The sequence below is a fragment of the Gigantopelta aegis genome, chromosome 10, assembly GCF_016097555.1.
Source record: "Gigantopelta aegis isolate Gae_Host chromosome 10, Gae_host_genome, whole genome shotgun sequence".
NCBI lineage: Eukaryota > Metazoa > Mollusca > Gastropoda > Neomphalida > Peltospiridae > Gigantopelta > Gigantopelta aegis.
In genome coordinates, this window is record NC_054708.1 from 67,101,990 (window position 1) to 67,390,347 (window position 288,358).

The 288,358-nt window shown below is 35.8% G+C and overlaps 10 protein-coding genes across 22 annotated transcripts in view; 7 read left to right on the top strand and 3 right to left on the bottom strand.

Annotated features, from left to right (window-relative positions):
• The first annotated feature begins 4,403 nt into the window (after positions 1–4,403).
• Positions 4,404–18,355, top strand: LOC121383924 (programmed cell death protein 4-like). The gene is given in 10 exon segments (XM_041514021.1): positions 4,404–4,857; positions 6,386–6,489; positions 7,872–7,985; positions 8,757–8,777; positions 8,779–8,979; positions 9,589–9,686; positions 10,906–11,128; positions 12,085–12,195; positions 16,141–16,280; positions 17,893–18,355. Coding segments are annotated over 10 exon segments (1,341 nt in total). The 5' UTR covers positions 4,404–4,589; the 3' UTR covers positions 17,954–18,355.
• A 3,199-nt stretch (positions 18,356–21,554) lies between these two features.
• Positions 21,555–49,150, bottom strand: LOC121383457. Its single transcript, XM_041513511.1, has 23 exons — positions 49,036–49,150; positions 45,910–46,059; positions 45,306–45,468; positions 43,115–43,249; positions 42,547–42,628; positions 41,697–41,772; positions 41,268–41,341; positions 40,299–40,377; positions 38,501–38,619; positions 34,226–34,359; positions 32,877–32,911; positions 31,052–31,233; positions 29,903–30,018; positions 28,858–29,023; positions 27,948–28,028; positions 27,739–27,831; positions 27,104–27,211; positions 26,059–26,211; positions 25,431–25,556; positions 24,873–25,059; positions 23,981–24,085; positions 22,907–23,003; positions 21,555–21,795 (listed from the first exon to the last, which is right to left on the bottom strand). The coding sequence occupies exons 1-23, from the start codon at positions 49,082–49,084 to the stop codon at positions 21,741–21,743; spliced, it is 2,565 nt and encodes an 854-aa protein (XP_041369445.1). The 5' UTR covers positions 49,085–49,150; the 3' UTR covers positions 21,555–21,740.
• A 167-nt stretch (positions 49,151–49,317) lies between these two features.
• On the top strand, positions 49,318–55,573 carry LOC121384578 (myogenesis-regulating glycosidase-like). The gene is made up of 2 exons (XM_041515034.1): positions 49,318–51,152; positions 52,014–55,573. Exons 1-2 carry the CDS (start codon positions 49,370–49,372, stop codon positions 52,280–52,282), a joined length of 2,052 nt encoding a protein of 683 aa, XP_041370968.1. The 5' UTR covers positions 49,318–49,369; the 3' UTR covers positions 52,283–55,573.
• A 1,332-nt stretch (positions 55,574–56,905) lies between these two features.
• LOC121384579 (protein FAM166B-like) lies at positions 56,906–85,357 on the bottom strand. Its single transcript, XM_041515035.1, has 7 exons — positions 85,122–85,357; positions 76,289–76,367; positions 65,737–65,860; positions 63,152–63,379; positions 62,387–62,567; positions 61,514–61,623; positions 56,906–60,397 (listed from the first exon to the last, which is right to left on the bottom strand). The coding sequence occupies exons 1-7, from the start codon at positions 85,205–85,207 to the stop codon at positions 60,282–60,284; spliced, it is 924 nt and encodes a 307-aa protein (XP_041370969.1). The 5' UTR covers positions 85,208–85,357; the 3' UTR covers positions 56,906–60,281.
• A 1,005-nt stretch (positions 85,358–86,362) lies between these two features.
• Positions 86,363–116,517, top strand: LOC121384215 (transient receptor potential cation channel subfamily V member 5-like). Of its 4 annotated transcripts, none has more exons than XM_041514501.1 (16): positions 86,363–86,845; positions 88,872–89,042; positions 92,128–92,317; positions 95,074–95,227; positions 95,848–95,865; positions 96,929–97,030; positions 101,243–101,392; positions 103,669–103,751; positions 104,182–104,380; positions 104,841–104,948; positions 105,738–105,889; positions 106,695–106,804; positions 107,274–107,419; positions 114,010–114,126; positions 114,767–114,898; positions 115,913–116,517. In XM_041514501.1, exons 1-16 carry the CDS (start codon positions 86,458–86,460, stop codon positions 115,958–115,960), a joined length of 2,268 nt encoding a protein of 755 aa, XP_041370435.1. In that variant the 5' UTR covers positions 86,363–86,457; the 3' UTR covers positions 115,961–116,517. The 4 variants fall into 4 exon arrangements, 3 of the variants coding, with proteins under 3 accessions (XP_041370435.1, XP_041370434.1, XP_041370436.1); XM_041514500.1 differs by lacking the exon at positions 107,274–107,419 and adding an exon at positions 112,021–112,169; XR_005959358.1 differs by lacking the exons at positions 114,767–114,898; positions 115,913–116,517 and adding an exon at positions 112,021–112,169.
• Positions 116,518–123,291: 6,774 nt separating this feature from the next.
• LOC121384025 (U4/U6 small nuclear ribonucleoprotein Prp4-like) lies at positions 123,292–145,299 on the bottom strand. 2 transcript variants are annotated; one of them, XM_041514168.1, is made up of 16 exons: positions 145,240–145,299; positions 141,062–141,249; positions 140,155–140,231; positions 139,093–139,165; positions 137,678–137,802; positions 137,234–137,313; positions 135,904–135,997; positions 133,975–134,069; positions 132,873–132,931; positions 131,280–131,403; positions 130,465–130,557; positions 129,622–129,744; positions 128,393–128,500; positions 127,430–127,548; positions 125,110–125,159; positions 123,292–124,750 (listed from the first exon to the last, which is right to left on the bottom strand). In XM_041514168.1, exons 2-16 carry the CDS (start codon positions 141,234–141,236, stop codon positions 124,592–124,594), a joined length of 1,554 nt encoding a protein of 517 aa, XP_041370102.1. In that variant the 5' UTR covers positions 141,237–141,249; positions 145,240–145,299; the 3' UTR covers positions 123,292–124,591. The 2 variants fall into 2 exon arrangements, with proteins under 2 accessions (XP_041370102.1, XP_041370101.1); XM_041514167.1 differs by lacking the exon at positions 145,240–145,299 and adding an exon at positions 144,535–144,699.
• Positions 145,300–145,862: 563 nt separating this feature from the next.
• On the top strand, positions 145,863–147,036 carry LOC121383078 (U11/U12 small nuclear ribonucleoprotein 35 kDa protein-like). Its single transcript, XM_041512853.1, has one exon. The coding sequence runs from the start codon at positions 145,996–145,998 to the stop codon at positions 146,791–146,793; it is 798 nt and encodes a 265-aa protein (XP_041368787.1). The 5' UTR covers positions 145,863–145,995; the 3' UTR covers positions 146,794–147,036.
• Positions 147,037–167,773: 20,737 nt separating this feature from the next.
• On the top strand, positions 167,774–208,008 carry LOC121383424 (conopressin/neurophysin-like). Its single transcript, XM_041513442.1, has 3 exons — positions 167,774–167,998; positions 205,373–205,577; positions 207,460–208,008. Exons 1-3 carry the CDS (start codon positions 167,858–167,860, stop codon positions 207,573–207,575), a joined length of 462 nt encoding a protein of 153 aa, XP_041369376.1. The 5' UTR covers positions 167,774–167,857; the 3' UTR covers positions 207,576–208,008.
• Positions 208,009–214,376: 6,368 nt separating this feature from the next.
• Positions 214,377–215,090, top strand: LOC121383758 (putative nuclease HARBI1). Its single transcript, XM_041513855.1, has 2 exons — positions 214,377–214,713; positions 214,945–215,090. Exons 1-2 carry the CDS (start codon positions 214,377–214,379, stop codon positions 215,088–215,090), a joined length of 483 nt encoding a protein of 160 aa, XP_041369789.1.
• Positions 215,091–223,302: 8,212 nt separating this feature from the next.
• LOC121384380 (nucleolysin TIA-1-like) overlaps positions 223,303–288,358 on the top strand; it is a 172,031-nt gene continuing 106,975 nt past the window's right edge. For 5 of the 9 annotated variants that reach the window (XM_041514757.1, XM_041514756.1, XM_041514754.1 and 2 more), the window contains exons 1-4: positions 223,303–223,342; positions 223,419–223,450; positions 223,608–223,704; positions 249,794–249,889. In XM_041514757.1, coding sequence (XP_041370691.1) covers positions 223,331–223,342; positions 223,419–223,450; positions 223,608–223,704; positions 249,794–249,889 — 237 coding nt within the window. In that variant the 5' untranslated portion in view covers positions 223,303–223,330. The other 4 variants (XM_041514755.1, XM_041514760.1, XM_041514761.1 and 1 more) reach the window with 4 other exon arrangements.

The following is a 288,358-nucleotide window of genomic DNA, read 5'->3' on the forward strand; positions in this document are numbered from 1 at the left end:
TCAGTTTCTGGAATTCCCAACGAACTTAAGAAGCTTGCAGTGTGTGTGTGTGTGTGTGTGTGTGTGTGTGTGTGTGTTTGTGTTAGCGTACACGTACACACGTGTGTATGGTTCGTGCGTAGGCCTACATGCATTTAATGAATCCACCCATACATCCGTTAAATGAATCCATTTATCTTATTAATGCTACCAATCTTTCTGCAAGTTTATTATTTATAAACGGACACCAGTAAATCACTGTGGCCGGATTATGAGCCTACAGCAAAAATTAATATTATGGCACATATCCATGAATATGTTTCACGAATTAATGGCCACCATAGCAGATGGAGCACAGACAAAGATTGAGATGTGGAGGTAGCAAATGAAGAGAAAGCGGAATTGAAGACAAGATCACGCATGCATGTATACACACACACACCTAGCTTTGATACAGGGACGGGGGTGGGGGGGGGGCAAATTCGAGTAAAGTTGATAGTTATTCGGGCAAAATGTGCTAATCTGAGACCTTTTGACAATTTATTTCCATCATTCTACCTGCAAAATTAGTTGTAATCCATGTTAAAATGCGTAGTGATTTGTTTGCAACCCTATATAGCTGTTTGGCAGTAATGTTAATAAAAAAAACTGTTATCCAGATTCGGGCATTTTCGTTTAATTCGGGCAAAAACCCAGCCTGCTCCCTTACGAGCCCGTACGTGTGTCCAGATGGGGGACGTAGCTGAGTGGTAAAGCTCGCTTGATGTGCGGTCGGTTTGGGATCGATCCCGGTCGGTGGACCCATTGGGCTATTTCTCATTCCAGCCAGTGCACCACGACTGGTATATCAAAGGCCGTGGATGGAAAATTGAAAATTGTAGCGGGTTTCCTTTCTAAGACTATATTTCAAAATTACCAAATGTTTAACATCCAATAGCCGATGATTAATATATCCGTGTGCTCTAGTGGTGTCGTTGAACAAAATATACTTTAACTTTAACACCACCGGCCGCTATTTGAAATGCCCGAAAACCCCAGTGTTTAACGAAGAAAGTATTCGCCACGTCATGTTTTGTTATCTGTGTGATAGGACAAGTAGGCTTTGGCCGTATTTGTAGGGGATGTGGTGAAAATGACATGGCAGGATGGTACCACCACAGGGGCGTAGGCTGGGGGTTGGTTCGGACGAAGCACCCCCCCCCCTCCCCCCTCTGCTGAAGCAAATGGTCCGCTTTCAGAACTAAAACATACAGGTTTATACATATGGAGTTTCTGGTGGTACAAAAACAAAATAGAAAAGGATCCGCTTGGTTCATATTCGAACCCACCAGGTCCAGATCACGCTACGCCCCTACTATGGCTCAACAACAACATGTCATACCGCGCCATCCACGAGATGCGTCGGACCATGCTGGGAGAGGATGAATACCACTACGTCCACTGGTATTACTTCATCAACAACTTTCCAGACTTGCCGAAGATCCTCTTCAACTCTCCAAGTCCACATCAGGAACGTCGTGGAGAAGCGCCAACCTTTCCAACAGCCTCTTGGCTTTCGTTTCAAAATATGGGGTTTTTTTTGTTGTTGTTTGAGGGGGTTTTTTTGGGAGGGGGGGTTGGGGGGGGGGGGTTTATAGTCCGAAGCACTCAACTTCAAATATGGTAACCCGTCAACATTTGCTGAACTCACCTGAATTTCTTTTGGTCGAGCAATCAGATTTTCTTTTTGACTTTAAATTTTATACAAGTTGAAATTACTTTTTTGTTTTAAGTTCTAGGCCTGATTTCTAACTTGGTATTCCCACTCCCGCCCACCTCAAATTCACAAATCAAAATCGGATTAGGACATATTGTAAAAAAAAAAAAAAAAAAAAAGGGTTCAATTTGAAAAATTAATGTCCTGCATACAGTCATTTTCACCACATGTATGCAATATTATTTTTGAACTCATGATCACATATTATTTAATTAGAAATTGTCAGTTTAATCAATTTAAAACCCTCGACATGAACTAAAACCAAATGATTGTTTTTCGATGTTAATATACGCACTGTACTTTATGAACGTTTTAGACGAATATTTTGCAGATGGCTTTGACTAAATTATTTTCAGATGTAGTAGTAATGTTAATATGCACTAGCGTGGCCATAATTATAGAGGGGTGTTAAGAGTGCAGTTGGGAGGACGAACTTCCACCCCCACCGAACACTGATTTATGCCGTTATGTATGAATTTTTAAATCTAAAATTACAAATCCCTGCAAGTCATTAATAATATTTATTATTTGTTCCTTTTTCATAGCATATATACTTTACATTACATATATACCATCATTTATTGATTTTCCTTACACACCCGTTGGTGAGAACACCATGCGTGCTATGTGTTAACAATTTCAAGACATGCAGTCGCTTTTCACGATATTTTCATATTTCTCGTTTCATATATTTTCGCGATTATGCCATAATTTTATATTGTTTAAATAAAAAAAAGTACAATAAATTAGTCAACAGACAGAATATAGGCGTACTATACCATAGTAACTGTTTATTAACTAGGAGGGGAGGGGGGGGTCGGGATGCAGCCCAGTAGTAAAGCTCTCGCTCGATTATTGGTCGGTCTAGGATCGATCCCCGTCGGTGGGCCAATTGGGCTAAGTTTTGTTCCAGTCAGTGCACCACGACTGGTGCTACCCTGTGTGTGGAATGGTGCTATTAATGACAGGCACAGCAGACCAGGGGAGGGCCTGGGGGATTCAGCTCTCCCCCTCCCCTAATAATACTGAATGAAAAATAGTATCGGTAGCAAATCTTTAAGCAGATGTGAATTTTATTTGTAGAATACAGGCAATTGCATTTCAGGATATCTAGTTTTCAATTTTTTTTATGGGGAAACATACCCCAGAAGCCCTAGAAACTTTCTTTGGCGCCCTCGATCTCAGTCAGCCCCCCCCCCCCCCCCCTTGCTTCCACCGTGCCTGGATGGTCTTTAAGACTATATTACCTATTGTTGAACATCCAGTAGCCGATGATTAATAAATCAATGTGCTCTCGTGGTGTCGTTAAACAAAACAAACTAGGCCTATAGCTTTATTATTTAGCTGTTGCTTGTTTTTGTGTTTTTAAAGTATCTTACACACGATTACAGGCATGCATCGTCTGATCTGCTTGTTAGTGAAAATCGACCAGTCAGATTGAACTGATTAATCTCACGCCCCATTAGTTGCCAAAAGTGTTGTTATATTTAATTTATGACACAAGAGCTGGTTCCAGAGGTAAACGGTTAAGTAATGTCTCAGACCGTACTTTGTGTGGGACGTGTGAAACCAATTAGGGCTAGAGAGTCAATCAAACAATCAACCATTTGAACCGTACTTACATCAACTGAAGGTTCAAGCACGACTGTCTTGGGCACATTATCCGAATTTCTCGGCGGGTGTGTCCAAGGCAGGCTACAGAATTTAGGTTCTTTATTTATCAATTGAAAACTCATTGGGCGCAAATTAATTAAGGGGACATACCCTAGTTTTTAAACACAAAGGCATATTTTTTACTATTATAGCCAAAACGGCTATAATAGTAAAAAATATGCCTTTGTGTTTAAAAACTAAAATCATATTTTACTTAGATTGTATGGTTTAGATTATCAATTTTCCGTACATTCGAAGTGTCTTTGGTCTTCCTGGTGTTTTTAATATCATATCATATTTCTAAAAACGCACGTGCGTCTGAGAAGTAACAGTTATGGAGTCGAGTTTTAGTCTATTTGTAGAGGGTATTTCACCATTTCAAAAAAGAAATGTTTAATTTAACGACGCACTCAACACATTTTATTTACGGTTATATGGCGTCAGACATATGGTTAAGGACCACACAGATTTTGAGAGGAAACCCGCTGTCGCCATTACATGGGCTACTCTTCCGATTGGCAGCAAGGGATCTTTTATTTGCGCTTCCCACAGGCAGGATAGCACAAACCATGGCCTTTGTTGAACCACTTATGGATCACTGGTCGGTGCAAGAGGTTTACACCTACCCATTGAGTCTTGCAGAGCACTCACTCAGGGTTTGGAATCGGTATCTGTATTAAAAATCCCATACCTCGACTGGGATCCGAACCTAGTACCTACCAGCCTGTAGACCGATGGCCTGCTACGACGCCACCGAGGCCGGTTTCACCATTTCAAAGTCACAGACTCGTGTTTCACTCAATTGTAACTTTATCCAAATGTGTTATAGGTTTGTAGATTAACTAGAATCTTAAGATTATTATTTCTTTATTTATTATATATATATTTTAAATACCCCAATAACAAACTCGTGTACACGAAACGCTTTTTGAACAACAGAACTTGATATAAAAATCACTACTAGTAGTATAGGTGGTAGGGTGGTGTAAAGGCCATTGCTTTGAGGTCAGCCAATCATATTTATTGCTGATGGAAGCAGGTTTACCTAGTAGTAAATATTCTAACAGACATACGGTTTTTGGTTTTTTGGAACTCTTTGTGTGGCAGTTATTGTTTTGAATCTTGCCGTGTTCTGTTTACACTTGTAAACATAGCTTTGTTATATACAAGTTGTAGTTAAGTATATTTTCTTGAGAGGACAATGTCTAAAGTGAGTGTTGGTAATGCTTTAGCTCAAGATGGCGTTCCTCTTGAAATGAATGGAAATATTGTAGATCAAGACGACAATCCAGAAAATAGCAATGAAAGAACTGTGAGAATCATTAAGAAAGCGAAACGACATATCAAGCAAAGAGCAACAACTAATGGCAATGATGTAGTCACCGTTAATGTGGAAAATAAGAGGCTACCGTTTTCTAAAAATAGCCGGAAATCACGAAACGGACGAGGTCGAGGGTTACCGAAGAAAGGCATGTTGTTTACGAGTTTGATTTGTCGATATGTTGAGAAAATAAATTAGCAATGGGTTATTTTTTCAACACAAAGTGGTGTCTTTCTCTTTTGGTATTTTATTAGTGTCTGTTATGTAATCAAATTACGTGGTAAATGTATTACCTCATCATGTAAACAAACGAGGTAAACATTGCAGGTCAATGTTTTGTTTTGCCACGTGCTGTAAATTCGTCCCAGTTAGATGCGCATCAAGTTGTATAGCCCACCAATTATTATTTTGTTTGCCGTGGTAATTTTCTTAATTGCAGGGGTTGCTGTATATGCATATTTATTAATAGTCATATAACTAGTCATAACAAAGTAAGGGCCAGTATCAAAGTGTACTTTACTTTTTCAATAATTATAATTTTTTTTACTGTTGTGGTGATAGGTAATAAAAGTCGGTTACAGACATGAATAAAGCATAGCAGATTGCATGTACCTCAGCCTTTTACTCACAGTTTGTTTGGTCGGCAGTAGAAAAAGTGTGACACATGCATTTAAAAAAAAATAAAAAATTGTGGACTTTTTAAAACTCTTTATGCTGAGCAGGGCACATGCCTGAAAACTGCACATAAAACACCTTTTATTATGTTAACACTTTTCATGTCTGATTATAGTTGTGAGGGTATAAATGTCTTTGCAATCTGGAATCGGATAAGCATGTTACCAACATAAACTGAGCATACTGAGCAAATGGATACTACATTACAGGTACTTTTTTAGGCAGGATGTAGCTAAATCAGTTAAGCACTCACCTGCGGTGCTTGTGTCGCAGGATCAAACCACCTCAGTGGATCCATTCAACTGACTGGGTTTTTTCTCATTCTAACCAGTGCACACTACAACTGGTCAAAGTGGTATGTGCTTTTCTGTCTGTGGAAAATCCTATTGGGCCAAACAAAAAAATAGGTGTGTTTCCGATTGCATCCCCCCAAAAATTAGGGTAGGTAGGTAGGTAGTGTTTTTTTGTTTTTGTTTTTTTTCCCCCTTCCCTTTCTTCCTTAATGTGTGTGTACTTATATAACATTATCTATAAATAATATATATGGATTTGTGGTATAAACAGATGTTTAAAGTATCGAAATAACCTGTACCAAGGCTATGTTCGTACATTCGGTTACTTCCGTGACTGACCAAGCTGTTCGGTGGTAGCTAATCAGGGGAAGGAACTCTATTACAAAAGCTTTTCCATAATTTCTCGATGTTTTTCGGAAGGGAATTACATGTGCAAAATGTATCGTATAATAGTACGTAAACAATGTGCAAGGAAGGAAATACTCTTGTTTGGTGATGTTGTCCTCTTTTATTTTTACTTCTTTTTTTATTTCTTTTTTTAATTTTTTAATTTTTTTTCAGTTTAAGAGAAAAAAAATTAGGGTCGGGGGTGGGGTGTGTGTGTTAAAACTAGGGACGGTCGGTCGACCGGAAACACACCTATTTTTTTGTTTGGCCTTGCCTGAGATTTTAGGGTTCATAATTTAAGGTGTGATTATATGTTTTTAGGTGGTGCTGGAGGTAAGGGTGTTTGGGGGACGCCAGGGCAGGAGTTGTTTGCGGATAGCAGTGTTCGAGATGCTCACGACCCTAACTACGATTCCGATAATCAGGTTAGTAGTCATTTCAAGTCATATGTAGCTTAACTACGATGCCCATGAATGGTATAAAAGTCATGAATAATATTAACTTATTAAATTGTTCCAAAAATCTTCTACCCTGTTAACGTATTATGTTATGTGTGTTATATAATGGCAGGGCCTTATCTAGGATTTGTTTTGGGTTGGATTTTTGGGGGGGGGGGCATCTGAATAGTTAATAGTCTAAGACTCCTTAAATGGTTAAGAAGAGAATTTTCTTTAAATTTCTCTCATGTTTTCCGGCCCTGAATGGTATATGAAGAAAGAAAGAAAGAAATATTTTATTTAACGACACACTCAACACATTTTATTTACGGTTATATGGCGTCAGACATATGGTTAAGGACCACACAGATTTTGAGAGGAAACCCGCTGTCGCCACTTCATGGGCTACTCTTTCCGATTAGCAGCAAGGGATCTTTTATTTGTGCTTCCCACAGGCAGGATAGCACAAACCATGGCCTTCGTTGAACCAGTTATGGATCACTGGTCGGTGCAAGTGGTTTACACCTACCCATTGAGCCTTCCGGAGCACTCACTCAGGGTTTGGAGTCGGTATCTGGATTAAAAATCCTATGCCTCGACTGGGATCCGAACCTAATACCTACCAGCCTGTTGACCGATGGCCTAACCACGATACCACTGAGGCCGGTGAATGGTATATGAATGCTTTTCATACCAGTTGTGAAATGAGTGGTCTCTCATTATTTTTATATGTTGTAAGGTACAATGTGGGTGAGAGTGTTATAAACTAGATGCATTCAAGACAGTTAGCCTAGTTAGGACATTGAGCCTGGTGCTAAGTATACATGTACCGATATGACCCATTCTTTAAATTTTATTATTTATTTTAGTACAAACATATATCCACTTATGATTCAAGCACGCTGTCCTGGGCACACACCTCGTCTGGGATGTCTGTCATTGATGAATAAATCAATGTGCTCTAGTAGTGTTGTTAAACAAAGCAAATGCTTGAACTCGATAGGATATGTAGTCTTTTAAAGTCTGTAGGTGCTGCAGACCAGTGGTAAAATGCTCGCTTGATACAAAGTTGGTCTGGGATGAATCCCTGTCAGTGGGCCCATTGGGCTATTTCTTGTCCCAGCCAGTGCATCTCAACTGGTATATCAAAGGCCACTGTATGTGCTATCCTGTCTGGGATGGTGCATATAAAAGATCCCATGCTACTAATGGAAAAATATAGCAGGTTTCCTCGTTTGACTATAAGTCAGAATTACTTTATGTTTAACATCCATTGGCCGATGATTAGTAAGTCAATGTACTCTAGTGTTGTTGTTAAACAAAACAAACATTAACGTTTTAAAGTCTGTATGTTTTTTGTTTATTAACAGGGAGCTTATATTGTTGAAAAGATAAAGCCCGAGTTGACGCAGGAGGAGTTTGAGAAAATTGTCGGCCCATTGTTCTTGGAATACTTCCAACATGGCATTAGCCAAGATGTCATAGTAAGTCTGTATATGTCACTTTGTGCTGTAAATACACAGTGCATGCATCAAGCTTATGAATGGATGTTTGAAGCTATCTTAGCACTATGGTATCATAAAACCGTTGTAGGCTATGACGTCATTACGACACAAGTCGTAGCCCCCAAAGGTTTTACAATATTGTAGGCTAGCGTTGTTACTTTATTTACGTGCCGATATCCAAAAGAGGCTCAGGCACATAGCACTAAGATGGCTTTAAAAATATGGGCCCTATTTATTATATAAACGTTTAAATAGCTTTGTTACTGAGGAACATCCTTGACTCATTACCTCTATTTGTTAAATGCTTTAGATAATTAGTTGTTATAGGCTGTTCAAAATAGGTTGAAAGACCCCCATTATTTTTATGTTTAATTTATTTTATTTTATTATTATTTTAGTTTATTTCTGTTACCCTGTACATCTGTTGGCATTTTCATCCTTGTAAATGAAGCAAGATTATTTTTGTTGTAAAATTTCCAGTTGTTGCTATGACAAACAGGAAGTTCAAATTTAACTTGATAAATGGAACTAACATGTACATGTGTTATCGTCAAACAAATGTTAGTTTTTTGTTTTGTGATGCATTCACTATTGTGAAGTTTGCAAAATCGTTATTTGTTTTGAAATATAAAATAAATTTTTTCCTTTTTGCTTTTTTTTGGCACCAAGGGATGGAAATTTTATACATTTTAAAGTACATGTATGTGTATTTTTCAAAATATGTAATGAGAGAATTCTTTTATTTCACAGGAGGATCTTGAAGATCTGAAATTTGGGCAAGTGGAAGCCCAAGCTATTGGAGTATATGATCAGCATTGCCCTCGACCACAAGGCCACACACCGCGAGATGACCTCGGTCTTAATCTCCGACTTGTACGGCAAGATGTTGAACCATTCCGACATGGGGAAGGGTTTCGACGAAGTCCTCACTCGTCTTTCGGACCTCACCATAGACACACCGGATGCACCCACAGTAAGTCTTAATATTCTGTAAGTAACATAAGCATTAAAGTCATTGGATACACTAATACAAACACCTCCAAAACTGTATGAAACCAAGTGTTGTAGTAGAAGACTGATATATATTTATGTCTTTATACATGTATCATAAATGGAACAAAACTGAAAGTGGGCAATTTATTTCATGTTCAGTGATTTAAATATGATAAAATGGTCTTTGAGAACTGCAATTAAGAAATGAAAATGTTTAAAATTTGTTTTCCAAGTTCTGTATAAACCTTAATTTATTAATTTGTTTTATAATTCTGGTACTAGTGTTCTGCAATTGTCTATGTAGGTAATGTCACTACATCGGCCATAAATGCTGTTTATCAACACACACACATCTTATTTTGTTCGCATTTTATTTAAATGCAAAATATATAAGCTATAATCACCTTCCATAAATTCAGCTCAATATTTTCATCATGATGATGCATTTTTATAGTTATTTATTTAGAATGATGCAGATAATAAACAATAAAAATTATTTCTTTAAATATGTTGGGTGTTCTTTGTCATTGTGAAGTTTCTGTTCTATCTTTTATGTTGTTTTACACACGACAGACTGGTTGTTTTTCAGGTTGTGGGACAGTTTATTGCTCGAGCTGTGGCTGATGATTGTCTTCCTCCTAAATATATCCACAAGTTTAAAGGCAACGTAGACTGCAAGCACCAACAGTAAGTTTCAACATCGGCTGTAGGGTAACCAATAAATTAGCAGATAACTATATAGACTGTTTAAGTCTGAAACTGATAAAAAAACATATTAAGTTTTAAAACCACACTAATAAAATTTTTTTTTACCAAAAATATTTCTGGAAATTATAAAAAATTCTTAACAAATTATCATTGAATTGTATAAATTAAAGCTCATTTCTAATACAGGGGTGAAGACAAAATGCTGGAACAGCCAAGGTATGCAGTTTCACCTGAAGTAATCAATAATGCAGTACACAGTCTAAAGGCAGAATTGTGTGTGCTTCCCTTGGCTGTTCCATCTGTTGCCTTTTTTGTATTAAAAAAGGAGATTTAACCTATGACTTTTGATGGTGAATTGTAAAGAAACTTTCTTAATTTACACTTAGTTTTTTTTTTTTTAATTGCTAGTTGGTGTGGGTTTAAAACATTAATATGTTTTAATATGAATTTTAACTTTATTCATATAAAATATGTAAAAAAAAAGGTTTTAAAACTATCTAAAAATCGCAACATTTCGTTTGAAAAATTTTAATTTCCTTCATCTTTGTTTATTATAGTTACATGCCAATGTATCAGTTCCATTTTGATGCAAACAAACTGTATAAAATATTTGTCAGTATTCTCCTGCTGTAAACATGTTGATATACCATGTTGTTACTTGACTATCGGCGATATCTTTCTGTACAGTACAGGGCTCTGTTCCACGAAGCGATTTTAACATCAAGATCACCTTAGTGGAACGGTGCCCTGGTCTCTACACGACAGAGTGTTTCTATTCATTATGTTTCTTTTTGTTCAAGGGGTGGTATTTACCTCAGTTGATTGAGGTATTTGCATCACAGGATCGAATCTCCTCGGTGGATCCATTCAACTGTTTTTTTCTCTTGTTTCAACCAGTACACCACAACTGGTCAAAGACTATGTATGTGCTTTCCTGTCTGTGGGAAAGTGCATATAAAAGATCCCTTGCTGCTGCATCAGTGAAAATGTAGCGGGTTTCCTCTGATGACTACGTTCCAGAATTACTAAATGTTTGACATCCAATAGCCGGTGATTAATTAATCAATGTGTTCCAGTGGTGTTGTTAAACAAAACGGACTTTAAACTTTCTTCTTGTTCAAACTGATACCAGTGCCCTACAACTGGTATATAAAATGCTGTCTGTTTTGTAATACCACTATTCTGTTGCTGCTTGTAGAGAGGCACTGGACAAGGCAGACGTTCTCTTGAGTCAGAAGCATGGCATCGTTCGACTGGACAACATCTGGGGCACGGGTGGTGGGATCCGACCCGTCAAGTACCTCATTAAACAGATTGTCATGTTGCTGAAGGAGTACCTGTCGTCTGGAGACATTGCCGAGGCAACACGCTGCCTGCGCGAACTGGAGGTGCCACACTTCCACCACGAGGTCGTGTTTGAGGTAACATTCATAGCAAGCTGCTGCATTGGTGTTCTTTTTGTCCTATTGATCGAACCCTGTTGGTGGGATCATTTGGGTGTATCAAAGGCCATGTTATTTGCTATCCTGTCTGTAGAATGGTGCATATTAAAGATCTCTTGCTACTTATGGAAAAATGTTGCGGGTTTTCTCTCAAAGACTATATGTCAGAATTACCAAATTCTAATAGCTGATGATTAATAAGTCAATGTGCTTTAATGGAGTTGTTAAACAAAACAAACTGTAACTTTTTCTTTCAGACGTACAAAGTTTTCATAAAAGAATGTAGCTCATTAGTGAGACAGTGGTAGGTGGTTAACTGATATGTCATTGGTCAGATAGGTTAAACTGGGTTTTTTCTTAAACAAAATGTTCTCTGATAAATTAGTTGGCCCCATTCTCAGTAATTAATTTTTCAAACCCAAATCAAATCCTGTCCATTGTGAGCCCATCTCAGTGGGCCCCATTAAGATTATTTCCCATTCTAACATGTGCTCCTTGACTCGTTCACGAAAGTCAGTATGTGCATTAAGAACAGTGATTGAAATGAGTAGCTTGTGTGATGTTAGGTTTGAGCTATACTGCGTAGCCCAATGGTACAGCGCTCGCTCGATGCGTGGTCGGTGTGGGATCGATCTCGGTGGGCCATTGGGCTATTTTTCGTTCCAACCAGTGCACCATGACTGGTATATCAATGGCCGTGGTATGTACTACCCTGTCTGTGGGATGGTGCATATAAAAGATCCCTTGCTGCTAATTGAAAAGAGTAGCACATGAAGTGGTGACAGTGAGTTTCCTCTCTCAATATCTGTGTGGTCCTTAACCATATGTCTGACGCCATATAACTGAAAATACAATGTGTTGAGTGCGTCGTTAAATAAAACATTTCTTTCTTTGAGCTATACTGTTTCTACACTTTGATGTTTGTTATTCTGCAGGCGACCGTGATAGTGCTGGAGGATTCCTCCGAACGATCTGCTGAGATGATGTGTGAGCTACTGAAGTCTCTCGCAGATGCCGCCATTATTACATCCGAGCAGATGGTTCAGGTAATGTCGAAATAGTGATGTTAAACAGGTGGTTCAGGTAATGTCGACATAGTGATGTTAAACAGATGGTTCAGGTAATGTCAACATAGTGGTGTTAAACAGGTGGTTCAGGTAATGTCAAGATAGTGATGTTAAACAGGTGGTTCAGGTAATGTCGACATAGTGATGTTACACAGATGGTTCAGGTAATGTCGAGATAGTGATGTTAAACAGGTGGTTCGGTAATGTCGAGATAGTGATGTTAAACAGATGGTTCAGGTAATGTCAACAGTGATGTTAAACAGGTGGTTCAGGTAATGTCAACAGTGATGTTAAACAGGTGGTTCAGATAATGTTTTGACTGGTAGCGTCTATGATGTTAAACAGTACTTTTTTTTACAGGTAATGTCGACATACTTGTGGTGTTAAACGGATGGTTCAAGTAATGTCGACATAGTGATGTTAAACAGGTGGTTCAAGTAATGTCGACATAGTGATGTTAACCTTTAGACTACTGGATTAATTTTTAACAAAAACCACGTCGAGTGGGTACAAGTTTATAATTTTTACTCACATATATTCACTTAAATGTTTTATAAATACATGAAATAAAGTATTATTTTCGTGCGTTTTGTGTAATTATTATTATTTTTAGATCGGCTAATGGTGATTAAAATTAGGCAAAAAATCGAAAAAGTTGCGTTTACTTACGGGCATTTGTGGCCAGCTGACCAGTATTTATGTCCATTATTCCCGATAACAATTGTTTTCTGACCAGAATTTTTTTTTAAACCTGAACTACGATTCATATTATAATATTTGGTGATTTTCGTTGTTGGGAAAACTATCAAATTTATTATCAAATTAGCTGTCACAATCAGCTATTGATCCCTGAAAATGACCGCGATGTGCCGCCATTGTTGTCAAGTGAAAATACTTGCCGAAAACCACTTTTTGAACTAAAAATTTCAAGGTATTTTCAGTTGAAAAAATCAAAACAAAAGCAACCATTTTGAAAAAAACACTTTTTTCTTTTATTATATTTTCGTTTCCGAGGAGTGTCGTGTGCAAAACGGTGGGAAATATGAATTGGGGAATGCACTGTATACAGTATACAGTATGTCGACTGACACGACCTCGGGCGAGATATCTCGCCTGCAGTACTCGAAGGTTAAACAGATGGTTCAGGTAATGTCGAGATAGTGATGTTAAACAGGTGGTTCAGGTAATGTCGAGATAGTGATGTTAAACAGGTGGTTCAGGTAATGTCGAGATAGTGATGTTAAACAGGTGGTTCAGGTAATGTCGAGATAGTGACGTTAAACAGGTGGTTCAGGTAATTCAGTGATGTTAAACAGATGGTTCAGGTAATGTCGAGATAGTGATGTTAAACAGGTGGTTCAGGTAATGTCGAGATAGTGACGTTAAACAGGTGGTTAAGGTAATGTCGAGATAGTGATGTTAAACAGGTGGTTCAGGTAATGTTGACATAGTGATGTTAAACAGGTAGTTCAGGTAATGTCGACATAGTGACATTAAACAGGGGGTTCATGTCAAGATAGTGAGTTAAACAGGTGGTTCAGGTATGTTGACATAGTATGTTAAACAGGTGGTTCAGGTAGAAGACCACAGTTATTTATGAATAGTCAGCTGAGATTTATGAATACCAGCCCATTGTTTACAAATAAAGAAAGATACAGGTATTTTTAGTCTCAAGGAAATTGCAAAAACGCTCATAACTTTAAAAGAGGACTTATTTTAAATATTTTTAGTTAAATGTTTGTGTTACTTTCATCATAATGTGTTCATACTGTATAATTTTGTGTGCATTTTCGACAATGTTCACACCCATACAAACCACAACCATGCAGGAGTTGGCCGATATCACACATATATTTATAGAAACTTTGCTTATCAAACCTTAAAAAAAACCCTCGTTTGAAAAAAGGTTGAGCTTTTACTTTTTTCACAAAATCAGCTTGTTTGAAAATTACCCAAAATTATCACGCCCCACTTTTGTCACAAGAAAAACTTCAAGCCTCATTACAGCTAAATTCTGGTGACAAACCAATTGTAATTTTTTACTAAGCTTAGGAATTTACTTCCTATTCCAAATAATTTTGTTACATATGCTTTGATTATTACTTCCAATCAGATGGATCAGGTCATGTTGACATGGTAGTGTTAAATAAGTGGTTCAAGTCATGTTGACATAGTAGTGTTAAACATTTTATATGTTAGATATGCTGTGATTGTTACTTCCGTGTAGATGGTTCATATAATATTGACACTTAAATAATAGTGTTAAAACAACTTGCATGTTAGAAATTGTAGGTTGACAATTTTAAGTAAGGTTTTGAAATCTTTGATCTCCATAACAAATGAAGACGATGTATTTATCTCACTAAAATAGCTTTTAGCATTGAGGAGGGACATTCATTATATTTTCCTTACATGTTACACAATTCACTTGTCATCAGATGCAGCACATTTGCCAGTGTAATTGTCTTATGTTTGTCATCAAGGCTCAAATTAAATAGTAAGACAAAATAGTATACATGCTTAATTTGACATTTGTCATTTAATTTTGTACAAATTAATTTTAACACTACTGTTAATTAATTAGATGTGTATTTATGTATATGCATTGTAATATATTTATGTGTGGAACATGCTGTGAAATGCATTGTAAGATATTTATGTGTGGAACATGCTGTGAAATGACTGGCAATCCAAATAAACATATTTGTATTGATTTTTTTATTGCGATGATGTTACAGGGATTCTGTCTTGTGTATTCATGTTTTAATGGCAATGGCATTTCAGGGATTCCATCGTGGGTCTTCATTTTTTTAATGGCAATGGTGTTTCAGGGATTCCGTCATGTGTATTAATTTTTTAATGGTGATGGCGTTTCAGGGATTTTGTTGTGTGTATTCATGTTTTAATGGTGATGTTTCAGGGATTCCGTTGTGTGTATTCGTTTTAATGGGGATGATTTTTCAGGGATTTCGTTTTGTGTATTTATGTTTTAATGGCGATGGCGTTTCAGGGATTCTGTCATGTGTATTCATTTTTTAATGGCGATGGCATTTCAGGGATTCCATTGTGTGTATTCATGTTTTAATGGTGATGATGTTTCAGGGATTCCATCGTGTATATTCATATTTTAATTGCGATGATGTTTCAGGGATTCTGTCATGTGTATTCATGTTTTAATGGCGATGTTTCAGGGATTCTGTCATGTGTATTCACATTTTAATGGTGATGTTTCAGGGATTCCATCATGTGTATTCATGTTTTAATTGCGATGATGTTTCAGGGATTCCGTCGTGTATATGACAACATGCCCGACTTGTGTTTTAATGGTGATGATGTTTCAGGGATTCCATCGTGTATATTCATATTTTAATTGCGATGATGTTTCAGGGATTCTGTCATGTGTATTCATGTTTTAATGGCGATGTTTCAGGGATTCTGTCATATGTATTCATGTTTTAATGGTGATGTTTCAGGGATTCCGTCGTGGGTATTCATGTTTAAATGGCGATGATGTTTCAGGGATTCCATCGTGTGTATTCATGTTTTAATGGTGATGATGTTTCAGGGATTCTGTCATGTGTATTCATGTTTTAATGGCAGTGATGTTTCAGGGATTCCTTCGTGTGTATTCATGTTTTAATGGTGATGTTTCAAGGATTCCATCGTGTGTATTCATATTTTAATTGCGATGATGTTTCAGGGATTCTGTCATGTGTATTCATGTTTTAATGGCGATGTTTCAGGGATTCTGTCATGTGTATTCACATTTTAATGGTGATGTTTCAGGGATTCCATCATGTGTATTCATGTTTTAATAGCGATGATGTTTCAGGGATTCCATTGTGTGTATTCATGTTTTAATGGCGATGATGTTTCAGGGATCCCGTCATGTGTATTCATGTTTTAATTGCGATGATGTTTCAGGGATTCCGTCGTGTATATGACAACATGCCCGACTTGTGTCTTGATGTTCCCAATGCCTACGTTTTGCTGGAGAGATTCGCAAACATCTGTCATCGGGAAGGAATCCTGTCTGCAGCTCTGCTCAAAGAACTGCCCCAAAGGTTTGTCTTGTAACATTATTCTGGGCCCCCCTTTTACGAAGTGATCTTGGTGCTAAGATCACTTCATGTGTATAAGTTACGTACTTACGGTGATCTTAGCGCCGAGATCGCTTCATATATTGGGGCCCAGCTGCTAGCTTTTGTTGTTACGGTCTGTTCGAGAATTAATTAAAAATAATATTCCACAACCATGCATTAAAATTGAATAATCTGGTTTCATTTATATAACTAAAAAAAAAAAAAAAAAACTACCAGCCCATTGGGTATAAGACAGGAAATACTAATATGCATTTTAAATACTGGAAGGATGAAATCTTTGTTATGTATTTGGTTTGCCATTTTTAAGAAAACGGTATAAATTGTAATTAAGAAGAAAATAATATTTAATTGTGCATTATAAATATTGGTAGCTAACAGTAGAGATTATAACTGGAATCAAGTTAGATTGGAGATGAAATATTAGGTAGCACAGCAGCATTATTATACCAGTTGAAGGCATCATTTAGGAAAGTGCATACATAAGCAAGTTTGTAAGTAGACCAGATTTAATTGGCTTTTGGCCAATATTTGAAATACTTTAAGTAAGAAATTTTTTAATTTTTAACCATTATTAGTTGCAAGCAAAATTCCTAAATTGGTCAAAGTGCTAGATAGTAATGTGTGAGCTATGGATAGCTTTGCCTGGCACTGCTCAAGGTAGATACATTTTTAAAAAATATCTTCTGTTGCTAATCAATCATAATATGTTGGTAGTGGGCTTTTTTATGTCATTTCTAAAGGTGAGTCGGTTATGGGCTATTTCTCATTCCAGCCAGTGCACCATGACTGGTATTTCAAAGGCCAAGGTATGTGCTATCCGTCTTTGGGATAGTGCATATAAAAGATTTCTTTCTAAGACCATATATCAAAATTACCAAATGTTTGACATCCAATATCTAATAATTAAATTTCCCTTACATTCATTACAACATAACGTCATCTCATTGGTCCAGATGTAGCAACAGGAGTTTATTTGTTCATTTCTCGATGAATGTAAAAATTATGTTGTCGGGGAACGTCACATCTGATGACGTCATTTTATATTTTATATTGAGTGTTAATTTTTTTATGGACCAAAAATAATTCAAAATAAAGTATGAACTTTTAGTGTTATTATTAGCAAGTATGATTCAAATTTAATTGTAAGTATTGTCTGTTATTTCTTTTACGTTCATCTGAGTATAAACAAAAAAAAATCATCCACAAACTTATGTGAGAACTGTTTTGCCGATTCACACAGTTTGCGGATGATTTTTTTGTTTGTTCATACCCAGATGAATGTAAAAGAATTAACAATTCTTAAATGATTAATAATCAATGTACTCTAGTGGTGTCTTTAAACAAAACAAACTTTAACTTTACTATTTAAAGTTATGAGTGCCTCACACAAGAATAGCCAGTTGACATCATTACAATATCATCAGTTGCTATACAATCGGCTATTCTTGTATGAGGCACTCTTATATTGTGTGGCATCGCCGAAAATATTGGACACCTAAGAACTGCTGAATGAAAGAGTGTACGAGAACGGCATTAAAACCTCTTTATTAATGCACACTGATTTTTCTTTCAGAGGCCGAAAACGATTTGTTTCCGAGGGAGACGGCGGACGTGTGAAGCAGGTTGATCCTTAAAGTGCTACAGAATTGAGTGAAGAAGAAGAAGAAGAATGAATTGTAAATGATTTCTGGTGATGGTTGGCATTCCACAGACGTATGGTTTGAGATGATGCAGTGTTAATTGACATTATTTGTGACGAGGACGTGGAGATCGTTGGTGGGCATTATATTGTTTCCATATCAGAATTACGAGCATAATTTCATTCAGTCTTATCGGTGTTTACATCATAATTGTGAATGTATAGATGCAACTTTTTTCCCCGTCTTTTCACTTTGTATGTAATGTGTTATGTGCATATTTTCTAAGATTTTTTTTATTTTATGTGTAGTATTTCGAAAAAGAAATTGAGCTTTTTGGTTTCGTTGATTTTTTTTGGAAATGGACTAATTATGAATAAAGAAATCTTGTTAGTTGAATGGGTTTTTTGTTTGTTTTTATACTTGTGATGTCATACTGTTATTTGTTGTTTTTTTAAAGAATCTATTCTGTGAATACCTGGTAATGCAATTGGAACTTTTTGTGCATTCAGGTCAAGGATTTGAAACCATAATTAACAGAACTTGTACCTTGCAAACAATTACAGCGGTTTAACCCACACATCAGATTAATATGTAATTTTAGTCTTATAAACCTGATACTGGTGACTAATGTATTCAGATGGAATACAATGAAGAATGTTGAATACTAAATAGGAAATCATAGATGACATTTTGCATGAGTAGCACCATTAATGTTTGCTGTCCACCTCAGACGATTTACTGGCTCAATCATTCAGTTTATGTTCAAAAGGGTCCTGTAGCATTGAAGTTATTAGTTTTGTAGGTAGGTCTAACCTGCTCATATACCACTTTGGTTTCGAACACGCCCATCCAAGTCCAACCTCCAATTTGATCGTGGAGCCTGACTTGGGACAGGAATTATTTATAAAACATTTGAAAATTTTGATTACGTCCAAAAAATTAAAGGGGGAAGGGAGGATTTAACTTTTTGAATGCGCCATAAATTAGTTTTGTAAATATTTCTTCCCATATTGGCCAATTTGTTTTTTTTTAAATATCTAATAGCAGTTAATTTGGCAGTTAAGTTTAAAAAACCCAACTATATCCACAATGGATCAAGTTGGAGAATGCAGTCGAAAGTGTGGATTTATAAAAATTAAACTTTCCCTTATGTGGCTTGTGAATTACACTTTTTCGTTCATTCTCCACTATGTACTAGTACATACTGTTTTTGTTGATCGAAGTAAGACCACTCATGTTCCTCTTACTACTTGACAATGTGCATATCTTCTGATTAAAACTTATAGAATGAATGAATAATTAACGACATCTCAGTATGATGAAACTTTAGTCTCTTGCTTTGAATATTCATTACCGTTACTAAGGTCGATGATAGTCACTTTTCGCACCCTTGTTTTCGGTTACTACACAATAAATAAAACACATCCAATGGTAATTTTTTTATATGATATATTTAACAAAAGTTAGGCTACTTTTTATATCTTTCATCTTTTAAAATTTAAACTTGTACTTTGTCCAGAATTATGCAAAGTAAAAACATACCAACCTGAAAACAGCGTCGTCAGCTGGTTATAGAATTTTGACGGGTCAAGGTCAGTAGACCAGTTTTTATTTCACTGTGGCGAACATTGTAATAATACAGCTAATTTTTAATTTGAATGATATCCGTATTCCAATGATGTCGTTTTACATCTTACAATAACACTAAACTGGGTACATGACGTTTCTGTTTTCAGAACGCTGGAAAAATTCCAATGCAAATTTGCTATTGAAATTTTTTGTTGTTGTTTGAACATTATTAATGCACCTGGATGTGTTTGAAAAAAATCTGGTAATTAAAAAATTGTACCATTTAAGAAATTTGGATTTCAAGTTAAATTACAGTGAGAAATGTTATATTTATTGTGTACGAAGCCAAAACAAGTGTGTGAAAAGTGACTGTCATCGACCTTAGTTGTTGGTAAAGTATTCTGTGGTGGGTTTCCTCTTTATTAATGTGTTGCCAAAGGCTATGGTGTTACCTATCATGTCTGTGGGATAGTGCATATCAAATATCTCTTACTACTAATGGGAAAAGTGTGGCAGGTTTTCGCTCTTAAGACTGTCAAAATTACTAAATATTTGATATCAGTGTGCTCTAGGGGTGTCGTTAAATAAAACAAACTTTCCTTTTTTTTTAAATCAAGTGTTAAAATAACCATGTTTGATACCAAATAGCTGTAATATATATAACAAATAAGCATTTCCTTTAGACGACACAATTTGCAAAACATACCAGGACCAATCTATTTATACGCCCATCTATGATGGCTTGTATTATGGTATGGCATTGTCCGTACATCCATCTGTCTGTCCGTCTTAACTTTTTCTTGTCCGAACCATATCTTGCATACAGATGCATACAGGACCATCAAACCTCACATGTAGGAACAACTTGGGATGGCTGTGTGTCACGTACTATTACTAGGTCACCGTGACCTACTTTTCACGGTCTACTGCACATAACAGTAAATCTTGTCAGGACCATATCTTATGCATACAGGACCATCAAACCTCACATGTAGGAACAACTTGGGATGGCTGTGTGTCACGTACTATTACTGTGACCTACTTTTCATTGTCTACTGCACATAAACAATAAATCTTTGTCCGGACCATATCTTGCATACAGATGCATACAGGACCATCAAACCTCACATGTAGGAACAACTTGGGATGGTGGTGTGTCACATACAATTACTAGGTCTCTGTGATATAAATAAATCAAATAATTTGTCTATATTCTGAACATCATATGGTTTTCCATCAAACTCCTGATGGGCGTATCATGTACCTCACTGGTAGTCTTATTAGACAAATGATATAAGTGAAAAAACATAATTAAAACAGGTTTCAGCAATTGTTTCTCCTTGTTAGGCTTATTTAGTTTTTCTGTGTCAAGTCATTGCTCCACATATATTTATCAAAGATCATGGTATGTGCTAAGCTATGTGAAATGTGGATATAATAGACAATAAGAATGTCAAGACTGCAGATTCTCCTGTCTCTAAACCTACAGTTGCATTTGGTATAATGGTGTGTTAGACACTGGGGCGTAGCCAGAGAGGAAAAAATGCCGAGGCAAACCGAGACCTGTAAAATAAATATAGGAGTCATGCGAAAAATAAAATAAATTTGGGCAAATGCCTCGTCTGCCTCATGCTGGCTACATCACTGACAAGGTGTAATTCCTTTGCTTTCTTCATTATGTATAGCAACTGATGAAATACATATGAAGTGTCCAAGGGAATAACCTGTGATGTCACATTTTTGAATTTTAAACTTTACAACTCTGCAATTGTGGAATGTTTAAACCTAAGCACGCATGATTTACCAACAGCTCTTAATGGCCTACCACAATTATAGGTTTTTATTTTATTGTGTCATGGAAACCTGAACATGCACAACCTTTATAATACTGACTATGACTTTCTGTTTGAACATCATAGGTTATTTCCTTGGACCCTTCATATATGTTTGATAATAAATTGTCTTGGGTGACATAAAAGATTTCTTTTCTTAAAGACTTGATTTCATTTAAAACTAAACTCCAAAATTCTGTATTAAAATGTTTATACAAGTCAATAATATCAGAAATATCACAGTTCATTGATTTGGTTGTAATAAAGGACTTTGGTTACCAATCTCCAAAATTCAGTATTAAAATGTTTTTTATACAAGTCAATACAAAGTGCACAGAAATATCACAGTTCATTGTTTTGGTTGTAATAAAGGACTTGGGTTACCATTCACTCTCACTTTCTGTAAGCAGACGTTGTTGCCGATGTTTCACTTCCCTGAAATGAATAAATATAAGACATTAATTCTCAACAACATAAAATTTACTTCACAGTTGGGTAACAACTTTTCTTGTTACAGGTACCGGTAATCTTGATTTGTTTATAGTCCCCTACCGGTTGGACCGGAGAGGAGTATAGGTTTCATCTCCAGCCATCTGTCACATATATAGTTTTCCAGATGTAGTTTTTTTCACAATTTCTATAGTTACTGAGCTGCAATTTTGTATATAACTTTATCATATACTATTACAGATTAAGTTTGACTTTCATCATGATTTGCCCATTTTTAACAGAGTTATGGCCCTTGAACTTAGGAGATACAACAAAAAAAATTGGGCCCGGTAGGGGACATGTATTGCTTTAGCAGTACTCTCAGAATGCTTGTTTAAATGTGAAAACAAAATTTAGCATAATATCACATTTGACTTATTTAAAAAAGGGAAATGACTTGTTAGGCAAAGTAACTAATGAAACAAAGCTAAATAAACCCATGTACATATACATGCAAATGTGTACAACCGATTACTACTGTAATGAACAAACATTTCTGGTCCCTTCTGGTTTGTTCTAAAAGTACTTTACTGTAACTGGTATCCTAATTTGAACAATTCATGCCTGGAATGGTATCTTGATACTGATGATGTCTGCTCAACAATCTGATTTTTTATAGTTTGAATCTATATAGGACAATCTTTCATATCTTTTCTGTTATAAATTGAAAGACTTCATTCATTCAAGTGTTGAAAAAGAGCTGCTCACCTTTTTTATATATAATTATTCCTCAATGCTCCGTTTTAAATAAATAACGTAGCATTTTCCAAAGGACAAAAATGTCTAATGTTAATTGTGTATTGTGGACTAAATATACTTATGTTCAAAAGAAATTTTACAAGACTTGAAACTGTATCATAGAAAACCAACAAACGGTATGGTGGGATATGAAAGTATCATGAAGTTCAACATCTAAATGTAACAATGCACTTCCTGATACATGTTTGTAAGGTGGTTTCTAAATTGGTTCTTTTCGATTAGCAACAATATTTATTATTCAAATTTTAAGTATGTAAAGTTTCTTTTGGACAACAGTATATAAAGATAAGACTGTTACCTGGAGATGTTTGAAGCGAGAATCTTGATCTCGTGCATGGTAATCAGCCGGTCATCGCTGCTGTGTGACACAGGCTTCAGTTCACCTGATGGTTTGACTGGAATATAAATAAATAAAACAACAGTTGAATCCCGTTGGCTCAGACCCCATTGTTGCTCGAGAAAGTGTTCAACCCATCAGGTAGTTCAACCCAACCATTGGGTCAACATTTTGTAAGTGTAACTCAGGATTTAGGTTTTGGTTCAAGTGTCGCGGTGTATTCGACCCTTCGGAGTTCGACCCAACGAAATTCTACTGTATTCATAAACTAAGGCAATAAGCATCAAATTAAGGGGACTATACCTCATTAAAAAAACCACTATTAAGTGATTTGTGTCAATAATTGCGGTTTGGATTAAATTCAAAGGAAAACTATTTTAGAAATAAATAAAATGTTCTATTTTATGTCCAATTTGTAAAAAAAAACATTTGTCATTATGTATAAATAAAACATCAAGAATGTCACCTGCCCAGGAAGTTTGAAATTACATTTTCTTGATGAGTTAATCTTACTACTCTATATTTGATTATCTTTTGTTTATGTGTCTCTACTAGCTGGGGATCAAGCTTTTTTATGTGTGTAGAATAAAAACGTTAAAAAAAAAAGATTTTTTTTTTAACACCATTATGTTATCCTGGGTGAGTATTACTGCTTTTTTTTATACCTTGACCAATAATTCCACAATTAGCATATAAAAATAGAACCTTCTATTTTAATTTTAAAAACAGTTTTGCAAACTTCTCTTTTCATGGGGTAAGATATAAATGATATCTGACTAAAAACCCAATCATTTTCAATATGACCAAAGATTAATGTGGACTGGACCTGAATTTAGGAGCATATTATGTCAAGTATTTAAAATTGCAACTGCTTTGTTGTTGTTGAATTCATATCCAGAATCCAGAGTGAGCTTTAAGACATATTAAATTAACTGTTACTGCACAGACTTTGAGATTGTTCCGGTTTACCAATCAATCCAGATTACACAACAATCTGACCAAGACACCAGTGAATAATGAATGTAGTGTCCTCACCAAGGTCTGTGCTTGATGGTCGTTCTCGCCACTCTGCAATCCTTACAAACACGTTGTCCTTTATTATGTTTGTGATCTGGGACAACGCAAGAAAACCAGATATCTGTGAGACGATATTAAGGAATAGATAAGATAACACAAAACTTTCTCCACATTTTGTACAATTCTTCCTGGCTCTTTTTTGTACAATGTGTTATGTTTTAGGTAGTTTTGAACTAGAGCAACATGTCTCACTTCATTTACTTAACCATGATAGACACCTCTTGCGCTGTCTGATTCGGTATCTAATTTGAATATTTTAGCCAATGATTGTCTGAATGTTGAGATAAATTTTATTAGGGAAGGGGGGATACCTAATAAGGTTGCAAGGTCAGGTTATAGAATGTTTTGTGCAATTATACTTGACTGTGAAATTCCTAAAATAAATTAAACTTTTCAATATGCACAGTTTTTAAAAAATCAAACCTTTAAAGAATTGAGACATTTGTTGTGCTGAGGAGTTTTATGGGTGAATAATATTAAGATACTGAAAGGTGGAAACTCAGTGTTTTAAAAGGATATGGTAGGGTGGGATGTAGCCCAGTGGTAAAGCGCTCGACTGATGTGTGGTCAGTCTAGGATCGATCCCCATCGCTGGGCCCATTGGGTTACTTCTCATTTCAGCCAGTGCACCATGACTGGTATATCAAAGGCTGTGGTATGTGCTATTCTGTCTGTGAGATGATGCATATAAAAGATCCCTCACTACTAACGGAAAGATATAGCGGGTTTCCTCTCTAAGATTTATATGTCAAAATTACCAAATGTTTGACATCCAATAGCCGATGATTAATAAATCAATGTGCTCTAGTGGTGTCGTTAAACAAAACAAACTTTAACTTTAAAAGGATATGAGCCACTCTTGTTATGGAGATGCCTTCTTCCCCCTCGGCATTGGAGGATTTCTCGGACTCCAGATACAGTCTCCTCTGTAGCTTTTCATTACACAGCGGCAGGAAGTTGTCCAAGGCATCCTTGTACTCCCTCTCGGTTAAGTAGCCAGGCCTTTGGTTTTGGAAAGGAACAATCTTGTTTTCAAGCTGGAAGAGCAATATTTTTTGGGTAATTTTTAAAACATATTTAGAATTTTTAAGAACTGAATTGTTTTATCTCTTAAATGTTAAAAAAGAAGAGAAAAAAGTTACTTTTGTTTGAGGCTGTAGATTGTACATTACTATGTTCTGATATTTTAGGCAAGGTTGATCCCTGTTAATGATAACACAGCAAAGACAAAATAATAATTCTGGTGTAGGTGTTGTTGGTTACACAAAATTGATGAATGAATGTCAGAATATTTTTGGTTGATGACTTTTAAGACTTTGTAGTCATAGTTCGGTACTGATTAAAACCCTGATTGATGAAATAATAAAAAAAACAATGTTTTTACTTAATAATTAAAGTAGTGTAATACCTCAAGAAACCGCGGCTCCCTGTACTTGAGGATGATATGGATGATGTAGTTGAACACCAACAATGCAGAAATGCGGTTCTCACTGAATGACTGGTAACTCATCTGCAAACTTTCAAGGTCATCTTCCTAAAACGATAATCACCTACGTAAATGTATGTCAAACGTTTTCTCACACAGCTTCTGCTTAAATCTTGTGCTAAACTCTTTAAGTATAAATAACATCAGACAAAAGTAAAGGAGATATATGTTTATTTTGAATTCCAGCTATTTGGTGGTTAACATATGAAAGTGAGAGAAGAAATCTGGTACCGCCACACATGCTACTCCTACCAAAACAAATAGCAAGGACTCGTTTACATGCACTTTGTCACAGACAAGGCAGTACATATCATGGACTTTTGATGTAAAAACACCATGATTCAAGATGTTTCACTTGTCACCATCTGATCCACTATAACAACTTGAATAGTGACCCCCAACTCTGGCACTACCGCATTTGTTTTCTGTTAATAAACTTTCTTTAAAAAAACCCACACACATTCCTACCCCCCCCCCCCCCCCCCCCCCCCAAAAAAACCCAATCGCACCCATAAACTGAACAGTGTGATGTAATGGTGGAATGTCTTACTCCGAGAAAAGGATAAACAGCAGAAGCAAATGCTCTGAAATCTTCCACTTCTTTCCAGTCGATGTCTTTCATGAAGTCTGCCATCATGAGTATATATCGCAGACAGGACGCATCCATGTTTCCTGCCAGCACGTGACTCAACAGTTGAATCAGCTGAAAAACAATAACACACTTGAGTTTGCTGCAAATGAGACATTGTACTACAAACTGCTGTTTATAAAGGGACCTAAAGTTTGTTTTGTTTAAAGACACCACTAGAGCACATTGATTAATTAATCATTCGCTATTGGATGTCAAACATTTGGTAATTTTTACTCGTAGTCATCAGAGAAAACCCACTATATTTTTCCTAATGCAGCAATGGATCTTTTATATGCACTTTCCCACAGACAGGGAAGCACATACTATGGCCTTTGACCAGTTGTGGTGCACTGGTTGGAAAGAAAAACAAAATTAGTTGAATGAATCCACCGAGATGGTAAGATCCTGCGATGCAAGCACCTCAAGCGAGCACTCAACCGACTGAGCTAAATCCTGCCCCATAAAGGAACCTATGTCCCTAGTGGCTTATATGTATTGCATCTGATGGAACTTTGAGGGAAGGAAGGAAGGGAACTCGTTTAACGTGCCCATATCCCGAAGGTTCTGGCACACCCACCCCAGATTTAGTTTCTGACTTTGCCAGTGGCCAACTCCAGAGCGGGAGGGGGAACTTTGAGTGTTTCCCTTTTAACAACTTAATTGACCAGACCCTGCAATTATGGTGAGTGTCTGGGTTGATGCATGACAAAGAAAAACTCAAAACTCTGGTGAAGAAGTATACTGACATGACACTGTTGACATTCAGCTAGTTTCTTTAATTATCATGATCCATTTATAAAGCCTTAAACAAGATGACAAACAAAAACAAGATTTCTCTTCATTCTGATTGTTACATTTTTGTTACATTTTCCCCACCAAAACTAATTGTTCTGAAGGTACCAAACTATATAATATGATTTAACATTAACTTGACACTTGATGATCATGTAACCTATAGACAAACCTTGTGAGAAGTAGCAAATTCAATGATGGCAGACAGGAAGTCATGAGCTGCTAGGTAGATGATTTCTTCCACCAGATACCGTTCTGTCAAGAAACGATACAAGTTGTCCTACAAATAAACACAAACAATACGTATTTATATAACAAGTATCTTTTCAACTGCTTTTGCAACTTACAATTACCCAAAATTACCCATAGTGAACTAATGGCACAATGTTTGTGGTTAACAGAAATAGATCATTATGTTTCAGAAAATTCCTTCATTTATATAAAGCATTACCTTGATTTTTGGTGTATTATATTAAAACAATTTACCGGGAAGATTTTGCCTTCTAAATATTGATTAGTGACAGTTGATGATCAGTTGAAAATTGAATAGCAACTTATTATTTAACATTTTAGAATTGTGTAGTGATCTCTGAAATTTGCTGTAAAGAATTGCTATGCGCATGTTCCCTGATTTAGCAATGATGGTTGCCTGTTAGTGTGAGATTCAAACCTCAGTGACTCTATTCTTTTGTAAAACAGTGAAGAGATTTATCACTAGAATCCTCTCCCACTCAATAATCTGCAATAACTGGTCAAAATATTGTGTGTGAAATTTTAATTAAAAACAAAATCCAAACCTTTCCTTACCAGAATTGAAAAATACCCTTCTTCATCTTCTCCATATTCATCTTGATTGACCAGAAAGGCAAGGAACTGTTCTATCATTGAAAGTGTTCGTTTCTAAAATTTAAAAAAAAGTTCCTTATAACTGAACATATTTTCATCAAATGTTCTCAAAATGTTTTATTATAAGCGAAAACAATGTATGTGAAGTTCTGTATATTTATTGTACTTACAAGAGAAAGATGTCTGGGTATCATCCGCTCTAAGTTGGTTCTGTGAGAATAATCATCCCACAATGTTTGCATGTTGTGAACCTAAAAACAGAAAACACAAGATATGCAGTAGGGATATACATACAATATTGGAAATATTAATATAGCTTGTAGCTGTTTTCCTTGTAACTTTGAAAATATTCCCATCTGTCCATTCTACTTTTATTGACCATTCAGAAAGATGACCAGTATTTCCAAAGGGGAATGTCATCCTCAGGATCTGATATGGTGTTTAAAGACAAAAATCCCATATGTGATGTATATACAACCCAAGTGTTGACCTATAACTTTTAACAGAATAAAGTGTTAACTTTAACATAAAAAAGAAATAATAATTAACGAAATGATCCAACAGAAGAATGTAGTTACATAACTATCCTTACTACTGTTTTAAATTTTTTTAAATTTTTTTACAAAGGCATTACACATAGTACGCATGTGCGTAATGCAAAACAATCCAGGAATAGGATGAGGCTGTCTGTAATTGTTCTATAAAATATCCTTTTTCCTTTTTCAGTAACTAAGTTTCCCCAATAAAGTGGTGTGCATAATGCTAAAAATGTACTGGCTACGCCCCTGTATTAAACACATGACCCAATAGAAGATTTTTGTTACATAACCATCCTTACTACTGTTTTCAAAACAAAAACAATAATTAAACAAATGATAATAACAGAAGAATGTGGTTAGACAACTATCATTACTTAATATTACTTAAATATTATGTCCATTACCACTACAGAAAACACTTTGTAACTTATTTTGTTTATATTTTCTCCATACTGCATTCGGTACAGTTCATGAGAATAAAATTCTTGTCTTGTCTTGACTAAATTGTTTTCAAATCATGAATTAATTGTGACCTCCTTACCAAGCTGGCCTCACTTGCGCCTAGACTCATACTTCCTCCGATGGTTCGAGGGGTAGGAGTCGTATCCTGCTGCATCGGGCTGTAGCCGTTGCTCGCCTCGGAGTCGACCATTGAATCATGCATCAAGTCAACAGAGTTGTCTGGACTTAATGGTTTCAAAACTCCTCTGAAACATTAACACTTCCGTATACAGTGAAACCCTTTTAAACTGGATACCCTCAGGACCAAGCAACATGTCCAGTTTTAAGAGGTATTTGGTTTGGAGAGGTTATGTTCTGTACTGATTTTTAAAAAAGGACCATGAAAACTGTCCAGTTTTGAGGGAATTCCGGTTTACAGAGGGTCTGGTTTTGAGAACTTTCATTGTATAACAACAAGTAATAAATAATGCATTTCCTCAATTTTAAACCTGATGCACCCATATAGCATAGTTTACAATTTTAACATCTCAGTCACAAAAAGACAGTGAAAACAAGAAAACAAATACAGTGAAACCTCTCAAAACCGGACCCTCTATAAACCGGAATTCCCTAAAAATCAGTACGGAACTTAACCTGTCTAAACTGGATACCTCTTAAAACTGAACATTTTGCTTGGCCCCAGGGTGTCCAGTTTAGAGGGGTTTCACTGTATTAACCGACAGTAACAAAAAAAAACCCCAAAAAACAAAACAATAAAAGTAACCAAATATATATAAAGTATAGATTACTTTGTCTTTAAAATGATAAATGCTCAATAAAAAAAAAGAAGTCTTTTAATGGTTGCCTTCTAGTGTGACATTCAGATCTCAGTTACTCTATTCTTTTGTAAAACAGTGAAGAGATTTATCACTAGAATCCTCTCGATCTCCCACTCGATTGATATAATCTGCAATAATTTATCAAAATATGTATTGAACACTTTTGTGAATAGTTTTGCCCTTCACGCAGATGGATTACTCTTAATATCATTTTATCATGAGTGTCACTAGATATTTAAAAAATGGGTTTACCTTTGTAGCAAAACTTTCAATTTTATAGCTAATATTAATATACAAAACACTTACTTCAGTAATTCTTTGTTGATACGAACCATTGGTCGAGTGAATTTGATGTGAGAGCAGTTGTGAGGTAGAACAATAATCTTCTTTGATCCACCCAGTTTATGAGGGCAGATAACAGTCTGAAATTTGTTTTTTTAAATCTATATTTTGCAAGCTGGAATATGAAATAATTCTTAATTATTCAGTGATAAGTTTTTAAAGTACAAAGAAAAATTCCAGTATTCAGTTCATGTGAAGTTATGCAGTGTACATTGTTTTTGTTGTGTGGTTTTCAGTCCAAACTTGCATGGACCTAAATATGATTGTGGCCAATACTGAACAATATGTTTTTCAGGTCAAAACATAGTAGAAAAAAAGGAGGATAACTGCCATGCATGTACATATATATTTATACACAGATACAGGAATGCCCAGTGGTAGAGCGCTCGCCTGATGTGTGGTCAATCTAGGATCGATCCCCATCGTTGGGCCCATTGTGCTACTTCTCATTCCAGCCAGTGCACCACGACTGGTATATCAAAGGCTGTGGTATGTGCTATCCTGTGCGTGGCATGGTACAGATAAAAGATCCCTTGCTGCCAATGAAATAAATTAGCAGGTTTACTCTCTAAGACTATGTGTCAAAATTACCAAATGTTTGACATCCAATAGAAAATTATTAATAAATCACTGCTCTAGTGGTGTTGTTAAACAAAACTGGAGAAAACGTGGGACTGTTTTCTCTTTTATGATTTCATTTCAACTTATTTTTATGCTTATATCCAATTAAGGTTCAAGCACGCTGTCCTGGGCACACACCTCAGCTATCTGGGCTGCCTGTCCAGGACAGTGGGTTAGTTGTTAATTGTTAGTGAAATAGAAGAGGGTGTAGTGACCTTACACCTACCTATTGAGTCGTTAAAACTTTCTTTAGGTGGGAGCCGGTACCGGGCTGCGAACCCTGTACCTACCAGCCTTATGTCCGATGGCTTAACCATGACACCACAGATGCCGGTCCTCTGTTAAGAATACTTAACATGACCTCAAACAGTGACTAGACTACTGTCCCATGTGGAATATGCAATTGTTTGAGGTCAGGTTAAGTAAAAAGACAAAAACTTTGTACTTTGGTAGTTATTTTATGCCCAAGTAAAGGAAGTAAAATGTACCAACCTTCTCCCCACAGCTAGGACAGTACTTGGCATCTTTGAACTCATCAAACGTCTTGCCCTGGTTGTTTGAGGTGTAGGCCATTACTGCGTACTTGCTGAAGACCCGCTCCTGAGGAATGAATGGATCCACCATAGCATCATCATCATCATCATCATCTCCCAGGCCAACCGACAAAATTGAATCTGAAAAAAAGTTTGTTTTGTTTAACAACACCACTAGAGCATACTGATTTATTAATCATCAGCTATTGGATGTCAGATATGTGATAATTTTGATATATAGTTTTGGGAAGGAAAGACGCTAAATTTTTCCATTAGTAGCAAGGGATCTTTTATATGCACTATCCCACAGACAGGATATCACATACCAAGGCTTTTGATATACCAGCCGTGGGGCACTGGTTGGAACGAGAAACAGCACAATGGACCCACCGACAGGAATCAATCCCAAATCGACCATACATCATGCTTTACCACTGGGCTACATCCCACCCCCTAAATTGAATCTGAAAGTCAAGTGAATTACTTATCTAGTAAGAACATGGTGTATTGTGATTATATAATATTTAACAACACAAAGTGTCTTGGCAGGATTCAAACCTAGTACACTGATTCGTATGACATTTGACAGCCCTCAACCGTATCTACCTGGCCAACCACGACCTCCATCAAAATGAATGCCCAATTAACAGTAGTTAAGAAAGCATGTTAGAAAACACTCGGTTTGAAACTAATGTGTTTGTATGTATGAGTGAGTGAGTGAGTGAGTGAGTGAGTGAGTGAGTGAGTGAATGAATGAATGAATGAATGAATGAATGAATGTAATTTTGTATTAATGAATGAATGAATGAATGAATGGATGGAATGTTTATCGACACCCCAGCACAAAAATACACATCGGCTATTGGGTGTCAGAAAAGGTAAAATATAACAGTTATAACACTGACTCCATTCTACCCCATAAACCTGTACTAAAATTCAAAGAATAATTTTAAAAATGAAGTCATAAGGCTGAAACATTATCCTAATATGTTGTAAGTGAAGCAAACATGTGGTAATGTAAACTAATATGTTGTAAGTGAAGCAAACATGTGGTAATGTAAATTAATAGGTTGTAAGTGAAGCAAACATGTGGTAATGTAAACTAATATGTTGTAAGTGAAGCAAACATGTGGTAATGTAATCTAATATGTTGTAAGAGAAGCAAACATGTGGTAATGTAATCTAATATGTTGTAAGAGAAGCAAACATGTGGTAATGTAAACTAATATGTTGTAAGTGAAGCAAACATGTGGTAATGTAAACTAATATGTTGTAAGAGAAGCAAACATGTGGTAATGTAAACTAATATGTTGTAAGAGAAGCAAACATGTGGTAATGTAAACTAATATGTTGTAAGAGAAGCAAACATGTGGTAATGTAATCTAATATGTTGTAAGAGAAGCAAACATGTGGTAATGTAAACTAATATGTTGCAAGTGAAGCAAACATGTGGTAATGTAAACTAATATGTTGTAAGAGAAGCAAACATGTGGTAATGTAAACTAATATGTTGTAAGTGAAGAAAACATGTGGTAATGTAAACTAATATGTTGTAAGTGAAGCAAACATGTGGCAATGTAAACTAATATGTTGTAAGTGAAGCAAACATGTGGTAATGTAAACTAATTAATATGTTGTCAATAAAGCACATGAAGTTCCAAAATACAAAAAAAAAAAACATATTAAAACTATATTAAACATGTTGCAAACAAAACTAAACCTCACTACAATTCAAATCAATACCAAATAATACTGAAATAACAAAAGAAAAATGAAAGACTCACCTTGTTTTGCAGAATTTTTCTTTGATTCCTTTTTTCTGCAAAATAAATATATATGTTTTGCTGTTATAAATGCTTCCATAAGAAGAAAAATAAACTACTTCTTAATAATTTACAACCTAAGCTGATAATGACTAGAAGAATTTTACAGTTCCAGCAGAGTTGTATAAATAAAAGTTCACTGTTAGTAGCACTTTCTCTTAAATATTTGCAGGTAGTCCAGTGGTTAGTGAACATACTTCTATAAGCTACACTGAAATGAACATTTTCAAGGCAGTTATTATTTTGTCACTTTGAATATTTTAATGGTTTTCTTTCTGAACACTGGAGTGGAATGTGTCCCAGTGGTAAAGTGCTTGCTTGATGCACATTCGGTCTAGGATCAATCCCCGTCAGTGGACCCATTGAGCTATTTTTCATTCCAGCCAGTGCACCATGACTGGTATATCAAAGGTCGGGGTATGTGCTATCCTGTCTGTGGGATGGTGCATATAAAAGATCTCATGCTACTAATGGAAAAATGAAGTGGGTTTTCGCTCTAAAACTACGTCAGAATTACCAAATGATTAATAATAATAAATAAAGTGCTCTAGTGGTGTCATTGAACAAAACTAACAATGTATATTGGAAGTAGACCAGTTGGCTACTAATAAACCCCTTTTTTTTTTACTAGTAACATAATCTGACATTTCACATGGAACACCTATAGATATCATTATGTATGTTATTGTTAATATTAACTGTTACGGTAACTCACGTAGGAATACCCATAGATATCACTATGTATGTTATTGTTAATATTAACTGTTACGGTAACTCACGTAGGAACACCCATAGATATCACTATGTATGTTATTGTTAATATTAACTGTTACGGTAACTCACGTAGGAACACCCATAGATATCACTATGTATGTTATTGTTAATATTAACTGTTACGGTAACTCATGTAGGAACACCCATAGATATCACTATGTATGTTATTGTTAATATTAACTGTTAACTCACGTAGGAATACCCATAGATATAACTATGTATGTTATTGTTAATATTAACTGTTAACTCACGTAGGAACACCCATAGATATCACTATGTATGCTATTGTTAATATTAACTGTTACGGTAACTCACATAGGAACACCCATAGATATCACTATGTATGTTATTGTTAATATTAACTGTTACGGTAACTAACGTAGGAATACCCATAGATATCACTATGTATGTTATTGTTAATATTAACTGTTACGGTAACTCACGTAGGAACACCCACAGATATCACTATGTATGTTATTGTTAATATTAACTGTTAACACTATGTATGTTATTGCTAATATTAACTGTTAACTCACGTAGGAATACTTGGTCTGTTTTCCTCCAGTGTTTGCAACTGCTCCATCAGCATTGTGTTGTGTTGTCGTAACAACTCCAGTTCTGTCATCAAATCACCAACTGTATGTTTGAATCTTTCCTGAACTTCTTGCAGCTAGTTAAATAAATGAAACATTATCTTTAATAATGGATAATTAAAATATTTGGTCTATAAATGATAAATGTCAGTCTAGACACAAATCTCTAATGACATCACACGCATAGTTTGTATGACATTGCCATGGCATTAAGATCTTAGACTCTATTAGTCTTGAGTCTAGACTCTTTACAGTTTTATAAGCATAATAAAGACATGACAGCACATACCACAACCTCTGACACCTGTTTAAAAGCACTGACTGGAATGGGAAACAAACGAATCAATCCTCTGATGAGAAATGTCTGCCTGAGGACGTTACACTTCACTCTAGCTACTGTTAATCGACTGAAGGTTAAAGTTTGTTTGCTTTAATGACACCACCAGAGCATACTGATTTATTAATCATTAGCCAATGGATATCAAACATTTGTTATTTTTGACACATTGTCTTAAAGAAAACATGTCTACACACAGGATAACAGACACTACAGCCTTTGATATACCAGTCATGGGGAACTGGTTGGGATGGGAAAAAACCTCCATTAAATGGGTCTACAGAGGCAGTTCAATCTAACTGTTCAAGCACCCCTGTCATTGGCACATCTGACTTTGACAGAGTTCTGTGCATGAGAGGATCTTGTTGAAGTATGCATGAATATGGAGTGGAATATAGATCACTTGGTAGAGATCCTTGGGATGGATGTTCGAACCACCTCGGTGGACCCATTCTCTAATTCTCTAAAGGACTGGACCCATATTCACAAAACATCGTAAACCTAGTTTTACACGTAAACGTAAATCTACGACTGAAGAGCTATTCATGAAACAACGAAAACGTAAGTTACGTGTAAAGTTAGTTACATAAGTTACGTGTAAAGAGTGCCTCCGGTTACAACTAACGCTGCACGTAAGTCGTGCATATGTAATAAATCAAGCACGATCGCCGTTATTTACTATTATTTACGGAAATTGGCAGCATTTCCAATAATTGAAGCAGTTTGTGATGGCGAATGACCACGGATTGAACATATTTTTGTTGGTGATCGAACAGATGTTTTCGACTCGGCCAATTTCTCCTGAGTTATCTTTTCCTTTTTAAGAAATGTCCTCAAGTTCGTACCAAAATGTGGATTCTCGAAACTGTGTTTTGCGCATTTGTTATTCACCCAGTAGCCATCGTTTCTAATATATGTTTTTTTATTTCTCCGGTGAGTGTTAAATCGTAGATTTACGTCCAACTAAGTTACGTTTACATTTACGACCGTCTTTAAGAATAAGGTGCATCTTGCACGTAAACGTAAATCTACGGCAGACGTAAGTGCTAGTCGTAAACACCTTTTTGTGAATATGGGTCCTGGTGTACAAATCAAAGGCCATAGTATGTGCTGTTTTCTCTGAAGACTACCTCAGTGAGAGAAAGTCACTAGTCTTCACAGCAACTTTGGCATGTACCTTCTGTATTATAGAAATACAGTTGATAATTTCCACTAGCCCAGACCAAAAATTACCTGTCAGAATTACCAAATGTTTGCCACCCAGTAGTCAATGATTAATTAATCAATGTGTGTCGTTAAACAAGACAAACTGGCACCTACCTGCTGGTCGGCTTGGTCTATTTCTATCTCCTGATATGCTCTAGTGGTGTTGTTAAACAAGACAAACGTTATAACTTCAACTGGCACCCACCTGCTGGTCGGCTTGGTCTATTTCTATCACCTGATGTGCTCTAGTGGTGTTGTTAAACAAGACAAACTGGCACCCACCTGCTGGTCGGCTTGGTCTATTTCTATCTCCTGATATGCTCTAGTGGTGTTGTTAAACAAGACAAACGTTATAACTTCAACTGGCACCCACCTGCTGGTCGGCTTGGTCTATTTCTATCTCCTGATATGCTCTAGTGGTGTTGTTAAACAAGACAAACGTTATAACTTCAATTGACACCCACCTGCTGGTCGGCTTGGTCTATTTCTATCTCCTGATGTGCTCTAGTGGTGTTGTTAAACAAGACAAACTGGCACCCACCTGCTGGTCGGCCTGGTCTATTTCTATCTCCTGATATGCTCTAGTGGTGTTGTTAAACAAGACAAACGTTATAACTTCAACTGGCACCCACCTGCTGGTCGGCTTGGTCTATTTCTATCTCCTGATGTGCTCTAGTGGTGTTGTTAAACAAGACAAACTGGCACCCACCTGCTGGTCGGCTTGGTCTATTTCTATCTCCTGATATGCTCTAGTGGTGTTGTTAAACAAGACAAACGTTATAACTTCAACTGGCACCCACCTGCTGGTCGGCTTGGTCTATTTCTATCACCTGATGTGCTCTAGTGGTGTTGTTAAACAAGACAAACTGGCACCCACCTGCTGGTCGGCTTGGTCTATTTCTATCTCCTGATATGCTCTAGTGGTGTTGTTAAACAAGACAAACGTTATAACTTCAACTGGCACCCACCTGCTGGTTGGCTTGGTCTATTTCTATCTCCTGATATGCTCTAGTGGTGTTGTTAAACAAGACAAACGTTATAACTTCAACTGGCACCCACCTGCTGGTCGGCTTGGTCTATTTCTATCTCCTGATGTGCTCTAGTGGTGTTGTTAAACAAGACAAACTGGCACCCACCTGCTGGTCGGCCTGGTCTATTTCTATCTCCTGATATGCTCTAGTGGTGTTGTTAAACAAGACAAACTGGCACCCACCTGCTGGTCGGCCTGGTCTATTTCTATCTCCTGATATGCTCTAGTGGTGTTGTTAAACAAGACAAACTGGCACCCACCTGCTGGTCGGCCTGGTCTATTTCTATCTCCTGATATGCTCTAGTGGTGTTGTTAAACAAGACAAACGTTATAACTTCAACTGGTACCCACCTGCTGGTCGGCTTGGTCTATTTCTATCACCTGATGTGCTCTAGTGGTGTTGTTAAACAAGACAAACTGGCACCCACCTGCTGGTCGGCTTGGTCTATTTCTATCTCCTGATATGCTCTAGTGGTTTGTTAAACAAGACAAACGTTATAACTTCAAATGGCACCCACCTGCTGGTCGGCCTGGTCTATTTCTATCTCCTGATATGCTGTAGTGGTGTTGTTAAACAAGACAAACGTTATAACTTCAACTGGCACCCACCTTCTGGTTGGCTTGGTCTATTTCTATCTCCTGATGTGCTCTAGTGGTGTTGTTAAACAAGACAAACTGGCACCCACCTGCTGGTCGGCTTGGTCTATTTCTATCTCCTGATATGCTCTAGTGGTGTTGTTAAACAAGACAAACTTGCACCCACCTGCTGGTCGGCCTGGTCTATTTCTATCTCCTGATATGCTCTAGTGGTGTTGTTAAACAAGACAAACTGGCACCCACCTGCTGATCGGCCTGGTCTATTTCTATCACCTGATGTGCTCTAGTGGTTTGTTAAACAAGACAAACATTATAACTTCAACTGGCACCCACCTGCTGGTCAGCTTGGTCTATTTCTATCTCCTGATGTGCTCTAGTGGTGTTGTTAAACAAGACAAACTGGCACCCACCTGCTGGTCGGCTTGGTCTATTTCTATCACCTGATGTGCTCTAGTGGTGTTGTTAAACAAGACAAACGTTATAACTTTAACTGGTACCCACTTGCTGGTCGGCCTGGTCTATTTCTATCTCCTGATGTGCTCTAGTGGTGTTGTTAAACAAGACAAACGTTATAACTTCAACTGGCACCCACCTGCTGGTCGACCTGGTCTTATTTCTATCACCTGATGTGCTCTAGTGGTGTTGTTAAACAAGACAAACGTTATAACTTCAACTGGCACCCACCTGCTGGTCGGCTTGGTCTATTTCTATCTCCTGATGTGCTCTAGTGGTGTTGTTAAACAAGACAAATGTTATAACTTCAACTGGTACCCACCTGCTGGTCGGCTTGGTCTCTTTCTATCACCTGATGTGCTCTAGTGGTGTTGTTAAACAAGACAAATGTTATAACTTCAACTGGTACCCACCTGCTGGTCGGCTTGGTCTCTTTCTATCACCTGATGTGCTCTAGTGGTGTTGTTAAACAAGACAAACGTTATAACTTCAACTGGCACCCACCTGCTGGTCGGCCTGGTCTATTTCTATCTCCTGATGTGCTCTAGTGGTGTTGTTAAACAAGACAAACGTTATAACTTCAACTGGCACCCACCTGCTGGTCGGCCTGGTCTATTTCTATCTCCTGGATTTCAATCTCTGTCTCGGTGATGTCATCATGCATCACCTTCTCCTCCAGCTCAGCCTTGTGTGATTCTAGGGACTGTTCGAACTCTGAAGAAAAAACATAATTCAGTAAAACATTTCTCTTTGTAGTGGCATGAAAGTAGCCCAGTGGTTAAGTGCTCACCTGATGTGTGGTCGGTTTAGGATTGATCCCTGTCAGTTGGGCTATTTTTCGTTCCAGCCAGTGTACTAAGACTGGTATATCAAAGGCTGTGGTATGTGCTATCCTGTCTGTGGGATGGTGCATATTAAAGATCCCTTGCTACTAATGGAACAATGTAGTGGGTTTCCTCTCTAAGAATATATGTCAAATTACCAAATGTTTTACAGCCAATAGCCAATGAATCAAATAAAATAAAAATAAAACAATGGAGGTTTTGCTATTTTAGATACTTTGCCTGAGGTAATTCCATTTTCAATCAAATCTATTTGAAATGGTCATCCAGGGCACCACTATTAGTAGGTAGCCATTACTAAATGGCGAAAAATTAAATCTGTGCAGAAGAGATTTTGGTGTACAACAAATTGCTTTTTTTATTTTAAAATAACAAAAGTTAAACATATGAAGATAAAAATATCCTTTGCAAATCAACATTTTTGGAGGATGAGAAAAGATTAAAAGAAAAACAAGAGTACTCTCTGAACAATCGTGATAATGTTGATAACTTTAAATAGACCCTTTCAGCAAATACTGTAAGTCTTCTATAATTATGACCAATTATTTTTTTAAATAACATTGGTGGTATTTTTTTCAGATACAAAAAATGTACCAGTTGGTTGTAGTTTTAGAATTTTACCCAAATGTTGAAATGAGATGATCTAGGGTAATCAAACAATGCTGCTATATACCCAGAGTTTTGTAGGAATTCACTATTTACCTCACTAGTAAACTCATTTAGGCTTTTTTTTTAGACTTCGATGTGGGAGGTTGGTGGTGGGGGGGGGGGGGGGGGAAGAGATTTGTTTGTTTTGTGTTAATAATCATAATAGTCAACTTTCAATACAATAGTATTCATTATAACACAATATATGAGTACTGGCAAACTTTTACTGGTGTTTCAGTGTTAATATGAACATTTTAACGAAATATTTGAGTTCAGGCATTGGCAGTCAATTCCGGTAACAAACATGCCTAATTCATGCAATATTTGATCATTAAAATGGTATGGTATTTCCAAATGTGAACTGATCAACACTGCACAGTTCATAAGGAACATACAAATCCTGATCTAAATTAAGAGCTGTAACCAGCAGTGTTTGAATGCAGAAGAAGAAGAAAATGGTATGGAAAATTACTGAAAACATATTTTGTCATCAGTACCAGTGTATAAATGCTAATCATGAATCTATCGGTGAATAGCTGTAACTTCATCACCTTTTAACCAGCCTCAGTGGTGTCGTGGTTAAGCCATCGGACATAACGCTGGTAGGTACAGGGTTCACAGCCCAATACCGGCTCCCACCCAAAGAAAGTTTTAACAACTCAATGGGTAGGTGCAAGACCACTACACCTTCTTTTCTCACTAACCACTAACCCACTGTCCTGGACAGACAGCCCAGATAGCTGAGGTGTGTGCCCAAAACAGCATGCTTGAACCTTAATTGGATATAAGCACGAAAATAACTTGTTTTAATGGCATTTTCATGTGCAGTCGACGACTTGCTTATATTGGACTAGCTATGGTTGATTGTGCGAGGTCGTAGTGATAGTGTCCGGTGAGCCTCACCTTCAAGTGTGATGTTCATAACAGTTAGGATCTGTTCTTCCAGTTTCTGGCAATTTTTAATATTGCTAATCAGGTTTGCCTGCAACAAAATATAAATATCTGTTTTTAAAACATTCCATTATAAAGTGGGATATAACACTTGATATGTACTGATATCATAAACTCATGTGTCAAAAATAAAAGAAATGTTTGCTTAAAATAATTCTGCAGCACATCATTTTAATTAATGGTTACTAATTTATAAAATGTTGATCTAAACTGTTAGAGCAAAGGAAAGTTACTTAAAGACTGTCCAAGATATTTAAAATTAAAATTCATTTTCTAGTCAGTTAGCTCAGTATCCTGAACCCATACGGTTACTGATGAACTTGTTATATGTTTAATTTCACCATCTGAATCAAATGTACTTTTCAGACTGAGCCTGCAAGATACTTAAACTTCTGCCAACACAGCCATACAGTAGTTCTTCTGTACATGTGATTATTATGACTGTAGTTAAACAAGCTTACGCCAACACCATATTGTTAGTGCTGGAATTTTGCTAAAATTCACTGTTCCATCCATCCATCCATTCATCCATAAACCCATCCATTCATTCATTTGTTTCATTCTTAATCGTGCATGTGTTTTGACACTCAACATCCAATGTTCTTATTCATGTTGGGAGTGTTATTAAACATTAATTCATTATTTAACTTCAAAATACTGACTGGTATCAAGAATCCAACTATGTCATGAGGAATGTTATTATTTTTTAAATTTTAACTTGATTTTTGTGATTATATCCAATTAAGGATGGTCAGTTAATGGTTAGTTGTTAGTGAATGAAAAGTGTTGTGGTCCCCACTGAGCTGTTATAGAAGCCAGTACTGGGGTGTGATCTCAGTACCTATCAGCCTTTGGACTGATGGATTAACCACTATGCCACCAAGGCCAGTATCGTGTATCTAGTTAATAATAACTGAATACCCTTTTTGTTGATACAACTGCTTTCATTTTCTGCTTGGGTTCTCCATACTCATCTTCAGGATACTCAACAAAAGCTGAAAAACAAAACATCACTCAAACAAGTGAATCAAAAGTCTACTGTAGTTATAAATGTAGCTTAATGAAACCAGCCTGGTAGTTTTCTACAAGATTTGACTTATAACATAGTTTGAGCAGAACTCTGAATAATACATGTACTGTTTGGTAACAAAATATTTTTTGCATGTCTTGATAATATTCAAGATCGAGATCGAGATCGAGATCGAGAGAGAGAGAGAGAGAGAGAGAGAGAGAGAGAGAGAGAGAGAGAGGTGCACCTCATTCACTCATTCAGGCAAGCAGACAGGCATTTATTTAATTAATCTTGTTATGTATTCATATTAATTCAATATTCAGCAATATCTGACTTACCATTATACAGGTCATCATATCCTTTCTTGAATTTTGATAAGAATTCAATCTGTGCAGTAGCTTCTGCAACATCATCCTGGAATAGAAGTTATTCCATGAGCAGGAGTGTCATACAAATTTATGGAATGACTTTGGAAATTGTTTTATTCCCTATAAGCAATGTTACAATGCAGTTTGTTATGCTCTACATAACCAAAAACACCCATATAAAACTACTAATTTTAAGGTCGATGACAGTCACTTTTCGCACCCTTGTTTTGGCTTCATACACAATAAATAAAACATATCCAATGGTCATATTTTTGATATGATATATTTGACAAAAGATACTTTTTATTTCTTTCATCTTTTAAAACATAAACTTAATATTTTGTCCAGAATTATAAAAAATAAAAACATACCGACCTGTAAACAACGCTGTCAGTTTGTTAAAGAAGTTTGACAGGGGTCAAGGTTAATAGAACAGTTTTTATTTTAATGTGAAGCATTGTAATAATATAGCTAATTTTGAATTTGAATGACATCAGTACTAGAATGACGTCACTTTGCATCTCCATACAATAACTATAAACTGAATACATGACGTTTCTGTTTTAAGACCGCTGGAAAATTCCAATGCAAAATTGCTATTGAAAATATTTTGTTTGAACATTACTAATGCACCTGAATGTGTTTCAAGAAAATCTTGTGATTAAAAAATTGTACCTTTTATGAAATATGGATTTGAAATGAAATTATGGTAAGAATGTTATATTTATTGTGTATGAAGCCACAACAAGAGTGCAAAGATGACTGTCATCAACCTTAGATCATAACACATTTGTCTTGACATGAGAAGAGGCGAACTCACCTTGAGTTCTAGGATCGTACAATCCAGGTGATGCTGTTTGTCTGCTGCTTTGGCCACTGTAGCCTGGAGGACACCCTGAAGTCTGAAACATGTCAAGATAGATACAATCATTTTTGCACAAAATACATTTTCAGCATATTTACATGACATTCTATAATTTCTTCTTACCAATAAAAAGCATATAAAATATATTTTACTTCTGGCTGGAAAAAGAACCCATTAACATAACTTGAACCAGCATGCCAGCTCCCATATCTTTAAAGCTATCTTAGCGCTACACTATCGTAAAACCATCACACTGACACATGTCATGGCCCACAATGATTTTGTGATATCGAAGCACTAAAATAAGTTAAAAAATATGGACCAAAGATGCTAATCTGTTTGTCCTAGACAGTGTTTAAACAGATACATTTCAGAACTAATATTAATAAGATAAATTAATACAAATTGTAATTTTCACATAAGCTTACCAACATTATCCTTAATTCACACAATTACATCCAATAATCTCTTTGACTATCTTACTTAGATTAAGTTACTGTGTGATACTTAATTGAATACCAACCTGACAATTTCTTTCTCTCGGTTGGCTACAACTTTTTCCAGTTCTTTAATCTGCTGATTGAGTTCTGTGATCTGCTGATGCAACTCAGAAACTTCCTTCTGACTCTCTTCAAGCTGCTTGTGTTTATCAAACAATCTGTCACAAAATTAAAAAAAAAAAAAAAAAATTATTTGTGACTGTTAGTCTATGGTTAAAACAGTTGTTTGTTTGATTATCAAATACTGACAAAATTGCAGAACTTTGACAAATATAATTACAGGTACATTGTATTTCATAAAATATTTGCCAAAAAACTATTTTGATGTTTATACATTATTGTTTTATTTTCTCATGTAAATAGCAGCTACATGTATAAGACAAGTTGGAGTATCATGAAGGCCTATTCTCAGAAAGATATATATGATTCCCAAACAATCCACACAAAACTGGTAACCAATACTCTGAATCCTTGCTCCACACATTATTTCCACACCTATGTATATTTCACCTTGTCACTTGTATATTAATAGTAATTGTATTATTCCATTCTGTTCTCACTTAAAATTGTAAAGAGATAAATGTATCATTGTTGCCAACATAATAAATTTATGTAATTGGAGAGGACTTAATAAGTTGGAAAACTTGTGCCCATTCTGTTTGTGTTTAAAGTTACAGTCTCTGGTTACCATATTATAACATCATGTACAAATATGAAATGCACTTTAAAAAAAAACTTGTGTGTGTTCGCTATGAACGGAGATCGTCAAAAGTATACGCTTGATTTGTCGCCTGTGTCGCTATAGCTCGGCAAAGCACAAACGACAGCCTGTTGTCAGTTTTAGTTAACACGTGCGTTTGCCGATTTCAAATTGTAGGGTTCGTCTCAAAACATTAAAAGAGATATTTTGCGCTGTACGAAGAACGTTCGGTTGAAGATACGGTACTAGTCTTTCGTTAAAACCGGTTTGATCTTGACAAAGTATTATTGACAATTTCAGAATTAATATTTTATAAAGTGTTAGTAGAACTTTCAAAGTTTAGTTTGTATACTAGTAACACATTAATCATGGATATATTTTTTAATAAAATATACTAAAGTAGACCATGAACGTTTTCACTTCTTAATTTTACGTGTTAAATTCGACAAATTCAAATAAATATTCTTTCGTTTGGAAAGGGTAAGTTAGGGAGGGGTTGTTTAACGACATCATAATAATCATCCGACGCCATACAACCGTAAATAAAATGTGTTGAGTGCGTTGTTAAATAAAACATATCCTATCCTTCCTTCCATCTGCTGTTGGATGTCTAACATTTGGTAATTTTGACATATAATCTTAGAGAGGAATCAGGTGCATGTGCAGGGGGAGGGTATTGGAAGTCGAAACCCTTACTTGCCCAAACTTTAAACATTTTTTAATGTATTTTCTGGGGGAGCATGGCCCCATATAAACTTTGCTCAACACAGTCTATAACCCCAACCCCCGCTGAAATCCCTGCACACGCACCTTGGAAACCCTCTACATTTTTTTTAGCAAGGGATCACATACCATGGTTTTTTTATATACCCGCCGATGGGGATCGATCCTAGACTGACTGCGCATTTCCAAAAAACACCTTTTTAGGTCTAAGTAATGAATAAAAATAACATATAGTCTTGAAAAATGTTACGTAAATCAAACACAGTACCCTTTTCCTCTACCCCTAGAGCGTTACGTAATTAGTAACACCCCCTTACATGTAACGCGTATGCCAACAGCTGGCCACTGTCAAAATTTCAAGGCAAATCCCCCACCCACCGACCCCTGGAAAGGCGTTGTACCATACCTCTATGAATATAAATATGTTTTCAAGACAGTTAAATCTGTTCAAAAATTGCGAAATCTCACGTGATCTCTGGTTGGGGAATTCCACACTTGTGATAAGCCAATGAAAACCGAGATCGGTAGGAGCCCGTCAAAAGTGTCCCACTTTCGAAATACTGGCTTTGTTTTTGACCTGGATAATCAGCATAGTGAAATCAGTGCGGAGTGCAGCATCATATATGCACCAAACATAATTGGATTTTCTGTTCTATATGCTTAAATAATAAAAATATTCCGGATACTGCCGCTTTAAATGCAATAAAATATGTTTAAATAAATTCTAATTAAATAAGCATTCTCAATCTTCCTATGGTAAAAATCGTTTTACTTTTTTATGTTGTTATTACCTTTCCTTCACAACATCAAGTTGTTCTTTGAGTTCTTCACCAGTCTCATGCCGTTCGCTATAAACCCGTTTCACAAGGACAAAATATGGAATTCTCTGAATGTACTCCTCCTCTTTTTCATCCTTGTTTTCACTACTGGTCAGTTCATCACTGTACACTGCAGCTGTGGAAATAATTTATTCATAAAAATTATGTCTGTAATATTTGGCTATTGAGGATGATTATGATGACAGAATTTATTTTGTGTATGTTTATACAAGCTGTCTTCACTTGTAAACCAGTAAGGTTTTAGACAGTTAGAGAAGGGTTCTTGGTTTGAAAGCATAAATCAGGTGATCATAAAGTTAAATAAAGTAAATGATAAAATGATGAAAATAAGCATTGACTGGTACTTGTAGAAATCAGGCTGATAACTGTATTGACAACTAGTAATAATTAATAATTGCTGATAACCAGTTTAAAACAAGAATCTTGGCCAAGGGAAAATAATTATGAATCAAACACCCACCAAATTAATAGATTCTCCCTAAGCATAGAAATTAAAAATACAAACCTTAATTTTATATATGCACGAAAATAAGTATAGATGAAATGAAATACAAACCGAAGAAATCATCCCTCAGTTTTTGGAAAATTCTGGAAAATACTCCAAGTTGTGGAACCAGTTCATCAAATGCTTGGAATGCCAAGATCATTCGTTCTTCTGTCACTCCTTGCTTGGATTGCTCCAGAGTCAGTAACTCATACTGATTAACTACAATTAGAATAATTGTAATATTTTTAATTAAGAAGAAGAAAAACTTCAATATTTAGACATCAGCTATGATTAAATAAACTACCATTTAAATATTTAATTTATAATTATACTTTCTGTAGTGTTGGCTATACTAGAGATACCCCGGTACTATGATAGTTATTTAAAAAAAAGTTAAAGTTTGTTTTGTTTAATAAAAACATCAAACACTTTCAATATTGCCAATCAGTATAAAAACCTTAGAAACAACATTAAACTTTTGAGGAATCTTTGAAATAAAAGGAGATTAATTAATTAAAATAATAAATAAATTTAACATCAGTGCTTTTTTTCTTCTTGGGGGGTGGGGAAGTGCTGCTGTTGTTATATAAGGGCTTTAAAAATAATAGGGGTGGGACGTTGCCAGTGGTAAAACGCTCGCTTGATGCGTGGTCAGTTTGGGATAGATCCCCATTGGGCTATTTCTTGTTCAAGCCAGTGCACCACAACTGGTATCTCAAAGGCCATGGTATGTGCTTATGGAATAATGCATATAAAAGATCCCTTGCTACTAATAAAAAAATGTAGCAGGTTTCCTCTCTAAGACTATATGTCAAATAACCAAATGTTTGACATCCAATTCCAATAGCCGATGATTAATAAATCAATGTGCTCTAGTGGTGTCGTTAAACAAAACAAACTTTTAAAATAATGACCTGGTAGAGGTGGTAGTGATGGTGTAACAATACAAGACAAACAAAGTTTGTTTTGGTTAACAACATCACTAGTCACTTTTCGCACTCTTGTTTTAGCTTTGTATACTATAAATATGATATATCTCACTGTAATTTCACTTGAAATCCATATTTCGTAAATAATACAATTTTTTTATTACAAAATGTTCTTCAAACACATTTAGCTGTATTAGTAACGTTCAAACACAAAAATGTCAATTACAATTTTGCATTGGAATTTTTCCAGGGTTCTTAAAACGAAAACATCATGTTCCCAGTTTATTGTTATTGTAAGGAGATGCAAAGTGACGTCCTTGGAATACTGATGTCATTCAAATTCAAAATTAGCTATATTATTACAATGCTTTGCAACATCAAAATAAAAACTGGTCTAGATACTAACCTTAACCCCTGTCAAAATTCTATAACAAGTTGACAATGGTGTTTACAGGTCAGTATGTTTTTATTTTTTATAATTCAAGACAAAATATTTTGTTTAAGTTTCAAAAGATGAAAAAATTAAAGAAAGTACTTTTCATCAAATATATCTTATCAGAAAATTACTGTTGAATACAAATCCGAAACAAGGGTGCGAAGAGTGATTATCGAGGTTTTAATGGCCACGAATGTAGTATTATCTATATAGCTCAGTTAATACTAATAATAATACTACAGGCCCCTAGATGAAAACTAAAGTTTTTTGTTGTACTCTATATAAATAAAGATAAAATATGGCTTGTACCCCCCACCCCCATTGCATTATGTTCGTTTGGACTTAGGTTCTAAGTCCTTGCAACATTTGGGCTATTTCTTGTTCCAGCCAGTGCACCACGACTTGTATATCAAAGGCTGTGGTATGTGTTATCCTGTCTGTGGGATGATGCATATAAAAGATCCTTTGCTGCTAATCGTAAAGAGTAGCTCATGAAGTGGCGACAGCGGGTTTTTTCCCTCAATATCTGTGTGGTCCTTAACCATATGTCCGATGCCATATAACCGTAAATAAAATGTGTTGAGTACATCCTTAAATAAAACATTTCCTTCCTTCCTAAATTTCTTGAATCCAGTTTTTGCAAAAACCGAACAAGAGTAGAAAACTCTTTGAAACATAGTGATTCCCAGTCTGGAGCTCCACACGGTAAGACGTGTTTGTTTCGCTTGTGCACACTGCACGTCCTTTCGTGTGCTCGACTTGGGGATCCTTCATTTCGTTGTTTTTGTCAGCGAAATGAAGTTTTCTACTGGGATGTATGCGGCCATTGGGACTGATTGAATGCTGGAATGCTTCTCGTTTCGACAGCCTGCACCACCAGGTTGGATTCTTTTTTAGCGAGATTCCTTGCCTCCACGTCATATCTCCGTCAGACTGTCGACTTGTTTTTTTCTTGACTCGTATGACAGCCATTCTGCAGAACACCATGGTTGTTCACGTTTAGTTTCTACATGTCCGAGCCTGTCCTAGCAGCACTGGAAGATTGACCGCCCTGCTCTAAGAAGAAATAGGAAGCGGGGTCGACCCCTACTACTCTTTTCCAGACTTTACTTTGCTTTAAAGTGATACCATCTCGTATCCTCTGGAGTCGGGCCTGTCCGCACCACTATACCAACCCATGACGACTGGACTATACCCTAGTCTGATACTCTCGTTCAGACAGATCTGGCTTCTCAAGATTTGTATTTCAGCACAGCACTACACCTTCAACGTCTATCGACTGTCAATCTAGGGGTTTTCTTGACGGGATGCAACCCATCTCATCCCTATAATCAGTGCACCCAAACGCCCTTAACGAGGCCACTCGCGTGGACATATTGATCGGACTTTTAGATCTGCGTTCAAAATTTTATGTCAAAATTACTTTCTTTTTTAAAATATTATTAAATAGTCCGATCCTCTCTTCTTTCTCTTATTTAATTTTGGACTGTCCTTCTAAAATGCTCCAAATTATATAAATATTCGGCCGAACAGTCAATTCTTTTTATTTTTGACTTGTAACCTTTTTATTTTTTTTATTTATTCTATTAATTTTTTACTAATTGCTATTTTCAAAATTCTGCCCATTTTCAAGTCTACCCCCCCCCCCCCCCCTCCATCCCGAGTCAGGCCACCGATCGTATCGGAGGTCGGACTCGGGATGGGCGTGTTCGAAACCCTAGTGGTATATGGGCACGTTAAACTAGTTATCATCATGAAACATAGCTCGAAGGGTACGTAACATATGATTTGATTTTAGTTTTGACACGTACAATAAAGAAAGTTGCTCACCTGGAGAGTGTCCTGTAAGTATTTTCTTCTCCATTGCCATTTTGTCCATTTTGTGTTAGGGAAAAAGAACGGCAATAATTTAGACGTACGTTGTCAAGGAAGCCCAAGGTGCCCGTTTTCCGGAATCAATCGATCTGTTAAACGGAATTGACCGAGCTATGCAAATTCTTAGCGGAAATTGACGATATTCAGCACCAAATGTCATTCGGGAATACCCGATCGATTACGAACGTTACCGAATATTGACGTTTGTGGTGTCTCCCTTGGTTTCCGGTTCTAGAAGTGATATTTTAGTTTTTTGCTAAGTTTCTTATAAAGTTTTCAGAACGTTTCAATGGCTATTCCTAAACGTAAAATATTAAGAATAGTAAAAACAAGTATTATTATACTTGGCATATCATTGGTGATTCTTGTTCTGCGTTCTTTTTATACAAAGAAACCTATATTTGCTATTTTTAAGTCCCGATTTCAGCTTGGAGACTTTTATTTTGATTATGCAACAGGACTGTTTAAATTTAAAGATGACTCAGGTGACTTATACTTATCAGTCAGAATTCCAGATGCAGTACAGTTTCTTCCAGATGCCACGTGTTCTTCCACCAGTGATGACAAAAAGTTATGTTTTCAGTGGATGGGGAGAGGAAAATTAGAAATAAAAGAGGCCATCCACGATGATGTGCGATGTTACAATGTAGTTTGGACCCCTAAAAATAACGGCTTTGTGCCTAAGAATTGTGTATCTCTGAACACCGCATTGTGGTATGGAGGTGCAACACACTTCAACCACCAATGGCCTTTAAATAATCTTAAAATTCCAATGCAACCCTTTATTTCCTCTCCAATATCTAGAGCTGAAGAGATAGGCCATGAGGTATTCGGATCTGTTCTGGAACGGTTTTGGATTAGCTCCAAAGGAGTTGGTATAGTGGTCGATAACTTGGTGCCATTACATGTTAGTGTGAATGAAACCATTTCAAAGTTGCTCTGTTTTAAAGCTGACTATCAGGGCAACGTGTTTGAAAATCCTGAAAATTCCCCACCTGTACTTAGATACTCTATTTGTAAAGCTAAGAATGTGAAACAAATTCATAATTATCTTTACAAAAGATGTTTTTCAAAGCCCATATCACCACCTGATTTGAAAATGATTGAACAACCATTGTGGTCAACTGGGGCTAGATTTCATGAACAAGTATCACAACGCACTGTTTTGGACATGGTTGATGGAATTATAAAGAATAACTTTCCTGTTGGTCAGTTGGAAATTGATGATGGATATTACAAATCAATGGGAGATTTCAATTTTAATGACAAGAAATTTCGAAATGCACATCAAATGCTGGGAGAGATGAAAGAAAATAAATTTCAAATTAGCACCTGGGTGTCTCCATTTGTTAATCCTGACAAAAATTCGATTACATATGCAGAAGGTCTGAAACAAGGTTACTGGGTTTTGAATAGTGATAGCAAAGAACCTGCAATGGTTCTTTTGTCTGGGAATCAATCCGCCCTTCTTGATGTAACAAACAACAATGCGGTGAAATGGTTTCTTGAAAACCTTAATAAAATCAAGAAAGAGTACAGATTTGATACATTTAAATTCAGCTTTGGGGAAGCAAGCTTTTTAGACTACAGTATGAACACAAAAGAATTTTTGCACAGCCCATGTGACTACACTACAAAATATGTGGAAATGGCTAGTTCCTTTGGTGACAGTGTGGTTGTACGTGCCGGACACCAGTCACAAAAGTATGCCGTTTTTGTTGAGCTTGGTGATAAGCATATGCACTGGGGATATGATAATGGATTAAAGTCAATTATTCCGACGATACTGACGCTAGGAATCCTGGGATATCCATTTGTCAAACCTGGTCCAATTGGTGGATACATGAATACTCGTTCCAAAAAGATGCAAAATTCAACAGTTCAGTTGCCTGATTCTGAGCTGTTCATCCGATGGATGCAACTTGCAACATACTTACCTGTGATGGAATTTTCAATATTACCGTGGCAATACAAGGATGATGTTCTAATGTTTGCTCATAATCTAATACAACTGCACAGCAATAAGTTTGCTCCGATCATTAAAGCTGCAGCCAAAGAATCTTCAGTTACAGGTTTGCTTTGACTGGAAATTTTATTGCAATTGAATTTACTACTTTAGTGAAATTTAACAAAACATTTTTAAAATCTGTTCCTTTTGGTGAGCACTCCGAGTTAAAATTTAAAACAAAATTTATATGATATATACTGGGGTGTTACATCTATAGATGTGTATTTACAGATGCTTCAATGAAACAGGTTAAGTATCTATATATACCATGTACATGCATGGGGATTATGGAAATGCCAGAGCTGGGAAGGGGAGATAATGCTACCATATGCACTGTTGCCCAACTCGAATGAAATGATAGAAAAGCTAGCTATAATACTATTATCCCAGAATGCTATTAAAACATACATGTCACAAGCTTAATGGAGCATGCCCCTGCTCCATAAATAGATTAATATTTTAAAATTATTTTTCCATATTAAAGAGGTTTTATCAAAGTTACATAATATCCATAATAATATCTTAGTTTTGGTTTTGAAATGTAAAGATTACATTTGTACTTTAAACAACGTGTTCATAAAATATTGCAATAATTTAATTTACAGTAATAATGACCAGTAAAATTTGTTATTAATCAGTTATGTGTACAGGCATGTTTGGTCCATTTTTATTCCCATTGGGATTCAGTCTTTCTTGTCTGTGTGTGTATACTATGGGTATATAATATAAATTAATATAATTGTATACAGGTATGTATGTGTGTGTGTGTGTATATATGTATTTGTAAAATTTAACATGTTTTTCCTATCGACTGCTTTTCCTTCGTATCTTTAGTTGTTAATTAATAGTACTATACTTCATGATATGACAACTGGTTTTTCATTAAATAGAACTATAATTAAGTTATGTTTTCCTCTTTCTCAAGGTGCCCCAATCATCCGGCCATTATGGTGGATGGCTCCGGATGACAAAGATGCGCTGACCATCGACAATGAGTTTCTTCTTGGTGATGAGATTTTAGTGGCTCCTGTTTTAGAAAACAGGTCTCGACAGCGGGACATTTACCTGCCACCAGGAGGTCGATGGAAGGACGTTCTTCGGCAGAAGCTTTATGATGGTGGCCAATGGTTGACAAATTATATGGTGGCATTGTATGAAATTCCCACATTCCAACTGATCAAATCTCCATTGTGATAATTTGTTTGTTTGTTTGTTATGATGTTAAATATTTTTAAGGCAATTTAAAGTTCAAGGGAAATACTTTTAGTCTTTTGTGAACTTTATTATCAGTGGAACCCATTGGAAACTACTTAGGGTTTTTTTGTGTGTTTTTTTTTTAATTCATAGAATGGTGGATTGTGTTACATGGCATTTGGTAACACACCTTTAGTTTCTTTATTTTGATGACACACTACAATTGTTATGATTAAACATAAATCAGTTTAACCAGAATTATGTGTCTGAATAGCATTTTGAGCAATACAGTCTTTCATGTACCGGTATGTCATGAGTAGAGCAGTCGGGTAGTGTAAAATGAAAAGTGGAAAGTTTTAAAGTTTGTGATTGAGATGACTAAGGCCTGTTTACCATTAACACAATTCTACACATGATTTACTGTGTGTATTTTCACACACTGAGATATGTATTTCCATTAGGGTCACCACGAGTACTCTGGCACGGGCCAAATTTATAAATGATCAAAATATTTTTTTAAATGGATCATATGTTATGCATTTTATCATCTGAACAACTAAATAATTTGTCTGCAAGGATATGGTAATGCAATGTAAATAGTTTCCTTTTTATACGCCCGTCTATGATGGGTCGTATTATGGTATGGCATTGTTCAGTCTGTCCGTACGTACGTACGTACGTCCGTCTGTTAACTTTTTCTTGTCCGGACCATATCTTAGATACAGATGCATATATAGGACCATCAAACTTCACATGTAGGAACAACTTGAGATGGCAGTGTGTTGCGTATGATTACTAGGTCACTGTGACCTACTTTTTACGGTCTACTGCACATAACAGTAAATCCTTGTCCAGACCATATCTTGCATACATATGCACACAGGACCGTCAAACCTCACATGTAGGAACAACTTGGGATGGCGGTGTGTCGCGTACTATTACTAAGTCACTGTGACCTACTTTTCACGGGTCTACTGCAGATAACGGTAAATCATTGTCTGGACCATATCTTGCATACAGGACCATCAAACCTCACATGTAGGAACAACTTGGGATGGAGGTGTGTCACGTTTTATTGCTAGATCACTGTGACCAACTTTTCACGATCTACTGCACATAACAGTAAATCCTTGTCCAGACCATATCTTGCATACAGATGCATACAGGACCATCAAACCTCACAATATAAATGTGTCACCAGAGTACCAATGCTAAACAAAATTTCCCTTTCTAATAAAGAACAATAACTTCATTAATCAGACGGTACCTTCTGCAATGGATACAGTATCATCAGTAGTTGGTCCAAAACAAACTGTTCATCCATCCCATTGCAAATATTTCATATAATTAGAATCATATTGGTAACATACTGGTATTCATTAATATCTATGTCTTTTCATCTAACTCCTGACGGGCGTATCATGTACTCTTGTTTTATTATCATAAAGATAATTTGCCTGCAAATATATGGTAATACAATGTAAATAATGTTACATTGTTTATGTACATAATATAATGTATTTTATCGCTATGTACATGCATATTTCTTTGTATGATAATGTAAATAGTTTGGGGTTTTTTTTTATCATGTTACTTGGTGCATGTCTGTGGCACAGTGTAAAAAATAGTGGTACAGCTCGAGGTTGCCAGAAACAAATGAGCTGAGCATGCAAAGGATGTGAATATTTTAGCAGGTATGCTCCATGGGAATTTTTTTTAAATGTAGATGCTCAGGGGTGTAATCTAGAGCAATTTGGAGTGAGTTGTTACCTCTTTTTTTATATTTTGTTGGGGAATCAAAGGCTGTTGATAATGTTTTTCACTTTTTTTTTTTCTAAAGGTCAGTAAATAGGTAAAAAGTAGCAAAGTTTGTTCTCTGTTGGTATGAAGAGAAAAGAAGAAAAAGAAAAAAAGTGATACAGCCATGCCCTTGCTGTACATAGATATATACACACACATATATATACACACACATACATATACACACACACACACACACACACACACATATATATACACATACATATACACACACACGCACACACACATATATATACACACATATATTTAATCATTATAAACATGCATATTTGTATTAAGTCAGCTTTTAAACAAATATTTTGAGAGTACAGCTGACCTATTTGGGTATTTTTTCATGTTTGAACCAGTGTCCCACAACTGGCATATAAAATTTTGAAATTGTATATAGCTTTATTATATACTGACCAGTACAAATTAACTTTGGCCCTTGAACATAGGAGATAGAATTTTTTTTTTGCAATGCCTCAAAATATTGAGCTTGAAATTTTATATATAGCTTTATTACCGGTATGCACTACTTGGTTGATTTAGGGGACATGTATTGCTTTAGCAGTACACACAGAATGTTTGTTTTTAAAGTTATTATTACATGTATTTAAACAACTTTTTTTATTATTATTGTTTATTCTTTTTAGAAATGTCTGTGTTATTTAAGTGTTCCTAGTGTAAAATTAATGAAACTGTAGAGATAAAGTGAAGTAATATACTTGCTCAGCTAGCGGAAATGATGGACAAATGAGCATTCAGTAGTACTAGTCAGTTTTAAATAAACAACACCTGGGATTGAAGAAACTGAAAAACAAAAACAAAAACTACCCCAGAAATGGAATAAAGTGCAGATATATGGATATAAATGGATAAGTGAGTGGGTGGGCAGGATATAGGTAGATAGGAACGAATATAGATTGTCATACACACACACACACACACACACACACTGTTAATAACTGGCACAAGTTTAAATATCTTGAATAATATTAATCTTTGAAGTAAATTTTGCTTGTGTTGTCACATTTAAACTTGTTATTGTTGGTCATTTTTGTATTTCTATATTTGCCATCGTTGAGATATAAATTGCCATAGTTCGGGAGCATCTGTAAAGTTCCTCAATGACGGAAAAATATGTGCATTATTTGCCAGTATTTAACATGTGTTCATTTAAAATGTCTACATACAGAAAAAGAATGTTTCAGTCATGTTTATTTGTTGCATCAGTCACTTTTAAAAAACATTCCTGTACGCAGGCTCAAAATTGGCATCATTGTGCCATTTCGACCATGACAATTTGTTTTTTAAAATTTAATACTACTTGGGGATACTGTAAATGCATTGTCAAAACTGTTTATATATATGAAATTGTCTGTAATGTAACCAGTTTTATTTGTTATAAGAGGTTTTTTGAATGTTGAAGAAACTTGTTTGAATGACTGTAGTCTGAATATAATATAAAATATATTCTTTTTTTTAATCTTTTGTGGTGTTTGTTTTATCAATTTATTTTATTACTAATATTTTATGGGTGGGACGTAGCCTAGTGGTAAAGTGCAAACTGCATACAGGAAGTGGATAGATTCAGTGGTGGTAGTGTGATAATGTGGGTAGCAATTTTACACACTAGATGTATCAACCTGGTTCACATCCAAGGTAACGTAATGTTGCAGAGATAAACTTTTGCAGTCACATATCGTTCCAATTATGAGTAACACCAACATTGTATTCCAGCACAACAATGCAAGACCACATATAGCTAGATTAAAAACAGCATACCTACATATTATTAAGGTCCTGCCCTGGCCTGCTTGATCTCCAGATTTGAACCCCATAGAATATTATTTGGATGAGTTGGATTCCACAGTTGGCACCGACATTACAGGCAGAGTGGGCCACCATTCCACAAGGTGTAATTTGTAACCTTATTGCTTCTATGGGAAGATGTCGGGCAGTTCTGACTCCCATGGTGGGCACACAAAATATTGACTGCATACCGTTGTAATCTTGAACGTTTTAAATGTCACATCATTGACAACAGTTACTGTCAACTGCCAATACTTGTGTAACATGAACATTCTGCTGTTTTCCGTTCATCCATTAAATAAATCTTTCCATTGTAAAAAAAAGAAAAAATCTACTTTTGGGGAGAACAATTTATTTGAGGCAAACATGCACTGCAATTATGTTCAGATGCATAAAACACCATAGTGTAAAATACCACTGTGATACTTCATGTTGTTATACCACTTACATTCCATTATAAAATACATTTTTAATAACAGAAAGCCAGTTTGAATAACCTATAATGAATTAATTTTGACATGTTGATTGGTATTACTGCAAGGTATACAAGTTCCTGTGGAAAAACCACTATTCTCAAAATTGTAACAATTAAACATTTTCTTGAACAAAAAATCTGGGAAACATAGGATCTTGAGAACACTGGCAGAACAGGTTTTGGGTACAGCTAAAATATGGAATTCTTACTTTCACCTCAAATAAATATTTACAGAAACTGTGCTGAGCTAACTTGTCCAATCAAAATCGCTGGAAGAATTGTAAAAGCTAACAATTTTAATGTTTTAATAAACTGGACTAAGAACGCTGCAGACTTATGGGTCACAGTCATAAAACAACTAACAGATATATGTGCACAGTACTTTGACCTCTCCATTTGCAGCGTAACTATAGAGCTGGAGTGCAAGGAATGGGATTAGTTAAAACAAAAAGTCTACAATGCTTCTGTTTCAGTATTTTCCCAAAACTTTACTAGTTTGTACCATGCTAAAAACAAACAACAGAACTGTTCACCATATTAATACATTTTATTAAACAATTGTTTTTATAAATGTGATGATTACATATGGTTTCATGTGTGTGGTTAGGCAAGGGAGGGGGCCAAAGACAACTTTGAGATAGGCACCAATGTCTTATTCTGAAAAAAACTAAACAATTTCAGTAAATTATTAATATGTGAACTTAAAAATAACATTTGTTGAAAGGGGTCACAGTTATGACTCCACAAAACCAATAATATAATTAGCCCAACCACACACACTGTTAAACACATCCAGGAAAAATAGCATCATGCTAAATATGAAAACAGAACGTCCTATTTGAGGTCATCTAAAAATATATATATTGAATTACTGTTCGGGTAATGTGTAGTTTTAACACTGGATCAGTAGGTATGAATTTATTTGAAATTAAAGACCAATAGTCAAACATATTAAAAAATATAAGCATGTTTAACATGTAGCCGTTTTTCCTGGTAAACCATGAGACTTTGGTCCTAGATTCTGATGGTAGTCTGCTGAATTGTAATACAGTTCTAATTAACATTTTTCATATATGTGCAACATTCAGCAAATACTCCTACAAAGAAGACTAAGCAAACATGCTGTCATTTTTTTTTTTTTTTAAATATACATGTACTGTATTTGAATAAGAAGGAATATTGCTCTAAATGGACTGTTTTCGGGTAACCATTTGGCCACCAGTCCCCACCACAACCCAACATTCCAGAAAACTGACATTTTTTCAATCATCCATGGAACTATCAAACAGATAGTCCGAACTGTTATTACTCCTATGTTAAGAATTACTAAAACTACGGTTCCACATATTTAAAGCAATAATAAACATTTTAAAATTTGTACAAATGTATAACATTACACATTATACATCAAGAGAAATCTGCTTTAAAATAATATAACAGGTCAAAAGCATGACATTAAAAAGATGGGCCTATCCTTAAAAATTCATATATCTATTACATAAAGTATCACAGAATTGCTGTCACAAAACAAGCATTATGTTTGATATGAGTGATCAAACACAAACCAACAGACACACAAATGTATATTCATGCATTATACTTTATATGCTAACAATAGCTAACAATATGTACACTATTAAAATAAATAAGGATGAAATAATATAAATATTAGTAATACTGATCCATAATAACAAGTTATAAATTGCCTGTCAGACAAGTTGATAATGCAACCAATACTGTTACAAACTTAATATATACAGTACACTCAAAATCGCACACAAAAGAGATTCCTTCTTGTTCTCTCGAAAGTCTCCCACCAATTATCACAGCTTATTTCAGTACATTTCTTGTGAAAACGAAACACTCACTTTTGATGTATATTTGTTCTTTAAACTACAATGCTTGTCTTTATAGTCTGGAATTACTTCCACTTATCTGTTTGGTCTTTTATTATTCAATATATACATACTGAAGTGAGCTTTAAAACCAAGAATTGTATGGAATTAAATATCTGTTTTGGGTGCTGTTTATAATAGTGAAATTTACATACCACAGCAGATGTGCCAAATTTACATGACAAGCATGCTTCATGTGTGTTACTAATGTTAGAAATGTACAAGTAATTAAACATATGGGTTGAAATGTTTCCATTTGAATTATATTGTGTGTGTTCATTTATTGTTAACTGGTATTTAGGTGCTTTGAATGTGCTAATTCTATAAATATATACACAGTGGACTCTGTCTAAGTGACGTATATGCCAGATTCAAGTGGTACTGATGAAATGCACTAGTCCACGTAGAATTCTAGATTAGACAAGACTTCAACCAAGCTGTTAAATTGTCAGTGAATAAGACTCAGAGTTTGTGCTCCTTTAAACAGAAATCCAGATTACACAGATGCCACTTTGACCACAATCCACTGTATACAGATTATTTTCTATACATTATTAATGAACATGTATTTACATGTAGGTTGCAGTGTGTCAGCTGTGCATATATATGGCATGCTTTTTATGTGCTACTTATAACTGGAATTTACAACTTGAAAGTGCCAATTTTAAATACAGGATGTGCTGTGTGTGTTCTTTATACAAGTGGACTTTACAGTCTTTGATATTAAAATGTGCCATTTGTACAAATACAGGTTATACAAATGGAATTAACATACAGTTCGGAATGTGCAAGTCATGCTTGTGCTTTACAGAAGCAAAAGATACATGAAAATTAAAATGTGCCAGTTTTACATGTATTTGGCATGCTATTATATGAAACTAATAACCACTGACCCTTAAATCTGGCTGGAAGCCTCATTATAAATTGTCACCCTCAATAACTAATTATCAGTGGAAGACCCATGGCGTCATATTTGCCACCCCATCCAACCTCAACTAAATGTCTTGTAACATTTTAATGTCTAATATTTTCTAATTTTATCTTTTAAACAGCGATATCAGCAGGGTACATTCTCACTTGAGATGACAAGACAAACGACACATACATTTAAAACAATTCTTCTTGATTTAGTAAGCCAAAGCAATATATGAAATTTCAAAGCTTAAATAATTTAGAATATTAAAGACAAAAAAAGGATAGCTTTTTGGCATCAACTCTTCTTTTTTCTGTTTTTGTTTTGTTTTATATTATAGTTATCATTTTTGGTTCCATGGTAACCATATAATGTTAGAAAATTAACAGTTCAAAAGATTTTTATATTTCATGTATAAAATGGTAAAAGGCAGTTGTATTTTGTACACATAATGTACAATTTAAAATCAGTGCAGTACTACATGTACAGATGAGTGCAAACAGAAACAAAACAAATTTCAGATGGTAAACAAACTTGCTGATGCGAGATAATTACAAAAATGACAGGACTGAAATATACCGTAAAGTAAAACAGCCACTCACAAGATATTAGATAAAGGTAAACTGGTTAATGCTGAACGTAACATTAAGTGTGGCATGGAGGAAGTAAAAATTCCGACTCCATATAATTTCAGTTGTTAATTTGTACATATATATGTGTATGTATAAATGACATCAAATACAGTGTCACACTGCGGTAATATTTCATGTAGAGGTTCTTGTGTTGTATAGTAACAGTATAAAAATTCTACAAAAAGTGGTGCAACACTTTTGTAATATTATCCAAAATAAGTGACACCATGTACTATAAAGAATTGTTCCAAACAAGTGACACATCCATATAAATCTGTAGAAAGGAATCTTATCAATTTCGGATATTAATCATCACAAATAAGATTACTAATGTCAATCTTCATTAAAAACAAGTTGCTTTCTAAATAATAATTTCAGTTAATCGCTGTGCAATGTTTGTGAAAGAAAGCAATGTTTCAGATGTTATTTAGTTTGTAATAAAATAATAAGTCTGCTACTAGTTGTATGGTTAGGCTACAGACTGGCCCAGATGTGTGAAAGCACCGTAACAATCTTTATCATGTGCACAGACATCAAGCTGCCGTGTTGTGTCTCCGTATGTGTTGCCAAATGCATAACGTCTTCCTGAAACAAACACAAAAGTAACAAATCATTAGTAACTAACATTTCTAACAATAGGGTCATCATTAAAACCAAGTTTGTTTTCTTTAACTCAACAAGTATAATTCAATTTTACTATCCTGTTGAAAGAAAGGACTTTTTTTTTAAAAAGAGTCGACTAGATTACAGCAAATAATATTCTTTCAGGTTGATCTTAAAAACTAGATGAAAGGAAGTGTGTGCTGGGGTGCATCATTGTGAAAGTGGATTTTTGTTTTGTGACAAGCCTGAAATGCTTCAACAAAGTGCATTCAATTTTATAGGTGTAGTATATAACATACCACACTAGTAAAGGATGTTTGTTTAAAGTCACCTACATTAAATGATTATGATCTGCCTGCACTATACAGACCATTGTTTCCAATTGGTTGCATAGGACTTTCTCCATATGTTCCGACAGACCAGCTAACAGATTTTAATATACATGTACGAGGCATCGGTCAGAAGAAGATTCCACTATTAACTGTACATCAGGTGGGTGTTTAACTATTGACTTAACTCTCACTTGGATTTCTATATAGTCAATCTTTTATAGAACAGGAGATGGGTTTTAGCCCAGTGGTAAAGTGTTCTCCTGATGCACAGTTAAAAAAGTAAAGTTTGTTTTATTTAACGACGCCACTAGAGCACATTGATTTTTTATCTTATCATCGGCTATTGGACGTCAAACATATGGTCATTTTGACACTGTTTTTAGAGGAAACCCGCTGTCGCCACATAGGCTACTCTTTTACGACAGGCAACAAGGGATCTTTTATTTGCGCTTCCCACAGGCAGGATAGCACAAACCAGTGTTGCACAACAGGTGTAACAAAGGCTGTGGTATGTACTATGCTGTCTGTGGGATGCTGCATATAGAGATTCCTTATTGCTAAGAAAGAGTAGCCCATGGTATGGTGGCAGCAGGTTTCCCATAAGTCCGACACCATATAGCCATAATTAAAATGTGTGTTGAGTTATGTCATTAAATAAAACATTGCTGTCTTCCTTCTTCCTTCTTCCTTTTATAAAACATAACATCTGGAGCAATTTAAAGAAATAATTGTTCCATAGTAAATAAAGTGTATTTGCAAAACCTACTTGGAACATATCCAGTGTACTTTGGTATCATGCCATCATTAACATATATTCTTCGGCTAAAGGACATGGGGGCACTTTTTGCCCGCTGAATGTCCGTTTTCGAAGTAAATCTACAAAGAAAGAAAGAAACACTTTTTTTTTAATTAGTGCTAAAAAATGGATTTGAATTATGTTTCAGGTTTAAATTCAGTGTAATTTTTAGGCCTTTTCAGTAACAAACAATATTAATCACTTGATGGTCAAATTACACAAAAGAAATTTGCCCATCCTTTTGGTAGCAGCCACCCAAATAATTTACTGATGTTTCACAAACTATTAAAAAGCATTGAGTATATGGGAAAAATACTGTTTTCAAAATTTTGAAAACTGAATTAGTAATTACTATTTAACATTTTAGAATAATTCTGTAACAATCTCTAAACTTGCATTGTGAATATAGCAACATATTGTAAAATGTTCCCTGATAAAGGTAGTGACATCTGTGATCTTAACTTATTTATACCATGATAGCTTTAGATCTAATGAGTTAATTTGGCTAAAACATTTCATTAGGAACCAATTCTGCCTTTTTGTTTTCAGCCAGCACCTTGTGAAACTGCCATCTGCCAAGTCCATGTATGCTACCTACATTTTTTTTGGTGTTTTTAATTAGTAGGTGGCAGGCAATGATTTTCAGCAGCTGCTTATACCACCACCTACTATTCATGCCCACAATAATTATACACCTCTCTGCATTCATTAGATATAGCCACCTACACCTGCTACCTGGTAAATGCAAATTTAGATGAAGATGGCTACTTTCTGTTCCACACAATAAAATGTATAGTCTTTAGTTTAAGTCCTATTAGAAACATGAAAATAGCTGTCACCCACCTATCGTCAGTGACAGACCGCTGAAGCTGGGAATGTCTGTCTGTTTCTCGTGCAAATGTTGCGAAACCCTTCCTGGCACTCTCGTGATACCTACAACCCAGCCCAATTTCAGTGGTCTTCACTCTTGGTACAAAGCCCAAGTATCCAGGCATGGGTGGTTCCAGAAGAGACCGTTTGTCCTCTAAAAAAAACAATACCACACAAATACATGTAAGAGTGACTGCATACAGAGATAAAAATTAGACTGGTAAAATTTATGAAAAATTTACAGGGTTTTGAAAATTTGAAAAGAAGGTGTTTTTGTGAGCTTTTCATCAAAGATCACAGAACAGGAAAGGGTTTCTTCCCTGGTAGTACTAAAATTTGTAATTCTTCTCTAAAAATAATGTGCATCAAACATGTTGATTTTGTAATGATATTTTATGCAAACAAATTTTAAAAGTGTTTAGTAGCATTAAGTCCATCCTTCTAGTGTATGGTGTGGTAATGAAAATTATCATGAAACAACATGAGTTATTTATAGGTTGTATGGTTGTACTATCACAAGTTACTAGTTTTCACAGACCAAATCAATTCCTACTGGTGATAAAACTATATATTATGTAATAAAATTGAAATAAGTAGCATACAAATTCGGTCAACTTACATTAAAGACTAGGTTATCAGAGGAAAGTCTGAAAACTTCTCCATTTTTAAAAAATTATCTGAGATAAAAAATATAAAAGAAAAGTTGGAAAAATCAATAGCAAATGTGTGTGAACTCACCAATAAAGGTAGGTCTTGTAGGGTGGGTGTCTCTGTAGAGGTTTAGTCTGTCTCGTACAAGTGGGTCACATGATATTGCTGTCAGTCTGGGGTAACTTAACATCTGCCGTCGGATATCATCTGTCTTGAACTCTTTCTTTTTTTTCGCGCTGATGTGTTCATCGATAGACAAGTCACACTCGTTCTTGTATGTTGCACCAAACTTGAATGGAAGGGTGGGAATATATCCTACAAACAGAAACTGATATATACCAAACAGCTTGCAGTAAATATAGACCAATATATTTGCCTTAAAAGTCTTTATTGCTATTTTCATTCCTTTTTTCATGTTTGTTAAAGCGGCAGTATCCGGAATATTTTTATTATTTAAGCATATAGAACAGAAAATCCAATTACGTTTGGTGCATATATGACGCCACACTCTGCATTGGTTTCACTACGCTGGCTTATCCAGGTCAAAAACAAAGAAAAAAAGAAATGTTTTATTTAACGACACACTCAACACATTTTATTTACGGTTATATGCCGTCATATATATGGTTACGGACGACACAGATTTTGAGAGGAAACCCACTATCGCCACTACATGGGTTACTCTTTCCGATTAGCAGCAAGGGATCTTTTATTTGTGCTTCCCACAGGCAGGATAGCACAAACCATGGCCTTTGTTGAACCAGTTATGGATCACTGGTCGGTGCAAGTTGTTTACACCTACCTATTGAGCCTTGCGGAGCACTCATTCAGGGTTCGGAGTCGGTATCTGGATCAAAAATCCCATGCCTCGTTTGGGATCCGAACCCAGTACCTACCAGCCTGTAGACCGATGGCCTAAAGGTAAAAAACAAAGCCAGTATTGACTGGCTCCTACTGATCTCGGTTTTCATTGGCTTATCACAAGTGAGGAATTCCCCAACAAAACTGAACAAATTTAACTGTCTTGATTGAGGAATCGTCTCATATCTCCAAAACATATTTATATCCATAGAGGTATGGTACAACGCCTTTCCAGGGGTTGGTGGGTGGGGGATTTGCCTTGAAATTTTGACAGTGGCCAGCTGGGGGGTTGTTATTAATTACGTAACGCTCTAAGGGTAGAGGAAGAGGGTACTGTGTTCGATTTAAGTAACATTTTTCAAAACTATATGTTATTTTTATTCATTACTTAGACCTAAAAAGGTGTTTTTTGGAAATGCGCGGTCAGTCTAGGATCGATCCCCATCTGTGGGTATATAAAAAACCATGGTATGTGATCCCTTGCTAAAAAAAAATGTAGGTTTCCAAGGCGCGTGTGCAGGGATTTCAGCGGGGGTTGGGGTTATAGACTGTGTTAAGCAAAGTTTATATGGGGACATGCTCCCCCAGAAAATACATTTAAATTTTTTTAAAGCTTGGGCAAGTACGGGTTTCGACCTCCAATACCCTCCTCCTGCACATGCACCTGATTCCTCTCAAAGATTATATATCAAAATTACCAAAGGTTAGACATCCAACAGCAGATGGAAGGAAGGATAGGATGTGTTTTATTTAAGGACGCACTCAACACATTTTATTTACGGTTGTATGGCGTCGGATGATTATTAAATCAATATGCTCTAACTTTGATGTCGTTAAACATCCCCTCCCTAACTTTACCCTTTCCAAACGAAAGAATATTTATTTGAATTTGTCGAATTTAACACGTAAAATTAAGAAGTGAAAACGTTCATGGTCTACTTTAGTATATTTTATTAAAAAATATATACATGATTAATATGTTACCAGTATACAAACTAAACTTTGAAAGTTCTACTAACACTTTATAAAATATTAATTCTGAAATAGGAAGGTACGATTGTCGATAATACGTTGTCAAGATCAAACCGGTTTTAACGAAAGACTAGTACCGTATCCTCAACCGAACGTTCTTCGTACAGCGCAAGATTTCTCTTTTAATTTTTTGAGATGAACCCTACAATTTGAAATTGGCAAACGCATGTATTAACTGAAACTGACAACAGGCTGTTGTTTATGGCGTCACAGGCGACAAATCAAGTGTATACTTTTGACGATCTCCGTTCATAGCAAACACACACGAGTTTTTTAAAAGTGCATTTGAGCTTGTATTTCCAGAGACTGTAACTTTAACAAACAAGGTGTTGCTCAGTAGTAGAGTACTTGTATGAAGTTTAATGTAGGATAGATTCCATTTAATAGTTCCAACAACCTACAATTAAATTTATGTTACTTTCAATATATTTTAATTTTAACAGGTTGAAAATAATATTAATTTATTACTTTGAGGCACAAACTCACTTTTTTTCAAAATTTTAAGTATTTTTATAAAAGCAAATGTAGCCGTAATCAACATCAATCAAGACAGTTAAATTTGTTAAAAAATGCGAAATCTCACATGATTTCTTGTTGGGGAATTCCACACTTTTGATAAGCCAATCAACCAATTATTCAAATCAGCTGTCAGTGCCATTCAAAAATAATTGACACCATTTTAAAATATTTTTATTACAAAACAAGCGGCCTGTGTCAGCCTAGGCCTGCAGCAAGTTAACTTTACATGAAAAAGGTAATAAAAAGTAGAAGCAGCACACCTGTATAGCCTGGAACCATGTCCTTGGTATATTTGTTGTCACCTGTTGATTCAGGTAACTCATTTTTTAAAACCTCGGGCTGTGGGAAACAAACTGTGGTCGGGGCTCTGAATTTTGGAAACTTCTGAAAATAAATTTAGATTGCAACATATACATGTTTTAGATCACAACTATGTGAATATTTATTGGATATTTTAAATTTGACAAAAATACAAACTGGCATTTCTCCCATCCCTAGCTATGCAAGACAGACCCATTCCATGACGTCAGCCCATACGAAATAAATCTGTCTTGTATAGGCTATAGCGTCATTGCGTTTACCATGGGGAGTATAATGTTATTGGTAATACATGACATCATATTAATCTGAGTTGGTTAGTTTTAGATTGATATTTTGTTATTAAAACCTTCATTATAAAAGTTATATTATTAATTTGTAGTGTTAACACACAAAACAGACGCAGGAAATATGATAGTGTAGTTTATTTATGATAAAATTATCAAATAAAGAAGTTAATTTTTCAGCCGTCTTTGTTTGTTCGGATAAAATAATGGTTTATTTATCAAATGGAAAAAGTGCATCCTCGGTGGTTGACATTTTGACACTGGGACTCGACAAACCTTGTCCTGGGTTGAAATTTCCACCACCTTGAGTGTACTTTTTCTATCCCACATGACCACATACAGTGGAGTCTATTAATAAAACATAGTACATGTATTAGCAATAAATAAATAAAACAAGCATTCTGAAAGTAATGCTAAAGCAATACAAATCCCCTACCGAACCCAACAATGTTTTGTATCTCCTAAATTCAAGGGCCTTACTTCTGTAAAAAGTGGGTAAATCACCATGAAAGTTAAACTTGATCTGTAACAGTACATGATAAATCTACACACAAAATTTCAGGTCAATATCTAAAGGCCTTCTGAAAAAAAGGTTCGGAAAACAAGTCCAAGGGCCATAACTGTGTAAATTGCTATGAGAGTTAAACTTGATTTATAACAGTACATGATAAATCTACACACAAAATTTCAGGTCAATATCTAAAGGCCTTCTGAAAAAAAGGTTCGGAAAACAAGTCCAAGGGCCATAACTGTGTAAATTGCTATGAGAGTTAAACTTGATTTATAACAGTACATGATAAATCTACACACAAAATTTCAGGTCAATATCTAAAGGCCTTCTGAAAAAAAAGGTTCGGAAAACAAGTCCAAGGGCCATAACTGTGTAAATTGCTATGAGAGTTAAACTTGATTTATAACAGTACATGATAAATCTACACACAAAATTTCAGGTCAATATCTAAAGGCCTTCTGAAAAAAAGGTTCGGAAAACAAGTCCAAGGGCCATAACTGTGTAAATTGCTATGAGAGTTAAACTTGATTTATAACAGTACATGATAAAGCTATACACAAAATTTCAGGTCAATATCTAAAGGCTTTCTGAAAAAAAGGTTCGGAAAACAAGTCCAAGGGCCATAACTGTGTAAATTGCTATGAGAGTTAAACTTGATTTATAACAGTACATGATAAAGCTATACACAAAATTTCAGGTCAATATCTAAAGGCTTTCTGAAAAAAAGGTTCGGAAAACAAGTCCAAGGGCCATAACTGTGTAAATTGCTATGAGAGTTAAACTTGATTTATAACAGTACATGATAAAGCTATACACAAAATTTCAGGTCAATATCTAAAGGCTTTCTGAAAAAAAGTCCAGAAAAATATATGACAGACAGACAGAGAGTCAAACAGACAGAAGGATGGAGATGAAACCTATAGTCCCCTCTGGCTGGACCAGAAGGGGACTAATAATACCTACACTAATAAACAATAAATTACAGTGATGAGTTCCATGTTTAATAGGTATTTATAGGTGCTAATACAAAATTAAGGTTTAGGTGCTAATACATAACTAAAGGGGAACAATTCATCAGAATTTATGGATTTGAGATGATGACTTCCATGAAAGAGGTGGGATTTAGCTGTCAGTAGAGTACTTGCCTGAGGTGTGATGGCTCACAGATCAATTATCCTCTATAGACCCATTTTTCCCCATCCAACTAGCATTTCATGATGGGTGCATCAAATGCCATGGTATGTACTGTCCTGCCTATGGGAAAAATACATTTAAAAGGTCCTTTGCTGCTGTATCAGTAGTATAGGAGTAGCTCATGTTGTGACAACATGTTTCTCCTGTCTGTCTGTCTTTCTCTCCAAAGTATCGAAATAACTATTTGTTAAATAATACATATCAATTAAGATGTAACATACAAACAGCCTTGGTGGTGTCGTGGTTATGCCATCGGCCATAATGCTGGTAAGTACTGGGTTCACAGCCTGGTACCAGTTTCCACTCAGAGTTTTAATGACTCAATGAGTAGGTGTAAGATCACTACACCCTTTTCTCTCTCACTAACCACTAACAACTAGCCCACTAACCACTAACAACTAGCCCACTAACCATTAACAACTAACTCACTGCCCTGGACAGAGCCCAGATAGCTGATGTGTGTGCCCAGGACAGCATGCTTGAACCTTAATTGGATATAAGCACAAAAATGTTCAAATGAAAAATTAAAATGTAACATACAATATGAATATAACATTTCTGACAGGGTGATAGTGATGTTGTGATGGTTGTAATACCCCTAAGTTCAAGAGTCACAACTTTCTCAAAAGGGTTAAAATTACATGAACGTCAAACTTGATCTGTAGCTCTACATGATAAAGACATACACAAAATTTCAGCTCAGTTATCTTGATGCATGGCAGTGTGAAAACCTGTGATGGTTGTAATATTTCCTAAGTTCAAGGGCCATAAATCTGTCAAGAATGGAACAATTCCCATAAAACTGAAACGTGATCTGTAAACCTACTTGATATAGTTACACATATATACAAGTTCAAGTGACCTTTATCCAAACTGTAGATTCACATTAAACCCAAACTGGTCTGTAACTCACTCCATGCCAAATGTCAGCTCAATATCTTGCAAGAAAAGTCCAGAAAACTATGCCTGTTGTAACATCTCCTAAGTTCATAAAATGGGCAAATCATGATAACACTCTCAACTTGATCTGTATCTCTACATTGTAATAGACCGTGGGCCCACTATAACCCCCCCTGCACCTCCCCCCCCCAAAGGATTTTTCAAGATGAGTATATCTTTGAAGCCTATCCATAGACATATTCAAATCAGCTTGTCTGCAGGCAATCTGTTGGTGGGTGTGCCTGTAGGGCACGTTTGAGTGTAGGCACCCTATTTATTTTTAACAGGGCAAATTTCTGATCAAGGTGAATGTTCCACATAATTTTCAAAAATATTTGAAAATAATTCTGGACTATATCACTGCTTTTACTTTAAAGCTAGGTTACTGGTGAATGTATTCCACAAAAATAATACATTTTTGGCATCTGACTAAGCAGTGAGTCAATGAATTTGAAATGTCCTGAGTATTACAAACATAGTATATGAAAAAACTGCATGGCAATGTTCAAGTTAACATCCAGACATATTTTGAACAGGTTTAAGGCCAAATTATGAATGGTATTCATGCTAAATTACATGTTCATAACAACAAACCACAAAGCAATGCAATATATGTGGTATGGATATAGTACTGGGGGTATACTTACCAGCAAAAGTTACACAGTTCCCGATATACGTAATTCTCTATGTACATGTGTATATCTACATACCGTACCTAAAACATTCTGACCCTTTTATTATTGTATTGTATTTAATATCTGAAGGCAGCATTACTTAAATATGGTGCAGTACATGCTGTCTAAACCATTTACATGGATATTTTGAATATTTTTATATTACACACGAGTCTTACAAACATAAAAAGTGAATTTACATGTACATGTACCATCTAGGCAAGTCTGCATTACATATACAATTTATCTGTCTCACAACAGTTCATCTTACAATAGCTAGGTTTTTGTTGCTTTTTGTAATGTTTTAGAATTGCAGTTCTATTTATATTATGCTTAACTTATGTTTTGGTGTATATATTTGATATCTACATAGAATATTGTCATCAGGCAAATATCTAGCACTATAAAAATCTAACTTTCATTCCCAATTCTCAATCATTTTATGTGACCCAAATATGATATATGTGAAGTTTACAATTTTCTATTTCTACATCCTTTTATTCTATTAAGTAGTTGTTAATAACAATTACAAAACAATATAATATGAGGTATGAATAATTATATACTTCTCAAAATAAGTTACTAGTAAGCACTGCCAGAAATGTATTAATTTCTATGTATACACATACTTAGGATTGCCTGAAGCTTTTATTATTAAAAAACCCCAAATTGACCTGGCTTTTTTCTATAACATACTGAGGCTTCATTATTCAAATATGGTTAAGTATATGGAGTTTATATACTATGTTCACAAATTTATGAAGATATCCCTCTGTTCTTAGTATCAACCAATTATAAGTACCTTTCCTCGGCATGTGTGTTAAAACATTTACAATTCATCTATCTCACAGAAGCTTGTACTATTTTTAAAAACATATTTGTATTTAAATTGTGCTTAATTTATGATTAGGTTTATATAATTGACATCAGATATAGTCATCAGGCATATCTAGTACTTGACTTTCTTTCCTATTTCAGTCTTATCATCTGACTCAAATATAATATCTATTATGTTCACAATATCTGTAATTTCTTATTTTGTCCTCTGGGCCTTTGCTCTTGTTCCTCCCTCAGTATGGCAACAGCTCTTGTTATCAGATCACAAACCATCCAATTCAGCTTCAGTATTCTTTGCACATTTCTCAGCCATTTCTATGTGGTTGAGGAATACCCTGGACTTTGTGATGTGACTAATACCATATGAGACCATGGCAATTTGCTCTCTTCCAATTTGCTCTATTGGTACAGCATATTTTCAGGGAATATCTACTGGATGGAAGGTTTGCAACTAATCCACAGTAGCATAATAACAGCATTCATGGTTTGGCACTAAATTTCTCATGTGAAAGGGGTTCTTCCAAGCCACACTTGATCTAAGGAATCCCTACAAAGGTCTTAAGAGACTAGAAGACCATTTAAATGAAAAAAAGAAACCTCTGCCCTCAGCTTCTTGGGAAGAGGGTTCTATTTGTGAGACAAAATACATGTTTCAAACGCAAACCATGTCTGAGGGTGTTGTAAAGTGCACAAGAAAATGCAGAAACAAAGATTATACTTCAATGTCTGTACATTGCTGCCAGTTCACCATCCCAGATACAGACATTTGTATACACTCAATTTGGCAACAAGAGGCATCTTATAGATGTGCACAGCATCATTAAGGATGTAGGGAAGACACCAACTAGCAATTCCAGCTGTGCTTGCCATTACTGGCTATGATACCAACAGTGCTTTTATGCAGAATGGAAAACTGGAGGTTTTGAACATTCTCAAGCAACACCAAGACTTCCTTGAAATGTTGTTCGCTCATGGAAGTTCAGCAAAAATTGATGTTCATATATTTAAGAAGCAGATCATTTCATATACCTTCTCTATGGGAGTGCAGGTGCGAATAACATACAAAAACATCATGACTTGAGAAATATCTGGAAATGTTTGTTGCCAAACCAAGGATGATAATATTGAACTACAGTAGAGTATAAATCAGCCTTCCCCACTCTATATGTATGTATTCACTGAGAATGCTCTGAGAATGCACATAAAGAGAACAAATTGCCAAGTTGTCATTTGGTATCAGTCATGCCAGGCATACCAGGCTATTCCCCAACCAAATTGTCATATGGCTGAGAAATTTTAGACGGCACACAGAGATGAAATAGTGATATGATACCATGAGAGCTGATGGACATACTGATGGGGGAACCAGAGCAGAGCCTGGAGAAGGAGAATACCAGAAATTGTGAACATGACAGACATACTTTAATTGCATGAAAATGCAAAGGAATATAAAAGGAAGTCAAAACTTTCCTAAACAATATTTGATGTAGAAACTAATTATATACACTTGAGCATAAGTTAAGCACAATGTAAATATAAAGGCAAATCTAAAAATATTACAAACACAGACTAGTATAAGATGAACTTCTGTGAGACAGATGACTTGTACATGTAAATTATGGTAGGTACACAAAACTGATGCTTTAAATTTTTAACACTGGTGTTTAGTAAAGAGGGACATATTCATAATATTGATGCACATACATGTATACTCAACAAAATTAATTAAGGGCTAGTAAACTTTCTTATATTATAATATAATTCTTTGTTACTGTCATATTATTTTAGCATGTTTTGGTCATATATATGGCTTCTATACATTGTTTCAGTAAACTTTTACTGGTTATACACGCAAAAAACACTGGGATTTCACATACTTATGAAAAATATTGAAATGAGCATTAGGCAAGTATTTGTTACACATTTGTTCAGAATGTTTTTTGTCATTGTGTTCCCTCAAAATTGTTATTTAAGTCATTAAGTTTAAGAACATGCCACAATGCTGACAACTTTCAACGGAAGAAGTTGTATTTTCCCCCATATTTAAAGGAAAATGCTAAAATATCTATTGGACCTTAATTAATTTTGTTGAGTATAGTATAGGCAGATATACTGAACCATATTTGAATAATGTTGCCTCAATATATTAAATACAGTGCAATTTTTAATAGTAAAAGGTTCAAGCAGCCCAAAATCTGTGTAAATATAGAAAATAATGCATTTCAGGCATTGCTTAACTTTTGCCGATGAGTATATCATTATTCATACCACATATTGCATTGTTATTTGGTTTGTTACTATTAACATCTAGTATAGGATGAATATCATTAATTTTGGCCTTATATCTGTTAAAAATTTATATGGATGACAACTTTATCACTATATTTAATTTTTCAATATAGTGTTTTTGGGACACAAAATGTGCAACAGTACCCCCATTCAAATGGCGATATTTTTTTAATCCACCAACATTTTTGCTGCAGACAAGCAGATATTAAATTCATATATAATGAGGTATCTAAAAATACTTGTCTCCAAAAATCCCGGGGGGGGGGGGGGGGGGGGGGGGGGGGTTTCGGTATGTGGCCCATGGACTATAAAGCTATACAAAAAGTACAGCTTAACAGCTTGAAGCATTGCAAAAATCAAAAAGGTCCAGAAAACCATGTGGGACAGTTGTAATATTTAGTTTTTAAGTTCAAGGACCATAACTGTCAAACATGGGCCAATCCCCATAAAACTTGAACTTGATCTGTAACTATACACCGTAAAGATATCACCTGGGCTTTGAATCACACAAATTTAAGCAAAACAGGCTTTTTGTTTGTTTTGACCACACCAAGATCTTTTTAGTGAAGTAATGTTAAATTATTAATAGCTGATAAAGAGTTGTACATGTTCAGAAATGTATTTCACGATATTTTAAATTGAATCTATTGATTTTGAAGTGAAATGTTTTGAGTTGCCATGTTTGTACTTAATTTGGTTTAGCTTATTTTGGGCACACCCTTTATCACCTCAGCTTTGGTGCAATCTAAAGCCATGGATAGACACAAAATTTCAGGTATTATGAAAATTATGGGTAGATCAGTATGGAGTACTAAAGATAAGCATTCATACTGTGTTAAGTAAATCAATCGGGGCATCATTAAAGACAAAATTGGCTTCTAGTAATCTGACCATATAATTTTAGTATGATGAACATTCCCAAGTGGTAACTTTAAACCTTTTGTGCCCACAGGAAAATATGTTTTTGGGGTAAAATCATATTTAAAGAAAACCCTTTCTTATAAAAAGAATATGTACAGCTAGAAGTTTTTTTCAAAAAGTGGAATATTATGACTAGTGCAAGTGTTGATTTTTTAAATGCAATTTATTTTTAAAAATCTAAACAGTTGCCATGGTCTATAAAGGAAGTGTAGTTAGGCATTCTGTTACACCCATTACATTACATGCACTATGTATAGATGTACATTTACTTATGTGGTAACATGTTCATAAAGGGTGTCGTTAAATGAAACATTTCCTATCCTTTCATAAAGGATTGTAAACACATTAGTGACAAGGTGTTCATAACACAGCTAAATGATTTATTATTATTGAAAGGGTGTTGGTGTTGGAGTGACCGTATATACAAAAATATAAAAGCGAGAACCCATGTTAGAATGGACAACAAAAAGAAACACTTAGTTATGTGCCCATTCATGCTTGTAAGCTTTTCCTAATGAGCTATGCTTCAACCATAAGTTAAATATTAGATTTATGTTTCATGGTAGGGGGTCTGTCTCAATCAAGTGCCAAATCAAAGGGCTACTTGTATGTGAAGTTCTCTTCTATTGTATATTGCCAAGTAATAGATGTACGTTTCACGGTGCCCAATCATGGGTCAAGTAACAGGTTTTCTATTTCATAATGGAGGTGTGCTCCAACTATGAGCTATGCAGTACATAAAATTATTAACAGCCCCGTACCAGTAATTATAAGTATATAACAATACACCACAGCTGTGTTTTCACATCAAGCCTAAACAGGTTCTTATCACATCAATGGGTTCGGCTAATCCAAATGCTTTGTGCTTCAGTTCAATATGATCTAAACTGTAAAGTGCTTTCTAATACCACTACCATTGAGGCTCTGTAGATATGGCAGTCAAAAACAAATAACTCCAGTGAATGTTTAAGAAGAACACGCACGCACACAGTAGGCGTCAAGTTTGCATACCACCACGATTAAATAAAGGGCATTGTGTCAAAACACGAGCTGTAAAGTGAGTGAGAATGACGACAGTAGTAGAACACACATATCACAAGTCAATCAATCAATGCATATAATGTTATATATCATTCCTGTCATGGTCATATTCATACCCACACTTTAGCCATAGAAACAATCTCTGAATGGTTTACATGACAAACTGTAATATTCTATCTCATCTAGAAAGGAAAAGGACTGTGTGACTTAGTTTCTGAATAGCTCCCATTCCAGTGCATTATCTGATCGCAGGTGCCATATACCAGTACATATATAAAGGATACTCCCTGAGTGTCTGTTGATATCATAATTTATCAGCAACAAACCAATAACCTTATTGGTACTAAAGATGACGTCATCACGATTTGACAAACACAAAATGATGTCACATTGTTTAAAGCATTCGCGTTAAAGATTCTGTTTTCATTGTTAAATTTGTAATAAAATGTAATAAACAGAATAAATATCACTTTGGTTTTTGAAAATTATCAGTGAACGTGATTGAAATACAAAGTTATAGTGATATTCAGAATAGTGTGTAAAGTGGTTCACACCATTTCTATATAAATATACATTTATGTATATTGAAAAGAAAAGCGTTTTAGATAAAAACATAGCAGGGGTAATAAATTTAATAAATTTGCTACCAATTATTATCAAATTCATGTACCATGTGAAATAACTTTCATTTGTCACTCACTTGACAAGTGAAAATTATTTCACCCAGGACATCAACCCCTGCAATTAAGAAAATTACCATGGCGAAAAAAATAATGTCCACGGCTTTTTCCACAGCAATTATACCGGCAACATGTTTCCAAATCTGGACTGTAAGTAAATGTGATGAGGAGTGTGTTATTTGTTGTTTACCAAAGTGACCTAACAGTTAACACGAATAACATGGGCAGATCAAGAACAATAGGGTTGTAAAGGGATGACAATTTATCATGTACAGAATAGTCAGTCTGCAGTGACCTGCCAGTTCAGTCTTTATTTTTTAATTATATTACATTACATCAAAGTGTCAGAATATATTTAATGTGATATAAAATTAAAATAGTTTTCTTTAATAATGACAATTTTTATTAGGAAATCTATCACCAATACTGAAAGCCCCTCTGTCCCTCCCCAGCCCAAAGCCAAGTAATCAGGTAAAGTTTGGGTTTTTTTTATTTATTAGGCCACTGGGCACCAAACAAATGTTAGTAGCCTATATTTTGTCAATATAAATGACAGAGAAAAGTGTATTAAACTATCAGCAAATATGTATATATCTCTATATATATGTACATGTATATTTACAAACATCTCATCATCAGGCCGACCATAAAACTTCAAGTGACTTGTAGGAGTGTATGTTGAACATTTTAATGAATATAAAACATGCATACTGCACCATAGCTACCATTCAACAATGAATAAGCTGTCATCCCCTGTAATAATAATGGTACAGTTACTGTTTTAATATTTACTTTTAATTTGTTTTCAGCTTACTAAGTATATTTTATATTTAACAATAATGAAAAAATACATCTTGAAACAAAATTCTGATATGGTCTGCGGGGGAAAAAATTCCACGGAGAATGAAAAGCTCTGCGGCAATGTCCATGGCATTGCCAACTGTCACGGGTAATTGCAGGAGTTGGGGCATAAATATGATAATAACTGGTAACTTGTTTATTATCCTCTATATCTGTCAACATATGTTGGCCAAAATGTCATGGTTGAAAAATCCATGGCCAAAACATCCCTTCACCAGTGTAGGTTACACACAGAGTTCTTATTCTACCATGTTACTCACCTCGGATAGTAAATCATGTGTTTCATTTCCATAGGTCTGACCCATTGTGTACTTGATGTGTGGTATATAACCTCTGTACCTGAAAACACAACATAATATGCAGGATGAAGCTTGACAATTCGTTGACAAAAAACCCCAACAACACTGCCCTTGCCGCCACTCATTCTCTATCTTTAAAGTAGTTATAACTGCAAATTGTTAGCAGTAACATTTGTTCACAGATGCGGATCTAGGGGGCCCCCATGGGCCCAGGTCCCCACCCCCCCTAAATTTTGTGACAGTTATAATTTTATTATATATTAATTTTCATTTTTTTTACGATCCCCCTCCAAACCTCCTCCAAAGTTCCCTTGGCATTCCGCCTCATATCATTGGGGTCCCCCTAAATTGATTTTCTGGATCTGCCACTGGTTCATATATATATATATATATATACTGCATATAGCAAATATTAACTATTAACTATTATTACATAATGAGAATATATCTGTGATCTTAAAGGTCAAAAAACAGACAACACATGACATTCCACAAATAGTATTACCACCTCATGCATATCTACATGATTTCTGATTGGTTAATGTTACGTCATGTATGATTCCATTTGAGATCAAACTGTACTGATCTATGGTTTTGCGAACCCATAAATCATGATACTGCACTATTTCTGATGTTAAATGAAGAATCCCCTTAGCATTTACCATTAAGTTATAAAGACTTATTTTACTAGACTGCATAGTGCTTGACTGCTTAAATAATTAAACCTAGTCTGTGTATTTATATTTACTATTAAATGATTGAAGTAATAAAACAATTATGACACTGTAATGAGACCAATATGATGTTTTATGGAGGGGAAAAAATAAACATTGACCTTGGCCTCTGGCCTCGGTCAATATCTACAGATATCATATCGGCCTCATCATAGTGTCATAATGGCTTAATATTGCACTCAAGTCAGTTCCACTGGTCCAATCAAAAGTAATATTGTCCTCCATTTTAACCAGTAAAAACAAAGAAGAGAAAAAATTATATCCGATTAATGAGTAAATAACGTAATGCTGTATCCAAAGCTTATGTCATCACTTAGGCCTCTAAAAATTGCAAGAACGATTGTTTCATTCATGCAAATCTAATTTTATATAACCTATTTTTGGTCCAAGCAAGATTCATGGAATCATTTACATGGATATAACGGGTTATGCCAAAAGAAAATGTGTTAGCTGAAGTTACACAAATTTTCAATTCTTGGATCACTTATCTAGATGGCATATTACCAGGGCCAGTGCTTATAAAACTTAAAGTCTAGACTTTAATGAAGTCCAGACTTTAACGTAATGCTATTTGAATGGCACTGCCATGACGTTAAAGTCTGGACTTTATTAAAGTCTAGACTTTAAGGTTTATAAGCACGGGGCCAGATCAAATCAAAATTGCTGTCATAATTCTAACAGAAGACTAATGCATTTAAAATGACTGTTCACTATATAGAAAATCTCCTGCACATGAAAACATTGGCTGATTATGCAAGATCTAATGCCAAGGACTGAAGCAGACTTTCTATAATTGAAATATTCCTTTTCTTTATTATAATCTTACAAAATGTATTTCAAAGACTGAGTCTTTATTAAAACTCTTATATTTAACAGACTGAGTCTTCTTAAAGGAAGGGACAATTAAGGCATTTGGCCTGGTATGCATATTCAACGATATATAATGCACATTATTGCTTAATATCAACAAGTATAATCATATAGTTAATTAATAAAATGGTTAAATGAGACGGCTATTATATATAACGAGCGCAGCCATTTTGTACCATCTCAATGAGTACACCCTCTGGCGAACTGGTGGTTACGTAATATTTAACGCGTAACGTCAGGAATGAGCCTTAGAACTAGAGAAACACAATCTACCTGGTTTTTGCAGGATGATAAATAGTCATACATTGCAATGTTCTGTAATAATACACATCCCAGTAAGCCAGCAATAAGTATATCCAGCACTATATATATTATTTTTCATTAAAAAATAAAATACCATTGTCAGAGTGGCTACACAACAAGTCGAAATAATTAACAATGTTTTGCCCATGCATTAACCTACGTACTGAAATGATACACGGAGTGTTTTCTTAGTTAATTGGTCTATGCTGTTAGTTGCTTCTACCTGTGATTCCTGATTGGCAGGTGTGTATTTGATTGGTAACCAGACGAGCCAATTAATTGATGCTGTCTAGACACAAAAATACATACCAGTATCGTGGGTTGTCTTTTTTGCTCCAACACATTTAAAGGTAGGGTCAACTCAAACAAGAGCCTTATGTGTTGGAAAGATGCATACCCGGACCACCAACACATACAGACTCTTTAGCAAATGAAAAACGCGTAATTTTAGAGTTAATAAAAAACCCATGATTATTCCTGCTAACTGGGGGCAGCCATTTTGTTTCGTTTTTGTGACGTCCGGTGCGATAGCTTGGGGCAAAGTGACGTCAGCTCCTGACCATCTTCTGTATGTATAGTGTAAACAAAAGCAGTAATTTTCGACAAGGTGCTTCTCTGTGATCAACCTGACTTGTTAAACAGCATAAATGACGTAATAATATAATAAACTATTTAACTAAATATATTTCAAGTTGCATTAATGGAACAAAATGGGGTTATAGTATTTTTCTCTGTTAAATAATCCAAAGGAAAAATGTACACTATTAGGCCTATTGATATGCTACGTTGGAGCAAAAACGACAACCCACGATACCCAAGTGATAATTTTGTTTTCTTTGGGACTATGTAATTGGTCAGTTCTGTGGTTTTCGATGGAAAAGTCTACTAATCAATAGTTTTGCAGAACTATTTACAGTAATAAACCATGTCCATTACAATTTTAGGGGCGACAGGTAACATTCAACAATACCGGTATTTATTTTTGTGTCTAGACACCGTCAATTAATTGGCTCGTCTGGTTACCAATCAAATACACACCTGCCAATCAGGAATCACAGGTAGAAGCAAATAACAGCATAGACCAATTAACTAAGAAAACACTCCATGTATCATTTCAGTACGTAAGTTAATGCATGGGCAAAACGTTGTTAATTGTTTCGACTTGTGTAGCCACTTTGACAATGGTATTTTATTTTGTATTGAAAAATAATATATATAGTGCTAGATATACTTATTGCTGGCTTACTGGGATGTGTATTATTACAGAATATTGCAATGTATGACTATTTATCATCCCGCAAAAACCAGGTAGATTGTGTTGGGATGCAGTCAATTCGTCCACTGGACAATTCGTCCACAGACGTCCACTGAAAATTCGTCCACTGAGGAACTCGAGATGATTCGTCCACTACAAAAAATCAGTTCCGGACGATTCGTCCACTGGGTTTTTATTTCCCCAGTACATTTCGTCCATGGACTAAATAATGTGTACTACATGTACGTGGGGGCTAAATATTTTTTTTTTATTTTTTTGCATTAGATTACGCTTGGTAGATGTTTTTGTAACAATGGTCTGCAGACATAATTCTTTGGCCTTTCCATTTATTCGGTTATTATTTGTTTCTATAATGTACACCTTTCACGCTACATGTCGTAGGATGTTTTTAGTACAATATGCCCAGTAAAGATAATCTTTAGCCCTTCCCTTTCAACTTGTTTGGTTTCTGTTTGCTTTACCAATTAAGTGTACAGAAGTAATTATGATAAATGTTTCACCAAGTTGGTGCCTCTGCTTCTCCGAGATGCCAAGTTGGTGAATATGACGATGGAATGAGTGAGCGATGGAAGAGTTGGACGGATGCAACTGCAGTGTTCGAGATTAACGGTATCCCAGTATCCCGGAGATACCAGAATTTAATTTTGGATACCAGACTTCAAGAACCCAGTATCCCACCGGGATACCATATAAGGTTCTTGGTTTTATTAATACTGCATTTTTATTTTTTGCTGAAACAGTGAAAGTCGTCATTTACTGGTGAAGTTAAGTAACAGTATTTTTGAGCTCTTACTCAGTCTAATGCTATGCCGTGACAATATCTCCCCCAACTCGTACCCAGTCTAATGCTGGGAACCGCTAAGTCGCTATTGTTTTTGTTGGATGTTTCCTCCCTTCAAATTTTATTTGAGATATTGATTGATTCCACATCTGCAGAAAATTGATACAGGTAGGTTTATCGCTAGTAATGTCAGAAACGCTTATTGATTACTGCTAAATATTAATTTATGTCAATATTACGCAAAAATAGATGTAGCAAATATTTTTGCCAATTCCGTTTGATTGTGAATTTCACAAATTCTGCGATTTTGATTGCGGTGTAGCAATAGATTGGGAACGAGAACGGTGTCGTCCAAATTTGTATAGATGTTATTTATGAATTTCATTTAAGTGGGATACTAAATGCTCAGGTGGGATACCAGATTTTGAATTGTTAGTATCCAACTGGGATACTGCCCAAAACTTTTAATCTCGAACACTGAATGGCTGAAGCATAGGACCCGGCAGGGAGAAGTCTTTGCCATTTGGAGATGCTACAGCAATGACGAAATTACTGTCAAAGAATTTATTCATGCTGTTGCGAGATTATCCATTCATTAGTCGGCTGACTGTTGGACGTTTCTCTTCCAGTGATATTTGAAATGGATAATATGTTAACTTTTGAATGACATTTGTTGTTTTGTTGAATTGTTTTTTAATGTACATTTAATTAAATTGGAATTGAAAACAACAAGTTTTTATTTTATTTCGAGGTTATTAGGCATATGGGGATAACATGTGATTTACGGCATTGAAGAAGAACATGACATGGGGGGGGGGGGGGTAATAAAGTCTTCCGAAGCGGAGGCTTGAATTACCTATTTACCACATCGTGACATGTGAGATAATGTACTGAGCGAGTGGACGAATCATCCACATGATAATGAATACAGTCAGTTAATAAAAACTGGATATTAATGTTGAATTCTAAATCTATTTTACTTTTTTGGTTATAGTATACCACAAAATTGTGTTAAGAAACGATTACAATGTCAAAGAAATAACTATTAATATGTTTGAAAAAAATGCAGTAATCGAGTGGACGAATTGTCCTAGGTGAGTGGACGAATCGTCCGGTGGATGAATTGTCCGGTGGTCGAACCGTCTGGAAAGCGATTGTGTTTCACTAGTTCCAATCTAATTAAAATTAGCTCCACTATTACATGTGGATCTAACACCAGCCAGTTGGAGCTCATGTCCACCAATCAAAACCTTAAAACAACAGATGAATGTAAAAGAAATAGACAATCCTAATAAGTAAATTTGAAACATACTAAGAATAACACTAAAAGTTCATATTTTATTTTGAATTATTTTTCTGGTACTAAACAATAACACTCAATAAGAAAAAGTACCAATATAAAGTGATGTCATCAGATATGACTTTCCCTGATGTTATTTTATGTTAATTTAAGAACTAACTGAAAAAGATTATGTGAACACAGTACGACTCTGCATAGGTGATCATATAAAAGAGTGCACATTGTTTTTTCTGTTCATACTTGATTGAACCAAAAATTAATTGTGGCAAAATCTTATAATTAAATTTATATGCATAATTTAACAATACATCTCTGAATTTGTTTAGCGTTATTAAATACATTTATAGTACTGTTTGCGTAAACTTCATTGACTCGTATGTAACATAGGAATGCAAACCTTCATTCACTATTATTTGAATCAGGTGATTGCCTAATGGTGTAATTTTGATAAGCGACAACATTTACTCACTCTGTGCATTTTGAAGACTCATTTAGTTATGTCGGAAATAATTGGCTGATTTGTGTTGTTTAATTTATATTTTATGAATGTGTAAACTGTCGGGGGAACCATTTACTTTTCGCCAACAGCTATAGAACAAGGCATACTAGTAAGTTTCAGACATGACATTTCCTACATTTCACTTTTTTTTCATCAATTCGTATTTCTACTTTGCTATAAAAATTTTCATTAATTTATTGCAAGAAAGTTGTATTATTACGTGGTATTTGTGTCATAATTTTATTGCTTTTTGTAACTTTCACATTTGTTTTTTTCAAGATATCTAAATACATGTATATGGTTGCCTGAATAATCCTGCTAGTTGCAAAAAAATAGTGCGAGTCAGGTGGAGGATGGGGGTGTAGCTTAAATTTTTTCGGTTCATCAAGATATGAACAAAAAAGAAAGCACTAATTGACCAATCAGATTGCTGTAAAGTGTTTAAACACAACAAAAATTAATTGTTGAGAAATGAACGAACTTGCTTTGCTACGGCTGGAACAATGGGATAACATTAAATTTAATGAACGTAACAAAAATTTAATTATATATAATATATATTATATGTTAATAATTTTTTACTTCAATTATCTAGAACATTCACAAGAATGTAGCTCACAATTCTTCATGTTTGTACAGGTGTGTGTGGGTTTCCCTGCTTAAGCAAAGTTTCTTCTTTTTGTTCAATACATTTTTCGGGGAAAAGCATGTCTCAATCCATCCCCACCCCCCTCTACACACACACACACACACACAGTTTGCTTGCTACAGTCTAGACCGTGCTGCTCTGCTAAAATTCCTGCACACGTGCCTATAGTAGAACACTGTTTTAATATGACCATGGTTGATTATAATAGGACAAATACCTTTTAAATTTATAAAGCAACAATGACAAAGGCTTCTTATATATAGCTATCTTTGTTCAGCAATTTCTGTAAACATGTTGAAAGTTACAACTATGCAAACTTAAAAACTTCACCCTCATCCTCAGCTGCTGGCATCTTCCAACCCCTATAATCACATGGTTCCAACCAATAATGGATGTGATGTGACCTCAGTACCTATGAGTCTTGTTATGACAAACAGGGTGTAATCAAAACAGACAAATTAAATATTGTTTACTTGTTAGTCCAGTGCCTGGTGTAGGGTATATAACACACTATTTGTTATTAATATCTACTGCCAAATTTATTTGCCAAAACAGGTTTTTAAACAGGCCCCGTTTTTGGTGTATTGTGTTTAATTTAACAAATAATTGCTCCCTCTGTACTTAATTGTTACATGTTTCTGAACCCTTATATTTGGTAATAGATGAAATTAACTTTTTTACTGATAATTTTTTTTGTTTTAGATGAAATTACTTATTGAAATGTTCATTTTGAATAGTTCTCTCAATGGACCACAAAGTGTAATTTCTTCATCTGATGACAAATGTGATATGTCACTGATTCGTACTGATTACTCGACGATACATGTTAGTGTTGAGAATCGATTGGAATTTCATCATCGATCATCGGTTATAAATCGGTTTGCACAACACGATCCACTTTCGATTACACAATTGTCTAGAATTATATGAACAAAAGAAGGATTTGAATAATAAACACCATGCATTTCTGGCCGTGTTCACCGGGATCTGGACCTACAAATCGTACATTTTACCTTTAGTAACTATTTAATATATCTTTTGCACCAATGGTATTAAATATAGCAGCACACAATAAAGAAAGTCTGCTATTTAGTAGTGGTTTTCAGAAAATAAATTATCAAAGTTTAGAATGATTGGCTTATTTTAAAGTGACTCATATACACAAACACACAAGAGTTGAGAGAGAGAGAGAGTGTATGTGTGTGTGTGTGTGTGTGTGTGTGTACAGGGAGGTTGGGGGAGGATAGCAAGTGTCGTCTTCAGTTTAATAACAAAGCAAACTTTTCCTTCAAAAGAGGGACATCAAGGCAACTTAATAAATCAATAATCATGCAATTTAACTTGTAAGTTTTATCAAACAAAAACTATTTCACCCAGTAGGAAGAGCGCAGTTACAAATCAGGTAGCCCGAGTACTCTGACTGTAAGAGAGCTAGACGGACATTTGGACAGTTATACGCTCTCATTACAGTCAGAGACCATCCTATGTATTTTTTTGGCAATTCCTGACAACCAAAAAGTTCAACCAGTTGAATTAAAAAGATGCACTTCACTGGTATTTACTCTGTGGGGACAGTGCATGTTCCAAAACTGTAATCACTGGGTTCATTTAAAGTACTGCTGTGATGCACGATGTCTACGACGACATGACGTGTTTTTCTGCCCGTGTCATGGCTTGCCATGCAAGCAGGAAGAATAAACATACATGTATCTTCGAGCAGGTGTGAAGAAACCAGACCTGTAAATATGTTACATTTACATTGGACGTTTGTGTGTTTGGATACACGTTAAATATAAGTTATATTATAACAATGACTAACATATTTTCTACTTCGATTCTTTACGGAAATTCCCACTTTACGTTCGCGACAACAGAAACTGGTTGCCATCACTGGCCTGCCATAGATTGACTGAATGACGTATACCCCGAATTGATAGGTACGTCATTATGCAGACGGGTTTTCCAGAGGCCTCGACGGTGATCATGTGTCGGCAATTTCCATCGGGGATGAATTGATTTTATGTAGCAAAGCATAGTGGGGGAAGTGAAAATTATCGATGTAAAGGTATTTGACGTCAAACATAGGATTGGTGTGGTATTAGAGCGGGAATCTTTGCCAACTTTTTGGTTGTCGGGAATTGCCAAAAAAATACATAGGATGGTCTCCGACTACAATGAGAGCTATAACTGTCCAAATGTCTGTCTAGCTCTCTTACAGAGTACTCAGGCTACAAATCAGGACACCACAGCATTTTTCTTGATGTCCAGAACGTCAGGTTTTCGGGGTACAATGTCAAGTGTGGGGGGGGGGGGGAATAAAGGCACTTTCCGTCGGTGCGGTGGTAAAATTCGAACCCTGCAAAAGACCAGTATTCAACTTACCCAGGGACTTGAGTGCCATCTTTAAAAGCGGCAAACGATCGTCTTTGTTCAAGTGTAGGACCTCCTCCAAAAGCGATCGTCGTCATTTTTGTGTGCACAGAATGTCTGAACGAAATCAAACACTTTTGTCACTTGTACACCCTTAACAATAACAAATGTGCGAACTCTCTTTGCAAGTTTTCCTGTTTATGGCCCTTTCTGCTCGTTACCGATGACGCAACAGTCGTTGCTAGGGTCCTACACAGTACAACCAATGAAATGTTTTCTTATTTAACGGAAAATGTTCCAGTGTCCTTATGTTCTGTATCAATAAAGTATTGAATTGGTAACGATAAATACTGGTTTATCGGGTTATAGTAACTGTCATTTTATCGCAGTCAACAACCAAATGCTTATAAATAATAGGCCTATAACAAGGTCTTTGTTTAAATTGTTGGTGCTGTTAAACAAAATCATTGTACAGTGGTGCGCCTTATTTTCTTTTCTTTCTTCCTTCTTTTTATTTTTTGTTTTTGTCCACTGTGTACATATTCCAGAAACATATATATATATATATATATATATATATATATATATATATATATATATATATATATATATATATATATATATATATATATATATATATATATATATATATATATATATATTATTTATTTATTTATTGTAATAGCTTTAGAAATAGAAAGTTTCAGACCGCGCTTGCCCTAAAAGTGTTTTTGTTTTTCCAAACGCATGAGGCCTGAACGCAATTAGAAACTTAACACACCTCCCCTTGTTAACTGCATGGATTGTGTCACTCTTTTGTTTACTAGAATGGATTAATTCTACATCCACGTTGTTGACTGTTTACGTTAACGAATAGGAATATATTTTATTTCATGTACAGTAACTGGAAAATGTAGAATATTATTTCCGTAAATTCAAAAAAGTTTAGTAAAGACGGCTAACAAAAAAACTAAAAGTCAGATTTGTATGCCTACGATAAATTAATCAATACAATACAAAACAAAATGCTTTATTTCCGTGCTTGTACATATGTATATAATTATACATATAAACACAGCCCAATATTTCCAAATCAGGTTGCCATTTATTTTTAAGTGACGGCAAATCTGAACTTAAAATATTTGCTGGTACGAAGTTAACCACTGAACCAGAACATCAGCGACATAATTTTGTTGGAGAATTCTGAAATGAGTTATAATAGAAATCGCTTTGTTGCTGAGGAGCCATTTGACGCTAGTTGCAGAACCAGGAAATGCACCATGAATGCGTTTTTCCAATTGTAAGTGACATATACATTTCACAAACTGTCAGATCATAGTCGTGTAAAATGGGAAATACTTCAGCCGTTGCCGATGGTGTGAAAAAGCAAGGTGACAGTGGTTGTAAGGAATTATATGGGCTGGTTGATCTAAAAGGAGGCGGGAGTTTAGTGGAATTGATGAAGAAAGCAAAATGGACAAAAGACTACGACCCACTTGATGAAGCATTAAAAACAGAAGTAGTAAACTATTTAATTAAAGGAGGGGAGGGAGAATGTGTGCCAATTTCCGAGTTAGTGAAAGCCAGAAGCAAAGAAGCTGGCCGCCGCACGAAGTCGAAAACCAACGATGAAAAGAGCCAGCATCATGACAAATCATGGAAATGTGCAGTTTTACCAAAAACCGCTGTGATTGACTTGGAGAGGTCAGGAGAAAATTATTTGAAAAAGAAATCAGGTATAGCCATACTATTGGTATTCATGTTTAGGAGAGAAAAGATGTATGCCAGAATGCAGTAGGGGTAGCAGGGGTATAATGGTCGTTTCGCCATATGATCATCCAGATTTGCCCAGAGTCCTTTCGCCCCGGGTAGGGATACGATTTTGGCAGAATTATGGTTTTTGTGAGGTTTTTTGATTGCGAAAAGGTTTTTTTGGGGAAAATATCTGCCCGGTCCCCCCCTCCCTAACCCCAACCCCAACCCCAACCCCAACCCTAACCCTAACTAAAAATAATAATGGAGGGGACCGGGCGGATATTATACCGTTTTTGGATTGTAAATATACCAAAAACTGTGTTTTTGGCATATTTCGGGTGACCGCGGGTAGGTTCGTCCTTCAAACAGCTAGGTCGTTTCGCCCCTCCCCTCCCATGCATATATTGTTATATATAGAGGATAATAAACAAGTTACCAGTTATTATCAAATTTATGTCCCTCATGAAATAATTTTCAGTTGTCACAAGCTTTAAATAGTGAGTGACAAGTGAAAATTATTTCATGAGGTACATAAATTTGATAATAACTGGTACCAAGTTTGTTATTGTATTTGTTACCCCAGCTATTTGGGGTATTTTTTTTAAAGCCTTTATTTTTGATATAGCCTACATCGGCTACACGTCCATGAATATAGAAACCACGTAAACTACTTTACTGTTCTGGGTATTGCTTTAACTTTGTATTTTATTCACGGTTCACAGATAATTTTCAAAACCCAAAGTTCTATATATATTCTGTAAAAAAAAATCTATAATGAATTGCATTAAATCACCATTTTATTACAAATTTAACACTGAAAGATGTAAACGCAAACGCTTTAAACTACATGACGTCATTGTATGTGCTTTGCCAAATCATGATCACTTCATATTTAGTACCCACAAGGTGATTGGTTTGTTGACGTCAAATCATCCAATAGTGACTGTTGTAAACCTTATAGTCTGAACCACATTGTTAACAACTACAATACTTTACTTTCCTACTTCTAATTACCATTAGATTTTCTCCACTTTTTATCCAGACATAAATCATGAAAAAAAACATCACATTGACATGGATTCCACGTATTAGACTGAAACCATTTCACCTATATCGACTTTGTTAAGATCTCCTAGGACAAAACACATGCAATTTTTCACCGTCTGCCATTTTGCTATTTTATGGAATACTCTTCAGGAGGAATAGAACCTCCTAAGTATGTGACATAATTAATCTGTCATCATGATGAATGCGATATACCTCAGTGCAAGTCATAACATTGTTACATATCGATCCACCCCTCTTGAAGAGTATTTCATAAAAAGAAAGAAATGTTTTATTTAACGACGCACTCAACACATTTTGTTTACGGTTATATGGCGTCAGACATATGGTTAAGGACCACACAGATTTTGAGAGGAAACCTGCTGTCGCCACTATATGGGCTACTCTTCTGATTAGCAGCAAGGGATCTTTTATATGCGCTTCCCACAGGCAGGATAGCACAAACCATGGCCTATGTTGAACCAGTTATGGATCACTGGTCAGTGCAAGTGGTTTACACCTACCCACTGAGCCTTGCGGAGCACTTACTCAGGGTTTGGAGTCTGTATCTGGTTTAAAAATCCCATGCCTCGACTGGGATCCGAACCCAGTACCTACCAGCCTGTAGACCGATGGCCTGCCACGACGCCACCAAGGCCGGTTATTTCATAAAAATGCAAAATGGCAGCCAGCAAAAACTAGCATGTGTTTTGTCCTAGGAGATCTCAGTGAAGTCAATTTAGGTGTCATGGTTATAGCATGTGGAATCTATTTCATTGCAATGATTTTTTCACAATCTGTTTGGGAAAAGTGTGAGGATTCTGTAATAGTAATTAAAGGTAGAGTAATTTATCGTAGAACTTTGTTAACAATGTAGTTCAGACTTTAGTCATATCCCACTTGAACTTGTTATGTGCCATATACTCCAGAGATATTTTAGTTTAATTTTATTTCTTTTTTCAGAAAAGAAGCGTAAAATATGTTGGGACAGAAACAAACGTGGGACAGTGGGAGAATCCATACTACATCTGTGTCTTCTGAATGCAACCACACTTCTTGCCGATTTGGCAAAACGTCTTATCCAGAAATATCCTAATCTTGTTAATGACATCTACCTTGGAGACGAATACTATGGTAGGTGGTGTGTATACCTATCTATCCATTAATTTATATGTGTAGGGTACTAGTTGTCTCTGATAGATGATTTTTAGGGCTATGCCTAGCTGAGGGCAGGTAAATTGCTACCCACAATAATACAAAAAGGGAATCTTTTTAGGCCAAAACAATTCTATTGCTGGTCAGTGTGCACATGTGTATATTTTGACATTGCGCTTCCCAATCATTATTCTTCTGATTTCTCACAGTAGCTACAACAGCACCATCTATACTAGCAATAATGCTGCACAGCCTAAATAATAATATTGTGACATACCATGACACTGTGGGTCCAAATGAGTCTTGGCTATGTGAAAAATGTGAAGGAATGCATTTGGGGTACCAAGGCAAATGAGTGGGCATCATGGCCAATAAGGAGGACTTAAATTTTTTTATTTTTATAACCCATATGGTTAAAAATATCTTGGTACATATCAAAGTGATCCATCCCATTAGAACGCCAAGTGGGATGTAACACTTTTGACGTCACACGATGATGTCATTGATTGGCATACTACAACCTTACAACGTCAATGAAACGAGATGAGTGATATAAATTAAAATTGATTATGGGTAATAAATAGGATATTAAACTCGCTATCATTTCATATTTAAAATGTTTATGTCCCTCGTGAACTAATTTTCATTGTCACTTACTTGAAAATTATTTCACTCGGGACATAAATATGATACGAAATGAAAGCTTGTTTAATATCCTATAAATATATACCTCCTTTTCTGTGCAATCCATGCTTTAAAAAAAAAAAATCATACACATTGCTGTGACTATTCAGGAACTTTTGTCTGACCAGATCAAATTGGAGAATCATAGTCATTTCGTACCCTAGTCATTTTGTACCATTGTGAAAAGTCATTTCGTACCCCAGTCATTTCGTACCCTAGTCATTTCATACCCTAGTCATTTCATTCCAGTATATAGAAAACGAATTGACTATAGCATAAAAGCAGTGGGTTTTGTTTTAAAACTTTATTTTGACCGTTTGAAAACCAGAACATGTTTTTGTGCAGCATATCGTTATTGATACCCATAATACCTGTCAACTGTTATTTCCATTTTACCTGCCGTATATGGTATTTACTACTAACTGCCAACTTCGATTTTGTGTGAAATGGCTCCAGATAATTAATCAAAAACAACAAAACAATATAATGGACCAACAAAATATTATTTATTTATTAGGTCTTCTATTCAAACTTGCTTATTTGCATCTTATTTGTTTAAGAAATAAAAAATAACAGCCATTAAAACATTAACTACCTTACTGATTGCCAAATTAGCCAATTGCTAATGTTTATACAAAGTGGCAATAATTTTTAGTCTTTTGCTGATAAAATTAACCACAAATTTGTAATTTAATGTTATTTTGTAAAGGACATTACCGGGGTGATTGTTATAAATTGTTATACCATGGTACGATATGACTTTCAGTTATGGTACGAAATAACCAAGGTACAAAATGACTAGGGTACGAAATGACGTTTTGCAATGGCACGAAATGACCATGGTACGAAATGACCATGGTACGAAATGACTTTCTGCAATGGTACGAAATGACCAAGGTACGAAATGACCAGAGTACGAAATGACTATGGTATGAAATGACCATGGTACAAAGTGACTAGCAACCAAATTGGACTTTCATGGCGATTTACCCACTTAGAAACTTGAACACGTCGGTGAATCAAAGTCTGTTCGACCCATCGGGTAGTTCAAACCATGCATTCGGCCGTTGTTGGGTGCTTCTGTAACACAAAAACCAATCGGAACACCTCGCATATTTTCGTAAAACTGGCTTGGGTGAGATGGTTCGATTGTAACTATTATTTATCACTGTTAAATAAACAAATAACAAACACACTGGTAATTTGTATTTATAAATATTTATTAATTTAAAAAATCATTCTTTATTATGCTGTTGTAGAATCTTTTGCGACATATTGACAATGTTTAGAAAAAATGAAAGTGCGTGAAGCACAGGCAGAGGCCCTTTACCTGTTATTGTTGCAATCACTACATTACATTGATCTCTCCTGTATTTCAAGTTAAAAACAAAATATGCCGATGCTCATGCATAGAGTAGCAATTAAAATTATTAAAGTAAACCAGCGAGGCCTGCCTAGGCTCACCAATTGATTGGTGTTACATGCAAGGTTCATTCAGCTAACGATTATCGTAGTACAATTGTCTGCATTACAAAGATAATTACCGGCATATGATCTAGGATTAATTCGTTCCACTTCCGAATTTATAATAACTTACCTTGTGACTGATGTGAAAGGATCGATGAAAAATTTGTACATAAATAAATTTTTGCATTTCTTTGGATAGACTTAGTCGTTCGAGCTAAATATGTTTAATTTTACAGTTCAGACCAATAAACTGGTTCGAGAGAAAGCTTCTGTTCGACCCCAGGGGTATTCGACCAATCAGCACCAAAATTAAAGGGTTTAATAGAGAAAAAATTCGGGACATTGTTCTTGGTTCGAGAATACCAGTAGGTTCGACCGTTGGGCGTTTGAGGCAATGAGATTCTACTGTATATCTATATATATTTTATTATTATTTAACAACACACTCAACACATTTTATTTACGTTTATATGACGTCAGACATATGGTTAAGGACCACACAGATATTGAGATATGAAACCTGCTGTCGCCACTTCATGGGCTACTCTTTACGATTAGCAGCAAAGGATCTTTTATATGCATCATCCCACAGACAGGATAACACATACCACAGCCTTTGATATACAAGTCGTGGTGCACTGGCTGGAACAAGAAATAGCCCAATCTGACGAGAATCGATCCTAGACCGAACACGCAGCAGGCATGCGCTTTATCACTGGACTAGTCCTGCCCCCCCCCCCCCCCCCCCCCTCAAATATATACACAGGAGATTGCCACAGTGACTACATTATGAGTGGGTTGTATAGCTAGAGCAAAACTGTTTAATGGATAATAGTCTAATTATCTATTCTCCTTACTTATGATATTCAAAAGCCAGTTGTATTAGGATAACATGTATTCGATTTCCGTTAAGGGGAGAGTGCCCTGCACATGGCAATAAGCAATGAGGATCCAGCAATGGTGAAGTTCCTCCTGGACAACGATGCCGACTGCCATGAGCGATGCTGTGGCAACTTCTTCTGTCCTGATGACCAGAAGGGTTCCAGGTCCGACACGTTTGAGCATGAGTGGGTGGAGGTTTGTGAGAACACTAATTATGAAGGGTAAGTCATGGGTTGGGGATTGTTTGTATGGATTTGATGGATAACATTAAATAGAGATGTACTGATACAGGGATAGTCTACACCATGCCTCTGAGAATTGAAAATATGCGCAAACCATTTATGGGTTACGCAGAAAGAATTTCAGGTGACCCATTTTGTTTTTAGGTAATCCATCATAAACATGTCAATGATGTCATATAATAACTTCAATGGGCAAACAAAAAAATGGGTTAAACAAACTATACTTGCGCGAGTAACGCACAAACGAAACTACTGCTCTCGCAATTTCCAGAAGCCTGCTAGATATGATATATGCCAGTGCTTGTCTTGAAGTCACCAACCTTAATTATCACTTACATTGAACTAGTTTACATTGATTTCTATTGGGGTAACTGCAAGGAATCACATTTGGTATGAAAACCAGTTCAGTTACCACAGCAGAGTTATCGCCCTTTACATTGTAAAAATAGCAGATACACAATGTACATACAACTTTTAGTTTCTCACAGGATATCGTTACCAGATGATAACAGGCTTCAACTTCCACTAAGGATGTATCTCTTTTGATGCTATGAGATTTAATTAAACTTAACTTTACTGACCATAACTCAGGAGCTATGTACGTTTTCTGTTTTGCATAAAATAAATTTTGAGCTACTACAATCTTGAGGATGACCAAAATACATTGGATTTGTGCAAACGTACGGTAGACATTATATAATTGATATGTAATTCAGTCGCAAAATGGGTGGAATTGCGGGAAATATTTTACACTGTCTAATAACTAGTGTCATTGTGATTAAGTATCGTGAGATATATATAAGTATCAGGATTTGTATCGTATTGTAATGAAATTTACTTTTCGGGTCCCTACGTCGGCTCCACTTGTAATGAAATTTACTTTTCGGGTCCCAATCGGGGGACCACAGGTTTGGCTACCCCCTTTCGGTTGTAGACTTTTGCTGGTACTAAGAGTATTAATAATTCTCTAGAAGGCTGAAATTACTATAAACCAGACCGACTTGGCTAGCACAGAAAACCCAAACTAACAAACAAACAGATTACACATTTATTTGAGGGAGTACAAACAAATAACAAATATGTATGGTAGTCCTCCAAGATCCATATATGAATTGACTACCACTAAATAAATAAATTTACACCCACATATCCATACAAATAAATATTTATATTTAGGGACGTGTATGAACGTGTCGTGGATAATCCCGACGAAGAGAATATTCGCGGAATTATATTTACATCTGCAGGACAGCACACACCAAATAATTAGGTTCTACACCTTACCCGATTACCCATCCATGCCGGTGTACACGAACTCCGTTAAATCATATATATTAGACAGGCCCCTTCAAAGCTATTTTTAACCAAAACACCCTATTAAAGCAGTCGTTAATCCATATAATTAGGACTCACTTATTTGGAATGGGGTTACAAACCATCGACAATGATGAAGACCGCTTATTAAAATCAACGAGATCCTAATTTAATCAGGTTTAATTTATTCAGACGGGTCATCCGTTCTCTAACTCAGCCAAAACGATTAAGCGGACAGTTCGTGCACGGTAAAAACACGGAATTATATATGGGACGATTACACCTTACACGTAACACGGGTCATTGCCTGACTCGCTTTACGTAGTTAATTTATAATTTTAATAACCGAAACTTATAAGATATACATTGGTTAAATGTATGTATAAATGGGCAGACAGCTAGGAATGGAAGCAAACATGTTTACATATATATATAAAATGAAAAACAACACAGCACACAAAACTAACCTCACAGAAAAACAACCTGAGCGCAAGTGGGGATGAATAACATGCGTCGAAAAATAATCTAACTTGACCAACCTGATTGGTTGATTCAGTCAGGCCACATTCTTGCACGGACTTCTGCCGACAACATTTAAAACGGTTGCACGACACTTATTGTATTATCCCTCGTAACAATGAGAAAATAACGTTCCTGATATTCATAAGTGAGTAGAGTTAGATCATGCTGTTAATGTAATTAGTAAGAGATATAATCAGAATCTTAACTGAATATAATAACCAAAGAAAATATGAAAAGATAGACAGACTGAAAACCAGGAACGCTACAGTATCACCACCTACCCGTACATTACAACATTACAACTGTGTAGTTTAAGTTGTCAGTCTGTATTAAGTCACAACCTGGTAAAACTCGATCAGCCTGATGATATAGAGTGGCATCTTTGCTGTCAGGACTTCGGCAAGTGTCTCAGATGCATTTATTCATAATTGAGAAATCCCATGTTAAAAGGAACAGTCAATAGAGTGTTCATCTGAGCTGCTTTGATTGTTGGATCAAATCCTCTCAGCGGACCCATTTTCTGATTGGCTTTATTGCTGTCCCAACCAGTGCCTCATGACTATTATATCCTGTCTGAAAAGTGTATATAACAGTTCCCTTGCTGCTAGTGGAAAAATGTGGGTTTTTCTAAGAATTGTCAGAATTATCAAATATTTTACTTCCAATAGCCGATGATGAAATAATCAGTGTGCTCTAGCGGTGTCATTAAACAAAACCATTGAAACAAAATGTATCCCCTGTTAAATATGCAGAAATGTTAAATAAATATTTTATTATTTCTTAGTATTTACATGTACAAGAGATAATATTTGTTAAATTCCTTGTATATATATACTAATGTAATGTGATAAATCTATTGCTTGTTTTCCTTCATTACCTTTTTTAATCTTTGTTTTCAGCCATGTTTACTTTGGTGAATACCCACTGAGCTTTGCAGCATGTCTTGGACAAGAGGAATGTGTGCGACTTCTGCTAGCCAAGAAGGTCAATGTCAACCTTCAGGATACCAATGGCAACACTGTTATGCACATGCTTGTTATTCATTCCAAAAAGGTAAATAAATAAAACACTTATTGATTTTATTACAGCTATAATACTAGTGTATGTAAATAGTCAATTGTGATACCTGTTTATATTGCCATTGTTGGTGATATTGATATCGTATTATTTAAAACTGTGTTTTCATGATTGTCAGAGAGATATACATGACATGTGTAAGACAACCAGACTTCCTGCATACATGGATAAAGAAACTTTAATCATGTGCATGAACATAAAATCCATTATATTAATATTATATATTATTATCCTTTATTATATTCATGTCAGATATTTAATAATCAGAATGTTTGTTACATAAACATTTCCTGTCTAGAAATTCATTTAATGTACCTTGAAAATATGAAATAATGTTAAAATGTTACCTTCACTCCAAAGTTAATTATTATTTTGAATCTCATTCTATGAGATACCTGTGACATAGATGTAACCTTTTAAAATGAATACAATAAATTTTACGTGTATTGTTAATCCCATAAAAAATGTGCTATTGCATTTTTTAAATATCCATTTTTAAAATAATTTCTTCACTATGAAATTATTTTGTTGAATCCCTTGAAACTAGTATTGCTTGTCCACACACATATACATGTTTTTTATTTATATATTTACAGGCTAATTCTAAAATCTTGGTAAGTTGACCTGTTTTGACAACTTTATTAATGGCTCATGTCTTGCTTCTAGCTTTCACGTTTATTGTGGTTCCAGTCGTAATGTACTGTGAAAGAGGTGAACATATCACATAGATTACTTCTTTTTCCAATGTATTGTCCTACTGAATGTTTTTTAAAACAAGCAGGAGACATCATAATAATTTTCTTTATCGTAACCTGGCCTTGTTCAATATTCTAATCACATTGATTACTGAACAAATCATATAAATCGGCAAGGTGTGGTGAACCATTATAAATATATATGAGGAGACAATATTTCAGAATCTTGAGTAAATGAAAGTTGGCTCACATGATTTGTGAATTAGACTAGAATAACCTAATTAGTATTTTAAATTTTTTCATTGAACTTAAATTTTAATGACCGTATCTGACAGCAAACTTTAAGTTTTAGCAAAATAAAACATAAACTAAAACTATTTTATTCTAAATCGTTAAAGAACAGTTTCTTGGATCTTTTTGTTTGTTTTAATCTTTAAAAACCAAAAAATAGTTGATTGCCCCAAACATTTTTTATATATGGTAATGTTAGTGGTTTCTTTAATACTTGGTAAAGCAAATTTCAGATGATTGTAATGGTTTACCATGTAACTGATTGGCGCTTCTTGCCAGATTAATGCACAAACAAAACGATGGTTAGCTTCAAATATTGTCTGCTGTAAATGCTTATATGACCATGAACAGACTTGCATTATAATAATAAAATCTGATTTATATAGAAACTGAACAAACATTTATGATGATACTGGGTACCTTAATTCTTGTAAATGTAAGGTAACATCATAACATTTAATACAGTTTTTGTCTGAAAAACAACAACAAAAATACTAGCTATTGTGCAAGACAAATTTGACTTACAACTAAGTCATATTTTACATCAGTACTATTTACATTAATTTTACAAATGACAAATGACTAATTCTTTAGAATTTAAATTTGTCAAAAATTGAAAGCAGAATCTGATTATTGAATCCCTACTTTTCATAATATAAGAATGAAATTATGACTTATTTTCTTTATGCAGGAAATATTTGACTTGCTGCACAAGCATGAAGGCCGACTGGACATCAAAAACAGGCAGGGTCTTACCCCGCTGACACTCGCAGCTAAACTTTCTTGTAAAGAGGTGAGATCTCAGATACTATGAATCAAAACTCTATTTAAAGCTTATTCGGTGGTGTAGTGATTAAGCCATCAGACTTAGAGTTATGGGTCCTGGATTCACTTTCCAATATTGGCTCAGTGTGTAGGTGTAACGTCACTACATTTAATTCTCTCTCACTAACCACTAACCTACTGTCCTGGACAGACAGCCGAGGTCTGTGCCCATGGCAGTGTTCTTGAATCTTAATTGAATTAACATGAAATAAAGGCATGCTTATTTTATTTTGTTGAATTTAAACACTTTTTAACTTGCTTTTCTGCTATTTTGTTTTGCAAATAAGAGGATTATGATCAGAGACTATTCATTTAAACATCTCGTTTTGCATACAATTTATAGGAAATGGTTTGGGGTTTCAACAAATATTGCAAATAAGCAAAATATTCAATTACCCGGTATGCAATTAGGTTGAACCCACTGTAATTACAAAAATAATTTGAAATGAATTGAATGAAATAAAAATTCAGCAGGTCTTGAACTTAATGTTAGCACCACTAGCAGCATGAATTGCTATAGATCAGGGGCTTTACTGATGGCAGATTTTTGCCACTGGATAAAAGTTACTGCCATCAGTTGAAGAGATAATTTTAGTTTTTTTAATTTTGTGTTTATTTGTTTTTTTTAAATGCCATAGGTAACAAATTCTTAAAGGAGAGGACAATTAAGGCATTTGGCCTGGTATGCATATTTAACGATATATAATGCACATTATTGCTTAATATCAACACGTATAATCGTATAGTTAATTAATAAAACGGTTAAATATGACGGCTATTATATATAACGGGCGCAGCCATTTTGTACCATCTCAGTTAGTACGCCCTCTGGCGAGCTGGTGGTTACGTAATGCTTAACATGTCACGTCAGGAATGAGCCTTAGAACTAGAGAAACACAATCTACCTGGTTTTTGCGGGATGATAAATAGTTATACATTGCAATGTTCTGTAATAATACACATCCCAGTAAGCCAGAATAAGTATATCCAGTACTATATATATTATTATTCAATACAAAATAAAATACCATTGTCAAAGCGGCTACACAACAAGTCGAAACAATTAACAATGTTTTGCCCATGCATTAACCTACGTACTGAAATGATACACGGAGTGCTTTCTTAGTTAATTGGTCTATGCTGTTAGTTGCTTCTACCTGTAATTCCTGATTGGCAGGTGTGTATTTGATTGGTAACCAGACGAGCCAGTTAATTGACGCTGTCTAGACACAAAAATACATACCGGTATTGTGGAATATTACCTGTCGCCCCTAAAATTGTAATGGACATGGTTTATTACTGTATTGATTAAGTAGACTTTTCCATCTAAAACCACAGAACTGACCAATTACGTAGTCCCAAAGAAAAAAAAAGATCATCACTTGGGTATCGTGGGTTGTCGTTTTCACTCCAACGTAGCATATCAATAGGCCTAATAGTGTACATTTTTCCTTTGGATTATTAAACAGAGAAAAATACTATAACCCCATTTTGTACCGTTAATGCAACTTGAAATATATTTAGTTAAATAGTTTATTATATTATTGCGTCATTTATGCTGTTTTACAAGTCAGGTTGATCAAAGAGAAGCGCCTTGTCGAAAATTACTGCTTTTGTTTACACTGTAGATACAGGATATGGTCAGGAGCTGACGTCACTTCGCCCCAAGCTATCCCACCGGACGTCACAAAAACGAAACAAAATGGCTGCCCCCAGTTAGCAGGAATAATCATGGTTTTTTATTAACTCTAAAATTACGCGTTTTTAATTTGCTAAAGTGTCAGTATGTGTTGGTGGTCCGGGTATGCATCTTTCCAACACATAAGGCTCTTGTTGGAGTTGACCCTACCTTTAAGTTCTAGTTCTGTCTCCAGCACATCCATCCTGATTGCCACCTCCGACCTATATTGGTTGTATCAAGTCCATCCTGATGACCACCTCCGATATACAGTCAAACTTCGATCACTCCACCTTCGATCTCTTGAAAACTTCGATCTCTTGATCTGAAATGACGGTCCCGGCCGAGTTGCTATACAAACTAGTAATAACGACCTTTGAAAACTCAAACTTCGAAAACTCGATAACCTTGATCTCTCGATCTGATTCTTTGGTCCTGCCATAAAGATTTAATAGAGTATGCTCCTCTGAAACTCGACGCGTGTGGATTGATCAAACTGTTGTTGCCGATAGTATTTTAAAGACGAATGTATTGTCAATCATGTCAAACAAGCGAAGCGCGCCCGCCACAGGTGGTCTTGGCTGACATGGATTAGGGGGATAATTACATAATAATAGATCGCCGACTAAGCGGAACGGCATGATCCTATGTTTGGTAGACGGTGTTCATCCATTGTGGAGAGCCTTGCTATGTAATACTTAATTACAGACACAGTCTGGTTAACTTCAAAGAGCATTTGTAATAATTGTTAGCACTGTTTGTTTTTTCTCTCAAAGGCGTGAATTGTGTCAAACTTTAGTTTTTCTATATATGTATCAGTTAATGTTTGAAAATTACCAGTCATTTAGTTATGATCGAGCAATCTGGGGAAGGACCCAGTAATGTGGGGTTTGCCAGATCAGTTTTAAAAAGTTCTGCTTTCTTGTCATCCAAGCAATCTTGCGTAGGGCCCAGAAATGGAGGGTGGGTAGCCAGATTGGAGAAAGAAAGTAGAGGTGCAAAGCGTAAATAATTTTGTGTAAAACAAATGTACTTATAGTGTTATTTGGCGTTCCGCCATGTTTTGGCGTCTGTAAAATACGTCAACGTTACTTTTTGTTATTTATATATGTATGTAAATGCCTTCTTTTTTTGTTTTTTTTCTGTCAATAAATACATGTAGCCTATATGCCCTTGAAGCATATATTTCAAATTCATCTGGGTGATCCTTTTTGTTTTATTTACTTGCTTTTACAATATACACAAAATGAATGTACGACAGGCGTCAAAGATGCCAACAGCTGGGGTGGGATGAGATGGTGTGGCGTGGGGTGAGGTGCACGCTTCTTACAATATTAAGCAAATAAATCAGCTGCAATGCTGCAACCAGCTGCAATGCATTTTCAAATTTGAACTCTTATATATTAATTTCGAAAACTCGAACTCCCTGAAACTCGAACTATTTCCTCGTTCCCTTCAAGGTCGAGTTATCGAAGTTTGACTGTATATCGGTTGTATCAAGTCCATCCTGATGACCACCTCCGACATATATCGGTTGTATCAAGTCCATCCTGATGACCACCTCCGATATATATTGGTTGTATCAAGTCCATCCTGATGACCACAACCAACATATATCGGTTGTATCAAGTCCATCCTGATGACCACCTCCGATATATTGGTTGTATCAAGTCCATCCTGATGACCACAACCAACATATATCGGTTGTATCAAGTCCATCCTGATGACCACCTCCAACATATATCGGTTGTATTAAGTCCATCCTGATGACCACTTCCGATATATATTGGTTGTATCAAGTCCATCCTGATGACCACCTCTGATATATATTGGTTGTATCAAGTCCATCCTGATGACCACCACCAACATATATCGGTTGTATCAAGTCCATCCTGATGACCACCTCCGATATATATTGGTTGTATCAAGTCCATCCTGATGACCACCTTCGATATATATTGGTTGTATCAAGTCCATCTTGATGACCACCTCCCACACTTATCAGTTGTATCAGTCAGTTACATTTGGTGATGACATTTAAATATATTCACTTGTTCAAACATAAACAAAGGAAAATTGGTAAACAAGACAGTATACTGTATATATATATATATATATATATATATATATATATATATATATATATATATATATATACTGTTATCGATCCCACTTTCAGTACACAAATAATGTAATTTAAAGTTGCAGTAACAGTTGTTAATTAATTGAATCAGTATATATATATATGATACATAGAGATGTATGGTGTGATTTACCAGTTCGGAATAATTTGTAAATCATTGGCAGTAAGAGTATGAGGAAATTACATCTGATGGGTTTTTAAAATAATTAATCCAAAACGTATCGTTGGATAGTTCCAATACTGAAGAGCTTAGATGCATGCAGAGCTTATAAGTATGTTGCCAAGACTAATAGCAAGTTTTGTTTAACAATACAAAAGGATGACACTATTTTATTATTGTTTCTGTTTTAACCTTTCAGGTGTATGACCATATCCTGGAAATACAGCGAGAAGTACACTGGATGTATGGCAATACAAAATGTGCAAGCTATCCTCTTAAGGACATCGACACCATATCAGCAACAGGCGAAATCAACAAAAATTCTGCTCTCAATCTTATTGTGTATGGGGTGAGTACACTTAAACAACCTACATCCAGACCTGTCAACACTTTGGGAATTTTTAGTATTGATCAGTTTGACTGAAATCAGTACCATGCTCAAGAAGCTTATATCCAAATAAGGTTCATTAGTACCAACAACTTACCCTTCAGGATTCCTCACCTTATACAAATTAAAAATATGTGGTTGGCATGATGCTTAGGAAAGAAAGAAATGTTTTATTTAACGACACACTCAACACATTGTATTTACGGTTATATGGCGTAGACATATGGTTAAGGACCACACAGATATTGAGACAGGAAACCTGCTTTCGCCACTTCATGGGCTACTCTTTTCGATTAGCAGCAAGGGATCTTTTATATGCAACATCCCACAGACAGGATAGTACATACCACGGTCTTTGATATACCAGTCGTGGTGCACTGGCTGGAACGAGAAATAGCCCAATAGGCCCACTGACGGGGATCGATCCCAAACCGACCGTGCATCGAGCGAGCGAGTGCTTTACCACTGGGCTATGTCCAACCCCTCTGATGCTTAGGATGCCACTTTATTTCTGTTATTACTAGCTATTCAGCCTGGCGCTGTAGAGAAAATGAATAGGCAACCTGTTAAGTTCCTGTGAAAAGTTATGCAAATTACAAAAGGAGATTATTAAAAAACTAAATGATTCTGCAAGGAATTGCTGTTATCCAAGATAATTCCCCCTCCCCCTCCCCTCATCTGTGTTTATTATGTTGTTAATTTGGTGGACTGGATTCCCATAAAGATATTTCTACGGATCTGGGTTTATGCCAGAGGGTACAAAAGGTAAAATTATGTACCCTAAAATCTTGGAAATTAATGGATACATATTTTTTAAATTTTTAGAAAGATTATATAAGAATTGTTTCTCATTTTTTAGGAATTTATCGATGTATAAAAGTCATTTGTGACTTTTATACATCGATAAATTCCTAAAAAATGAGAAACAATTCTTATAATTACAAACAGTACAAGAAGTTTACCTTAAAACACTCAAAAATAATTTCTTTCATTCTTACCGTCAACCATGTTCTGTAAATAAGCGTAGGAATACATGTATACATACTATTGGAAATTGTCCGCTAAAAATAAAAATAAGTATTGAATCAACAAAAACAGAGTATATATCTTTATTATAACTTCTCGCCCATCCAGCTTTTACATCGATAAATTCCTAAAAAATAAGAAACAATTCTTATAATTACAAACAGTACAAGAAGTGTACCTTAAAACACTCAAAAATAATTTCTTTCGTTCTTACCGTCAGCCATGTTCTGTAAATAAGCGTAGGAATACACGATTTTATACTACATTTGTGACTTTTATACATCGATAAATTCCTAAAAAATGAGAAACAATTCTTATAATTACAAACAGTACAAGAAGTGTACCTTAAAACACTCAAAAATAATTTCTTTCGTTCTTACCGTCAGCCATGTTCTGTAAATAAGCGTAGGAATACATGTATACATACTATTGGATGTTTTTGGGTTTTTTTTTAACAGAATAAAAACAAATAAAAAATATATTGTAATTTTTTTTTTTTTATAACATGAATATCTCATCCAGTTTCCCTTATTTTTTTAATCGAGAACACAGGTCACTTCCTTGGTCTTCCGTGATGACGTATTTTTATGAGGTTTATGGAAGGATAACGCTTGTTTTTTTAGTGACGTCAGCCAATCAGAATACAGTAAATCGTATAAATTCGGAAAGTTTGTAATTATAGTAAAAGAACATCTGTTTAACATTTGTCAAAGTACATTAAATGCAGTGTCCAGTTTCAAAAAATTTGAAATCCATAACGACCTGTTTTGTTTTTATTATGTACCCTCAAATAATGTTGAGGTAGAAAGCCTGAGGATGTCTTTCTCAGACAGGGAGGGGCGGGATGTAGCCCAGTGGTAAAGTGTTCGCTTGATGCACAGTCAGTCTAGGATCGATCCCTGTAGGTGGACCCATTGGGCTATTTATTATTTCAGCCAGTGCTCCACAAGTGGTAACAAAAGCCGTGGTATGTACTATACTGTCTGTGGGATGGTGCATATAAAAGATCCCTTGCTGCTCATCGAAAAGAGTAGAATACGAAGTGGCGACAGCGGGTTTCCTCTCTCAATATCTGTGTGGTCCTTAACCATATGTCTGACGCCATATAACCGTAAATAAAATGTGTTGAATGCGTCGTTAAATAGAACGTTTCCTTCTCAGACAGGGAATTAAAAGCTCTTCATGTTGATCTTCATTTGTTACATGTGTAGGATGAGGAAGGACATCTGGACATGATGGATGGGCTTGTGGTGAATCTGCTGAAAGAAAAATGGAAGACCTTTGCAAAATACAGGTATATTCTATCTGATTTATGGTAATTGTTAGGATGTTTTTATATTTTTTTACTGTTTTAGTTGTATCTCAAGCAACATACTTCTCATTGAAATCAAAGAATTCCTGAAAAAGCAAAGAAAGCCAATATAAAAAATATTTTTTTAAAAGAATGTTGTTTGGAAAAATATTTTAAAAATTTCTTGAAGTTTATTTAGCCACAGGAAGAGGGAATATGTGGTAGCATCTATTGGAGCATAGTGATTTTCACTTGACATATTTACACTATAACTTATAAGAAGATATTTTCAAGAATTATTTTACTATATGTGGTACTTCAAATTTTTGTTGTTTTTTGTTGTTGTGGGGGTTTTTGGGGGGGGGGAAAGGGTATTGGAGTTGTTGGTGTTTTTTACCTTGTGATATGTGATATAATTTTTGGTTTATTTCAGGTTTTACAGGAGGTTTGGGATTTTTGCCATCTATTTTGTTTGTTTTATGATATCATTCATATTGCGGCCTGGGAGAGACCTGTGTGCATCTGGTGATGTCAACAAAACGAAAGATCTTGAAAATTGTGACCAGGCCAGAACACTGAACAAAACTGTTGATCCATGCTACCTGCTGAAGCTTTACAGAGTCAATGACAAGGTTAGACATTTTGTAATCTTTTATGTTTCACGAGTTATTTAGAATTAATTATATTTTCACCAATGTATTATGACAATATTTAAACAATAAAATAAAATTAAAGTTTAAAAATATTGAGGGTGCATGATATCAAAAATATCTCAAGCAATGTTCAGGGATTGTTATAAACAAGACTAAGCAGTTGATAGTTAACAGAACTTTACAAATTCCACAAAAACATTGTTGAAATTATTGATGGTAATAAAAGGTAAAAGAAGCTCATTAAAGTCTCTAGATGTGGCTCTATTATTGGTGAGAAAATAAATAAAAACATTTGTAAATTTTGGTGAATAGTTTAAAGAGAAAAATCTTCAGCTGTTTCTTTGATTTGGCTAATTGCCATTAAGTTGGATATGTTCACTACTAATCTATACTATACTATGAATCACAGTTTAACTTTCATTGTTATTGTCATTTTCAGGCACGGCTGGGTTTGGAAGCAGTTGTTCTTTTTGGTGCTGTTATCTATATATTTTTGGCAATGAAGGAAATATACCATCAGGGGTTCCAAATATTTTTCACTACATTGGTAAGACCTTTTGAATTAAATTGGATACAATATTGGAAAAAAAGGAGCAAATTTAAATACGATGTATATAGTGATGTAACAATTGTTAGCAGGTACTGGCCTTGGTGGTGTCGTGGTTATGCCATCGAACATAAGGCTGGTAAGTACCGAGTTTGCAGGCTGGTAAGTACCGAGTTTGCAGGCTGGTAAGTACCCGAGTTTGCAGGCTGGTAAGTACCGAGTTTGCAGGCTGGTAAGTACCGAGTTTGCAGGCTGGTACCGGCTCCCACCCAGAGCAAGTTTTAATGACTCAATGGGTAGGTGTAAGACCCTCTTCTCTTTGACTAACAACTAACTCACTGTCCTGGACAGACATCTCAGATAGCTGAGGTGTGTGCCCAGGACAGCGTGCTTGAATCTTAATTGGATATAAGCATAAAAATACATTGAAATGAATGTTAGCAGGTCCAAAAACTATTTTAAAAGACTTTTTTTTCCACTTTCCATGTTTCTGTATAATATACAAACTCAAAAACACTCACTCAGTGCTGTTTGTTCTGTGAAAAATGCATATAAAAGATCCCTTGTTGCTGATGAAAAATATGTAGCCGGTTTCCTCTGAGGGTTATGTGTAGTGTTTGACATTCAATAACCAACGAGTAATTAATGTGTTCTAGTGTTATTGTTAAACAAAAACAAACTTTAACTTTCCAACAAACTCTTTTTGTGATTATCGAAAAAAAAGTAAGACTTCTACATTTTATTTCATTATTTACCATTTGCATAACTAGTCTTTCTGTTCTATTGCAGAAAGGTGCCCCAGCCAAAGCCTTGTTTCTTATATCCTGTGTGCTAGTTGTCATGATGCTGCCCGGCCGAGCATTTTGTTTTCATGATTATGAAGATATCGTTGGTGTTCTCGCAATACTGTGTACTGCTCCATACTTCCTTTTCTTCTGCAGGTATGGTATTAGAAAATCCAAGTAGTATTATATAAATTCAAATAATTTCAATATTCTTGACTCATAAGGCTGTCGTATTATACTTGTGTTAATCCTACATTTTAGCATGGAATTATGAGACACTATTCCATGTTGTATGTGCGGTCTATCTTTGGAAAAGTGTGCATGAAAGATATCTTGTAGTTTATTGATAGTAATAATGTGTGTAGCAAAAGTAAGTTTCCTTTCTCACTTACCTCTCGTTCCAACCAATGCACCACAACTGGTCAAAGGCTGTGGTATGTGCTTTCCTGTCTGCTGCATTAGGAAAAATGTACCGGGTTTCCTCTGATGACTGTTAGAATGACCAAATGTTTGACATCCAGTAGCTGATGATTAATTAATCAATGTGCTCTAGTGGTGTCGTTAAACAAAACAGACAAATTCTCACTTGTCATCTGTTAAGACACCAAATGCTGTTAAACAATCATGTGTTTCCTGTTCTATGTTTAGTTTTATTAGTTATCAGAAATAAATGGATGTCAGTTTGAAATTCATACATGGTTTCATCAGTATTGTTCCTCCCTGTGCCATTAACCACACCTCAGCTTCTATAGCAATTAAAATATATATTTTTTTTTTCTGTGGCAGTAGTTATCCTCAAAGCCAATTAATAATTTTAAAAAATAATCAGTTGACCAATAACTTGTCATAAATAGTACTTACAACATTCACATTTATAGATAGTATATTAAATATGTTACAACAATGACTTTATGAAGTTGCTTGTTTCCTATGACTTGTATTTGCCGTGGTCATGTTTCAGAGGGTTTGCTATAGTGGGACCTTTTGTGGTGATGATCTACAACATGATACGTGGTGACCTGCTGCGATTCTTCATCATTTACGCCATCTTCGTCATTGGTTTCTCACAAGGTCAGTTTAGTCTTTTGGAATGGAACACAACCAGTTGTATTTTAGTAAAACCATGACCGAATTTGAAACTAGCTGTGGTTTTGTAGTGCATGATATTGTCAGAGGCCACAAAGTTCATTAGGGTCGTTTTTGACATCCGAAGAACAACGTAATGTATCTATCAATTAACTACTCTCAAATTCTAAAACGATTTTCAGAAATGCCAATTCATGTTTTATTTTCATTTTGTCTTAATATTCATAGTAAAATGCTATTTTAATATTTCAGAGCTGCATAGGTTTTGTTTTTTAAATTATTATTTTTATATATTTTTGTGATATTATTTTATTGAAATTTTCCATTCCATTAAAAAATGTCAGGCAGGAAGCTGCAATGATATGATGAGCTAGTTAGTATTCATTAAACATTTATGAAATGTATTGGTTAAAAAACAAACTCTTAATGGATTGATTTTGTATTTCTTTTCCAGCCATGTACATTGTTTTCAGAGACACCGAAAAATCTGCTTTTAAAAATCCAGGGGAGGCAATTATGAACATGTTTGTTATGTCACTTGGCCAGTTTGCAGATTTCTATGACTCGTTTAGTGACACAAAACATCCTATAATGGGAAAAGTATGAAACTGCATGGTTTTGTTTTCAGTATTAATTCCTACATAACCTAAATGAATGTATTCTAACCCTGCACAACCCAAATGTGTTATTCATACAATATTAATTTTATTTTGGCAAATCCAGTGTCTCATTTATTTAAAATTTAAGATGAATTAGATAAATACTTTTGAAAGGTGTAAAGACATTAAAGAAAATTTAAAAAAAAAAAAAAAACCAACAAAACAAATTTTAATGTAAAATAACAGCGAAATATCTTGACATGCAAGATCTGCCAAATCTTGTGGAATTATTGTGTCTCTCCACAGTTTTCATGTTACTCACTGATGTCATAAAAGAATTTTGAATAAAACCATGAAGGAATGTTTTTTTAATTTTCATATTTTATCATTTGAAATAACAATTGGAATCTATTACTGATTCATCCCACCAAATAACCACCTGTCATGACTTTTTAAAATATATATATACATACCGGGTATATATATATATACAGTAGAATCTCGTTGGCTCGACCTTGGAAGGGTCGATCACACTGCAACGCTCAAACCAAAAACAAAGTCCCGAGTTTTTGTTTGTTAAACCCTTATATTAACTGATGATGGGTCAAACACGTCCAGGGTCGACTATAAGCCTTCGCTCGTACTAAATTATCGGTCCCGTCAGTGTTATTAGCTATATTTCCCTCGAACTGGTGATCCATCAAATATCAAATGGAAAAAAAGAAAGAAAGAAATGTTTTACTGAACGACGCACTCAACACATTTTATTTACGGTTAAATGGCGTCAGACATATGGTTATGATTTTGAGAGGAAACCCGCTGTCGCCACTACATGGGCTACTCTTTCCGATTAGCAGCAAGAGATCTTTTATTTGCGCTTCCCACAGACAGGATAGCACAAACCATGGCCTTTGTTGAACCAGTTATGGAGCACTGGTCGGTGCAAGTGGTTTACACCTACCCATTGAGCCTTGTGGAGCACTCATTCAGGGTTTGGAGTCTGTATCTGGATTAAAAATCACATGCCTTGACTGGGATCCGAACCCAGTACCTATTAGCCTGTAGATCGATGGCCTAACCACAACGCCACCGAGGCCGGTATCAAATGGAAAACCACCGAGAAGGACCAACAATTGCTGCGCTAACGCAGTTGGTTATTACAACCTTCGGATTAATTATTTAGGCAAAATGAGCTATAGATGAATCGGAGAATCGCAACAATAGCCATATAGTGTTATGGTACCTGTTCGATGAACCGTGATACCAATCAAACAATTAGCACACAAAATGGCCTCAGCGTGAAGTGTTACTCTGAACATGTCTACAAGACCAGTTTTAAATGAAACAATGGGCGAGTTACTTACCTGTCATCACTTCAGCAACCACACATTTACTTAATACCGACAAGGGCTTCTGCATCACAGTCGGAGTAATTTGTAATAAATTCTTTCACTCTGATATTTTGTTATACAACACCTTGATGAAATTCTTAAGTTTGCAGTTACCAAAATAATATGTATCTAATTTAACTTTCTAACTAATGTTAGGGAAATATCCGATGTTGACCGAATGGTTCGGTCGAACTACCCAATGGGTCGAACACTTTCTCAAGCACCGATGGGGTTCGAGCCAACAGGATTCAACTGTATATATATATATATATATATATATATATATATATATATATATATATATATATATATATATATATATATAGCTTTTATATATATATATACAGTCAAACCTGTCGTAAGTGGTCACATAAAGGAGTAGATAAAAGTGGCCACTTAAGACAGGTGACCACTGATTACAGGTTGCTACATTTGTTGTTTTTTTGTTTTAGCATCTGTAATGCTAATTAACGGATGTGTACTTCACAGTTTACTACTAATTAACTTTTGAGAAACTGCAACTGGAATGTATTAAATTAACCGTTCTCAACAAATTTATTTTCTCTTTCCATTTAATTATTTAATTTCTACTTCATGAGGTGTATTGTCATCGTAAGTGAATCTACAAATGTCAAGTGTAGTCTACTTAGAAGCAATTAGATGCATTCCATAGTCATACTTTCTTAATTGATACACAGTAGAGATGTCGGGACTGAATGGGTACTAGTATTCCTGAAGGTGTGAAGATTGGTTATTTGCTGCACCTTATCACTGTTGTTAAATATCCCTTTTATGTAATAGAAAACATTTACTTTGGCCGCTTAATACAGGTATTTTAGCGATTTGGGGTCCGATTTGGGGTGACCGCTAGCCGCATTAGACAGGTGACCACTTATTACAGGTGCATTTACGTTATAAATCGTTTGGAAGGGAAAAAAGTGACCGCTGAATACAGGTGACCACTAGGACAGGTTTGACTATATATATATATATATATATATATATATATATATATATATATATATATATATATATATATTAAGCTGTGCAAACAGTAATATCAAATGTTTGAATTATTGTTGTGTATTTTGTATAAAGAGTTATATTTAATTGTCATTTAATCATGACAATATTGCAACCACAACAGAATAAAAACATGATCTACCTATATATAATACACACTGGACCCTCTGTAAACCAGATTTTTCTCAAAACCAGACATTTTCCATAATTTAGTAACATAAAACAATACATATATAGAAGGCTGAGTACAAAAAAACATGCTAGTAGAAACAAACGGCAGAGTACAACAAATGCTATTGCATCAGTGCAAACACCTGAAAACAGGACACTTCTATAAAAAAAATCCCAGTATTTTTACTTGGTACCATGGATGTCCAGTTCAGAGACGTTTCACTGTATTTACATTTTTGCTAAATTAGTTTAAATGTTATACCCTCTTCCTCATGAGTTTGTTTTCAGCACTGCAGAATTATTAACCATTGTTGCTAAATCAAAAGTTCCATCACAGTTATGATTTGTTTGTTTTGTTTTGTTTTGTAGTGCCACATTGTTTTAATTAATTTTAAATCCTTCACCATTATCAGTTTTACCATTCACATTAAAAACATTTGTCGAAACTGAGTAATAATTTGTACAACTTTCATATCAGAATTTTTTTAATTCAGTGTTAATCCAGAAATACTGAAATTGAAAGAAAATTTTGGGGTTATGTACCACAATTACAACAAGTACATTTTTATTTTGCATGTGATAGCAAAAGAGGAAAAACATAATTAAATGGGTATTCTTGTGTTTGTATTACAGTTACTTTTGTAATAAAAGATATTCAGAGAAGCTGGGTTTATCGTGTGAAGTGCTATTTTAAGAAATATGTTATAAAACAATATTCAAGAAAGAAAACAGTTTGGCTCTACATTAATAATTATGTTAATGCACTTGATAAGTTGATCAGCATTCATGTTTTCACTGCTGGACTACATTGTTGCAGACATACACTTGTAACACTACGCCCCATGACAGGCTGATGAGAAATGAAGTTGGTATTCATTCATTGATTTCACCTTATTTTTTGTGTTTATATCCAATCGTGGTTCAATCATTTAGTCCTGGATACACACACCTCAGTTATCTGGGCTGTCTGTCCAGGACAGTGGGTTAATTTTTAGTGGTTAGCAGGGATCGAAATGGCCTGTGGCCAGGTCGGCAATATCCTGTTTGGACGACTTAAATATTAAAAAAATAATGGTGTTAGTCGTCCAAATAATATGTGGGTGATGTTCTTTTAATATTTGTATTCCACATTAAAATCATGCTCGTGGTTCTCTTACCATAATTTGCCAACATCCATTATTATTTATTGGGCCACCATATTTTTTGGTGAGTTTCGAGCCCTGGGTTAGTGAGAGAGATGTCGGTGTAGTGGTCTTACACCTACCCATTGAGTCGCTAAAATTTGCTCTGGGTGGAAGTCAGTACTGGGTGTGAACCCAGTACCTACCAGCCTTATATCCGATGGCTTAACCGTGACACCACCGAGGCCGGTAGTTGGTATTTTGTTAAATCATCATATTTCTAAATAGATTTCAGTAATGAGAATATCTGTCATCCTTTAGTGTGTGGAGTAGAAATATTTTTTTACCTCTATCTTCAGTTTTGACTTTCAAACTAAAGTACCCCCCCCCCCCCCCCCGCCACACACCCTCCATTAACCTACATACTATAAAATCTGCCTCCAAACATCTACTTATGAAAAATATTCTGCATAATGACATCCAAGAATAGCTGAACGCATACTGTATTCCAACTTGTTCACTGTTTATGAATTGTTAGTCTGCAGACACCATACAGTTTTTTGCAGTGAAATATTTAATGCTGATCAATGTTCAATGAAAAGTGATAATGGCATACAAAATTATGTGTAAATTTACGTCTTGGACTATATTTTTATAATCATTTTTGATTTAAGACCCAAAAGAATTGACAGACCAACCATATATAAAGGTAAAATTATTTGTTATAAAGGAGAGAAAAGTATTCATATATGGTTGGTAACTATATATGGACCTGAAACAATACAAAAACAATCACTCTTCATGGATTTTGTTTGTTTGAAAAGGATTTTTACATTTAAATTGTGACGGTTTTGTTTTCTTAGTCATGATTGCACAATTTAATCTTTTAATTTCAGCCATGTTTATACCTTTTCGTAAAATGGACAGTGTTTTTTCTGACCCCTTAGACTGCATTGTGGGAATGTTTTCGATGTCAGTGGGAGATTTTGATGATTTGTTTGCTGAATTTTTAAGGCTTCCTTCCCCATTCAAAGAAGTAGCACAAGTATGTACCAGCCTTACCCATTTTCCCATAGTCAAACCTACATAGATGCACTAACGAATACTGTAAATCATAAAATATTAGCAATCTTAAAATTTAGTGAAATCCAAACATATTAGCAATATAAAACTCAGTGAGGTTGTCATATCAGACACATTTACAAAAGTAAATAATAATAATAAAGTTATAGGATCAGCTGAAATATTTGACATTATGCAGGTTACAGCATACTTCAATTTAGTAAATGTGTATGCTTACTATTGTTGTTTGCTATCGTTTTGGTTTAATCAATAACATATAAGTGGTGTTGTTGTGTTCAGTCAATCACTGGCAAAAAATTCACACAAAACATTTTCAGAACAGTATTGTACGTGTCTTGAAATTTAATGTCATGAAAATTAGTGTCTTGTATGGCTTTGCTAATTTCATAAATTTTTATGCTGGCTAACATTTCCTGATTTACAGTACATGTATATTGATCAGATAAAAAGTCAAACTTTTGTCTATAAAGGCAAAATATGATAGAGATTGGATTTGTTTTCATGTGTACCGGTATGTAAAAATCCCCAAAACTATTGGTTGTATAACGTGAGCCATATTTGTTAGGTCTATGCTAACAGACCCAACAGTAGGTTCATTGTCCTAATAATTAAAATCCTTCCTAAGTTCTCGTATATTGTAACCAGTTGTGTAATTAAAAGTTGATCAGTTGGTATTAATCAAGGGTCGTGGATAAAATCTGTGAGCAGTGATGCATTTCCAACTGATTTCCAAAAGTATTTGACATACATTGCCATTTATAACAAGTTTGACTGTTTTAGATGCTTCTGGCCCCGTGTTTATAAACCTTAAAGTCTAGACTTTATTAAAGTCTAGACTTTAAGTTTTATAAGCATTGGCCGTGGTATTGTCACCATTGTGTTTACATTAGGAATTGTACATAGTTCATATTCATAATATATACTGATGGAAAGAAATAAGGGATTCCATAAATACACACATCAAATAGAGAGTGCAACCAAAACCATAATTCATAGTATCAGGAAACTGACCATGTTACTGGCAGCCATTCCCACAGAATTGGCATTCAGTCACACATTACATCTTTGGATTATATACAGATATTACTACAGTAGTAATTAATTAAAATTTGGTTTCATTTCAAAGTGTTTCCTTAATTCTTTTTATCAGTATATGATGGTAACAGTCAAACCTGATGATAATATCTTTATAATATAGTGATGTTCATGACATAAAATGTTTATTGCGCACTTTGTATTCCCAGGACTATTTTAGTGTTTAAATTATTTCATACAAATTATGCTTGAATATGGCAAAGTGTAGAGGATGTTGGTTATTGACATTTACTTAAAAACATCCACATTGATACAAGATAATTAAATTAATTTATTCTAAGTAAAGTCTTAGGCCCACTTTTCATTAATGTGAGTTTATCGATTCAATACGTATACACAGTACCTTCTCTATCTACACATTCGGTGCAGGCATTCAACACACTGGAAAAAAAAGTTGATTGATGAGCAGTTGTTTCATGTGCAAGTTTTTTAATGCAAAGTATTTACTAGAGGCTTAATAGTACCCTTCAACGGCGTCAAATATAGTAAATATAGTTTGTGTAGTAAACCACTTGCAAAAATAGAGATATGAAAAAACCATGTGGAAATATCCATGATAAATTGCGCATAGAATCATGTTAATAGGAGGCGGGCATTACAGGGAGTCTGTGCTTTTAATATATTTTAAGACATCGAGGCTGCAGTAGTTGGCTTATCATGATATTGGATTGTGTTGTCATAACGCCTGTTTGTTGTTGCTATAACAGATTGTGTTTGTGATCTACATGATCATGGTGACCCTCCTGTTGGTGAACATGTTGATAGCCATGATGGGGAACACATACCAGCTCGTTAATGAGAAGCAGAAAGAATGGTTTAGACAGGTTAGTTCTAGTTCTCAATCAGTTATTCCACTTGGCCCCTACTGATCACAGTTTTAGTAAAGTCTCCAAACTTTTAACTACATGCTATTTGTACAGTGAAACCTGTCTAAACCGGACCCTTGACAAACAGGAATCCTGTCAAAACTGGCCAGGTTTTAATGTCCTGAATTCTCTGAATTCTAAAATGGAACCCTCTAAACAGCAGACCCATCAGATATATCTGAACCATGTAAATATTTAAGTGTTTTTTGTTGTTTTATTAAATATTTATTTTTGTTTCGGATAGTATACGAGTATGACAGTGGTAAATATTTGCCCAAGGACACTGTTGCTGTGCTAATGTTACAGTGATATGTTTTTGCCTTTATGGACAATATTAGTGTGCTAATTTCTACTCTAATAATGTTTTTTTTTTAAATATGCACAGTATTTTTGTGTAAATGTTTCTTCATAGACAGTATTTGTATCAATGAGGTAACTTTTTCTTCATGGAAAATATTTGTGTGTTAATATTACAGTTGTATGTTTTTTCTTAGACAACATGTATTATTTAGTAAGTTTTTCTTTATATGGACAATATACGTGTGTTACCATTGTTAATTTTTGTTTATGAACAATAATAATTGAGTGCATGTTACAGTGGGCAAAGATCATCCTGGTGATTGAACAGAGCGTTACGACAGAGGAGCGGAAACAGCAGCTGATCAAGTACTCACAGCCAATAAACAATGATGAAAAGAACAGGGCGCTCAATATCCGCTGGCACCAGACGGTAATGTATTGTCCTCAGTTTCTCTCCACACATGATAGGAACAAACTTCCTACTGGCACCAGGCGGTAATGTATTGTCCTCAGTTTCTCTCCACACATGATGGGAATGAACTTCCTACTGGCACCAGATGGTAATGTATTGTCCTCAGTTTCTCTCCACACATGATGGGAACGAACTTCCAACTTCATAGTTAACTTCACATTACCATCAGTGAGGCAACACTCACATCTTTTGAGAACTTGAGTCCAAAATATTCACCAACTATAGATCACTAAATAGAGGATACTCCCAGAGTGTCTTGTGATATCATAATTTATCAGCACGAGTTGATAAAAGTATGAAATCCAAGGCTTGCCGAAGATTTTTATACTTTTATCAATGAGTACTGATAAATTATGATATCACAAGACATGAGGGGGGTATTCTTTTTATCATCAATTATTATTCTTTTCATTTGGGACAATTGTAAACTATGTTAATAATGTGGGTTGAATGTCACTATATTTGACAGTGGTAGACTCATTAACTAGTAGATCGAAAGTGCTTTGTACACAGTGATGTAACAAAAGAAGCGATATCTCCTAGGAGAATATCGCAGGAGATATCGCAAATTATAGTGCCAGCGATATCTCCTATGAAAGCCTTTAATAGATGATAAATGAAGATATGTGATCTGTAATAAGATTTGTTGATCTAGAAGATTTTATATTTAATTGATTTTTTCTTCATTCAAAATTGTTTATGATCCTCAGCACATTCTGACCATATCAAAGTGGGGGAGTCTTAATTTTATGGCTTTATTGTGACTTGTATAGTGGGTTATAACTTATATACAAGAATTATTATTATACTTATATAAATAATAATTTAATATATATATATATATATATATATATATTTGTATTGTTTCTTTATATTATTGGTAATAGCACAAATAGCCAATGATTGATTACAGTTCATTAATTTACATTTCTTAGGTTAGTGAAACTTCAATAGTTGTGGTTTTCTTTACAGGAAGCGGAAAAAGAGAAGTTAAGGCTGCTCAGGGAAAGCAAAGAATAGCTGTTATAGTGGAGACAAAGTCAGCTGTGTCCTTGCATTTAGCCCAGAACGGGCATTTGTATTAGATGACTAGAAATGTGTCTGCTTTCATAAGTTCTAGTGACACAGCATTACCTAATGTGTTGAAAAGAAACATGTTCTGCTGCGTTAGTATTTAAAACCTGGTCGAGTGAACAATCAAACAGTTTTACAGTTTGGTTGACATTACCAAGAACGAAAAAAAGAAAGGAATAGAAAGGAATGATTTTAGTCCATTTCTCCTGATATCTTTATCCATCTTGTTATTTTATCTGCAGAGTGGCTTGAAAGAATATTAATATTAGCTACTCAATCACTTTTGTATGAACATTTATGAAGAAGTCATTCCAACACTAATTCCAGTGACATAATTTTGTGAAGAAAAATAATCAGGGTAAATGCCATGTGACCAGATTACTAATTATATTATTTTTAATTCATCTTCAGTCCAGGGTGGGATTTAGCTCTGTCAGAGCCCCAATGTGCTTGCATCGCAGGATCGAACCACCTTGGTGGATCCATTCAACTGATAGGGTATTTCTTATTCCAACCAATGCACCACAACTGGTCAAAAGCTGTGGCATGTGCTGTCCTGTCTGTGGGAAGGTGCATATAAAAGACTCCTTGCTGCTAATGGAAAAATGAAGCGGGTTTTCTCTGATGACTACGTGTCAGAATTATCAAATGTTTGACATCCAATAGCTGATGATTAATTAATCAATGTGCTCTAGTGGTGTCGTTAAACAAAACAAACTATAACTTCATCTTCAGTCCAGACTTGCCAAATTGCTGTAAACCATTCCATTCTTAAATGTCAATCAAAAGTTCCTAGTCATTTTCCATTTTACTATACTTGAAGTTACTGTAAGAGCCAAGATATTTTGCGGCTGGACTGATGCACTGAAGTCTGATTGGAAGGGTGTTTAAAATGATTACAGAGATATGCTGTTGTTGTAGATACAGAACAAGATACTGCTTTCAGTGTCAACATATATATGTTGTTTAGCAGCTAGATGATTTTTTTTTTTTTTAGATTTAAAACCTAATTATTTACTACCTGACTTCCCAGCCTGATATAACTTAATACATAGCATCTTTGGTTTTGTTTTTATGTGACCTTGACGAAGTCGAAAGACGTGATATAGACATTATTTTTTCCATGACAACAGTGACATTTTGTCAAAATTAACAAATGTTTGAAATCCTGTAGCCAGTGTGTGCTAGTGGTGATGTTAAACAAAACTAACAACATTTGAGGGAACATAATAGGTTTTAGTTATATTTTTGTTATGCCCATCTCTGTACAGCTTGTGTTTTCTTTTACTTTGACTACTATGGGGTTTTTTTGGGGGGTGGTTTGTTTGTTTTTGTTGGGTTTGTTGTTGGGTTGGGGGGTTTTTGGGGGGTGGTAGTGCGGTCAATACACTGAATGTATTGTCAGTAGGAACACAGGTTAAAAAGGAAAAAAGAAAAAACTGTTATTTAACTACATCTCTACACACTTTAAACTGTGACTAGGCCTGCTATGGGTTAAATGTGGTTATTGCAAAAACTTTCACTGGAATTTCATTCCGTATTTGTTAAAAGGCCCCAATATTGCCATGTAACTCCATTCAGAATAAACGCTTTTGTACAGATTTTTTTAATATACACATGTATAATATATTGTCTTGCTTAATTTTTATATCAAAAGTCATTAGTATTATACATGTTTTATTTATTGTCAAAGATACTAGTATTTACCTTTTAAAAATATTTATATTGATTCAAACTGCTGAATAAAAATATTTTTTATTTTATTGTATCATATTACTGTGAATATATACCCGGTAGTTTATATTAAAATATGTATTGTTTGACTGTTTTGTTGTTTTTCCTCTTTACATACTTTTTTGACTTAAATGTTAATGAATGTGTTTCCAGCCAGTACTCATTATTCAAGTCCTCCACTCCAATTTTCAGAAGACACATTGTTCTTTCAAAATATGGATGGATTGATGATCTTGAAACCATACTAACTATGGTAGCCAATGTTAAAGGGATGCTCACGCAAGGCTTTTGGACTGGTATGCATATTCAACAATATATAATGCACATTATTTCTTAATATCAACAAGTATAATATTATATTTAATTAATAAAACTGTCAAATGTGACGGCTATTATATATAACGGGTGCAGCCATTTTGTACCATCCCAGTGAATACACACACTGGCAAGCCGGTGGTTACGTTATATTTAATGCGTCATGTCAGGAATTAGTCTTAGAACTGAAGAAACAAATGTACCTGATTTTTGCACAATGTTCTGTAATAATATCCATCCCAATAATCCAGCAACAAGTATATATTATTTTACAATAGAGAATAAACTACCATTGTCAAAGTGTCGAAATAACTATTATGTTTTGTCCATGCGATAACCTACGTACTGAAATGATAAACAGAGTGTTTTCTTAGTTAATTGGTCTATACCAGTACTTTCAGTGTCCTCCACCTGCGATTCCTGATTGGCAGGTGTATATTTGTAGGTAGACAAGCCATTAATTACCACAGTCTAGACACATAATTACCTACAGGCTGTATTTTTTTAACATCACTGGGTATTGGGATATACCTGCTATCCCTAAAATAATAATGGACATTATCAGCCATAATGCTTTGTTACTGTAAATTCTGTAAAACTTGATTAAGTACACTTTACTATCAAAAATCACAGAACTGACCAACTATGTAGTCACAAAGAAAAAAACATCACTTGGGTATCGTGAGTGGTCGTTTTTGCTCCAACATAGCATACCAATAGTCCTAATAATATACATTTTTTCTTTGGCTTTTTTAAGAGAAAAATATTACAACCCCATTTTATTCTCTTAATGCAAACTGAAATATATTTAGTTAAATAGTTTATTATATTATCAAGTCATTTATATTGTTTTACAAGTCGGGGTTGATGAAAGCGAAGCACCTTGTAAATGACTGCATACAGGAGTTGGTCGGAGCTGACGTAACTTCGCCCCAAGCTAGAATTTCCGACGCAACGAAAACAAAAGAAAATGGCTACCCCAGTTAGCAGGAATAATCACGTTTTTTTATTAGCTCTAAAATTACGCGTTTTTCATTTCTTAAAGTGTCAGTATGTGGTGATGGTCCGGGTATGCATCTTTTCAACACATTAAATGGACCAATAATTAACGGGGGGGGCACCGTAGCTCCTATGTGTGTTGAATTTGTCCACAGTAGGCCTACTGGTGCTGGCGTCAGTGGCAGATTGGATAAGCCATCGCTATTTTAAGTTGATAGGTCTACTCTAGGTGGCGTTCATTCAAAAACAGACAACGCAATTAAACGTTCAGCGAATAACATGCCAGCATAGAACTATTGAAATTTTTATATTCTCGAATTTAAAATACTATTTCATTATTATTAGGGCCTCCGCGAGTCAAAAATATTGGACTCGAGTACTCAAGGGTCAAACTCGATCCGGACCAGAGTACCCGACACTACATGTAGATGAGAATAAGACAAAGAAATAAAGTAAAATAGCATTATGCATCTTAATTCTAGCGCTGAACATTGATGCCAAATCATGCCATTGATAATACTGTAATCCACACATTCCACTTTTGTTTCCCTTCACGTCTCATAGCCCTATACTATAATGTAACCGGCGGTAAGCATAATAATAAAATTACATTAAAAAATATAATTAAATGAAAGTTCTCTTCCTGTAAACGGACTCGAGACCCTAATAGATATGTGTAGAATCGATTAATTTGAATTTGTGTATCATAAATGTCAAAAAAGAAGTAAAAGTGAAATGGCCAATATCTTGCAAATCGTTTTATAAAATAATAGGCGTAGGGAGAGGGGAGGATCACGTGCTTTGCCCACTCAAAACTGTTAAAAGTATCATAATTGTTTTTGACGATGTACGGTTGCAGAACTGCTGGAATCAAAATACTTTGTCAGCCATTGGCAAACGCGGATCCAGGATTTTTTAATTGAGGGGGCCCAAAACTCGTTGTTTATAAAAACAGAATTTTTAAAAGGTCCTTGACAGGTGAACGGAATAAGTTAGCATTTTTGTGTATTCTGTAATATACGTATATTATTTCACCAACAATAGGGGGACCTGGCCCCTTGGGGCCCCCATTTGAATCCGCGCCTGATTAGTATGCAATAGAAGTTGTATTCAACTATTCCAGTGACAACATCATTTGCGGAACGTTCTTTTTCCTGTCTTAAAACGTTGGCAAACCTATTTAAGATCCACAATGACCAAGAAACGTCGTAACAATGTCTTGTTTCTTCACTGCCAGAAAGCGGAGACTGACAGACACAATATAGGCTTAGATGCCATAGCACGGGAATGTTCTGGTAAAATTTTGAACAATTGCCCTTTTTTTCCCTTCTTTTTTCTTTTTTTTTGGGGGGGGGGGGTGAGGGTGGGGGAAACACATCGTAAACATATTAATACAACAGCAGTAGCAGACATGAACTATGTAAATGAGTTGGACAGTTTATTAATATTGCAGTGCGTTCAGATAGACAAGTTTTAAGGATATCCTTGGGGTGGCAGTCCTCCTGTCGACGATGCACCAGGTAATGATTAATGAAAAGAAATCATGACTACCAGAACATCTTTTCGACTCTGTTTTGTGCAGATATATAGTGTGGACTACGTTATACTATTTTGTCATTCAGATTTAACAAAGGTTTAAACTTAGTTCCATTACCTTCAGTATGTGATCATCTCTCTTTACAATGTTTTTTTCTCCCCCCCCCCCCCCCCAATATTTTCCTAAAAAATAATTCCCCCGATCCAATAACAAAAACAATTTATATTAAAAAAAAAGAAGTTCAATAATGCCAAAACAAATAATTTAATTTGTCAAAAGTCATACCTTTATTTATGTAATTAAAGAAGGTTATACAAATCTCCCTTGTGGCCGTCTGACCTTGTGTCTGTTAAGCGTTAAACATTATTACTCCACATATAATTATTACAAGTAATTATAATTGTTACAAGTAGCTAAATGTAGGATTCAGGTACCAGGAAATCGTGTCTTAAGGCCATCTAAATTTCAAAATGTCCGTGTGTGTGGGGAGGGGGGGGGGGGGGGAAAGAGAGTCACCTTGCAAGTTATATACAAAAACGGTCCCACCCCCAACTTTTGAAACGCTCCTACGCCTATGATTGTATTGATTTCAACTCACTTTCGCTAGGTTAGATATTATGTTCTGAAAGAAAAAAGTAAAGTTTGTTTTATTTCACAACTAGAGCACATTGATTTTTTATGTTATCATCGGCTATTGGACGTCAAACATATGGTCATTCTGACAGGTTTTTTTTAGAGGAAACCCGCTGTCGCCACATAGGCTACTCTTTTACGACAGGCAGCAAGGGATCTTTTATTCTAATTCAACACATTTGTAAGAATGAATCTGATTGGATCTCTACTAAAAATTTCAGGTGGTAAAATCACCGATATACCGGTCGCAAATTTTCTGGCAGAAATACGTCATAGGTTAAGCAAAGGGTTGTTTTGTAATAACGTCATAAAGACAGTTTCTGTAGCGTTCATATCACGTACAGAAATCGTTAAGTACTGAGAAGTTTTTATGTCAAAAATGAATATATTATTCTTTATTAGTCGTTATCTAATCACGAGAGCTGATTAAATATGTCAAATTACACATCTATGTTCGAGCCGCCAACTGTCCGACCACCCATCGCCTGTTAATGGGCTGCCTAATGACGTTTATATGCTTATTCTTACTAAAAATGTGACAATTTGCTATTTAAAATCAACCATTAAACAGTTTAATTAGAATAGGGATAACCCTACTGAGTTTTCCGATTTGCGGACGTATATCGGTGGTTTTACAGTCGCAAATTTACCGTTTTTTTTGGCTCTAACGCGTCGCCAATAAAATTAAATTTGCGACAGTAAAACCACCGATATACGTCCGCAAATCGAAAAAGACAGTAGGGTTATCACCTAATTTGCGCTTCCCACAGGCAGGATAGCACAAACCATGGCCTTTGTTGAAACAGTTATAGGTCACTGGTCGGTCCAAGTGGTTTACACCTACCCATTGAGCCTTGCGGAGCACTCACTCAGGGTTTGAAGTCGGTATCTGGATTAAAAATCCCATGCCTCGACTGGGATCCGAACCCAGTAGGCTACCTACCAGCCTGTAGACCGATGGCCTAACCACAACGCCACCGAGGCCGGTTGTTCTGAAAGAATACTTGTAAGATAAATTATATCAAACAACCTATGTAGTATTCCACTCGTGCTTGTGTGCTACTAATATTATTATTATATGCTAATTGCGAGAAAGACTACATTTTTGTCTGACGTCATCGTTGACGTCATTAACAACGATCCCTTTTTATGTATAGGATACAATAATTTCCAGTGGCAAATAAAAATATATAAAAAGTGATGTATAGAGGAGTCTTAAAAATTCTTGTGTGGCATTTTCGTTCCAACAAATGAAGATTATTTATTCTTGGCTGTGATTTTAGGAACATTATCTACGTTGTACATTACCAGAAATATACAGCGATGACGATGGAATGCAGAAAATACATTCCAAAATCTTCCAAGACGCTTAGCAAGAAGCTAGGGTGGTGTAATATTAATAATAACAATATGGATGCTACTAAAATAGCATGCTGCCTTGCGTCTGGATTCGGTGTTGCCATATTGTTGCAGTGGAACGTCACAACAAGCATCCCCTTTTTAAATCTGTTGTTGGTGTGCTGTTTATTTTCGGCTTGGTTCTTCTATGTGTTGTCAGACTTAACCAATTACCTCAACAAACGTGTGCTATTGGATATCTTATGCATCATTCTTCGTCTTTGGGCTCCAGACCTTATAAGCTGGATGTTGAGATCCACTTGGGAATTTCTGCTTGGATCCGGGGCAGGGAACGGAGTCCTTCACGATACTGGAAAGTTAGTTTCCAGCACCGCGTTTATTTTTCGGTGCATGATAGTACCATTCTGTTTGATTTTGCCAGTATGCAGAGCGGTTTCCAATTCACGATGCCCAAAGTGATTCAACAGAAGTTCGCCAAGTCATCAGAGCTCGTGCAAATCGTGTGATCAAATAGGACGGCAGCGCAGTTTTAAAATGTTCAAGTGCATGGAGTTATTATTGTACATCTAGAGAAAACGTTTGATACTTCAATCCCTAAATGTAGGCCTACATCTATTCAACTGTATATTAATTTTATGACCAGGTTACATCTTATATTATATATATATTATTAAGTGGGACAAAATGAATACAATTGCAATTTCATAGCACTTGTTCTTGTTTGTTTATTTTTTAAAGTAGAAAAACAAAAAGAAGAGCAATTTGCCAACACGTTTTGAGTTAATAGTAAATATGTTTGTGTTGTGTTACACCACGGGGAAAAAACTGATTTCTTAATCGTCGGCTATTGGATGTTAAACAGAAATTTGGTTATACTTGACACATTATTTATATAATGCCTGTATTTATTACTAAACCAAACGAGCTTACAAGGGTTAAAGGTGTAGCCTATGTAAACAAAAACCAAGTCTTGCATCATATACCAATTACACAATCAGCTGGGGGTTTTCTTTACAAATGGGATGTATACTATGCAAAGGTCGTTTTGAAGGCCGTTAAACGATATTGTGGGTTGGGATGGTTACACCTGGGAGCCTACGTCCAGGTAGTAACAGTTATGATACTCTCTAAAACAGCCACAAATAAATAAATAATAATAAAATAAGTCTGCACCCAGCAGCATATATACTTTTCTCTTATATTTTTTTTTTAATGGAAATAGGTCTCTGCAACTTTATGGTGTTAGCATCTTCATTGATAGAGAAACGCTACTCCAGCAGTCCACTAGCCGCTGATCAAAGTACATGTAACAGTTTGAGAAATAGTTATAAATTCAATTCTGTCCTGGTACTCTGTCTCTTTCTGGGGAGAATGAGGCAGCTATGGGATTTTATGAAGAGGTGTCATATGTGTAAATGAAATATTGGTCTACATATAAGTGATGGTCAATGTTGGTAGAGTGGTTGCTAGAGACAAAGGATTTATTACAAACCTGGTGAACTCTGGGACAGAAATACATACCAGGGCCCCATTCCACGAAGCGATCTTAGCTGTAAGATCACCATAACTGCACAGCTAACATATGCACTTACGGTGATCTTAGCACTAAGATCGCTTTGTGGAACGGGGCCCAGTTGTTTTGCTTAAAGACTAAAGATGATTTCCCATACTTATTAAGTTATAGAAAAAAAAGAAATTAACAATTTAATGATGTAGGTAATCGGATTTATATCTTGTTCGGAATCATGGGGAAATTCCTCTTGGCAAGTCTCAAAGACTTACCTTTAATTAACCTGATAATACATCATTAACCTTCTATTCTCTATAAACACCAACATAAGTAATGTATCATTAAACATACATTCCTTTCCTTTCTGCATTCCATACTTATATAATACCCATGACTACAACTTTACACACAACTTGGAAAGTATATAAATTTTTTCATGATCTGAATGTAGATGAAATGTCTTAAACCACAATGGGATTTACAATGAGAACTATAGGCCTCCAGGTGTTTCTGAAAGCCAGAGCTTAAATGTTCTGTCATATGAACAAGTACACATGTACTTCAAGTTTGGCGATATGTCCATTCCCATCACTTTCCCTTCATGTCCAGCCATGGTCTTCAATGGGGCCCAATTAGGGTGAGCCCAAATCTGAAAGTTAAATAATATAGTAAGTATACAAAACGCTCAAACATATTCGTATAATTATAAGCAAAATAAAATGAGAGACCTGAGGTTTTAAACAATTCATTATTATTATAAAATAAATCCGTGATGAAAAACTAGAATTGTATTCATGACCTATTGATGCCATCCACCCTCACCAACTATGAACTAGATATTGATTAGAGATCATAAAGTCTGGAACTACAAGGGTTTGTGTTTACTTAAGTTCTCAAGGAAGAACATACCACGAGCAAAAAGCTTGACACCAACAACTATTATTTAAAAACATTGATTTTTCAAATATCAAGCACACATCCCCACCTTTAAAATTCTTTGATACATACCTTTGCAGTGCCATCGTAAGAGGCCGTGACGAGATAGTTACCATGATGAGCTAAAAGAAAAGAAATAAAGAATAACAAACATTTTAAAAACCAAGAAGACTTGATATTGCATCAACTAGTCTGACTTTTATCAACTTTCATTGGGCTTGACAAAGAAAGAAACAAAGAAAATATTTTATTTAAAGACATGCTGAACATATTTCATTGACAGTTATATGGCATCAGACATATGGTTAATAATCACACATATAATGAGAAATAAAACACACTGTAATTCCACGGGCTACTCTTCTTTTTTTTTTTATTAGCAACGTTGGATCTTAAATATGCACCATCCCACAGACACGATAGCACATACCACAGCCTTTGTTACACCAGTTGTAGAGCACTGGCTGGAACGAGAAATAGTGATGGGCTCACTGCCAGGAATCGATCCTAGATAGATCAAGCATCAGGCGAGAACACTGGAATACCATGTGGGACGTAACACTTCGACGTCACACGATGTCATCGATGGGCTCAGTGCCAGGAATCAATCCTAGATAGATCAAGCATCAGGCGAGAACACTGGAATACCATGTGGGACGTAACACTTCGACGTCATACGATGTCATCGATGGGCTCAGTGCCAGGAATCGATCCTAGATAGATCAAGCATCAGGCGAGAACACTGGAATACCATGTGGGACGTAACACTTCGACGTCATACGATGTCATCGATGGGCTTACTGCCAGGAATCGATCCTAAATAGATCAAGCATCAGGCGAGAACACTGGAATACCATGTGGGACGTAACACTTCGACGTCATACGATGTCATCGATGGGCTTACTGCCAGGAATCGATCCTAGATAGATCAAGCATCAGGCGAGAACACTGGAATACCATGTGGGACGTAACACTTCGACGTCATACGATGTCATCGATGGGCTTACTGCCAGGAATCGATCCTAAATAGATCAAGCATCAGGCGAGAACACTGGAATACCATGTGGGACGTAACACTTCGACGTCATACGATGTCATCGATGGGCTTACTGCCAGGAATCGATCCTAAATAGATCAAGCATCAGGCGAGAACACTGGAATACCATGTGGGACGTAACACTTCGACGTCATACGATGTCATCGATGGGCTTACTGCCAGGAATCGATCCTAAATAGATCAAGCATCAGGCGAGAACACTGGAATACCATGTGGGACGTAACACTTCGACGTCATACGATGTCATCGATGGGCTTACTGCCAGGAATCGATCCTAAATAGATCAAGCATCAGGCGAGAACACTGGAATACCATGTGGGACGTAACACTTCGACGTCATACGATGTCATCGATGGGCTTACTGCCAGGAATCGATCCTAAATAGATCAAGCATCAGGCGAGAACACTGGAATACCATGTGGGACGTAACACTTCGACGTCATACGATGTCATCGATGGGCTTACTGCCAGGAATCGATCCTAAATAGATCAAGCATCAGGCGAGAACACTGGAATACCATGTGGGACGTAACACTTCGACGTCATACGATGTCATCGATGGGCTTACTGCCAGGAATCGATCCTAAATAGATCAAGCATCAGGCGAGAACACTGGAATACCATGTGGGACGTAACACTTCGACGTCATACGATGTCATCGATGGGCTTACTGCCAGGAATCGATCCTAAATAGATCAAGCATCAGGCGAGAACACTGGAATACCATGTGGGACGTAACACTTCGACGTCATACGATGTCATCGATGGGCTTACTGCCAGGAATCGATCCTAAATAGATCAAGCATCAGGCGAGAACACTGGAATACCATGTGGGACGTAACACTTCGACGTCACACGATGTCATCGATGGGCTCAGTGCCAGGAATCGATCCTAGATTGATCAAGCATCAGGCGAGAACACTGGAATACCATGTGGGACGTAACACTTCGACGTCATACGATGTCATCGACTGGCGAACTACAACCGTATAGGAATGTCAACCAAACTGGTTAAGTGATTTAAATTAAGATTATGGGTAATAAATAGGATATTAAACTCGCTACCATTTTGTATCATGTTTATGTCCCTTGTGAAATAATTTTCATTGTCACTTGCTAAAGCTCCTGACAATTGAACATTGTTTCACTCAGGACATAAATATGATATGAAATGGAAGCTCGTTTAATATCCTATAATTACGTGCCATAATATCTGACTGTTTAACATGACTTGTATGAAACAAAGAAATACATACACAAATTAAAAATGTTTTAAATTGTAACAAAATCTGCTGAAATCGGACAGAAAAACAATTTGGCATCATGTATACATACGCTGAAATCTGACCGTAGAAACAAGGTTGGTGTGACATGGAATTGTGTAGACACATTTTCTTTGTCTTAAATCCCAAATCTTGGAAGAGTTATCCTCACTTCCGGAGGCCACGTGATATCTATAATACAGTGATATAATGAATGTAGATAAACATTTCAAAGTCAATCAAATGTAGCAAGGTTTAGTGCATACAAGCTTTCTGATATCATTATTTAAATCATATTAAACTACTGTAAAGCACATAAAATCAACCAACAAATGTTAATACTCATGCCAGTTTCTGTTGTGAAGAGATTAAATACATGTCATAGTCTAATGTTAACATTCTTCAGATACACCTGTAAACCAGGCTATTGTTTTTCAAAGTGACGCATGTCATTGCGTGTGCTGTGACCAGTCAAGCTTTGTTAATCCTCTGCCACATTAATTAAAGTAATGCCAGAAAATACGAATTAATACTTTAATTTTAACATAACGACACATTATCAACTACTTAATAATGTGACGTTTTTAATGAAACATACAACTGTTTTGTTTAAACTTTATTACTGGAAGTAGTATTTTATATCGAAATATTATGATTAGAACCGAGTGTAAAATTCAGCATTTTTTCAATTGAAAGTGGAAACTGGCAAAATGTTACGAAATATATTGATAAATGTTCACTTCGCCTATTTTTATCAAACTTCTCCTCTTACTTCTGGGAAGTATACAATAAAATAATATACAAAAGCAATATAATGCAACGAAAATACAGTACAATATAGTGTAGTCTCATATGCACGTGCAGGGTTTTGTGGGTCAAAACCTCACATTGCTCAAGCAAATTGTCTTTTCTTTCAATACATTTTCCAGGTGAGTATGCCTTGAACCCACTAAAAACTTCGCTCGCTAGTCTTGAAATCCCCCTGCTAAGATTCCAGTACACATACCTGTGTATAATACAGAAATATGTGACTCACCCATCAGAGTTGAAATTCACCGACAGTATGGCTTTAAGATGACCTTCAAGAAACATAACACATCGTCCAGATCTGAGATCCCACACTCGCCCATACGCATCAAGACCACTGAAACAAAACAATGACACTCCGGCTGAAACTAGGAACTCAGTGTACTGCTAAACTCATTGAAAGTTTGTTTTGTTTAAAGACACCACTAGAGCACATTGATTAATTAATCATAAGGATGTTAAACATTTGGTAATTCTGACACGTCATCACAGGAACCCACTACATTTTTCCATTAGCAGCAAGGGATCTTTAATATGCACCATCCCAAAGACAGGAAAGCACATATCACGGCCGTTAACCAGTTGTGGTGCACTGGTTAAGTGTAGTAAGTTAGGTAGCTGGTTATATAGATTAACATTCACATTACAAAGGTAGCTGGTTATACAGATTAACATTCACATTACAAAGGTAGATGGTTATGTAGATTAACATTCACATTACAAAGGTAACTGGTTATGTAGATTAACATTCACATTACAAAGGTAACTGGTCATACAGATTAACATTCACATTATAAAGGTAACTGGTTATATAGATTAACATTCACATTACAAAGGTAGATGGTTATACAGATTAACATTCACATTACAAAGGTAGATGGTTATGTAGATTAACATTCACATTACAAAGGTAGCTGGTTATGTAGATTAATATTCACATTACAAAGGTAGATGGTTATACAGATTAACATTGCTAAAGCAATGCATGACCCCTAACAGGCCCAAAAAAAATTGCGTTTCTCTTAGGTTCAAGGGCCATAACTCTGTCAAAAGTGGGTAAATCGCCATGAAAGTCAAACTTGATCTGTAACAGTACATGATAAAGCTATACACAAAATGTCATCTCCATATTCCTGACTAGTGGCATTGTGGTTCAGCCATCAGACTTGAGGCTGGTGGATACTGGGTTCACACCTAGATACTAGCTCTCCATGAAGTGGTACACGGCCATCGCACTGATGTCTCTCTTTCTACCCACTAACAACTAACCATCACATCATGACCAAGAGGGACCAAACAGCTGAGGTGTGTAAACAAGGATAGCATGCTTGGACCGTATTTGGATTAAAAGCATGGCAATCAAGTAAAAAAAAAAAATATATGATTATTGTATTATAGATTTGGTTGCTACAGGCATGTCATTCTACATATGCTTATAACTTATAATACTGCACTAACCCAGTAACCACGAGTGCGCCGTCGTCCTGGAAGGCAATATCATACACTGCCTTGCTGTGGCCTTCCTGGTGTAAAATCTCCTCTTGAACTTCTAGGTCCCACAGTCTCCATGAGTTGTCAAAGCTTTAAAAAATAGCAGTTTCACACATTAATTAAAAAAAACAATAATAATATTTTTTTTTAAAAGCCCACAGCTTGTCCCATGCAGGGCTGACACTGGAACAAATTTTATTTTAGCCAATTTTAAGATATGTTGATTATTTCTAAAGAAATTATAAACTAGTTGGTTTAAAGCAAATTTTAAAAGCGAAAGACTAAATGTTGTAGCCACTTTGTTTAACAATTAGCAACTGGCTAATTTGGACATGATGAGCTGCCCATGGGTCTCCTATGCTATGGACCTCCTAGTGTGAAATGCCACATATGGGAACTATCCCTAATCAAGGGAAAATAATTTGCATCTAATTCTCTTCAACAATCAATAAGTTTAAGTTTGTTGAAATATAAAAAGTATCAGAACATATTTTATTAGTTACAGGAGAAATTAAACATGATTAAAGAATTCCAAGCAAAATGTTGTTTTTTTAAACTTATGTACATAAGTTGAGTAGTGAACAATAACAGAAAACATAAAAATAATAAATAACAGAATTGAAAATCTTCTTATATTTGTGGCATACTGAAGTTAAAAAGTAAAGACTGTAAAAGAAATGTATAAACTATTTATTTTTTCATTGTAAATACAGAAAATGTATAGTTTGTTGGTTGTAAATAAAAAATTTGTCATGTGTTTAAATACAAAAATTCAAGCTGTAGATTTCACTGTAAGATTTTAAAACTTACACACAGGTACCAAGAAATCTACCCGACGGGTGGAATGCCAGTCTGGACACTCGGTAAGGGGCGTGGCCTTCTATATCAGCTATGGGCTCGTCACTGAAAACATACACAAATAAAAAGACATTTTTATTTTACCGGAAGACACAAAAAAATATCAACATTATTATTTACAATTATAGAAAGCATATATACTTTAAATAAGGACATAAATACCTTGCCTGATTAACTTATCCTGAAAAGGTAGTTTAAAGGCATACTGTCACAGACCACTGACCTATTTACTGGTCTAATAAAGTATTACCTGAACAAAAATAATTTGATTTGTCCCTAAATGTACTTTATTCAACCATCTTCATAACCACCATACTCCATTTATTAATGACATTTTGTAAAATAATTGAATTATGGCAATAGTCCATAATTCAAAAACTAAAATTGCTGAGAGCGATGACATGGATTTCACTCCATCATGGTTCAGTTAAGGTGATGCGATAGCTAGATTTGGTTTCCAACAATTAATGTAAATTTTATTTATTATCCATTTTTAGAGAAATAAGGTCTTTAAATCCGTGACAGTATGCCTTTAAAAATATCAAAGATTCAAATGACAATCAAAACATAAACCAAATATAGATTTTATTATTATTTTTTTAATTTTAAATAAAAAAACAAAAACTTTGAAGGGTCTTGAAAAGTATGGAGTTGCTGTGGATATTTAAGCAAAGAACATGGATAGAAGATTTTTTAGGTATAGCTTAAATCCAGAAAAATGCAGAGAATTTTCATTTCTGTAAAATAATATGAAGAATGCAGCTTACTTGACCAGGTTCCACAACTTAACAGACCCATCTTGGCCACAGGATGCCATACAGCAAGTTGTGTTTTCTAAGGTCAAGGTTGCTTGGGGATGAAACACTATAGCTCCAACATTACAGTTGTGACCTGTCAGAAGTAAACAAAACCATGACTCTACAATCAGTATTCTCGCTGCTCCATTTAAGCGGGGTGGCCCACTCCGTGATTGCATTTTGCCACCCTCCTTTATTTTTCTGCGCCCTCTGTTTCCCACACCCTATATTTTAAAGCACCCATCTCTGCTATTTCCACATGCAAATTTTTTTCCACAAAAAAATAATCATCAGTCTGCACACTGGACATCAAAGGAAACAAGCTGCGTTGTTTGTACGAAAAAGCAACTGACAAAAAACTTCAGTAGCTTACGACAGTTACTGTAATGTACATGTAATTTAACAGTATTTTTAACAGCCTCTATTTTGTCCCATACCTATATCCATTTGTATGTTTGATACACACAATAAAAGTTATATTTTATTTGAGCAATGAAATTTTTTATTTTTTATAAATTCGGTAATCTCTGACTGAAAAACCACTTATTTGGCACCAAATTTGTCACGTGATCAGACTGGTCATTCTGTCTTTTGTTTCCACTAACTATTGTGTGATATTTTGTCCTCAGTTGTAGATCTAATGAATTTTACTTTCTGTCATTTCTGTCATTCTGTTTATTCAGCAATTCTTTATAAAATATCATAAACTTTAAATTGTTTGGGGATATCACTGCTTATAAAAACAACAGAAGTGCTAGTGTTTACAATTAAAATCATTTATCTTGGGTGCCAAATAATACCAGACCGACAACATGAGTCGGCTTGTATTTCGAAAAAACTTTTTGTACCAAATAATGAGAGGCAAAATAAGAAGTATGTCTTTCCACAAAGTCGACCAACCAACACACAACGATATATGGTAACTAAACTTTCCCTTTTTTTTTTTCTTTTTTTTTAATGGTATGGTGCTGTGCGGCCGTCCTACTTTAATTTTCACCTAGCGAGAACACTGCTACAAAGTTTTTTCACTAAGTTTCCGTCATCAAACAGAATTGTCAAATGAACCATTTCTATACAAATCTATCTGTTCACAGGTGCCTGTACAGGAATTTATGAATGGGGCAGGTCTAGTCTGTGGTGAGTGAAATCTCTAGGGGATTCGAGACATGCTGCCCCAGAAAATACATTTTAAAAAAGATAAAATTAGCTTTAGCAGGGTTATTTTTCAATCCCCTCACCCCGCAAACACGCCCGTTTCACTTACATGAGGCATTAAATACTCGTTTCTTGACTTGTTTGACCAATTTATCAACGACACTTTGCTATGATCAAGTACAACTGAGTACAATACAGGTACATGTCATTTCAGATGATTTGCCTTGTGTTTCTTGTGGAAGAAATTTACAGTTTATTTATTCTGTTTTCAAAATCAAGCTACTACCAGTACACGTCACTTTTTTATTAAATTTACATTTGTTAAAAAATGTAACAAATTATAAAAGAAGCTAAATGATAATATTGTAAGTGAGGGCAGGACAGATATTATATATTTAGCTTACTCACCTCTGAGATCACGAATGTGCTTACAGTCTGGAATGGACCACAACTTGCAAAGCCCCGACCTATATAGAAACAAGAATAATTAATCATTAGATTGAAATTTTCTTGGAACATCTGACACACTAGCTTTGGTATCTTTTGAACCCAGCTTCGACTATGTGTGTAGAAATTCTGCTGTAATACATATAGTTTTGAAACTATTACATGGAGCAGTAGATGTTTTTTCTCACTCCAGATCATGTTTTAATGATCACATGTCAGTAGTGTCATTAAACTAATGTTTGTTTTAACTCTTCAGGTTTGGAAAACTATCTCCATACTGTCTTAGTACTTGATGATTTCGTTTCCAAAAGGCGATATATCCACTTATGTCATATTGAGAAAAACATGGTTTTACGGCAACATGAGTCATGACATGGCATATAACATAAAAAGCAAAGTTTTAGCATTCTGTTCAATGGGCAGAGATCTCATTTTGATGGAAACTCTATTCATGAGCTGTACTAACATCGGTATACCTTCATTGGTAACTGCAAAATATTTAACTTGGCATAATCTCATTTTGACTAAACTTTACTGTCGTATTGTAGAGTTGTACTAACATCGGTAGGCTTTCACTATTAAATCTCAAAACTGGAAATCAGCATGTATAGTATTATGGAAATGAACTCTTCACTTGTTATTCAGGTTTGTCATCCTGGCTGTTCCAGTAATTATAAAAGAGTTATATTAAATAATGTATTAAAGTCTTACCAGGTTTTTTCTCACCCCAGATCATGTTTTAATTATCATTTGTCAGTAGTGTCATTAAACAAATGTTTGTTTTAACTCTTCAGGTTTGGAAAACTATCTCCATGCTGTCTTAGTACATTTGTTATAGTGATTTCTAATCATGGCTGGTTTTAGTTATTATAAATACAGTAAAATCCATCTAAACCGGACTCTCAAAAAACCAGAATACTCTCATAACCGGACATCTTTCACTCTCTCTTTTTAAAATATCAGAACTTCTCTAAACCGGATACCCCTTCAATCCAGACTTTTTACTTTGTCCCATGAATGTCCGGTTTAGAGGGGTTTCACTGTAGTTGTATTAACATCTCACCAGGAGGCGACGGCCAGCATGTTGGAGTCAGGACTGAACTGACAGAACGACAGTGGACGACTGTCTCCGATCTGACTGCACTCATTCGTCACTGACTGAAAACAGAGGAATCAGAAAACACAACATTAGACAATACAGAACAACAGTGGACGACTGTCTCCGATCTGACTGCACTCATTCGTCACTGACTGAAAACAGAGGAATCAGAGAACACAACATTAGACAATACAGAACGACAGTGGACGGCTGTCTCCGATCTGACTGCACTCATTCGTCACTGACTGAAAACAGAGGAATCAGAAAACACAACATTAGACAATACAGAACAACAGTGGACGACTGTCTCCGATCTGACTGCAATCATTCGTCACTGACTGAAAACAGAGGAATCCGAGAACACAACATTAGATAATACAGACACAGACCATAAGTAGGAATCCGAGAACACAACTTTAGATAATACAGACACAAACCAGAAGTATAATACCATGTACAGTATTAAAGTGACAGACCCTAGTTTTTAAACACTACGACTTATTTTTCACTATTAAAGCTGTTTTTGATAATTTAAATTAGAAGTACTTACATTTTATTATTTAGAATATTCATTTGCGTACACCTGAAGTGGTTCTGGTCATCCAGGGTTTTTTAATACCCAAAATGCAATTTTCATAATTCTAAAAACGCACGTTCATCTGAGAAGTAATGGTTATCGAGACAAGCTCTAGTTATTTTTAGATAGTATTTCCCTAGTTAAACATCACAGACTTTAGCTTCTCTCAGTTATAACCATATCCAAATGTGTTGCAGGTTTGTAGATTAATTAAATTTAGTGTCCATTTTCATGGGTTGAAACTAGGGTCTGTCCCTATAAACCATAATTATATTACAATACAGCAACAAATATATTATTTTACAATATTAAAACAGACCATAATTAGTTTACAATACAGCAACAAATATATTATTTTACAATATTAAAACAGACCATAATTAGTTTACAATACAGCAACAAATATATTATTTTACAATATTAAAACAGACCATAATTAGTTTACAATACAGCAACAAATATATTATTTTACAATATTAAAACAGACCATAATTAGTTTACAATACAACAACAAATATATTATTTTACAATATTAAAACAGACCATAATTAGTTTACAATACAACAACAAATATATTATTTTACAATATTAAAACAGACCATAATTAGTTTACAATACAGCAACAAATATATTATTTTACAATATTAAAACAGACCATAATTAGTTTACAATACAGCAACAAATATATTATTTATTTACAATATTAAAACAGACCATAATTAGTTTACAATACAGCAACAAATATATTATTTTACAATATTAAAACAGACCATAATTAGTTTACAATACAGCAACAAATATATTATTTTACAATATTAAAACAGACCATAATTAGTTTACAATACAGCAACAAATATATTATTTTACAATATTAAAACAGACCATAATTAGTTTACAATACAGCAACAAATATATTATTTTACAATATTAAAACAGACCATAATTATATTACAATACAGCAACAAATATATTATTTTACAATATTAAAACAGACCATAATTAGTTTACAATTACAGTAAAGTCCATATTATTTTATAACACAAAAACAGACAATAATAATTTGATATATAAAATTAACGTAAGCCCAAACCTATCTATTGAAAAGATCTGAACTTTGTTAACATTACTTATGAAAAAAGATATTCACATTACTAAATAAATTAGCTAAAAATCCATCTCATTATTATCATGTGCACCATCGTGATAAAAAAAAAAATCCACCTTCATCTTTGTTACATCTGCATGTGATATTAAATATGGTTCTGTTTTATCGTGTGTATTTATGTTAGTAAATGAAGCTGTGAATTGTTTCTTACCCGGATTCTTTTATGCAGATCTTGTGTTGTAGCATTTCTCTGAGCTGCTGGAATATTCTTCGCTACTATTTGTTTTTGCACTCGTTCTTTCGCTCTGAATGATCAAAAAATAAATGTTAGTTTACTAATATTCAAAATACCATACATAGCGATTTCCCTAGGAATTTGACAAGACATGCTAGACAACACTTTTAAGGCATTTTCTCCATTTTCAGGGAACTTTTTTTTCCCTTAAAGACAAAACAAATTGAAATAAAAATAAATTAATGTGCTTGCTTTAATAAATTATTGGCAAAATATATAACAGTCATATTTTATTGATTAATAATACATTTCTAGGCGCTTTATAAAGGAAATTTTAGAATTGTTGAAAAAGGCTTGTTTAATCGGAGGGCAACATGACACTGATTAAAGCAAGGCACTACACTATTGATGCATGGTGCTGCACCATGTTAAAACACTAATACACTTTTTTTTTAAATCTTAATTTACATGCTAAAACCTGTTGACCTTTTTAATTTGTTCTACTATATAAAAGGTATGGCTATAAACAGGTGAGCTCTTCATGATGTGACATTCAGCAATCTGTCAGAAAACAATGTAAGCACGGTTTCCATGTCAGACTTTCACTAGATCGATAATATTTCATTGAAACAAGCACAGTTCTTATTCTAAAACAAGAAAATGTACCGTAAGCATTTTACAAATGTAATAACTGCCGGGTTAACTCTGGGTGAGCAGAACATTTCGCCAAATTATCTATTAAACTTAAAAAATTGCATAAATCCAGTTATTTTGTCACCAAATGTAAATTATTACATGAAATTATTTATCCCAATTAAAATGAAATTTGGTAATTGTTTTTAAAATGCACATCTGGTGAATTTTAAGAGAGCCAGAGCTAACCCTGAATTGAAAAAGGTAATAATGGACGAAAACATTGATACAAAAGCTACAAACTCTGATCAGTCCCTTTAAATGCTTTTTCTTGATATTTCATTTTAAGGCAACAATCTGACTGTTTTTGTGTATATCTTATTTATATATTCAATATTTTTCTTGTCATAGCTCAATACAGATTTTTGTCGACATCAGTTTCCTACTTATTAATTTTTAATTTTTTTCCCCATCTACCAAACAAAATTTTAGTAACTGAGTCAAAGGAATCCCAAATATATCTATTAATAAACTGCTTTAAATTTGCACTTTTCTGTATAAGTTCTCCCTGCTCAAGCAAATGTTTTGTTTTCTTCAGTCACCACAGTCTAGACCTCCCTCTGCTAAAGTTCCTATGCACGCACCTCAACTAATTAGAGTGTTATATACGAACCTGGGAATGGAATACGACGCCAGCCAGTACCTGGCCTGTTTGAGACTGTTTGAACCCTCATGGTACCACGTGATGTTTTCCTGTTAACACAAACGTAGCATCAGAGTGAGAAAAAAATTATGTTTTTAAGAGCATTTGATGGTCAAAAAACTTATAAACTGTTACGTACATTACTCTGTAGCGCCGACTCAACATATAAACAGCAGGCTAGCTCTAGGTGAGTAGAAAATTTAGCCAAATCATCTATGAAACTTCAATAATAGCAAAAACCCAATAATATAACAATGATTGTAAACATAAAATTTATTCGCCCAATAAAAATAAAACTTGCCAATTGCTTTGAAAATTTGCAACTGGCGAACTTGGCAAGTGCCAGAGCTAGGCCTGATTTAACAGGATAGGGCTAGAGCACACATGAGCTACATACGTGATAAAACCACGTACCTCATCTCTCTTCCTGCGAGCAGCTTCTTTTTCTTCTTTCTTCTGCTTGATGGCATCCTCTCCGATCTGAGACAGCAGTTTACGCAATCTCTCTCGTCTTTCAGCTGGTCCTTCCCCAAACAAACCTGAAACACAGCAACATACTAAGTCAGTCTTAATACAGGTATTTTAGCGATTAGGGATCCGATTTAGGTGGCCGCTGGCCGTGTTAGACAGGTGACCGCTTATTAAGGGTGCATTTACATTATAAATCATTTGTGTACATACACACAAAATACATTTTGCTCCTTTAAATATATCTCATGCCTTACCCGAGAGCCAATGGAATCCAAATTAGAAATATACTGTCACATTACCAGAACAGATAGCAGAGAAGAAGGAAATGTTTTACTTAAAGACGCACTCAATATATTTTATTTACGGTTATATGGCGTCACACATATGGTTAAGGACCACACAGATATTGAGAGAGGAAACCCGCTGTCACCACTTCATGGGCTACTCTATTCGATTAGCAGCAAGGGATCTTTTTTATACACCATCCCACAGACATACCACGGCCTTTGATATGCCAGTCGTGATGCACTGGCTGGAAGGAGAAATAGCCCAATGGGCCCACCGACGCGCATTGAGCGAACGCTTTACCACTGGGCTACGTCCCGTCCTGATAGCAGAGAGGACTCATTGGAAGATTTAAGCCATATCATTGGCTGTTGGGATGTTCAGACCAGTCTGAGTTAACAGGAGGAAATGCCATAGGTCAGAGGTCACGCTAAGTTGAAGATATAAAAAAAATCAATGTTCCTAAATTCCATTTAAAAGTACTTTTTTGTCCCCATATAGGTTCTCTGAACTGTCCATCTGAATGGACTTAACCTTTTGCTAACCTCCCAATAATATGATGGATAGCAAATAGTACGACATAAAATCTGCACCATTCATTTTGTATGTATTTACAGAGATCACTTTAACATTAGGGCTTCTAGATTATGGAAACCCCACTCCCGTGGTTAGTAATGTTCAGTATTGGGCTAGTAAATAAGTACTATAACTAGCCCGACAGCTAGTGAAAAAACCCACCTTGTCAAGTTCTTCATTTACATATTTTGTAAATCTGAATATCCTGCCCCCTCTTTCTACCCCAATCTAAGGCTTTTTAAGCTCTATCTGCCTCTTTAGGTGACATATCTGATTATTACTATTAGTAATATTCGATTTATTTAAAGTGGGGCTACTGAATTTTTAATCATGGCTAGTACATTTTTAAAATCACTGATCCCATGGCTTGTGGATTTTTATAAAATTCAAGAAGCCCTGTTTAACACTCACACTAAAGAAATACTGTTACTTTTCTGTATAAAACTATATGTCCACACTGATCAACAGAATGTAAGATACAAAAACCTGCCACTCACATATAGGTTCTCCAAGCTGTCTAAGTGTCGCCTTAACTTCTGTATCATCAGTTGAAACTTGAATCTGACGTGCCTAAAACAAATTCTATCATTTTACAATAATGGAAAAGTATAAATTTTAATTTCAATATAGTCAGCTTAGTGTATCAAAATACACAACAAATTATTTCTATGTATCAGGCACAAAATACATATTTGACCACTGAGCAGGCCCTAATCAACAATTGAATAGAGTAGTGACTTCGCCCTTCCCAGGAGAAAGAGGAGAAGTTTGATAAAAAAAATAATAAGCCAAGAGAACATTTATTTGTACAGTTCGCAAAGTTCCAGCATGTTTCACATTTTTGGGTGAAGATTTGGAATTATACACTTGGTTTAAGGATGAATAATTTCCAGTTTCATCCAGCTAATTATTGTGTACTATAGCAATTTGGCCATATACTTTTTCTTGTGTTATATAATTAAATCTTAGTAAATGTAGTTTTTACACCTTAAAACATACAAAAAATATATTATGGCGGGCAGTCAAATGCATTCAGGGTTTCTGCCAGAGGGTAAAACGGGAATGGTACCATAGCCATATGTTTTGGCAGATTTTATTGTTTTTTGTTAACCTTTTGACAAAATTAATTACTTTTATCATTACTGTATGATTTTCTTAACCCTAATCCTAAACTTAACCCATTGTCTTTCTGGGGGAGGCCTCCTATACCCCCTGTTGACTGTGGTTGCATTCAATTCCATATCGCCATACACAAAAATTTCTTTCTGGCAAAAACACTGGCATTCTACTTTGATTACTGTACTTTTTTGTGCACATCATTTTAAAATGAAATGGTTAGAATGATATATCTTATGTGACAGGATACGACAAATCCATTAACCAATGGTCCCAGCTAGTGAATTTTTGGTCAGGGCTAGTGAGAATTATCAACTGTATTGCTATAATATATCTAGGGCATTACTAGCCAAAGCTTTCGTGGTGGCTAGTGACTTTCTCATACATTTGTCAAACACCGATATGATGTTAATTAATACAAGGCACATGATGGAGTTACTTACCTTTTTCCTCTTCTCGAACTTAGCAAGAATCTCGGCTTGTGACTCGGCCTCACTCTCTTCTATATCAAAATGGCCACCTAAAAGTCACAGCGTAAACATTAATATACTTTGTTACAAATCAAATTCCATGACTTTCCAAGATTCCAATGAACCATATCTATATATATATATATAAGAACCCTGTTCAATGGTTTACATCTACCTCGACTTGATTTGAATAAATCTATTAATATTATGATCATGAATACAGTACAGTGGTTGTAACCATACTGATCACTAAATTGCAATCAAGATCATTACCTAGCCTTATCAAATGTTTTCAGTGATTTGGTAACTACATCACATCATTGCACTGCACCATTCCATTAGGAAGGAAGGAAATGTTTTATTTGTCGACGCACTCAGCACATTTTATTTACGGTTATATAGCATTAAACCATATGGTTAAGGACCACAGATATTGAGAGAGGAAACCCGCTGTCGCCACTTCATGGGCTACTCTTTTCGATAAGCAGCAAGGGATTTTTTATATGCACCATTCCACAGACAGGATAGTACATACCATAGCCTTTGTTACACCAATTATGGAGCACTGGCTGGGACGAGAAATAGCCCAATGGGTCCACCGATGGGGATAGATCCTAGACCGACCGCACCTCAAGCAAACGCTTTACCACTGGGCTACGTCCCACCCCTACAATTTTAGAGACACTAATGATATTGTTGGCTACTTTTTTTTTTACATAGTAGCTAAGATCTATTTTCCAAAAAGATATTCATAACAGTCAAAAGACATGCCTCCATCAGAAAGATAATACCTAAATCTTGTCTTTTTACGTTGTAAAGGTAAAACAATAAGCACGGAATACAAGTTAAAATGAATGAATGGAAATCGATGAAGTCTCACTTGAAGTGATATTGATGTTTCCAGACTCGATGCCTGCTTGAACGACATCAGCCGCTAGAGATCCGGATGTTCCTCCATTTGCCAGTCGTGCACGTTCCTTATCTTCCAAGCTGCCGTAGTGGAGGATCTTAGACTTCTTGGGCACAATAAGCTCAACATCATCTTCATCTGACATTGTTGCAGTGAGACTACACCAACATAAAAGAAAGACAGACACATGAGATATAAATAAGCTTGTTCTGGATAATGCAGAGAACATTTTGTATTCAAAATTTCGATTACCAAGCCAAGAACTTGCACAACTATATATGCATGTGATGTATACAGAAAATTATTATGTTACAAAATGAACAAATTCAGTACGAAATGACTATGTCCAGGGTTGAAAATTAGGGGTCGCCCATGGCGACCTTTATTGGCTATGGGCGACTAAGAATTTTACAAAGGTAGTCCATTGGTCGATCGTCAATTTTAGGGTCTAGGGAGTGAGGTACCAGTTAAAAAAGAAAGAAACTGACAAAAAACACTGCATCTATGTTGGCGCGAACTTCAGATCTGGCAGCAGAAGACATAGAAGATGCTCTATATTTTGACAGCGCCAAACTCAGCTTCTGTGGTTTTGGGCCGGGTCTTTCTAAAAACAGAGCTTAAAACGTATTGAAGACACTGCACGTATTTTTAAAATCTGGAAGTATTCGGCTTATTGTCCCAGAATGGATTGGATACACCATAATTATCTAGTAGAGCTACTATTTGACAATTGTTATTCAATGTTATGGTAAAAATGAATCGTATTTAGTTAGCTTCTAGGACAGAATCAAAATAAGAACAGATTAGATCTGAAGTGACACCAAGACTTACATGATGACATAAACGTCCAAATATTACTGTGATAAACAATAAGTAAGTTTTTATGCTTTGTAATATACTATTAATAACTAAGTACATCTTATATTTTAGTAAAATGTTGTGGTTTTTTGTGTTTTTTCCACACATTTATTTTCCTTTCCATTTTTATTTTATTAGTGGCCTACTTCTGTAGCATTTATAATATCTAAATCAAATGCACAAGTGTACGAGTTTCGTCTATAGGAACACAGCCACTCCCAAGGAAATCCCTTTCTGGATATTTTACCCCTCTTGCATCACCACAAAGTTTATTTCATCCGTCTTGCATTGCCACAAAGAGGACTGCCACCCTAGACTAGGCTATATACTACAGCACACGCAGTTCTACCTTTATTCTCTTTGTGCTGCATTATTGTTTATTTCAGAGACAATGCAAGTCAAGCTGCATACCTTGGCTGTTCTAGCATTTTGTCTTCATCCCTGTATTAAAAATGAGAATTAATCTGTATAATTTAATGGTAATTTGTAAATAAACATTTTTATTTATACTGGGTTTTTTTTTAATGTTATTTGAGTTTGTATGGGTTTAAAACTTAAGGACATGTTTTTATATGAATTTTAACTTTATTCATCATGATGTTACATGCCAATTCATCAGTTTTCTTTTGAAGCAAACGGAATATATACAGTGAGCACATGGTTATTATTCAACAAAGAACAGTCTAGTTTTTATTTTAGCTGCACAGTTAAATTTCAATGTGATAATTGGAGGGCTAGTTGAATTTGAGAAGGGCCAGTAAAATTATTCTTCAACTGGCCCTGCTTGCAACCATGGTTTTTGTGTTAATTTTCAACCCTGTATGTCTATAATACAAAGGAATTTGTCTTTATTTTTTAGATTTTGTTTTCAATTAAATCAATAACAACCATTCATTTCCGAAATTTAAATATCCAAATATATTTACTAAGCAAAATATTAGTTTTATGTGTTGGCTGTCCATAAGCAGGCATCGAAATAAGCATTGTCTAGTAACCCATTTACAGGTTACCACAATATATACCCTGGTAACCTATATGTTACCACAACAAAATGAAAGTTAGAACTGAATTCCTGTTACTACTACTTTTAACGCGGATGTTCTGAAATTGTATCGGTGCATGCAAACACTGGTACAAGGAAATCCGGAAATAAATTTATCTAGTGGACGATGCTTAAACGCGGATTGCCGAAATTGCTTGCAATTGCACAAGTGACAAGTGCGCACGAACATTGGTGCAACGCGGAAGTAAATGCATCTAGTGGACGCTGCTTAAACGCGGATTAACTATAACTGCTTGTAATTACACAAGTTGTGCGCGAACATCGATGTAATTCCTGGTGAGAAAATGAAATGCGAAGTCCGGAATGCATTGCCTGATTTTCGTTCAGAAACGAAACTACCGTTACGTTGAAATTTTTGTCAAGAACGAAACACCGTTCTCTACTTTTCTTACATGTGGTAACCTCCCGGTAACCTGAACAACCGTTCTCGACTATTTTTGATGCCTGATAAGGTGGTTTTTTTACTACTGTGTATTCCAAACTCGAAACTGACCAATTTTGGATTTAAAAATAACATTCATTGTAGGGCCTATAGCCCAAGTACTCCGACTGTAAGAGAGCTAGACGGACATTTGGACATAAATACGCTCTCATTACAGTCAGAGACCATCCTATGTATATTTTTGGCAATTCCTGACTACCAAACGGTAGGCAAAGATTCCCGCTCTAATACCACAACAATCCTATGTTTGACGTCAAATACCTTTACATCGATCATTTTCGAGTTAACTGATACAAAAAAAATCCACATATTAATCACTAATACACATACTACAGAAAGAAACCCGACAGCACCCACATTCAGCTACGCTTCGTGACACTCCGTCGCAACAATTACAAAGCTCGGCAATCTATTTCGAGACTGGGCAATTCTGCCTTGTGCAGCAGTTATAGGGGCCGTCTCATAAGAGGAGGCAGTACGTAGCACATACTTTTGCCGTATCCTGTCGATAACACCCCAAATGTATCCTTCAAATTCAAAATGGAATCAATAATGTTTAATTGTTTTGGTTTAATGACGTAATTAAATCCAAATTCATCCAAAACGGCATTAGCCAACTCTTTCATGTTGTAACTTCGCTTGGTATGAGATGGCCCCTGTAACTGCTGCACAAGGCGGAATCGCCCAGTGGCGATCACGTGATCTACGTCTCGAAATAGATTGCCGAGCTTTGTAATTGTTGCGACGGAGTGTCGCGAAGCGTAGCTGAATGTGGGTGCTGTCGGGTTTCTCTCTGTAGTATGTGTATTAGTGATTTATATGTGGATTTTTTTGTATCAGTTAACTCGAAAATGATCGATGTAAAGGTATTTGACGTCAAACATAGGATTGTTGTGGTATTAAAGCGGGAATCTTTGCCTACCGTTTGGTAGTCAGGAATTGCCAAAAATATACATAGGTCGGTCTCTGACTGTAATGAGAGCGTATTTATGTCCAAGTGTCCGTCTAGCTCTCTTACAGTCAGAGTACTCGGGCTATAGGGCCTAATGCATGGATGATGGAGTTTTTAGTTTGACGTACCTGGAATAAATATTAAGAAATTATTCGTGAAAAAAATACCAATCTGCTGAGCTACTCAAAATGTTTGTGTCAATGTCAGTCCATATATCATTATATGTTTTATTTCACGCAAAATGTGAATTGTAAAAATTTTTGTTTTATGGACGCAGACATCTTTAATACCGGTGACCAGTTAAAATTTTACTTGTAACAAATTCCAACCGGAAACAGTATTATGTATAATGAATAAAAAATAACAAACACAAAAGTTCATTTACTATATTATTCAAACCAAATAAATAAAAAAATTTTTGTCGAACAACAATGTTCTCGAATTCCTTCTTTCATTCAGTAAAATTATGGAACAATACATTGTCAGATATTAAAGGTGACAGAAGGCAACAAATACTGCAGTTTCCAATATAGTGTGTTTTATTTTAATGAAAGCATTAATGAATGAATGTTAAACGACACCCTAGTACAAAAATACAATCAGGCTACTAGGTGTTAAACAAAAGCATGTAGTGATTGTATGACGATACTTATAGTTTTTTTTTTACAAAGTTGGTGTAAATGTGCCACTAATCCTTCTCAAGTTCGTTTAGGTTAGCACTGACGCTAAATTAAAATTAGCACCATATACACATAAATTTATATCGTATGTTATTGTTAGACTAGTTAAATAATAGGGCACGGTACACTTCAAAATAATAAAAACTTCCCTACCATTAATTTTCTGCTGCCCCTAAAGACACTTCCGGTAAAACAATGTACATAGCTATTATTTAATTCAGCACACCGGATATACCGGAAGTACTATTCGTAAAAAACATAATGTTGTTTTTACTCCGATAAACTGTATATTTTTATGTTGATTTTCTGTTGTGTTTAAACGTGATTAAATTTAGACTCTGTTATTACATTAAGCATTTTTGCGACATATCTATCACCGTATAATGAATGCAAATATTATTATATAATATTAATCGTATAGAAACTATTTTAAATAGACGCGTTCTATATTGTTTGCTACGGTATCAATTACCAAAAACAGTCTATTATAAAGCGGTTTCTCGTGAAAAGAAAATATATATATTGTTGGGATGATACACGAGGATGTTACGAAGGAATCCCACTCGAATTGAGCATAAAATAGATGACCTCGAAGAGTACGAGAATTTCAAAAAGGAAAAAGAAAATGAACTCCGAAAGCAAAAGCTTTCTCTCTCCGATAGTGCGTTAGCAGATAATTTCGAAACATCCTTGCGTAGCAGAACGGAAGCGGTTCATGCTCGGATTGGTTATGACCCAAAACCGCTCAAACAGCCGTCTCGATTTCCAATACAGTAGAAGCAAATGTTCTTATACCTATTAAAAAACCCCAAATCTTTTACTGCAGTTGGCACCATTTGTTTTTTCATAAACTTTCACTCTGTTGTGATGTGAACCTTGCATTAACTTGAATAAGTGATAGTTACATAAATGGTTACATGGTTTTGTATAAGAAATAGTTTGAATCTAACCATGGTTTTCACAGGTATTCCAATTGTGTATGATCCACTAAAAGCAGGAAGTATTGATGGAACAGATACAGATCCCCATGATCATGGTATTTTCCGTGCAATGAATGCAAAGTACAAACCTAACAAATTTGTAATTGGTAATTCAGAGGCAACCATCTTTGTCACAAGACTTAATCGGGCTAAAACAACTGAAGAGACTCTTGAGAAAGCATTCAACAAATTTGGTAAAATCAAAAGAATCCGACTTGTTCGCAATGTGGTGACAAGATTTTCTCAAGGTTATGCTTTCATAGAATTTGAAGATACTAAATCTGCATTTTATGCAAGCAGGGATGGAAACAATATGGTTGTTGATGATTTTGAAGTGTTTGTAGATATGGAATGTGAAAGGACCTTAAAAGGATGGATTCCAAGGAGAATGGGTGGAGGATTTGGTGGAAAGAAGGAATCGGGTCAGCTACGCTTTGGATGCAAAGATAGACCTTTTAGAAGACCCTTAATAGTTGGTGAAAACAAAGAGGGATTCAACAGAAAACCAAGGACTCCATATTCTGATAACGATCATGAAGATTATAGAAAACGTGAATGGGATGAAGAGAGTTCCAGGAGAGATTATGAAGAGAGTTCCAGGAGAGATTATGACCGGAAATCAGACTACAGGAAAAGAAGAAGATCAAGATCTAGATCTTCCAGCCGATCAAGGAAGCGAGACCGTGATTCCAGTAGAGAGGATTACAGGCGCAGACACAGAGACTGATTTTAGTGTGTTTATATGGTTTCTGCATGGTATACTGCCTGTTCATTGTCCAGATCTTTAAGCTATTTTGTGTTACAAAGTAAAGGCATTTGTATATGATTGGTAAAATATTTGGAAACAAAGCCCAGGTAATTGCTTTGTTGAACATTTATGTATCTAATGAATTGCAACAAGTTAGTTTTCATTCAGTACAGGCTTTACATGTAGTATTGTATGTGTGTGTAAATAAATTGGACAGTACTACTTAGTACTTGTTATTATTGGTAATAGACATTTTTGGGGCAGGATCAATTTGCTCAGGCGGTTGAGTGTTCACCTAAGGTGCTTGCATCACAGGACTGAACCACCTCGGTGGATCCATTCAACTGATTGGGTTTTTCTCGTTCTAACCAATGCACTACAGCTGGTCAAAGGCCGTGGAATACATGTGCCTTCTTGTCTGTGGGACAGTGCATATATAAAAAATCCCTTGCTGCTATTGCTAATGGAAAAATATAGAGGGTTTCCTCTGACGACTACAAATCAGAATTACAAATGTTTGACATCAGTAGCTGATGATTACTTGGTCAGTGTGCTTTAGTGGTATGGTTAAAATAAAAACAAACTTAATTTTTGTGTGCAATATTTCAAAATTGTTTTGGATGTATACTTTTAACATTGCATTATGATTATAAGAAAGTGTTTTTAAGTGTTTAAGAAACGTTTTAAAAAAGAAAACGTTCTGGGCAGACATACATGATTTTGATGATATTTTCAAGTAAATGTAGTCTTTATTGTTTTAATTTTAGGCATTGTCATTATAATATTTGAAGGCACTCATGCTTACCTTTAGGATGGTCCACTTTGTAAAGGGAGTTAATTGTGAATATTAAACTACAAAGTTGATGTTGTATATACATAACATGTTGCTTCCACATTAACATTCATATCTGTAATACTGTAGCATTGGAATATTGTGTATAAAACCTCTATTTAAATGCTGTATATTAAACCTGCGTGCCTAGTTTTTCATCATTGTTGCTTTTCCCAAAAGTAATGACCCATTGGTAAAATGTCTTCACCTCCCAAACTATATAGGCCACACACACACAGGGCAGGATTTAGCTCAGTCAGTATATTCAATAATATTGCTTCCAACCAGTGAATCATTACTGGTATATCAAAGGTTGTGGTATGTGCTGTCCTGTTTGTGGTAACGTGCATTATATAAAAGATTGCTTACTAATGGAAAAAAATGTAGCGGGTCCTCTCTAAGACTAAATGTCAAAATTACCAAATGTTTGACATCCAATAGCCAATGATTAATAAATCAATGTGCTCTAGTGGTGTCGTCAAAGGAATGCTAAAGCAAGGCTTTTGAACTGGTGTGCATATTCAACGATACATAATGCACATTATTGCTTAATATCAACAAGTATAATTGTATAGTTAATTAATAAAACGGTTAAATGTGACGGCTATTATATAGAACGGTTCAGCCATTTTGTACCATCCCAGTGAATACACCCTCTGGCGAGCTGGTGGTTACGTAATACCTAACATGTCGCGTCAGGAATTAGTTTTTGAACTGAAGAAACAAAACATACCTGATTTTTGCGGATGCATCGCAATGTTCTGTAATAATATATATCCGAGTAACACAGCAACGTGTATATGTGGTTTATTTTTCAATACACAATAAACCACCATTGTCAAAGTTTTGAAATAACTGTATTATATTTTGTATATAAATTAACCCACGTACTGAAATAATAGTCGAAGTGTTTTCTTGCTTAATTGGTCTTTTCTTTCTTTGGCCTGTACCTGTGGTTCTTGATTGGCAGGTGTATATTTAGACGGTCCCTAGACACACTAAAAAGAAGTGCCTCTTTATTAAGATCACAGGGTATTGTGTGATAACCTCAAATCGTAATGGACTTTACCAGCTTTATTACTGTAATTCTGTAAAACCCTTGATTAAGTAGACTTTCCCATCTAAAATCACAAAACTGACCAATTACGTAGTCCCAGAGAAAAGAAAATTATCACTTGGGTATCGTGAGTGATAGTTTTTGCTCGAACGTATCCTACCAATAGGCCTAATAATAAGCATTTTTTCTTTGGATTTTTTAAAAGAAAAAAAATACTATAACTCCATTTCGTTATATTGATGCAAATTGAAATATATTTAGTTAAATAGTTTATTATACTATCAAGTCATTTATGTTGTTTTACAAGTCAGGTTGATGAAAGCGAAGCGCCTTGTCGTAAATTAGAGCACTTGTTTACACTGTGCATAATAGAGAAGTTGGACCTGAGCTGACGTCACTTCGCCCCAAGCTATACCACCGGAAGTCACAAAAACGAAACAAAATGGCTGCCCCCAGTTAGCAGGAATAATCACTTTTTTTTTTTATTAATTCTAAAATTACGCGTTTTTCATTTGTTAAAGTGTCAGCATGTGTTGGTGGTTCGGGTAACCATAACGGCTCGTCTTCACAGCATGCGGCGTAAAGTTTGTTTTATTTAACGACGCCACTAGATCGCATTGATTTTTTATCTTATCATCGGCTATTGGACGTCAAACATATGGTCATTCTGACACTGTTTTTAGAGGAAACCCGCTGTTGCCACATAGACTACTCTTTTTACGACAGGCAGCAAGGGATCTTTTATTTGTGCTTCCCACAGGCAGGATAGCACAAACCATGGCCTTTGTTGAACCAGTTATGGATCACTGGTCGGTGCAAGTGGTTTACACCTATCCATTGAGCCTTGCGGAGCACTCACTCAGGGTTTGGAGTCGGTATCTGGATTAAAAATCCCATGCCTCGACTGGGATCCGAACCCAGTACCGACCAGCCTGTAGACCGATGGCCTAACCACGACGCCACCGAGGCCGGTAGCATGCGACGTGTGCTTTACAGGGACATACCCTAGTTTCAACCAGTAAAAATTAACACCAAGTTTAGTTAATCTACAAACCTGTAACACATTTACAGTGGGTGAAAGATGAGTCTGTGACTTTGACATGGTGAAATACCCTCTAAAAATAGACTAAAACTTGACTACATAATTGTTACTTATCAGACGCACATGTGTTTTTAAAAATATGAGAAATGCATTTTGTAATATTAAAACCCCCAAGATGACCAAAACGCTTCAAATGTACGGAAATTAATAATCTAAACTATAAAATCTAAGTAAAGTATGATTTCAGTTATCAAAAACGGCTCTAATAGTAAACAATACGCCTTAGTGTTTAAAAACTAGGGTATGTCCTTTTAAAAAACAGAAGAAGAAAAAATAGCTTTTTAAATATCGAAAACAATTTCAGTGTATTACATCAACACAGGATGTTTTTGCGTGCTAGAGCACATTGATTTGTTAATCATTGGATGTCAAACATTTGCGATTTGGTAATTCTGAGATAATTTTCAATATTTTAAAACACGACCCTCTAAACAGGAACCTGTATAAATCGGACATAAAGTGGGTCACAGACGTGGTCCGGTTTAGACAGGTTTCTGATATAATACCCCCACCAAGAAGCTCTTCCATGATGCAATATTAACGTAAATTTATAAATCGAAACCAGAAACGTTCAGTGGCATTATAAATGTGATGATGTTGCGTCAAGAGGGGCGAGATGTCGCCCAGCGGTAAAGCGGTAGGTCTAGAATCGATCCACGTTAGTGTGCTTAATGGGCTATTTCTTGTTCAAGCCAGTGCACCACGACTGGTATATCAAAGCCGTAGTATGCGCTATCCTGCCTGTGGGATGGTGCATATAAAATATCTTGCTACTAATGGAAACAAATGTATCGTGTTTCCTCTCTAAGACTATATATGTCAAACTTAGCAAATGCTTAACATCCAATAGCCGATGATTAAACTTAATAAATCAATGTGCTCTAGTGATGTCGTTAAACTAAAAAAAAAACTTTAACTTTACATGATGCAATATTAACGCGAATTTAGAAATAGAACCACCAAACGTTCAATAGCGTTGTGAAATAACAATGCAAAGGTAATGCTGCTACGACGAGGAAGGAAGGAAGGAAATGTTTTATTTAACAACGCACTCAACACATTTTATTTACGGTTATATGGCGTCAGACACATGGTTAAGGACCACACAGATATTGAGAGGAAACCCGCTGTCGCCACTGCATGGGCAACTCTTTTTCGATTATCAGCAAGGGATCTTTTTTAAGCACCATCCCACAGACATGATAGTACATGCCACGGCCTTTATTACACCAGTTGTGGAACACTAGCTGGAACGAGAAATGGCCCAATGGGTCCACCGACGGGGATCGACCCTAAACCGACCGCGCATCAAGCGAGCGCTTTACCACTGGGCTACGTCCCGCCCCAGCTATGACGAGAGGTTGCAGTCACGAACGATTGACAAAGACAGGATTGAGAGTAAACACGAGTGCAGTGAAAATACTGTCAAACCTATCCATGCGGCCACCTAATAGTTGGATTTCAAATTGGTAAAATGCCTTTAGGACAGTGGGTTAGTGGTTAGTTACGTTTTTCTTCTCTAAAATTACCCAATATACCCACGACCCATTTTGTAATAAAATTAGGCCCATTTTGTAATTAAAAAAAAAAGTGCAAATGTTGTAATCAAAAGAAGTAAGTGCCAATTTTGTAATAAAATAAATACCCATTCTGTAATAATTGCTTAAAGCGTTAGAATATGTCAAAGGTGTTAAATATTTACTCATTTAAATAATTTTAAACTCGAGAATTTCGTTGAACTCTGTGGTAGAGGATCCTGTGCGAAAAGGCTAATCTCGATTCCCTCCTAAGTAGACTTACTAAATCTCCCTCCGTCCAGTGGTCCACGACGCGTATATAAACTATGTACAGCGATTATCAGTGGAAAAGACTTGCTGTGTATCAAGATGAATAGCTTATGTGGATGTAACACATGTGTTCAGTGGTCTTTGTGTTATACTTATCGTGCTAGCTGATTAATAATATGTTGTGGCATACAGTAAATATATAATTATGAATGCCTTTGTGTTATTATCTGTTGAAAATGTGTTGTTCCTCGAAAAAATAATATTAATACATATTAATCTATTCCCCGATCTCCAGTAAAACGCCTAGGCAGTTTAAATTATTTAAACTTTGTAATATTCACTGTGTTTTATATAACGATTGTGAGTCTCTCGGTAGCTTATTCAATATCGTATCTCTGCACAAGACAACTTCCAAAAGAGGTTATAGCAGAGTTTATACGGTATAGCCTACAGCCATGAATCGTTGTAATGTATTGGGCGAGATGTAGCCCAGTGGTAAAGCGCTCGCTCGATGCGCGGTCGGTCTGGGATCGATCCCCGTCGGTGGGCCCATTGGGCTATATCTCATTCCAGCCAGTGCACCACGACTGGCATATCAAAGGCCGTGGTATGTATTACCCTGTCTGTGGGATGGTGCATATAAAAGATCCCTTGCTGCTAATCGAAAAGAGTAGCCCATGAAGTGGCGACAGCGGGTTTCCTCTCTTAATATCTGTGTGGTCCTTAACCATATGTCTTGACGCCATATAACCGTAAATACAATGTGTTGAGTGCGTCGTTAAAGAAAACTTTTTTTTTCTTTTTTTTCTGAACACAGGAGGTATAATTCAGTCCCAATGTGTTTATTTGGTGTAAGTGCTCCAGTTAAACAAAACAAACTACTACTTTTTTTGGTGTAAATTGTACCTATGAAAACGTGACGATTACACTGTAATCTATCATTATTGCGCCACTAATTGCTCTGAATATGACTTCGGCCAGAATGACCTGTCTACTAAATTCAACTGCTACGTGCGTGTTCCCAGGTTAGCTGTAACATGTGGCTGGTACGGTTAACAATTCACAATTATTTAGTAATTAAAGATTTATTGCGCTTATTAGCTCTACTGTTTTGAATTTAGTTCCGTTATGTTGTTAGGATTTGCATTAGGTGTTTAATTAAAGTTATGAATGTGACTGAAGATCCTTCACAAATATGTTCTTTCACAAACATGTATCACGTGTTGCTTCAAACATTGCCAAAACAATTAATTTAATCCACCTCGGTGACCAACTTAAAGGAATTTTCTCCCCGGAATTTCCGAAGATGAAGGAAATGTTTTATTTAACGACGCACTCAACACATTTTATTTACGGTTATATGACGTCAGACATATGGTTAAGGACCACACAGATATTCAGAGAGAAACCAGCTGTCGCCACTTCATGGGCTACTCTTTTCGATAATCAGCAAGGGAAGGGGTCTTTTATATGCACCATCCCACATACAGGGTAGCACATACCACGGCCTTTTATAGCCCAATTTTCCGCAGATTTTCCCATTGTTAAGTGTGCATACGTGATGTTTTTAAAAACAACAAAATATAATAATTAATTTAAAGCGGCATTTTCTTAAAATAATTTAATGAGTGTGAAAACACAATAATTGACATACATTTAAAAAATAACATTACTTGGTGTGAGTTCTGCAAATATCGTACTTCTGAAGTATGAGAAACCCCTATTAAAAATACTGTGAAAAAACTTGGTTGAAAAATGGCCAGTCAATATGGCATCCCCTCACACACACCCTTATCTGTAGGTAGCGCTATACCAAATAGCATCATGCTGGGTAAATAACGCAGTTAATACTAAGTCCAATCCTGTCATTGGTGATAAATAGGACAGTATTTGTTGTCAAAACATTGTTTGTTTGTTTGTTTGTTTTGTTTTGTTTGTTGTTTTATTGGTGCTGTTTTGTTGTTGTTTGTGTCTCGACAATAAATGTATGCAATTTTATTTCATCCAATACCACTGTGTCAAGTACCATTCGTCTTTGATACACACATGGGGTACCTGTAAAACTAAGCAGGCTACTACAATTGTGTGCGAAGCTATGGGTGTTATAACAACATCAAGTTATATCGAAAATAAGCCAAGAATAGATCCACATTCTTTGGGGAAGTGTAGTACGTGTACTTATATTTATGGGTTATAGTTTGGTTCATACATTGCATAATAGTATTTTAGCCCTATGAAGCCTATTTCACGTCTCAAACCATGTGCCTTTTCTGTTTCAGGTGCTTGCTCATTTAACCACAGGTGCAAAAGGCCAGATTCCGAGAAACTGCGCACAACAAGAGAAGAACTTCTGCAACTGGTTCAGAAATTGCTTCATTCAAAAAACTACAATTAGGACTTTCGTTGAAGCGGGAGAGGTATTTTATGAAATGAGGAGGAAATCTGAAATGTTTTCAAAGATGGTCTAAAAGCCGGAAGATAATATTGAGTGTCTTTTTGCTGAATTTGTTAACTGGAATCGTTTATTCGGCGGGACTTAACCCAGTGGTAAAGCGTTCGCTTGATGCGCGATCGGTCTAGGATCGATCCCCATCGGTGGACACATTGGGCTATTTCTTGTTCCAGCCAGTGCTCCACAACTGGTGTAAAAAAGGCCGCGGTGTGTACTATCCTGTCTGTGGGATGGCGCATATAAAAGATCCCTTGCTGCTAATCGAAAAGAGTAGCCCATTAAGTGGCGACAGCGGGTTTCCTCTCTTAATATCTGTGTGGTGCTTAACCATAGGTCTGACGCCATTTAACCGTAAATAAAATGTGTTGAGTGCGTCGTTAAATAAAACATTTCCTTCCTTCCTTCGTTGTAATGTAATTTGCGTATGGAAGTGATGATCTTCATTACAAATCATGATTCCCACTCTCTATGTAGGACTGTCACAGTCAAAAGAGGGCACCAATACAGAAGCCAAATCAAATTTTGACATGTACACAGATGCATATCTAATTAACTGACAGTAATATAATGATCAAAGTGAATATGAAATTAAATTGTACAAAATAATGTAAGTCAATTTAAGTGTGTTACAAACTTGGGGACGGGACGTAGCCCAGTGGTAAAGCGCTAGCTTGCTGCGCGGTCGGTTTGGGATTGATCCCCGTCGGTGGGCCCAATTTTTTTTTTTTCGTTCCAGTCAGTACACCACGACTGGTATATCAAAGGCCGTCTTATCCAGTCTGTAGGATGGTGCATATAAAAGACCCCTTGCTGCTAATGGAAAAATGTAGCGGGTTTCGTCTCTATGAGTGTGTCAAAATTACCAAATGTTTGACATCCGATTATTAATAAATCAATGTGCTCGAGTGGTGTCGTTAAACAAAACAAACTTTGCTTACAAACTTCAGATACAACTGTCGTTTATAAGTAAGAGGTTTAGCATTAATAAACATCATAAGCGTACGAGACAGGGCCGGGAGAGGAAGAGCAACACCCCCCCCCCCCCCCCCCCCCCAGCGCTGGATAAAAACCTCAAATTCGGGCAAAAATGATACCTGAGATCTGTGTGTATGCGTGTGTGTACGTGTGTATATATATATATATATATATATATATATATATATATATATATATATATATATATATATATATATACATATACATATACATATACATATACATATATATATATATATTTCTGTGTGTGTGTGTGTTTGTGTTTGTGTGTGTGTGTGTGTGTGTGTGTGTGCGTGCGTGCGCCCCTCCACTTGCCACCTTCCTACACCACTGGTATATGTACATAATAAAACCTTTTTTTTAAATGTGCGTGTTCGTCTGGGTTATGTGTTTGGTCATGCGTGTGCACTCGTGTGTAGGCTTGTTTTGTAGGCTAGTGTTTATTTAGGGGCAGATATGTTGTTGTTACTGGGGTTTTCTTTGGGGGGGGGGGGAAGATAAAATTGTTGAGGGGGTTTTATTTTTTAAAAATATTGTTTGTTTTGCCTGCCATTTACGCTTATAATCATGTATACAATAATGTCTTGATTTTAACATGTTGGGCATCTAGGCCTACCTACCTTAAATAATCGGCATGCAAGACTAACATAAATGTGTTTACACAAATATTTTGATGTAAGCAAAACAAGTACTGTTACTATAGGTAGATGTTTTTAGGTTAAATTATATATTTAGCTGCAAAATTTACACTTTATAATGCAATGTATATAGGCCTAATTGATTGGCAATAAACGAAATATTCATTCAAACTGGGGCGGGTGCAGGAAATTGTGTAGAAGTCTAGACTGACAAGTGGAGTTTTTAGGGGAGGGGTCGGGTCATGCGTCCCCGGAAATACGTTGAAAAAAACAAACATAATATAGCACGTGGGGATTGGAATATTACATATAGTCCGTCCCATTTTCCTACACAAATGTTTTGTTGTTTTTGTAAATAATTTAAGTTTGGTTTGACGTAAATATAAAAATAAAAGTGTTTTGGAAATAACAAAAATATACTATTTCTGTGTGTAATTTAGGAAACATGCGGCTCAGAAATAAATAACTTGTAGTAAATATTATTCCATAGCATGAAAAAAATGTGTTCCCCGTGGGACGCATTATGAACATATGTTTCTATTATCTATTACAACGGTGTTTCTGTCACACACAATTCATCAAAACTGCAGGTGTGTTTGTATGTTTAAATGAAATTATGATAATTAATATGAGGCGAGATTGCATCTTTGGAAAACAACAAAAATATTTCCAAGCAAGTGACCAAAACAATCATGGTGGGTGACAGCTTGTTAGATTCATCTCCTATATTTAACACATGGTCAGTTATAACAACACGCAATTTCATCAACTTAATTGTTACCTGTATCATTCTTTATTTTTAAAGCATAGGTAGGGACATTTATGCATGCCAGGGACTGGCATGCATAAATCTCAGCTGAAGATTCACAAACAACTGTGGTCATCAGCCATATTTGCTGTAACCTGAAAGCGCCGGAAGTGGTTAGTGGTTAGGGGACGTAACTCTGTCTATTTTTCTCACGAATTTCTAATAGAGGCTATAGGAACGATGTCTGGAGTGGCGGGGATACAATATCTAGTGGTGGAAGGGTCACAGCCTTCAGGGAGGGGGAAGGGGCACAAACATTTTCGTCCTCCAGTGTGTGTGTGTGGGGGGGGGGGGGGGTCACCCCCTCCCGGTTTCTACGGCCTGGATTTTGCATAAGCAGGATTTCAAACAGTTTTGATTATAAGCTTGACAAATGTTATAAAACTGTAGTGAAAGCGTCAGAATTTGTGTCGCACATAGGTAATTAAAGGAACATTCCTGAGTTTGCTGCACTGTAAGATGTTTCCGACTAATAAAATATTACTACGATTAAACTTACATATTATATATATTTTCCTGTTTAGAATATCAGTGTCTGTACATGCAGTGTGTTTCTGGTCGTCTTAATATTTGTAAGAAGCCCAAACTGGATTTTGTCTTCAAATAATTTCGACAAAATAACAAAAACGTACTATTTCTGTATGTAATTTAGAAAACAAGCGGCTCAGAAATAAATAACTTGTAATAAATTCCATAGCATGAAAAAACGCTTTCCCCGTAGGACGCACTATAAACATAATTATGTTTCTATTATCTATTACCCCTGCGCGTGCTGTAACCTCACCGTGGTGCAGGGGTGTAACATTCTCTTTGAGAATGGCCAATACAGCAAACATTGAAGTTTAGAGTAAAAGTCAGTATCTATCTGTGATATTTGTATTTGTATTTTTGCACAGTTCTTTACACTGTTTTTATTTATATCTTGAATTTTTCTGTCCATAGTTTGACACCCAATAGCCGATGTTTTTTTCGTGCTGGGGTGTCGTTAAACATTCATTCATTCATTCATTCATTCATTCATTCATTCATTCATTCTATTAACTATTACAACTGTGTTCGGCCTACTGTCACACACAATTAATTAAAACTGCAGGTGTGTTTGTATGTTTAAATAAAATTATGATTATTAATGTGAAGCGAGATTGCAGCTTTGGAAAACAAAATAAATTTCCAAGCAAGTGCCCAAAACAATCATGGTGGGTGACAGCTTGCTAGATTCATCTCCTATATTTAACACATGGTCAGTTATAACAAAACGCAATTTCATCAACTTATTTTTTAGCTGTATCATTCTTTATTTTTAAAGCATAGATGGGGACATTTATAATGCCAGGAACTGGCATGCATAAATTTCAGCTGACAATTCACAAACAACTGTGGTCATCAGCCATATTAGCTGTAACCGGAACACGCCGGAACTGGTTAGGGGACGTAACTCTGCCTATTTTTTCTCTCGCGAATTTCTAATAGAGGCTATATATAGCTGTTTGGCAGTAATGATAATATGAATAAATGTTGTTATCCTTATTTGGGCATTTTTGTCGAATTCGGGCAAAACCAGCCAGTCCCCTACAACAATGGGAGCCCGTACGCCTATGGCACGCCTGTTTGGCTTCTCCGTCCAGAACAGGAAAAGGGAGCACCAGCAGCCCGACCGAGATCGGTAGCGGGTGGGGTAATTTTTGTGCTATTGAATTTTGAATATACCATAGGATTAGGCCTAAGTTTAAAAAAAAAAGTATTGCGCAGTTTAGAACGGTTCATCGAAAGATAAACGGAAGCTACATGTTGTTTTTGAACTTAGTTTGCCGAGAGTAATTCGTATTGGAACCTAGCCTATTGGTGGCCGTCGTTGAAGGTCTCCCGTGGTTACCCCTTCGCTTTTAGCCCTTAAAGGGGCTTGATTTGTTGAGGGATCATACCGGTTCTGTTCTTAAAAGGGGGGCATGGCCGGTTTGGCATGGCAGCTCATGGGAGACTCGTTTTATCCCTTATAAGGGCTTGAAATTTGTGTATATATACGGGAGGTAATGCCTCTCGTTGTTATCCTTTCTGTCCTCTTCTTTTTCCTTTTCTTTTCCTGCTCTTCCATTAGTATCAGGGGATCTTTTATATGCACCATCCCACAAACAGGATAGCACATACTACGGCCTTTGATATACGAGTTGTGGTGGACCGGCTAGAACGAGAAATAGTACAATTGGCCACCGACAGGGATCGATCCTAGACTGACCGCGCACTAGTCAATATAGTTTGCAAACTTTTAGCGAAAAAAGAAAAAAAAGAAAGATAACAAACCCTAAAAAACCCCAAACCCAAACCCCCACAAAACCCCAAAAAACCTAACCCCCCCCCCCCCCCCCCCCCCCCCCCCCCCCAACACACACAAACAAACCCCCTAAACAACGACTGGCTGCTATTTGACGGGAGGCGTTATGGTCACAGTATTACAATGTTTTATTCGCGATCGGTAGATGTCTTTAAAGGAACCGTGAATATATAATAACATAATGGCCAAAACCTATTTTGGGTTGACGTCAGAACTCTTGACCAGTGCAGACGTGCTTGAATTTTGAAGAGTACCCAACTCTACCAGACTCAAGGATTAACTTAAGAAACAGGGGTCTAATTCACAAAGCTCTCTTAGGCTCTGCTAAACAACAAAGTATCCTCTTTATAAGTCTTTTAGCATTGCACTGCGAGATCACAAAGTTGCGAAAGTTTAGTGAATTAGGCCCCAGGCCTATTTCACTAAACATCGTAAGTTTACGTCTGCGACTAGCAGCTATACCGGGCATACATTTACACGTGTTTGGCATCTATTTCACGAAGAAAATTACATCATTACGGAAGATGAAGTATTTTAATGACAATAGAAAATGAAATATGTGTACAAACGTACTTAAAACTATATTTGTTGTATTATGATAGCAATAACAATTGTGTTTTAGTAGTGTGTGACAAACTGGAAGGTCCAATTATTAAATTAAACACACGCACGCACGCACACACACAAACCACACCACACACACACACACACACACACACATACGAAGCACTTAGCAACAATCACTTTCATAATTGGTGGTTGCGTTATTTTGTAAAGGTGTGCAGCCCAAATTCTTCATAATTTACATCTTAGATTGTAATTTTAATGTTTCGAGCCCAGAGTACATTCTCAAACAGAGGCTAATGTACATGCAACCTATACCCATTTTGGGTGTGAAGAACACATTATTTGTGCTTACATATATACACATGTATTTAGAAACTTTTCTGAAATGAAAAAGTTCAAGTTTGTTTTGTTTAACGATACCACTAGAGCACATTGATTTTATAATCATCGGCTATTGGATGTCAAACATTTGGTAATATTTACATATCGTCTGAGAAAGGAAACCCGCTACATTTTTCCATAGTAGCAAATGATCTTTTATATGCACCATCCCACAGACAGGATAGCACATACCACTGCCTTTGATATACCACTCGTGATGCACTGGGTGGAACAAGAAATAGCCCAGTGGGCCCACCGACGGGGATCGATCCCAAACCGACCGCGCATCAAGCGAGCGCTTTACCACTGGGCTACGTCCCGCCCGTTTATACAATTAAATGCGGCATTACTTACCCCATGCCATTCCAGATAAGTTCTATGTCAGAATATATTCTGTGACAAATACACCAATATCGAGAGGGCTACATAACTATTATTATTATTATTAAGTGGTTTAACATGTCCATGTACCACTATAGTTTCGAACACGCCCATCCTGAGTCAGGCCTACGATAGGATCGGGGGTCTGACTCGATACAAGGATTTCTTAACTGCTAAGGCCAATTTAGAAATTTAGAATATATAAGCCAAAAAAAATAAAATAATAATAATAATAATAATTAAAAAATTAAAAAATAATAAAGTTTGACTGCGCCCCAAAAAAATAAATAATAATAATAATAATAATAATAATAAAATAAATAAATAATAAAGTTTGACTGCGCCCTTAAAACAGATGTTTACCTATAAACTACTTAAAATAATAAAAGAAAAAAACAATTTGACTCTCCCTTGACTACTAAGATACAAAAATCAACATAGGTTGACTGGATGAATGAAACTGTCTATCGACTGTAATTAAAAGTAATATAACATAGTATCCGAACATTATTTGAAAACCATAATATAACTACAAATACTACACATTAACAAAATACTATCAATATAAATTGCAGAAAATAAATAACATTTGGCCTTTGGGTTCGGAGAGCACTAAAACAAGGAAATGTTTTATTTGACGACGCACTCAAAACATTTTTTATTTACGGTTATATGGTTAAGGACCACATATATATTGAGAGAGGAAACCCGCTGTCGCCACTTCATGAGCTACTCATTTCGATTAGCAGCAAGGGATGTTTTATATGCACCATCCAATAGACATGATAGCACATACCACGGCCTTTGATGTACCAGTCGTGGTGCACTGGCCGGAGCGAGAAATAGCCCAATGGGCCCACTGACGGGGATCGATCCCAAACCGACCGCGCATCAAGCGAACGGTTTACCACTGAGCTACGTCCCGTCCCCGGTCAGCACTAAGTACATAATTTCCTTCACGTATGTGGAGTAAAAAAACAGTGACAGGTAGTACAACGTGACAACTGCCAAGACGTGTGAAATGCGACGGCCGATCCTCTGCCGCTCTGCTGGCAACAGGACCCAGCGAGAGTACACACTGTGAGAGTATCCATGACAGAAAATCATGACAAATGTAAATAGGAGCAAGCGCGTATGCAATACTTTTAGCGGGGGTGGGGTGGGGGATGTCTAGACTGTAGTTTATAGGGAGAGGGACGAGTCATGCTCCCCCGAACAACATATTGTGAGAAAAAATGGCTTGAACAGGGAGGGGTTTCGATCCCCCTTGAACCATCCTCTGTACACGCGCCCGAGGAGGTGGCATTTTGGATTTTGACCATAAGTTAAATGGCGGTGACATATACATCAGAGATCCAGGGCCGTACCCTGATCAAAATCCGAGGGGGGAGGGGGGCACTACTTTTTATAAACAAATGAAACACTATACAAATGAAACCTTGAGATGTGTATGCTATTTTCTGGAGTAAAAAAAAAAGAGAAAAATAAAGTGAGATCCGTGTATACATTCGTTTGTTCCTTTCTTGTACATTCCCACAAATAATATACTTTAAATAGTGTTTCATCTATTCATAACCTACATGGAAATAATAACGTTTGTTTTGTTTAACAACACCACTAGAGCACATTGATTTATTAATCATCAGTTACTGATTGTCAAACATTTGGTAATTGTAATTTGATATACCAGTCTTGGTGCATTGGCTGAAACGAGAAATAGCCCAATGGGCCCACCGACGAGGATCGATCCCAAACTGATCGCGCATCAAGCGAGCGCTTTACCAATGGGCTACGTCCCGCCCCTTAGCCTACATGAATGCGTATTTACAAGTACTAAATTGTCTTTATAAGATACTGACTTAAAATTACTGACTAAATATTCAACGAAGAATGTTTAAAATCACAATATAATTTTATATATTCATTTAAAATTCAACCTAACTTTATTAAATATTTAACGCCTTTGTCATATTCTAATGTTTTCAGCATTTATTACCGAATGGGTAGCCTATTTGTTTTATTACCAAATGGGTCCGATTTTATTGCGGAATGGACACCTATATTTGTTACAGAATGAGTCGTTTTTTTAATACAAAAGGGTACTTATTACAGGATATTTCGTTACAAAATGGGCATTATATGAGGTTAACAACGTAGTTTTAGCTTATTCACAAGCAACACAGAAACATTCTCAATAAACGACAACTAGTCCGCCCTTTCCAGATTGTTCGTTACTGGAAATTATCACTGACTCATGGTCAAGACTTAGTATTGTCACGTATAACAATTTATAACATAGGGCAGAAGTTAATAAAGGTAACTTTCGTAAACAGCCATGCGTGCTTTACACTATATCATATATGATGTACAGTTTATCACGTGCACACTATGCCGTGATATAAACTCGTGATGATCACCTGTCGTGAATTGTTTAGCGATATCACTGGAGCACATTGGTTTATTAGTCATCGGCTGCTGGATAGTCTTAAAAAAAACTCGCTATATTTTCATAGCAACATCAGGGGATCTTTTATACATATACACATTTCCACAGACAGGACAACACATACCAAGATATAGTGGGACATTGGTTGGGACGAAAGAATAAGTCCACCGAGGGATATCGACCCTTCGACACAAGCACCTTAGGCACACGCTCTATCGACAGGCTCTATATTAGATCCCGCCCCTGCCAATAATTGTACATGTCTATACCAATGAAAAAAACATATTAGGAATTGCAGACCAACTTTAATTTACTACTAGGACAGTATAGTCCGTATTTCATACAAAGTTGTAAAGTGGGATTGAATCATTGTAGTGTCGAATTAACTTTCAGTAACACGATTAACTTTTGACACTATATATGGAGGAGTTTTGGTTGCAGTCACACTATTTACTGCAATAAGCGTACGAAACAGGGAAGCAGTGTGTGTGTGTGTAGGGGGGGGGGGGCAATGCCAATAGCCATCCCTCCCCACCCCTACCCCGAGTGCTGGAGCAAAACTTCAAATTCGGGCAAAAATGTACAGACATTCGGGCAAAATGTGCTAACCTGAGACCTTTTTACAATGCATTTTCATCCTTCTACCCTCAAAATTAGTTGTAATCCATGTACAAATGCGTAGTGATTCGTTTGCAATCCTATAGGCCTATAGCTGTTTAGTAACAATGCTAATTATCTGAATAAATGTTGTTATGCAGATTTCGGGCATTTTCGTTGAAATTCGGGCAAAATCCAGCCTGCGCCTCAACAAAAAGGGGAGCCTTACGCCTATGTTTACTGTTACTATTTTATGTACTCCCTTATTTCTTTCCATCAGCATATTTACACATATTGGCGGGTTTGGTTGAGTTTGATATTCAATGTTTATCAACGATTGGCGTGCCCTTAAATATTGCATCATTGTTTAGTTGTGACAACGCAGACTGAAGCCGGTAACAAGAAGGTTCGCTTCCTTACTAATTTTATTATTAGACATTAGTTTTTCGAATTCCCGTGTACTTGGTTTGGTATAGTATTAGGATTTTAGCAGCTTTTTATATAAAATAAATCACATGTAAATAAATAATGAAATTCGTCACCAGCATTATTTCAGTCACAAATCTTCTAAAGAAATATTCAAACACATTTGATTGATTTTGGAAAACAAATGGATTATTTTTCTAACGTACTACTAGGCCTTCTCTATAATACATATATAACCACGACAAAAATATATTTATGTATTTTAAATTATGAACAGAAATTAATATTATTAAAAGTAGGAAGAAAAGAAGAAGTGAAAAATTAATTTAAATTTGTTAGTCCAGATAAGTGAACATTGATAGCAGGAACTCTCGTAGTTAGTAGGGTCTCTACGAGTCCAAAATATTGGACTCGAGTATTCGAAGGTCAAACTCGACCCAGACCCGAGTACCCGACACTTACACTAGATGATTATGAGACTAAGGAATACAGTAAAATAGCATTATGCATCTTAATTCCAGGGGCGGGGCGTAGCCTAGTGGTAAAGCGCTAGCTTGATGCGCGGTTGGTTTGGGATCGATCCCCGTCGGTGGGCCCATTGGGCTATTTGTCGTTCTAGCCAGTGCACCACGACTGGTATATCAAAGGCCGTGGTATGTGCTATCCTGTCTGTGGGATGGTGTATATAAAAGATCCCTTACTGCTAATCAGAAAGAGTGGCCCATGAAGTGGCGACAGCGGGTTTTCTCTTTCAATATCCGAGTGGTCCTTAACCATATGTCCGACGCGATATAACCGTAATTAAATGTGTTGAGTGCGTCGTTAAATAAATAATTTCCTTCCTTCCTTAATTCCAGCGCTGAACATGGATGCCAAATCATGGTATTGCATTTAGAAACAGGTTGATATGTTCATTACAGTGACGGACAAACGGTCAGTTTAAATAGAGAAGCTAATGCATAGTCGTATAATTATTGAGTAACTTATATCGCTGATTATATACTGCTGAAATTATTGTCCGTTGTATTATAGTTGATTCTTATATTCCACATTGTACGGGTATTCGAGTCCTGTGAATGGAATCCTGTGAACGGACTCGAGTCTTTCTAGACACGGCACGCACCCGAGTACTCGAATACTCGTGTAAACCCGTGTAAACCCGTGTAAACCCTAGTGGTTATTCAGATTTAATCTGCATATGACGTTAAATTAACATGTATATGTTATTGTTGTTGTTTGTTTGTTTGGTTTGGGGTGAGGTTCTGGGAGTTTAGTTTTTTTGTTTGTTCGTTGTTTGTTCTGTTTGGTTGGACGTTGTCTGTTTTGTTTTGTTTATTTATTTAATTTTATATTTATTTGTTTTATTAATAATTTGTTTGTACTTTTGTTTGCTTTGCTGTTTGTTTGTTGTTATTTTATTTATTTATTTATTTTATTATTTTTTTTTAATATATTTTTTTTTGGGGGGAGGGTGGGGGGAGAGTAGGAGAGGAAGCACTGCTTAAAGAAATATTATTGAGGATTTACTCTTAGGGTTGGCAACGGTGGGATCGTCTGAAACGAAGCTAACTAAATACGAGTATGTAAAATTTATATTTCAACAGCAAAATCTGTTTTTATTGGGATGGAAAGAATAGAGTGCGTTTAGTCATCAATTTGCCAACATGATGGATATGGGCGGCCTATAATCGAAATCTAGTTACGTCGTATGAAGATAGGACTCGAGGGAACAGAGCGGATGACAGAAATTCACACTAACAAATCGACACGATTCAATTTAGAGTATTTTCAATTTTACGTCATTTTGCAGCTTTGTGTGGACACGGAATGAGTACGCGCTGTATGGTTATCCGGGCAACTGGAAGAGAGGCGGGGATGCATGCTGGGCCAACCGGTGCAAATCGAATCTGACGCCACTAAATATTAGTCGGCTGATTTTAGTGTTTTGTTTATTAAATCACCGCTCACTAATCGATATGGTTTTGATTAATGATTGGTACAGATACTAGTTTGCCTCACCAGAAAAATAATATACATTACTGGGAATATGTATAATCCATAAAATTGTTAGTTAATAATATGTGTAATGCCTTCTTCACTTGAAGGAATTCTGTATAATCCCTGAAAATTTCAGTTATCATATATAATACCTGAAATATAGGCAGTTATTTTATAACATATTCTCTGAAATTGTTTCATCGATAACTGTAGACAACAACAAACAAACAAAAATAAATATATTGTATACACTAGTTGTTATAAATGGAATTACAATGTATTTGTACCACGCTTGGGTTGTTTTCCCAAATGACAAATTAAAGTGTGCAATGAATCTATATAACCGCACACGCTTTAAATCCTACCTCCCACAGAGCCAAACTTCTCTATCGCATCAGGTAGCACTAAACCAAGTAACTTCCGGCTGGGTCAAAGTGTTCGAGGTGCACCAAACGTTTGATAGAGAAGTTAACACCTCAAGTCCAGTGATTGGTTATAAATGTGAGTGTGTTGGTTGTAAAAAACATTAGTTTTATGTGGGCTTAAAATGTATGCAATTTTATTTCATCTAGTACCACTGTGTCAAGTAACCTTGTGATATTTATGGGTCATAGTTTGGTTGATATATTGCATATAGTGTTTTTAAACACATGCATGGAATACCTGTAAAAAAAAAAAACATACTCAAATTTTGTGCGAAACTAGGGGTGTTGTAAAATCATCTGGTTATATAGAAAATGAGCCATGAAAGGTACCATTTTCTTCAGTTAAAATACTTTGAGGTAGGGAGTTGTAGTACTAATATTTATGGGCCATAGTTTGGTTGATATATTGCATATAGTGTTTTTAAACACATACGTTAACATGGTCGCCTATGGGATTTTATTTAGTATAGTCATACCATCATGCAATGTCACATAGTGACGTATTCGAACTCGGGACTATCAGCTGTTAACCAAAACATCGAAAGTGTGTAAATATCCGCTTTAAAGTGATCACCCCCGAAATGGCGGCTTTTGTCTATCTCCTTTATGACTACAAAAAGGCCAGCTAATGTCTCAACCGTCCTCGGTAGTGTCGTGGTTAACCCATCGGACATAAGGCTGGTAGGTACTGGGTTCGCAGTGCGGTACCGGCTCCCACCCAGAGCGAGTTTTAACGACTCAAGACCACTACAACCTCTTCGTTCTCACTAACCACTAACAACTAACAACTAACCCACAGCTAGCCCAGACAGCGTATTTGAACCTTAATCGGATATAAGCACGAAAATCAGTTAAAATTAAATGAGTTAATGCCTTGTGATGAATGTGGTGGTGACTGTTTAGTATATAACGTATTCAGTTGTGTTTACACTATGTCTTCGTTAGACTACGTTTTTTAATTGTTTGGTTTGTGCAGAGTTACCTGTGTAACTTAAGTAATATGGAGGGGAGGGTATGATATTTTCATTTATTTATTGTTTTACGTATTGACTGGTATGTCTGCTGTTTGACGCATTCTCGTTTCTAGGTTGTATTGCATGATTGTCCAAAATAAAACACCAGCAGGTTGGCCACAGAAATCCAACGTGTGTATTCCCGCTTGGGACACTTACACCGTTATCAAAGAGTGTTGTAATGTCCACACTATGTTTATTTTAACACAGCGTTGACTATATCCCGGAATCTGAGATGAATAAAAGAATAAGGGATAGTCCTTGCAAGTTTCAACACGTCACACAAGGATTGCACAATATTTTATAAATTGTCGTTATCAGGCCCCATTCCACAAAAGGATTTTTGGGGGAGGGATTTTGTATCCTTTTAAGATAATATAATTACTGAGTCATGATCATTTCCTACTGAAAGTTTTTATTTACCTGAACAAACTAATTAATAAATGACGTGCATTATAAAATTTACCAATTACAAATGGTTTCAACAGTTAGTTAATGTTTCTGGAGCATTCTCTAGACTACAGATTCTCCTTCTAGTATTGATTTCTGGATGCTTTTTCTTTGTGTGGGGGATAATCTGTTGCCACCCCTATACGGGGGCGTGGGCTTTCCCGTTGGTCAGAGCAGACGACATATCATTGAAAAGTGACAGATGAAATCAGGTAGACACGTGACCTCGAGTGACAGACGATAACTACAAAAACGGTGCATGCTCTTCTCTTTGCATGCCTATCGATCTAACAAGTAAAGTAGTCTTTAGCCGTGATTTCACATTTGTCTCTGTTTCCAAATTACTTTTAGGACTGCAATGCCTTTATCCGGAGCACAGTTGTCTATTTTATTTTTAATTATCTGTTGCATATTTACGGGGACATTTGCCTGTTTCATAAGAAACTGCCCGCCCGGTGGGAAACGCTCGGTGGAAGTGGACACTCCAAATGAACGACAGGTATGTACCAGATAGCAGGTTGCTAGTTCATGGGCTGTACCCGATTTGTCAGTTAGGACAGATTGCAAAGTAAATATTAAACTCAATATGCTGGCCCAAATGTGTCTGGTGAGACCTTTGAACCTCTTTGCAAACGCGTATTGTTCTTTTGTTAAGTTTCTCGTCCCATTTATCGTTCTAAGATATTTTAACATTATATAATTAAAGTGACAGACCCTAGTTTTTAAACACTGCGACGTATTTTTCACTATTAAAGCTGTTTTTGATATTTTAACTTAGAAGTAGTTACATTTTATTATTTGGAATATTGATTTTCGTACACATGAAGTTGTTCTGATCATCCAGGTTTTTGCAATACCCCAAAATGCATTTTTTCGTCTGAGAAGTAATGGTTATTGAGACAAGCTCTAGTTATTTTTAGACGGTATTTCCACATTTAAACATCACAAACTTTAGTCTGACTCCGTTAAAACTTTATCCAAATGTGTTACAGGTTTGTAGAATAACTAAGTGTCCATTTTCACGGGCTGAAACTAGGGTCTGCGCCTTTAAATTTCTAAGGCTCAAAAGTTACAAAAAGTAAAGTTTGTTTTATTTAACGACGCCGCTAGAGCACATTGATTTTTTATCTTATCATCGGCTATTGGACGTCAAACATATGGTCATTCTGACACTGTTTTTAGAGGAAACCCGCTGTCGCCACATAGGCTACTCTTTTTACGACAGGCAGCAAGGGATCTTTTATTTGCGCTTCCCACAGGCAGGATAGCACAAACCATGGCCTTTGTTGAACCAGTTATGGATCACTGGTCGGTGCAAGTGGTTTACACCTACCCATTGAGCCTTGCGGAGCACTCACTCAGGGTTTGGAGTCGGTATCTCGATTGAAAATCCCATGCCTCGACTGGGATCCGAACCCAGTACCTACCAGCCTGTAGACCGATGGCCTGCCACGACGCCACCGAGGCCGGTCAAAAGTTACAAAGACAAATGCTACGTTTAAAGGGACAGACCCCAGTTTTTAAACACTACAACATATTTTTCACTATTTGAGCCGTTTATGATCACTGAAATAAAACATTATTTATATTTTATTGTTCAGATTATCAATTTCCATAGAACCGAAGTGTATCTGGTCATCATGTTGTTTTTAATACCACAAAATGCATTTTCATATTTTTAAAAACCCACGTGCGTCTGAGAAGTAGCTGTTATTAATTCGAGTTCCAGTCTATTTTTAAGGATATTTCCCGGTTTTAACATCGCAGACTCTTTCACTCAGTTATACCTTTATCAAAATGTCTTACATGTTTGTAGATTAACTAAATTTAGTGTCCATTGTTACGATGTGCGCCTTTAATTGATAGGTACAGTGGCGTATTTTTGTTAACGCATTATGTACTACAACATGAGAGTCAACTCCGAACATTATTTTAGACTAGAGAAACATTATTTTAGACTGGAGAAAGAAGTTTAATACAAAACCATATACTGATTCACTCAACAGACATAAACCCTCATGCAAATATTATGCAAAGGTTCAAACATGCTGTCATGGGCACAATATGTGAGGTGTGGGCACATATCTCAGCTATCTGAGCTGTTTGTCCAGGACAGTGGATTAGTTGTTAGTTGTTAATGGTTAGTGAGAGAGAAGAGGGTGTAGTGGTCTTACACCTACCCATTGAGTCGTTAAAACTCGCACTGGGTGGGAACCAATACCGGGCTGCGAACCCAGTACCTACCGGTCTTATGTCCAATGGCTTAACTACAACACCACCGAGGCCGGTTATTATTCAACTGATGTGTCCACACTACACTACCTAGCTTTACAGGAGCTTTTTCATCATCATTTTTTAAAACAATATTTCTTTTGTGGCACCTCGTACCCTCTCGTGAATTCAGCATACATAACATTGCATCACCGTTAATAACTAGGAACTAATAATTCAACCCATGCAATTAAAAAAAAAGTCTACGGCAAGAAAAAAAAGTGCAACCATCAGTCCTAAAGTTAAAATTTGTTTTTGTTAACATCAGTTAATCATCGATTAACAAACATTTTTAAAAACCCATTTCAGTCGTTTATTTGCACTTTCCCACAGACAGTTTTTGATATACATGTACTACTGGGCGATGCGCGGAGAACCTAGTTAGTCCATAGATATTCCTATTTACAAGAATCTCAGGCGATCGCCGTGCGTCTTAACAAACAGCACAATCAAATTGTCTCGTTTGTATAAAACAGAAAAACAACAACAATTTAATAGCTTTTTTATTATTGAAGTAAGCGACAGTTCACTATTTATCAATATTGTTACGAGTGTACAAACCACACTCTTGTTTGTAACCCCTCCCCACCAACCCTGATAAAAGCGGACATAAACATGTTGAGTTGTGTCAGGGATTTTTTTTAATTTATCGATAGTGTTGTGTTTTGGAAGCGTACGTTAGTATTATCCCACCCTGTCCACCCTCATCTTCACACCTAGCGCATATAGCGTACAGTTTATACACTTGAACAATGTTTAATAAAAAAAAAGTTAATAGCCCACTGGGCTATTTCTCGCTTCATCCAGTGCACCACGACTGGTATATCAATGGCCGTGGTATGTGCTAACCTGTCTGTGGGAAGGTGCATATAAAAGATTCCTTGCTACTAATGGAAAAAAATGTAGCGGGTTTCCTCTCTAAGACTATGTCGAAATTACCAAATGTTTGACATCCAATAGCTGATGATTAATAAATCAATGTGCTCTAGTGGTGTCGTTAAACAAAACAAAAAGATGAAATGTTAATAATTGTGACTGGTCCCTAGTTTAATAAAGAAATGCATTTGTTTCTATGCAGAGTACCACAGAAATGATAAGACAGCTTACTCAAATTTCCGGATCCACTGAGTTTTGTCACGTCCCAACCTGTGTGCCATTGCTAGTATATCAAAGGCCGTGGTATGTTTGCGAAGGTGCATTTATAACAGATCCCTTGCAGATAATAGAAGAATGTGGCTGTGTTTCTCTGAAGACTGCGTGTTAGAATTATCAAATGTTTGCCATCTACTTGATTCATTAATGAGCTCAAGTGTTATCGTTAGAAAACTTTTGTACCCAACAGTTCTAAGTAACCCGTTACAATTTAGATCAAATCTCGATGATGTAATACCCACACTTCGTAAAATATTTTTCGTTGACAAACACGTTACACAACATTGGAAGTTGAGTTCAGTAGACGGCACCAGTACTTTACGTCTGGTATGACAAAAATGTGCTGTCCTTGGTACCTAGTGCTAATCGGTAGTGGTCCATGTAGCGACATCTCTAGCATGAGTCCGTTAAAGCCGCAGTATAACAGGTGCAAATGCCATATTTCGTTGTTGTTACATTTATTTCTACACAAAATCTTAATAGAATTAACTCGGAAATACCTAAATCTTGTAGTATTGATAGAGCTCATTTAATATCGCCCACAAAACAGCCCAGACAGCTGTGGTATAGGACCAAAGGCTTGTTCGAAACCCCAGTGGTGTATGAACACGTAAAACTAGTTGCCTACCTACCTACCTGCCTACCTATAGGACCAAACGAACTCTCTGGAAACTCGCTCGGATGTTAGCCTATGCGTTTGAACATTCATATTACTGGTAGAATACTTAAATTTACTTATTCGCATTTTCAGAATTAAATTTCTTATTTTAAATGCAATACACAAAATACAGTTCCGGCATTAATACACTAGATTGTTTTCAGTATCAGTAGTAGTTCATACGGGATACCAACGCCGGTCAAACGTAACCGCGGCCATTTCAATATGTTTCATTAACAAGAGAGGTAGGCCTATTTCAAAACAAAACAAAATTAAAAGAAAATTAAAAATAATAAATTAAAAAAGTTATCAAATTTAACATAGGGCAGCACATACTACAACCTTTTATCGGGACTTCTAGATTATGGTAGTCCCACTCCCATGGCTAGTGATATTCAGTGTTGAGCTAGTAAATTACTACCATTACCGTGCGCGACGGCTAGTGAATTTTTGTTGGTCAAATTGTCAAATGTTGCAGTTAAGTCTATTTTGTACACATGAATAAGCTTCTCCACCCCAAATCGTCCATATTTGTGTTTTTAAGCTCTATCTCCCTCTTTAAGTGAGATATTATTTAATAAAATTATATTAACTTAAAGTAAAGCAGGGCTAGTAAATTTTTAATCATGGCTAGTAAAAAAATTTTAAATAACTGATTCCATGTCTAGTGGATCTTATAAAAATTCTAGAAATCTTGCTTTTATATACCAGACGTGTTAAATCTATTAAAGTCAGTTGACACTTCCAATACTGGAAGTTTGTCTTGACTTTCATCTCGACTAATTGTCTGTATTTTAATGTGTGATCCATCATCTTCAGTTATCCTGATAATGCAGAAATGATTAATTAGAGGCAAAACATCAGTTATATTTAGTGGATAATATCACTGTGTTATTTGAAAGCAGTTAATGTTTAAAATTGCGTTTCAGAAATCAAGTCATTTCCATATCTTGTCTTCTTTATCAATTTTATTGTCCCAAAAAGTATGTTCTAAACAAAAATAAGGTACTTCAGATTGTGATATAATTATTTCTGATGAACCTCCTTGCACCCTTTTTGAAAACACAAACTAGAAGAGCAGACCACAAGACACCTGCTGGTGACTGCTGCAATCGATCAGTGACCGGACCTTACTTGGGGTGGATGGGTGCACGTTCATTGCTGCTAACGAAGTATTAAAAGTTACAATGGCACGAAATAATAACAAAATAGTAACAATAACGCCATTTTCATATGACGTTCGTAATTTTATTGATAATTATTTTTATCGACGTTTTAATATAATGGAAGACGCAGATTTAATATACTAACGAAAACACCACACTTGAGGCCAAGTGACAGCATATTGGACGAGCATATTAGAATATATAATAAATAAAGTTCGTGCCTACAAATTTAGAATGTCATATGGCTTTTATGTGTCCATTTTAAATTTGGATTCAATTTTAGCTCAGTTGAATATTACATTCAGGAACCAATCTAGGATTTGTTTAGGAGGTTGCGTTACAATGCAGGGGCGGATCCAAGAAATATTTTGCAGAGGGTACTAACGAAAAGGGGACACATGGACCAACTCATAAAAAGGTCATTCCAATGGAACAAAAAGAGGGAAAAGACGGCACCTGAATATTGTTGGGGGCGGCTACACTGGCCCCCCTCTTAGATCTGCCTCTGCAATAATGTAATGTAATTCGATGATGACTGGCATTGACAAAGAAAGTTAAAATTTAAAGTTTGTTTTGTTTAACGACACCACTAGAGCACATTCATTATATATTAATTAGAGAGTAAACCCGCTGTATTTTTCCATCAGTATCAAGGGATCTTTTATATGCACCGTCCCACAGACAGGATAGCACATATCATGGCATTTGATATACCAGTCGTGGTGCACTGACTGGAACGAGAAATAGTCCAATGGGCCCACTGACGGGGAGCGGTCCTAAACCCACCGCGCATCAAGAGAACGATTTACCACTGGACTACTTCCCGCCCTTAACCCCCCCCCCCCCCCCCCCCAATACTTAAATTAGTTTAAAATGTGTCAGGTTCGAGGTATAATGTTAAAAGCTGTCAATTCCCGACCACTAAACGTTCGTCATAATAGTGTCTAAAACTCACACAGTATCATTTCATTTCAACTTATTTTCGTGCTTATATTTAATTAAGGTTCAAGCACGCTGCCCTGGGCACACACCTCAGCTATCTGGGCTTTCTGTCCAGGACAGTGGGTTAGTTGTTAGTGAGAGAGAAGAGGGTGTAGTGGCCTTACACCTACCCATTGAGCCTTTAAGAACTCGCTCTAGGTTGGAGCCGGTACCGGGATGCGAACCCCGTACCTACGACGCCACCGAGGCCGATCAGTATCTTAAATCTGACGCCACAAACGTTCAATTTGATCATACTGCGGGTTCATTGATGACACTAAGCTCACGTGTTAGTGACTAGTACAAACACTACAAGAAGAAACCAGCCACAGCTATCTACAACCGGCTGACTGCGTACTGGCCAAAGGCTGTAGTATGTACTTTCCTGTCTGTGGGAAAGTGCATATAATAGATCCCTTGCTGCATTAAGATGTAGCGGGTTTCTATATGTCAGAATTACCAAATGTTTGACACCCAATAGCCGATAATTAATTAATCAATGTGCTCTAGTGGTGTCGTTAAACAAAACAAACTTTAACTTCAACTACCGTTTTCTTGTGGTAAATTACGAAACCCAACAGTTTTTAACGCATTTGGTCTAGCCCTAACCTCGTATAAAAACCTGCACACGAAGAGGTTTAACACTGATGTGTCAAGTCACAGAACCTAGTTTCAGCCCGTGAAAATGGACACTAAGTTTGGATAATCTACACACCTGTAACATATCTGGATAAACTTAAATAGAGTGAAACCAAAGTCTGTGATGTTTAAACGGGGAAATACCATTTACAATAGAGCTTAACTCGATAACCGTTATGGACAATGTATTCAGAGGTATTAAAAAACTGTATGTCGAAGGCGGTGGTATGTGCTATCCTGTCTGTAGGATGTCGCATATAAAAGATCTCTTGCTACTAATGGAAAAAATGTAGCGACTTTCCTCTCTATGACTGTGTCAAAATGACCATATGTTTGACATCCAATAGCCGATGATTAATAAATCAATGTGCTCTAGTGGTCTCGTTAAACAAAACAATCTTCTTCTGAGCTAAAATGATACTTTTAAATTAAAGCGGCACTTCGTGGGTTTGTAAAAAAAAAAAAATTCATATTCTGTGACAGCCAATAGCCGATGTGTAGGTTATTTTTGTGCTGGGGTGTCGTTAAACATTTATTAAAGAAAGAAAGAAATCGTTGGCTTTTTTTTTATTCCCTGTCCCGCTCTGTGCGACCCTGAGTTGTGTTCCAAAGATTCTACAAGTTCTTAAAACTGACATTTAAATTTCATTTACGTTACAAAGCTCGGTTTATATCGGCACTGCGAATGAGACGAAAGTCTCCGCTGAATTCAAACGACAACAGTGACACGAATGTAATGAAACCTGCCAAACTTCAATCACTGCAGGGTCGCCGACTTAGAGACTTGGTGTGACCTCCTATTGATCTACCTGGCGAATTTAACCCCACTTTTAATAGTCCGCGAATTCAGAACGACAGACGTCGTACTTATCTACAAGACGGGATGCAAGGTTAAAGTTTTATTTTTTTATTTTTTTATTTTTCTGTTTTACCGCCAAAATAATCACATAATCATAATTAGTAGATACGTATAATTGTAATATACATGTACATAAAGGTCGATCAATAGTGCACGGTATTTCTATCCAAAGTGTAAATTATGTGCATCAGATGTTGTCTTGGATACCATGATGTATACACGGTCGAAACAATGGCGCGAATCTACATTAATTTTGGATGTCACAAGATGTTTTTAAAATGGCGTTCTCCAAATCTCTTAATGCGAATATTTCATTATGAATTCGCTGAAAATCTAATTCGAAAATCAAGCATATACCATTGTTGAAATGACCCTTATTTTGTTATTGGTTGTCGTCTAAACTGAAACTTGATATGTGACTACAAATCTTCTAAACCATTTTTTTTTTTAGGGTGGGGGGAGGGGGTGGTATCTTAAACACTGGCCACGAACAGTTTTATATTTCAGATGGTAACATTCTAGTGTCATATAAACATACATGTACATTTGTGAATATTCCTAGTTCACTCATTAATATCGAGTGTGCTTACAACGTACATCAATGCATGCATGGATACGACGTCGCATCGAGTTCGTCAGACGACATCGAATGATGTCATTCGGAATCCTTCGCCATTCTTTCCTCAGTCCATGAAACACCCACAATAACTATTAACTGATGAATTCTGACTAAATCGAATCATCGGTCCAGGTAATCACATAGCTTTTCTGTGGGTAAAAGCTGATGTTATTAAGTGTAAGAAATTTTATTTTACTATTGTCAGCGTTGAAAGCGACGTATACATTGTAGCCATGCAAGTTGATGTTGACTGGAAAACATCTTCTGACACTCGTCCTTTTGTAGATGTTCTTTTGACACTCGCCTAAATAAAATAAAAAAACCATCAATCCTTGGAGCTATCTAAAACTCGCTCCAACGATTGATTTTCTTGAGACACGTGCCAGAAAAACCGCCTACAAAAGGACTCGTGCCAGAATGACCTGTGTAAATGTAGCCATTCATGTTTACTGGAAAACACCATTCCCTGGAATGACCTGTACGTGTAGATCGTGATACCATGACGTCGGTGTAATAAAACCATTACGTAAGTGATGCATGCACTCCTTATTGGACTTATTGGTATTGGCCACTACTTGGCAACGTCCGCTGTCCGTGTCACACCCATCTGAACCACCAGTCTATTTGCAGCGCTACATCAAAATGGCGACAGTAGGTCGTGTGATACAATTCTTGATTCTTGTAATGTGGTCATCAGTAGCCACCATTTGAGCTATACCAATGGTCCCTTTTCAGTTGTTTTGCAATTAATGATGACACGATTATATTCTTGATTTTTATAAAGCATAATGACAATACAACATATCTGCTTAAGGTAAGACTATACTAAATAAAATCCCATAGGCGACAATGTTAACGTTTGTATTTAAAAACACTATATGCAATATATCAACCAAACTATGACCTATAAATGTCAGTACTACAACCCTTACCTCAAAGTATTAACTGTAGAAAATGGTACCTTTCAAGGCTCATTTTCCGTATAACCAGATGTTTTAACAACACCCCTAGTTACGCACAAAATTTGAGTACCTTTTTTTACAGGTACCCCATACAAGTTTCAAGCACAAGGCTACTTGACACAGTGGTACTAGATGAAATAAAATTGAAAACATTTTTAGCCCAGATGAAACTTCATTTTTTTTTTTTACAACCAACACACTCACATTAACCAATCACAGAACTTGTGGTGTTCACTTCTCTATCAAAAGTTCGGTGCACCTCGAACTTTGACCCAGCCGGAAGTTATTTGGTTTAGTGCTAGCTATTAAACTACGTGTATGAAACTGTATAGAATGCGCATGTGACAATGTGGCGAGATTTCATTTGGGATTGTTTTTCACGTGATTTAAACACAAATAAGCGGCCCAAAACGTTCATTTCGTGAGCCTAAACGACTTATCAACGTCTTTTTTTTTGTTTTCTTTTTTCATCATGCAAAATGTAGAACATTTGCTTTTGGTATACATTCTTTTACTTCATACAATAGAATACATTTTAAAATAAAAAAGTATTATAATAAACGAATATCATAATTACAATTTAAACTTTAAAAAAAAAAATGAAACACAACTCAACGGTCAAGAATAAATTTTAATTCAGTAAAGTTATCTGAATTATTTCAACAAATTAAGAAAGAAAGAAATGTTTTATTTAACGACGCACTCAACACATTGTATGTACGGTTATATGGCGTCAGACATATGGTTAAGGACCACACAGATATTTAGAGAGGAAAAGACAAACAATGAATTAAAGTTATCTGAATTATTTCAACAAAGTCAAACCAATTTTGATGAGAGTGATGAGGGTGCCAACCTTTGCCATTAATCGAAGTCGAGTACTTGTCTGACAACGCCCAAAAGACACTACAACAGACGGACTAGCGAACAGAAAGCGATTCTCTTAATTATTCATCATTCTAATCCTCAGTCTATTTTATTTATTTATTTATTTGTGTGTGTTTTAAAATGCGTGGTGCGCCAGACAGCTGGCGATCATTTATCTGATGTCTAGAAAGTATATTTTTTGTTTTGTACATCGTGATAACCTTTAGACCAGGTTTCTTTGGCTTAATGTTTTTTTACATTTTAAAATAACTCGTTTTATAAAGTAAAAAAAAAAAAAAAAAAAATTAATTTAGATTTATTACAATGAGTCCATTAGGATCAATTCAGATGTGAAAAAGGTCCTTTATGGATATACACTCATATTTTAGAATTAGATAGTGATGTGAATTAAAAAACCAACAACACTAAGATATTTACCTATATTTAGTAGGTATATTTCTTTTAATATATAAAAGCTTATACATGAATATTGATTATGACCAATTAGGGCCTACCAGTATTTTGTTATATAAACAGACACATATATCTTTTGATTTGCTATATACATTTATTTTTAAAGCCATATTTATTAGAGATCCAGTGATTTTGTTTTATTTATTATATAACATTTAGTGAAATATCTTAAAACATCAGTGAAATAAAAGTGTTATCAGTTACTCAGTGACAATAACACATTTTAGAGTGAAAATTTCACTATTTCACTCTAAAATGTGTTATCGTCACTGACTGTAGAAAGTGTTATCTTCACTGTAAGAAAGCCTGAACTATTTTGCTGCTGGCATTTTAAAAATGAAGGTAAATTGCCAAAAGTTATATAATAAATAGAACATTTCATGTTTTTTGTCAAATATGATTTATATCTCATCTCGTGAAGTTTGCAATCTTCACTCGATGCGATATAAATCATATTTGACAAAAAAACCACCATGAAATATACTCTATATATTTGTTTTGTTTTTCAAATTTCGTCATCTATATGCTCAATACAAATCCAAAATATTTTCACAGCCATTATGAATATATATTGATAAACAGTATATAAGCCATTTCATGTTTTAGTCAAATATATTTTTATACAGCATTGACTGAAAACATATTTTTTACACTTAAATGCGTTTAAGGATAATTTATTATATTTGACAAAGCTATATGAAAATTTTCTATTTATTAGATACACATAGTCACCAGAGCCAAAGGCTCAATTGACCTATTTCGATCCGTTTACGTCCGGCGACATGCGATGTGCGTCGTGCGGCATGCGTCGGTCGGTGTACGTTGGGTGTATACTTCTCACATTTTCGACATTTTCAAAACTATTTCACCAACCAACTTCAATTTTTTTTTGAGGAAAGCTTCCTTGGTAAATGTAGAAACAAATGTGTAAGTTTGGTCATTCAGACTACCACACACACACACACACACACACACACACACACACACGCGGTACTGAGGGCGGGGCCCAAAATGGGAAATTTAAGACAATTTTAAAAAACAATCTTCTTCCCTACTACCAAAAATCATATAACCGAATAGTCTTCACATATGTAAATGTCAAAATATGGTTTATCTAATTTGTTAATATAATTAATGTTGGGTCACCCATTAGACTCCGGGGGGGGGGGGGGGGGGGGGGGGGGGGGGGGGGACTTTACTATAGTTGTATAGAGAAATGGTTTTAGCTGTAATTTCTTCAACTTCTCCAAAACTACTTGACCAATTCTAACCAAATTTTGTGGGAAGCTTCCTTGGTTTTAATTAATTGAAAATATAACGTTAAACTTTATTTTAACACACAACCAAAGGAATCCATACGTAATCAAATCTAAAGTTTATTTTGTATTTGTATAAAAATTTAATAATTACAAGAACAACATTATTCTAACTCAGTGTAAATTTAAAGAAACAGACCCTAATTTCAACCGTGAAAATTAACACTAAGTTTAATTAATCTACAAACCTGTAACACATTTGGATAAAGTTAGAATTGAGTGAAACAATGAGTCTGTAACTTGAAATGGTCAAATACCCTCTAAAACAGACTAAAACTCGACTCCATAACTGTTATTTCTCAGACACACGTGCGTTTTTAAAAATATGAGAAATGCATTTTGTGATGTTAAAAACAGCAGGATGACCAAAAATACTTCGAATGTACGGAAACTAATAATCAAAACCATAAAATCTAAGTAAAGTATGATTTCAGTTATCAAAAACATCTTTAATAGTAAAAAAAACTAGGGGATATCCCTATAACTATGCTTTGGATAACCGGACCCTAGTTTCCATAACATATGTGTATGAGGCTGTCGACCGACACAGATTGACTCAGCCAGCCGCAGACCATTGTGAAGGAACTATTTACGGAAGAAGTCACAGACGGTCTGCGACGATTGGCGAACTGATAGAGATTTTATGGAGACCAGATTTTAAAGGAGGATTATGTCCCTCAACATGCCCAAGCAGTTTGTAGCCTTCGTTTTTCAATATGAATAAAATTAAGACCATTCCCCACACAATGTTATCCTGTCGTTCTAGCCCATTCACCACGACTGGTATATCAAAAGCCATGGTATGTGCTATTCTGTCTGTGAGATTGTGCATATAAAAGATCCCTTGCTACTAATGGAAACATGTAGCGGGTTTCCTCTCTAAGACTATAAGTCAAAATTACCAAATGTTTGATATCCAATAAACGATGATTAATAAATCAATGTGTCCTAGTGATGTCGTTAAAGTAAAAAAAAATTAAGGTCATCCTGTGACACATTTTGGCTTTAGAGCAGAGTAGTCATCTTGTTTAAGTTAACAAGCATATAAGTCGTCACAGTCTAGTTCTGATTAATACTACTTTATTGACCAAAGATAATTCTAAAACATTTTTTGTTTGTTTTCGATACACCATTCGATTTGTAATGAATAGAGAGATACAGAGCAGGGGGAAATATGATAACCAACAAAGGTCATTTCCGTTATCGAAAGAGCTTCAACAACGCCAAGTTGATAAAATAAATTATTGTCGTGTTGCGATCGTGCTGATGCGAACACCGATTTTCGTGCTTGACGACAGTGATTAATGTGAGTCATAGAAAGCCGATATCCGTGACACCGCGCTGTTTCGCTCATCTCGGCTCGTAGTTCTGACAGTGTATGATCGGCTTTCACAAACACAAAACACAAAAACAACTACAGGTCTATTAAAAACTAGTACCGTGATTTGTATATATTTTTAATTACAATAATGTTTTTTAATAATGAACAAAAATAACGCGTACGCACGTACAAACACATACACATACTTAAATACCACCACCACCACCACCACCACCACCACCACCACCACCACACTATGCAAATAAACACACACGTGCTAATGCACACGGCATGAATGAATCGGTCAATCAGCATAAGAATGCATGAATGATAATTAAAAAAGACTTAGTACAATTATGCACACAAATAAACCATTTTACTAATTGCAGCGGCTGACCATTTTATATAGTGTAATGTAATGTAATGTAATGTAATGTAATGTAATGTAACATAATGTATGTATGTATGTATGTATGTATGTATATATGTGTGCAAGGTGTGGTGTGGTCGGTGTGGGATCGATCCCGTCGTGGACCCATTGGGCTATTTCTCGTTCAAGCCAGTGCACCACGACTGGTATATCAAATGATGTACCACCCTGTTTGTGAGATAGTGCATATAAAAGATCACTTGCTGCTAATCGAAAAGAGTAACCCATGAAGTGGCGACAGCGGGTTTCCTCTCTCAATATCTGTGGTCCTTAACCATATGTCTGACGTCATATAACCGTAAATAAAATGTGTTATGTGCGTTGTTAAATAAAATATTTCTTTCTTTCTTTCTGTGTGTGTGTGTGTGTGTGTGTGTCTGTGTGTGTGTGTGTGTCTGTGTGTGTGTGCGTGTCTGTGTGTGTGTGTGTGTGTGTGTGTGTGTGTGTGTGTGTCTGTGTGTGTGTGTGTGTGTCTGTGTGTGTGTGTGTCTGTGTGTGTGTGTGTGTGTGTGTCTGTCTGTGTGTGTGTGTGTGTCTGTGTGTGTGTGTGTGTCTGTGTGTGTGTGTGTGTGTGTGTGTGTTACTTTCATTATGATTACATTTCCACAAATATGCACACATAGTGAAATGATATAGGTATAACTATTCGATCAATGCTTAAAATATATATTATTTTTGTATGATTGAACTAAGCCATAATTAGTCATTGCAAACTGCCTGATCACTATTACTTGTTGCTTTGTATTGTTTGTAGAACATATACCATTTAATACCATCCACAAATTGAAATAAATGATTTTTTTTAAAATCTATAAATGAAGAAATGATTAAAGAACAAAGAACAACAACAGATAAGTAAATAAATAAATAAACTGATATCTGCATACATGTACATGTATGTGTGCACAAGTTACTCACTGAATTTAATTGTCGACTCTTTTAAAATAACTATCATTAATCAATCGATTTTATTAACAAGTTTTTGCAGTGATGCTTTTATTAAAATTACACGTTTATACATACGTACATAAATAATATACTATACATATATAAATAATATATAATATACCTTTGTACCTAACATAAGTATATATTATTTAATATATTACACAGTCCAACTGAAATGAGGTCTTACTGACCGCGCCAACTTTAAATCATGTGTAAGTTCATTTGATCAACAAACCAAAACACAGCTGATGCATGACTAATGCTGATTGTAAACTTAAATATGTGTTGTGGTCTAGTCTGATGTTCATTATAAGTATACATGTATGTTATGGTCTAGTTTGAAGTTGATTTTAAAGATACATTGTATATGTATGTTATGGTCTAGTTTGAAGTTGATTTTAAAGATACATTGTATATGTATGTTGTGGTCTAGTCTGATGCTGATTGTAAACGTACATGTATGGTGTGGTCTAGTCTGATGCTGATTGTAAACGTACATGTATGGTGTGGTCTAGTCTGATGCTGATTGTAAACGTACATGTATGTTGTGGTCTAGTCTGATGCTGATTGTAAACGTACATGTATGGTGTGGTCTAGTCTGATGCTGATTGTAAACGTACATGTATGTTGTGGTCTAGTCTGATGCTGATTGTAAACGTACATGTATGGTGTGGTCTAGTCTGATGCTGATTGTAAACGTACATGTATGGTGTGGTCTAGTCTGATGCTGATTGTAAACGTACATGTATGGTGTGGTCTAGTCTGATGCTGATTGTAAACGTACATGTATGGTGTGGTCTAGTCTGATACTGATTGTAAACGTACATGTATGTTGTGGTCTAGTCTGTCACTGTTACTTGTAAATGACAATTAAAAAAGCATTATATTCTAACTTCTAATATCGCCGATATATTTTATGAATGTTTTGTGCCTAATGAATATCTGGCATGCAATGACACATCGCAGCAAATTGTTCTGTATATATTGACATAGTCACAATGTCCTAATGTAGAGTTGGTTATTGGTGGCCTAACACTAAATCAGTTCTATCAGTAATAATGTTAACATATTCTCATACATCTGATATAAGCGGTGGCAGAGGGTGGCACTTCATATTTAAAGACGCTGGGTCTAGCCTAGTCGGTAGGACACTCGCGTATGGTGCATAGGATCGAACTCCCACCCACCCACACACCCACCCACACACCCACACTCACCCCCACACATACACTCACCCACACACACACTTCACTCACACCCACACATCCACTCCCCCCCCTCCCCCCCCACACACGCTCACCCCCACACACACTTCACTCGCACACACACGCAGACACATACTCTCTCTCTCTCTCTCTCTCTCTCTCTCTCTCTCTCTCTCTCTCTCTCTCTCCTCTCTCTCTCTCTCGCACACACACACACACTCACCCACCCACCCACCCCCACACACACACATTCACCCACACACACCCACACTTACCCATACACACAGGCGCAGACACACACCGCGCATTAAGAGAGCGCTTTACCACTGTCCTACGTGCTGCTGTAAAAAGTGTTTTTAATTCTTAACATTGTTGACTACACACACATTACATAAGAGTATAGTTTAACAAATTCATTCTGTTCTTGTGTTTTGTTTATATCTTATAATAGCGTAGATCATCACATTGCGGTGATGGAAATAACATGGTCTTTGTTTCTGACAGCCAATACAATGCTTTATCACCCTCGCAATTCTGTAAATATCTCAGCTGACATGTTCAGGAAACCTCGTTTCTTTCTGTATTTCTTCTTACAAAAAAATACAAAAAGAAAATCTGTATAGATATTTACAGCGGGGATGCCAGGTATATATATAATTTACGTCGAGTAGACCAAGAAGGGACGCAACTCTCATTAAACCACAACAGGCGAACATTACATGGTGCCGTTGTATGTGCAGGAATCAGTTATTTCTTATACAACCGTTGATGAGAACATCATTCGTTATTTTTGATAACACATACACGTGTGATAACATTTTACAGACATACGACTGTCTGCACCTAGGTGATGACCAGGTCACCAATGCCATACTACCCAATGGAAAAGCACGGTAGAAATCGATCACTAGATGTGGCATACAAGTTGACCTGAAATTTACTTGTCTGTGACGCACAAATTAACTATAAGCGCTAGGGCCGTACATAGGTTTTAATTGGAAAAGGCGTTTAAATTTATTTTGAACCTGTTTGCTGAAGATATTTAAAAAAAATTAATAGAATACTACATTCGTGTTCATTAGATACCATTTATCTTACAACTCGTTGTTTAAAAAATACACTTTCGCTCGTTTGATACGTTTTAAAACAACTCGTTGCAAGATAAATGGTATCTAAAGAACGCTCATGTATTATTCTATATTTGTCCGTGTTACTCGTGAGAGACCGCAGCACATGTACCCGGGTTTGGTTTTTTTGTTTTTTGTTTTTTTAAACTCTTCTTTTCATTTTGAGAAAAACAAATTTTTAGTTGAAATAAGTACTATTATCCTGTTTAATTATTTAGACCCAAAGTTTTTTGCAAATGTTACGTTTATTTCCGATTCGATATTTGTTTTCTTTGCATTTACATGAAAACAAACCCAAACCCCGACAGGTTTTATATACAAATCATCATATAAAATGCACGAAGTTGACTTAATTCCACTTTTTAAAAATCTCTGTGTCTTTTGAATGCACGTTATTTCTCCTATAAATAACTAAGGTCATTTGCATATCAAAACATTGGGATCTGAGGCTACGTGAAGGCCATTATAGCTTGTTTCACTAAATCAAGGTTATTATTGTTTTGCAGTGTGTAACAGCATTGTCTAATCTTTCCGTTAAATATAGATGTAAACAAACAGAACATGTAACCCTTTCTTGTAGGTGCATTATATTTAATAAATTTAGCTAATGTATTATGTATTTTTATTTTATTATATCAATTATATATTAGCATACAATACCTAACCTAACACAACTGAAAAGTAGCACAGTAATAAACACAAATCACCTCACACACCGCAGGAATGTGCTTTCCAAATTTATAAATAAATTTAATGCAGGCCCGGACCCAGAAGACAAGGGGGGGGGGGATAAAATGTCAAAGGCCACCAACATCAAATAATAATAAAAATGTTATTTAATTTGCCTCTAAATTGGGAATTCATACGTATATATATATATATATATATATATATATATATATATATATATATATATATATATATATATATATATATATATATATATATATATATATATAGTATTTAGGGTGGTGCTAGGGGCTGGGGTTTGGGGGTTGGGTGTTACATTTGTAATGCGAAAAACCAAAGGGCTATTGTTCGGACTCGTATGGGTTCAACCACTTTTTCATCCCGCAGACACAGCCCTGAATGTTCAAAATACGATAGCAATGCTTGGTCAATAACATCATTATTTCGATCTATGACTGCACGTGCTATTGTAGCAATGTGTAAACCACGTAAAATACAAGTTAGGTAGGGTATATAAATTCATTGGAAATGTATTAGTCGACATTCTTGTTATTGTTATTTGAGGAAAAATATGGGTAAATCGAAAAACACTTCAGTTGATGTAAAATCGTGTATTAAGAACGTTTTCGATTATTTTGAAGATGAATATCAGCGCGTTAGACCTAGGTATGCTTCTTATCGAATTGTCGATCGAGTTGCCGCTGCACTTAAAGTTTCGGTTTCAACAGTAAAAAGAACTGAAAAATCTAAGCTCTACGAATCCAAGCACAGAAATCACTGTTAAAAAACGCGACCGAAAACTCATCGATTTATTTGATAAAGATGTTATTAGACGACGTGTATACAGATTTTATAGAGAGGGCGAATTACCTACATTACATAAGATTAACGTGGCTTTAAGGGAGGAATGTGGAATCAACATATCCATATCAACTTTACGAAGAACACTCCTTGACCTCGATTTTAAATACCAACATATGTCTACAACCGGAAAAGTGATTTTTGAGGACGCCAATATATCACACAGGAGACTGTCCTATGAAATATCCAGTTTACGAGAACAGGGGTATTTAATAGTGTATCAAGATGAGACCTGGGTGAATGTCAACCACACAACATCCCACCACTGGACAGATATCCACCCGGGCACAAGTACCGCCAATCACCTGCCGAAATTAGACGCTGCTGATCGAGTTCCTAAACTCTGTTCGGTGACTGGGAAGGGAAAAAGACTTATTATTTGTCATGCTGGCTGTGATAAATATGGATTGATAGATGGATGTGAATTGATCTTTGAGGCTAAAAAAACAGACAGACTATCATGGTGAGATGAATCATGAAAATTTCATCAAATGGTTTGAAGAACAACTTATGTCTTCTCTGCCAGAACCTTCTGTTATCGTCATGGATAACGCAAGCTACCACAACAAATTAACTGAGATTACACGATGTCCTGCACTAAACACTAAAAAGGAAGAAATTCAGTCGTGGCAACGAAACAAAAATATACTTTTTGAGAGTAACATGACAAAACCAGTTCTTTATGAACTTGTGAAAAGTAACAAATGTGCAAAGCAATTTGTTACTGATGATATTGCTGAACGCCATGGGCACTTGTGTCTAAGACTGCCGCCAAGACATTCTGAACTCAATCCGATAGAACTGATCTGGAGTCAAGTCAAAGGGCACATAGCTCGTCATAATGATGGTAAAATTACCACGGTGCGGAGAGAACTTGCACATGCATTGAACTCTGTCACACCTACACACTTCTCTAACGCAGTTAAACATGTAATAAAGATCGAAGAAGATTTTAGAAAACAAAATAGTTTTATTCGAAATAAAATACACCCTGTGATAGTCCCCCTTAACGAAGATAGTGATGAAGAAATGAGTTCGTCGACTGATTAAGTTATTTCTCCATACCCATCAGGAGTATTACTTTAATGTATGCATGAACTCTTTAAGACCAAAAACAATTTATTTCCATATCATTCACTATCAAACAACCTAACAACCTATAAACTAATCGACTAGAAATGCATATAGACTACACATACATACGAGAGAAATGTTTATTTAACGACTCACTCAACGCATTTAATATACGTTTATGTGGCGTCGGACAAAACGGTTAAGGAGCATTATGACAGTGAGAAAGAAACTCGCTACCGCCACATGGGCCACTGTTTCCGATAAGCAATTTTGATAAGCAATAAGGGACGTTTTATATGCACCATCCCATAAACAGGATAGCACATACCACAGCCTTTATACATCAGTTGTGGTGCACAGGCTGGAACTAGACACAATGGGTCCACCATGTGGGATCGATCAGTCGACCTACCATGAGCGAACGCTTTACCTCTGAGCTACGTCCCGCTCCATATACAAAAGAAGCCTTAAGTGGGGTTGGGGTTGTGCAGAGGGTCACACCTCCACCAATCGCATGCATACCATATTCTTCTCTCTCTCTCCCTATAACCATATAACCATAGATTAAAATATGTTGAGTGCGTCGTTACATAAATGACGTCTCTCTCTCTCTCTCTCTCTCTCTCTCTCTCTCTCTCTCTCTCTCTCTCTCTCTCTCTCTCTCTCTCTCTCTTCAGCGCGCGCGCTTGTGTATTCCACAATATAATTATAATATTTGATACATATTATTTTTGGGTCTAAATAATTGAACAGGATAATAGTAAATAAAAGCATTAAGTTAATCCATATAGCTAATGTTTTATTTATACTGATATATTTTCGGACTACACCTGTAATCGGACACCTATCTACGTTCATGATAAGGTCAACGTTTAACAAACATTAATTTAATGTGTTTATCTAGTATTATTTATTGATAACTAGCGAATTTTAAATCAACGTAGACAGACAGATATATGTTTTATTAAAGTACATGTATCATCTAAGTACAAATATATGTTAACATAACAATATGTAAATACAAATAAGTATTTATACTATACTTTAATAAAATACGTCTCTTTCTCTGTCTGTCTTGTCTGTCTGTCTACACTGATTCCATATTCGCTCTTTCTTAAGACGTGAGTTGTTTATGTAAACTTAACAGCTAAAAAAAAGGCGAATATTAATTTAGTTAAATAGTCTGGGAGTGGCAGTCCTCATTTTTTTGGCGGTGCAAGAGGGATGAAACCTCCAGTAAAGGATCTCGGGAGAGACTCCTATAGACGATAGAGATACATAGAATCAACCACTATTTTGCCAAATACCCATTCGACTCCGCATTTAACAGAGATACGACCCTGACCATGTATTACGGTTTTGTCGTTCAGATTTTATAATTTTATTTGCAATTCTTCATTTTGAATCCCATTAATTTTTTGTCTATTAAAAGTATCACTGTTATGTGAACATTTTTTAAAACCCATTTTGACGGTCTATTTACCAATTAATTGCATCATATATATTTAGCCGACGGATTGTGGATCTAACGGTCACCCGTGTAACAGTTGATATTCAATATTTCAAGTTTATATTACCCTCGGCGTGGTCTATTTACCAAGTAATTGCATCATATATGTTTAGCCGACGGATTGTGGATCTAACGGTCACCCGTGTAACAGTTGATATTCAATATTTCAAGTTTATATTACCCTCGGCGTGGTCTATTTACCAATTAATTGCATCATATATATTTAGCCGACGGATTGTGAATCTAACGGTCACCCGTGTAACAGTTGATATTCAATATTTCAAGTTTATATTACCCTCGGCGTGGTCTGTTTCATTTCAACTTATTTTCGTGCTTATATCCAATTAAAGTTCAATCACGCTGTCCTGGGCACACACCTCAGCTATCTAGTCTGACCAGGACAGTGGGTTAGTTGTTAGATGTTAGCACGGGTGTAGGAAGGTGCCGAAAAGTGGGGGCACACACACATATTTATATAAATACATGTACATTGTGTATAAATATATAAAAACCATCGCTGCTGCTAAAAAGGGAGTCACATGTCCCTTGCCCCCCCCCCCCACCTCCCCCCGCTTCCCACGCCAGTGGTTGTCAGTGGTTATTGAGAGAGAAGAAGGTGTAGTGGTTCCCATGGAGTCGCTAAAACTTGCTCTGGGTGGGAGCCCGTTCAGGGCTGCGAGCCCAGTACCTTACCAGCCTTATGCCCGATGGCTTAACCACGTCACCACCGAGCCCGGTGGTGGGGTATAAAACAACGCCACGAAGAATATCTAGAAATTAGATTCCTACTTAGCTCATCCCTCCGAGTTCGTCGGTGAAAATTAATTAACAAAACGTGAAATTGCAATTGTAGGTATTTACACAGCGCTTTTTAATGAACGTATTGATCGCCTTGGAAGTTCAACTACTGGCTTGAATGTTTGGAAGAGCTGTATTGGAATATCGTGTGACTAGTGGAGATTTCACTGGCCAGTGTTGTTACCGTGTCTTTGTGTCTGATTGGATTTCCTAAAACAGCCTTTGATGGCTGAAACCGTTTCCTATACACGTGATCGAACACATGGTCTTACATTTATACAAAAACACATCTTGTTTTATATTAAGAAGTCACTAGGGCCTTACCAAGTCTATAAATTTGAATTTAAAAAAATATATTATTCTGTGTCCGACATATTTAATTATATTTTCTTAAAACCCAAGTGCATGATATACAGCATACACGCCATCCCCGCAAAATAAGTTTCATCTTCTTTCTTTGTGCATGTCTTTCACATTTTTGGGGGCGAGATGTAGCCCAGTAGTAAAGCGCTCGCTTGATACGCGATCGGTTTTGGATCGATCCCCGTCGGTGGGCCCATTGGGCTATTTTTCGTTCCAGCCAGTGCAGCATGACTGGTATATCAAAGGCCGTGGTATGTGCTATTCTGCCTGTGGGATGGTGCATATAAAAAATCTCCCCTTGCTACTAATGGAAAAATATAGCGGGTTTTCTCTCTAAGACTATATGTCAAAATTATCAAATGTTTGACATCCAATAGCCGATGATTATTAAACCAATGTGCTTTAGTGGTGTCGTTAAACAAAACAAACTGTACTTTCGCCATTTGGATCCGATTTTTTGCTGAAATACATGTATAGTTTAGTCATTGTTTTAAACATTATTTATTTATAAAGAAATGTGCTGGTATCGGAGGTGTAGTTGGTTTTGATAATGGTAGGTGTGTAACACAGGACAGCGTGCTTGAACCTAAATAGAATAAATGTACGAAAATAAATATAGAAATAAAATGAATAAATAGTTCTTCCAAGAAGATTCAAAATAGTTTATGATAGTGATGGCTTAAAAAAATTTAATGGTATACACAATAAAGCATAGTAATTTAACCTGTTTCAGATTGGGTAAGAAAAAGAGGAAAGAGGACAAAATAGTTATTCGTTGTTCTCATCGTTTTAGATGAAGTGACGGACTTGACAGAACAGAATAGAACTTTATTCACTCAGAACACCATTGGTGTTACATTTGAGGTAGCAAATATACTGCTTAATACAACCAAAGTCGCTGTTTAAAAACGTATCAAAGTCGCTTTCGCTCGTTTGAAAAGAATTTGAAAACATTCGGGATTATGCCGAGGGTATACGAAATAATTCGGTGAATTACGAAGTATGCCGGAAACTAATTGCAATATAAAATTTTATATAAAATTGGTCGATATTTAAATTGTTATTTATAGATGAAATGTCACCTGGACATAGGAGTCCACGCAATGCTGTTAGATCTACTGGCTAGACCCAGTAGAGCTAATTTTAATCAGATTGGGGCTACTCTTTTCGATTAGCAGCAAGGGATCTTTTATATGCACCATCCCACAGACAGGATAGTACATACCACGGCCTTTGTTACACCAGTTGTGGAGCACTGGCTGGAACGAGAAATAGCCCAATGGGTCCACCAACGGGAATCGATCCTAGACCGACCGCGCATCAAGCGAACGCTTTACCACTGGGTACGTCCCGGCCCGGCATTGTGCAGACACACGGCCTTGATCATGTATTACGGTCTTGTCGTTCAGATTTAATTAAAACTGGATTAGTAATTAGAATGGGGAACAAACAGAAAACTATTGCTTATTTTTATTACAGATGTATATATAATTATAGTTCGGTATTCTGTTTGGGTTTTAAAACTAAATCAACCCACATGCATTTGATTGTGAAGGCGAAATCGTTGGCGCGTTTTCTCAAATCCCCTGTTTATCTGATTAAAATTGGATTTCCAAACATACCAAGGTTACGTTCCCTTTCATTAAGACTTAGAAAATCCCAGTGGAATGTCAGGTAAACGTGATTTTTTTTTCAACCAACGAGAGAAATATTTGACCAAGGTATTTCGTACGAGTCACTCTTGATTTACATACCCAAAAGAGACCATGAAGCGATCTCAGTACTAAGATAACCTTAGGGCATAAGGTAGCTATGCACTTAAGGTGGTCTTAGGGCTTTAAAAGAAGCAATTTTATTTGTCGATTAAACAACAATTTTTTTAAAATAATAATAACCATTCACATATTAAAGGAAAAGGTCACACGAACATGACCTCTCTTGGTGTGACGTAGAGTACTGGATTTCTAATTATATTTTACCCACGCTGCTTGCAGTAGTTTGTGTGCACACGTCAGCTACGGTGAGAGACGCTGTCGGTATGTGATGTCCAAGGGTTAGATAACCACCGTGAATGGAGGTGAAAAACCCCAATCATACCGAGCTTTCTCATTTAAATTAGAACAGCGTGTCGACATTAAATCTATCATAATCAAATACTGAAATCAATGCAAACTGACATTTGCCATTCCGGCAACTAATGTATCATGACAGACTGTTTAAAACGGTCCTCTTGAGACAACCCCTACGACCGTTTTTTTTCCCCCAGTGGACAGTGATAGTAGCCTGGTCACAACTGCGCAATGGCTTGTATTTGATTGAAACATATTTTATTGCTTTTTAAAGAACAAATGGATTAGGCACAAGTTACATAACTTACTAGGCCTTCTCCAAGATACATACATATTACGACAGTAATATATTTTTGCAATTTAAATATGAACAGAAATAAATATTATTGAAAAAAGAAAGAATAAAGGAAACAGAAAAAAAGAGACGCAATAAAGTTTTCTATGTCTTCGATAATTAGACAGCAGGTTTGATAAAAGAAAACACAAAACACAAACAAGGCATCGCAATGATTACGTAATGGCTACACAAATAATACTAATAGCAATAAAATAAATAAATAGTAATAATTTTAAAGATCCATACTTTATTTACTACTTAAGGGAAACGTTTTGTTTCATTTATATACTTTCTTTATTGTCTTCTTCACTTAAAGTATTTTTACCATTTAAAACTAGTTGTAAATCTATTGGCTGAAATCTTTGCAATGAATTCCAGAGAGTGCGTCTTTGCCTTTCATATAAAATGCATTCACAGAAAAAATGATAATTGTTTTCAAAATTATACCCACAACTGCACGAGGAATCGGTGCTAAGACCAACTCGATATAAGTCTGCATTTAAATCACTACACCTGTGTTTTAACTTGGTATGTAATACATTTTCTCTTCTATTACCAAATGAATAGTATAGCGCAACGCATGGAACATCGGGTTTTATTGCTTTTTTAAATGAAGATATATTTTGACAATTTCGAGTTTTAGCCCGTAGGTTGTTCCAAAGTTTTATTGTCCAATGGATAAATGAAGACTGAAGTAAATTAGTTCTAGCAGGGGGTAAAGAAATATCATTCCGATTTCTTAGCATGTAAGGGGGTCTTTGTCCAACTGTTTGTGGTATACTGTGTATCATAAAATCAGGAGCCATACCTTTCATTATTTTAAACATTGCGCACAGCTTTTTGAATTTACGCTTGGAAGTAAGTGTTGCTAATCCAGTTTCGTAATACATGTACAAAGACTTTCTAGATGCAAATTTGGGCAAACCCGTGATTAATCTGGCAGCTTCTAATTGTACTTTTTCAATATTTTCTTCCTCTACTAAAGAACACCCATCTCATACTTCCGATGCATATTTTAATAATGGGCGGATAAAAGTTATATATATTTTCAATAATGTTTGTCGATTTAATAAATATTTGTATTTCCTGAGTACAGAAATCATTACCGATGCCGATTTACAAATATTATTAATATGTGTTGTCCAATTGGCATTTGCTGAAAAGGTTAAACCTAGATGTTTATAAGTTTCTGTTGTGTTTAATGTTTTGGTACCAAATACAAGGTTAGGTTTTGGCTGTATGATTGCTTTTGTAAAATGTACAAGGCTAGTTTTATCTGGATTGAAAGATACAAGCCATTTTTGGGACCATTTGTGAAGCTTTAATAAGTTTGAGTTAAGGTTGTTTTCAATGGAAGAGATATTATTAGATGAAGATGTTATGTTGGTATCGTCAGCAAATAGTCTCGGTACACAGTTTAGGTTATCTGCAATATCATTAATATAAATTAAAAATAATAAAGGTCCTAATACTGAGTCCTAATACTCGGTCATTAAAATGCCTGAATTTGATAGAGTACCATTTACGATGACTCGTTGCTTTCTGTTTGATATATAATCTTTATTCCAATTTAGTGCATTTCCTGTTATGCCACAGTTTTCAAGTTTATGGATTAATCCTCTGTGCCATACTCTATCAAATGCTTTTGACATATCACAGACAACAGCACAGAAGTGTTCTTTTTTGTCCAAAGATTCACAAATTTGGGAGTATAATTCTAATAAATGCTGAACAGCACTGTGATTAGGGCGATATGCGCACTGGTATTTATATAGAAGGTCATTGGATATAAAATAATTATATAAATGTTTGAATACAATTCTTTCAAATATTTTTCCAATGCAACTTAGTAACGATATCGGTCTATAGTTAGTAGAATAACATTTGTCACCTTTTTTTAATAGAGGTTTAACATTAGCTATCTTCCATCTGTTAGGGAATTTAGATGTACGTAAAAACTTGTTAAAAAAGCAACTGAAGAGGAACTTTGATTGAATGGATGATACGTTTAAGTAGTCTGTGACTAATCTCATCTGGACCCATTGCCTTATTTGGTGCTAGTATATTTATGATATCCGATATTTCTTCTGCATTTATTACTAATGACTCAAATCTATTTTTACACCGTGGTTGAAAAGGAGTGAGTTCTTTATTTGTATCATCTACTGAAGCAATAGAAAGAAAAATATTTGCTTAATGTTTCCGCTTTTTCAAAATCACTGAATGCAACCGATAAATGTGTTGTTGGGTCTTTTAATAGGGGAATTACCGTCTGACTTTTGTGTTTATTTAAAATATTTTTTAAATATTGCCAATAAGTATTTTCTTTCTGAACACAATTCTATCAGTTTACTGTCTAACGTATTTGCAAATTCCTCTTTAGCTATTTTTTTTTCATACTTTGTTCCTTTGGTTTTTAGATTTCCTTTCATCGGTGGGTCTTTTCGACCGCAATGCCTTTTTCCGTAATCTATCTCTGATTCGTAGTTCTTTTCTGAGTTTACTGTTAAACCACGGTTTGTCATTCGGTCGAATAGTAACTATCTGATTAGGTATCAGTATGCAGTTCAATTATAGATTCAAAATGTTCGCAAGCGATATCAACGTTTTGTGCGGAATGTATTAGTTCTTGCCATGGTTCTTTCAATATTAAATTATTGAGTTTTACAAAATCACCTTTATCGTACAACCAAACTTTCTTTTCGAATGCTTTGTTATTGCATAAAATATTATTTAATATAACGTACGTAGCTTTATGGTCGCTAATATTCTCTTTAAATTGAACGACCCCACTTTCTTTGGTTTCACATGTTTTAGAAATAAGAATAGGATCTATTAATATAGCACTATAGGCCGTAACTGTGTTGGGGTGTTTATTACATTTGACTTGTGGCTTGTATTATTGACTATTACAATGATACACTTTCACTTCGTATCAAACAGCTCGTTGTGTCTGGATATAATTGTAAAAACACTACACTACACTACACTGCACACACCACACACACACACAAACAAACAAACGGACGCACGCACGCACACACACACACACACACACACACACGTATATTGAAAATAGGAAATTTGTCATTTATTGGTGTATTTCATTATCTATGAATATCAACATATATAAAATATTTTAAAATGGCACCAAAATCACATCTCTATGTCGTCTGTCCTCTAGAAGATGAATTATAGCATCAAACTGGTCGTAAGGTGGTCACGGTTGGGTGAAACGTTCATGATCTATGGCTCGGGGGGGGGGGGGGGGGGAAGTCAGATTGATCTGAAATTTTCATAGTAACATTTTATCATGAGCATAATCGTGTAAATTACACCCGTGTTTTTATTGGTTTGACATGAGTAGGGAAACGCCTATATCTCGATTATTTGTTGCGCTTATTAAAAACGATAGTTACTATCTGGAGGCAGCAATTTGTTTCTAATGGCTTATACCAAGTATCACAATTATACAACATGGCCCCAATTCCTTGAATTGAAAATCATACTAATATATAGCTGAATCCACACCCCCCCACCCCCACCCCCACCCCCAACACACAATGCCCTAATTATCATTGTTTTTAAAATGCCTCCTAATTATTTCAGGCTTGTTTGCGGCTCTGCAAAATATACACATGCACTCAAATCCGTTCATTGTGTGTATGCATATTCATTGTGTGTAATCATATTCATTGTGTGTATGCACATTCACTGTGTGTATGCACATTCACTGTGTATATGCACATTCACTGTGTGTATGCACATTCATTGTGTGTATGCACATTCATTGTGTGTATGCATATTCATTGTATGTAGGCATATTCTTTGTGTGAATGTCTTTTCATGAATAAAACTAGGACACGTGAAAATCGCTGAACGTAGAGAACACACCTCGGAAGCTTTGTAACCCACTGGTAAAGCGTTCGCTTGATGCGCGGTCAGTCTGGGATCGATCCCCGTTGGTGGACAATTAGGCTATTTCTCCTTCCAGCCAGTGTACTACGACTGGTATATCAAAGGCCGTGGTATATGCTGTCCTGTCAGTGTAAAATATCCCTTGCTACTAATGGAAAAATGGACCGGGTTTCCTCAAGAATATTGTTTAAAATTACCAAAAGTTTGACACCCAATAGCTATCACTGATTAATAAATCAATTTGCTCTAGCGGTGTCGTTAAACATACTAAACTTTAACTTTATAACCTTGGAACTTCAAAGCCAAAACAGTATTCAGTAGTTTCGCTAAATAGCTAGACGTACATCCCCACTCCAACTGCTGGCTAGTGATGTGTTAATGCGGAAAATCCATTCCAAACCTCTCTCGCTCTTCTCACCAGATGTGCCCAACTAGTACACGTGTCACATTAGAAGTTACACACACGTCAAGGGTGTAAAGAAAGCTTCCGTCCGTGTAACATGGAGGCAGAGTAATAAAACTGATCATCTACTTCAGCTGACGGGTCGCTGCTCTTTGTTAGCAATCTTCCAAGAAGATTTTTCACAAACATTGACAGTGACACAGTTTTTAAAATGAAAAGTGTCCTTACCCAAGAAATCCGTCGATATCTTTAACATTCGAGTAGAGGAAGTAGTTACATGGAATGACAGATACAGCAGTTTAAAATGGCATTTCGTAAATCTGGACATAGTAGTTTAAAATGGCATTTCGTGAACCTGCACATTGTAGTTTAAAATACCATTTCGCGAACCTGCACATTGTAGTTTAAAATACCATTTCGTGAACCTGCACATTGTAGTTTAAAATACCATTTCGTGAGCCTGCACATAGCAGTTTAAAATACCATTTCGTGAACCTGCACGTTGTAGTTTAAAATAGCATTTCTTGAACCTGCACATTGTAGTTTAAAATGCTATTTCGTGAGCCTGCACATAGCAGTTTAAAATACCATTTCGTGAACCTGGACATAGTAGTTTAAAATGCTATTTCGTGAGCCTGCACATAGCAGTTTAAAATACTATTTCGTGAACCTGGACATAGTAGTTTAAAATACCATTTCAATTGATTGATTTATTTTTGGAGGGAGGGGACAATAATTTAATTAGTCATTTCAAAAAGAAAAGAAAAAAAAAAGAGAAAAAAAGCAATTGCTAGTCTTCGTTCTCATTAACGTGATGAGTAACCTATTGCCATGTTAATTGGGATGGAGTTTATGAATTTGGCGAATTCTGTCTTCAATACCTATATTCAGTATCTGTTTTCTTTTTGTGCGCATGGAAACAAAATTACAAAGCCCAAGTAGATTCCAGTCTAAAAAGTCTGGTGCAAAATTGTTTATACTGTAGACGATTCGGTCTGAAATTGCACTGTGTTTATTCTACATATTGTTGTTTTCATTGTATCATAAATAAACAACACACACACAGGTTTGGTATTAAAGGTGTATTTCATGAAGTTGTTTAGGTCTCTTTTTAATGATCACGACTTATAATATCTCTAAACAAGAGAGAGAGAGAGAGAGAGAGAGAGAGAGAGAGAGAGAGAGAGAGAGAGAGAGAGAGAGAGAGAGAGAGAGAGAGAGAGAGAGAGAGAGATTTAGAGGAGAGAGAGAGAGAGAGAGGAGAGGAGGAGGAGGAGGAAGGGGAGGGGGAAGGATTTAAATGTTTTATTTAATGACGCACTCAACACATTTTATTTATGATTATATGGGCTACTCTTTTCGATTAGCAGCAAGGGATTTTTATATGCACCATCCCACAGACAGGGTAGTACATACCATGACTTTGGATATACCAGTCGTGGTGCACTGGCTGGAACGAGAATGGGCCTACCGAGAGAGAGTGTGTGTGCATACCTGCGTTCATGCTTTTATACAACGTACATCTAAAAACGTCTCTCTCCATTCAAAGTATAGATGTGGTAAAAACTGCATTAGTTATAAATCTGTGTAAAAAAAAACAAAAACCCAACAATTGTTTAATTAGAACAAAACTGTTGATACATTTGATACTGGAGCTTTAAAATTAACTTTTGAAAAATAAACTAATTAATAAGAGAAGCGTGGGTCTAGGAACTCCAAACAAAGATTTAAGGTGACTGGGTGTGGGCTACAAAGAGTATACGATGCTGCATAGTCGGCTATAAATAATTACGTGGATTCTATTCATTGTTCGTTTTAGTAGTACTGTCGCCAAATGTTGTGGAATAAAACCGGTTAAAGAAGAACATTCGAGGAAGAAAACAGACAGTAATAGGTTTTTTAATTTTTGTACGTCAGTCATGAAGTTTCATCTATTAAAAAGAAGTGTGTTTTCTACTTTGATTTTTAATTGAAAACCTAAATGAGTAAATGCTTCTGAGGTAAAAAAAACCCCAAAACAAAACAATTGATGTCAAACAAGGCAATGGTTAGATCTTGCAACATTAATTGAAAGTACCCATCGTTACGAGTGGAGATGCTGGAACCGATTGGCTCACGAACAATGTCAATCACCGTGTATCCAGCAACAACACCAGGGATAACATCTCTGATGCAGAAGCTAATTTATCCCTTAATTGGAATGTGGTATTTTAATTATTTTTTATGTTTCAATTTGTGTATTTAGTCATTGCTCTCAACTGCGTGTTTTTGGATGTGACCTTAGGTCGTCGAAAGAATAACAAAAAAATCCCCCAAGTCAACGATGTCGTGTACCCAAAACTTCCTGTTGCGTTTTTTATCAAGTAATCTTCTATACAAATACATTAAAACCAATTTACTCGAAATTATCTTGAAATTAGCCATGTTTTAAAATAAAATCCGTTTTTCTTTTCCTCTTTTCAGCTTTCTCTCTCTCTTTTATTTTTGTTTGACACGCTGCTTATGTGTGGGCATTACTGACGCTTCACTGCTGACGTGCTGCCGACGCGCTGCTGATGCGCTGCCGACGCGCTGCGCTAGTGTGGGACGGCCTTTAGGACCTGAAAAACAGTAAATAAAAAATAAAAAAAATAAAAAATACAAACCGTAAAACAATATGAAATCGATTATGCTTAAACTCAGTTATTTAGTTATTATTTCAGTGAGACTGTGTAGGCCTCCTAGATATTATTGGCGTACTTATTATAATTTTAGCTGATTGTGATAGTGTCCCTTTAATTACCAATGGGGGACAGAAATTCTGACGCTTTCACTATACTGTTATATCATTTGTCAAGCTTATAATCAAAACTTTTTGAAATCCTGCTTTTGCAAAATCCAGGTCGTAGGAACCGAGAGGGGGATTCCCCCATCCCCACTTGAGGATGAAATTGTTGTTTTTTGTCTTACTCTACATAAACAAAGATCCAAATATGGCTTGTGCCCCTGCCTACCCCCCTCCCCCCGAGGCTGTGTTCCCTCCACCACTAGATATTGTACCCCACCACTCCAGACATCGTTCCCATGGGCCTGAAATCAATTTGAACATTTTTAGAATGAATTGTTTTTTATAACAAGCTAAAGTTTATTTTGTTTAACAACACCACTAGAGCACACTGACTAATTAATCATCGGCTATTGGATGTGAAACATTTGGTAATTTTGACATATAGTCTTAGAGAAGAAACCCGCTACATTTTCCCATAAGTAGCAAGAGATCTTTTATATGTACCATCCCCCAGACAGGATAGCACATACCACGGCATTTGATATAACAGTCGTGGTGCACTGGTGGAACGAAAAATAACCCAAAGGGCACACCGACGGGGATCGATCCAAGACTGACCACACATCAAGCAAGCGCTTTACCACGGGTCTACGTCCCGCTCTCTCTCTCACACACATCCACACACACACACACACACACATCAAGCGAGCGCTTTACCACGGGTCTACGTCCCGCTCACACACACACACACACACACACACACACACACACACACAGACACACACACACACACACACACACATCAAGCAAGCGCTTTACCACGGGTTTACGTCCCGCTCACACACACACACACACACACACATCAAGCGAGCGCTTTACTACGGGTCTACGTCCCGCTCTCACACACACACACACACACACACACAGACACACACACACACACACACAGACACACACACACACACACACACACACACATCAAGCGAGCGCTTTACCACGGGTCTACGTCCCGCTCACACACACACACACACACACACACACACACACACACACACACACACACACACACACACACACACACACACTCCTACCCCCAAGCTAAAGTAACCAAAATGTTAGTCTACTAAGTTGTTCCTTTTGGGGAAATTCGTACAGTATTTTAAATTAGTTTATTCGATATTTTACTAAATGTACAGAGTCCGTGTTGACAATCCATGATATGTTGAATATAACTTCTTCTTTTTATAAGTCACTGCGCACAACTGTTTTAAGATTAGTGTTGATCCAATACACTGACGTGCTAATGGTGCATTAACATAGCTGCAAATGTCATATTTCACTAGTGTTATATTCATTCGTAATACATACCTACAGCTTAATGCATATCCCCTGTGATAAATAACTGCATGTTAATGTATTCCTTGAATGATGAACTCGAAAATACTCAACCTGTCGTGTTGCCGTCAGGTTTCTAGTGAAGGGTGCAAGGGCGCAATTGCACCTTCAGAGGAAATATGAAGACAGAGCCTTTTTAAACATTTAAAAATTGAACTTTTTAACCTGGTCCCCGTTTTACATTCATTTCAACTTATTTTCGTGATTATATCCAATTAAGGTTCAAACACGCTGTCCTGGGCACACACCTCAGCTATCTGGGCTGTCTGTCCAGAACAGTGAGTTAGTTGTTAGTGGTTAGTGAGAGAGAAGAGTGTGTAGTGGTCTTACACCTAACCATTGAGTCGTTAAAACTCGCTCTGGATTGGAGCCGGTACCGGGCTGCGAACCCTGTACTTACCAACCTTATGTCCGATGGCTTAACCACGACACCGCCGAGGTCGGCCCATTTTACAAAGCGATCTTAGCGATAAGATAACACTGAGAGCATATGGTGGCAATGCATTTAAGTTGATCATAGCCTTAAGATAACATTGTAAGGTAGTAATAATAGCTAAAATCGCTTCGTAAAACGGGGCACTGGAGATGATGTTCTATTACTGTGCTCGATTCTGTTTTTTCACCCCACTTACTTCAGGCTAGGTACGCCCCTGACCATTAGGCATAAATAGTAATTTCTTCAAGAATCCTAAGTAAAAAATAGGAAGTAAAAAAGAAAACACACACTAATCTTTGTCATGTGTTCGTTATGGGTGGGAAACATGTACGTGATAACTTTGAAGTTGAAGTTTGCTTTGTTTAACAACACCACTAGAGAATATTGAATAATTAATCATCGGCTATTGGATGTCAAACATTTGATAATTTTGATTCATATTCTTTTGAGGAAACCCGCAACAATTTTCCATTAGCAGTCAGGGATCTTTTCTATATATACTTTTCCACAGACAGGACATCACATACCACAGCCTCTTATATACTAGTGATAGAGTAGCTGGTGTTAGAGAATGTGTACAGGAGTTTCGATCCTGCGACCAAAGCACCCCAGGCAAGCGCTCTACCGACTGAGCTAAATCCTTCCCTGTGATAACTTTGAGTTCATCGCTTATCTGTTACTGACCCTATATCATTTCCAATACAATTAATTTGATTCTGACATCATATAAAATTATTTGGTTGTCATTGTCCATGTTCAAAGCAGGGCGTAGCCCAGTAGTAAAGCGCTCGCTTGATGCGCGGTCTGTCTGGGATCGATCCCCGTGGTATGTACTATCCTGTCTGTGAGATGGTGCATATAAAAAAGCCTTTGCTGCATTAGGAAACATGTAGCGGGTTTTCTCTGATGACTACGTGTCAGAATTAACAAATGTTTGACATCCAATAGTCGATGATTAATTAATCAATGTGATCCAGTGGTGTCGTTAAACAAAACAAACTTATATTGTTCAAAGCATAATCTTCACGTTTTAAAACCAAGATGAATAACTAACCTTGAAAGGAAACCGCCATGATGCAATATGACTGAACTGCCTAATTGTTCAGTCATTAAAACATTTGTTTTTTTGTTTTTAGTGGGGGTTTTGGGGGTTTTTTTTTTATGAATTACGCAGTGACACGTCAGTATGTTTCCTTTTAGTACCGAAGAAATGTGCTGTGGTTTCCTTTAGACGTTTTTTGTCCAACACTTGCACATGTTAAACCACTGATAGAGACAATTAATTGCCATTTACAACATGCGAACAAATAGATGCATGTCACTTGACCTTACTTCGGGTCTTTATGTTTTATAGTGTAAGGCCAAAAGTAAATATTAACATGTTTCAATAGCTGAGAAGCATTAAGTCTAAATGCCATTAGCTGGGGTGGGCGTTCTTCTTTTTAAATTTACTTCTCAATGAGTCTAGCCAAATGCCCTTGAAGCGCATGCGCATTGATTTGGTCTTGTTGACCGGTCGTGCTAGACAATTACGACAATGTAATTTACACGTGTTTACTGATGTCCTTGTGTCCTTCGAAGGAAGGAAGGAAATGATGTATTTAACGACGCACTCAGCACATTTTATTTACGGTTATATGGCGTCAGACATATAGTTAAAGACCACACAGATATATAGAGAGGAAACCTGCTGTCGCCACTTCATGGGCTACTCTTTTCGATTAACAGCAAGGGATCTTTCATATGCACCATCCCAGGATAGTACATACCACGGCCTTTGTTACACCAGTTATGGAGCACTGGCTGTAACGAGAAATAGCACCGATGGGGATCGATCCTAAACCGACCGCGCACCAAGCGAGCGCTTTACCACTGGGCTACGTCACGTCCCTGCTCTGTTCGAATACCTTGGTAACTAACGAATTTAAGGGGTTTAGCAAAGTATTTTATAGATGGGTGTTCTGCAAAGTGGGTATGGGTTTGTTGTGGGGTTGGGGGGGGGGGGGGTTGCATGCAAGATCTCAGGATTCTATAAGTCGGTATTATTCGGATTATCTCGGTCGTTTACGAATTTCCCAGTTTTTAACCACCATATAATATTATAATACAGGTATAAAGCGGATCAATATATTGTAAACATCCGATCTGGGTGGTGTAGTGAAACATTGCAGGCACCGGCGTTGGACTTAAAACTTGTAGGTACTGAGTTCACATCCCGGTACCGCCTCCCACCTAGAGAAGTTTTAGTGGAGTAGCGGATCCAGAAAATCCTCTTTTTTTTTGGGGGGGGGGGGAGGGGTGACATGAGGTGGAATGCCAAGGGAACTTTGGAGGGGGATCGTAAAAAAATGAAAAGTACTATATATAATAAAATTAAAACTATCACAAAATTTGGGGTGGGGCGGGCCTCTCTTCCCCCCCCCCCCAGATCCGCCTCTGCAGTGGATAGGTCTAAGACCACTACACCTACATCACTCTCTTTAACAACTAACTACTAACTCACTGTCGAAGACAAATGAGATGTAGCTGTTTCCATGACAGCGTGCTTATACTTTTAATTGGATATAAGCACGAAAATAAGTATACAACAACAAACAACAAGCAGTGCAATTATGTCGACATTAAAATAATGATTTCAAAGTAAACCTAATCGACTTATTAAATATTTTAATTTAGTTCGTTATTTTCTGTTAAATTCTAATATTGCCTTATATGTTATTTGGGATCGATCACCGTCAGTGATTAGGCTAATTCTCGCTCCAGCCAGTGCACCACGATTGGTACATCAAAGGCCGTGGTATGTGCTATCCTGTCTATGGGATGGTGTATATAAAAGATCCCTTGCTGCTAATCGAAAAAAGTAGCCCATGAAGTGGTGACAGCGGGTTTCCTCCCTCAATATCTGTGTGGTCCTTAACCATATGTCTGACGCCATATAACCGTAAATAAAATGTGTTGAGTGCGTCGTTAAATAAACCATTTCCTTCCTTCCTTCCTTCCTTATCGCATGTTATGTTCACTATTAGAGTCTTGTTTAAAACAGAATGGAATATAGCGGATTATCCTGCCGGAATGACACTCGTGTTAAGATTCACGAAACTTGCAATTGTGATTGTAACGAATTATTTGATGGTACCGTACCATTGTTCAATGTACGAAATTACATGTATTCGATTGGATCCAACCATTACGAGTACAGTACTATATTTCTTTGGTGTTATAGGTTTTACATGCAATATCGTAGTAGCAGATTCAGTCTCCTTGTGTTAAATCGTTTGGTTATTTTTCGTTGCAACCAGTACGCAAATGTATGCCAAAGACTGAAATATGTGCTGTCCCCTCTCTCTCCCTCTCTGTCAAAATGTACACAAAAAGAGGGTTGTCAATGCTAGACTTTCCAAGAGTTTCGCCCCCTTGGACTGTAGTTGGCTTAGAAGGCATTGAAAATAATTTAGTTGAACTGAATAGTCCTATTATATATTACGCCTACTAGTTAAAGGAATATTGTCACAGACCAGTGACCTATTTAATGGTCTAACAAAATATTATCTGAACAAAAATAATTTGATTTGCCCCTAAATGAACTTCATTCTACCATCTTCATAACCACCATACTCCATTTATGTGATATTTTGTAAATATAATTGAATTATGGCAATGGTCCATAATTCAAAAACTAAAATTGCCGAGAGGGTTGACATGGATTTCACTCCATCACGGTTCAGTTAAGGTGATGCGATAGCTAGATTTGGTTTCCAACAATTAATGTACTTTTTTATTTATTATCCAATTTTATAGAAATAAGGTCCTTAAATCTGTGACAGAATGCCTTTAATTAATATCAGAGTATTTTCATAATTATAGGAAGTGAGTAGCCTATGTTGAACAAGCCTATTTCTTCTTTCTATTTCAAGACCAAATGACGCAGCTACGCTGTTATCACTTACTAGACAACCTTGCAGTAGATGTTTGTTACAAATAGTCCATGTGGCTGGTTGCAGGTTACTCTTTCGTCCTAGACCAAGTGTCGCAATTAGTATTATAATATATGTTCGACAGCAACGCAGCCATTAATGAAAGTTAAACAATGATTAGGGCATTGGCGTAGCCATGATTTTATATTGGTGTGGAGGGTATCCAAATTGGGGGAGCATGCACGCATTCTGTGAGTGGTGCTATGGGGTAAAGATGTGTGATTGGCTCTGCCAGTTGATTTAGGCTCTTGTTAATAGAGATATCCGTTTATTTGTTTTCCAGTGCATGTCATGTGGGCCAGGGAACACAGGCCAGTGTGTAGGACCGGACATCTGTTGCGGTGATTTCGGCTGTATGATGGGGACGCGTGAGGCCGCGGTGTGCGAGAAGGAGAACGAAAACACGGTGCCGTGCGTCACGAGAGGAGAGGTGTGCGGATCACGTGGACAGGGCAGGTGTGTGGCCGATCAAATCTGCTGTGACGCAGGTGAGGGCTTTACACACATTTAATTACCAATATATATATATATATATATGATATATATGCATGCATGTGTGTGGGGGTGGGGTGGGGTGGGGTGGGGGTGGGGGCGTTACTCCAATACCCGATATCCTTAAAATTAAATATGTGTCGGTATCTTATTGTGGCGTCCTACTGAAAACCGATGATTAATAAACCAGTGGGCTGTAGTGGTGTCATTAAACAAAATATTTATACGGGGACATAATTTAGTTCAGTGGGTAGAGCGCTCTCCTGAAGTGCTTTGGTAGCAGAATCGAAACTGTTTTTCCCAATCCAACCAGTGCCATACGACTGGTATATAAAAAGTCGTGGTATGTGTTGTACGGAAATGTCAGCATCTTTTAACACTGAAATTCAGTCCCAATTTGTTTATTTGGTGTAAATGCTCCAGTGGTGTCGTTAAACAAAACAAGCTCTCTTTTTATTTGGTGTAAATTGTACCTATGAAAACGTGACGATTACACTGTAATCTATGATTATTGCGCCACTAATTGCTCTGAATATGACTTCGGCCAGAATGACCTGTCTACTAAATGCAACTAGTGCTACGTGCGTGTTCCCAGGTTAGCTGTAACATGTGACTGGTACGGTTAACAATTCACAATTATTTAGTAATTAAAGATTTATTGCGTTTATTAGCTCTACTGTTTTGAATTTAGTTCCGTTATGTTATTAGGATTTGCATTAGGTGTTTAATTAAAGTTATGAATGTGATTGAAGATCCTTCACAAATATGTTCCTTCACAAACATGTATCATGTGTTGCTTCAAACATTTCCAAAACAATTAATTTAATCCACCTCGGTGACCAACTTAAAGGAATTTTCTCCCAGGAATTTCCGAAGATGAAGGAAATGTTTTATTTAACGACGCACTCAACACATTTTATTTACGGTTATATGGCGTCAGACATATGGTTAAGGACCACACAGATATTCAGAGAGAAACCAGCTGTCGCCACTTCATGGGCTACTCTTTTCGATAATCAGCAAGGAAAGGGGTCTTTTATATGCACCATCCCACATACAGGGTAGCACATACCACGGCCTTTTATAGCCCAATTTTCCGTAGATTTTCCCATTGTTAAGTGTGCATACGTGATGTTTTTAAAAACAACAAAATATAATAATTAATTTAAAGCGGCATTTTCTTAAAATAATTTAATGAGTGTGAAAACACAATGACTGACATACATTTAAAAAAATAACATTACATGGTGTGAGTTCTGCAAATATCGTACTTCTGAAGTATGAGAAACCCCTATTAAAAATACTTTGAAAAAACTTGGTTGAAAAATGGCCAGTCAATATGGCATCCCCTCACACACACACACCCTTATCTATAGGTAGCGCTATACCAAATAGCATCATGCTGGGTAAATAACGCAGTTAATACTAGGTCCAATCCTGTCATTGGTGATAAATAGGACAGTATTTGTTGTCAAAACATTGTTTGTTTGTTTGTTTGTTTTGTTTTGTTTTGTTTTGTTTTTGTTTTGTTTGTTGTTTTATTGGTGCTGTTTTGTTGTTGTTTGTGTCTCGACAATAAATGTATGCAATTTTATTTCATCCAATACCACTGTGTCAAGTACCATTCGTCTTTGATACACACATGGGGTACCTGTAAAACTATGTAGGCAACTACAATAAGTGTGTGCGAAGCTATGGATGTTGTAACAACATCATGTTATATCGAAAACAAGCCAAGAATAGATCCACTTTCTTTGGGGAGGTGTAGTACGTGTACTTATATTTATGGGTTATAGTTTGATTCATACATTGCATATTAGTATTTTAGCCCTATGAAGCCTATTTCACGTCTCAAACCATGTGCGTTTTCTGTTTCAGGTGCTTGCTCATTTAACCACAAGTGCAAAAGACGAGATTCCGAGAAACTGCGCACAACAAGAGAAGAACTTCTGCAACTTGTTCAGAAATTACTTCATTCAAAAAACTACAATTAGGACTTCCGCTGAAACGGGAGAGGTATTTTATGAAATGAGGAGGAAATCTGGAATGTTTCAAAGATGGTCTAAAAGCCGGAAGATAATATTGAGTGTGTTTTGCTGAATTCGTTAACTGGAATCGTTTATTCGGCCACTGCCACATCTTATCTGAATTACTCACTGATCTAATACAGCTGAACTGCTCTTTCAATCTAGTTTACAAACTCTACTGCACCTAACGTTGTATCCGCACTCAGAAAACCACTGATGCTTATTTGGGGTCCGGTTGTCTGCTTATAATTCATTTATTAATCAGGTGTGGGGCTTTACTATTGTTCTTGATTCACCCAATATAAAGATGTTATATGGTTTGGGGTTTTTTTTGGTGATGCGTGTTACGACGAGATGAGCTGTAAAGGCCAAGGAAAATAAAGAACAAGAACTGAAAAAAGTAGTTCGCGAGACTGTTACACTGCTTATTGTTTTTGACTGATTGTAAAAGACGAGAAAGGTTGGGATGGGGAATGTTATGTTAAACTCGTATTTTCTGTATTAATATAGGTCATAGTGTATATGAAGAAAGAGATGCAGTGTTATTCCTTCCTTATAGGGATATTCCTGAGTTTGCTGCACTTTTAAAGATGCTACCGACTAACAGAGACTTTTTAACGATTGTAATTACATAGCAAATATATTTTTCTGTAATTTTTAAATATTAGTGGCTGTATAATAAATGTGTTTCTGTTCGTTCTAATATTACGTTAAATTTCATTTTATTTCCTAAAATATTTCTTTTTCGTACGTAGGAAATTACATGAAGACAAAATCCAGTTTGGGCTTCTTACAAATACTAAGACGACCATAAACACATTGAATATACAGACACTGATATTTTAAACCAGAAAATATATTTAATATGTAAGTTTAATCATAGAAATATTTTCTTACAATGCAGAAAACTCAGGAATGTCTCTTTAATAATAAGGATGTAACTTTACAGCTGTTCTCTTTAATTCTTCTTTTCATTCACAAGCTTAATTAATCGTCCAGGGTCTTAATTTAGAATAATGATGAGTTGGTTTCTGTTCTTATCTGTGACCACGGTTTCTCTCTGATTAATAATAGTATTAAATGGTGCGAATATAGCGTTTATTTTAAAATCATAGTAGAGGTTGACTGTAATTTATTTTTCTGTTCGTGGTGTGGTATTTTATAGTGTTTATCTTTGTTTCCTAGTAACGATGGATTGGTAGCGTGTATCTTTCATTCATAGTAAGGATAGATCCAATAGTGTTTCATTATTATTATTATTTTTTTTTTTTTAATTTTTTTTTTTTTTTTATTATTATTATTACTACTACTACTACTTTTAGTATTATTGCTATTACTGTTATTGTTATTATTATTATTATTTTTTTTTATTATTATTTTTATTTTTTTCTTACAGCGGGGGTTAGTCTGTTTTGTTATCTTTTATATACAGAACGAATGGATCTGTAGCGTTTATCTTTCCTTCATAGTAGGTGGGTATATGGTGTTTTCTTTCATTCATAGTAGGTGTAGGTATATAATATTTTATCTTTCATTCATAGTAGGCGTGGGTATGTAGTGTTTTTTCTTTACTCATAGTAGGAATGGCATAGTTGTGTCGATCTTTCTTTGATATTATGACAATAGAGGGGCAGGATTTTAGAGTTATTTTTTAGTAGGGACAGAACTACAGGATCTGCTTGTTTGATAATAGATATAGTCTCTTGTTGCAAATGATACAATTATTGTTTATTTCTAATATTGGTAACTTACTGCAGTAGACTTATCGTATTTAATTTGGTTAATTTTTATAACCTATTCAGTTTCTCTTCAATATAACCGATTTGACTTATTCCAAGAGATGAAATAAAAAGGAAAAGCCATTGAAAATATTGATATTGTGTTGTATTTCACCTTTATATGTACAGTAACGTCATGGACGTCATATACATATAGTCTGTCTCATCATTCCATTAAAAAAAAAAAGTTTTTTTTTTTTTTGTAAATAATTTCAGTTTGGTTTGACGTAAGTAAAAAAGTAAAAGTGTTTTGGAAATAACAAAAATATACAATTTTTGTGTGCAGTTTAGAAAACAATCGGCTCAGAACTAAATAACTTGTAGTAAATTCTATAGTATGAAAAAGGCATTCCCACTGGAGCACATTGATTAATTAATCGTCGGCTATTGGATGTAAAACATTTGGTAATTTTAACAAGTAGTCATCAGAGGAAACCAGATTTTTTCTAATGCAGCAAGTGATCTTTTATTTGCACCATCCCACAGACAGGATAGCATATACCACGGCCTTTGATATGCCAGCCGTGGTGCTCTGGTTAGAACGAGAAATATCCCAATGGGCCCACTGGCGGGGATCGACCCCAAACCGACTACGCATCAAGCGAGCGCTTTACCACTGGGCTATGCCCGGACGGACTATAATGTCAATGTAATCTTAAGTTCAGTCTTAGTTTTTATTATACAATAACATCATGGACCTAGTGGGTTTTTTCTTCATCACATCATATATAATGAGAGAGGAAACCATCTACAGTCACCCCATGGGCTACACTTTTCGATTAGCAACAAAGGATCTTTTATATACACCATTCTAAAGACAAGTTGCAACCTTTGTTATATCAGTTGTGGAGCACTGGCTGAAACGGAAAATAGCCCACGAACGGGGTTTGACCCTAGGCATCGGGCAAACGCTTTACCGGCTTACGTTAATGGTCACAAGACCAAATAGACCATAATATTATGTAATTTAAATTCAATCACAATTTTATAACGCTTTACACACAGACTTAACGTTGTTGTGACACACTGTGAAGAAAATATTCAACATATTCCAAATATCTTACCCAGATAACGGAAACGGAATGTGATGCCCTGCCTCGCAACTTTGAAGCTTAGGTGGCATGAATATATGATGCCCCCCCCCCCCCCCCCCCCCCCCCCACCCCCACCCCAGTTGTAAAGGGAATTAATAACTGTACTCCCCCTTTCCATCTTCAAATACCTATGACAGATTATATTTCGACTTTAGTCAGAACGTTTCAAAGCCGAGATACTTTAAATTAAATACTAATAATCCTTGTTTGTAGTCTTTATTCACGTTCAGACATGGAATAAGGACTTAATATCACACAAATCCCATACTGGGTCTTGATATTTTGTTTGAACCTGTATAGGTTTTATCTAGACCAGTAATCCCTAACCATCGTCATAACCACCATACTCCATTTATTAATCACATTTTGTAAAAATAATTGAATTATGGCAATGGTCCATAATTCAAAAACTAAAATTGCCGAGAGGGATGACATGGATTTCACTCCATCATGGTTCAGTTACGGTGATGCGATAGCTAGATTTGGTTTCCAACAATTAATGTAATTTTTATTTATTATCAATTTTCAGAGAAATAAGGTCCTTAAATCCATGACAGTATGCCTTTAAGTAGCGTTCTATGAATTCCCCGATAAAACACCTTACAGACTGATCTGCCTTTTTCAAATACGGTATACTGAATAACAAAACAGTTATTACATATGTATGTGTGTGTGTGTGTGTGTGTGTGTGTGTGTGTGTGTGTGTGTGTTTTATTTTATTTCTTACATATGCTAAAAAAACAAAAACAAATTTAAATGCCTTTTCCAACGAAAACCTATTTACGGCTCTTTCGCTTATAGTTAACTTGTGCGTTACGGACGAGCAGCCAGTCGTATGTACATGTGTATTTAAAATGTTATCGCATGTATATGTGTTTAAAAATATGTGTTATCAAAAACAACGAACGATGTTCTCACCAACGGGAGTGAAAGAAATAACTGTTATGGCACACTTCTGACGTCACTATGTAGTACAGTTGCTATACAGCTGCCAGCTTGTGCCAGTCGCGGCTATAATATTGACATCTTTCTACGTCACTGTAATTGACATCGTTGAATGTTACTAACATCAACTGTGAATAATAAATAAATTAAATACAATTCGCGCGAGTGCCATACGAAATTTATGAAACTCTCGCTCTCGTTCGGGGAATAAACAATTTCCAAACTCGTTTCATAAATTCCATATGGCTAATGCAATAATCTCTCTCTCTCTCTCTCTCTCTCTCTCTCTCTCTCTCTCTCTCTCTCTCTCTCTCTCTCTCTCTCTCTCTCTCTCTCTCTCTCTCTCTCATAAAATTAATTTGGTAAAAATACTATCCAAATGGGCCTAACAAATAAACACAAAAAATAATAAAATTCAAACTGAATAATTTAAAAAGAAATTTAAAAAGAACAAAAAAAGAACAAAAGAAAACAGAATATTGGCGTTTCTTTTGTTGTCCAGTGTATTAAAATGGCCCGGGGATGACTTGCTAGTACAGACATGATGCTGTCTGACACGCTAAGAAAACAAAACGTGGTCTTACAAATGATGGGTTTCTTCTTGGTTGTATGTCTGGTTGGCGTTCATTAAAGTGCAATGGTACAGTGACACGAAGTAGCCGAGAGAGAGAGAGAGAGAGAGAGAGAGAGAGAGAGAGAGAGAGAGAGAGAGAGAGAGAGAGAGAGAGAGAGAGAGAGAGAGAGAGAGAGAGAGAGACAGAGAGAGAGAGAGAGAGGAAGAGGAGGAAGGAAGGATGAAAATGTTTTATTTAACGACGCACTCAACACATTTCGATTAGCAGCAAGGGATTTTTATATGCACCATCCCAAAGACAGGGTAGTACAGAGAGAGAGAGAAGAAAAAGAAAACAAAACCTCTAAAATAACACGTACATTTTCGTGTCGAGGGACACAGGTCCCCGCTCCCTATTACCGATTCCTGGGCCTGTGAAGAGGTTATTAGATACCAAACATATGGTACTAGTGAGTTGGAAAGAAAACTGCCACATATGCTATTTCTGTGAATTAGCAAGACAACTTTTATATGCACTTTCCCCACATGTAAGATAGCACAGATTTCAAACGTCCGGAGGTCCATTTTTGTGTGAGATATGCCTGCGTGTCATGTTAATTTTTATAATTTGTTGCCCAATAATTCACCCTATAGTTTAGAATCTACTTCTGGATGAAATATGTCTACATAATGGATTTAAAGTTAAAGTTAAATTTTGTTGATTTGACGACATTAGGTCTACTAAAGCGCATTAATATATACATCATCGGCTATTGGAAAGTAAAGTAAAGTTTGTTTTATTTAACGACGCCACTAAAGCACATTGATTTTTTTTATCTTATCATCGGCTATTGGACGTCAAACATATGGTCATTCTGACACTGTTTTTAGAGGAAACCCGCTGTCGCCACATGGGCTACTCTTTTACGACAGGCAGCAAGGGATCTTTTATTTGCGCTTCCCACAGGCAGGATAGCACAAACCATGGCCTTTGTTGAACCAGTTATGGATCACTGGTCGGTGCAAGTGGTTTATACCTACCTACCCATTGAGCCTTGCGGAGCACTGACTCAGGGTTTGGAGTCGGTATCTGGATTAAAAATCCCATGCCTCGACTGGGATCCGAACCCAGTACCTACTAGCCTGTAGACCGATGACCTAACCATGGCGCCACTGAGGCCGGTTCGGCTGTTAGATGCCATACATTTGAGGAGCGGGACGTAGCCCAGTGGTAAAACGCACGCCTGATGCTCGGTCGGCCTAGGATCGATCCCCGTCGGAAGGCCCATTGGGCTATTTCTCGTTCCAACCAGTGCACCGCGACTGATATATCAAAGGCCGTGGTATGTGGTATCCTGTCTGTGGAATAGTGCATATAAGAACAAAGCAAAATAACATCATAAACTGATTCATTATACCTGAGAGATGGATGAAATTGTTGGTCCAATCATGTCAGAATGACGTCATCCTCAATCTGCTGCCATTTTGAATTCCACCTTAATTTAAAATCAATAATAATGATAATATCTATATTTAGCCAATGGAGGCGGGGGGGGGGGGGGGGGGGTGGGGGTGAGGAGGGTCCGTGCAACTGGGAAACCCCCCATAATCCGCCCCTGACCAGTCATGGTGCACTGGCTATGGGCCATCCTAAACCGATCGCGCATCAAGCGAGCGCTTTACGACTTGGCTACGTCCCGCCCGTATGTAGAACTAATAATAAAACTACATTTATATTCTATTTACTTTTTTTTATTATTATTTACCACGAGTTTGCCAAATTGCTATATCACTCTGCATTGTGCAGAGATACGGCCAGGGGTCATGTTCCCGAAGCTATCGTTGTACATAACGACATCGTTAAGGCGTCGTGGGGGAACAGTTGATGTGCCAGAAAGTGTCGTTCCGGGTGTCAGTTACTAGCGATATCGTTATATTAACAACAGCTTCTACCCTGTTGTTAGAGTGTCGTAAAGTAAAATGTTTGTCGTAGTTGAGCATGAAAAACACGGAATATTGTTTTAATCGTACGATCCGGTGTCAACATTTGACATCCTGCACAATGACAACTGCGATGGTTTTAATGCTTTGGAATGGCCCTTATAGAAGAAGACAAACAGTGCCAAGAGTCTTCAGGGATAGAAATAATCGTCTTGATTACATGGATGACATTGAATTACAAGACAGATACAGAATGGATAGGAGAGGAATATTGTATCTATGCAATACATTGCAAATGGATCTCGAGAGACAGACGCGCAGAAGTGGTGCGTTACCGGTGTCGATACAAATTGTAGCAGCCCTACGTTATTATGCTACAGGACATTTTCAGGCAGTAACGTGTGAAGTACATGGTATTAGCCGGTATTCCGTTTCTAGGTGCATACACGCAGTTTCGATGTCTACTGTCACCAAATTGCAGAACGTACATGTAAAATTCCCTTACACGGATGCTGAAATGAAAAACACAAAAGAAGATTTCTTTAAATTAGCAAATTTCCCCAACGTTCTCGAGGCCTTAGATGGAACTCTCATCCCAGTGCAAGGTCCTTCACGTGACGAACACTTTTGTTTCTGCCACAAAGGATACCATGCTATCAACGTTCAGTGCATAGTGTCAGCTAATGGTGTTTTCTTGGACATCGTGGCAAAATGGCCTGGTGTAACACATGATGCACTGATACGGAGAAATAGTGGAATTGCGGAATTGTTTGAGAATGGTAAAGTTGATGGCGGTATGTTATTAGGGGATTCAGGGTACCATGGCTAATGACTCCGTTCTTGCAGCCGGCATCACGACAAGAAAGAGCATACAACAGAGCCCATAAAACCACTAGAAACTCCTGCGAGAGGGCATTTGGTGTGTGGAAATCAAGATGGCGCTGCCTACATAAGTCGTGAAGATGCATGATGTTTATTCCAGAGCGATGTGTCCTTGTCATCGTTGCAATTGCTGTTGATCCCAGATCCCCCAAATGACTTCATTGATGACACAAGTGACGCACAAGGTGAGGTGGTAGATCACGAAGTCAACGATGCTAGAGATGATCAATTGCGAGGAGATGGAATAGCTACCCGGAGTCAACTGTTCTTGGCGCACTTCAAAAACTAATATGGCTTTGTCTGAACATTTCATTAGTTATCATAAATACAAGTAGCATGGACATTGTGATAACGAATCAAGATTGCAATAGACATGATAAAGCTGTTTCAGAATCACTCCCATATCCTTGTTTTACAGAGATAAACCTAGCTTTCTATTGCGGCCAGTTTTTGTTTTTCTACAGCTAAGTGACATTTTTCAACTTCTAGACGTTCCTTTTCCACCGCAAGTCTTTGTTGGTCAGTCTTCAGCCTTTCTCTTTTGATGGTGACGAGTTCGACAGCAGGGACATCAGGCAAAGGGGCTGTTTTCCTAGGTGATGACGCAAGAGATTTATGCTCAGTCGGTTTCCTGTAATATAAAAATGCAATTGTGATAAATCAATGAAATAGGGGCGGGTTATTTTTCGTTCCAGCCTGTGCACCACGACTGATATATGTGGTATGCACTACCCTGTCTGTGGGATGGTGCATATAAAAGATCCATTGCTGCTAATCGAAAAGAGTAGCCCATAAAGTGGAGACAGCGGGTTTCCTCTCTCAATACCTGTGTTGTCCTTAACCATATGTCTGACGCCATATAACCGTAAATATAATGTGTTGAGTGCGTCGTTAAATAAAACATTTCTTTCTTTCTTTATATATATATAAGTACGCAATATGACTTTTATCATGTTTAACCTAGCCACTAAAAGCGGCCTAGAAGTACGATAAAAACTGAATATAATATAATAGGTCATATAAAATTTAATTTCTGAGAGACAGCTTCGGGAACATGACCCCTGATCAGGTATTATGGTCTTGTCGTTCGGATTATCTATCTACCTACCTATCTGTCTGTCTGTCTGTCTCTGTCTCTCTCTCTCTGTCTCTCTCTCTCTCTCTCTCTCTCTCTCTCTCTCTCTCTCTCTCTCTCTCTCTCTCTCTCTCTCTCTCTCTCTCGGGAGTGATAGGGAGCATGAGCGATTGATTGAAACATTTTACTGCTTTTAAAAAAAGTCAAGTAGATTAGGCACAATGCAGGCACGATGGAGCGGGGTGTGGAGGTGGGGTGGGTGTTGTGTGGGTGGGGGGTGGGGGGAATTGTTGGGGGCTGGGGGCCGCAAGTTAAATACAACTCATTAGGCCTTCTCCATAATACATATACGCCATGACATTAATATATTTTTGTAATTCAAATATGAACAGATGAACAGAGATGAATATTATTGAAAGAAAGAATGAATAAAAAAGAAGGAAGGAAATACATAAATAACATAATGTAAAATTAGAATATGGACTTTTAAAAATATACGCTATTTAATTTAAAGTAATAGAATAAAGAAACAAATGAACGAAATTAAATCTAAACTAAAGTAGGTCTATTAGTTAAGACAATGTTAGAATGGAGATAAAAAGTTAATAACCATGACCAAGAAAAAACATTAAAATAAAGAAACTCTTTAAAATATCATTTACACAGTACTGATATTAAAACACGAATATGTAGTTACACCAGAAACATAGTTACTAAATTATTATTTTCTGTGACTACAATTTCCAAAATAAGCAGTTTGTATTTACACAGGAAACAGGCAATCAGATATAATTTTCTGTGACTAAAATTAAAAATAACCATGACTCGATAGTGAAGAAATCCAGCACTAGAAACACCTCTCACACTCAAGAATGAATGAATGAATGAATGAATAATGAATGTTTAACGACACCCCAGCACAAAAATACACGTCGGCTATTGGGTGTCACAAAAGGTCACCATACCAAGAAGTGACAAACTACCGGTATACTTAACATCGACATATTATTTTTTATTTTTTTATCGCAAGCGTGGAATACAGGTATTTACACACCTCATACTGGTCACAGTAATCGTTGTCACGTTCTAGCCATCGTGTCTGTTGACAGGAAATGAGAACAGTAATAGTTACTGTCGAAGCCATTACGTCTGCACACTCTGAAAACAGTACACTGAAAGCATGTCAGTCGTTTAAGTAAACAGCTTGATTGGATATGTCAATAATGCCAACAATATGACCATAACGATAACAGGTCTAAGCATATTTAATGGACTCTACTGAAGATCGAGTTCCGCGTTTAATTCATAAAATTTAAAAACAAATATAGTCTGTTTAATTCATAGAATTTAATAGAGAATAATACATGAGTTAGATACCATTTATCTTACAACGAGTTGTTTTAAAATGTATCTAACGAGCGAAAGCGAGTTTGATATGTTTTTAAACAAGTGTGGTGGGAGCCGGTATCGGGCTGTGAACCCTGTACCCACCAGCCTGTAGTCCGATAGCTTAACCACTGCGCCACCGAGACCGGTCGTGGTATGTGGCATCATGTCTGTGGGATTGTGCATATAACAGATCCCTTGCTACTAATGGAAAAATTAGCGGGTTTCCTAAAATATGCCAAACTAGTGCAACGCAATTGGTCAAAGACCGTGATATGTGCTTTCCTGTCTGATGACTATGTGTCATAATTATCGAAATGTTTGACATCCAATAGCCGATGATTAATAAATCAGTATATGCTCTAGTGGCGTCGTTAAGCAAAACAAACTTTAACTTTAGGAAGAAAGAAGGTTAAAATGTCGTTGGTTTCGGTACTGGCTAGAAATGAGATGAAATCTCTAATAAGAGTGTTGTTTTCAACTTTGAAACCTATGCTTGTAGATTCACCAGACGTGTTTGCCCGAATTAAAAGAAAATGCCCGAATCTGGATAACAACATTTATTTATATAAGCAATACTATCAAACAGCTAAAGTTTTGCGGATATAATGATGGAAATACATGGTAAAGAGGTTTCAGGTTAGCATATTTTGCCCGAATATCTCTACTGTTTTTTTATTGAATTTGAGGATTTGCCCCAGCACTAGGGGGACAATTATACAACCACTTGCCCCTCTGTTTCGTACCATTAGGTATACATGACCGAAAACGGCAAACGCAAGTACCTCTGATAAAGCAGCAGAAGCCTATTTCGATGTTCGAAAATGGATATTCTACGTCAGAAATTAACCAGTGTTTGTTTTACAGCAAAATAATCTATATTAGAAAAAAATACCATACAGTCATACCCCATCGGTAACAGAATGGCGGATAAAGAAATTAAACATCAATTTTTATATTATTTACAAAACAAATCATACACCTTCTAACGTATATATTTGCAAATAATCCTTTTTTTAAATATTTCAAGTAGCCGTTTTAAAAATGACTGCCAGATGTTCAGATAAAAATGGAAACATCAATTTTTTTTACTATTTGACACTCAAATTAATAAAATAAAACAATCTATAAACATTTTCACAAACTTACACAACAGCATCTATAAACGTGTTCATTCACCCAGATATTCATTATTCAAAACAAAGTGTAAAAACATATATGACAATTCGTTTCACTTGACCGGACATAATTTCTTACAACAGATAGTTTAATTACAAACAAAAGTATAACTTGCTCCAAGTTCATTCAACCATGGCCAGTAAACACCATTAGACAACTAACAGTAACACCTGCAATCTTTTTTTTATTTTTATTATTATTATTATTTAACGACGCCACTAGAGCACATTGATATTTTTTTATCCTATCATCGGCTGTTGGACGTCAAACATATGGTCATTCTGACACTGTTTTTAGAGGAAACCGCTGTCGCCACATAGGCTACTCTTTTACGACAGGCAGCAAGGGATCTTTTATTTGCGCTCCCCACAGGCAGGATAGCACAAACCATGGTGCAAGTGGTTTATACCTACCTACCTATTGAGCCTTGCGGAGCACTCACTCAGGGTTTGGAGTCGGTATCTGGATTAAAAATTCCATGTCTCGACTGGGATCCGAACCCAGTACCTACCAGCCTGTAGACCGATGGCCTAACCACGACGCCACCGATGCCGGTCTGCAAACGTTCTCACACTTCTCAGTAGATCGTGTTTGATAGTTTTGCACCGGCTTCGGTGGTGTCGTGGTTAGGCCATTGGCCATAAGGCTGGTAGGTACATGGTTCGCAGCTCGGTACCGGCTCCCACCAAGAGCGAGTTTTAACGACTTAATGGGTAGGTGTAAGACCACTACAACCTCTTCCCTCTTACTAATCGCTAACAACAACTAACCCTCTGTCCTGGACAGACAGCCCAGATAGTTCAGGTGTGTGCCCATGACAGCCTGTTTGAACCTTAATTGGATATAAGTACGAAAATAAATTGAAATGAAAATAAGTTTTGCTTCATGGTGGAAATGACAGGGTTCACTAATCTCTGGTACCGTTTTGTTATCATTTTCATCGTCTTTATAAAATATAATTAATAAAACATAAGTATATACATGTATTATATTGACACCAGTTTCAAGAAATGAAAATGTCACAAACGTAGGCCTACAGCCTTTAAATTGAAAGAAAAATGTCGGTACATATACATTTTAAAATTCAAAATCCGGTGAAGAAATACTAGAACATTAAATTGCTTTTTTTAACATATTAATATAGAACTATTTTTAATTAATACAACTGATCAATATTTTGGGAATACAGAAATTTCTTAAATGCCATATACAGGTATATATACATATATACATACATACTTACATACATACTTATATACACACAAATGTAGTTGGTCTGATTGGTAGCGTTCCGGCGGGCGATTGGGTGCCACAGGTTCGGGTCTCGGTAACGGCATGAGGAAATTTGTGAAGGCAATAAAGGATTTTAATATCCCCTGTGCCAGTGCGTCATTGAATATATGTATGTTTAAGTCAAAACCCGACATACATACAATAGAGATATTCAAAATATAAAAATACATACATACATACATACATGTGTGTGTGTGTGTGTGTGTGTGTGTGTGTGTCTTCGCTTTTCTTTTATTCTCTAGTATATATCAAGAATAATATTTATAATTGTAATAATATATTAAAATTCATCTGAGCTCGTCCTGTGTATGTAAACATGTATGTATATCTATGTATTATTGTATGCGTGTCGAGTTTAGACTAGTATATATACATAGATATTTAAAACGAGGCTACGCCAATGTTACATGTATGTCACAATTACCAAATATTTGACATCCAGTAGCCCATAATTAATAATCAATGTGATCTAGTGGTGTCGTTAAACAAAATAAACTAACTTTAGTCAACTAGGTAATATTGATACGTTAAAAGAAACTCAGTCTTTTGTGAATTTGTGCTACATTGGCTGATGTGTGTAGTCAGGTATATACCAGAGTTAAAGTTTGTTTTCTTTAACGACACTACTTGAGCACATTTATTTATTAATCATCGACTATTGGATGTGAAACATTTGGTAATTCTGACATACTAGTATATAGCCATAGAGAGGAAACACGCTATATTTTTCCATTAGTAGCAAGGGATTTTTATATGCATTATCATACAAACAAGACGGCACATACCATGGCCTATGATATATCAGTCGTAGTACATCTGGACTAGAAAGAGTTTCTTGCCATCGTAACATGGTTTCGTTTAAAAAAAAAATTGTTAACAGCTCACATTACATAATAAATACATTTTTTGTTTGTTTAGAATACCGGTGGTGTTTTTCTGGTCATCACCACCAATGGCATAGACCATAAGCGTACCCGTGAGACAGAAGGGCAGGCAACAATCCACCTAGTGCTCGAGAAAATCTTCAAATTCAGGCAAAAACGATAGAGATATTTTCCGGCAAAATGTGCTAACATGGAGCCTATTTCCATCATTATATCTGCAAAATTAGTTGTAATTCACGTAAAAGTACGTAGTGAATCATTACCAACCCTATATAGTCGTTAGGCAGTGATGTTAATATGAAAAAAAAGTTGTTATCCAAATTCGGGCATTCTCGTTTAATTCGAGAAAAAAACATCTTGCCCCCCCCCCCCCCCCACCCACCCTACAAAAATGTAACCCATACGCCTTTGGCATAGACTTCGGAAATGAGGGGCCAGCTATTAAATGTGAGGTAATAAATATATAAAAATATTAATTCAGAAAGTTTGTAATAAACTCTGGTCGTGTTAAATCAGTTTCTACCAACATATTCTTGTCGGAGTAAAAACAAAACCCCCATAAAATTTAGATATTTTTTTAACGGGAGAATGGGGAGGGATACTCTGGCCTCTCCAATACTCCCTGACACCTCACTATAAAACATCAGTACGCGCAACAGACTTTAGCCCGAGTACCTGACGTTAAGAGAGCTAGACGGATATTTGGACAGTAATAGTTGTTAATACTTAAGAGAGTGTTAACAACTGTCCACATGCGTTACTTTTTCTGTCACTCCCAAGACTAGCTTAAAAAAATAAAAATTGCACAGGACAGAGCTCAATGGAATATACACAGCTGTAATAGCATGCACTCATGAATGACTGTAAAACTGTGATGATATCAGGTGTCCTGCCCCTCAGCCATCAAGTCCATAGTTGAAATGTACAAGATTTTCACCAAAAAGATGAGGAATTTGTGGCGGACACGTACAAAAGCAAGAACCCGAATCGCGCAGGCTTGCTGGTGACGACACGATAGCTGGCGGCTTTCAACCACCATGTACTCGCGCACTATCCAAATGTCTGGACCTGTCGTTGATCCTCCCCAACTTCAGGACATCGTCTCCATCGGCGTCATTGATGCTAGCCCGTGTATTCTGTCTGTAAGAGAGCTAGACGGACATCTGGGTAGTAACAGTTGTTAATACTTAAGAAAGTGTTAACAACCTTCCAAATGTCCGTCTAGCTGACGATGCCAGAACGCGGATCCATGGTGGACGTGCCTGAACCTTTTTGGATAGGGGCACGCGAAAATAGTTCCCACTCTTACAGTCAGAGTACTCGGGCTACATTGACGCCTACCTCTCGTGCCTTTTCCTCCAGACCTAGGTCAGGCCATAGGGCTTTACGTGCACATTCAGAACAAGCTGTTGTTGCGCACGCCTGTCCTGGGCGCAAAAGCCGGCCTCGGCCGGCTCCTCCGTCCAGAACAGAACCAGACCTAGGATCATATCGGGCTTTAAATACTTTGTCTTTGTTTTTTTGTAAGTTCAGTTCAGTTCAACTTATTTTCATGCTTATATCCAATTAAGGTTCAAGGACGCTGTCCTGGGCACACACCTCAACTATCTGGGCCTGGCTGTCCAGGACAGAGGGTTGATTGTCAGTGGTTAATGAGAGAGAAGAGGGCGTAGTGGTCTTACACCTACCCATTGAGTCGTTATTTAAAACTCGCTCTGGGTGGGAACCGTTATCAGGCTGCGAACCTTGTAGGCCTACCTACCAGCCTTATAAGTGCCCGGTGGCTTAACGTCTATCGCTCCTACGGACCTGTAGCCCCTTGTGCCCTGGCGTATTTAGAGGTTTGTTTGTTTGTTTTGTTTAACGACACCACTAGAGCACATCGATTAATTAATCATCGGCTATTGGATGTCAAACATTTGGTAGCCTAATTAGGCCTATGACTCGTAGTCATCAGAAGAAACCCGTTACATCTTTCCTAATGCAGCAAGGGATCTTTTATATGCACATCCCCACAGACAGGAAAGTACATACCACGATCTTTGTCCAGTTGTGGTGCACTTGTTGGAACGGGGAAAACCCCCACCAATCAGCTGAATGGATACAGCGAGGTGGTTCGATCCTGCGACGCAAGCACTTCAAGTAAGCACTCAACCGACTGAGCTAAATCCCGCCCCATAGTCAGAAGTTGTGCCCAGGGTGGACGTGCTTGAACAGTGACTGGATTCTAATTCAGCGGGCTCTCATTTCCGTGGAAAAAAAATTATGTGAGAAATTATGCATTCGTGTAACGTACAATATTATTGGACGATTTTAGAACTATAAACCAGTGACTTTGTCGGTACTAAATATGACGTGATTGGCAAACATTCCTTTCTCTATATTTTTTAATATTTTGAATTTAATAAAAAAAAAAAATTAATGATAGATATGTCCACACTGTCAATATAAACATCCGGGCCTAAACAGTAAACGTCCGTAGTTCCGTCGCCGAACGTACAGTGTAGTGTGAGAACCATGTAAATCATGATGACATTAACGTTGATGGAGTTAGGGAGTTGTATTTAGAACTTTAAATGTGTAATTCTTTTTATTGTGTCAAAAGTTCATAGTAAGGTCGATATTTTGTATTTTATCCATCTTGGCGGCAATTCCCATAATTCCACTTCCGTTCATGCGCTGTTTCCGTTTCGCGTGTGTAAAGTCGCCATAATGTCGAGGGCTGTGAGTATATTTCTTTAAAACTTTTCGATCTGGTAAATTATAAAATGATATATTTACGATTTTGTCTCTTTTTCAGATGCTAAGTGAAGAGTCACATCCCCGCACATTGTAAGTATTATCTTTACTTTGTTAAATATTGACGATTTTTTTGCTGTGATTGAGTTTCCGTTTCAGTTCTTGTGTGGGATAAAACGACTTCAGGACACTTTTGTCAACTTTTTATCATGTTTCGTTTTATATATGTATGTGCTTGTTCTTTTGGTAGATATGTGGGGAATTTGGATCCCTCCGTTTCAGAGACGCTGATTCTAGCCTTGTTTGGTCAGATGGGTCCCTGCAAAAGTTGTAAAATAATAAGTGAGGTAAGTGACAAGGAAACTGTTTAGAGGAAGTGGAGAAGAAAAATAGATCCATACTTTAGCACATAGTTCAAAATTGTAACTGACACATTTATTGCGGTTTTAAGATTTGTTTTACCACTAATGTAAAGTTCTTGTTTTTTTCAAATATGTAAAGGTATTTACTGTATTACAACGTACTGGCCTGTCATTGTAGCTCTACCCAGTTTATAGATAGTGATGTTCCAATAATCAATTTATAACTTTAAAAAATGATCAGCTGGGCTTTACCAATGTGATGATCAATTATAAAAATCCATAATCGGTGTTCAAAGTTAACAGTGGGTATGCATCAAATGCCATAATGCCCCCAAAATTAATCACGTTTGTGTGTCAAACTGGCCGTACCTTATTTTGCAGGTTACTAATTGTTCGTACTGAAATGCGACGACGAAATGTTTTATTATGAATGCAGTGAGTGTTGTGTGTACATGCCATGAACTGAGTCAATCTCTGTTGACAGCAGATGTATTGGACTAGAATCCAGTGTTCTCGCTGGTCTGCTTTAGGGTTGAGAGTAGTGATGTCGTTGTGGCAACCTATAACGTTTTCCCGCCCACTTTATTCTTTCTTTTTTTTTTTACATATCCTGGTGAAAAACACATCAACCATTTCAGACTTCAATAGCTTACTGTTTCATATCTTGACCACAGTACTTTATTATGTCCCATACCAATGTCCATTTGTTGGTTTGATACCACATAATAAAAGTTATATTTTATTTTGGCAGTGGAAATTTTTGTTGTTGTAGTTTTGAAAATTTCCAGCTGAAACAATTTTATTTAGCATCAAATTTGTTACCTAATCAGAATGGTCATTCATTCTTTTGTATCCACTGACTGTTGTCTGCTATGTTGTCCTCGGTTGCATATTTTATTGATCATAACTGCTAATTTTTACTTAGTTGTCTGTTTATTCTGCAATTCATAACAAAATATTAGAAACTTCATTTTGTTAGGGATACAAGTAGTAATGTTCATATCAATAATAATCTATCTTTGGTGCTAAATAATTATTACACCATATTTCTAAAAATAAAACTACATTTATTAGCTAGCGATATCAATGCGATCGATTCATTTGAAGAATATAAAAATAAAAGAATGACACGACGTTATCCCACTGACATATGGGAATCACTTTACAAAATCTTTATTATTTTTAATGTATCTTAAAATATATATCTGTATTTTAATCGGTTCACCAAAACAAATGCCTTTTAGTGTTAACAAAAGACATCTTCAGCGGTTGCAAAACGAACTACTAGTAGACGTTGGAACTGACAGAGTAGGAGTTGGGGGTTTATCAAGAGCTACAGACACTCAGTAATGGGGTCACGCGGGTGTGTCTATGGGCCAGAGTCTGTTACCACAGAAGTGTGCAATGTAGTCAACTTGTAATGCATTAGTTGGTGAAATTGTTGGCCCAAGAATAGAACAAGTATGACTCGGTGGTTTTCCGGTTATTGTTTTTTTTAAATTCCGTTTCATGTTTTTGTAAATTCCATTCCATTTCTGTTTCAGACTACAATATGTAATTAACAATTGAACTAACACAAGTTGTGACAAATTAAAGGAACCGAAAATTGACTGATGTCAACATGCGTCGCTATTGTCATTAAATCAAAGTAAGCCTACATATTAGTAGCGAAAAATCACATCAGGAGCAAAGGCTACAATTATAATACTACATAAAGCATGATTGTCCAACAATTAAGTGCACTGCTTTATTCAAAGGGGCTAAGGGTTCATAAAACGTAAACATTTAATTTATCATCTCTTTGACAGTCTAACGCTGTCTGCAAATTGAAGTATGTGCATGACACAGCAGAAATAAAGTAACATTGCAACGTTCAGCCAGTTTTTTGCTAAACGTTTGTAAACATATTTTGACTGGTGGTTCCCGAAATGGTCATTCGATTTAATGTGTAGCGTAAAAATCTGTCTTCCAAGACAAGTGTTAGCGACAAACCGCTGGCTAAATGTACTCCTGGGGGAAAAAAACCCTGTCCCATCTGCGCAGGTGCAACAGACTAAGCAGTAAACCAGCCCCAAGTTCAGCCAGCAAACGTTTCGCTAACGTTAGCCAAGTATTTGAATGATTGGTTCCCAATGTGACCATTTGGTTTACCGTGAAGCACATAATCCAGTCTAGCATTTGCCAATAGTACTGCGTACGTGTCAGTCATCAGTTTTACAGCGTGTGGGAATAGTAAAATAGTTGGGGGGTTTTTAACTTCGCCAAAAATCGTAATTCCATTTCCAAATGTAAATTCCGTTTCACAATGGGAATTCCGTCCATTTTCCGCGATCGCTGAAAATCACTGGGTCTACTGTGCTCATGAATCAAAACAAAATATATTTTAAAAACAAAGGCAATGAGCAGTAATGGATGCTGTATTTGTGGGAAACTCAGAGTTTTCCTGAAGAAATTAACATAGAAACCGAGCTATACATTCAGACAAGAACCAAGAAAATAAGAACTGAAGTCTGAACAACTGTGGCATAAATAGGCGTCGGAAATGAGGGTAGTAAACGTCGCATGCGACGCCTTGTTTTGCAACCACTGATCTTATATTCCTGATCAACTTGAAAAAAATTAGTCTGCTTATAGCATACATTTCGTAATGTTTTGCCATGTTCTGCGTTCTTTCTGTTATAATATTTCGATATCAAAATAGTAAAATAAAATAAAAAATTGTATATTTCATTAATCTTCTGACTACTGCATGGTGGCATTTTTATGTATTTATCTTGAATTATAACCACGGAACGATAAACACCAAAATGTGAAAGAAAAAAACGTTTGATCACATCGGCAAATTTAAAAACCCCACAACAAAATCATGTATATTTAACGTAATGGAATACATAAAAAAGGGATAAATTTTAACTGCTGTATATGTATATAAAGTACAGTTATTTACTACTGTGTCCAGGAAATTAATAACAAATGACACCGTTGGTGTATTTGACAGCTTGAATTAGCACATGATCGGATGAATTTGACTGGCTCTAACGTCCGAACCATGTTGTTAACTACAGTAAATTACTTTGCTACTTTTAATTACCGGTAGATTTTCCCCATATTTTGTCCAGACAGAAATCCTTAAATATATTACAACAAAGATTACACATAAAAGATGGTCACCTATATCAACTTGATAAGATCTCCTTGGACAAAAAAATATTTAATTGTTCGCCGGCTGCCATTTCGTGTCATTGCTAGTTAATAAAACGCTGGGGTGGGGGGTGTTGCATATTTTCCGTCAAATAAGATACAAGGAAACAATAACGTTATAAAAATCGCGATACACAAATCTGTACAGCGGTTCTTATTGAACTGATGTAACAGCGCAGGACCAATTTGTCGTTGCAACGCGTTACTGTATATTAACATACTGATACCATATCAGTGTAATATTTAGCTGTCATGCATCCATAAATAATAAAATTCAATTTTAATTTGCTCAATGAAAACGTACACTTTTATATTTGCAATCTCTGGCTACAGCCATTCCAAAATTAAGTAACCTGAAGATCAGAAATGGTGTCTACTATTTTTGTGACCACTGTCTTTTGCTATTTTCATTCACACTTACCTAGCCATTAGTCATCTTTTATTAATATTAGTTGTTCATTCAGTTCTTTGCGAACTTTTCATTTTTCTTTGCGAACAATAATTTTAGTTTGTTCGAGGTTGGGGTACTGGGAATGTGATTGCTTATCATTCAAAAACTAAACCAACTAATTACAAATATGATTTTTGAAAAGCTTGGACGATATATGAATTATTTTTGTTGTTTTATTTTTTCCACAACAAATAGCAATGCATGTTTTTTTGGCCTGACACCAGTCATAATGACTCTTTATGTTACATAGTTTTCCAGGTCATTTATTTTGCAATGTAAAATTTTGAATGTTTTTTTGTTTACAAATTTTATTGTAAGTTACAGAATGTTCTTCCATTTGAAGAATAGGGTGGCCCTTAAAAGTTCAACATCTTTGCCTGCTGATCGCGGCAAAGTAAAAATTCCTAATTTGAAGCTCTGAAAACGGGTTTTGCTGCAAGTGTTTCCAGGAGTTCGCGATGTTGGTGGCCAATTTTTAGCCATTGGATAATTCTAACCCTAAACTAGGAGAAATGCATTTTTTTAGGTCGGTCCATTTGCATGTATTGAAAATGTCACTTGATTATTGTGTTTGATAATAATCTTAAAAATTAGGCAGTCAACCTCACACACATCACTAATTAATTAAACACCCATTTGAAAATAATGAATTATTTTATTTTTAATGATCTTTATGTTTATTCAGCGTGAGAAGAAAAAGATCTGGGCCCAATTTATCATGCAAATGTTTCCAGGGTTCGCGTTGTAGGCCCTAGCCATTTGATCGTAAAATTTTTTTAGGTGTTTGTAAATCTCCGGACTAAAACATAATTCAAAGATTGGGCCCAACTTTGTAAAAAAGTAGGCCTTTGCACCAAATGTAAATCTCCGAAAAACTGAGTGACAACTTTGTAAAGTGTGTGTCAGTTTCAATACACATGCTAATTCTGGGTCGAACGACACAGTTTCATGTCTGTCCTACATAGTTTTCTGGGTGATTTTTTCAATGACTTGAGCTACAATTTTGTGTACAGCTTTATGATGTACTGTTACAGATCAAATGATTACCCATTTTTGACTGAGTTTAGGGCCTTTGAACTTAGGAGATACAAAAATGTATTTTCTGTGTTTTTGCAATGCCTCAGAAAATATTGAGATAAAATTTTGTGTATAGCTTTATTATATACTGTTGCAAATTAAGTTTGACTTTCATGACAATTTAAATTTTTTTTACAGTTATGGCCTAAGAATTTAGGAGATTATATGAAATAGAACCGGGTGGTGTTGAAATTCCGATTCGGTATCAATATTTTTGAGGTGATTTACCTCGGTATTGGTACAATATCAATGCTGATACCTATATCAAGCAGTATTTTTGGCATTCTTGGCTTTAAATGCATGCCCAAGTTAAGTCTCTTTTTCTCAGCTATTTTGCATTCGTCATATATATATATATATATATATTGTTAGTGCTTTACTAAATGGCGGGAAACATTTTTCAATACCGAAATTTCAGTATTTTGATATTTGCTTGGTACGGTAAATCGGTATTGTAATGATACTGATACCGGACGGTATATACGGTTTACTGCCCAGCTCTAGTGCTGTATATTTTGCTTTAGCAGTACTTTTAGAATCAGGGGTGGGAATTCTCCTCGGATCATCTGTTTCCTCGCATTTTAATCGTCTTTTCCTCGAAAATGTGTCAGATTGCACAGATTTTAATCTGGGATTTCAAGAATTTTCGGGAACCGTCTAGATTTCCTCGCATTTTACAGTTCACCAATTCCCACCCCTGTAAAATGCTTGTTATATGTCAAACTTTTGATTATATCCAACACTTTCCGTAAAGAATATAACATTTGTGTTAATGCCGTACAATTAAATGCGTGCCCTGCCTTGCCCTGTCCTAACTAGAACACTTGTGTAATGAGAGTCAGTGCATAAAAGAAAGATTATAGACATTGGCAAATTCAACGCCTGTTGTCACTGTAGGCCTAGTTAACAGGTGAACTGGCTTTGGGCATCTGATAGTCCAAAGTAAATTTTTGTAGCCAAAAAAACACCACAAAATTACTATGTAGAAATTTCTTTCTACTGGGTGTTTATTTAATTAGTTAAGTTGTGTGTAGTTGTTAATGTGTGAGTCCAAGCAAGCTTTTTAAGAATGACAGTCAGTGTAGACAGTGGTATAGTGTCCTGCCCGTCTTTAGTCATTACAGCGAACAAGAGAATATTGTATATGTCACAGTACCGTCAGTTGACTTTTAACACTTAACGATGACCTAGAACAATGTATTTCTTAACTGAAATCTCAAATGTATGGCAACACTACATGTTTCAGATGAAAGTTAGGATTTTATAATTTTTTGTGGCAATGAGTTAGAGTAGACAGTCTGTCATAATCGGGGGCAGGGCAGCACTAAACAAGAGGGTGGGGGATGCGGTGTCCTAGCCATAACACTGAAATGTAACATTCCATAACATTGGTAAAATTGGTTGTTACAAAAATACAAGAGGCAACATTTGTATTGCCCCTTTTAATAATTGATTGTGCCCTGTGTCCTGTTTGCTTAACAAAATCGGTTACAAATCAAAGCATAGTCTTATTGTCAAAAGGATGTTCAATAAATTGCAACACGTGTATACAGATCTCAGGATGCCAGTTTTTTATATTTATTGCTGTTGTATACACACGCCATCTCTGGACAGCTGTTGCACACCTGGCTAGATATCCATATAAATGCTCAAAAACAGCTGACTGGAATTGATAGGTATTTGTGATAAGATATAATCATACATGTTTGTGACCTTATTTACTTGAACGGGGTGAGACGAAGCCCAATGGTAAAGTGCTCGCTTGATGCGTGGTCGGTCTGGGGTGGGCCCATTGGGCTATTTCTTGTTCCAGCCAGTGCACCATGACTGGTATATAAAAGGTCGTGGTATGTGCTATCCTGTCTTTGGGATGGTGCATATAAAAGATCCCTTGCTGCTAATTGAAAAGAGTAGCCCATGAAGTGGCAATAGTGGGTTTCCTCTTTCAATATCTGTGTGGTCCTTAACCAAATGTCTGACACCATATAAGTTATAACTGTAAATAAATGTGTTGAGTGCATCATTAAATAAAACATTTCCTTTCCTTATTTACTTGAATGTTAAAATCATTTTAATACTGACGCAGTCTGTTTTTTTTTTATGTTGTGTGTTAATTTCAGAAGTGAATATAGGTCATCTGAGACAGCACGTGTAATCAGTTAAACACTGATCACACTCAAGTACATCTTGATGTACATTTGTGAAAATAGTGTGCTGTAATTTTGTGTAATTGTTTAGTTGTGATGCATGCTCCAACGATCGATTATAATTGAAAATTGATCGGTTGGACTCTTGATATAATGATCGATTATAAAATCAGGACTTCTAGATTATGGTAGCCCCACTCCCATGGCTAGTGATATTCAGTGTTGGGCTAGTAAATAACTACTATTGCCATGCCCGCCTGCTAGTGAACTTTTTTGGTCAAATGTTGCAGTTGAGTCTATTATGTAAATATAAATATCCTGCCCCCACCTCAACCCCCAATTTTAGTGGGGGGTTTTAAGCTGTATCTCCCTGTTTAGGTGACATATTTTATTACCGTATATCTTCGCCTGTAAGTCGATCTCGGCTATAAGTCGAGTCCCTAATTTCAAGCCCTGAAAACGTATTTTTTTATTGACCCGTTTATAAGTCGACCCATGAAAAACAACTTATAAATATTGAAATATTTCTTAGTTTCAGCACATGAGAACAATAATGTACAATATTTGAACAAAAGAAAATTATTTTACAAACTTTGGTTTTCACGTTTTGTACATCGCAATATAATCAGACTATTCCAATCAAACTATCATTATTACAGCTGTTTGACTGTTACTGTATGGTACTGTACAGATGGTTTTGTGCACAGACAACAACTTTATTTATAAACACTGACAACAGATCACTACGATAAAACTGAAAGTATCACGTTTTGCCACCATATTAATACATGTAAGGAGGATAACTCTGGAAAGTACACTGGTTTTTGTACCAAATGATGTGTGTCCCTATTGCTCTAGATAGTGAACTGCAGAGATCAGTCTATTTTAAGGGAAAGCTCAGTAATATTCATGAAGTTAATCACCGCCAAAACATTGTTTGAACAACCATTAATGCCAGTGACCAGATTTCAAAATAAACTCAGGCAACAGGTAGTTAGTATTGTTTACATTTTTACTATTAGTGATGACTGTTAATTTAACTAAGTGGACTGTTGTCTTGGCATGTGAGTGAGATGTACGCCTTTTCGCATAACCAAAACCGTTCTAATGCCAAAAAAAAAAGGTTATAAAAAATAAATGTGTCAAATTAACATATTTAAGTATAAATACATGGCATACTTCAGCAATAAAATTTGTAAAATAATCCCCAAAACAGTAATATTTTTTGGTGAATTTTTTTTACCCTCTTATAAGTCGACCCCCCAAGTTATAAAATAAGTTTTGGGTGAAAAAAATTCGACTTATAGGCGAAGATATACGGTATTACTATTATTTATAAAATTTTATCAACTTAAAGAGAAGTAGGGCTAGTGAATTTTTAATCGTGGCTAGCAAGTTGTTTTAAATCACCGATCCCATTGCTAGTGGATTTTATAAAAGTCCTGATAAAATTCAAGTGAAAACAATGGACCAGCGAAATCGCTGATTTAATGAAATATGGGAAACAATTTTTGTATTTTAGAAGAAGAAAGGGTTCCTTATATGTTAAGAAATCAGGAGGACATCTACACCTTTTGCTAGAACCTACTTATTAATTGATTTATGGAATAATTTAAGCCCAGCAATTAGAAAGTGTGAAACAATATTGTCTTTCAAAAGAGCAGTAACACAGGTGGTAAATAAAATTCCATATTAATTTTCATGTGGAAAAAGAATTGAAAATATATTACATAAAAGATTACGACATGGATGTAGCCCTTTAAACGCTGATTTGTATAGATGTAGACCCTTCGTGTAACTGTGGATACAGATTAGAAAACCATATCCATTTTTTCTTTCAATGTAAAAAATATGAACAACAAAGACAGATTCTATGTAATTCCTTAAAGCATTTTCAACTAATCGATTTACAGTTACTGTTATATGGTCGAAGCACATTAAATGATGCTAATAATAAAGAAATATTTACTTATGTTCAAATATATATTTAAAAAACTCATCGTTTTGATTAATAAAATATTATTTAAATTACCATACGGTTTATTTGTAAATGTGATAGCGAGTTTTAACTGCATGTGATGTACTATTTGTGTAATCTTTTGCATCATTTTTTTTTTCCATCATATTCTTTTGTATATAATTCATTTCCTTCCACTGGTTATCCTTGAATGTATACATGTAGTTTATATTTACAGCTATGTAATATAGGTTGCCAATTATATTGTATGAATATAGAAGAGGGCCTCGTAAGTTGTCAAACTTGTGCCCAATTCTTTTGTTCTTTGTACAATAAAATATGTTTGCAATCAAACAAAATTCGGTTCTGTGATTTTACCGACACTACCGGAAATGATCGTTACCATGACATCCGAAGGCCTCGTTTTGGCAAGTGATGGAAAGGATAAAAGTAATACATAAAATTAAATATGAAACAATGGTAAATTACATTTTGTCATAAGCTGGGCACGAAAGTTTATTTTATAGTTTTCATGTTAGTAAAAGATAAAGGAAGGTCGATTCTGTAAGAGCACCTCGTTTTTAAGATTCAGGTTTTTTTAAGGAGTGCATACAATAAATAGACAGAACCAGTTGTTTTGCCATGTTATTTATTGCACAAGTCAAACATGGCAAAACATCTGTATTTATTACATACCACCTTTCTATATTATGATGGAACGCTGAGCGTCTGGTGAGGGACAACGTCATTCGGGTGAACACGTACTATGCATGCAAGATTTTGTATCACATACACTTTCAATAAAATATTTTTTATTGCACAGTCAGAATTGTCTATTACTATAATAAAATTAAATGGGTATGAAAATTGAAATAAAAATGTACATTGAAGATTAGAGAATTCTCGGCATACTTGAAATGTATACCTTTATCGCAGTTATTCCCCTTTATTATGTTCTGTTATCTTCCAGAGTTGTTATGCTGTCATTTTTATATCTAAAACTAAACTGATATTTGTATAGTTATATAGCAATATGTTTATTTGAAATAATGTATTGTTTGTGAATTCAGGAACTTTAGATGTTTAGAAAACTGTTAATATCTTCGTTTTATTAAAACAGAATTGATTTAATTTTGTACAGATCACATCAGACCATAGCATTTCAAACTTCATGGGAAACATCCTTTTTGTGGTTCCATGCCTTGTGATCATGGGAACCCATTGGAAACTGTTTATATTATTTTCATTTAATAGTCGTACTCAATATACATTGTAATAATCATGGGAAACAAAATTTTGGTTCCGTGATTTTACTGACACGGTACTGGAAACGATTGTTACCATAAAATGTGAAGGCCTGCACATTATACGACTCACTGTCACCAATTACTCTCCATTGCTGGTAATGGTAGCACATGTTTCTTTCAGAGTTTGAGCTAGAAAAGTAGTATTCGTCCTTTTTGCTTTCATGTCAGCACAAGTCAAAATTACCAAATGTTAGACATCCAATAGCTGATGATTAATAAATCAATGTGCTCCAGAGGTTTCGTTAAAACAAACTTCTTCTTTTTTCATGTCGGCACCACAAAGTGTTACAAAACACCCACCAGGTATGCTAAATGATCAAAACTTTATTAAAACACTAGGATCACAATATTATATGTAATGGTATTTCAGATGATAACAGTGAAAATTGCACAAATTGTTAGTTTTCATAGGATTTTAATGAAGGATTTTCATTCATTTTCATAAAATTGATTTATATTTTATTTCAAATGAAAACATTTCTGTCATCTGCTGATGCATGTATTTGACTAAAAACATTGTCAAACATTTCTATGTCATCTGCTGATGCATGTATTTGACTAAAAACATTGTCAAACATTTCTATGTCATCTGCTGATGCATGTATTTGACTAAAAACATTGTCAAACATTTTTTGGCTTTGGTTTTAGCTTTATTATAAAGTTAGCCTTTATTAGGGCTTTAAATGATATATATACATTTGTGTCATTTTAATTTCTAGCTTATACAGATAGATTAAAGGTACAGATTACAATAATCATTGTGTGTAGATGAGAGAATGCTGTACTATTTATCAAGCACAATCTCTTTGTAATTGTCATATCAACAGGAAATGTATCTCTTCTTGTGGTAATTAACTTACTTCACACTTAAATGATAATTAAAACAGGTGTTATTGTATGTTTGATGTTAGAGCAAATTGCACCATGAAAGTGTTTTCTTATCCTTGTACCCAACAACTGTACACATGTGGTCTTTTATAACGCTCCAGCCAGTGCACCACAGCTGGTACATCAAAGGCTGTGGTATGTGCTATCCTGTCTATGGGATGGTGCATATAAAAGATCCTTTGCTGCTAATTGAAAAGAGTAGCTCATGAAGTGGCGACAGCAGGTTTCCTCTCTCAATATCTGTGTGGTCCTTTACCATATATCGGATGCCATATAACCGTAAATAAAATGTGTTGAGTGTGTCGTTAAATAAACCATTTCCTTCCTTCCTTCGACCTGTTGTTGGTCTAGGATGGATCCTCATCGATGGACCCATTGGGTTATTTCTTATTCCAGCCAATGCAACAGCAGTGCAGTATATCAAAGGCTATGGTATGTGCTGTCCTGTTTGTGGGATGGTGCATATAAACGATCCATTGCCACTAATTGAAAAATTAAGCGGGTTTCCTTTCAAAGACTACTAAAATTACCAATTGTTAGACATCTAATAGCTGGTGATTAATAAATCAATATGCTCTTGTGGTGTTGTTAAACAAAACAAGTAGCCACAGTTTGTAATTTACTGAGGATTTGTTAACTATTTCCTTTCATTATGTAAATGATGGTTTTGGAAAGAGTTGTTATCAAATGCCAGTGGACGATTTCATAAATATTACTGAATAAATTATATTTTTTAATGAACACTTTGTGCATGAATGCCTTTATAAAAATGAGCATTGCAGCGATTTGTTTTTGTCGTGTAACAGATACTCACGTTAAACTGTAAACAGTTTTATAGCTTCACTGCTTAAGGTATCAAATAACGTAGTATGCAGAAGACTGCTTCCTAGTATCCTACTTAACATGTTTAACAGTGAAGAACCACGATATACGTTAAGCTGATAGGAACGCTGATATTTATTTTTATCATCCATTAAAGGCTTTTATAAGAGATGTTACAGACACTATAATTTGCGATATCTGCTGCAATATTCTCCTAGGAGATATCGCTTCTTTTGTTATGTCACTGTTTATGTTATTCAACCCACAATACTGACATTGTTTACAATTGTATCAAATGAAAATAATGATAATGGATGATAAAAAAAATACCCCCTCGTGTCTCGTGTCTTGTCAGCACTCGTTGATAAAAGTATAAAAATCATCTGCAAGCCTCAGATTTCATACTTTTATCAACTCGTGCTGGTAAACTATGATATCACAAGACACTCGGGGGGAGTATCCTCTATATAAGCACCACAATATACTTTGATATCACAAGACACTCGGGGGGGGGGGGGGGGGGGAGTATCCTCTATATAAGCACCACAATATACTTTACGCTGATAGGGACACTTGATATTTATTTATAAGCTATGCCGGTTGAGAGTGATCTCATTGATATTGTATTCCACTGACCTGTCATTGTTAATATGTAAACTCATTTAGATTTATTAGCTGTAAATATTACTTCTAGAAATAAGAGGGCAGGATGTAGCCCAGTGGTAAAGCGCTTGCCTGATGCACGGTTGGTCTAGGGTCGATTCTTGCTGTGGGCCCATTAGGCTATTTCACGTTCCAGCCAGTGCACCATATCAAAGGCAGTGGTATATGCTATCCTGTCTGGGATGGTGCATATAAAAGATCCCTAGCTACTAAATGTAGCTGGTTTCCTCTGACAGCCATATCACACTGACCAAATGTTTGACATTCTTTACCAGATAATCAATAAATCAATGTGCTATAGTGTTGTTGTTAAACAAAACAAACTTTAAAACCATTCCAAATTGGTGGACCCCTTGGCTTGTATTACATGTATCTCCAACCAGTGCATCTCATCATGGTATGTGCTGTTCTCTCTCTCTCTCTCTCTCTCTCTCTCTCTCTCTGTGTGTGTGCTGTTAATTGGAATAAGTAGCTTTTATTGTAACACTATATTATACTAGACTAAATGTTTGACGCCTACTTTAGTAACTGGTGGGTTTAGGTTATGTGTGGCAGATAGTAATGTATAGTCACTTGATGTGATGAGTCAGAAGATAGGTAGCCATTTTTTTGTTTACCCCATTCAAGCCGGAACCCTGTACTTGTATATCAAAAGCTGCAGTATGTGCTTATTTTGAGAAAGTAAATCTAAAAACTATTTTACTGTTGAAAGGTAGGAATAAGTGGGTTTCTTCTTTTATTATGTGGACCAATTGTTGCAATAACCAGTTGCTAGTTTCCAAATAGCCATTATTAATTAAACATTTTTGCTTTCTTGTTTGTTATTGATTATCATTCAAAATATATATGCAATTGTTTAAATACTTTTTAACACAGGGCTTCTAGAATTTTATAAAAATCCACTAGCCATGGGATCAGTAATTTTTTTTTTTTTTACTAGCCATGATTAAAAATTCACTAGCCCTACTTCAAATAAATACAATTTTTCTAATAGTAATAATCAGATATGTCACCTGAAGAGGGAGACACAGTTTAAAGGCAGCATTTGACAAACAAGGGTTTTTCCCACTAGCCGTCATGCTAGTTATAGTAGTTATTTACTAGCCCAACACTGAATATCACTAGCCATGGGAGTGGGGCTACCATAATCTAGAAGCCCTGTTAACAACAAGTAATTAAATCGTGATTAAACAGTCGGGGCTTGACATTTGACGAAGGTTTACAGTGTTCTCGCTGGGTGAAAATTAAAGGAGGGTGGCCGCGCAGCACCAACCCTTCCCCCCCCCCCCCCCCCAAAAAAAAAAAATGGGGTGGGGGGGAGCTTGGTGGTTACCATGTTGTGTGTTGATAGACTTTGTGGAAAGACATACTCCTTATTTTGATTACAAAAAGTTTATACGAAATACAAGCAGACTCGTCTTTTAACTGGCAGTTCCGTTTTTGCTGAACCAATCAAAGTTTTAATATTATTATTTTAATAAAGATTTCAAGATATACAAAAAACAAAAAAGACATTTGTGTGATCCCCTAATGTCGAAAACAGTTTTTGTTATTCCCATCTTCATCGAATGAGTCGATCGCTTTGATAAAATATTATCGCCAACTGATAAAAAGTTTCGTTTTTGTAGTGGCGGTGTATATATTATTTGGCACCCAAGATGAATGATTTTAATGCCAAACACTACCACTTCCGTTGATTTTATAAGTGGTGATATCCCCCCAAAATGAAACGTTTACAATATGTTATAAGAACTGCTGAATAAACAGAATGACAGAAATGACAGAAAGTAAAAATCGTCAGTTACAATCAATTATATCTGTAACTGAGGACAAAATATCAGACAACAGTTAGTGGAAACAAAAGATAGAGTGATTGTTCTGATCACGTGACAAATTTGGCACCAAATAAGTGGGTTTTTCCCAGTCGGAAATTGCCGAATCTATAAAAAATAAAAATGTTTTTATTGCTCAAATAAAATATAACTTTTATTGTTTGTATTAAACATACAAATGGATACAGGTATAGGACAAAATAGAGGCTGTTAAAAATACTATTAAATTATGTTACAGTAACCGTTGTAAATGTTTTGTCAGTTGCTTTTTCGTACACAACTCGGCTTGTTTCCTTTGATGTCCAGTGGGCAGACTGATCGTTGTGGGGTTTTTTTTATGTGTGGAAAAAAGTGTGCATTTGGAAATAACGGAGATAGGTACTGGAAAATACAGTAGGGCGCTGGAAAATAAAGAGGGGCACAGAAAAATAAAGGAGGGCGGAGGGCGGCAAAATGCAATAGCAGGGCGGGCCGCCCCGCTTAAATGGAGCAGCGAGAACACTGGGTTTAGACACTTTATGAACATGTGAAGAGAGTCCATAAGTTGATAATATTAAAAAAGAAAGCAGAAGAGAGACTGTTTACAAAATCCATATGCAAAATCTAATCGAAATCAATATATATTATATGTAAAATGAATCTACATGTAACTAACGGTTTCATGCTTATTCAAATCTTTAGTTGAACTTTTTTTTTCCTTTTGAATAAATCGCGCTATTTTTTTGACACTGGTACTCAAGGATTCAGTCTCTAGGTAATACCAAGTACATTGTAAGGTAAATTGCAAATGGTCTCCAGCAGTAAAATTAAACAGTAAAAGTTGTTTTGAGTTAATAAGTTCTGCTGATAATAGCTTTGGATAATTATATTTTAAAAATCCTCATACATCTAGCTTCAGATGAGTTCCAAACAGCTTCTGAGAAGCCCCCAATTCATTTGCTTGGAAACTGTTTATAGCTCATGGGGAAAAAAGTTCATCCCCTATACAATGTGTTGGTTTCATTAAATAGAGGCGAGACGGAACCCAGTGGTAAAGCGCTCGCTTGATCTGCTGTCGTTTTAGGATCGATCCCTGTCAGTAGGTCCATTGGGCTATTTCTCGCTCCAGCCAGTGCACCATGTCTAGTATATCAAAGGCTGTGATATGTGCTATCCTGTCTATGGGATGATGCATATGAAAGATTCATTGCTGCTAATTGAAAAGAGTAGCCTTTGAAGTGGAGACGGCAGGTTTCCTTCCTCAATATCTGTGTGGTCCTTAACCATATGTCCAACACCATATGTGTTAGTGCATCATTAAATAAAACATTTCCTTCCTTCTTTGCTTCGTTTCGTTAAATGGGACGGGACATAGCCCAGTGTTAAAGCACTTGCTTCATGCGCAGTCGGTTTGGGATCAATCCCTATCAGTGGGCCCATTGGGATATTTCTCATTCCAATCAGTGCATCACAACTGGTATATCAAAGGTATGTGCTATCCTGTCTGTGGATTGGCAGGATCTAGCTCATTTGATAGAGTGCCCGCTTGGCGTGTAGGATTGAAGCCCCTCGGTGTACCCTTTCTCTTATTGGGATTTAAACCCATCCCAACCAGTGTCATGGCTAAATATCAACGGTTGTGGTATGTACTGTCCTGTCTGGCAAACTGCATAAAGAAGACTCCTTACTGCTAATGGGAAAATGTAACTGTTTTCCTCCAAGACTGTACGTCAGATTTATTAACTGTTTCACATCCAATCAATGTGCTCTAGTGGTGTGGAAAAAACCCTAAAAACTATTGTATTATACATGTATAAATCTATATTTCTTGTTCACTGTAACACTATCTGTATCTTTTTACCATATATTATTTCCACAGAAGATTACAAGACACTGATTTTGACCAGACCTGTTGTTTGGTCTGGTTGTGTTATGCACCACATGTTACAAGTACCACATGTTTGACACTAAATAACTGTCAGATAACGGCCAGCATGCTGGGGTGTAGCTGAACAGACATCCCTTTATTCAGGTTGGCAGCAATCGGACAACTGTTTGATGTTACATGTATTTTATTTGTCCAACCCTGACAACACAGTGGAGTTTTAAAAAAAAAAAAAAAAATTCTAAACACTGGGTTTGTTATGTTTTTTTTTTGTTCTACAAGGATAGAATTTAATTGTGATTGCCACCCTAGATTGGTGACTGGTTACAAGGATAGAATTTAATTGTGATTGCCACCCTAGATAGGTGACTGGTTTTGTCATGCAAGGATAGAATTTAATTGTGATTGCCACCCTAGATTGGTGACTGGTTTTTTGTTCTACAAGGATAGAATTTAATTGTGATTGCCACCCTAGATTGGTGACTGGACTGGTTTTTTGTTCTACAAGGATAGAATTTAATTGTGATTGCCACCCTAGATTGGTGACTGGTTTTGTCATGCTTACATTATTTGTACTATTCAGTTACAATTCTTTGGTAACCAGGCTAGCAGTGTTTCTGCCAGAACCTTTTTGGGGGGTATGGCCCTATGGACAACATAAGGTATCGGGGGCCTTACCCAGAAAGAAAATGGGTTACGTTTAGGTTTAGGTTTTTAAAAATCATACAGTAATCACAAATAAGAGTCGTTAATTTGGTCAAAAGATCAAGTTAAAAAAAAATCAGCAAAACATTTAGGTATGGCACCATACCCGTTTTATCCTCTGGCTGAAACCCTGGCTAAGGATTTTCGATGGTATCTTAGCTCTACGAAATAGTAAAACCATCATAGACTATGATGTCATTATAGCACACGCCGTAGTGACATCATAGCCTACAATGGTTTTACTATTTAATAGAGCTAAGATGCCTTCGAAAATATGGCTCCACTATACCAAATGCTGGCAAAATAATCAGAAGTATTTTTGATTTACCTGTTTACTACTAGTTAACTTAGATATGGCCATGAAGTTGCTGGTGGTTAAATAATTGATAGTGAAATAAGTTTACTAAAGCAGCAAATTGAAAGAAATTATTTTTCCCTTCACTGACATGTCAAAAGGAATTTGTTGCCCGAGTCATTGATTTGGGGCATCAGAACCCCTGCAGTCACCAGTTGTAGACAGATAGCCCAAATAGCTGCGATGGGGGCCAAGCTTCCTCGAACCTTAATTAATAATTAGCTTGTGCAACGAAATGAGGGCTCATGAAATATATTTATATTTTTTTCCAAACCATTGCCCCATTATACATAAAAAAAGAAAGAAAAGTTTGTTTTGTTTAACGACACCACTAGAACACATTGCTTAATTAATCATCGGCTATTGAATGTCAAACATTTGGTAATTCTGACTCGTCATCAGACGAAACCTGCTAAAACATTTCATTAACAGCAAGGGATAAGGAAAGCACATACCACAGCCTTTGACCAGTTGTGGTGCACTGGTTAGAATGAGAAAAAAACCCAATCAGTTGAATGGATCCACCGAGGTGGTTTGATCCTGCGACGCAAGCACCTCAGGCAACAGCTCAACCGACTCAGCTAAATCCAGCACCTCATGTGTTGCCTTGGCGATAGGTAAATGCATATAAAAGATCCCTTATTGGAAAGAAGATTACCAGTAAGAATATCCTATGTGGTGGCAGCAGGTTTCTTTTCTTGACCAAGTGTCAAAATAACCTGTTAGAAACCACAAAATCACATCGTAAAATATTCTGTACTTTCTGCTTATTGAAAAATGTATAGGATTTCCTGTAGGTAAGACTTAGCAGAATTGTCAAATCAGTAAGTCAATGTGCTCTAGTGGTGTAATTGAACAAAAATATTCCTTTCCTTTACCGTAGAACCTTAAATTTTGTTGAGACTTGTCGACCAGATTGATATACAATAAAGAGTGAAGAAACCATCCATTTATCCAGGCACTTTCTTTTTGAACAGACTAGTGTAATTTTCTTTATGGGGTGTGTCGGGAACCATTACTTCTACTTTAACTTATTTTATTGTTTGAATTCAGGTGTTATATTGTGGTGAGGTGTTCAGGGAACCATCAGGCCTGTCGAGGCATGTTTTATGTTTGGCCTGCCTCGTGCAATATTTTGATGAGGTCTGGTAGAGGTTTAATGTTTGGCCTGGCCAGGATAATGAGACACGATAGGTTGATGACAGGTTTTTCCTCGTCTGTCACAGCTCTCTGTTCTGGAACAATCAGGTGCACTAGCCTAACAAAGGGTACACTTTAAAAAAAAAAAAAAAAAAAGACTGACTGAAATGACTCACCCCACATACATATAAGCACAGATTTCATTTAGTGGTTTTGTAAACACTGAACCTGTAGTTAGTTGTAATTGGACTCTCGGTGTATTCATCATCAAGCGAAAGCTCTGTAATAATTTGTGTTTGAGGATTATAAATCTACAGTTCACATATAGATAGATGGAAGGAAAAATTAGTTGGATTTGTCCCTGGGAGTTGTTGATTGTATGTATTTTTTCAGTTTTATGAAAATCATCTGTCTGTCTACCTCCCCTCTCTCTCTCCTCTCTCCTTTCCCTCTCTCTCTCTCTCCCTCTCCCTCTCTCTGTCCCTCTCCCTCACTCACTCGCGCTCTCTCTATATCTCATTTATCTTAAAGTTCTCTCTGTCTTCCTTGCTTCATCTGTTTCTCTCTCTCTCTCTCTCTCTCTCTCTCTCTCTCTCTCTCTCTGTCTACCTCCCCTCACTTTTCATCTCTCTCTCTCTCTCTCTCTCTCTCTCTCTCTCTCTCTCTCTCTCTCTCTCTCTCTCTCTCTCTCTCTCTCTCTCTCTCATTCACACATAATCTTAATCTTAATAAATCAAAAGTTCTTTTTTTTGCTTTTGTAAAAATGTTTTCATGTATATATATATATATATATATATATATATATATATATAACCAAATTTACCAGTTAGCTAAATTTTTGTTTAAGTTGAAATCAATACATTTATTCATCTTATACTATAAATATAAATTATAGTGTGAATTTTTGTGATAATTTGTTATGTCTGCCTAACTACATACACCATGTTTTTCCAATTACCTTGTCCAGTATGATTTACAAGTACACTTTTGTAATAAATCACCTAAATACAGGTACTTGTAGGACGTGTGTATGTGAATAGACACTGGCGTAGCAGCAATGGTGGTTTTTATTTATTTATACATGTATTTATATTTATATAATGTGTGTGTGGCCTGCCTCTCCCCCACCACACTTTTTGGCACCTTCCTATGCCCTTGCCAGATGCAGTAATAAATATGCACATGAGAATGAGAGTTGACTTGAACATGATGAATATGGGTATCAGTATTTTGTGAGCAAACAAAAAGCAAGTTGTCTTACAAATTATTACACAGGATAGGTGACAATCCAAGGTTAACCCAATCTAACTTGTGTTGTTTAGAGTTTAAAAAAACCACTATTCTAAGTTTGTTTCGGACTAGAATGGTGGAAGACAACATTTGTGTTAAGTTCCGTACAGTTAAACCCCACTGAACTGGACACTCATTGGACCAAGTAAAAAGTCCACTATTAAGGGGTATCCAGTATAGAGAGGTTCTGTTCTGATATTAAAGAAGAAACCATAAAAAATATCTGGAATTGCAGTTTACTGAGGATCTCATTTTGAGAGATTTCCCAGTGTATATATATATTATAACATTCGACTTAAGCAAAAGTATTGCAATGTGTTAATCAGCCCGCTACATTGTGACCGATTTGGTCACATACATGTGTCTGATAAAAAACAAAACAAATTACCTGGCAAAGATTCATACTATTAATACTCTCTATATAACAATTAGAAGTAGATGCCATCTGGTTCCTAGATAGGAAAGTTAACGTAGATGTTAATAAGGAGTTACAATCACCAGTCTCATTTTTGGAACAGCCCCAAGATAATCTGTTATGTACAGTGGTCTATGCATAATATTAGAAAGGTAACTAGTTCAAGAGTAGGACAGATGGGCATAAGAACATCCTGTAATGTTATAGAAATATTTGACGTTATTTTTATTGTTTATTTTTTTTTAAAATAAAAAATGAAAATATCACCATGTGCATGAATTATGACTGACACATGGATACAATACGTCTTTACCTATAGTTACTCACCTCACCCTCCCTAACCCCAAGAAAAAACATTTGTTCCCTTTTTCATTTTATTTTTGTGTGAGAGGGTGGAGGGTGGCGTACAAAATTAGTTGCCTTTGCTGATTTCAAATGGTTTAAACTGGGAACGTACAAAATATTCCTTGCTAATAGGGACTTGTGATAATGGATGTTTTCATTCAGTGTCACAGCTGCCCAAGTACCCTGGTACACATCTTAAAAATCTACGGTTTACGAAAGTACTGAATTGTGAGAGTCTTCTGCTATAATGTAAGCATTTACAGAATGGTCCATTAATGATTAAGTTTTTAAAAGTTGATATGATTATTGAACTAACATGTTTTGCTAACATTTATGTATGTGTGCATTCTTAAAATAAATAGCATCTTTTAAAGTATTTATGAAACTTGATAGTGTATGGTAGTATGTGCAGTGCACTCGTGGGTGGGATGTAGCCCAGTAGAAAAGCACTTGCCTGATGCACTGTCGGTGTAGGATTGATCCCCATTGGTGGGGCCATTGGGCTGTTTTTCATTCCAGCCAGTGCACTACCACTGGTATTGGTGTGTGCTGCCCTGTCGGTGGAATGGCACACATAAACGGTACCTTGCTACTAATGGAAACATGTTTGACATCCAATGGCAGATGATTAACAAATCAATGTACTCCAGTTGTGTCAAACTTTAATTTTACAGTGTAATTTGAGGTCACAAAAATGCATTATGGTAAATTTCTTTGATGTAATTTTTAAAAATAAAATAATGTTTTGACAAGTTGTTAGTGGAATGCAGTGTCTGTGGCATGTCCTAACCTCTAAGCACTTGTTAGCCTAATGTGTGTGTGGTGGTGGTGATGAGGGGATGACAAGGGAAACCGGTCTGTTGCTGACAGACAAGTGTCATACTCATACCACCTGTATGAATACAGTCAAACCTGTTTTAATGGTGATGGGGAAGGGTGGGGTAATCCAAATATGAGTGGCACCATATATATGTAACTCCGTGGTAGAACACTTGACTGAGTTGCGAAGGGTTACAAGATCAATCACCCTTGATGGACTCTGGTCTTCTTCTCCCCACACCATACCAGTGGCCTATGACTAATACATTAAAACAGGGTTTATGCTGAAGCCGATAAAATATTAGCAATTTGGCAAATTTGCTAAGAAAAATCTTTTGCCAAATCAGTGTTTTCCCTAGCTTGTTTTAGGATGGTGCGGCACCATGCCTCAATAATCTAGCTTCATCTTGCCTTAATCAGTGCCATGCTGCCCTGAGATTAAACAAGCCTTTTGAAAGTGTACCATTAATTAATTCTAAAATTGCCTTTATAAAACACTCAGAAAATGTAATATTGATTAATAAAATATGCATGTTATATATGTTGCCATTAATTAAAGCAAACACATTAATTACGTTTATTTTTATTTGAATTAAAAAAAAATCTCTTTAAAGGGACACACCCTAGTTACGGCTAATTGTTACTCTCGAGTGCCAAATAAACGTACACCTACGTTTATTAAATTTGTGAAAAAAAATTGGTGTCTACACTTATTCAGCACCCTACGTTTAATTACATCTTTAAAAAATGTAACCTCCTACGCTAATTCGGCACCCAACGCTTATTACAATTCTTAATTTATCAAATAGTACCGATTTTCCGCGATCGCGGATTCGCGGACGAAATTGCGGAATTTACAATTTTCCGAGTTGTCAAATAAAATGCCAACTTTTGTGGTCAAATAATACATTTATTTATTTATTAATATACATACATTGTTTTTCTGCTCAATTGATCATTTGAACCATTAAGGCACAACAAAGTATGTTACTCTATGACAAAATGTAAACACGTTTACAAACATTGTTGGCCGCCATTTTTTTTTTTATCGCTCGGCTCGGTTCGGTTTTATTCGGTTTGGTAAATTCCAAGGATGCGTTCGAGTGAGTGCTCGCCTGTAAATCGATGCAACAGTTCATGCAAGCACTTTATTATATAAATTAATCAATTACACTTCAACACTTCATCTTTTCACCAAACATTGAAGACTTACCGAATTCTTAAAGGTAAATATGACTTTTTAAGCTATGTATACTAGAGTAGATATAAAGTACAGTTCCTTTAGGATAAGGGGAACTAGCCCAAACTTTATCTACATTCTTTCCTCTTTTTATATATATATTGTTTTTACATTACAAATTCCACTCATTTTAATTACAAATTCCACTCAACCTTTTTAGTTTCACTTGCAAATAGAGTCTATTAGAAATTAGCAAGAAAAATTAGGCAGAGTTACATCCCCTAACCGTGTTCCAGTTCTGGCGCGTTCCGCTAACAACTGGCATGGCCGATGACCACAGTTGTTTGTGAATCTTCAGCTGAGATTTATGCATGCCAGCCCCTGGCATCATAAGTGTCCCCACCTATGCTTTAAAAATAAAGAATGTTACAGGTAAAAATTAAGTTGATGAAATTACGTCTTGTTATAATTAACCAATGTGTTAAATATAGGAGATGAATCTAGCGAGCTGTCGTCCACCTTGATTGTTTTGGTTTTCAAGCCTGGAACTTTTGGATTTTTTTTTAAAGCTGCAATCTCTCCTCACATTAATTATCATAATTTCATTTAAACATACAAACACACTTACAGTTTTAATTAATTGTGTGTGACAATAACAGTTGTAACAGTTAGATAATAGAAACATGTTTATAGTGAACACATTTTTTCATACTATGGAACTTACTACAAGTTATTTATTTCTGAGCCGCTTGTTTTCTAAATTAAATAACAATAGTATATTTTTGTTATTTCCAAAACACTTATTTTTATTTTTACGTGAAACCAAATTAAATTTTTACAATTTAGCTAAATTTCCAGACCCTATGCTAATTCCGCACTCTACTCTTATTGGTTTAAAAAAATAATTCCACACCCTATGCTAATTCCGCACCCTACTTTTAATTGATTTTAGACAAATTTCCAGACCCTATGCTTATTCAGCCCCTATGTTTATTAGGCACTCGAGAGTAACCATTACGGCGTTGTTTTTCGCTATTAAACCCATTTTTTCACAAATAAAATTGCACTTTACTTACCGTTTATTATTTAGAATATACATTTCCATTCACCTGAAGTGTTTTTTAGTAATCCTGGTAATCCTGGTTTTTGTAATACCACAAAATGCTTTTTTCGTATTTCTTAAAAACGCACGCACGTTTGAGAAAAAAACGTTGAGCAGACAAGGTCTAATCTATTTTTAGACGGGATATTTCCATTTCAATGTCACAGACGTTGGTATACCACGTGACCGTTATCATTTTGGTTCGGTTTGTTTTCTCGTGCACGGTTCGCGCAATCAACATCAGATTTGTTGTTCATTTGTGAGATTTTTCTTCACAGTTCGTGAACATTTTCAGTAACAATAAAGTTCAGACAAGTAAGTGTCTCAATACAAAACGTTACAAACCCTTAAAACCAATAATTTTGCTAAGTCTTACGATATCTGGAGAGGGGATACAACCAGGACAGAACAGTTTGAACATGTCCAGGAGAGGTGAAAAGAACGCACCCCAAGTCTGTGCGCACTCTGTGAAATTTGTCGTGACGTAGGCATTGTTGTGCTTCGAGCGACATCTACCGGTGACATCAGAATACTAACTTTCAAAATTATTTCAAGCAATTGGGACATGGGGATTCCCATGGTATTTATCGATATAAAACCTGCTTTTTCACTCCATTTGATAAAAACGTGATCTAAGTGTGTTACAGGTTTGTAGATTAACCAAATTATAATTTATTTTCGCTGGATGGAACTAGGGTGTGCGGCTTTAATGGAAAAAAGTGAAAATGCCCCAAAAGTGTTTAGTATTATAATACCATGCCTTTCCCAATTTCCAGGGGAAACACTACGTTTACAGCAAACAGCAAATATGGGGTACATCTATAAACGAAAGACCTTTTCGAATGACCTCTTTGGCGAATTAATAATGAATTATATTCTCAAAATTTATCGTTAATTTGCAACTTGTAACTTGGCGAGCGACATCTTAAACCCTGCTAAAGGCTGTGACATACTCCCTTGTGTAATGGGGGGTGCGGGATGTAGCACAGTGGTAAAGCATTCGCTTGATGCACGGTTGGGCTATTTCTCGCTCCAGCCAGTGCACCACGACTGGTATATCAAAGGCCGTGGTATGTGCTATCCTGTTTGTGGGATGGTGCATATAAAAGATACCTTGCTGCTAATCGAAAAGAGTAACCCATGAAGTGGCAACACCAGGTTTCCTCTCAATATCTGTGTGATCCTTAACCATATGTCTGATGCCATATAGCCATAAATAAAATGTGTTTGGCAGTAGCAAGTTTCTCTCATATCTCTGCCTGTCTCTCTCTCTCTCTCTCTCTCTCTCTCTCTCTCTCTCTCTCTCTCTCTCTCCAAAGTCATTTGATTTTTGACCCTGTTTTGTATTGTTGTTGCTGGATTGTGGCACTTTAAAGATTACATTGATCAGTATTCAACTACTTAGAAACGAAGGTCAGATTTACTCAAGTACGACCAAATCCTAGTAAATGCTTTTACACCAAATTGCCTCATCAAATTAACTTAGCCAACTTGATGTAAAGCCTTGTCAATCATTTACATTTTAAAATTCAACGCACATGCAATGTGGCAGTCACCAATAGTGTGTTCAAAGCAACATTTTTTAATACATGCTTTTGTGCTTATCTTTTTCCAGTTCATGCATCATCTTAAAAGCACTCTTGACATCACAAATGTTCATCTGCCTGTGCAGTTGTTTGAAACCCAGTTAAGCCAGACCCAGAATTGACTACAAGGGCAGCAAATTTGCCATATTTTGATAGCATTTAAATTGAAACTTTTTTATGCAGACCCATTATGCACAAAATATAGATCACGTGCCTTCTATTACGGTGATTTTGAATCTAGCAACGGTTTATAAGAATCTTATAGTGATTTATTATCTTTTGAAACTGGCCATCATCAGTGGTTATAAATAAGAATTGAATTTATTTGTTTTCAATAACAATGAAATAAAAAAAATAAAGGACTCCTTTTTTAAGATACATATCTGACTATTTTGTTTGCTAAAGTAGAAATTTATTTTATTTTCCACTTCCTTCAACTTATTTTAGTTTTATTTTATTTTATTTATAGCTGTTCATGAACAAGAATTCATTTATAAAATATGTAATGTAATGTTTACTATGATATATGTAGACTATTCAATTTTTTTAAATGTAATTTTGACATATTTTGTGTTACAAACATACATGTAATATAATTTTTATGGATTATTTTTTTTATCTAACTCAAATAGGTGTAACACTTTGTTAGGTATTATATGAAATGTGTTCAGTTCTGTTCATATGAAATTGCTGACCTGTATGTTGTCTTTTTTCATTTAAGAAATATGTAATGTAATTTTTACTATGATATATTTTAGACTATTTGATTTTTTAAGATATAATTCTGACATATTTTGTGTTATAAACATATGTAATTTAATTTTTATTATCAGTTATTTTTTATTTAACTTGGTAAAACTGAAATATGTTCAGACTTTTGTTTATATGAAATTGCTGACTGTATGTTGTCTTTTCCCCTCTGTTTCAGCCTGGAAATGACCCATATGCCTTTGTTGAATTTTATGACCATCAATCTGCTGGGTCCGCGCTGGCGGCCATGAACAAGAGACACTGTATGGGAAAGGTAAGTCGGCAACAAATGTGTGCAATGTTATTTCATCTAGTACCACTGTGTCAAGTAGCCTTGTGCTAAAACTAGCATGACAATTTTTATGTAACTGGGATAGTCATAGACATTTGTCATCTCTCGTCTTCATTGTTCTCGTTAGCCCATTTAAGGAGAGTGAACCATCCTAGTACCGTGCTGGGGTGTCGTTAAACCATTCATTCATTCATTCCGTCCTAGCACATTTTCCCACTCCTTCAGGGCTAGCTCTGGGTGATCAGAATGATTTTTTTTGCCAAATTATCTAAAAAATGCAAAACATGGCTATTTTCTAACAAAATATCAATTATTACACTACTTTTTTTCATCAGATTAAGAAAAAAATTGACGATTGTTCTTAAAATTCACAATTTGCGAATTTGGCAAGTGACAGAACTAACCCTGCTCCTTTCACCCCCTTCCCCCCACCCTCCCTTACTAAATTGAAATGAAAGTTTCGTAACAAAATATCCTTAAATTCAAAGCAGATAAATTCAGCTTACGTGGATCAACTAGGCTGCATGTTGTGAATTGTAAATGTTGATTGACATGTTTTTTGTTCAATGAAACATGTACCAAATGAGACTAACAGAAATATCTGTTTTTATTGTGAATTGTTTGGGATGTAGGTTTGTGGTAAACAATGGTTAAAAACATTAGGTTCCAGTGGTAAAGTGCTTGCCTGACATGTGGTTGATCTAGGATGATCCCTATCAGTTGTGCCATTGGGCTATTTCTTGTCTAGCCAGTGGTTCATAGCTGGTATAGCAACGGCCATGGTATGTATTATCCAGTCTTTGGTGATGCATATAAAAGATCTCTCACTACTAATTGGGAAAACATTTCAACTGACTTGGCACAAGTCCCTTTTTCTCTGTGGTTCTTAACCATATACCCAACCATAATTAAAATTTGTTGACTGCATCATTAAAACATTTCTTCCTTCCATAGCATTAGCTCTCCTTTCATGTTCAGCTAACGAGAACATTGAATATTAAGTAAATTTATTATATCCAGTTTATACATGTATGTGCAGATTGCTCGAGGACAACTTTAACACCAGTATTGTGGTTACCTTGCAGAAGGGTAAGAGTATTAACAGTGATCAGTGCTTGTACTATCTGTCATCACATCAGATGGTTGATGGTTTTACTTGATCTATGTAAGGATCTGGCCTGGTGTTTATAAAGCTTTTAGACTCGAGACTCTAATATAGTCTAAGACAGTAACGTCATGGCAATGCCATACAAATTGTATGTGTGTGACATCATCTGAGATTGAGTCTGGACTCTTAAAAGTTTTATAAGCACGGGCCCTGGACAGAGATGTGGCAGACCCATGAGTCGTAATACAATGTTTATTTTGTGTCTTGTACACCTGTCCATATGATCAGTTCTGGAACAATCTCATTACAGAGATCAAAGCGTTACCTTTTTTATCTGTAATTCCTGATTTTTAATTGTCTGTACAGTGTTACCAGCATTTCCACTGTGAGTCGAAATTTTTAATATTCTTTGTCCAGAACTTGCAGTATGGTTTTGACTGATGCTTTGCATCCTTTCTAAATAAGTGCCGCCATTTTAGATCATTAAACAGATAATTTGTTTAGCTTCATACCATGTCATTATTGTGGTGCTATCTGTAAAAGATGGAAGAATTTACTATCGGCTACCAATGGATGTGTGAAAAAAAAGAAAAGTGAAAACAGCTTAGCATTTCTTGTTTGTAGTGTCATCTTTTGAAGTTACATTTACCAGATGCATTAATCAAAATAAGTATTTTAGTGTGTACTTGTTCCAATGCAATAATATGTATCACTTCATGATTTACAGTACCAGTAGTTCCTTTTGGTACATTTTGCCTGTTTGTCATTGAGACAGGAAAATTTTCTTTTCAGTATTCTTAGTACATTCAAATAAAAAATGTGTAGCTCTGTTTCTGATGTTTTACTTTTTATATCTTCACCTATTGGTTATCCCCACTTTTGGCTTTAAGACAGCCATATAATTTGAAGCCCTGCCAATATTTTTCATTTTAACCCATTTATGAGATTTTTATATGGATAAAAAAAGGTTTGAAATAGTTAGGTAATTTCTTTTTTTCAGCAATAAAAAAACATGTATTCTCTTTATTTGTTTTTTAATTTAATATTTTTTTTATTTAACACTTAAAATGATGATCCAGTCTTGTTTTGTATTCTTGTTACCATGACTTTATTTTGATGTGTGCATTCTTCTGTGGTAGTTAACTTTAATTGTGTAGATCTCAGGACAAAATTTGGGAAGGTTTAGGTGGTAGCAATGCTTGTTTCATTTTGAGATATCTTAACTGTGAAACAATCTTATTGCCGAGTTCATGTTTTCTGAATAGTCTTTCGCCAAGAACAAAACCAAAACGTGTTGAATACTTTCCTGAAGTGATGCTTGGCGAGCAGTCAGTTGAATTTTCTTGCAAATTTTTCTAAATTATACTGATGAAAAGAAATAAGGGAAAACATCGAATTGTAAACCAAATTTAATTCACTACTAACATAGTAATGTCTGTATTTGATACCAAGTTGTAATGTGGGATTGAATGTCTGTAGTGTTGAATGTGCTGCCTATATGTTCCCAGTCAACTTCTGACAGTATCAATTCATTTTTGATGCAGTCATTATTTCTTGTTGCTATCTGTGTGATCCTTTATTTCTTTCCATCAGTATATTTTATGGCAAGGCTATGAACTGGCCACTCTCTAACTTTCCAGGAGTGTGGAATGAAGCAGGAGTGATCACTCGTGTGTTTTCTGGTCAAGACAGAACCTGACAGTTCCATCATGAAAATGTTAAAACACTTCTATTGGTTTACGGCATTTTCTGTTTACTGTGGGAACCAATTGGAGGCTGACAGTGCACACATTCACTGTCATTATTATCAGCAGTTCGTATGCAAAGATTTCATATCTTCAGGGACCAGTCTGTCGGCAAGCACTGAAGTGCCATACCTAGGGAAATAACATCAGCAAAATGGTTATTTCTTGAAACTCAACTGTGTGCTGACATAGCAGACAATATAGACTAGTAAATTGCACAGGGCTTCTCTTTGGATATAACGCTTTAAATGTGTTCACAATGGTTATATATTTAAGGCTTTCCAAACCCTTTACCCCCAACCAAAATTTTGGTGATTTCTGTGCATTATATTTTAGGACATATCAGGGATTACACTGAAAAGAAGTTTACTTGGTCAATTTTCATAATATATGTAGAGCATTTCCAAGAAAATGATTTTAAAAGTAGCTAATTTAAAGAATATTTTGGTATTCTAATACTAAATGTTGTAGCCACGTTGTATAAATACATTATCAGTTGGCTAATTTGGCAATGGGCAGGGTGATCTCAGAAGGGAACCCCATGCTACTCAAAAGTTAAAATGGTTTTGTATAAAATGTTTAGTAAAGTTTTAAAATGCTCAATAAACTAATAAGTTTGATTACCAAGATTATATACAGTGATGTGGAGAAGTTGTTAATACTTGCCTTAATAGTTATAACTTCTGTTTACTTGTTGAAGAATGTTTATACAGTACATCGACATGTTACTAAATGTTGACAGAAAAGATTTAGTTTATTGACAAGTTGACAATATCACAGTATATTAAGCAGGGTTTCTGCCAGAGGGTAAAATGGGTATGGCACCATTACCAAATTTTTATTTTTTAAGTTGACCTTTTGACAAAAATAATTACTCTTTATCATCACTGTATACTTTTCTTAAACCTAATCCTAAACCTAACCCATTTTCTTTATTGGGGAGGCCCCTATTACCCACTATTCATTCAGCACACCCATTGTAAATATTCAATTTCATAGTGCCATACCCAAAAATTTCTTTCTGGCAGAAACACTGTTAAGTAATATATGGAAAAATTCTTCATAGACTGAGTCATCATAATATTGTAAATTGATATTAACAGATGCATGCTTATAGTGTAGACTTAGTATTGATTCACATGAAATTGGAATTTAAACAAAAATTATTAAAATGATAAAAATTATTTTTAATGTTTCAAATATGAAATACACATTCATATATTAAAAAAAATATATCATCCGAGATGTATTCATTTAAGGATCAGACATTATTGGCTATTTTAACATTTGGTCTAGATAATGTGAGAAAATCACCTGCCAACACATAGGTTACTGCTACTGATGAATAGCAATGTGGGATCTTTTATATACACATCACAACCTTTTATGTACTGTGAAATCATTTATTTTCGTGGTTTTGCTGGAAAAAAAAGGACATTTCCTCAAGTACTTATAGAGATTTGTAGAGTGAAAAGATATTATTATAAAGTTTACATATATTTTTGTCGTATTAAATTCATTGACTGGCAGTTAATACATTAGCCCAAAAATTATTAAAAAACTTGCTGTGACCAGTCCTGCAACTTAGGGTGATCAAACAGTGCCATATTTAGTAGACTTCATGGATCTCTGTAACATTGTTTGGTGGATGCTTAAATTAGATTTAAATCAAGTAGATGGACACACGTGTTACTTCAGGGCAGATGAAAATCATGTTACATTTAACCTTAAAAAGGCTTTGTCTTCATAATTAGCTGTAACTAAAATAATTGTTGTTTTTCTCAACCTCAAATTGGTTTGTACCACCTGTATTTAATATTAAATTTATAGCATATTTTAACATCGGTTTAAATACATCAGAAGTATTACGCACAGATAGTTGAAATATTAAAATACAATTTCCTGCTGTGAAACTGAAGCTATTTAATTGTAATTCAGCTCTCTGGTACTTAGTCCAATGGAGTTACCTCCCCTTGCATATGTTTGTGGTTCAAAATTGGTTTATGTGGTGAAAATCAATGATGGGTAAATCCAGTCATTGATGAAATGAGATCAAAGAAGCTTGGTTAGTCCGAGCTGCACGCATGAACTGAGCCAATTTGTTGATTCTCTTCTAATCGGAAATACGCTCGGCATCGAACTGCAAAAAGCAGCTGAGACATTTTTGGACCGAAGCATCTCTTTCCATAGAGAAAATCTTGACGTATAGAGTTTGTAAGATGACCTAGCTCCACTTGTAGGTTTTGAAAAGACTTCCTAGGCCCAGGAAAACTGGTATTGACTTTGGCTGTGCAAAAACATTAAGCATGTGTTGAGAAGAGAAACCTTTTATCCTCGACTGGACGAGAGGAGAACGGCGACTGTTAGAATATGTTTGCTTATGCCAGCGATGAAAAACATCTTTCTGGAAAACAATCAATTTGACAGTAATGTTGCTGCAAGGATAAATTTGTAGAATCTTGTCCGACATGCCCCATTTCCCACTTGCCATGCTAAAGCCGATTACATTAATGCTATCACTGAAAACAGAACTGCTGTCAGGCTTTGAGTCATAAAAAATATGTTTTTTTAAACTTCTCTTTCTGTAATTAAATCATCTTGAGCAGATGATCGATAAATATTAGATAAAACATTTTTTGCTTCTGCGTAGCATCTGTTCAACATTTCTGTCGGGAACAATAAGGAAGTTTATTTAACAGACAAAATTATATATTGTACTATTAAGGAACATACACTTAACCGTACGTACAGTACAATCTTTGTTGAGCAACCATGTAAAGGACTATTAAAAATAGACCTTTGATGAGAGCCGGGTTATTTAATACGGATTACTTTGTAGTATATTAAATCCTTTGGTAAAATAATATTATGACAGGTGGTTATAAAAAGAGGTTAGGTTTTTTTTTTAGCAAATCTTAACTATTTGCATACATTATAGTGAAAATATTGTTTCTTTATTAAAGGGATGCTCGTGCAAGGCTTTTGGACATTCAACAATATATAATACACATTATTGTTTAATATCAACAAGTATAATCATATAGTTAATTAATAAAACGGTTAAATGTGACAGCTATTATATATAATGGACGCAGCCATTTTGTACCATCCCAGAGCCAGTGGTTACGTAATACGTATCACGTCAGGAATCAAGTCTTAGAACTGAAGAAACAAAACGTACCTGATTTTTGGGGATGCATTGCAATGTTCTGTAATAGTGTCCATCCCAGTAAGCCAGTAATAAGTACATGTTATTTTTCAATATAAAATAAGCCACCATTGTCAAAGTGTGGAAATAACTATTATGTTTTGTCCATAAATTAACCCACGTACTGAAATAATAATCAGAGTGTTTTCTTAGTTAATTGGTATTTTCTTTCTGTGGCCTGTAACTGTGGTTCCTGATGGCAGGTGTATATTTAGACAGTCTCCAGTCAATATGTCTAGACACACTAAAAATATGTGCCTCTTTTCTTAAGATAATAGGGTATTGTGTGACACCCCTAAAATCGTAATGGACATTGTCAGCCGTCCTGCTTTATTACTGTAAATAATTCTGTAAAACCCTTGGGCTATTCTTATCGATTAGCAGCAAGGGATCTTTTATATGCACCATCCCATAGACAGGATAGCACATACTACAGCCTTTGATGTACCAGTCGTGGTGCACTGGCTGGAGCGAAAAATAGCCCAATGGGCCCACTGACAGGGATCGATCCCAAACCGACCGCACATCAAGCGAGCGTTTTATCACTGGGCTACGTCTCGCCCCTGACTAGCACCAGATGCCACAAAAATTAAACAAAATAGCTGCCCCCAGTTTCCAGGAATAATCATAGGTTTTTTTTATTAACTCTAAAGTTACGCATTTTTCATTTGTTAAAGTGTCAGCATGTGTTGGTGTTCTGGGTATGCATCTTTTCAACACATAAAGCTCTTGTTTGAGTTGACTGTCCCTTTAAAGATATAACTAATGCTGAAAATAAGTTTATATACAGCTTTAATAGATTTTTGTTTTCATTGCTATCACTGAAAACTGTCGGCTACCTTTTATGGAGTATACAGGTCTCATCAGCATTGTTTGACATATTCAGTAAACTCCGTAAATGCATCAGAAAACATCCCAATCCCATCCTTAAAGTGGCAGAATTCAACCTGTAAAAATGGACACCAATTTGGTTAATCTACAAACCTGTAACATGTTTGGATAAAGTGAAAATAAAGTGAAACAAGTCTGTGACGATAAAATGAGAAAATGCCCTTTAAGAAATAGACTAGAGCACATCTTCATAATTGTTACTTTTTAGAGGTACGAGCTTTTTTAAAAATACGAAACATGCATTCTGCAGAATTTGAAACACCATGATGACATCTATGGAAATGAATAATCTAGACAATAAAATTAAGCAATGTCTAATTTCAATTCTCAAAAACGGCTTTAAATGTAAAAAATATGCCATATGTTTAAAAAGCTAGGGTCTGTCACTTAATTATTTGTATTGGCCAATGTGATTGGTGATAACAGCCAATATGAAATAGTAAAATATATACACAAGGATGGAGCTTTAAAATATTACTTATTGATTGAGAATAAGTGGATTACTAAAGCCAATGCAAAGGTTTAAAAAAAATGTTTTAATATATTTTTTAAATTTTGTTATGAATCAAAATATGAATTTCTATATTAACATTTATATACTGATGGAGAGAAATAAGGGAACACCTATAAATCATAACAGCAAGTATTGACTGCAAACAGGACCCTTCATCCATAGTAAAGTTTGTTTCGTTTAACAACACCACTTGAGCACATTGATAAATTAATCATCAGCTATTGGATGTCAAACATTTGGGAATTCTGACTCATCAAAATAGAGGAAACCTGCTTCATTTTCTTAATGCAGTAAGGGATCTTTTATATGCACTTTCCCACAGACGGGAAAGCACATACCACTGCCTTTGACCAGTTGTGGTGCACTGGTTGGAACAAGAAAAAACCCAGTCGGTTGTACGGATCCATTGAGGTGGTTCGATCCTGCGATGCAAGCACCTTATTGTCAAGCAAGCACTCAACCGACTGAGATAAATCACACCCCCTTATCCATAGAGAGTAAGTTAACTATGTTATTGATGGCCAATCCATCGGGACTAACATTCAATCCCACATTATATTACATTTCTGTAGTTTACATCCCCACCTTCCAACTTGCCAAATTCTGAACAAATATATAGAGGATATTTCATTTTTTTTGTCAAATATGATTTACATCTCATCGAGTGAAGTTTGCAGTCATATCTCACGAGTCACACAAACTTCACGAGATGAGATATAAATCATATTTGACAAAAAACATAAAATTTTCTATTTATTATATAACTTTGGGCAATTTACCTTTATTTTTAAAATGCCAGCAGGAAAATAAATAGTTCCGGCTTTCTTACAGTGAAGATAACACTTTCTGTAGTGAAAATAACACATTTTAGAGTGAAATAGTGAAATTTTCACTCTAAAATGTGTTATCGTCACTGGGTGACTGATAACACTTTTTATTTCACGGATATTTCAAGATATTTCACTAAATGTTATATAATAATGGTTGTTATTTTTGTTCTTTATAAATTAAAACATGTTTTGTTATTGGGTGACATACTTTTTTCCAAATATTTTTATTTTTAATGTTAAAACACATGATGTTGAGGTAGATAAATTGACCTGTGTTAACGGCCAACTGAGTTACAGTGTCAATTTCTAATATTACCTTGATGCTCATTTGGCATATGTACGATTGTAAGTTCACGTCCCAATAACGTGTGAACGTGACAGAAAACTTAACTCGTCAAGGTATATTGTTTGTCTCATTTAGTTGCACAGAGTTTTGGTTTGTTGCCGATATAAGTAATTTTGGTATTTGTAATGGATGAAGTAAGCTAATTGATCACAACTCTCAAAGGGTGGTGATTTGATGATGCATTGTTTTAATTCTCTATAGTCCATCCCATCCTCATATAAAAATGTTGTTGAGTTTTTTTTGTAAATAATTTTTTGATTTTACATAAAAAGAAATGTAAAAGTGTTTTAGAAATAACAAAAATATACTATTTTTTTTGTGCAGTTTAGAAAACAATCAGCTCAGAAATAAATAACTTGTAGTAAATCCAATAATATGAAAGAAGGCGTTCCTGTGCAGGGTTTCTGCCAGAGGGTAAAATGGGTATGGCTCCATACCAACATTTTTTTGGCAGATTTTATTTTTTAAAGCTGACCTTTGGACAAAATTAGTTACTCTTATCATTACTGTATGCTTTTCTTAACACTAACCTTAAACGTAACCCATTTTCTTTCTGGGACCACCCCCCCCCCCCCCCCCCCCCCCCCCCCCCCCCCCACCTCCATACTTCCAGTTGACTGTGATTACATTCATTTGCATAGCACCATACCCCAAAAATTCTTTTTGTCAGAAACACAGCCGTGGGACAGACTATTTGTTCACAATTTATTTTCTTACAAATAGAAATGTAGAAATAGCACTATTGCAAAGGAATATATTGGTAATTGTGTGTACTTAAAATTTATGTATTTTATGGTTTACAAACAAAAAAAATTCCTTACATCTCTCAAGTAAAGAATGAATTTTTTGTTAATCTACAAACACATTTGGATTGTTTATGTAATGGATACTTTGTGATGTTGAAACAGGAAAATGCCCTTTAAAAAAAGATTAGACCTCATCTCTGTGACCATTGCATCAGAGGTACATCTGTTTTTAAAAATATGAAAAAAGCATTTTGTGGTTATAGAAACAACAGGATGACCAGAAACACTTTGAATGTGTGGAAATGGATAATCTAAACGATAAACGGGCTGGACGTATCCCAGTGGTAAAATGCTCACTTGATGCACGGTTGGTTTGGAATTGATCCTCGTTGGTAGGCCTATTGGTCTCTCTCTCGTTCCAGCCAGTGCACCACGACTGGTATATCAAAGGCTGTAGCATGTTGTATGCTGTCGGTGATGGTGCATATAAAAGATACCTTGCTACTAATGAAAAAATTTAGAGGTTTCTTGTCTAAAACTACTGGTAAAATTTACCAAATGTTTGACATTTAATAGCCGATGATTAATAAATCAGTGTGCTCTAGTGGTATCGTTAAAACAAAATAAATTTTAACTTTCATCAAAACAATAAAATCTAAGTTCTGTCTGATTTCAATGATCAAAAACAGCTCTTAATAGTGGAAGATATGCCGTAGTGTTTACAAACTAGGACACTGCATGTGCAACATCACTGATATTAAAGGCAGTGATAGTACATATGAAAGATAATCTGCTGCTAATCAACAGGAAGAGCTCATATGTTGCAGCAATAGATTCGTGTTCCCAAATTAACAATGTTGTTTGTCCAATACCTTGTTACCTGTTACCTGGGACTAGTAAACCCACTAATTACAACTATACGTGTGTTATCACAGCCGACTGCATAAAATAGTCATGGCATTTAAGCTTCTTGCAATTGGGTTGTAACAGCTGCTGTCCTGTAGTCTTTTGTTAATTGCGATAAGCATAATTATAATAATGATAATATTTGAATGTGCAATTCATTGTTAATGTAATGAGTACTTTGTTCAATTGCTATCAGTGGCAGATGTTTGGCTGTCTTTTGTGTGGGGTTTTATGGTTCTTTTTGTGTGCCATTTTATTCCTGAATGTTGGGTTGTAACAACACTTGTCCTTTAGCAGTGTTAGTATTTGTTACAAAAACTTGTAAATTCTATGAAAAATATTAGGTTGGTGGTGGAGATGACTAGCTAGAGATGACATTGATTTAAGTTACTTTTAGAAGAATTTAAGTTACTTTTAGAAGACTTGAATCTAAGTCTCAAACTTGTAGTCTGTATTCGCCATGAGCAAAATCAAGGCGAGCTGAAGATCACTCTCCTTAAATTGGTGCTAGGCGAGCTGAAAGTCACTCCTTAAATTGGTGCTAGGCGAGCAATTACATGGAGTTTAAAATTTTTTTTTTTTTATTGCAAGGCGATCAATTTACAGCTCGCCTAAAACTTTTCAGGTGATTGTGGAGGAGAGTAGGAGCTATCAATCATCTTTCCTGGCGAAGACTCTGTAGGGGTGGGTGGGAAGTTTAATGGTAGAGAGGGAGTCTATTTTCTCCATTTTGACCATTTGTCTCCATCCCCTTCCAAAAAAAATAAAATGTATTACATTATACCCACAAAGCAAAATAAAAACACTATTATCGGCCTATATTCTGATATTTATTAATGAACATTCTATTATCATGTTATATTCTGATATTTACTAGTGAACATTATATTATCTTGTTATATTCTGATATTTACTACATTGTATTATCATTCGATATTCTGATATTTACTAGAGAACATTGTATTATCGTGCTATATTCTGATATTTATTAATGAACATTGTATTATCGTGCTATATTCTGTTTCATTGTTAACTGAGAATCAGACCGCTGCTACAGACCACACTTGATAAAAAAAAAATGACCTCTGCTCCAATTAATGACTTGATGGAGTGGCAATCGTTAGAGCTCTTCTAGCACGGGAGGAAGCAAATTTCTCACTAGAAGAAATAAATGCTCTTCAGCGTAGTATATTTTCATCATCAATGATTATTCACTGCAAATAAAATACTGTGGGCCTCTGCATTGGCATCTTCAATGAACGTACTATCACCATGACCAAATATCTATTTCTCCCATCCCATGTTAAGTGTGGTCCCTTTGGCAGAGCTAAGTACATGTTTTACACATGATAAAATATTTTCATTCTGCAGGAAGAAATTTGTATGATTTACGCATACACTGAATAATGACTTCCACACAACTACTAGTAATTATCAAGTTTGTGATGAATTAGCTTTTCAGATTCTGGCTTTATTTTATGATCACGGTTGTTTGTTTGGCTTGTTGGTCCATTAATATTGCCACCAAAGTCAATGACTCCCCGGCAGTGTGACACTTTGAACACAGGCTGCTGTGGCGTTACAGAACCAATAAATACTTAATTGGATGGGAATGTATTAAGAATAGCTTTGTAGATGACACAATGGTGTGTGATGAACGTCTAAAATATGAATATGCAGTTGCCAGGTCTGTCATTTGTGTTAGACTCACTTCTTTGATCACGTTAATTGTTAATGCACATCAATACGTGTATCTCACAGTTGGGCTTTTTTCACTGATGTTTTATATAGAAGAAAAATACAAAACATGAACATTTTATATGTTTTGAAAGCTATATAATTTATATCTATTACTATTTAAAAATTTAAGGATTGTCTGTTATTTCTTTTACGTTCATTGTGGTGTGAAAACAAGAATTCATCCGCAAACTCTGTGAATCGACGAAACTTGATGCACCTTAGGTCTAGGTTCGATCCTTGTCAGTGGGCCCTTTGGGATTTTTCGTTTCTGCCAGTGCTCAACAACTAGTGTGACAAATGCCGTGGTATATACTATCCTGTCTGCAGGATGATGCATATAAAAGATCCCTTGCTGCTAATCAGAAAAAAGAATATCGCATGGAGTAGGTTTCCTCTCATTATCTGTGTGGTCCTTAGCCATATGTCTGATGCCGATATAACCGTAGATAAAATGTTTTGAGTGGTGCATCATTAAATAAACTATTTCTTTCTTACTGTTTTTTTTTTTTCTCTCTTTCTTCGTCTCTCAACCTAACTGTTACCTATTAACATAAATGTTAATGATCAATCAGGTTGTGTTTTGTTCTTAATGGTAGATATCCATTAAATATTTACCATGCAGGAGTATCAATTACCTATTTATGCCAGCCATCAATATGTTTGTGTCCTCCACTTGTTTATGAATATTAAGAGTCTGTACGGCACTCTGTCAACATTGACAACACACCCTCCGGGCATTTCACACTAGAGTAATCTTTTCACTTCCTCATTCATCGCAAGACAACACTTAGTTGGCCTTAATGATTTTTTCTCGAGCATTCACAGGATCCCATAAATCTTTTTATCTTTAACCTTTCTGTTGCTGATTATACAACACACTAGATTTGAATGGTGATTAGTTCCCTCGGGATATGGTTTGCGACCCACCTTGTTTCAGACACTTTTAAGGGCCCAACGTGTTCCAAGCACATTTAAGGGCCCAACTTGTTCCAGGCACAAATAAAAGCCTAACTTGTACCAAACATTTTTAAGGCCCAACTTGTATTAGTCACTTTTAATAGCACACCTTGTTCCAGGCACATGTAAGGGTCCAAAGTTGTAGCATACACTGTATTTTAAAGGGCCCAACTTATATCAAACAGTTTTAAGGGTTCAAATTGCATTTGGGAGTTTTAAGACCAGGAGATCAATTTGTATCAAGGCCAGAAAGAAAACATAGTTTTGGGTGGAGCTAAAAATATTTATCCCATTACAAAAACGGTTTATGTGTGTTTTAACCAGGTTTTGAAGTACAGGTTCTAGGTGGGTTTTTAAAAATCTCTGGAAAGTATTTTAATCGTACTCAGTTTTTCAATAGAGGATTTAGATACACTTGAATATCATGTTGCCTGCAAGCTCTTTCTTTTGTTAAAAATCAAATTTCAAATAAAGACTTACACCTGCTGTTAATTAAGGTTAACTTTAACACAGTGGAGAAAAGTAAATACAATGTATGAAGTACATGTTCCCAAATAGTATAATAAGAGCAATATGAGTATATTTGAAAGATTCAGTTTTCATAAAAAGTCTATTTTAAAAAACAGACACTCTTAATTGTTTTAATGCAATAACGTCTGTGCAGTTAGACAACTGGATTCATTTGATACTGTGCAAATTAAATCTTTAGTCTATTTTTATATGTATTTAAGACAGCATTAAAGATGAGGTATCTTTAAACAAGTTATTCAAAATATTTTTGTTTACAGTTTCAGAATAAATAACAGTTGTGTTTGCTTTTGATTTTGAACAGTGGTTCTATTAATGTATTATAAATAGCACCGTAGAAATTGTAGATCTTTAATTCAGTTAATTTGTATTTATTAAATTTTTTACAAATGCATTTGGCAGCCATTTTGTTTAATTGGCATTGGAAATATTACCAATTAATAATTTACAAAAATTTACAAAGTAGAGAGAAACAAAGAAAATTGCCTTGAATAAAACACACTCGAAAACATGTTGGCAATAGTGTGGGTAGGGTGGTGGTGGTGGGTGGGTGATAGTGGTTCATGATGAACTGATTTTATTTTAAATTAATTTTAGTGCATTTTTGACATATTATAATCACCAAAGGTTCTGTTAATCTTCAAAGGAAATTTATTAATAATTCAAATGGAATTGCCTTCTAGAACATTAAAATAGTTGTTTTTATTACTTAAAATTGGACATGATCCTTCAGATCACACCTAAACTGTTATCTTCGATGTTGACTAGTATTTATTATTCACTTACATCATACACCATATATATATATATATATATATATATAATACATAAAGGGAAGTGATAGCATGATGCATTGCATTGTTTCCTGGTTCACTGCTAATGAATTGTTTCTGCCTTCCTATTGAGTGTTGGCCTCGAGCCAAAGACACATCTTGAGGCAGATCAAAGTGATTTCCACCTGTAATTACATATTACTTGATCTGCAGTCACTTGCACAGGTGAGAGCGAGTGAGCAGCCCGGTCGAGACATGAAATATTATAGCCGTCACTAACTTGTTTGATTGATTGAATTGAAATTGTAATGGACACTCCTACATCTATGATATTGGGCACACACATGTCATACATCGGCAAACAATAAGACCTTCTGCAGCATTATAGTATATTTAACCAATGAGTAGCTCGGCTCTTTTGTCTACTTTGTGGAAGAAAAAAACATAACTTTGAAAGGTAATTGTGTTTTGTGACACCGTCGGTGCGAGAGTGCCCGACAAAAGCATATTGAACACACTCTGGGGCTATCAATAGATTTTTGGTGACCGCTGAGCGTTTTAACTTGGTGACTGGTTGCGACAGCAGTAGCACACACTGAGGAATGATCGGAGCTGACGAGTCGTATTGCTCACTCACACACACACACAACAACACGACACTCTTAATGGACTAGGAGAACACAGGTCCAGTGATCACAGGAGCCAACCTAACTGTCGCCTGACTCTCTCTGTGTGTGTCTCCCCGCGCCCAGCCCCTCCAGTGGACCGCGACTCTCGAGTCTGGTGATCAGTGATTCCATCTCGGTACTCGCCGCCGCGTCGTCCATCTGCCTGTGTGCTGCTGCTGCCTGGCTGCTAATCAAGCGCTCGATACAACGTTGTCGCATCCTCTCTTTATCTCTCACTGTGGCTTTAGTTAGTGGATCCCCGATAACTGCACCGGTCGCCGTTCCATCCCCGACGATCAGACTTCGGCCTCGCGGTGTCAGGATGCATCCCTACTACTACGTTCAGTATATTCCCATTACTGTCAAACAGCCCGACATGGTCAATGTAAGTTCACCTTTTCACTATTTCACTTTTTATTTCATTTTAGTTTTTTGAAACTACGTATGTCTGTAGGAAGTTGTTTTATTCACTTTTATCTAATTTGGTTCTATGGTGTGTGTGTGTGGGTGTGGGTTTTTTTGTGTTTTTTTTAACTTTGATATTGCTTCAGTATTGACATGGCTCATCCGGTTTTGTTATGGATTGAAGAAATTTTATTTAATTCATCCATTGCCGTGAAATCACTATGCACCGCACAAATGTCTGGAAGTGATGTGTGTGATATTGGCTTGTGTGCATTGCGTACATGTACAGGTATAGATTATTTCTGATGGATGACATTTTGAATATTTACCAGTCTGCTGGTCGAGTCGGTTAATATCACTGTGGGTAAACTGGTAAATGCTGGGAATCGTTTCACATTGGAAATGCTTTTCATTTAAAAAAATGTTTGTAGCTTTAGAAATGGAACAAGTTTTTGAATTTTATATCAGTATGAAATAGTTATAAGCCTGTTGGATAATTTGTGTGAACGATTGTGTCATTACATGTAGTTGCGGACAGATACACCACATTTTGATTATGTGTTTGTCTATGGATACACCAAATAATTATGTGTAACTGTTTGGATAATACCACATTTTAATTATGTGTCCTTCAATGTATATGGATACACCACATTTTGATTCCATGTACGCCAATTGTATGGATATAACACATTTTGATTGTGAATTTGTGTAAAGATGCACTACATTTTGATCATGTGTATTTATGTATGGATACACCACATTTTGATTTGTGTGTGTTTATGTATAGAAAAAGTCCACATTTTGATTACTAGTAGTTGTGTATGGATACACCACACTTTGTTCAATTATGTGTATTTTGGTTGTGTATACTTGTACACGAATACGCTACATTTTGATTATATATGTTACAGGTGAATGTGTAATACATGAATAAACCAAATTTTAAATGAGTGATTCTGTGGATGCATCTCCTGTTTATTGTGTGTATTTGTCTTGTGTGTGTTAAGAATACATCTCAGTTTTAATCTGCATATGTATGTGTCCAAATATCTCATTTTGAATGTGTGGAGTATCTGCACGTCTTTAAAAAATAATAATAAAGAAAATCACTATAATAAAACTATTTAACAAACTGATGTTGTTCACAATTCATTATAGCTGGCAAGCTGTTTTTAGAAACCTGAATATTAAGACGTGCTGGTATTATCTGGGTTCTCTCCGAACCAAACTGTATATTGAGCAGTAGAACTAAATTGGATGCAGTTATAGTGTTTGCAGTTTTATATTCCTCCCGTGTTTTCTTGTTGTCTGGTTATTGAGGAATTGAATTTATTAAGGCGTAAAGCCAATACTATCTGATCATGGAAGAGGCACGGATAAAGAATGCTATGAAATCGTATTAAGTTTGTCAATGTTCATGACAGCTTTCTGATTTGTGTTAATTATCATCGCGGATTTAAGTGTTCAGTGCAGTTATGCCCAGAATGTACCACTTCATAGAAAATGATATTTTGTTCATGGCTGCCATAGAAATACTTACATAAGTAATCAGGACCATTCTTGTTTGGGGTCTTGCACAGTTAGTGCTGATTATATCTCTGTGTGGTATTCAGTGCGACTTCCCCTAGTGGAGATATTATATGGTGGACGTGCTCAAATGTTTGTCGGTTATTGTGCGGTATTTAATGGTCAATTCCAGTGCTATAATAAAAATTCGCTTTGCACAATATTATCTTAACTGATTACATTTACTGTCCGAATTGTCTAAAAATAACATTTCTGTCTTGTCATAGGTGAACGTATAACATAAAACTTAATTGATCGGGTCATTCACAAAGAACGTTCTCTTTCTTTTTGCTTAAAAAAAACCCCAATGTTAAAAATAGTGAGTGATTAGATTTGATGGTTGTTGGATGATTTTTGTTTTAGAATGATTGGTGAAAAAAAAGAAGAAAAAACATCGCCTGTCCAAATAATGGGTTGTGCACTGTATTACTGTTTTTTTATTATCCACTAGACAGAGTCTTTTATCAAGTAGGTTTTGTTTATATCAGCTGCAAAATAAGAATGTAAGTACAGCCAGATCTGATGAGGGGACAGTTGTATTAAGTCACCTTGTATTCTCTAGAATCGGTGAGTGTGTGACATAAATCTGCATCAGGCCCTAATCTTTACTGTTTTGCATTAATCATAGTTTGACACCCAATAGCCAATGTATTTTTTGTGCTGTGGTGTCGTTGAACAGTTATTCCTTCATTAACTCAGCTGTCATAATTGTGGGGTTTTACCAAAAGTTGGCTCAAAGTTAATGAGTTATTAACAGTAGTGAGAAGTCGATGTTGCCATAATATTTTAGACCTAATCCGATTTCAAAAGTAGAATTATATTACTATGCTTTGCCATACTAACAAAAAAACACCTGGTCTAGTTACCATGACCCCTGTCAAAATCTTAGTTCTGTATTGAGCCGACAACGCTGTTTACATGTCAGTATGTTTTTACTTTTCATAATTTTAGACAAAATATTCACTTTAAGGGGTTTTTGAAAAATCATAAAAAAATAAATGGTACCATTTGTTAAATATATGATACAAAAAATTAGTTGGATGTGTTATAATTACTGTATACGAAACCAATATGATGGTGTACTCAGTGACCCATCATCAACCTTAATTATTGGCTACTTGATGCTATCAATTTTTTGTCTCGTCTTTACAAAGTGAAAAGGCAGGATAATAGGTATTACTTTTCGATGGTGGGGGCGGCATCAACTTTTGCATCATTTTCTCTCATAGTATAAATCCTAGGTCAATCAAACTTGGTTTATAGTTGTACCTATTGATGTTCATCACGGTGCATCAAAAAGGTTTATGGTAGGCTAGACATCTAATTCTATGGAATTCTTGTTAAAGAAAATATTCAATTGGTTTATTTAAATTCTATTACTGAAAGCAAAAGTAGTTGATGACTAAACATTACAATTTAAACCATGTGTATATTTCAGAACGTTTCCAAATGAACACAAAACATAACAAAACATTACAAATGCACCGATTAATGTTCACTTCACCTACGTTTTTAAATCAAACTTCTCCACATTCTTCTAGGAAGAGGGAAGTCTGTTATACTTTTTTTCAGTTCTGCGTTAGGGCTTGCTGCATTAAGAAGCCAACTTTTGTTCTTGCTGAAGGTCAGATTAGCTATTGCGAGGATTCTGTAATTGTTTTTGTTTCACAGGTCTGGTTTAATAGTGGTTGAAATGCAAATGTCAGTAGCTTGGTCATCATTGTGTCATTTTTTTTCTTCCTGGCTGTCTGTGATTGATAATGCTTTATGTCCAGTGGACCGCTATAGGCCTGCCTTATGGCTGCATACCAAACATAAAAATAAATTGAATGTTTTCACATTATGAGGCGGTTACAACGTGTCATTGAAGGCAAGGACATTTGGTACTTTGTTTATGATCATCTTTATGTTATTTGAAGTTGTACCTAAATTCTCACACGGAAATTGTTGAAAATGTTGGTCATGTTTTGTTTGTTTTGTTTGGGTTTTTTAATTGACCATTTCTAGTATGCTTGCAGTGATGTAAAAGAAATATTGATGGGCACTATTTGAAGCAGCAACATTCTAAGAAAAACCTTAAACAAATGGAATGCAAGTTCATTAATTCATAAATTTATAAAAGTGCAATTTGAATCCCATTATGAAATTCTAGCCAGTGCACCAAGACTGGCATATCAAAGGCTGTGGTATGTACTACCCTGTGTGAGATGATGCCTATAAACGATCCCTTGCTGCTAATTGAAAAGAGTAGCCCATGAAGTGGTGACAGCGGGTTTCCTCTCTCAATATCTGTGTTATCCGTAACCATATGTTTGACGCCATATAACCGTAAATAAAATGTGTTGAGTGCCATGTTAAATAAAATATTTCCTTCCCATTATGCAGTGGATAATAATTATAAGTTAACAAAAACAAAGTCAACTAGGTACAGTAAACATTGCCAAATACTGACAACCTGTACAAGTATTCTGTTATTGCCTATTTTGATGTCTCATATATGAAAATATCCATTTGAGTTTTACATTGGTGTGGATATAAAAATACATTGCAGTAATTGTTCAACTTTATGCATATCATCACGCAACGCAGCATCGATCGGCATTTATTTACCAATGTTTGATATGTACACCATGTTGTTACTAAGCATATACATGTCTGCTTTTAATGTCTGCGGTTTGTAAAGTCTGGTGAATTGAGGCAGATAGTTCAGTAATAATTCATTTCCTTGTGCTTGACAAGATTTATTCAAATTTATTCCTTGCAATGCTGTACAATTTTCAGTTGACAAGCAGAATTGAATTTAATAGAGCTATTCCGGGGATTGCACAGACCTTGCTTAGTCCAGGGGGAAGTCGCATTCTACCACAAGTAAATGAAATGTGACAAATTATATTTATTTGTAAAATTAAAACACTAATGTATTTTTGTTTAAAAAAAAAAGTGTTATTAAATTGTAAAATTAGAGCATTTGTAAATTTTTTAAAAGAAGCAGACTGTTTTGTTGGTATAAGATGGTTATGGACTATTTTATTATTTATTTGTCGTCTACTCTAAAAAGCCATACTTTTGATACAAATAAATGTTTAAAGGCTGAATCAGATTTTATATAGATATATTTTGTTATTATACCTGATGGGTTTGCTTCAAAAAAATATTTTAAAATGTATATAAATTGAAATTGTTTGATCCTGGTTCTGTGGTTAAAATGAATATTAAAAACCCCATTGCAGTTCCACATGATTAAATTTGATCATTTTTGAAACGACCATTACCTCGGCTCACTTTACTCTGTTGGTCGTATCCAAATTTCTTAGACTGCATAGAGATCATTACTGAAAAGAACCATTGAATAGTGGCAATAAAAAGTGTTATAGCCGACTCGTGGAGTATGTAAATAGAGGCATGCAGGCCCTACATTACAGAGATTTAAGACCTATCAGTGCTCTCAATGGAAACAAGAGGAATCGCTGCTTTTCTTGTCCTCTATTAGTCTTCATGCAAATTCTCAAAATACAATTTTTATCTCGTTATTGAAAATCTATGGTTACTTTCATAATTCCATTTCCGTGTTTGCACTGACTGTTTGCACGAGCAGGCTATGAAAAGCTTGGTATTGTAATGGTTAATTGATTGTGTTATCTCATTTCCTCACAATCTTTTACACAATAGGTTATTGATGTTTTGTATAAAATATTTCTATCTGCAATGAGGTCAACACAACTTCATGATTTGGTTCACAGGCTTCACCAGTATTCGATCAGATATCTAATACAATATTATCATTAACTTAAAGGACTGCAGCAACATTGTCATATTTTTCATAAATATATATATATATTTAAGTACTTGTCTAGAACTATTTATGATTTTATTTGTTTCAGTATTTTATGTTGAAGGTAACTGAAATTTGTATAAAAAGAACCTCGAAAGTTATACTTTTCATTTGTGCTATATTGTCGCAATATAGGGTGTGTATAATGTATTTGTATGTTTTAGGTAATCACCTAGTTTAAATCTGTTTAATAATTTAACTAAAATAAGAATTTAAATAGGTGGTAACTTACTATTTATTAAAAATATTTAAGTAAATTGTAATTCATTGTTTCAGATATGAAATGCAACCTATCGTAAAATTTCAGTAAACTGGAACTTGAGATATTCTTTAAATAAATTCACATTTGATTTAATTGAACAGTTAAACATCTGTATACATTAATTATGAATTTTGTGTTTGGTAACCACATTACTTATGTAGGATTGCATACCGAGTACCGTGACACTGTCTAATATTTCTGGTAGCGTATGTATCCGTAAGCTCTTACTATGTGCTAGACGGTGGCTGTACGAGCATGTTCGTGACAATAATACAATGTTAACAGTAGTTTGCATGTGAAAACTAGAAACTAGTGTTTCTGTTTTGGCTTGTTGCCATGGTGGTTATTGTCTCTATTGAAAGTAAAGATAATATCCCAGCATGCATGCACTTTTGTTTCCTTCACACAGTTCTCTCAACCGTTATACACACGGGTGTATAATGTATGTCGCAGTTTTTCCTTCTCCCCACTCGATTCAGCTATTGATGTTCACGGCTTGTCCTAAATATTTGCTTCCTATACTCTATCTGTCAAATGAAGCATTGCTATTAAGAATTAATGTTTGAACAACAATAGATGCCTTTATGGCTTCAGTGTCATTTCTCTAAGGATTAAACACTTGATGAGGGATTCATTTTATTCAGGAAAAGTGTCTGCTGGCTATGGAGAAATCCAATATTTTGTTTTGAAAGATGGAAGTGCCATATAGATATATAATGATTGTACCATAGTATGTTAGTTGGTAGGAGTGGTTAAATGAATATTTTTCATCAGTATGGTGTGTGTGTATGTATATACCGTATATCTTCGCCTGTAAGTCGATCTCGGCTATAAGTCGAGTCCCTAATTTCAAGCCCTGAAAACGTATTTTTTTATTGACCCGTTTATAAGTCGACCCATGAAAAACTACTTATAAATATTGAAATATTTCTTATTTTCAGCACATGAGAACAATAATATTTGAACAAAAGAAAATTATTTTACAAACTTCGGTTTTCACGTTTTGTACATCGCAATATAATCAGACTATTCCAATCAAACTATCATTATTACATAGCATCAGAACGAAATATTCCCTTAGTAGAGAGTGAAAGCTGTTTGACTGTTACTGTATAGTACTGTACAGATGGTTTTGTGCACAGACAACAACTTTATTTATAAACACTGACAACAGATCACTACGATAAAACTGAAAGTATCACGTTTTGCCGCCATATTAATACATGTAAGGAGGATAACTCTGGAAAGTACACTGGTTTTTGTACCAAATGATGTGTGTCCCTATTGCTCTAGATAGTGAACTGCAGAGATCAGTCTATTTTAAGGGAAAGCTCAGTAATATTCATGAAGTTAATCACCGCCAAAAACATTGTTTGAACAACCATTAATGCCAGTGACCAGATTTCAAAATAAACTCAGGCAACAGGTAGTTAGTATTGTTTACATTTTTACTATTAGTGATGACTGTTAATTTAACTAAGTGGACTGTTGTCTTGGCATGTGAGTGAGATCGTACGACTTTTCGCATAACCAAAACCGTTCTAATGCCAAAAAAAAAAGGTTATAAAAAATAAATGTGTCAAATTAACATATTTGAGTATAAATACATGGCATACTTCAACAATAAAACTTGTAAAATAATCCCCAAAACAGTAATATTTTTTGGTGAAATTTTTTTACCCTCTTATAAGTCGACCCCCCAAGTTGTAAAATAATTTTTGGGTGAAAAAAATTCGACTTATAGGCGAAGATATACGGTGTATATATATATATATATATATATATATATATATATATATATATATATATATACACCCAGAAGGTTAAAATCTAACCAAAGAAAGAAATAATTTAAATAGTGAATTTCAATGGGGGTTTGAATTCAGTTATGAAATTCTCACTGAGTCATGTGTAAGTACTTACACCGACATGACTGTAGGGGACATTTTGTTAAGTATTGCATCGTGATTCACTTTGCAAGTTTCAGAGATTGTTACATAAAAAAATATTAAACAAGCTATGTGAGAGACCATTTATATCACATGTGTTACATACAGAAAACTAAATGAGTTGGTTGAGAAACCGTTTATATTATGAGTGTGTTTTCAATTGCATATCATGTACGAAAGCGGGCGATGTACAGTTGTAGTATAACTGTTCTTTTAAAGGAGGGAATACAGTATTCTGTTCATTAGAATACACATTGATACAGAATCTGACAAGTACTTCCAGCATATCTCGATGAGACATGAAGATGCACAGAGCTTAAATTAAAACAGGGAAGATGACGCCACTTTCCAAAATGATCTGAAATGGTGGTCGTCAGATTTAACTTTTTTATCAATGAAGCTTTTCATTTCTACAGCACACATTTCTCAATGAAATTAACACAAACACTACTATAACCAGAACTCACCCTGTCCATTGCCAAATTAGCCAGCTGCTTATTTTTTTATGCAAAGTGTCTGCAACATTTAATCTTTGGCTACAAAAATATTCCTTAAATTAACCACATTTTAATAATTTTCAAGGAAATTCTCTATATAACTGAAAATTAACTAAACCAAACTGTGTTCCAGAGTGAGCCCTGTATAACCATATTAAGGCTAATAAAATATATGCAGAGTCATATAGAATGGCACTTTGAATCAACTGATTGGAGGTCAATACCTCGCTAAAGACATAATTCACATTGTGGTTTACCCAATAATAAATCATGCGCATCTCTTCGACTGCAGTGTAATAAACAATACTAAAATGTTATGCAGAAGTTTGCTAATCAAGATATTAAAAAAAAGTTCTTTGCTCTATCTTTGTACTCATTCTCTTTCATGACATTTTCTCATGGCAAGATGCAGTTCATTTGAAACTCTTCATCTTTGTGGACCATGCATTTGGGTTATTTCTCATTCCAACCAATAATTATATACGTGTTAAGCTGTTTTGTGGATGTGTGGTGGAGAATAAATCCAAGAATCATAATTGTTATTCGGAAATAATAGCATATGCTGACATCTGGTTTCATCTCTAACAATGATATAATTACCAAATTACCATCATAGATTTCACGCATGCATGTGTCACAATGTGCTAACTGTAGTTGTGCATACATACTTTGCCAATGACGATAAAGCTGTGTGCATGAATATCTCAATTGTTGCAGCGTTTTAATTACGGTCTTGCACTGATGTGAAATATGGATCAATCTTTTACCATAAACAAAATCAGGCGAGCTGAAGATCACTGTCCTGAAATGGTGCCCAGGCGAGTTATCACATGAAGTTTGAAATAACATTTATAAATATTTTTGTTGTAAGTCGATAAATTTCCATTCTCCTATAACTTTCCAGACCACAATTGAGGGGAGCAAGTGTGATCATTCACCTTTCCTGGTGAAGACCGAAAAGCAGATTACAAATGTTGAACAATAGGCTCTTATAGTCCATCCCACAGGGAACACCTTTTTTCATGCTATGAAATTTAATACAAGTTATTTATTTCTGAGCCGATTGTTTACTAAATTGGACACAAAAATAGAATTTGTTTTGTTATTTCCAAAACACTTGCTTTTCTTCTTACGTCAAACAAAACTGAAATTATTTACCAAAAACATTTTTATTGGAGGATGGGACGGACTATAGATTAGTAACTGTCATGTTCAGCGACTGAGTTAATAGGAAATTTGTTCTAATCAAAGAACTCTCAACATCTTTGTACTAACAAACAAAAGTTTTTTTGTAGTGCAATCAATTTAAATTCATGATATATTGTTTAAACAATCACTTTGTTATTATATAATGTTCAGTTTCCTCATCCCTTTCATCTAGTTGATTCTTTTTTAAATCAACTTTTCCTTGTCAGTTATGATGTATAATCTTTATTATTATTATTATTATTTAAGTCACTATAAAGGTATATACATATCTGATAGATGTTTAATAAAAACTAATAGTCTAATGATAGATCCACTGGTAAAAATAGTTTTTCAAGTTAAAAGAAACCAAATTTTATAAAGGTAACAAAACCAATAACTTAATTTCTTATAACATTGGACAAATATTAGTAGTATGCCTACAAGATGCACTATATCATTGCTAAACACTGATATTTAAAATAAAACCAAGCAAACTGATTGAACTAAAAACAAAAATTGTAAACAGAAATAATTGGAAAATATGAGTTTAAAATTCATAGTTAGTTTCAAATTTTGTAAGCTCATTCAATCATTGTTGTGTTTAAAAAACCCAGGAATGTGATAAATTATCTTCCACGACATCACTAAGGGAAAAATAGCATTAGCAAATAACTGGTTTTGTGGTTTTATAAAGAGTAAAATGCACATGTATTTAGTGTAATGGCATGGTCTAGTGGAAAAAGATGCAATTATCTAGTTATTAATAAAATATGACTCGTGATGTTTGTGCTACAGTAGTCATTTTAATGTAAAAAAATAAAAATAATAATAATACACTGGTAATAATATATTGTAGGTTAGAATAATAATATTTATATACAAGTATGACATGATTTTCTTTTTCCTCCATTAGCAAATATTAATCCTAACAATAAATTATGAAAGCTAATGGATAACAGTATACAAATCTTTCTGACATTAGCATTTGTGAATGTCAGTTAATTATTAATGTAGGAAAAGTCGTGTTTCATTTTTATGGGATGAGTAATGAGCATGGCCATTAGAAAGGGAGGTGTTGCTCTCTAATAATTTATGAAGAGATAATTAAGTGTAAGGTATAATATTATTTCAGTATGCCGACTAGAACACTGAATTGTTGGTCATTAATTAATCATGCTGTCAGTGAAGTATCCTGTGAGGTCACTCAAGCCATTGAAGTCATATTAATCTAGTAATGAAATATTTGTGACAGCAATCAGTAAATTAAAATATTTGTGTCGCAGTATGCCTGTTAGTCAGCTTGTAAGAAATAAGTTTTAGTAAATAAAAAATGCTTTGGGGAGCCAGGTTTTCCCCACTGCCCAACTCCATTCCCCACTCAAAAAAACAAAAAACAAAATATATATATATATAATAAACTAAAATAAATAAATTCTCCTGCATTAATGTATAGTTGTAGTACTTGAATTTGAATTCAAGGAGCATAAAGAAACTGAACACCGAAGAAAAAGAATTTCACACCATAGGCTGTTACAAAAGTAATACATGGAAGCAGTGTATTTGTGCATGCAGAAAGTGTCAAAGTATGTACTTTTATAGGGTGTAGGAATGGTTCACCATGTCCATTGCCAAACTGACCAATTGCTAAAAAAATTTTTTTTACACTAAATGACTACAACATTTAGTCTTTGGGCTAATAAAAGTTTCCTTAAATTAACCATATTTTAATAATTTTCAAGGAAATGCTCTATTTATCTGAAAATTGGCTAAACCAAAATTTGTTCCATTGGTGGATATGCAAAACGGGCAGCTTGATTAATTGTATTACACAATTCTACATTTCATAAATTGCTGTTTTATTTCCCTTCTCACCAGTTACGGGTAATTTGTATGCTTTTTTCAGTCTTGTCCTTTTTAAGTATCATATCTGTGTGTGTGTTTGAAACATGAAGTATTATGTCTGTTGGGAAGAATAATTGCTGGGGGTGGAGGGAAGGAATTAGGGTCATGTTACCACTTGTATTTCAATACTGATATTTCAATACTGGTTAAAATGCCTTCTGCGACCGTTATTCAAACCACTTCTGACTTATTTTTTATTTTTCACAGCAGTGCGTAACGGCAAAGGTTAATTCTGTTTAGGTTTAGCGAAAATACTTAAATATGAATTTCATTCTTAGTGAGTCATACTATTTGAAGGTAAACTAATCCATTATGGGTGGTGTGAAACGGTCGATGACTTTGTGAAAGGAACAGGTCCTTTTAGTACTCCGTGCACTGTCAAGCGAGAGTTACTATTGTCCCGGAAATGAATAGGCAGTTCTCCAGGTGGATTTGAACCTTATGAGAAAATCTCTGTCTTCTATCTCCACACTGTGGGCTTTTTTTTGTGGATCGTATACCATTGAATCGGGTCCACGGCTCTTGTATAGGGCCCACTCTGAAGACCAGTTGTAAAATTCTTAATCCATATATACGGACAGAAAGCCTGTATTAATAATATATTTTAATCTTATTTTGGTGGATGACATTGGCTTGTTTCTTTGAATGCTGTGTATATTTTTTTCTTCAAAGGTTCATTTATATCAAGAAGATTAATGTGCCTTTTAAGACTAGTGTATATATAAAAAATTAGTTTACTTTAACTTGATCTATATATTAACCATAGTTAAGTGGGTTTTTTTTAAATAATGTATTTATTCCCCTTTTTGTTCCACCATTTCATTTTTCAAACTGATAATTTGTGAATAATGATATTTTTGTAAAATGCATGATGACTGACATATTTCCCAAAACAAAGATCAGATAATTTCAAAACATTTTTAAATCTATAAGTGGTAATCTCATCATATAAGTACTATTGTTTAAAACAGATAAAATATACATTTGCTACTTTAAGTACACATTACACATAATTCAAACATCTGAACTTAGGGAGTTTAAATTTCTTTGAAACCAGTTTTCTACTTAATGTTAATAGAAAACTAAAACGCTCCTTCTATAAATGACCTTAAATGTAAAGGACTCCTGCTACTTGATTATGACTAAATTGTTTTGGCAACAGGTTTCTTTTCATAAACCATGTGTTGCACGGAAAGGAAAGCCACGTAATAAGAATAAAAAATGTGTCACGTTATTTATTGAAAGGGGGATTTTGGGGGTGGGGGGGGTGATTTCATTTATGGTGCATGTGTGCTTATTACAGCAATTATCCCAGAACAAGTTTGCCCTTTTAAATTGTCTTGAAAAAGAATAATTTTATGTGATAAGTATATTTTTTTCATATTTTTTTTCCCACTCATCATTTTCAAGTACATGTATAAGTTTATCTGAAAATTTCAGCATGTCATGTCCGTGACAGCTTATCCCATATTAGACTTTTATTGCTGGTTGCAATTGATTTTTCTTTTTATAAGGATTTTATGGTTGATCTCTCTCCAGTCTTTGGGTCCATATATCCATCTGTCGACATTACAAAATCTTTATTATCTGCCTACCCAAAATTCCTAACAATTCTGCCAGCTATTATTACAAACAACAAAACTAATAATATTAATTAAAAATAAGTGTTTCGTTTGGTCAAAGTTTAACTTTAAAATGAAAAGAAGAAACACTGACAAAAACAGACAAATGCACACACACATACATAAAAAGAAAGAAAAAAAAAGATGGAGACAGCATGGTTATATATTGTATTATTTAGGTTTTCATAATACTTCAGTTTATCGCTCATTGTATATAATAATCCCTATTAGTGAATACACAGTGGCAGGATCTAGCTCACTCGGTAAAGTGCTCACCTGAGGAGTTTTGGTCGCAGGATCAAACCATCTCAGTGGACCCATTCTCTGATTTGTCTTTCCCCAATCCAACCAGTACCCTACGTCTGATACATCAAAGGCTATTACATGTGCTGTCCTATCCCCAATCTAACCAGTACCCTACATCTGATACATCAAAGGCTATGACATGTGCTGTCCTATCCCCAATCTAACCAGTACCCTACGTCTGATACATCAAAGGCTATGACATGTGCTGTCCTATCCCCAATCTAACCAGTACCCTACGTCTGATACATCAAAGGCTATTACATGTGCTGTCCTATCCCCAATCTAACCAGTACCCTACGTCTGATACATCAAAGGCTATGACATGTGCTGTCCTATCCCCAATCTAACCAGTACCCTACGTCTGATACATCAAAGGCTATGACATGTGCTGTCCTATCCCCAATCTAACCAGTACCCTACGTCTGATACATCAAAGGCTATGACATGTGCTGTCCTATCCCCAATCTAACCAGTACCCTACGTCTGATACATCAAAGGCTATGACATGTGCTGTCCTATCCATGGAAAAGTGCATATAAAAGATTGCTTGCTGCTAATGTTGCAGGTTTTCTTCCAGATGAGACCACGAATCAAAATACCAAATGTTTGACATTCAGTAGCCAATTATTAATAAATAAGTGTGCTCTAGTGGTATTGTTAAACAAGAAGTATGGACAAAAAACTTACTGGTTCTGCCTTCTCGAGCTAAAGCTGGAGGGCATTGAGATAGTGAAAATTGGCTTTATTGATAAATATTTGGAAAAGTGTTCAATTGATGGGCATTAAGAAAGATTATACATCTAGACTTATTGATCCGGCCAATTGCTGCTCAAAGAACATACTGCCAAAGATGAGCCATCTATTGAGTTAGGAAGATGGTCACTTATACAATGGAATATTTAGTTCCTAAATTAGTTATGAAATACACACTCTTGTTGCAGTGCTGTGCTGTAACTGGCAGCAGATGTGAATTGAAATAGCCTGTGGTAGCCATCATGGGCAGTGTGTTTCCGCACTGAAGCAATTGTGTTGGATATATCGCTAATTAATTACTGGTCCCAATTCACACGCACATGTTACTTGAATAATTAATGTGGTAAGCACGACGGGAGAATAAACACCACAGTTATCGGAATTCTGTTGCTCTGTTATTAATGTACTTGTATGTTTACATTTATTCATTATGCGAAATGTGAAAACTACTTTCTCTGGATGAAAAATTTGATAACAATACAATTTTGTTTTTGTTTTAAATTAAAGGCTAAAATTGAAATGTCTTAGGAAACTTGACGATTCGTTGTGCATCCATCACACCGTGTCTCACCTGACCCTGCCAGTAGCATTTGGCTATCAATTTATTGTATTAATCATTACACACATTTATACTCCACCCTAATCCAGAATTCTTCAATAGATCTGATGTAATTTGACAGTCACAAATATATATAAAAAAAAACCCCAAAAAACATTGAACATAGCATTAGTATGTGTTTGGAATTGTGTGTCTGACAGCTGTTGCAAAGCATACATATACATATATATAATTACACATTATCAAACACATCCATATTTCACTGCATAGGGTTTTTCACATAGCCACAGTTCATTGCATACAATTTTAAGCATACAATCACAAGCGTATTCATTACGCAGTACATGGTTGCAGACACAATCCAGTATTGAATGCATACAGTTTCGGACATCCACAATTAATTGTACATCGTTTTATGCTAGGGTCAGACTACCAACTGCCAGCACAAAGTTGGCCAACTTACTGTTCTCATGACTTATGCAACTGTTTAGTTACTAGTCTGAGCGCTCTTACAACTATTCTCCTGGTATAACCCATTAATTGTTAATCTGAGTGCACCCGTTGTAAGTCGGGAGTTGGCGAAATTATAACGTTACCATCGAGTTGGCCAACTTTGTTGTGACCAATGACAGTCTGAGCCTAGCATTAGACTTATCTACCATACCCACTGGACCCATTGGCAGCAACTCTATGACTACAAAAAGGAGGAAAGCACGTGGTTATATATATACATACAGGACTGTTAAAAAGTATTCCTGGGTTTAATATCATTGGGGGTGGTGGGGGGGGAGGGGGGGGACATAGCCCAGTGGTAAAGTGCTATTTTGATGTGCGGTCGGTGTAGGATCCAGCCAGTGCACGACAACTGGTATATCAAAGGCCATGGTATGTGCTATCCTGACTGGAAAAATGTTGCGGGTTTCCTTTCTGAGACTGTCAAAATTACCAAATGTTTGACATCCAATAGCCGATTATTAATAAATCAATGTGCTCTAGTGGTGTCTTTAAACAAAGTAAACTTTTTTCTTTGTTATTTTTGGTGGTTGGGTGTATTATTGTGTTAGTCCTATTACTGAGTAATCCTGTTTGCCATATATAACTGGAAATACCAATACTTTTATTGTGGGTTTTTTTCTTTTCTCTAATTGTACCATAGCTGTCCCATGGGGGTGGTTTAAACCACTAATGATACTAGGAAGGGATGGGTAAACAGCTATTAATGACATGCCAGTAATATAAGGCCATTATGAATTATATGAAAGGTCAAACCAGATGGTTCTAAACAAGCTGAGTGTTCGGAGAAAGCCGTTTGTGGCAGGCATTGACTACTTGGAGTAAAATACTTCCTCAATTTCCGTCGTTTCCCAGCTTGTGTATCAAAGATATGTAATAAATGGTGTGTGGGTTTTTTGGTGTTCTGTTGTTCGTCTGAAGCGATCAATGGTTAAAAAGAAACCCTGGATTGGAGGATTAAGTAACGGAGAATATTCAGGGCTCGTGAATAATTAATGTGTTCATGCATCCACATGTTCGAGTGCATTGCTTTCTCCGAACACTCAGCTTGTTTACTAAATGTAAGACATGACTTAAACAACTATGGTACTGTTTTAATGATGAATCTGTCTTAAGATCGCAAGGATTATTCATAAAACTGATAACTCAAAGCAGATAATCCTTTGGCCATCACACTATCTTTAAAACGTAGCAATTATGAGCAAAATATTGTGTTTAAAAATGGACATTTTAGCGGGACTTTTATGTTAATGTAATTTAATTTGAACTATTTGTCAGTGTACCAGGTAGTATTGTGTTAAAACATGTATGGGGTACCACTAAAATTAGCATACAATTTTCGTACCATCATAAAAAGAGATCATTATGAAGGGTGAGCTGATGCATTTATATTTACCGGTATGATGTATATGTTGACAGAAAGGTTGTATGTAGTGGATTTATCACAGGTGCTAGCATAATCATCTTTTGGCTTGATTTTGGTTTTATGTAAACTTCTCAAGCAGACTATCTTCAAATTATTAATGCGGGGACCAGATGTCTGGTTGTTGTTTTTCATTAAATGATCTATAAAGATTATATAATTATACTTATTAATTATTAAAATTTACACATTGTATACCAAAAAACCCCGTTTTAAACGTATATTACCAGTATGTACCAGACATTATTGTTGTACATTGATATCATAGAGCAGTCTTTTTAAATTGGTATCCCTTTTATTATGCAAACTATTAATGTTCTTCATTTCCTTTACCATAATAAATTAAATCTGTATGGTCAAAATCATTTGTAATAAAATTTTAATAGCCTGCAGGAAATCGTATTTGCAGGCAGCAGTTGAATAAAAAGCATTGTGATACAGTGGCGATGGAGAGTGATAGTGCTATCTGGAATAACAATGAGCCCATCAAATAACCGTTTAATCCAGGTGTCAGCTACATATTGTAACTGGGCATTGTTGTCATGGCTTCCATACTAGGATTTCTCCAATAGATTATTGTCCATTGTGGAGAGAATGCAGCTATAATGCTGTACACAAAACCAGTATTGGTGGTAACCAACAGGCGTTATGCATACGCCTCAAATTAAATCTGTTTAATGCTGCATCAGTTTTCCCTAATCGTTTTTCCTATTTGATGAGCAATAACCTATGTCTTTTCATACAGCGGTTCATTTTGCTTCTTTCTACATTCACTGTTCCACAAAATTAATACTTGTAGGACAGAAGTGTGTACACCTTCTCTTGTGCATGGTGGTTTGTACCAACAAAGATTTATCCAGGCGTTCTATGGGTCCGAACATAGGCTCCTTCCCAAAAGGATGGGCCACTGAAAATTCCCATTTTTTATGTTAAAATGCCGAATATATATATATATATATATGAAGAGTGTCATTGCAAAACGCGATAAACGCCATATTAAAAACAATTGTGCGAACACCACTCAGACACTGTTCATTTAATTATGTCTGTTCTAATACATTAATTTAACAGTGGTGCACTGCATCATTCAGTGGCCTGAAAAAATAGTCCAAGTATCATTTACTGGTGCTGATTTTCCCAATCCCACCAGACATGGGACTCTGGTGACAAATCCTAAATAAATCCCTGTCCAAATCATTTGTTTTACCAGGCTTTTCTTTTCTTAGTGGAAGAAGGTATTGTAAACAAAAAACTCTTATAACCTATTGTGCTTTTGGCAGATATGTTAGTACTGAATTTAATTATTTCGACAGAACAGTTCTTACCAATTATGTTGGCTACAAATTCTGAGTAGGAGTCTGTAAACACTATGTACTCTTATTTGGAGAAAATTAGCACTGAAAGTTTGGATCTAAGTCGTATCTAGATGAAATTCAGGCCTTGAAGTTTAAAATCTGTTTTAATTTGAAATGTGGTAAAAAGAAACGGATAATTTCGGGGTAAAATTCACATTACGGCTGAAATCGGTTTAAAGTTGAAATTAATTCTTCTGTGTGAAGAGTGTGATATCTGGCTCAGTCGGTAGAGTGCTCATGTTGTAGGGTTGGGGCGGGACGTAGCCCAGTGGTAAAGTGCTTGCTTGATGCGCGGTCAGTCTAGAATCGATCCTTGTCGGTGGGCCATTCTCTCATGTAGTTTTTACCCTCACAGGTGGAGGTGGGACAAAACCTAGTGGTAAATGATGAGCCTGATGAGCGGTCTGTCTAGGATCGATACCCATCGGTGGGCACATTGGATTATTTCTCGTTCCAGCCAGTGCACCACGACTGGTATATCAAAGGCTGTGGTAGGGTGCTGTCCTATCTATGGGATGGTACATATAAAAGATCCCTTGTTTCTAGTGGAAAAATGCAACAGGTTTCCTATCTAAGACTATGTCAGAATTATCGAATGCTTGGTAACCAATAGCTCATGGTTAATAAATCAATGTACTTTAATAGTTTCATTAAACAAAACAAAGTAACTTTTTTATTATTATAAACATCTTGTGTGAGGACAAAATTTTGACTATATGGCTAAATGGTTGTCTTACCTGCAGACATTTTAAGTGTTTAAGACCACATGTAGTTCGATTACCTGGTGATCTTGAGGATCGTGTTAATGTCACTATCCGTCAATAATTGATCATCTTACAAATGCAGTCAATTTGCTCTTCCACTGTTCATTTGAACAGATGCTGATCTGCAGGTCACGGAGGCTGCTAACATTGTGAAATACTTGAAACAGTGTTTTATCATATATTCATGATTGAGGTTAAGTAAAATATTCCATCAAATAGCCATGGTTAATTGGGCTATACAGTGAAACACCTCAAAACCAGATCCTCTGTAAACCAAAATTCCCTCAAAACCGGATATTTTCCACGGTCCCTTTTTCAAAAATCAATAAAGAATTTAACGTCTCTAAACTGGATACCTCTTTATAACTGGACATTTTACTTGGTCCAGAGAGTGTCCGGATTAGACGGGTTTCACTGTATTTAGTTGTGTAGAATAGGATAGGAAAGCATAGCATAGAGGTGGTACCATTTTTTTTAGTTACCTACCAATCCTACTGGAGGGGACTAGGTCTGAGGCCCAATTCACTAAACTCACACAACTTTGCGATCTCGCAGTGCCATGCTAAAAGACTTGCAAAGAGGATATTTTGTTGTAAGAGATCTTTGTGAATTAGGCCCCTGGCTCCGTATTCATAAACGTACATAAGTCAGTGTATGATACTTATCTATGTACTTTAAGTATGTATTAAGTATCATACATTGACTTAAGTGTGTTTATGAATACGGAGCCTGGTCTCCATGTCTGTCAATCTGTCCAACATACAATACAGTTTTTTGGACTTGTTGTTTTTTTGTGTTTGTTTTTTGTTTTTTTGCAATAGCTCAAGATATTGAGCTGAAATTTTGTGTATATCTTTATCATGTAGGGTTACAGACCAAGTTTGAATTTCATTGGGATTTGTCCATTATAGTGTCCAAGAATTTAACTGTTACTGACAGTCAGTCATATATTATATTATCTGTTTGTATATTAAACGAACAATATTCTGCTAGTAAATTTGATCAATAACAGCAAGTTGTCACTTATTTCTTTTTTATAGTATCAATATGCATACTATGTTAGGCTGGTAATTTAGTATGAGAAACTATTCCACATAAGCAGACATGTCTCCAGTTGTAGTCAATTGGTAATTAATTATATTGGCATTTAGGTAGGAATGTCCTTTATTGTCAAGTTTCTGGTAATAATGTAATTAGCAATTACCATAAGACAGCCGGCGCTTGCCCGTATGTGGCCTTTTAACTTCATTCTGGCTCAAATTTGTCTCCATTCTTCAGTTATTGTAACACTTGTGAGTGAAAACACTTTTGTATTACCATAGCAGCTAGGCAAGACAGAACATACACAGAAAAGGAAAGGAAAGGAATGTTTTTTAAAATTAAGTTAAATGTTTAGGTGTTTTTTTTTATAATGCAACTCGAGTACATTGATTTATCAATCATCCTCTATTTAACATTTGTTAAATTCTTGACATGTAGTTTAAGAGAAAACCCGCTGTATTTTTCCATTTACAAGGAATCTTTTATGTGTACTTTCCCAAAGACAGGATAGCACATACCACATAGTTGATATACAAGTTGTGGAGCACTGGTTGGGATGGGTGAAAAACTTACTAGGGAATGGGTCTACCGAGAGGATTCAATCCTACCCAAGCACTCAAGGTGATCACTCTACCAACTGAGCTAGTTATTTTGACTCTTGGTCTAGAGTAAGAAAGGAAACCTGCTTTCTGCCACATAACCTACGCTACCCAAAGAAGGAAGGGATGTTGTAGATGAAGGTACCCATATATGGCTTTCTGCCAGAAAGTAATTTGAGGGTATGTAATGAAGACAAAACCGATCTAGTTAGTTGTGGGTTTCCAATCTTTTGAAATTTGGACATTGCCTTTCATGTACTTTAACAATTCTCTTACTATAAACTTTCTAAGAATTATAAAAATAATCCATTGATTTGCAAGATTTTAGGGTACGTAATTTTACCCTTTGTACCCTCTGACAGAAACCCTGCCGTAGGCAGCCCTTGATGTACTAGTATTGGATCTGTCTTTGAAACAGCAATCTACCAGTGTGCACATTCAAATCTACTATGATGAAATCACAAAACTATTAAACATTATTTTTTAGATTAAAGTAGGGATAGGGGGGAGGTATTAATGTTGGCATAGTTCTAAATATAATACATTATTGATTTGATTTCTTTGTGTCAGTAGTACTTTATAGCTGTTACTAATTTGGAAACACTACCAAGTTACGTGACAAGCTGTGACCATATGTCTTTGTATGGAATGAATGGTCTGCCCAGGCTCTGAACATCCATTGTGTTTCAGCTCCATTTGGCTGTTGTACAGTTTGCATTCGTCTCATGCACTGGCTATAAAACTACCTGTAAGTACCGCTCACAGTATTGTTAACAGGTGTTCTACCCTCACAACAAGAAACAGTGCATAAAGCTTTTCGTGGTTGATAATGGTAAATCAATTGGAAGTGTTGAATAAGAATGTGCCACATGAATGTTTCACTAGGTCTTTAACAGTTTGCAATACCAAATTTAGGTCATGATCAGTTAGCAAAGGCACAATTAAAATAATGTGACTTTGAAGTGTATGATGATTAAACAAATGTAGTTAAAACTCGTGTTTTTAAAAAATGTTGATAACTTTAATTTATATCTCCATTATTAGATTTAGCGTTTAATTAACAATGGACTGAGAAACCTGTTCAAATTTGATAGCTTGCTGAAGAAACGAAATTAAAAATTTTTGTTTAGCGACACCACTAGAGCACATTGATTAATCATCAGATTTCAAACATTTTGTAAAAAAATGTTTACAAGACAGAGAGGAAACCTGTTATTTTTTTCCATGAGCAACAAGGTATCTTTTATATTATGCACCTTTCCCTAGACAGGTCAATACAATTCTTTTGATTATCCAGTTGTAAGGCACTTATTGGACAGGGCAGGGCTTCTAGATTATGGTAGCCCCACTCCCATGGCTAGTGATATTCAATGTTGGGCTAGTAAATATCTACTGTCATGCCCAATGGCTAAAGAATTGTTTTGGGGTCAAATGTTGCAGTTAAGTCTGTTTTGTAAATATAAATATCCTGACCCCATCCCTACCCTCTATGTTAGTGTTTTTAATCTTTATCTCTCTCTTTAGGTGACACATCTGATTATTACTATATTTAGTAAAATTGTATTAACTTAAAAGTAAACTAGGGCTAGTGAATCTTTAATCGTGCCTAGTTAAATTTTTAAAATCACTTATCCCATGGATAGTGTATTTAAAAAATTTTCTAGAAGCCCTGCAGGGGGGAACCCAAACAGAGAATAAGTCCACTGAGGAGGTTAGATCCTGCAATACAAGCATCTCAGTTTCTTGTACTGTTCAATTTTGGAAATCCAATCATTTTGAAAGTGCAAGATACTACAGCAGGAAATAATTTGTACTCAAAATTTCGATTGGCGACACATTTAAGCATTGTGTTATGATTCCTGTAACTATTTGTGACACAGTATAAATAGAGAATAATACATAGTGGCTGTTACGAGATTATAAAATGTTTTATAAAATGTATCTAACAAGCAAAATCGAGTTTGATATGTTTTTAAGTGAGTTGTAAGATAAATGGCATATAATAGACGTAAACGTATTATTCTATTTTTTATATGCCCTTGCACTTATGCATCACAGACAAATGATTGTCAGGTTAACTATATGTCAGTGTAATTGATTTCGGTCATGCAGTTTTTTGATTGGATATATGGCACTGGTGACCTGGTCATCACCTAGGCGTAGCCAGTCGTATGTCTTGAAATTGTTAACACACGTACATGTGTTAACAAGTATGTATTACCTAAAATAACGAATGATGTTCTCACCAACGGGTGTGTAAGAAAATAAGTTATCATATACAGTTGTGGTATATGCTGTCATGTGTGAAAAAGTACATCTTTCTACTAATAGAAAAGGTTACCTGTGTGATGGCAATTTACTTTTCCTATACCATTGTGATCCCATTGATTAAACAGTGAGCTAAACATAAATTTTACTTTCTGAAATGTGTTTTCATTCAATTTCTACCACTTTCTAAAATATTGAATGTCATGTTGGTTTTGTGTTTTTAATGGTGGGTTTTTTTTTTTGTTTTTTTTGTTTGTTAAACTTCTTTTTTTATATATCACACCACTGAAGCATAGATCTTGTAGGACATCAGCAAGTTGGACAAGCAGTTCTAATGACACGCAAGGGCATGAATAATTAATGGTTAATTTCCCCAACGTACTAGATATTTTGCAGTTTACTAATCTAAGAGTGGTATTACCCGTGGTTTGAAGACATGCAAGTTCCTTGCTGTCAGCTAAGTTGTTCCCTTGTGGTTACACTCTGGGCATGATTAAATAATTTATTAACTTTCTACGGTGGTCAGTGAACAACAATTAGTTTAATACTCGAGTTATTTCCACTGTCTGTGTATTTGAATAACCTCAAAGGAAAACATCCTTCTGCTTCTTCTTTTTTTTAAATGGGATGGTCTTAACAATAAATTATGATCTCCTTATCACTAATTAGTCTTATTAAAATTAA

Coding starts and splice junctions, on each gene's coding strand:
- LOC121383457 (XM_041513511.1), bottom strand. CDS start 49,084: ATGGACAAAATGGCAATGGAGAAGAAAATACTTACAGGACACTCTCCA. Junction 46,060..49,035: donor ACTTACAGGACACTCTCCAG/GTGAGCAACTTT, acceptor TTCTAATTGTAG/TTAATCAGTATGAGTTACTG. Junction 38,620..40,298: donor TATGAACATCACACTTGAAG/GTGAGGCTCACC, acceptor TTTTTTCTTCAG/AGTTCGAACAGTCCCTAGAA.
- LOC121384578 (XM_041515034.1), top strand. CDS start 49,370: ATGGCTATTCCTAAACGTAAAATATTAAGAATAGTAAAAACAAGTATT. Junction 51,153..52,013: donor CAAAGAATCTTCAGTTACAG/GTTTGCTTTGAC, acceptor CTCTTTCTCAAG/GTGCCCCAATCATCCGGCCA.
- LOC121384579 (XM_041515035.1), bottom strand. CDS start 85,207: ATGACGACGATCGCTTTTGGAGGAGGTCCTACACTTGAACAAAGACGA. Junction 76,368..85,121: donor GATGGCACTCAAGTCCCTGG/GTAAGTTGAATA, acceptor TTGTGTTTTCAG/GTACAGAGGTTATATACCAC. Junction 60,398..61,513: donor GTACACTGGATATGTTCCAA/GTAGGTTTTGCA, acceptor TGTTTGTTTCAG/GAAGACGTTATGCATTTGGC.
- LOC121384215 (XM_041514500.1), top strand. CDS start 86,458: ATGGGAAATACTTCAGCCGTTGCCGATGGTGTGAAAAAGCAAGGTGAC. Junction 103,752..104,181: donor AAGACCTTTGCAAAATACAG/GTATATTCTATC, acceptor GGTTTATTTCAG/GTTTTACAGGAGGTTTGGGA. Junction 105,890..106,694: donor TACTTCCTTTTCTTCTGCAG/GTATGGTATTAG, acceptor GTCATGTTTCAG/AGGGTTTGCTATAGTGGGAC.
- LOC121384025 (XM_041514168.1), bottom strand. CDS start 141,236: ATGTCAGATGAAGATGATGTTGAGCTTATTGTGCCCAAGAAGTCTAAG. Junction 137,803..139,092: donor ACAGCTTGGAGAACCTATAT/GTGAGTGGCAGG, acceptor GCTGTGTTTCAG/GTTTGTTTGGGGAAGGACCA. Junction 125,160..127,429: donor TTCTACGGTCAGATTTCAGC/GTATGTATACAT, acceptor CTTTTCTTTTAG/CTCATCATGGTAACTATCTC.
- LOC121383078 (XM_041512853.1), top strand. CDS start 145,996: ATGGTTACATGGTTTTGTATAAGAAATAGTTTGAATCTAACCATGGTT.
- LOC121383424 (XM_041513442.1), top strand. CDS start 167,858: ATGCCTTTATCCGGAGCACAGTTGTCTATTTTATTTTTAATTATCTGT. Junction 167,999..205,372: donor ACACTCCAAATGAACGACAG/GTATGTACCAGA, acceptor TTTGTTTTCCAG/TGCATGTCATGTGGGCCAGG. Junction 205,578..207,459: donor TCAAATCTGCTGTGACGCAG/GTGAGGGCTTTA, acceptor TTTCTGTTTCAG/GTGCTTGCTCATTTAACCAC.
- LOC121383758 (XM_041513855.1), top strand. CDS start 214,377: ATGTCTACTGTCACCAAATTGCAGAACGTACATGTAAAATTCCCTTAC. Junction 214,714..214,944: donor GAATGGTAAAGTTGATGGCG/GTATGTTATTAG, acceptor TGTTGATCCCAG/ATCCCCCAAATGACTTCATT.